Source organism: Aotus nancymaae, unplaced genomic scaffold (genome assembly GCF_030222135.1).
Source record: "Aotus nancymaae isolate 86718 unplaced genomic scaffold, 86718_ANA_hifiasm-v0.15.2.pri h1tg000028l, whole genome shotgun sequence".
NCBI classification, from domain to species: Eukaryota; Metazoa; Chordata; class Mammalia; order Primates; family Aotidae; genus Aotus; species Aotus nancymaae.
The window spans coordinates 10658480-10944568 of record NW_026988441.1 but is presented as its reverse complement, the minus strand read 5'-3'; the positions used below and the strand labels follow the sequence as shown (position 1 = coordinate 10944568).

Sequence of the window (286089 nt, the reverse complement as noted above, 5' to 3'; positions counted from 1 at the left end):
CTCCCTGTCAGCTGGGGACAGTGATCCCAGATGTGAGCAGCTCTCCCAGGCCTCCCTGAAGAGCCGTAGTGAGTAAATGTATTTTAGAGGTGATGGGTCAGAGGACAGTGAGTGGGAAAGGGAGGACCAGGGAAGCTCCTGGCTAGGAGGAGGGATCTGACACAAGACGATCACGACAGGAGCTCCAGGAGATGGGAGGGGAAACTGAGTCCTGGGAGGCAAGGGCTGCCATGGCAGCGCTGGGGTTTCATGGAAATGACTCCCAGTATCCAGGTGGTCCCCATGCCTGGCTTCCCGAACCCCAGGGTGTCTGAACCCAAAGTCAGCCTAGGGCTACCTGAACGGGATTCATGGTCATCACGGCAGCCCTGTGAGGTGGGCAGGAGTATCCCCCATGGGGCAGCTGAGGCTCAGAGAGGGTGGGGACTTGCTCAAAGTCATACAGCTAAGAATATTAAGAATGATAAGAATGATGACGATGGCAATGATGATGCCAATGATACGTGGCACTGCCCTGAGCCAGGCGCCCTGTGGTGTCATAACTTATTCAAGTCTCAGAGATCCTAGAAGGTGGTTTGCCATGATTGTCGTTATCATTCTTAGCTTACAGATGAGGAGTGTGATGGGGAGAGTTAAGTAACTTGCCTCACATCACTCAGTGAGTAGGTGGTGGAGCCAGGATTTGATCCCAGGCAGTCTGGCTCTGGATCTGGGTCCCCTTCACCCTACCCTCCAATCCCAGACACAGCAGGAGTGCAGCCGTTTCCTCTAAATGGGCCCATGCCACAGGCCAGGAACTGGGCTTAAAGCCCCTTCATATGAAGCTTGGCTATGTAATTTGCAGAGCCCAGTACGAAATGAAAATATGGGGCCCCTGGTTCAAATATTATAAAGAATTTGGCCAGGTGCAGTGGCTCACACCTGTAATCCCAGCACTCTGGGAGGCCGAGGTGGGTGGATTGCGAGGTCAGGAGTTCAAGACCAGCCTGGCCAAGATGGTGAAACCCCATCTCTGCTGAAAATACAAAAATCAGCCAGGCGTGTTGGCAGGCACCTGTAAGCCCAGCTACTTGGGAGGCTGAGGAAGAGAATTGCTTGAATCTAGGAGGCGGAGGTTGTAGTGAGCCTAGATCGCGCCACTATACTCCAGTCTGGGTGACAGAGTGAGACTCTGTCTCAAAATAAAAAAAAAAAGAATTTCAGGCTAGGCATGGTGTCTCATGCCTGTAATCCCAGGACTCTGGGAGGCTGAGGCAGGAGGATCTTGATCCCATGAGTTCAAGATCCCAGATCCCAGCTGGGACAACATAGTGAGACTCCCATCTCTACAAAAAAATTAAAAAGTAGCTGGGTATGGTGGCGTGCGCCTGTGGTCCCAGCTATTCAGGAGGCTGAGATGGGAGGATTGCTAAAGCCAAGGAGATCAAGGCTGCAATAAGCCATGATCGCACCACTGTGCTCCAGCCTAAGTGACAGAGAGAGACCCTGTCTCAAACAAACAAACAAAAAAAGAATTTCAGCCAGCATCAGCAGAGCATTAAACCTAGCACAGGACCATTCTAAGCACAGAGCCTCCAGAGCAGACACACACCCAGGAAACCGACCTGTGCCTAGGTTACCCTGGGGACTCCAACAGTGCGCCAAGGGGCCGCTTGGTGGTCATGCCCATTACCCAGAGAGGTGATTCATTTTGCCCCTGGTCACACAGGAAGTTAGTGGCAGAAGAGGGATGTGAACCTGTGCCTGCCAGACCTCAAAGCCCCCTAACTTGTGCCAAAAATGTGTTCCCAATTCTTTTTTTTTTCTTTTTTGAGATGGAGTCTTGCTCTGTTGCCCAGGCTGGAGAGCAGTGGTGTGATCTTGGCTCACTGCAACCTCCGCCTCCTGGGTTCAAGTGATTCTCCTGCCTCAGCCTCCCAGAGTAGCTGGGATTATAGGCATGTGCCACCACACCTGGCTTATTTTTTGTAATTTTAGTAAAGACAGGGTTTCCCTGTGTTAGCCAGGATGGTCTCGATCTCCTGGCCTCATGATCCACCCACCTCAGCCTCCCAAAGTGCTGGGATTACAGGGGTGAGCCACCGCGCCCGGCCAGTGTGTACCCAGTTCTTGAGGGAGAGAGTTGTGGGTTTCCAGGGGGACTTCCTTCACATCCGTGGTGTCTGTCTCTCTCTGCCCCATGCCAAGACCCAGGATGTGTGAATGGCTCCCTTCCCCTCCGCAGGCGCTGAGGATCACGAGTCCTGTGATTCTCCCCTGTTCCCTGCCACCCTCTGAACCACTGGTCACCATGGCTGCTTCGAAGTTGCCCGTGGTGCCTGGGAAGAAGGAAACCGCCATCCTTATGGCCAAGGAAGAGCTGGAGGCCCTGTGCACAGCCTTTGAGTCTGGCGACATCCCCCAGGCCGCCTCTCGCCTCCGGGAGCTGCTGGCCTCCACCGACAGCATCCTCCTGGAGGTGGGCGTCACGGGCGAGTCCGGCGCTGGCAAGTCCTCCCTCATCAACGCCCTTCGTGGCCTGGGGGCCGAGGACCCCGGCGCAGCTCTCACGGGCGTCGTCGAGACCACGATGCAACCCTCGCCCTACCCACACCCACAGTTCCCCGACGTGACCCTGTGAGACCTGCCAGGGGCCGGCTCTCCAGGCTGCCCGGCGGACAAGTACCTGAAGCAGGTGGACTTCAGCCGCTACGACTTCTTCCTGCTGGTCTCCCTGCGCCGTTGCGGGGCCGTGGAGACCCGCCTGGCCGCCGAGATCCTGTGCCAGGGCAAGAAGTTCTACTTCGTGCGCACCAAGGTGGATGAGGACCTGGTGGCCACGCGCACCCAGCGGCCGTCGGGCTTCAGCGAGGCCGCTGTCCTGCCGGAGATCCGAGACCACTGTGCCGAGCGGCTGCGGGCGGCCGGCGTGGCCGAGCCCCGCATCTTCCCGGTGTCCAACCTCTCACCGGGCCGCTACGACTTCCCCGCGCTCGTGTCCACCTGGGAGCGCGACCTGCCCGCCCACCGGCGCCACGCTGGCCTGCTGTCGCTCCCCGGCATCTCGCTGGAGGCCCTGCGGAAGAAGAAGGCCATGCTGCAGGACCAAGTCCTCAAGACCGCGCTGGCGTCCGGCGTCATCCAGGCCCTGCCGGTGCCGGGGCTGGTGGCCGCCTACGACGACGCCCTGCTCGTCCGCTCGCTGCGGGGCTACCACCGCAGCTTCGGCCTGGACGGCGACTCGCTGGCCAAGCTGGCCGAGCAGGTGGGCAAACAAGCGGGTGACCTGCGCTCGATCATCCGCTCCCCGCTGGCCAACGAGCTCTCGCCTGAGACCATCCTGCGGCTCTCTTCCCAGTCGTTTGACGGCGCCATGCGGGTGGCCCGCGCCTTCGAGAGGGGCATCCCCGTGTTTGGGACGCTGGTGGCAGGCGGCATCAGCTTCGGCGCCGTCTACACCATGCTCCAGGGCTGCCTCAATGAGATGGCCGAGGACACCCGGCGCGTCCGCATCAAGGCCCTGGAAGAGGACGGGCCCCAGCCGGAGGTCAGCTTGGAGGCGGCTGGTGACAACGGCGTAGAAAAGCGGGCGTCTGGGGAGGGAGACAGCGAGGAAGCCCCATTCTCAGCCCGCAGGAAGCTCGGCCTCCTTCTTAAGTACATTCTGGACAGCTGGAAGAAATAACCACTCAGAAGAGAAATAGAGTGCAGCCCCGCCCCCCTGCCTCACCACAAACTAAGTCTTAACAATATCCAGCCAACCAACAAAAAAGGCCAATGTGGTGAATGTGAGGCTGCAGTTGCCTGCGGGGTGGGCGTGGAGGGAGCTGGGGGGAGCCTGCGTCCTGGTCAGGGCAAAGGAGGGGGCCTCAGGGAGGGGAGCGGGGAGGCAGGTGGGCCCAGGGCCAATACGGTGGTGTGAACAGGACAGGAGTGACCTGGGGAGGGACGCTGGAAACATGGATGGTGGACCCAGGGTTCCCAGGGCCCCCTGGTGGTGTCCCCAAGTGGCCAGGAGGAATTTGTGGGGCACAGGACAGCAGGGCTAAGACAGGAGGATTGCATCCTGCTAAGGTACTTTTAATTATATTTTATTATTTATTTTTTTGAGACGGAATCTTGCTCTGTCACCCAGGCTGGAGTGCAGTGGCACAATCTCAGCTCACTGCAACCTCTACCTCCCAGACTCAAGCAGTTCTCCTGCCTGAGCCTCCTGAGTAGCTGGGATTAGAGGTGAGCACCACCTCTAATTTGAGCGCAGCTAATTTGAGCCCAGCTAATTTGAGCGCCCAGGCTGGAGGCTGGAGTGCTGTGGCACGATCTTGGCTCAATGAAACCTCTGCCTCCCAGGTTCAAGCATTTCTTCTGACTGAGCCTCCTGAGTAGCTAGAATTACAAGCGAGCACCACCACGCCCAGCTAATTGTGTGTGGGGGATGGTTTTTTTGTTTTGTTTTTTTGAGACTGCGTGCCCAGGCTGGAGTGCTGTGGCAAGATCTTGGCTCACTGCAACCTCCACCTCCCGGGTTCAAGCATTACTCCTGCCTCAACCTCCCAAGTAGCTGGGATTATAGGCATACACCACCATATCCAGCTAATTTTTGTATTTTTGGTAGAAAGGGGGTTTCACCATGTTGGCCAGGCTGGTCTTGAACTCCTGACCTCAGCCTCTCAAACTGTTGGGATTACAGGCGTGAACCACTTCACCCAGCCCCTGCTAAGGTATTTTAGTTTCAATCTCGTGTCCTTTCTGAGAACCCAGTGTACCAAAGGCAGCCCCTAGGGCTTGGGTTGAGCACAGTGGTGTCCAGCCATGGCTAAACAGGTTGGGGAGAGTGGGCATCCATGCCTGCCTGCTGCCTGGGAGTGATGGATGGAAGAGAGAGGGAGGCCAGATGGCCACAGGGCTCACCTCAGTGTGAAGCCTGGGGAGACAGAGAGTGGCATGGGGAGAGAGTGACTGGATGTTTCCATGAACATGGGAGGAGAGAGGAGCCTGAGAAAGCAACTCCGTGGCCTAGCATGAGTCTCACTCCAGAAGGATGGCGGGTGTGTCTCAGAGCAGGAGGGTGCATGGTGTTGAGACTTCTGGGGTGTCTGTGATTGGGAAGAATCCTGGTCTCTCCATGATGTAAAAAAATTGTTTTTTGCCAGGCACGGTGGCTCACACCTGTAAACCCAGCACTTTGGAAGGCTGAGGTGGGCGGACCACCTGAGGTCGAGAGTTCGAGACCAACCTGACCAACATGGAGAAACCCCATCTCTACTAAAAATACAAAAATTGGCCAGGTGCGGTGGCGCATGCTTGTAATCCCAGCTACCTACTCAGGAGGCTGAGGCAGGAGAATCGCCTGAACCAGGGAGACCAAGGTTGCAGTGAGCCAAGATCTTGCCATTGTACTCCAGCCTGGGCAACAAAAGCTAAAATCTGTCTAAAAAAAAAAAAAGGCCCGGCGCGATGGTGGCTCACACCCATAATCCCAGCACTTTGGGAGTTCAAGACCAGCCTGACCAATATGGTGAAAAAAACCCATCTCTACAAAAAATATGAAAATTAACTGGGTGTAATTGTGGGCGCTTATAGTCCCAGCTACTCAGGAGGCTGAGGCATGAGAATCGCTTGGAGCCGGGAGGCAGAGGCTGCAGTGAGCTGAGTTCGCACCACTGTGCTCCAGCCTGGGTGACAGAGCAAGACTCCATCTCAAAAAAAAAACACTTTTTCTTAGAGATAGGGTCTCACCCTGCCGCCCAGCTGGAGTGCAGGGGTGCAATCTTAGCTCCCTTCGGCCTTGACTTCTTGATTTTGATGCTGTGGGTCTAAGACTGATGCATTTACTGGGTCTGCGGTCACCTGTCTCTGTGTGATTGGGTTGGGGTGTGTGTGTGTGAATGCTGGGACCTACTGAAAGGCCCTGGGTCTTAACATGAGGGCAACTGTGTGTTGAGATTTCTGAGCCAGCTGGCCAATATGGCGAAACCCCATCTCTATTAAAAATACAAAAATTAGTTGGGTGTGGTGGCACCCGCCTGTAATCCCAGCTACTCAGGAGGCTGAGGCAGGAAAATCGCTTGAGCCCGGGAGGTGAAGGTTGCAGTGAGCTGAGATTGTGACTCTGCATTCCAGCCTGGGTGACAAGACTCTGTCTCAAAAAAAAGAAAAAAAAGAGAATGCTAAGTTTAGAGATTCATGTCTATATTTTTATTTTTCACTTTGACACACTGAAACCTAACTTTCCCCTGCTCAAGACCAAATTAAAAAGTAACCATAACAACATGTCATAACAATGGCCAAAGTGTCTGAGGCATCACCAGCAATAATACTGAGAGTGTAACCACACGCTAGGCTAAGTGCTTTATATTAGCTAGCATTTATTCATCACTGCTAGGTACTCCTGGCTTCTAACAGCCTGGGAAAGGAGGCTCTCCTCCTGTTTACATTTGGCACTGAGAGAATGATTAACTTGCGTGGCTAAGAGTCGACGCTCACACCTGTCATCCCAGCACTTTGGGGGGCCAAAGGGGGTGGATCACCTGAGGTCAGGAGTTCGAGACCAGCCTGATCAACATGGTGAAACCCTGTGTCTACTAAAAATACAAAAATTAGCCAGACATGGGTGGTGGGTACCTGTAATCCTAGCTACTCGGGAGGCAGGAGAATTGCTTGAACCCAGGAGGTGGAGGCTGCAGTGAGCTGAGATCGCACCACTGCACTTCAGTCTGGGTGACAGAACAAGACTCTATCTCAAAAGAAAAAAAAAAAACAAAACTTGTCCAGCGCTGCTAGATAAGCTATATGGGGTATCTGACTCACATGGCTTCGAGTCACAGAGGGTCTGTGCAACACAGTGGCTGAAGGTATCTGTGTCTGGCCCAAGCATCCTTGTGAGACTAAACTCCGAAGCACTAGGTGCTTGGTGCAAAAATGAATCTGACACCCTTGTATCTACCCAAGGCTAAACTCTCACCTGGTGTGTCAAGGGTCATGCGTGTTTAAAAAGTTAAAGAGAGAGTGACGATTGAAGGTGGTGGTGAACAGGACAGGAGGTGCCCCAGGGCTTCTGTAGGCTCAGACAAGCATCAAGGAAGGGCTGGATTTAGATGCAGGGAAGAAGGCGAGCTTCCAGGTTAGAGCTCATAGGGATGGATAAGGATGGGGGCCAGAAAGGGGCAGGGCTGGTGCTGGGAGCTAGTGGGGCCATCTTGTATGGTGAATAAAGAGACTGTGGTGACACAGAGGAACCAGGAGGGCAGAAGCTCCCTCGAGGACTGGGAGGCAGCCAGGAGGGAAGCTGATTCACACCCAGTGTGGTCAGCTGGACCAATGACCCAGAAAACTTTCAGAGTGGATGGAGGCTGGGTGCGGTAGCTCATGCCTATAATCCCAGCACTTTGGGAGGCCGAGGTGGGCAGATCGCTTGAGCCTGGAGTTCGAGACCTGGCCAACATGGTGAAATCCCATCTCTACTAAAAATACAAAATTAGCCAGGCATGGTGGTGCATGCCTGTAATCCAAGCTACTGGGGAGGCTGAGGCAGGAGAATTGCTTGAACCCAGGAGGCACAGTTTGCGATGAGCCGAGATGATGCCATTGCACTCCAGCCTGGGCAACACAGCGAAACACTATCTCAAAAAAAACCCAAAAAAAAAAAAATTAGCTGGGTATGGCGTCATGCGCCTGTAATCCCTGCTACCTGGGAGGCTGAGGCAGGAGAATGACTTGAACACGGAGGTGGAGGTTGCAGTGAGCTGAGATCACGCCATTGCACTCCAGCCTGGGTGACAAAAGCGAAACTCAGTCCTGCCCCCCAAAAAATACCCACAGAAGGATCATTCTAATGCCCACAGCAGACCTCTCCCTTCCCTGACTACTCACAAAGATCAAACTGGTCAGCTCAACGTTCCAGGCCCTTCCCAAGCTGGCCTCTGTCTAAACCTTGTCAAGAATAAAACTCTGAGTCCTCCTAAAACAGTGGAGCCGAGAGGGCTCTAAGGAGTCAGTTCTCCACCTCACAGGTGAGGAAGCTGATATCTCTATCCTGTCCCACCCCTTGCAGGAAGGGGAAACAAAGGCAGCAGTGGGAACGTGACCTGCCCAGCTTTGCCTGGCAAGTCCTGGCATGTCTGGAACTGGGTGTGGTTATGCAATTCCAAGATGTCTCTACTGGCTGTCCCCGTCCATCATACCAGTGAGGACAGCAAGGCCTGGAGGCAGGACGGGGCTTGCCTGGGTGTGCACCACCGCATTCCTGAACAGACGCGGGTACTCAGAAGCCAGGCAGTGAGGTGGGCGAAGCTTCCACAAATGCACCAGACCCACCGGGCCTCTCTCTTCCCAGGTCTGGGACTGCAGCACCCAAAGAGGTCTCAGCACATAGCAGGCACTCAGCTGTGCAATGATCAGGGGTTTTCTTATGGCCAAAGGATAGGAAGGAGCCGGTCCATGTCTTGGCTCGGGGGTAGGCAACAAGACATTTAGCAAGTGATTTTTACCTTCCTCAGCCTGTTTCCTGCTCTGTAAAATGGCAGCTTAATGAAATTGTGCACGTGGTTAGAACGGTGGCTGGTCCAGCGTAAACCTTATTATCAGTGATGATGGAGGCTCCAGCTCTTAATCACTGCCCTTTGTTGTTGATCACAGTGCCTGATGCATGGTAAATGCCAAGACAAGTTTTTTTAAGAATTTTGGCAGGGCACAGTGGCTCACGCCTAGAATCCCAGTACTTTGGGAGGCCGAGGAGGGCAGATCACTTGAGGTCAGGAGTTCAAGACCAGCCTTGCCAACATGGTGAAACTTGTCTCTACTAAAACTACAAAAAAAAAAAAAAAAAAAAGAATAGCTGGGTGTAGTGGTGCATGCCTGTAATCCCAGCTACTCAGGAGGCTGAGGCAGGAGAATCGCTTGAACCTGGGAGTCAGAGTTTGCAGTGAGCCGAGATCACGCCGCTACACTGTAGCCTGGGCAACCGAAAAAGACTCTTGTCTCAAAAAAAAAAAAAAAAAAGCCAGAATTTGAATTCTAGGATCACAAGACCTTGGGCCCCTTCCTAATACCCCATGCTCTGTCTGGCAACCTTCGGCAAGTTCTCTCAGTGCCAAACGTAAACAGGAAGAGAGCCTCCTTTCCCAGGCTGTTAGGAGCCAGGAGTACCTAGCAGTGATGAATAAATGCTAGCTAATATAAAGCACTTAGCCTAGCGTGTGGTTACACTCTCAGTAATTTTTTTTTTTTTTTTTTTTTGAGACAGAGTCTCAACTCTGTCGCCTGGGCTGGAGTGCAGTGGCATGATCTCGGCTCACTGCAAGCTCCGCCTCCCGGGTTCAAGTGATTCTCCTGCCTCAGCCTCCCAAGTAGCTGGGATAACAGGCGCCCACCACTATACCCAGCTAATTTTTTGTATTTTTAGTAGAGATGGGGTTTCACCATGTTGGCTAGGCTGGTCTCAAACTCTTGACCTTGAGAGTCACCCACCTCGGACTCCCAAAGTGCTGAGATTACAGGCATAAGCCACCGCGCCCCGCCTCACTCTCGGTATTATTACTGGTGATGCCTCAGACACTTTGGCCATCGTTATGACATGTTGTTATGGTTACTTTTTAATTTGGTCTTGAGAAGGGGAAAGTTAGGTTTGAGTGTGTCAAAGTAAAAAATAAAAATGTAGACATGAATCTCTAAACTTAACATATTCTTTTTTTGAGACAGAGTCTTGTCACCCAGGCTGGAGTGCAGAGTCACAGTCTCAGCTCACTGCAACCTCTACCTCCAAGGCTCACGCAATTCTCCTGTGTCGGCCTCCTGAGCAGCTGGGACTACAGGCAGGCGCCATCACGTCCAGCTAATTTTTGTCTTTTTAATAGATGGAGTTTCATCATATTGGCCAGGCTGGTCTCAAACTCCTGACCTCAAGTGACGCGCCCACCACAGCCTCCCAAAGTTCTGGAATTCAGGTGTGAGTTAACACTCCCGGCCTCTCAACTTAACATTTTCTTTGAGAAGAAAGAATTGCGATTTGGGGCATACACACAGACCAGATGGTCTTTGATATGTCCAGAGAATGAAGAGAGGTTGTGGGGAGGGTGGGCGGAAGGGTGGGGAGGGGAGGTATACAGGTCTGTGTCAGGGACTTGGGCCACATTTGACCAAAAAAGAGGCCAGAAGGAAAAATGTCCTCGGGGCAATGCAGGCCTGCTTTGAGCCCATCACCAAGTTCCACTTAGCCCCTCCATAAGCCTCAGCCAACATCTACAGGTATTGAGCTCACATGAATCTGTTGGAAGAGTTGGCTTTATAAAGATTAGATGGGTAATAAGAACAAAGCTTAGGCCGGGAGCAGTGGCTCACGCCTGTAACGCCAGCACTTTGGAAGGCCAAGGCGGGCAGATCACAAGGTCAGGAGTTTGAGACCAGCCTGGCCAACATGGTGACACTCCATTTCTACTAAAAATACAAAGCTGAGCCGGGCTTGGTGGCAGGTGCCTGTAATCCCAGCTACTTGGGAAGCTGAGGCAGAAGAATTGCTTGAACCCAGGAGGCAGAGGGTGCATGAGCCAAGATCCCACCATTGCACTCCAGCCGGGGGGACAGGAGCCAGAGTTCAACTCAAAAAAAGAAAAAAGAAAAAAAAGAACAAAGCTTAAAAATCATGATATAAAAAATAATCAGCAACAATATAATAAACCCAGTTTGAATCATAGTTCTAAACCATGGACCTAGTTTTCAAGGTAACTAGCTAAACAAATTGAAAGGTCCAGGTGTATCTGGTGCGGCTTGTTGAAGCAGGTGGCTTGCTTTTAAATCTGTGCGATTGTTTCTACTTGCCTAGAGGAATGTATCTGTGTACAGCAAGTAGTGCTGACTGTTGCACCAATACCACCTTGTTCAGCTAGCAAGTGAGCTAGAGCAATTGTGTGTTTTGTTTTGTTTTGATGAGACAGATTGTCGCTCTGTCACCCAGGCTGGAGTGCAATGACACCATCAGCTCACTGCAGCCTCTGCCCCTCAGGCCCAATCGATCCTTCCACCTCAGCCTCCTGAGTAACTGGGACTACAGGTGCGTGCCGCCATGCCCGGCTAATTTTTGTACTTTTTGTAGAGACAGGGGTTTGCCATGTTGCCAAGGCTGGTCTCAAACTCCTAGGCTCAAGTGATCTGCCTGCTGCTGCCTCCCAAAGCGCTGGGGTTTCAGGTGTGAGCCAATTCTGTTACTAACACCACTTTAGCAAGAGAATAAGGGAAGTTTACTGAGCCGTAATGGCCTTAGCTGTAGAGTCAGCTGTAGATCCAATCATTAAGGATAGGTTTCTAACCATTTTTTCCAAATGATTGACTCCAATCCAAGGGAGAAAGGCTCTAAAAACTGAGGCCCATCCATCTATGTTTATGCCTCCTGGTAGAGTATCTTTTTTTTTTTTTTTTTTTAAGACAGGGTTTCACCATGTTGATCAGGCTGGTCTTGAACACCTGACCTCAGGTGATCCGCCCGCCTTGGCCTCCAAAGTGCTTGGATTACAGGCGTGAGCCACCATGTCCGGCCTTTTTTTTTTTTTTTTTTTTTTTTGAGATGGAGTCTCCCTCTGTCACCCAGGCTAGAGTGTAATAGGGCGATCTCAGCTCACTGTAACCTCCTCCACCTCCTGGGTTCAAGCAATTCTTCTGCCTCAGCCTCCCAAGTAGCTGGGATTATAGGTTCGTGCCACCATGCCCGGCTAATTTTTTTTGTATTTTTAGTAGAGACAGGGTTTCATCAGGCTAGCTAGGCTGGTCTCGAACTCCTGACCTCGTGATCCACCTGCCTTGGCCTCCGAGAGTGCTGGGATTACAGGCATGAGCCACTGTGCTCCTCTGAGTATCTCTTTTAATATAATTGTGTAAATTAATAGGTATTCTCAGATTTTGCCAACGCTCAGATTTTGCTCACTTACATTGAATCCAGAAATATTCTAAACCACAGTGGCCTTTTAAATTTCCATTTATTGAGGCATAATGTTGCCCATGCTTATGGTTGGTTATAAAATCCTCCACAAATAAAAATGTATCCTGGTGGGGCCCGACAGGTAATCCCATGTGGGTTTCCTTGAATAGTAACAGTTATTTGTAAGGAGGTGTCAACCAGTATTTACCCAAGCTTCTATTATCTAATTATTACATTGCTGGAGAACAGCAACAATGAAAGGATTAGGAGCACAAATAGTTTTGCATTTTTTTTTTAATTTTTCAAGACAAGGTCTTGCTTTGTCATCAGGCTGGAGTTGAATTGCATACCAGCTCACTGCAACCTCTGCCTCCCGGGTTCAAGCAATTCCCCAACCTCAGCATCCTGAGTAGCTGGGATTATAGGCATAAGCCACCAAGCCTGGCTATTTTTTTTTTTAGATGGAGTCTCGCTCTGTCGCCCAGGCTGGAGTGCAATGGTGCGGTCTCGGCTCACTGCAACCTCCATCTCTAGGGTTCAAGTGATTCCCCTGCCTCAGCCTTCCAAGTAGCTGGAATTACAGACGCCTGCCACCATGCCTGGCTAATTTTTTTTTTTGTATTTTTTAGTAGAGACAGGGTTTCATCATGTTGGCCAGGCTGGTCTCGAACTCCTGACCTCATGATCCACCCTCTTTAGCCTCCCAAAGTGCTGGGATTATAGGTGTGAGCCACTGCGCCCAGCTTTTATTTGTATTTTTAGTAGAGACCGGGTTTTACTACGTTGACCAGGCTGGCCTCAAACACCTGGCCTCAAGTGATCCTCCCGCCTCAGCCTCCCAAAGTGCTGGGATTACAGGTATGAACTACTGGGCCCAACCTATTTTTGCATTTAGTTAAATTCTGTTTTTTGCAATTTAAAAATTTAATTTCAAAGTCTTTTCTGTAGACTGTAGTCACTGTTAATGTGAAACAGGGAATCTGAATATGTGAGTCTAAAAGTTTGACTTTGTGGCTGGGCATGGTGGCTCATGCCTGTAATCCCAGCACTTTGGGAGGCCGAGGCAGCAGGATCACTTGAGCCCAGGAGTTGGTGACCAGCCTAGGCAACATGGCAGGACCCTGTCTCTACAAAAATTAGCCAGGCATGGTGGCACACACCTGTGTGTGTTCAAATGGTTCAAAAAAAAAAGAAGTCAGTGCCCTTTAGTTTGGCAGCACAGGGATTGGTGAGAAGGAATTAATGTGAATCTTTCTGGTAAGATTGGATAGAATTCTTGTGTAGGTGTCTTTTCCAGCAGATAAAGTCGCCAGGCTACAGATCACGGTGTTACAGGTCTTTGTCTCCTATGATTGTGCATGGAAAGATTGTTCTATCAAAGTATGATTTCCATCCATTGCTTTATTAATGTCTTTACAATGTTGGAGTATGTCTGTTTTGTTTTCGTTTTTGTTTTGAGACAGCGTCTCCCTCTGGTGCCCAGCTGGGGTACAGTAGTTGGAATCTCTGCTCATTGCAACCTCTGCCTCCTGGGTTGAAGCCATCCTTCCGTCTCAGCCTCCCAAATAGCTGGGACTACAGGCACACAAAACTATGCCCAGCTAAGTTTTGTATTTTTGTAGACAGGGTTTCACCATATCACCCAGGCTGGTCTCGAACTCCTGGACTCTAGCAATCCCCCTGCCTCAGCCTTCCAAAGTGTTAGGATTACAGGTGTGAGCCACTGCACCCAGGTGGGAATGTCTCCTTTGATCAATTGAGGGTCAAAAGCAGAGGAGGCCAAGTGTATAGGATGGTCTATGACTATTTCAAAAGATAAAAGTTTATGAGCCCCAAAGAGAGTGGACCTTAGATGTAATAATACCAAAGGAGGAACTTAGGCCGAGGAAGATGTAGATAGTTTCCACAAATTCCGTCAACTGGGTTTTTTTTGTTTTGTTTTGTTTTTTAAGACGGAGTCTCACTCTGTCGCCCAGGCTGGAGTGCAGTGGTGTGATCTCAGCTCACTGCAACCTTTGCCTCCTCCCAGGTTCAAGTGATTTTCCTGCCTCAGCCTCCCGAGTAGCTGGGATTACAGGTGTGTGCCACCACACCCTGCTAATTTTTGTATTTTTAGTAGAGACAGGGTTTCAACATGTTGGCCAGGCTGGTCTTGAACTCCTGACCTCAAGTGATCCACCCACCTCGGCCTTCCAAAGTGCTGGGGTTACAGGGGTGAGCTACCGTTCCTGGCCATCCAACTGAGTTTTTATAGTTCCACTTGTTTGTTCTACTGAGCCAGAAGATTGGGGATTGTAGACAGTGGAAATGCTGAAAAATTGGCCAAACTGAACACATTTGTTTTATTATATGGCCAGTAAAATGGGCTCCTGATCACTATGTGCTTCAAGGAGAGTTCCCCAGGTGGGAATAATTTTTTTCCAGAAGAATTTTGGCCACAGCTGAAGCAGTGGCTTATCTACCAGGAAGAGCCTCTACCCAATAGGAGAACATGCAAATCATTACTAGTGCATATATGCACACATGGAAGTGGGCGTTTGGATAAATCCATTTGCCAAACCTTGAAGGGCTCACTAGGTAAATTAAAATGTCCAGGATCAGGATGCACATATTTTCCTGGGTTAAACAGGGCAAGTGGCACGAGCCAAATAGGCTTTTTTTTTTTTTTTTTGGCAAGTTTTATTTTGTTTTGAGAGAGGGTCTCACTCTGTCACCCAGGCTGGAGTGCAGTGGCATGATCTCCACTCTCTGCAGCCCTAATCTCCTGGGCTCACGTGATTCTCCCACCTCAGCCTCCTGAGTAGTTGGGACTACAGACACATGCCACTATGCCTGGCTAACTTCTTTTTTCAGTATTTTTAGTAGAGTCAGGGTTTTTCTATGTTGCCCAGGCTAGTCTCGAACTCCTGGACTCAAGCAATCGGCCTGCCTTGGCTTCCTAGAGTGCTGGGATTACAGGCCTGAGAGCCACCAGACCCAGCCGGTGCAGCTGCTTTTAATTTCACTCCCCCTAATATTGTTTCATAAAATAAATTAATTTGTTAATTCCCCAGTGAGTCAAATTATGTACTGTAGTTAACAATATTCAGTTGAAGAGAATTGGTTATCAGGCCTAAACCACAGTTCTTTTTTTTTCTTTTAATTTTTCAAATCATTGAACTAGCAGCCGTGATCTTTCCAACTTTGGTTTTCAGTTTCTGGTGCTAAATTTTGTGCATCTTTGGGAATTATTTTTAGATCATCTTTTGGAGGCTCTTTCAGTAAGGCCACGAGAGGGATTTGAGGAACCGGACCTTTAACGACAGCATTCTTTGCGGCGTTATCGGCCAAGGCTGTTTCCTCCAGCTTCCGCAGCAGCTAACCTTGAATGTCCGCGAGTTTCCATAATAGCCAATGCAGCTGCTAGCTGGATGGCATCCAGTAAATTCTGTACATAGGATCCATTTTTATTTTATTTTCTTTATTTACTTTATTTTTTTGAGTCGGAGTCTCGTTCTGTTGCCCAGGCTGGAGTACAGTGGCACAATCTCAGCTCACTGCAACCTCTGCCTCCCAGGTTCAAGCAATCCTCCTGCCTCAGCTTCCCGAGCAGCTGGGCTTACAGGCGCACGCCACCACGCCCAGCTAATTTTTGTATTTTTAGTAGAGACGGGGTTTCACCATATTGGCCAGGCTGGTCTCGAACTCCTGATCTTGTGATGAACCTGCCTCGAGCTCCCAAAGTGCTGGGATTACAGGCACGAGCCACCGAGCCCGGCCATAGGATCAATTTTTAATTTGATCCCCAGTGGAAGTGAGGAAACTCCCCCATTTCCATAGCAGTCCAAAGTCAGGAGCAGCACCAAAGCCATTTCTACTATCTGTGTAGAGTAACAGAGTTCCCTTTCTCGAGGCAGCCAGTCCAGGTAAGGGCAGTGAGTTTAGCTTGTTAGGCAGAAGTAGCCACAGGGGCCGGGCACAGCAGCTCACACCTGTAATCCCAGCACTTTGGGAGGCTGAGGCAGGCAGATCACTTGAGATCAGGAGTTTGAGACCAGCCTGGCCAACACGGCAAAACCTCATCTCAACTAAAAATACTAAAAAAAATTAGCCGGGGATGGTGATGGGCGCCTGTAATCTCAGCTACTTGAGAAGCTGAGGCAGGAGAATCGCTTGAATCCAGGGGGCAGAGGTTGCAGTGAGCTGAGATCGCACCACTGCACTCCAGCCTGGGCAACAAAGAGAGATTTCATCTAAAAAAAAAAAACAAACATCTGGGCATGGTGGCTCACAACTGTAATCCCAGCACTTTGGGAGGTTGAGGCAGGCAGATCACCTGAGGTTGGGAGTTCGAGACCAACCTGACCAATATGGAGAAACCCTGTCTCTACTAAAAATACAAAAAGTTAGCAGGGTGTGGTGGTGCATGCCTGTAATCCCAGCTACTTGGGAGGCTGAGGCAGGAGAATTGCTTGAACCTGGGAGGCGGAGGTTGCTGTGAGCTGAGATCACACCATTGCTCTCCAGCCTGGGCAACAAGAGTAAAACTCCGTCTCAAAAAAAAAAAAAAAAGAAGTAGCCATAGATAAGGGGGCGTCTTCAGTGACTTCAAAGGAAGTAGTAATTACGCATCTTGCGCAGTTTTTACCATTGTCATCTTTCAGATATGAATAGTTCAGCTAGTTCAGCATTATCTAGTGGAAGTTCTTGTAAATTTTTTTCAAGGAATCAAAAGATTGTCCGTGTCAAACAGTCATGGAGAGCCGGGTGTGGTGGCTCATGCCTGTAATCCCAGCACTTTGGGAGGCCAAGGCAGGCAGATCACTTGAGGTCAGGAGTTCAAGACCAGCCTAGTCAACATGGAGAAACCCTCTACTAAAAATACAAAAAAATTAGCTGGATGTTGTGCTGTGTACCTGTAATCCCAGCTACTCAGGAGGCTGAGGCATAATAATTGCTTGAACCCTGGCAGCGGAGGTTACAGTGAGCTGAGATGGTGCCACTGAACTCCAGCCTGGGTGACAGAGTGAGATTCCGTCTCAATTAAAAAAAAAAATTAGCCAGGCACAATGGCTCATGCCTATAATCCTAGCTACTCGGGAGGTTGAGGCAGGAGAATTTCTTGAACCCTGGAGGCGGAGGTTGCAGTGAGCCAAGATTGTGCCACTACACTCCAGCCTGGGTCACAGAGTGAGAGTAAAAAATTTTTTAAGCCCTTCTTTTAATTTAATAAATGCGGTATCTTGACATTTTTCTCATATAATTTGATTAGGTTTATAGGTTTTAAGTAGGTCTTGGAGGGTCAAGCTGTCAAAGAGAAGTTTGGTGTCCAGTTACAGCAGTACCCTGTGAGTCTACGAAACCCTCAAAGCTGCCGTTTAGTTTGAGGCTGGTGGGATTGTAGAACATCTTGCATTTGTTCAGAGTCCAAATATAGTCCTGCTTCAGAAATCAGATGACCCACATATTTAATTAGGGTGTTATCTAGTTGTAGTTTCTCTTTACAAACCTTTTGGCCCTTGGTGGCTGGGAGTTTTAATAAATGTACACTGTCTTCCTTGCAGGCTGCCTGTGAGGGAGAAAAAAGAAGTCATTTACATATTGTAGTAAGGGTGAGCCTTGAGAAAAAGCTGTATCTTCAAAATCAGCCTTCCAAATTTGAAAGAAGTAGGAAGAACTTTCAGTATAGTCTTGAGACCTAATAGTCCAGGTATACTGGACTATTTTTTTCCAGGTGAAGGCATATAAGTATTGGAGGTCTTGATCAACAGGGATGCTAAAGAAGGCACCACAGGCCAGGTACAGCAGCGCACGCCTGTAATCCCAGCACTTTGGGAGGCCGAGGCGGGCAGATCATGAGGTTAAGGGATGGGGATCATCCTGGTCAACATGGTGAAACCCCATCTTTACTAAAAATACAAAAAAATTAGGCAGGCACGGTGGCGCACACCTGTAGTCCCAGCTACTATGAGGCAGAAAAATCACTTGAACCTGGGAGGCAGAGGTTGCAGTGAACCGAGATCGTGCCAGTGCACTCCAGCCTGGTGACAAAGCAAGACTCCATCTCAAAAAAAAAAAAAAAAAGGCACCACAGTGTAAATTACAGTGTAAAATTTGCTATCATCTGGTATTGAGGTCAGCAAGGCATGTGGATTTGAAACTATTGAATGATGGCATAGAACAATATCATTTATGGCTGAGATTCTGAATAAATCTCCATCCTCAATCATTTGGTTTTCTTACTGGAACAGTGGGAGGATTACAGGGCTAGAAGGACAAAGAATTATTAAGCCTCCAGTTTTATATTTTTCAATGATGGGCTTTATGCCTTGTAAGGCAGATTGACTCAAGTGATACTGTTTGGTATTAGGCAAGGGCTTGGAGAGATTAATTTGGATCTTAATCTGGGGTGCACTATAAATCCTACTGACATCAGTTGACAATGTGGCCCATGAGGAGACAGGTGTCTTCTTGTATTTTTTGGGGGAGAATAAATAGGGAATTTTGAAAGTCAGCAGAGATGACTGGCACATGGGACAGCATGACAAATAAGTGGAACATCATTGGTGGAGTGCAGTAAACTGTTAGGCTCATCAAACTCTAGAATTATTTCCCCCTTTTGGGAGAAGGAGATACCAACATGGCATTTCTCAAAAAAATCTGGTCTGACAAGGCAATTTGGGATGCCAGGGCTGGAGGATCACTTGAACCCTAGAGTTTGAGGCCAGCCTGGACAACATAGTGGGATCCTATCTCTACCAAAAAATAAATAAATAAATAAATAGCTAGATGTGGTGGCATGAACCTGTAGTCCCAGCTGCTTAGGAGGGTGAGGCAGAAGGATAGCTTGAGCCCAGGAGTTCGAGGTTACAGGGAGCTATGATTATGCCACTGCACTCCAGCCTGGGTGAAAGAGTGACCCTGTCTCCAAAAAAAAAATTTTATCCTTGTTAATGAGCTGGTGGTGACTCCAGCAGAAAGGATGGGTGTCTTGTGTCCTGTAAAGGTCCAAGGTGGAAAGTAATAGGTTGCGATAGAAAGGCCACCAGTGGGCTGGGTGCACTTTGGGAGCCTGAGGCGGGTGGATCACCTGAGGTCAGGAGTTTGAGACCAGCCTGACCAACACGGTGAAACCCCATCTTTACTAAAAATACAAAAATTAGCCGAGTATGGTGGCTTATGTCTGTAATCCCAACTACTTGAGAGTCTGAGGCAGAAGAATTGCTTGAACCCAGGAGGCGGAGGTTGCAGTGAGCTGAGATCGCACCATTGCACTCCAGCCTGGGCAACAAGAGTGACACTCTGCCTCAAAAAAAAAAAAAAAAATACAAGAATTAGCCAGGTGTGGTGGTGCATACCCTAAACCCCAGCTACTCAGGAGGCTGAGAAAGGAGAATCACTTGAACCCGGGAGGCGGAGGTTGCACTGAGCTGAGGTTACGCCATTGTACTGCAGCCTGGGCGACAGAGTGAGACTCGATGTCAAAAACAAAACAAAACAAAAAACGGCTACCAGTGGTTTACTACAGACTCCAATAATTTGAATTGTATTACTCTGTGGCAGGGTCTGGTTGAGGTTGGTGGGCTTGAGCCCTGAGAGCACTGCTTCTGTGTCTATGAGAACAGTTAGAACCTCATTTGAAGAGCAGTCTCCCCCAGGTGACTAAGAGGAAAGATTGGAGAAAATAACAAAGTAAATCCTTGGAGCCCCTTCATTGGAGGGAGTAATTGGAGGATCACGTGAAGAAGACTGTCTAATTAAGTTTAGGACAATCCTTATTCCAATGGCCTGGCTGTGTACAACAGTGACAATTTCCAGGACATAGCCCTTGTCCTGTGCCATTAGATTAGGGCTGTGCCATTTAGAGTTCCAGTTGTTTGCTCTGGGAGAATTGATCTGTTGTAGCAGTTGAAGATTTAGAATTGTAGTAGCATTCTTTTTTTTTTTTTTTTTTTTTTTTTGATTCAAAATCTCACTCTGTTGCCCAGGCTGGAGTGCAATGGTGTGTTCTTGGCTCACTGCAACTCCCGCCTCCCGGGTTCAAGCGATTCTCCTGCCTCGGCCTCCCGAGTAGCTGGGACTACAGGCACACGCCACCACGCCCAGCTAATTTTTTTCTATTTTTTAGTAGAGACGGGGTTTCATCATGTTAGTCAGGCTGGTCTTGAACTCCCGACCTCGTGATCTACCCTCCTCAGCCTCCCAAAGTCCTGGGATTACAGGCGTGAGACACCACACCCGGCCCTTGCCATTTTTTTTGCTTTTATTTTTTTGTTTGTCTCCATTAATTTAGAGACAGTATTATATATATATATATTTTTAAATTTTATAAAAATGTGTCATCGTTGCGCAGGGGCCATGCTAATCTTCTCTGTATCGTTCCAATTTTAGCGTATGTGCTGCCGAAGCGAGCACTAGAGACGGTATTTTAAAGCGAGGCAAATTTTGATTTCTGACTGCATTTAGACACCTCAATGTGCCAATTAAGGTATGCATTCCATCCAGGCTGCTTAGTTTTAGAGCCGTGGCTTCTAATTTATTCCTGAGATTAACTTAGAGAGGTCAAAAGAACCCCTCAGGAAGGCCACTGTAGTTCCAGGTCATCTTCAGCATATTTGGCCCGAGGAGGTAAGAAAACCTGTGGTGATGGACCATAATGCTTAAGCATATAGCCAGTTGGAGTCCCCTGCAGGGGTCTATCTTGGCAGGCTTTTGAATTCTGAGAAGACACTGTGACCTGGTTTAATGCCGAATGCACAAAGCCAGTCAAATGCAAACGCCCTGCACCTGAAGGCCCAATTAAAACATAAGCACCGTTGGAAAGTAATGTATTTACCTGGAAGGATAAGTCTTCTTCAAATGAGAGGCAAAATCTCCTCCTCCAAACCTGGAGGTCCAAACCTTGCAGCGAGGCCAACAGGAGGAAAGTAACCCTCCCCACATGGTATTCCCAAAACAGGAGGGTGAAAGGCTCCTTCACAACCACATCCCAAATAAAACAGAACTCGAACCAAATTCTGAAGTTCTGTCCAAGAGACTCCCAGGGCCGGGGGCAAGGAAGTGGGGCAGGGTCTTTAAAGGGCCTGTTGTGGGTACCTTACACCATAATTCCAAGCTGAGGTGACTCAGCTTTGGGCCTACTTCTGATACCACGTCTGCTGAAGTAAAAATACAAATGTACAGCTGGGCGTGGTAGCTCATGCCTGTCATCTCAGCACTTTGGGAGGCCAAGTTGGGCAGATACCTTGAACTCAGGAGTTTGAGACCAGCCTGGGCAACACGGCGAAACCCTGTGTCTCTACAAAAAGTACAAAAAATTAGCCAGGTGTGGTGGCGTGTACCTGTGGTCCCAGCTACTTGGGAGGCTGAGATGGGAGGATCACTTGGACCCAGAAGGTGGAGGCAGCAGCTCCGTGATCTCACCACTGGATTTCACTCCTGGGCGACAGAATGAGACTCTGTCTTAAAAAGAAAAAAAAACGAATGTAGAGACAAACCTCTAAATGTAATGTTATCTTTGGGAAGAAAGAATTGCAATTCAAGAAGTGGATCCAGTGGCTCATGCCTGTAATCCTGGCACTTTGGGAGGCTGAGCGGGGCAGATCACTTGAGGCCAGGAGTTTGAGACCAGTCTGGCCAACATGGAAAATACCCATATCTACTAAAAATACAAAAATTAGCCAGGCATGGTGGCATACACATGTAGTCCCAGTTACTTGGGAGGCTGAGGCATGAGAATCGCTTGAGCCTGGGAGGTAGAGGTTGCAGTGAGATGAGATCACACTACTGCACTCCAGCCTGGGCGACAGTGAGACTCTGTCTCAAACAAATAAATAAAATAAAAAAGAATTGCAATTCAGGGCATACATGCAGACTGGGTGGTCTTCAATATAACTTAAGAGCAAAGAGAAGGTTGGTAATTTTATGAAAAGGAAGAATGTTACTTGTGGTGTTAGTAAGGCTTTGGGGAGGTGGCAAGCTTTGACTAGTGGGTGACACAGTGGGCAAAATTAGCCCTCGAGTTGCAGCAAGTTATCTCAGCAGCTATAGATGAAACTGGTTTCAGGTTACAACAGGCAGTTTCAGCAGCTGGACTTGAAAAGATAATTACATTTCTAGAGCAATGTTGTGTGCCCTGAGTCCTTCTGGCCCCTCTACTCTGATTTAGGTGGGTATGACAAGGATGACCCAGTTCGCAGGATCAACTTTTAGGCGTGTGTGTCAGGTGAGACAATGAGATGAAACCAAAATGCATAAAACAGAAGAAATGCATTACTCACAGGTCCCAGAGAGGTTAGGGGTGCCAGCGGGAAGTTGATGGGAAGTCAGTCTGGAGGCAGCAGGGAGCTTGGCCAGTGGGTAGGGGAGCAAATGAGAGAGAGAGAGAGAAATAGAACCTGTGGGCCTATGCTGGTATTACCTTAGGCTTTCCTGTGGTGGTTGTGGATTAGCTATTTTAAAGAAAACACACTTGAAGGGGAAACTTTTAGACGGAGTTTTGCTCTTGTTTCCTAGGCTGGAGTGCAATGGCGCAACCGTGGCTCACTGCAACCTTCACCTCCTGGGTTCAAGCAATTCTCCTGCCTCAGCCTCCTGAGTAGATGAGATCACAGGCATGCACCACCACGCCCAGCTAATTTTTGTATTTTTAGTAGAGACAGGGTTTCTCCATGTTGGTCAGGCTGGTCTCGAACTCCCGACCTCAGGTTATCAGCCCACTTCAGCCTCCCAAAGTGCTTGGGATCACAGGCATGAGCCACCGCGCCCAGCTAAAGGGGGAACTTCTTTACATGACTCTGATGTTGGCCATCCCATAGGGCCATGGTCGGCCACTGTAGGATGTTGCTGGGTTTTGGGTTGGTGAGACGAGGAACAGGTGGGCTAAACTGCAAGGCACAAGGGGAAGGGGAAGTTTTATCGAGGCCAAGGTGATGAGGTTTTTACTGGGTTTCAAACAATGTATGTCAGGCCTATACGTGGATGCCAAGGCAGCAAGTATATTGTAACACAGTTATGACAAGCATGCAGAGGGACTGGAAAATGGGTAACTCAGAGTGAAAACACTCCCTCGCCGGTTCTGCTGAGGGTCACCAAGTTCCGAAGCTGGAGAACTAGGGGTCAGGCAGCCCACGACAGGCACAGCCCAGCCAACCCTCAGCCAGTTCAAGATACTGATGCTGTCCTGAGACGCAGCAGGGCTCTAAAGGAGGCTGGCAAGGTGGGAAATCTGCCAGCGGTTGCTGCCAACTTGCAAGCCATGCTTGGTTCACTGGAGAATGTCAGGCTGCACATTGGCATTACCAAGGGCAGAGGCTCAGGCAAGTTGACCTGTCAACACCATGAGAGGCTATGAAATGAAGACCCCAACTCAGCCTGCAGGGCTGTGACAGAAATGGCTGTGGACCCTATGCCCTACCAGCACCCCCGATCATCATCAGACCTGCCAGCCACAGGCACATCCACTTTCCAGGCTGACAAGTACCTCCAGCAGCTGCTGCTGGACCGTTGCCACCTCATTATCATCGCATCAGAGCATTGCACCGGCAGCCATGCCCAGCTGGGTGGCAAGATCCTGCAGAGGAAGGCGTTTCTCCTTCCTCTGCTCCAAGATGGATGTGGAGTTTGCCACCCCCGCAGCTGCCACCCCAGCACCTTCTCTGAGGAGAGTGAGCTCAGCCGGATCCTGATGGCTGTTAGCAGTAATTGGAGGGTCAGGCACAGGGTCTGGGGACTGGTGGCAGAGAAGGAGGGCCTGAACCCTTGAGAGACTGCCCACCCTTTCCCCTTCATCTTCCAGCAGAGGCCCAGAGTGGGAAAAGGGGTCACCCCAGGTACCACCATGTGACTGAACTAGACTCTGCAGTGAAATAAAGCTTTCAACTGCCATTCCCTAAGAGCCAGCACTTCTGTCACTGGTGACAGAGACCAATCACTTGCATTAAGGAGAAAAAAGAAGCCGGGTGTGGTGGCTCAAGTCTGTGATCCCAGCACTTTGGGAGGCTGAGGCAGGCAGATCACCTGAGTTCAGGAGTTTGAGATTAGCCTGACCAACATGGAGAAACCCCATCCCTACTAAAAATACACAAAGTAGGCCGGGCTAGGTGGCTCACGCCTGTAATCCCAGCACTTTGGGAGGCCGAAGCAGGTAGATCACGAGGTGAAGAAATCGAGACCCTCCTGGCCAACGTGGTGAAACCCCATCTCTATTTAAAAAAAAAAAAAAGAAAAATACACAAAAGTAGCCGGGCGTGGTGGTGCATGCTTGTACTTCCAGCTATTCAGGATGCTGAGACAGGAGAACTGCTTGAACCTGGGAGGCAGAGGTTGCGGAGAGCTGAGATCGTGCCATTGCACTCCAGCCTGGGTAACGAGCGAAACTCAGTCTCAAAAAAATGGAGAAAAAAAAGAGTATGTATTGGCTTATGTATTTGCAAAGTTAGAGGACTGCAAAATGCTGTATGCCCAATGCAGACCTGGCACCTGTGGATGATGGTGGCATCTAACATTTACTGAGCTCAGCACAGGTCAGGCACTGATACGGTTTGGATCTGTGTCCCCATCAGATCTCATGTCAAATTGTAGTCCCCAGTGTTGGAGACACGTGTGGCCTGGACCATAGGGGCAGTTTCTCAGGAATGGTTTAGCACTGGCCCCTTGGTACCGTCCTCACGATGGTGAATTTGTTCTGTGAGATCTGGTCGTTTAAAAGCGTATGGCGCCTCCCCCTTGCTCTTGCTCCCGCTGTGGCGTATGAAGCGCCTGCTCCCACTTTGCCTTCTGCCATGATTCTAAGTTTCCTGAGGCCTCCCTAGAAGCCAAGCAGATGCCAGCACCATGCTGCTGGTACAGCCTGCAGAACCGTGTGCCAATTAAACCCCTTTTCTTTATAAATTACCCGGTCTCAGGTATTTCTTTACAGCAATGCAAGAACAAACTAAAACAGACACCATTATCATGAACTCATCAATTACCACAACACCCCGAGGAGGTAGATACAATCATCACTTTATTTTGCAGACACAACAGACGCCCAGCAAGCTTTGGAAACTTGTCCAATGCCACACAGGTGGTAGATGGCAAAGCTGGGATCTGCACATAGGCACCCTGGCTGCAGGGCTGACATTCTTAAGCCAAGTGCAGTGCTCATGACAGGCGCTTGAGCCCAGGCAGCTGTCAGCACAACATGGCCTGCTCCAGTGTAGAAACAGTGGTGCTCCAGTGGGGGTGGGGGGGTGGGAAGGGTATCGATGTATTCCTGTGTCTGAATGGAAAAGGGCGACTTCTACCTGCTTGGAATGATAGTGAGGGGACTGGAGAGCCACAAGCGCCAGGCATTCCTGGTGGCCAGGCCCATCTTGCAGCCCATCCCAGAGCAGAAGGCCTCCCTGCAGCAGCACATCCAGCTGGTGTCCACAGTGGTCTACCTGCAGCATCAGCCTGAGTCCCGTGCTGGGTGTAAAGGGGTTGCGGGTGACCTGTACACACTTACCCACTGTTCAGAAGGCTATTGCCAGTGTGACTCTTCTGTCAAACTGCCTCAATGGGCCACCCTATGCACAAAACCTTGGAGGCGGGACAGGGTCTTCGGACTAAGGTCACCAGGTCACCATAGTGCTGGTGGTGAAAATGCTAGGCTGGGCTTCCAGAGATGCCTCCTTTCACCCATCCCGGGCACCCCGGTCACCTCCCTCACCACCATCTACCAGAAGCTTTGCACAACCCTCGATTTGGCAGCCAAGGACACCAAGAGTGTGCTGATTCAGACCTTCCTTGGCAACACGGGCCACAAGATCACAGGTGAATTCAATCAACAATCTCAGCCCTGAGCTGCGCCAGCAGGAGGTGGCAGGTTAGGGCTGAGAGGACACAGTTCTATCTGTCCCCAGCTGTGTGCTGATAGGCGCTGGGACAGAAGAAACCAAAGCTTCAACTTCCCTGGACTGAGTCATGTGCTATCTGGTGCTGTCTGGCCTTGGGTCTCACATCCTTCTCTGGCCGTTGCCCCCACTACCTTTCCTACTCCAGCAAACCCCCAAGTCAACCAGCAGGCAGACCCCTGGGGAAGCAGGAGCGGGGATGAGACATGGGGCAGGCATTTTGACAAGGCGAGGAGGAGCTCAGTTATCTAGCTGGGGATGATGGTCAGGAGGGTTCTGTATAGATGATGACAGTGAAGCAAAGGACTTAGAAGCATTTCGGTAAGAGGACAGTGAATGTCACAGCTCTGAAGGGCCTTGAGGATGACCTTAATGTTGGAATATGGCCAGAGAGGGGAGGGTCCTTGCCTACCATGGTCAGTTAGGAAGCGGCAGTGCCAGAGCCTGTACTGGGCCTTGGATCTCCCAGACCCTCAGCCCTCTGCAGAAACTGGCATACTATCCACTTCTGGCCTGACCTTCTCTGGCCTGCTGAGTGCTTTCTTCACTGACTGCACCCCCCCCGCCCCCTCCCCACTTCAGTTGTTTCTCAAAAGGCCCTGGATACCATGATATGAAATACCAGGACTGTATGGGATGCCTGAAAGCAGGAGGACGCCAGAGAGACAAAGTAGCACGGGTGGGCCAGGCACGGTGGCTCCCACCTGTAATCCCAGCACTTTGGGAGGCTGAGGTGGGTGGGTGGATCACCTCAGGTCGGCAGATCACCTGAGGTCGGGAGTTCAAGACCAGCCTGACCAACATGGAAAAACCCCATCTCTACTAAAAGTACAAAAATTAGCCAGGTGTGGTGGTACATGCCTGTAGTTCCAGCTACTTGGGAGGCTGAGGCAGAAGAATCCTGTGAACCCAGGGGGTGGAGGCTGCAGTGAACCGAGATCATGCCATTGCACTCTAGCCTGGGAAACAAGAGTGAAACTCCTCAAAAAAAAAAAAAAAAAGTGGCACTGGTGGGAGGGGGAGGGGGAGGGTAGTAGATGAACAGACTCAGCCACCTGGACTGGGGCTGACTGCTTTACTGAATGGTGGAGTCGCACGATTAGTAGGTAAGGATTAATTTGGGCTGGCAAGACCAATTTGGAGACATACTTTGGGAACCTCAAACGAAGGTCATGTACTGTATTTAACTGAGCAGATGAGGGTTAGCACTGTACCAGACCATATGGTGGATTTAACTGAGGGGAGGTTCTGGATTTAAATTAAAGGTAGGAGTTGCTGTTTCTAAGCAAGAGTAGATGAGGTTTTTGAGAGGAACGCCACTATATTTATCCAACAGAAGGCACTGTTTGTACGGGTGACGCAAGGTATTTAGACTAAGGGTAAGTACTTACTACGTTTAAGTACAAGTTCTATTTTTTACATAAAAAGTAGGCATTATATATATGTAATTTTTTTATATGGCTAATTTTTTTAAATTTTAATTTTTAATAGAGATGGGTTTCACCATGTTAGCCAGGCTGGTCTTGAACTCCTTACCTCAAGTGATCCACCTGCCTCAGCCTCCCAAAGTGTTAGGATTACAGGTGTGAGCCACCATGCCCAGCCTAAGCATTATATTTAACTGGGCATTTAACCCAAAGGCACTGCCTTTAAGTGAGAGCAGAAGACATGAGGGTAGTCGGCGTACTCAGCTGCACAGTGTATTTTCCCATACAAAACACACAGGGGAGGCTTGATGCCACCCCAGGAACAATTACCCTTCCTAGGGACTTCCTTCTTAGTAGATACTGGTCTCCATCTGCTCCCAACAGCTCTATGACCCACAGTGAATGTGTCCCTGAGGAAGTTCATTCAGGCTCCAATGGGTAGCCAGGGGACAATCTGCTCATGAGGGCTGGGTGTCAAGTTTGTCCTGCTTCCCAGAACTGCATGTTGGGTAGAGGAGTAAGTGGAACACGAGAACAGGCTTGTATGACTGTGTTTATTTGAACTACCACATCTGCTCCAATAAAGGGCTCTCCAGACCCTGCCTCACCTTACAGGGAAAGGCGTAGTCAGGAAGAGGGACTGTTGCTCCTGTCCCTGAAAAAGGTGGTCAAGATGGAGCCTGGGCTTCCTGGTGACCACTGAGACTCCTCCCACTGCTTGTCCCTGTGGAGGAGGTAGGATGGGCTGCCCCATCTCAGGTTGGGGGTGGGATCGCTCATAGTCACCCCCTGAACGGCCCCCAACTGAGGGTCGGGGGGCCTGGCCCTGGACACCTCATGTCTCTGGGCCGGGAAGCCACGATCCCTCATCCATCAGGCCTGCTGTCGCTCTCCACCCCAGCGGGGGATGGACATTTGTGCTCCTTCGACATCCACTGGGGACCCAGGAGCTCCCCTGCATGACATTCTTCTCCTTGGCCTCAGGCCAGCAGGCGGCTATACTCTGCCAAAGCAGAGGACTTTTTCACCCCATCCCAGATCCGGGCAGCATAGTGGAACCTATGAGAGGAGGTCAACAGTCAGGGCTGCCTGGCTGGGGCTCCACCCACTGAGGCCCCTTTTATGAGCTGAAACATGACTCTGAGCCCCTTGGAGCCCTGTCTCCTCGACTGGGATACAGGGAGGATGCTAACACTGATGGGAGGTGGCCCCACTTTTCTTAGCTCACCCAGGTTAAGCAAAGCTGGAGGTTCCAAGGCTTGGACTAAGACCTCAAGTCTCCACCACCTAAACTTCTCCCACTCCACTCAGTGCTGCCCTTTGTGGGTAAGGATTCTATTTCCACTTCCCTTCAGAGTCTTACAACGATGGAAAACAGCTAACAGCAGTTGCACAACCCAAAATCTCCTCCCTCTCTCCTCTGGGTCTTGGTTTAGACCTACGGGAGAAGCAGAGCTGGGACTGAATGCCAGCTCTGCTCCACCTCTGCCCTACAAGCCCTGAGTGGATTCCTGTGGCTTTGTCTGCACTCCTGGCCCCTTCCAGGCACAGGCAACTGCAAACAGATGTGGGGAGCCAAGTCAGAGATGCTGCACCCAGCCAAGCTATGTATTTTTCTTTTCTTTTCTTTTTTTTTGAGCCAGAGTTTCACTTTCGTGGCCCAGGCTGGAGTGCAATGGTGCCATCTTGCCTCACTACAACCTCTGCCTTCCGGGTTCAAGCAATTCTTCTGCCTCAGCCTCCCAAATAGCTGGGATTACGGGCGTGCACCACAACGCCTGGCCAATTTTGTATTTTTAATAGAGATGGGGTTTTTCCATGTTGGCCAGGCTGGTCTCGAACTCCCAACCTCAGGTGATCCGCTCACCTCAGCCTCCCAAAGTGCTAGGATTACAGGCGTGAGCCACTGTGCCCGGCCTTCTTTCAAATTTTTCTCTTTGAAATAAGATGAGGAAGACCTGGACCCATACACTGAGGGCTCTGGACAAAGAAGTAATCTAAAGTAGGGGCCACAGAGGTAGTGCAGGGCCACGTGAAAGCAGGGGAGAAAGCCAGCAGGCAGGAAATGAGGCAAATGCAGAAGGGTGGACAATCAGACCCTGTGGCTTTCTGGTTCCCACCTCCTGAAGGGCCCTGCTTTCTGTGATCAGGTCCTTGGAATAAATCTTCCTTAAGCTAACTCTGGCTCACTGGTCCTACTCTTAGCAATCAAATGACTCCTAGCCACAGGTGTGTGGCCTTGCTATGTAACACTTTTCTCTGAGCCTAAATTTCCCCACCAGAAAAACTGGTGACAAGGACCTACATGATGCTGGCTGATTAGGATTCAAAGTCACACGAAACAGCAGGGTGCTACATAGGTGAGATGCTTACAAGACAGGAGCAATCATCACCGTTCCAGAAAAGGAACCTGAGATCTGGAGAGGAGGGGCTTAACGAGGTCATGCCTGTCTAAGAGACACCCCTTCTCTCTACACCAGGGTGGGGTGCCTCTGCGAAGAGCTCTTACCAGTTCTTCTCGGTGAGGATTGTGTGTGACAGCTGTGGCCGGGCCATGGACATCACTTGGCTCCGGAGTTTGCTCACCAAGGACTGGAAACTGGGGTGGCCACGATACCCAGGCAGCAGGGAGAAGAGTGGGCTAGAACCAGGTCCTGGAAAGTTGGGGCAGGGAGGATAAGAAGGATGGACTGCCAGTGTCTTTCTCCCAGTTAACAGCATCCTGGGCTTCAAAGAGCACCTAAGAGTTCAGCCCCGGCTGAGCTCTTTCTGTATTTTCATGACTGTGAAACACACTCCTAAGAAAGGGTCCACGCACCCCGGGAATGAGGCAGGGTCTTCTCTAAGACCAGGCGGGCTCCACGCTTCTTCCAAACCAAGGCAACCCACGTCACCTCCTAGACCAGGGGATGCTGGGTCTCTCTATGATCAGGACAGGACTTGTCTCTCCAGGAACCCGTCAAGGGTAACTGTACCTGCTCTCGGTGGGTTTTCACTCTCTGCTTCACTGTCCATAAAGGGTACCAGGAACAAGTTGACCTCAGAGTCCAGGAAGTCAGGTGGAAGCCCCGGGAAGATATTGCATTGTAACATGGACAGAGTACCTGGAGGAGAAAATGCTTCAACTTCAGGTACCATGCTGTGGGTTTGTGGGGGTGGGAATCGTTGACAGTCAAGGCAGGAACAGGACACTAGTCTGGGGGTAGAGACTGACCCAGGAAGCTGGATCAGGACTAGCTTGGGGGGATTTGGGAATCCTCACCCTTGTAACGCAGGTGGGAGTGGGCCATGAGCTGGTCGATCATCAGGTGCATCTGCCGCAGCTTCCGGGGACAGAAGTCCTCTCGGCGAGCTTTGTTCTGTAAGAAGACTGAAGGTGGAGAAGTGGGAGGAGACAGGGCCTGTGAGGCAGACATCGCTTGGCCTAATGGACTCCCCTTTCTCATCCAAAGACCTGCTGTTGCCCCCGAGTTCAGATCACTGTGGAAATATTTATGTAACTTCACTTCACTTTAGCAACAGGCTCCATGTAGTGTGACGGTGGGGACCCAGAGGTGAGTCAGATCTGGTTTCTGCCCCTAGTCTCTTTGAGGCCCCAGCAAGGGATCATAGAATGAACTCGATCTTTGCAGAAGAGTAGAGCAGAGAAAGGACATAACAGGCAAAGGAATGGCATAGGCAAAGGAATGGCATGAGCAAAGGCTGGAGGAGGGACACTAGGTTGACGGGGCCACTCAGAGGAACCAACCTAACACTCATTTCCTGAGCTGGGAGATTCCAGGGACCCAGAAACAGGCAGACCTGGGGCCTGTCCCAGTCCCATCACAGAGCCAGACACAGGCTCAGGAGGTCATGCCCTCAACTGTCAGGGTTGGGCCAGGGCAGTGGGAACTTGAAGTAGCTGCTAATCCTTTTTGACTTTGCTCCTCATTAACTCTCAAAAGTACTCCTCCCAGATCCCCACTGCTTCCCTCTCTCTCCCCACTTCCCCAGCGTGCTGCTGTCTTTCACCCCCTCATTCTTCCTCCTGCCCACCTGTCCAGCCCCCAGAAAGCCTCTCACCCAGGTGGGGGTAGTACTCGGTGCCTTCATCGGAGCCTGATGAGCTGCTGGACTCGTGGCTGGGGGATGGGGTGGAGGGCTTCACCATCTCTGCTGTCTGGAGGAACCTTGGGGTTTGGGGTGAGTGGCTGTTGCTCTTGCACTTGCACCCCATGTCCCACAGCCTGGGACAGGGGCTCCCTTTGAGATCCTGATGAAAGCTACAGCCATGCTTAGAAAAATGCCATACACACATGTTTCTCACAATTTCAGAGAATTCAGAGATAATCCTCTCAGATACCGATCCATGGACTTACATCAACTGTATACACTCTTTATGAGCTTACCTTATTATTTTATTTTAAAGAGGCTATTTTTTAGAGCAGTTTTGGGTTCACAGCAAGACTGGGCAAAAAGCACACAGAGTTCCCACACCCCCTGCACATGCAGAGCCTCCCCAACTATCAACAACCCCAACCTGAATGGTTCCCTTTTAAGGACTGATGAAGCTACATTGACACAGCATTATCACCTAAAGTCCTGAGTTTATATCAGGGATCACTCTTGGTGCTGTACATTCTATAGATTTGGACAAATGTATGTCCAAATACATTTGTGTGTGTCTGCCATTAGAGCATTACAAAGAGTAGCTTCACTGCCCTCAAAATCCTCTATGCTCTGCCTATTCATCCCTCCCTCCCTCCAACTCCTGGCAACCATCCATCTTTTTACTGTCTCCATAGTTCTGTCTTTTCGAGACTGTCATATAGTTGGAATTACACAGTATGTAACGTTTTCAGATTGGTTTCTTTCACTTAATCTGCATTTAATGATCCTCTATGTCTTTTTATGGCTAGATAGCTCATTTCTTTTTAGTGTTGAATAATATTCCATTGTCTGGGTGTACCACTGATTATCCGTTCAATTTACTGACTTGGTTACTTCCAAGTTTTGGCAATTATGAATAAAGCTGCTATAAATATCTGTGTGGCCAAGCGCAGTGGCTCACGCCTGTAATCCCAGCACTTTGGGAGGCTGAGGCGGGTGGATCACCTGAGGTTAGGAGTTCGAGACCAGCCTGGCCAACATCACAAAACCATGTCTTAACTAAAAATACAAAAATTAGCCAGGTGTGGTGGCATACGCCTGTAGTCCCAGCTACTCAGGAAGCTGAGGCAGAAGCGCTTGAACCTGGGAAGCAGGGATTGTAGTGAGCTGAGATTACTCCTGTGCACTGCAGCCTGGGTGACAGAGCAAGACTCCATTTCAAAAAAACAAAACAAAACAAACAAACAAAAACTTGTGTGTAGGTTTTTTGGGTGGATATAATTTTTCAGTTTATGCTATTTATTTTTTCAAATAGTAGTACATAAACCTGTTTTCTAAGGTAAGGGATGATGGAATCTGCTAAAATACGGGGGCATTCTCGTCACACACACACAAACACATCTACAATTTCAAGGGGCTACACTACTCTGAGAAGCCCACCTCTAGATGAGAGTTTAAAAACAAGGCTCTGCCATGTGGCAGCCTGAGCTGATACCCCCACCAGAACATAGACTCCCCAGGGGCAATCTATCTGTTTTGTTCACTCCTGTGTCCCTAGTGCCCAGAACAGTGCCTGAACATCTAGATGTGAATAAATCCCAATGGATGGTGGTAGGAATGGGTGTTTCACAATCAAGTCACAGCTTCACTGCATTACATCTGGCAGAACCACCAGCCCCCTAGCAAGCCTTTTTTGTTGTTGGCCTCAGCTCATCCCTGTCCCCAGGGTTACTAATACACACACACTAAATTCTCCTCATCAGCTGCTTACTGTGTACCAGGGACTAAGCTGAATGCTTTCAATTCCTTGACTCACTGAATCTGCACAACATAATTCTGCTGATGAGGAACTGAGGAAAGAAAAGACACATGCCCAGTAAGAGAGGGGACTTGAACCCAGGACTGCCTGGTTCTGAAGGCATCTGCTTCCTAATTCCATTTCTCCCCTCCCTATAAGCTCCTGTCCCTTCCTTCTGCCTGATCCCTATGCCCACAGCTGCTCCCACACCACACCTTCCAGTGGCCTCCTGGGGCCTGGAACCAATAAGAGCTCTTGTGGCCACAGGTTCTGAGCTAGTCTCTTCTGGGGGCATTTCTGGAACCCTTGGCTGCTTCAGGCAGGACTCCTGCCAGGTCCCACCTCTCTTTTTTTCTGTGCCTGCCTGAGTACCAACAGGATGGTACATAAGCCTGAAGGAGATGAACAACAAAACTCCACAGACCAGACAAGCCAGCTCCTCGTGCTAGTTATTCAGCAAATCTGCAGTAAATATCTACTGTGCGCCAGGCACTGTGTGAGGTGCTGGGGACCTTGCCCTCCTGGGGCTTACATTAGAATGGGGGAGAAAGATCATAAGGAAAGCTACAGTATCCTATTAAGGAGAGGCAAGCACAATGAAAAAAAATACAGAAGGCGGGGAGAGCAACAGGGGATGCTATGCTAGATGGTCAGGGAAGGCCTGAAGTGGACTCAATGGCATGAGGGAGAGAGTCTGAGAAGATCTGTGGGTAAAGAATTTCCAGCTGAGGGAGGCAGAGTGCAGAGGTCCTGGGCTGCAGGAAGAACAGCCATGTGGCCCTGTAGGAGTCTCACTCTGTCACCCAGGCTGGAGTGTAGTGGTATGATCTCGGCTCACTGCAACCTCCGCCTCCTGAGTATCTGGGATTACAGGAGCCTGACATCATGCCTGGCTAATTTTTATATTTTTGGTAGAGACAGGGTTTCACCACCTTGGCCAGGCTGGTCTTGAACTCCTGACCTCGTGATCCACCGCCTCGGGCTCCCAAAGTGCTGGGATTACAGGCATGAGCCACCTCGCCTGGCGGCCCTGTGGCTTTAATAAAGGGAGTGAGGAAAGGCAATGAGAGAAGTCAGCAAGGTGACCAGAGGGTGTAGGACTTTGTAAGCCTTGCCTGGGCAGACTTTGGATTTATTCTGATAGACATGTAAAGTCAGTGGAGGGCTGTATGTTGTGCGTGCTTTGAGGAGGAGGTTAGATGGGGGTGATTTGCTCCAACTTACATCTTAAAAGGGTCCCTCTGGCTGCTGTCCCTTGAGTCAGTAGCTCAGTATCTGGGCCTGTGTCTCCTGCCTCGTTCCTCCTCCCCACTACCCCACAACCCCTCAGGCCCTCACCTGTAGAGACTGAGGTCTGTGAACCAGTCCTGGACGACAATCACCACGTGGCAGACCGTGAAAAGGAAGGCAGCAATCTGGAGTGACTGAGGGTGGACAGGAAGGAAGGGAGTTGAGGACCTCTCTCGCCCAGACTAATCAGGAGCCCCTGATCCCAGGACTCAGTTCAGGAGGCAGCAGTGTAAGGAGCCTTCAAGCAGCTACTGTGTGCCTAACACTGTGACAGCACTTCCCTTACAGGCCATCCCTAAATCAAGAAAAGTGGGAATTATCACCCTCGCTTTATTCAGGCAGATGCTGAGGATTCAAAGGGGAGGGAGTGGGGAATGACTTGCTTGAGAGGCAGAGCCAGTTGAGCCAGTTCTGACTCTCAGTGCTGTCCTTTTCCTACAGCCCTTGGGGCAGCTGGGGCTCTTATGAAGCAGAAACTAGGGGGACAATGCATAACCAGCTGTCCAGACCCTGGGAGGATGGGGCGGGGATGTAAAACCTCAGCCCTGGGCCTGGCTTGGCTCCCTTACCTGCATCTCAACGTAAGTGTGGGGAAGGTTGTACTCCGGAGGCAGCTTGCGGTCATTATTGATGAGATGGTCTAGGATAGAAGGGCTCAGGATGGGCTGCAGCAGGAAAAGAAGAGGGTGTCAGGGAATGGGCTGGTCACAGATGCACAAGTTTCACACATTGAAGGCAAATATGTTGCCTACCTCAGGACAAAACAAGGTGAGAGACAAAGGCAGGCAATTCCTAATTAGAACAGCAAGGGGAAGTTCAAGGAAAAAAAACCTCAAAGCTGATACACTTTTCCAGCTCCTTTACAAATCACTGCTGCTCTCAAGCGCCTCCTGCCCAAAGAGAAGAAACGGCTTTGTGCTAATGAATGTTTAACGTTTACTCAAATGAGTCCTGTCCCTTAAAGACTCTTTGTCAGTTGTTTCATACGCTTTCAAAACTTTGCTGAGATAATGACTTAGGTTAAAAAAAAAAAAGATTAGTGTGAAAACTGGTGAGAATTTTAAAACTGCATCAGTATACGTACAAGAATCAGTGGTGAGCTCACTAGACTATTTTCTTCTTAAAGGGACATTTAACCAAAAACCTTTAAGAGCTAATTAGCTTGATAGTCTGCTGACTTTTTACTGCAGTGAAATTCTTTTACAAATGGGCTTTCACAACTGCCTGCTGTCTCCAACTCCAAACACTGAGCAGTGCTCTATTCCATCTTGTTTTGTTAACATCTGTCCTCTTCACGGGCCTCTGACCTAGACCACAGCCGGTTTGGGCTGTCTCCAGGTCCCCATGGCCCCTGCACAGGGCCTGGAACACAAGGCTCACATCACATTTGTAGGTTTTCCACTCCATGTCATCAATGCCACAGTGACCGGAATGCTGATCCACCAACTATGAGTGCCAACTAAGGGCCAAGCCCTGTGCCCCAGCTCTCAACCACAGAGCCAGGCTCTGCTCTGAGGAGCTTCAGGCATGTAGGGAGTTGGAACAGACACCAGGACAAATCACATGCTATGGTGGCAGGTGCATATGGGCAACAGTGGAAGGGGAAGGCTTCTGAGAGGAGACCACACCCCAGTGGAGTCTTGAGGAAGAAGGCATCAGGGAGGCAAACAGGCACGCAAGGTGAGAGCCTATCGTACTGATAATGGAGTTAATCGCTAAGAGTATTTAGCACCTAACTCCTGTTGGGTGCTGCCATTAGGAATTTACTTGTATCAATGCACTGAAACCTCACAAAAACCCTAGGAGGTAGGCAATACTGTTTTTCCCACTTAAGAAAACTGAGGAATGAAAACAAACAACTTGACAAGGTCACACAGTTCGTGGTTTCAGGTAAACACAGGATATGCAAAGTCCAGATCTAGGGGTGTGGTGGCTCCTCCAGGGGCCGAGGATAGGCAGTCTGAGGGAGTCAAGCCATACCCTCCGAATGCCAGCCTAAGGAATCCAGACTTTGCCTGACAGCAAGGGAGAAGCCAAGGAAATCTGCTAGGTAAACACATGACCAGTCAGTTCTAACGAAAGTGACAAGCCTGAGCGCTAACCTCATGCCAAGTCCTAACCCAGCACTTTGCCTGGATTGTTTCACGGAATCCTTGAGAGGCCGAGTAGTTATCATCCCTACTTACAGATGAAGAGCTGTGGTTTAAGGAAGTTTAAAATGTATTTAAAGTCACCCTGCTAGTAAGAATTAAAAGGCAGGATCAGAACATAGATTCTCCAGGGTCCACACGTTTTTAGCAGTGTACTAGAAGGTCCTTTAGGCTACTGTGTAGAAGGCGAATGAGATGGGGCAACATGTGACAAGAGACTAAGGGCCAAGAAAAGACACATCTTGCCCAAGGGCACCCAGCATGTCCACGGCTTGACTGAAAGCACATGGAATCCACACAGGGTTCTGGCTTAGTAACATTCCAGGAAGAGGATGTGGGTTGGGGGCGGGGGGCAAAGGCAGGTGGGGCTGGCACCTGTGTATCCAGGAAAACAATCCGCTCTTGGGTAATAAAGAAGTCGATGCCGCTAGTCTGGTTGCCCCCTCGTTCCTTCATTTCAGCGCTCTGAGCCCGGAAAACATAAGCCCTGTGGAGAAGAGCAGGTACGGGTGCCTGAGAGTTCTTGTTCTCAGCCTTTGATGGATCCGAAGCATGACCCCATGAGCTGAGCATGTGAGCCAGAGTGCCCAGCCTGCTCACTAAGCTTTCCATCTGTGGCCCATAGATGGAAAGGGGGTGGGAGGCGGGGGCGGTGCATGTTTTGAAGCACATGACTTCACTCCTACCCATAAAGAGATCCATTAGTTCAATCAATGAAGCCAGGCCACTGAGGTGTTTAAGAGCAGAGACTCTGCCAGTCTGCTAGGATTCAAATCCCACCTCTGCCTCTTCCTGGCTGTGTGGCTTTGGGCAAATTCCTTAACATTTTTCTGTCAGTTTCCTCATCTGTAAAATGGGGATAACAACACGATCAAAACTCTATGTGTTATTATGAGCTCAGTATGTGTAGAGCCCTTAGAATAGTGCCTGATATAGAGTGATACATACTTTTAGCTGTTAATTACCAAATATACCTGCTAGATCCCAGGCGCTGGAGACAGAGCACTGAATGGCCTCCACTCCCACAGGGAGAGGGAGTTTGGGTCTTGTTCCCAGCATCTTCCCGTCAGGTGAGTGTCCCTCACTTCTACGTGTGCTGGGCGCTGGGAATATGAGGGCAAAGCAGGCAGAGCTGGGCCTTGCCCTAAACCACTAAGCTCAACTTGGTAACTCTGACTTGGGTAAAGTGATTTTACCTTTTGAAATCTGTAAAATCAGGATAATAGAAACTGCCTCTCAAAGAGTAGTTTCTATCTACCCTCAAGAGGCATAATCTGTTGTCTGACACAGAGCAGGTAACCTTCCACTTTACAAACACTGTGCGGAAAACCTCCTATTTGCCAGACACCAGGATATAGCAGTGAACAAAAAACACTAAGTTGGCTTCTGTGGAGCTTTTGGTCTAGTTTACAAATTACCAGAAATCAGTCACTGTGGGTGTTAGAAAGAGGAGGTGTGCAGTGCTCCAAGCCCAGATCGCTTAGTTGGTGGAGCCAGGAAGGGCTGCCCTGAAGAGGGAAATGACAATGCTGAGGGTGAGAGAGAGAGGGAGTTAACTGGGGCTGGGTTGGGGGATGGGCACAGAGGAATGCTGTATCAGGCAGAAGACAGGTGGCTTGTTGTACCAGGACTCAGAGACCAGCATGGCAAGAGCAGAAAGATGGGGTGTATGGCAGGGGAGAAAGCAAGGAGAGGCTACACAGACCCTTGTGGGGCATGGTAAGGCTTTGGCCTATGAGCCTGGAGAAGCTGCTTAGAGATATAAATAGAGGAGGGACAGGATCAAATTTTGGTTTGAAAGTCCCCACTGGCTGCTATGTGGCGAGGACTTTAGGGTGGAAAGAGGGGAGATGGGCTTACAAGGCCCAGTGCCATGTTACCTCCCTCTGCCTCTCTGGTCTTATCTCCTACCACTCCCCTTCCAAGGCTGCTATGCTCTTTCGCACAGACAAGCTCCCACTTTAGAGGCATTGTCTTGGCCAGTCCCTCTCATTGGAATGCTCCTCCGAGCATGTTTTTTCTCAAACGTTCCCCTTAGCAAGGCCTTCCCTCGCAATCACATTTAAAACTATAACCTAGTCTGGGCGACATGGCAAGACCTCATCTCTACAAAAAATTTAAAAAATGAAGGGCATGGTGGCTCATGACTGTCATTCCAGCACTTTAGGAGGCCAAGACGGGAGTATCACTTGAGGTCAGGAGTTCGATATCAGCCTGGCCAACATGGTGAAACCCTGTCTCTATTAAAAATACAAAATTAGCCTGGTGTGGTGGTGCACATCTGTAATCCCAGCTACTTGGGAGGGTGAGGCAGGAGAACTGCTTTTAACTGGGAGATGGAGGTTTCAGTGAGCCGAGATTAAGCCACTGCACTCCAGCCTGGGTGACAGAGCAAGACTTGACTCAAAAATAAAAAATAAGTAAGCAAGCCAGGCACGATGGTACAGAACAATAGAAGGCTGAGGTGGGAAAATCATGTGAGCCCAGCTTGGGCAACACAGTGAGATCCTGTCTCAACAAAAAATTAAAAAATTAGTTGGGCATGGTGGTGCATACCTGTGGTCCCAGCTACTCACAAAGCCGAGGTGGGAGGATGGCTTGGGCCCAGGAGTTCAAGGCTGCAGTGAAGCCATGATCACGCCACTGCCCTACAGCCTGGGTGACAGAGCAAGACCCTTGTCTCTTAAAAAACAGTAATAATTTTTAAAACCTGTAACGTAGGCCCAACATCACCTCCCTATAACCCTTTCCCATTTTGTTATATTCTAATGTGCCAAGTAGTGTGTTTATTTTGTTTACTCTCTCCCCTATTAAAATGTAAGCCCCATGAGGGCAGCTTTTTTTCCAGTTTTGTATACCGTTATCTCCCCAGCACCTGGTACAGTACCTGGTGCATAGAAGGCATTCAATTAATACAGTACTTGTCAAGCTGAATTAAATCAGGGAGACCAGATAGGAACCTCTTGGCATCCTCCATGTAAGATATTAATGGCTTGTACTAAGGAGGTGAACGTCAAGGAGAGAAGAAACAGATGAATTAGGAGGTAGGCTGGGCATGGTGGCTCACACCTGTAATCCCAACACTTTGGGAGGCCAAGGCAGGCAGATCACCTAATCAGGAATTTGAGACCAGCCTGGCCAACATGACAAAACCCCATCTCTACCAAAAATATAAAAATTAGCCGGGTGTGGTAGTCCCAGCTATTCAGGAGGCTGAGGCACAAGAATCGGTTGAATCCGGGAGACAGAGGTTGTGGTAAGTCGAAATTGCGCCACTGCGCTCTGGTCTGGGTGACACAACAAGACTGTCTCAAAAAAAAAAAAAAAAGAATCAAAACCTAGACCTGATGAAAAGAGTTGATACTAACATCCACCACACCACAGGCTGACATGGCTCAAAAAGACAAGCTGGGCGACAGGATTCTCTCTACCCTGGGAATCTGAACCGAGAGTAATGGGGAAAATCTGCTAGTTGGGGTGAAAGCTGAAATGGAAAGAATGTTACCTAAGACCTGGAGCTATTCCAAAATGGAGCGGAGCTGAGTCATGAGTGAACAGAGAACAGGAAAGAGAGAGGCAGGGGAACGCCACAGCTCCAGCTCTACGAGATGTGTATTCTCCCAACAACAGTGGTCTTCACCTTTTCTAGATCTCCATCGGCCCACTCTGAGATCTGGTGTAAACGATGGACCTTTTCCCTAGAAGAAGAGCCTGATGCAAATATGTGTAAAATTCTGTATATGGCCAGGCACGGGAGCTCACATCTGTAATCCCAGCACTTTGAGAGGCCAAAGCAGGAGGACTGCTTGAGACCAAGAGTTTGAGACCAGCCTGAGCAACATATAAGGAGACACCGTCTCTACAAAAAAATTAAGAACTAGCTGGTGTGGTGGCATGCCCCTGTAATCCCAGCTGCTTGGGAGGCTGAGGTGGGAAGATCACTTGAGCCTGGGAGGTTGAGGATGCACTGAGCTATGATCATGCCATTACACTTCAGCCTAGGTGAAAGAACTAGACCCTGTCTCAAAAGTAAATAAATAAATAAATAAACAAACAAAATTCTGCATATACTGTTTAGGGGTTAATGGACCCCTGACGCTCATCCATGGAGGCCAGGGTAGTATTACCTGCTTTATAAAACACAGATACCTACATTTTCAGGTAACTTAAATGTGTCTCTGTTCTTTACCACCCCAGTGGCTACTATCTATTCTCCCCATTTTGATTCTTCCTTAATTAGATGTTTATCTCTCTCACTCCCAAATTCCTACCTTTTCCCCCTTTCCTTCTCTGCCCCAGTTTCAGGACCTGTTTCTTAAGCCCTCCCCTCCCCAAAACCTGCTCCTGTGCCCTTCTGCTTTATCTTCATAATCACATTCCATCCTTACTCAAGAATGTTGTTCAGGCAGGGGAATCCTCATGTCTGCTCCTCCCCAGCCTAGAAATCTAGAGCCACTTTCCCAAGGTGACACAGGAAATGTAGAGAAACCATCTCTGTCTCCGGATCTCCTCCCCAACTCTATTTCTCAGATTCTATCAGCTACCATTCTGTGAGCACCTGCTCTGTGCCAGGTGCTCATTAACTTTTGCCTTCTTGATCTTTTGTTATCCTCCAAAAATCTACTTGGACATGGGATACTGGAAATGAAGTGACCTGCCCAAGGTCAACCAGCTAAGTCCAAAACCTTAATGATGACATAATCCCACTTCCTCTCTAGGGCCTGTACCATTTCCCGGTGCCAGGCAGGGAGGGAGGGAGGGAGGAATAGGATTGGATACCTTGGAACTACACAGATTTAGTGCAGCCCATTATCATCCTCATCTCATGAAGACACTGAGGCATAAGAAAGAAAAGCAACTTTCCAAAGTCCTTTGGTAACATCACTCGCAACACCAAAGCCCACCTTGCACCTGCCCCAGGTGGGTGCCCACCTCCCTCCTGCACTCTACCTGACAGCTCCCTCACCTCTGATCCTCCTCTGGAGTGTTGGCTGACAACAATGACATGACCATGGACTTGCCTGTCCCCTGGAGGCCCAGGACACCAACCACCAACACATCAGTCTGATCCAAGAGGTACTGTGGGAAAAGACAGAAATAAGACTCTGACAAGTCTGTCAGTTGCTGGAGCTAGAATGAGAGGGGGGACCCCAGAGACCCTTGTGGTTTACCCGCCTGCCTTATCACATATGAATAAAAACTCCTGTGGTCCCAATCCCTTCTATTAGACATAGGACCTCTGTTCTGTGTCATGGTAGGATTATGTGAAATGTTCTAGATACAAAGAACAGTGTCTGTGAGAACTCTGAAGTAGAAAGAGCCTAGCAAGGTCAAGAAGCTAAAAGGAAGGCTGGGCGCGGTGGCTCACGCCTGTAATCCCAGCACTTTGGGAGGCCGAGGAGGGTGGATCACGAGGTTAAGAGATCAAGACCATCCTGACCAACATGGTGAAACATCGTCTCTACTAAAAAAATACAAAAAATAAGCTGGGCGTTTGGCACGCGCCTGTAGTCTTAGCTACTCGGGAGTCTGAGGAGGAAGAATCACTTGAACCCAGGAGGCAGAGGTTGCAGTGAGCCGAGATCACACCACTGTGCTCCAATCTGGCAACAGAGCAAGACTCCGTCTCAAAAAAAAAAAAGAAGCTAACAGGAAGTCAGTGTGCTGAACACAGAGGGAAAAAGGAAGTCTGATTGATCTTGGGGAAGTAAAAGGGAGTGGCCTTAGAACAGAAGGGTGGGTTGGAGAAGACAAGACTCAGTGACTGAGGGCTACTAGCACAGATTCCTGGGAAGGCACAAGAAAGGGAGTGGTGTGCAAACAGGAGCCACCCAGGCTCTCTTGACTGTGTATGTGTGTCTGTTTTACATTCACGTACTGTTGTTTGTGGGATGTATGAGCTCCTCTGGAAATTACTGGAGACCAACTCTGGGCTACCAGCTCTGCTTACTTTCACCAACAGGGGGTGTAAGAGACACACCTCAAGGAAAATAGCTTCATCCTGAACTGTGGCTGCTGCTCCTTAGAATCAATCACCTCGAGTTTTGTGTTTTTTAAAAGCAAATTCTATAGTCCAGGTGTGGGGGCTCACGCCTGTAATCCCAACACTTTAGGTGACTGAGGTGGGAGGATCGTTTGAGGCCAGGAGTTCAAGACCAGCCTGGCCAACATGGTGAAACCCCGTCTCTACCAAAAATACAAAAACTGGCCAGGCCTGATGACTCATGCCTGTAATCCCATCACTTTGGGAGGCCAAGGCAGGCAGATCACCTGAGGTCGGGAGTTCAAGACCAGCCTGACCAACATGGAGAAACTCCGTCTCTACTAAAAATACAAAATTAGCCGGGTGTGGTGGCAGGCACCTGTAATCCCAGCTACTCAGGAGGCTGAAGCAGGAGAATCACTTGAACCCAGCGGGCGGAGGTTGTGGTGAGCTGGGATCGAGCCATTGCACTCCAGCCTGGGCAATAAGAGAAAAACTCTGTCTCAAAACAAAACAAAACAACAACAACAAACTAGCTGGGTGTAGTGTCATACACTTGTGGTCCCAGCTACTCAGGAGGCTGAGGCTAGAGAACTGCTTGAACCTGGGAGGTGGAGGTTGCAGTGAGCCAAGATGATGCCATTACATTCCCGCCTGGGCAACAGAGCAAGACAGTCTCCTAAATAAATAAAGCAAATCCCAGGCCCAATCAGGATTTAATGTGCTTTAACACATTAAAGCAGAATATCTAGGGCTGCCCGTTCAATCAGTAGGCACAGATCATACATGGCTATTTAAATTAATAAAGACTAAACAACATTAAAAATTCTGTTTGGTTGTACTAGCCACATGTCAAGTGCTCTAAAGCCACATCTGGGGATAGTGGCTACCATACTGGATGGACAGTGCAAATATATATGATCTTCATCACTGCAGAGACTTCTACTTAATAGTGCTGAAGGGAGGGCTTGGCTCTTTTTTTTTCTTTTTTTAAAGCTCCTCAGTTAATTCCAATGGGAGAGTGGACACATAAGTGGCAGAACAAGGTAATAAACGGGCTTGAGGCTGTCCTAATAAGTCCAGGCTGATGGGCAGGAGAGGTGACATCTCTGGGAGAATCTGAGCAGGGGTGTGACAGGGCTACAGGAGAAAAAGCGGAAGAGGGGATGTAAGTACTGGGAGACCGGAGGCATGTATGACGATCTAGGGACGTGACGGCTGAACTAGAGCAAGGGCTGCTGGGATGGACGGGGGCACTTTGGGGGATGACATTCAAAACAGTGAACACTGAGACAGCATGGGTTTCTTGTTGTTGTTTTTGAGACAGGGTCTCACTCTGTTGTCCAGGTTGGCGTGCAATGACATGATCATAGCTCTCTGTGGCCTTGACCTCCTGGACTCAAGTGATCCTCTTACCTCAGCCTCCTGAGTGGCCTGGATGCCTGCCACTATACCTGGCTAATTTTTAAATTTTTGGCAGAAATGGAGTATCCCTAAGTTGCCCAGGCTGGTCTTGAACTCCTGGGCTCAGGTGATTCTCCCACCTTGGCCTCCCAAAGTGCTGGGATTACAGGCATGAGCTACCAGCATGGGTTTCAACCAAATAAGAAGGGTACTAGGGCAGGGTCCAAGAAACTTCCCTGCTGTGGATGGCAAAGGACATCCCAGGGGTCCTGGGGTGGTAGTGAGAGTACCTCTTTACCAACCAGTACCAAAGCAGATCAGTATTTTACCAACTAGCAAGCACAGTTGAGCTAGTTGAAATTCAGCTCTGGTTAGGTGAGAATGTTCTGATTCCACCCCATCTCACTGCTGTGAGTTGCCCAAAAGCTCTCCAGTCTGGTGCTGCCTACCAAGAGGCGGAGGTGGGGGTGGAGGATCAGAGGATGCAGGACGTGCGGAAGCTCAGGCAGGGAGGGGCCCTCAGTACCTCAATGGCACTGTCACACCAATTCATCTGGTCATCCACCAACTTGATGCTGTGCTTCATGCGCTCTGGGGGCAGTAGTTTGGCCTGACCCACGACAGCTGGAGATTGGAGAAAGCAGGAGACAGAGGATGCAGTGAGGGTCTGTGAGGAGATGCCACTTCCCAACCCGGTCCTGCCCGGCCCCAACTCACGGTCCATGGCTGCCGGTGCAGCAGTGCCCATGCCCCGGTTCTGGATCTGGTACACAGGCTGTGTGGGTCTCTGCCCTTCCTTCTCTCCCTTGGGTGGTGCAGGGGCTGCAGGCGGTGGTGGGGCGGTGCCCTCAGGGGTAGAGGCACCAGTCACGGCCACAGGCCCCTTCCCCTCCTCCCGTGGCTTCATGAGGACGATGGGCTTCTCCAGAGGGGCTGGAGCCGGTGGGGCAGCAGGGGCTGTTGGAGGTGGTGGCTGCTTTGACTATGGGGGTAAAAAGTTTCCGTCAATGGGGCAATCCCTTCCCTAACTGCTCCCCTCCTCCCTCCTTCAAAGTTCTTCCCTGCTCACCCGCTCTGCTGGAGGTTTTGAGAGGATGATGGGGGTTTTCTGCATGACGGAAGTGCTTGTCTCTTCGCTGGCATCCTGTGGTGAGGGAGGGCAGTTACTCAGGAATGGCTCACTGGCTCTCCTGGACATTCCAGATCTTTATGTGCCACAAACTATTCTAAATGCCTAAATATATTAACTACCTTGATCCTAGCAACAACCCTGTGAGATAGATAATATTATTACCCCCACTTCACAGATGAAGAAAATGAAGCCCAGAAAGGTGAAGCAGATTGCCCAGAGTCACAAAGTCAATAAGCAATGGAGCTGGAATTTGAACACAGGCAGCCTGGCTGCAGAACCAAATCCTCAAGCATTCTGCTCAGCTTCCTCTGTGAGGCAACAAGCTGGGCTGGAAAGGAATTAGGAGCTATATAGGTCTGGGTGCAAACCTGGTCCTGCCTCGCGTTGGCCGTGTGAACTTGAATAAGGAACCACCCTCACCACCTTCACTTATGCCTCATTTCCCCATCTATGAGTGGGTACAGGAATTCCTTCCTCGCAGGATTATTATGAGGATGAAAGGAGACAGAACTCATCAAGTGTCTAGCGTGGCACCTGTCATGTGGCAGGTGCTCACCATGTGAGAGCTGCTGGCGGCACTTGCTATCCTGATCACCTCTCCCCTCAGCCCCACTCCTGCTCTGGCAAAGCTGCCAGGCTGATCCCACACCTTGCCCTCTTCATGCCTCCCTGTCTCACCCTCAGTCTGCTGAAGAGGGGAGAAATCTGAGTTTGAGTCCCGTTCTTTCTCTGGTTCCTTGAGTAACCTCAGGAGAGTCTTGAGTTACTCAAGAAGAAACAGTCCTGGGTCTGTTTCTTCACCAATATACTGAGGACATTTACTTAAACTCTGCTCACTTCACTGGCTTACGGTGAAGAACAAACAAAAAGATGACATTAAAGTGCTTTGAAAAGAAGTTTCAAGGGAAAAACTATAGGAGGAGAGGCTATGGGCTTCCAGGAGGCTAGGAAGGGGTAGATGATACAGGCTGAATATCCCTTATTTGAGGTGCCTGGAACCAGAAGTGTTCTGGATTTGGGATTTTTTTTTTTGAACTTTGGAATATTTGCCTATTTCCTGGCTGAGTATCCCAAATCCATCTGCAATGATCCAATAAGCACTTCCCTTAAGTGTCATGTTGGCGTTCAAAACATTTTGAATTCTGGAGCACTTCAGTTATTCAATCTGTACCTAGCACGAATGCTGTGAGGTTGGAGAGAAGACAGATAGATACACCCAGGTGGCAGAATGTAAAGCACCACTGCCTGACCAGCACAGAGGAAGCAGGGAAGAGGCGAGGAGGCATTCAGGATGAGGCCCAATGGGCTATCACTGATATGGGAGAAAAAAATGGGAAGAGGAAAAATGGTAGAAAGATGCTGAGGTCAGCAGGGGACACGGAGGATAAGAAGCCCATCGGCATGACAGGAGGCTGCCGGGGCTCAGCAGCACATTTAGAGACAAAACTGAGATTTCAGAGTTGCTTGTTCAGGGATTAAACCTGAAGGTGTACAATGATGATAATAATCCCCAGGAAGGCATTATGTGGAAGGAAGAGACTACATGTTCTCATTTACGCTGAGGCCCAAGAGAAGGAGCAAGTAAGAGCTCAGCTCACTGTGAATAAACTATTTTTCATGTTTGTATGGTTTTATAGCTCAGAAATTGGCCCCAATCGTTACCTACTTCCACCCTACCAGACATCTCTGGGGTAAACAGGGCCCTAGAGAAAAAAACCCAGGGGGCAGGTTCTGGCAGTGAGTCACCTAAGTACAGGAGCAGAGTGAGGCAAGGCCTGGGCACAAGCCGATCCCTCCTGATTCCCAGCCCAGGGCACTGTCTACAGCAGGCAGAATGATGCTATATGTGAGACTAAGCTGGACCTGGATCTGAGTCCTGGGCCCAAAGTTCACTGACGCTGATTCTGGACAAGTCCTTTCACCTCTGGGGCTCATTTCCCTCATTAGTGAAAATCAGATCTATCATAGACTCTACTTCATGGGGTAGCTGTAAGGGTTCAGGGAGACCCAAAGGATGTAAAGTACTTTGCACAGTACAAGCACAGTGTACGCTACTCAGTAAACAGAAGCAGTTGTTATTATAATGTGATTCTTTAACACATGAGCTATGGCACCTCTCAGCTCAAACCGTCCAACGCCAATTTCACACAGTGAAATACAAAGTTCTTTCCAAGGCCTACCAGGTCCTACATGATCTGCCCCGTTACCTCTCAGACTTCACCTCCTCTCTCCCTCCTTCCTCATCCATTGCAGCCATCCTGGATTCCTCCGGCTACTCCTTGAACATGCCACCCCAGGGCCTTTGTGCTTGCTGCTCTGTCTAGAAGGCTCTTCAACTCAGATTTTGGCATGTCTTATTCCCTCATCTCCTTCAAGTCTCTGCTAAAAAGTCACCTCTTCAGAGAGACCTTCTCTGACAGTCCCTAAAACAGTCCCCTTTATAACTCTCTACCTTCTTTACCCATGAAGGCAGTGGGTTTTGTTTACAGACGTACCCCCAGCATGGATTAGTGCCTGGCACATGACGGGTGCTCAATGAACATTTGTGGAACAACTAGACACATGAATGCTGCTCCTGGGTCCAGACACTCACCCGTCTCTCTCTTTCCCATGGTGCAATGTAGTCCCTCTCCCGACCACCAGGCCCAGAGAGATTCTGGGGGCCACCAGAGCCAGGCTCCTTCCACCGTCGCCGCCGCTCAATCCCATAGAGTCCAGGCTGACTGTGTCCAGACTCAGACATGGTCACCTATGGAGGGAGTGAGGGGATTTCAGGATGAGAGTGTGTCTTCCTATTCTACTCGGCATACCCCAGACTACATGAAGGCCCTTCCTTTCTTTTTTTTTTTTTTTTAAGAGATGGTGATGGTGTCTGTCTCTGTCACTCAGGCTGGAGTACAGTGGCTAGATCTCAGCTCATTGCAACCTCTGCCTCCCGGGTTCAAGGGATTCTTCTGCCTCAGCCTCCCAAGCACCTGGGATTCCAGGTGCCCACCACCATGCCTGGCTAATTTTTATATTTTTAGTAGAGATGGGGTTTCACTATGTTGGCCAGGCTGGTCTCGAACTCCTGACCTCAGGTGATGCACCCACCTTGGCCTCCCAAAGTGCTGGGATTACAGGTGTGAGCCACTGCATCCAGCCAAGGTCCTTCCTTTTTTTTTTTTTTTTTTTTTGAGACAGAGTTTTGCTCGTCGCCCAGACCGGAGTGCAATGATGCGATCTTGGCTCACTGCAGCCTCAGCCTCCTAGGTTCAAGTGATTCTCCTGCCTCAACCTCCTAAGTAGCTGGGACTACAGGCACATGCCACCAAACCCGGCTAATTTTTTTTTTTTTTTGTATTTTTAGTAGAGATGGGGTTTCACCATGTTGGCCAGGCTGGTCTCGAACTCCTGACCGCAGACAATCCACCTGTCTCGGCCTCCCAAAATGCTGGGATTACAGGCGTGAGCCACTGCGCCTGGCTAAGGCCCTTCCTTTCAACAGAACTCTGGGCTTGTGGCAGCAACTGCAAGCTGGCTCCCAACATCCACTCCTGACTTCTTCCAAAAAAGTAAAACCCTCAGTTCTGAGGTAGGTACATGACTATCCAGAACACATTTCTCATCCTTGTTTGCAGTTAGGTGTGCCCATGTGACTAAGTACTTTCTGGCTATGGTATGACACTAGAAGTATGGCTTGGCAGCTTCCAGAAACTTCTCTTTACAGATTCTGGCAATGCCTTTTGCCTCTTCCTCCCAGTGACAGGAATGTGGGTGTGGAGGTTGGAGCTCAAGCAGCTACCCTGAGCTATAAGGCAACTTAATAGAAGGTACAGTAAAACAAGACACAAGGTTGGGGGGTTCCATGTTGATTGTGAATCACCTACTTTGAGACACAGTGAAAAACAAATACACATCTATCTCTTACTTGCAGCCAAAACTATTCCCAACTATTAACATGCTCCAACATAAACTCATAGGGGAAAATTCACATAAAAATGGGACATTCAGCTGGGTGCGGTGGCTCATGCTTGTAAATCTCAGCACTTTGGGAAGCTGACGCAGGTGGATTACCTGAGGTCAGGAGTTCAAAACCAGCCTGGCCAACACAGTGAAACCCCGTCTCTACTAAAAATACAAAAAATTAGCTGCGGGCACCTGTAAACCCAGCTACCCAGGAGGCTGAGGCAGGAGAATCGCTTGAACCTGGGAGGCAGAGGTTGCAGTGAGCCAAGATTGCATCACTGCACTCCAGCCTGGGCAACAAGCAAAACTCCATCTCAAAAAAAAAAAGAAAAAAAAAGAAAAAGGATATCCTCCTTACCAAAATGCTGCAAGTCATTTCCTTACAAACCAGCAATGTGATCCTCAGTCCAACAGCTACTCTTGATTAGCCATTACTAGTGTATGTCGAGGTGGGGCTCCGGCACTCGAGGGCCTATTTTCACCTGGTATCCCGCTACAGTTCAGTGTCTGCCTTCCGTTCCTGATGGTCTGCCTTTCCTCACACTGAATTTCATTTCAAGGTGTCCCCAGTGTTTAATTTATCTGAGATGTTATATAGTGTCTGGCTACCTATGCAACCCACTCGCCACCATTTTAGTATCTGTTTACAGGTCCTTGGAGTTTTCCCAGCTGTTCACACATCATTCGAGGGTGGTCTTTGACTACTTAACTGTTTGTAGAACTCTATGGGGCTATCTGTTCAAGCTCAGAGGTCAGATTGACAAACTGTGGCCTACGGGCCAAATCTGGTTTGCCTTCTGTTTTTGTAAATAGAAAGTTTTATCGGAACATGGCCACATCCATCAATTTACAAACTGTCTACAGCGGCCTTCTTGATGCAATGGCAGAGCTGAGTAGTTGAGACCGGCACAGTCTGCAGGGCCTAAAATTATTATTCTCTGGCCTTTACAGAAAGTTTTACTGAATGGCCGAGTATGGCAGCTCACACTTGTAATCCCGACACTTTGGGAGGCAGAGACCTGAGGACTGTTTGAGGCCAGGAGTTCGAGATCAGCTTGGGCAACATAGCAAGATCCTGTCTCTATAAAACATTGAAAAAACAAAAAAATAGCTGGGGGTGATGGCATGTACCTGTAGTCCCAGCTACTTAGGAGACTGAGGTGGTGGGATCACTTGAGCCTGGGAGGTCAAGGCTGCTGTGACCATGCTGCACCACTGCACTCTAGCCTGGGCAACAAAGCAAGACCCTGTCTCAAAAAGAAAAAAAAAAAAAGTATGCTGACCCTTGCTTAGCTTGAAGTATCTGTTAAATCCCTCCATGAATCCACCCCAGCCCACCTCAGTATATAATAACATAAACAGGTCCCTCCAAGACTCTCCAAAACTGAAGGGTCTGTTTACAAGATGTAGGCGTAATTTTGCTAGCCAGACAAGGGGCTTGTCTAGCTCCTCTCTCACTGTGCTACATGACCTCTTCCCCAGCCACAAGCCAGGTTGAAGACTGCTTTCCTAGACAGAGGACAAGAGCCTGTTTACAGATGCTTAGGGAAAATGACTCATTCAATACCCAAATGACTGCTTATAGTCTCCGATGGAGACTCTCCCCAGAACCTGAGACTCCTCCCTACCTTGCAATTAAGTGTCTTCTTAACACATTACTCTGAAATCCTACCCAGTGCTTAAGTGCCTGTCTTCATGCCTCAACTGGGATTCTGCCCAGCCCTCAAGTTTCTGGCTTATGAGGATGCCCTTCCTGCGCAAAGTAAGCGCCCTGTGCGCACTTTTTTTGGTTGTTGGTTTTTTTTTTGAGACGGAGTTTTGCTCTGTTGCCCAGGTTGAAGTGCAATGGCACAGTCTCACTGCAGCCTCTGCCTCCCAGGTTCAGCCAATTCTCCTGCCTCAGCCTCCCGAGTAGCTGGAATTACAGGCGCAGGCCCGGCTAAGTTTTGCATTTTCAGTAGAGATGGGGTTTCGACATATTGGCCAGGCTGGTCTCCACCTCCTGGCCTCAAGTGATCCGCGGGTCTCGACCTCCCAAAGTGATGGCATTCCATGAGTGACTGCCCTCCCTGTGCCCTTTATTCTGGGAGCTTCCACAGTATCTGAATGTGAGGAGTTCCTTGGAACTTAAGGGTCCACCTAAGCCAGGTGTGGCGGTTGCAGTGAGCCGAGATCGCGCCACCGCATTCCAGCCTGGCGCCTGGCGACAGAACGAGACTCTGTCTCAAAAAAAAAAAAAAAAAAAAGCCCACCCACATGCAAGCGGGTACCCAGGCTCCTTTGGGAGATTCCCCCCAAACTTAGAAAAGTCAGTCTATTTAAGTGTCTACTGATGGACACCTAAGGTGACCTCCTGAAAATTAACAATCTAATTTACATTTTTGGGGAGGGTCTCCTCAGTACTTAGACATCGTTTCACACACTCCTTTCGGGGATCTCCCAAAACCTCAGTGGCTACTTGCAAATATCTGGGGAGACTCTCCGATTTCTGAGTATTTAAGCCCACCTCGCGGGGCACACCTCACGCCACAACTGTAGTCAATTTGCACATTTTCCTGAGGACAGCCTAGGATTTAAACTTCTCTGCATGGGCTCCTAGAGGAGGGCCTACCCCGGATTTAGCCATTGATTTACAAAGCTTCCCAGGGGGAACCCAACTCAAGTTTCTCTTTAAACGTTATTGAGGCGGCCTCCCCAGTACTTGACGGGCAGTCTGCAGGCTCTACTTGGATCTTGCAGAGCAGAAGTTTCTCATTTACACGTTATTTCCGTCCCCCGCCCCCATTCCTGCCAACCCAGTACCGCACCAACAGCCAACGGCCCGCACTCAGTGCCGCACCCCCACCGGAAGTCCCAGCGAGCGTTTAACTGCTGAGGCGGGGGCGTGGCCTGCCGGTGCACGAGCCTTGCGCGGGCTCGCGGGCTCCTTACCTAAGGCTGCTGCTGATTGGTTCTCGGGGTGCGGTGCGCGCTCACCCGTGACAGGAATCGGGTGGGGGCGGGGAAGCTGACCTAAGCCACCCGTCTGCAAATGGCGTCTGTGGGCCAGAAACGTGGGAAAGAGAGAAAGTGGGCACCCTCCCACTCCGGAAACGGCCTCGGCGTCCCGGATGCGGCTCCAAAGGAAAGCTGGCCTGAAGGAGGAAGAGGAGGAGGAGGTAACGCGAGGCCAAGCTTAGATCAGGTCCCGCAGGCGGCTTGTCCTGCGCATGCGCTGAGGGCTGAACGCGCGAGAAAGGAACGCGCGCGCCAGGCTGAGCATGCGTGGATGGAGGAGGTCGGCTTCAGCACGCATGCGAGTTCCGAAGCGGGAGGTGGAGTGGCGCCGCGGCTCTGACTCAATGCGCGTGTGTGCGGTTGGGCGTTGAGGGTGGGGAGATGAGTGGGGAAATGGATACGCCAAGGAACGGGAGGGAAAGCAGCCCGGATCTGGGGTTCGAGTCGTGGCTCTTCAGTGATGTTGGCGGGATGCGGTGGGGTGGAGCAACAGGGAGGAATTTCACTGTTCTGGGCTGAGTGCCAAGAACACAGGAATGAATCAGACTTGGCGTGAGCCCTGGAAGACACCCGGCCTGTGGAGAGAGACTGCCAGGGCCTCAAATCACTGAGGAAAGGGCGCGGGTCCGGTTGGACCTTCAAGGACAGGCAGGCGAGGTCACTCCAGGGGACAGCTAAGCAAAGGCGACGAAGACCCGGGGAAAGAGGTCCAGACTGGCTTGGATTCAGGGTCCCGCCGGGTGGAAGGTGAGGCAGCAGAGTGGGCAGGTCAGACCTTGAAGGGTCTCTAGTGTCAGGTTTATCCTTAAGGCCTGGGAGATGCAGAATAGTCCGAGATAGAACGACATTCAAAACCTTCGAAGGCCGCGTTGGAAGAGGGAATCCGCTCCACGATCAAAAATTTAAAAGCCTGTGGGCGGAGCCTTGCGCGCGCCAAAGAGAAGCATTGGGCGAGGGGCGCGGCTTGGAGGGCGCATGAGCAGTCGGAAGGGGCGGCTGTTGCCCGGTGAGTAGAGTGGGTAAATGGAAAGGTTCTCGCTTTTTATTTGAAATTTTATTTATTTTTATTTTATTTATTTATTTAGAGGCAGAGGCTCGCCCTGTCGCCCAGACTGGAGTGCAGTGGCACGATCTCGAATTACTGCAACCTCCCCCTCCTGAATTCAAGCAATTCTCCTGCCTCAGCCTCCCGAGTAGCTGGGATTACAGGGCCCGCCGGCATACTTGGCTAATTTTTTTTGTATTTTTAATAGAGACAGGGTTTTGCCTGGCTGTGGTCTCCAACTCCTGACCTCAAGTGATCCGCCCACCTTGGCCTCCCAAAGTGCTAGAATTACAAGCACTAGCCACCGTGCCCAGCCTAAAAAAAAAATTTTTTTCTTGGATTATATTCGAACAGGTATTACATGTACATACACAATTCAAACCTCTCTGGCTGTATATAATTAAGGCTCCAGCCGGGTTCGGTGGCTCATGCCTATAATCCCAGCACTTTGGGATGCCAAGGTGGGCAGATCACCTGAGGTTGGGAGTTCAAGGCCAACCTGACCAACATGGAGAAACCCCGTCTCTACTAAAAATACAAAATTAGCCGGGTGTGGTGGCACATGCCTGTAATCCTAGTAGCTACATAGGAGGCTGAGGCAGGAGAATCGCTTGAACCTGGGAGGCGGAGGTTGCGGTGAGCCGAGATCGCACCATTGCATTCCAGCCTGGGCAACAAGAGTGAGACTTCATCTCAAAAAATAATAATAATAATAAGTCTCTACCTCTGGTTTCCAGTTTCCATTCCTAAAGCACTGGTTCCCGGTTTCCTTCTGGAGTTGCTGTTATAATAAAGCATTGGAGTTAAGAGCATGTGTTGAGTTCATACAAACAGCGGCTGACCTTGACCAAATACCTTAATGCTGTCTACTTCTACGTCCCTGTTTGTGAAATGGGTGTGGGATAACCTTACAGTGTTGTCACCAGCATTAAATGGATGAGCGTGTGTAGAATAGTGCCTGCTGCCTAGCAGCGCTGTGTGTCGTCACTGTGTTATTTTGTGATCTACTGTGATGATAGCTGTAGAATCTGAGGAGCCCTCTCCCCTCTAGGCCTCACCCCTGTGTCATTGTCCCAGCACCAGTACCAGGTGGAGCCACCTCTCCAGGCTGTCACAGGTAGACAGAAACACCAGTTACCCAGACTGACTTGAGTCCACTGATTGATTCTGGGGAGAGATTATGGGTGTTTGACAAAAATACAAAATGACAGGCCATCTCTGTATTATGTCTGTCAAGTGTCCAATTTTACTTCTTCGGCTCAGGCCATATCTGTTTTTCTTATCTGAATTTCTCAACCCCAGATCACCTACCATTGCCAGTTTCACATCAGGGCAACCCTCAGAGGTAGAATTTTCTGTAAAGTGGGAAAGAAGCCAGGCGCGGTGGCTTACGCCTGTAATCCTAGCACTTTGGGAGGTCGAGGCGGGTGAATCACGAGGTCAGGAGATCGAGACCATCCTGGTCAACATGGTGAAACCCCGTCTCTACTGGAAATGCAAAAAAATTAGCTGGGCATGGTGGCGCGTGCCTGTAATCCCAGCTACTCGGGAGGCTGAGGCAGGAGAATTGCCTGAACCCAGAAGGCGGAGGTTCCGGTAAGCCGAGATTGCACCATTGTACTCCAGCCTGGGTAACAAGAGCGAAACTCCATCTCAAAAAAAAAAAAAAAAAAAAAAAAAGGGAAAGAAGAGGCCTGGCATTGACCTTGGGTCCACTGTGTGCCAAGCTGTGTGTTCTCTGCTTTATATACATCACTATAACCTCCCCTATTTGTTTAACAGATGTAGGCCGGGCATGGTGGCTCACACCTGTAATCCCAGCACTTTGGGAGGCCAACGCAGGTGGGTCGCCTGAGGTCAGGAGTTCAAAACCAGCCTGGTCAACATGGTGAAACCCCATCTCTACTAAAAATACAAAAATTAGCTGGGCATGGTGGCACGCAGCTGTATTGCCAGCTGCTCAGGAGGCTGAGGCATGAGAATCACTTGAACCCGGGAGGCAGAGGTTGCAGTGAGCCGAGATCGCACCACTGCACTCCAGCCTGGGCAACAGAGTGAGATTCCTTCTCCAAACAAACAAACAAACCAACCAACCAGATGTAGACAAATTACCCTGAAAGAAAGAAGGGCCTTACCGAAGGCCCAGTAGCCAGGAAGCAGCAGGGCTTGGATTCAGATCCAAGCCTGTCTCACTCCAGAGCAAGCCTATACTTTTTCCCTGGTACCAGGGAGCCAGCTTGGTGATGAGTCAGTGTCCAGTCAGGTGCCTAGTGAGCTGCCTTTTTGTATTAGTGGCATGGTGTGCTATTCTGGAGATTAACACTTTCTCTATTGATGAGCATTTAGACTGTTACTGAACTTATGCTCTTATAAACATTTGCTGTAGGGTTTTGTGTGTATGTTTCTGTTTTCTAATTGTTCTTTTTCAGACATGGTCTTACTGTCTCACCCAGGCTGGAGTTCTGTGACACAGTTGTGGCTCATTGCAGCCTCAACCTCCTGGGCTTTAAGCAATCCTCCCACCTCAGCCTGTGGAGTAGCTGGGACCACAGGCATGTGCTACCACACCCAGCTAATTTATTTTTTGTAGAGATGGGGTCTCATTGTGTTGCCCAGGCTGTCTCAAACTCCTGGCTCAAGCAGTCCTCCTGCCTCAGCCTCCCAAAGTGCTGAGATTATGCTACAGTTAACATCCTTGTGATTATGTGACTGTGTATCTATGGTAGTATTATCAGTAGACTGTCTCATTTGAAGTGCCAGTAGGATTGCTGGGTCAAAGGATATGTACATTGGAAATTTTGAGAACCACTGCCAAATTATCTGTCCATCTCTTTACTTTTTTGTTTTTGAGACAGGGTCTTACTCTGTCACCCAGGCTAGTGTACAGTGGCGTGATCACAGCTTACTGCAGCCTCAGCTTCCCAGATTCAAGCAGTTCTTCTGCCTCAGCCTCCCGAGTAGCTGGGACTACAGGACTGGGCCCCCCACCCAGCTAATTTTTGTATTTCTTGTAGAGGCAGAGTTTCACCATGTTGCCTAGCCTGAGCTCAAGCAGTCCTTCCACCTCAGCTTCCCAGAGTGCTGGGACTACAGGTGTGAGCCACTGTGCCTGGCCCTGTTCTTCTCTTTTTCACTTCTCTGTTCATTTCTTTCATTTATATATTAAATGAATTACGGAACTCTAGTCATCTGCCAGGCACAGCTGTAGGCTGGAGATCCTGTAGTGAATAGGAGAGAGCACCTGCCTTTTGGGAGCAGATATTCTAGTGGGGCAGATGACATCAGATAAAGGATGCTTGGAAGGCAAGAAAATTGGGGCTCGGTGTGGTGGCTCACGCCTCCCAAAAGTGTTGGTGTAATCCCAAAAATTAGCTAGGCATGGTGGCGGGAACCTGTAATCCAGCTACTCGCGAGGCTGAGGCAGGATAATCGCTTGAACCTCGGAGGCGGAAGTTGTAGTGAGCCGAGACAGCACCGTTGCTCTCCAGCCTGGGCGACAAAGCAAGACTCTGTCTCAAGAAAAAAAAAAAAAAGCAGGGACCGGGCGCGGTGGCTCACGCCTGTAATCCCAGTACTTTGGGAGGCCGAGACGGGTGGATCACGAGGTCAAGAGATCGAGACCATCCTGGTCAACACGGTGAAACCTCATCTCTACTAAAAATACAAAAAATTAGCTGGGCATGGTGGCGCGCGCCTGTAATCCCAGCTACTCAGGAGGCTGAGGCAGGAGAATTGCCTGAACCCAGGAGGCAGAGGTTGCGGTGAGCCGAGATGCTCCACTGCACTCCACCCTGGGTAAAGAGCGAACCTCCGTCTCAAAAAAAAAGGAAAGAAAAAAAGAAAGAAAAAAGAAAATTGGGGGTAAGGATACAAAATTTCATTTAGACAGGAGGAATAAATTCAAGAGCTACAGTGCACAACATGGTAACTATAGTTAGCAACAATGTATACTTGAAAATTGCCAGCTGGGCGTGGTGGCTCACGCCTGTAATCCCAACACTTTGGGAGGCCAATGCTGGTGGATCACAAGGTCAGGAGTTTGAGGCCAAGGCTGGTGGATCACGAGGTCAGGAGTTTGAGGCCAAGGCTGGTGGATCACGAGGTCAGGAGTTTGAGGCCAAGGCTGGTGGATCACGAGGTCAGGAGTTTGAGGCCAAGGCTGGTGGATCACGAGGTCAGGAGTTTGAGACCAGCCTGGCCAACATAATGAATCTCTGTCTCTACTAAAAATACAAAAATTAGCCAGGCGTGGTGGTGTGCACCTGTAATCCCAGCTACTTGGGAGGCTAAGGCAGGAGAATCACTTGAACCTGGGAGGCAGAGGTTGCAGTGAGCCGAGACCATGCCATTGCACTCCAGCCTGGGCAACAGAGCAAGACTCTGTCTCAAAAAAGAAAAAGAAAATTTGGGGTGAGAATTGGGAAAAATTCAAAGGATACAAATTTCATTTAGACAGGAGGAATAAATTCAAGAGCTCCAGTGCACAACATGGTAACTACAGTTAGTTAGTAACAATGTATACTTGAAAAGGGGTGGGGGCTCACACCTGTAATCCCAGCACTTTGGGAGGCCAAGGCAGGCTATCAGGAGTTCGAGACCAGCCTTGCCAACATGTTGAAATCCCATTTCTACTAAAAATACAAAAATTAGCCGGTTGTGGTGGCAGGCGCCTATAATTCCAGCTACTTGGGAGGCTGAGGTAGGAGAATTGCTTAAACCCCAGAGTGGAGGTTGCAGTGAGCCGAGATGGAACCATTGCACTCCAGCCTGGGTGACAGAGCAAGACTCCATCTCAAAAAAAATGAAAGAAAAAAAGAAAATTGCCAAGAGAATAAATTTTCAGTCTCCTCACCACAGAATTGATAAATATATGAAATAATGCATATGTTCATTAGCTTGATTTAGCCATTGTACAATGTATATATATACAAAACATGTTGTATACCATAAATGTATGCAATTTTTATTTTTCAATTAAAAATAAAGTCAGGTTACAGGAATTGAGGTTGATAGAGGTCACAGAGAGTGACAGGTGGCCAAGGAAGGCTGCTTTGAGGGGGTGACATTTGAGCAGAGGCCTGAATGCAGTTAAGGAAGGTCGGAAATGAGCCATGTGAAGATGCTGAAAAACAGCGAGTAAGGCCGGGCACGGTAGCTGACGCCTGTACCAGCACTTTGGGAGGCTAAGACAGGTGGATCACCTGAAGTCAGGAGTTTGAGACCAGCCTGGCCAACATGGTGAAACCCCATCTCTACTAAAAAATACAAAAATTATGCTTGCATGGTGGCACATGCCTGTAATTCCAGCTACTCGGGAGGCTGAGGAAGGAGAATCGCTGGAACCCAGGAGGCAGAGGTTGCAGTGAGCTGAGATCGCGCCACTGCACTCAAGCCATCTCGATGGGATCGAGACTCCATTTCAAAAAAAAAAAAAAAAAAGAACATCGAGTAAAAGACCCCAAAGTGTGGGAGTGGGCCTACCTGTCCAAGGATGGTCAGGTGGCCGGAGTGGCTGAAACAGCAAGGGAGGGAAACAAGAGGGCAGGATTGATTTAGAGACAGAGCTGTACACAGGACCAGTTTACATAAAGTCTGATAGGTCATGGTAAGCATTTGGAATTTACTTCCAAATGGAACAGAAAGCCATCCTAGGGCTGCAGACAAGCCCTGGCTTGTTCCAATGAATGTTTACAAAGACTTTTCCAATGAACAACAAAAATGCATGGTGATTGCCTGTAGGGATGAGAGTTACAGACAGATGTGGGTCAGGGCTGTGGAGACTTAAAAAAGTGTTGTTGTTTTTTTAAACCACATAACTATTACCTAGGCACAAAAATGTTCAATGAAAACAGTGCTGGTTGCTGTGAGGAGAATGGCCTGCAGGGGCGGGAGCAGATGAGAAAGCTAATGTCCTTGTGTCCTTGCCCGGGCCAGAGAGGATAGTGGTTCAGGAAGAGGGTGGTGCTGATAGACGAGGTGAGAAGGTTCTGGAACTGAGATCTGTTTTGAAGGTAGCGCCAAGGAATTAAACATGGGGTGTGAGAGGAAGCATGAATCAGGGATGACTTAAACGTCGTCTTAGAGATCTGTTGTACAACAGTGTGACTCTAGTTCACAACAATGTATTATATACTTGAAACTTACTAAAAGAATAGATTTTAAGTGTTCTCACACCACAAAAAAGTATGTGGAATAATATATATGTTAATTAGCTTGATTTAGCCATTCCATGATGTGTACATATATTAAAAAACATCATGTTACTTGCAGCATTAAAAAATGTTCCAGGTGGGCTCGGTGGCTCACACCTGTAATCCCAGCACTTTGGGAGGCCAGAGGCCAGGTTGGGTGGATCATGAGGTCAGGAGTTCAAGACCAGCCTGGCCAATATGGTGAAATCTCATCTCTACTAAAAATACAAAAATCAGCTGGGTGTGGTGGCAGGCACCTGTAATCCCAGCTACTGAGGCAGAAGAACCACTTGAACCCAGGAGGTGGAGGTTGCAGTAAGCTGAGATTGTGCCACTGCGCTCCAGCCTGGGTGACAGGGCGAGACTCCATCTCAAAAAAAAAAAAAAAAGTTCTAGAGGTTTTAGGCCTGGCCAACCTCTTGAAGGACTGATACTTTTTACTGGGATGAGGAAGAGTAGTTTTGGTGGGAAATCAACACACTTTGAAATTCTTAACTTTGAGATGCATGTTAGACATCAAATAAGTGGTCAGAGTTAGGGGGAAAGCCGGGGTTTGGAGATAAAGACTTTTTCTGACTTTTCATTAAAGAATTTAATTGATTGATTGATTTTGAGACAAAGTCTTGCTCTGTCACCCAGGCTGGAATGCAATGGCATGATCTTGGCTCCTTGCAACTTCCACCACTCGAACTCAAGCAATCTACCCCCCTCAGCCTCCCAAAGGCTGGGATTGCAGTCATTATAGAATTTTAAAAACACACACAAAGATATGATAGGAATAGACTCCCACGTACCCATCGCCCAGTATTGACAGTCATCTGCATTTTACTTGTCTTATTTCTTCTATTTTTCCCCTCCCACATAGAAGCACACTTCCCTCCGCCCCCTGGAGTTTTGTTTGTTTTGAGAAAATCACAGATATTCTTGTCATGTTATTAGTAACTATACTGGTATGCTAAATTTTGGAGCTGCTCACGTATAGATGATAAAGCTGTGATTTGCTGAGATCACTTAGGCTGAGAGGTTGAAGAGAGCCGGGACTAAGCCTGAGCCTCCTGCATGTAGGAGCCAGGCTCCTGGAGAGGGGCCGAGATGGAGCCAGGAGTGTCGGGGAGGGGATGACCTGGCGCCGTGGGAGTAAAGGGCTCCAAAGAGAAGATAATGGACTAACCAGAGACAGGGGCAGCAGCTGGAGGTGGATATGGGCCCAGCAGAGAAAAGACATGGCTTTTGATCCCCCATCTAACTATGTTATGGAAACTTCTCAGTATCTATAAGGAAAAATGTTTAAGTACTTATTTTTCTTTTATCTGTGCGTGTGTGTGTGTGAAGTGTAACTTCAGTGTGGTAAAGTATATAAAGGGCACAGATCTTAAGTGTTCCAGGCAATGAATTTTTACCAATGTATATATCCATGTAACTGCTAATCAGAGAACATTTCCAGCACTCAGATATCTTCCTTGTGCCCTTTCTCTGTCAATTCCCTTGCTCCAGAAGCAACCACCCACCTGTTGCCAATCAAAAACAGGCACAGAGGCCAGGCATGGTAGTTCGCTCCTGTAATCTCAGCACTTTAGGAAGCAGAGGTGGGCGGATCACTTGAGGTCAGGAGTTCGAGACCAGCCTGAGCAACATAGAGAAAATACAAAATTAGCCCAGCGTGGTGGCGGGCGCCTGTAATCCCAGCTACTCAGGAGGCTGAGGCAGGAGAATCACTTGAACCTGGGAGGCGGAGGTTGCAGTGAGCTGAGATTGCACTCCAGCCTGGGCAACAAGAGCAAACCTCTGTCTCGAAAAACAAAAAACAGACACAGAGATTAGGTGTGTCTGTTTTTGAACTTCATGTAAATGAAATCCGTGTCAGTTAAAGAAAAAGAGCTAGGCATGGTGGCACACACCTATAGTCCCAGCTGCTTGGGAGGCTGAGGCGGGAGGATCACTTGAGTGCAGGAGTTCAAGGCTGCAGTGAGCTATGATTGTACCACTGTACTCCAGCCTGGGTGACAGAGCAAGACCCTGTCTCTAAAAAAATAAGAGCTGAACTCACAGCTAGACTTTCACAGGAGGGCAGCGGGAGGAATGGAAGGGCTTTGAGCATGGGAAGGGTGTGGGTGTTAGAAGGGTCCTCTGGGCAGTTGGGGGTTTCATGAAGGGGAAAGGCCCGTGACTGGCTGTATGAGCCTGGGAAAGCCCCTGCCCCTCTCTGGGCACCCAGTCCTCATGGGAGTGCAGGCAGAACAGAAATAGGAGAGGGAAGGAGCCAAAATCACCATGAGACTTTGACTCTGGAGGACAGAGCCCTCTGATTCATGTCTGCAGCCCAGCTCCTGGCCCAGGGCCTTCAGGAAGTGTTGATTTGGTGAGGAGGGTGCAAACCTGCCAGAAGTTGGGACATCCAGGCCTGAGCCCCACAGTGGAGAATGAGGGCAGGTGGGCCAGGGCAGAGCCAAGATAATTCAGAACACAGGATCTCTTGTATTTTCCAGGTTCTTGGTCAAAAGCCCCTTCTCACTGGTTCCAACCTTGCCTCAGCTGAAACCAGCATGGATGGCTTCAGGCCCTCCCAGGCATTCAGAGGTTTCATTTAGTGACATTCACTGAGGCCCTGTCTATACCAGGCCCTTGTTATTGAAGACACAATTGTGAACAAAAATGAAAATAGAGGCAGGGTGTGGTGGCTCGTGCCTATAATCTCAGCACCTTGGAAGGCTAAGGCGGGTGGATCATGAGGTCAGGAGCTCAAGACCATCCCGGCTAACATGGTGAAACACCATCTCTACTAAAAAAATACAAAAAATTAGCCGGACATGGTGGCACGTGCCTATAATCCCAGCTATTTAGGAGCCTGAGGCAGGAGAATCGCTTGAACCCAGGAGGCAGAGGTTGCAGTGAGCCAAGATCACGCCACTGCACTCCAGCCTGGGTGACAGAGTGAGGCTCCGTCTCAAAAAAGAAAATACAATGTGAAGATCTCTTGAGTGTCCGAATGGGCCAGGTGGCTAAGTGCTGGGGCTCTGGAGCCAGGCTGCCTGGGTCACATCCTGGCTCCAAACTTCTTTACTATGGCTTTGGGCAGTTACCTCTTCTGTAAAATGGGACCAACAGTGCCTACCTTGCCTCCTTTGATGAGATCACTTATTAAAAGGACTTAGCATGATGCTTGACCCAATGTTATTATTTGAGACAGGGTCTCACTTTGTCATCCAGGCTGGAGTGCAGTGGCATGGTCACAGCTCACTACAGCCTCAACTTCCCAGGTTCCTCAAGTGATCCTACCAGCTCAGCCTCCCAAGTAGCTGGGACCACAAGTGTGTGCCCCTATATCTGGTTAATTTGTTGTTGTTTGAGACGGACTCTCACTGTCACCCAGGCTGGAGTGCAGTGGTGCAATCTTGGCTCACTGCAACCTCTGCCTCCTGGGTTCAAGCAATTCTCCTGCCTCAGTTAGACTCCCAAGTAGCTGGCGCACACGACCACACCTGGCTAGTTTTTATATTTTTAGTAGAGACGGGGTTTCACCATGTTGGCCAGGCTGATCTCAAACTCCTGGCCTCAGGTGATCTGCCCGCCTTGGCCTCCAAAAGTGCTGGGATTACAGGCGTGAGCCACCGCGCCTGGCCAGACCCAATATGATTATTGTGATAGGGCTAGCTTTATGAGGCTGTAGGAGTGTCAGATAGGGCCTCCTGGAGGAGAGGATATGTAAGCTGAGGCCTGAAAGAGGCGTAGGAAGAAGTTTGCCAGCTAAAAGGGAGTGGGCAAGGAAAGAGTGGTCCCAGAAGAACAAGTTTGGCAGAGGCTTTGGCAACACTGCCAGGAGGGCTTCTTGCAGGGGAAGGGTGTCAGCAATTTCTGGAGGTCTCATCCATTTCCTTTCTTGAGTCCCCGCCTTTACTCCCCTGGTGGGCCGGCCTCCAGAGGAAGGGCAGTTTGTGGCAGTGGGTGGCAAAGGCCCCAGTTTAGCTCTCAGGGATGAAGGGGCGAGGCTGGCTGTGGACTTTAAGGGAAATCCAAAGATAGCTCAGCAGAAAGGGATGACTTGCAGCCCCATCTTTCCCTCCAGAGGAGGGAAGTAAGAATGAATCAGCCCCTCAAGCTGGAATGAAGCCATTGCGGGAAGTTAGTCTGGGGTTTGAGGCCCAAGGCCACTCTGCCTCTGACTCACCTTGGCAGTAGGGCGGGATGGGCGTGAATCTGAGCTCTGCAGCCTGGATTCCTAGCTTCCGGCTGGGGGCCCGAGGGGAGGCCTGGCTCCCCTTCAAACTCAGTTTCTATCTCTATGCAGTGGGGTAGGGAAGCTCCAAGAAGAGCCTTGATTCCTCAGTTTCTATATCTGTGCAGTGGGGTGAGGAGGATCAGGAGAGTGGTTATGGTGACTTATAAACAGAGCTGAGCACACAGTAGGGCCTCTGGCAGCATCAGCCCCCTCGTTTGCCCCCTTCCCTTTCACATCCTCTCTTGAGCGGATGTGAGACGGGTATGTGGGTGGTTTGGGGCGGTTTGGGGCTTTTGTTAGTCTCTTGATGGGTGAGTTGTCATCTAGATTCTGGTAAGGCATGAACAGAGGGAGAAAAGCAACAAAAAATCAGAAAAAGGGCAGCCATGTATTGTGTGTGAAAGTCAAAACCAATGATAAAAATGATTCTTGGCCAGGCACAGTGGCTCACACCTGTAATCCCGGCACTTTGGGAGGCTGACACAGGCAGATGGCTTGAGCCCAGGAGTTCAAGACCAGCCTTCACAACACAGTGAAACTCCATTGCTACTAAAAATGCAAAAATTAGCTGGGTGTGGTGGCAGGTGCCTGTAATCCCAGCTACTCGAGGGCTAAGGCAGGAGAATCGCTTGAACCCAGGAGGCGGAGGTTGCAGTGAGCAGAGATCATGCCACTGCACTCTAGACTGGGTGACAGAGCAAGACTCCATCTCAAAAAAAACAAAAGATTCTCTCTCACATATTTGGTTCTTACTAAATGCCTCTGGGCTACTCTGTTTTAACCTTCACAGCAGTTCCATGGGGAGGCAGTCCCATCTTACAGGTAAGGTAAACTGTTGAGAGGTGAAGCCACTTACCCGAGGTCACACAGCCAGTGGATGGCAGAACCAGGATTTGGACCCTGATCTATGTGAGTTCAAAGCCATTGTCTTTGCCTGAGATATGGGCAGGGGTTTGCTGAGGACTGCCCAGCCTACAGAGCTAGGAGGGCACTTAGGCGAGGAGGCCTCTGAAACAGGTTCAGACAGGGCAGCGGTCCTCCACCGGCCTGCCAGTTAGAAGTGTAGACGTGTTTAGAGGGAAATGTCAACTTCTGGCTTTGTTTAACATTTATTACAAAGATAAGAGCAGAGGCTGGTGAGTTACACTTCTTCCTCCCCCACCAGGTGTTCTCTGCAGCTCTGGGAAAATGGTGTCCTCTTTGTTGTCCCGCCAGGGTGTGCCACCTCCTGTCCCACCCCAGCCTCATACCCAGTGCTTCAGCTCGGCCAGCGGTAACTGAAGCCTCCCAGAATCCTGGATCCGGGCCCCCAGTGCCCTCTTCCCTGGAGACCCAGGAGTCCGACCTCCAGGCACCTCCACTTGTAACCTAGAGCTGGAGGTCGTCCATAGCAGCATAGTGAGAGTGTTTTTGATGAGGGTATGCAGAGTGGTGGTGTCCATGTTCCCACCTGGGGTCTCAGGTGGGCCAGGGCCTCCCCACTTCAGCCAGCGTCCCCTCCAGCAGCCGTCAGCGAGCCAACCCACTCCAAGCCAGGGCCCCCTTTGCTCTTTGCACTTGAGGTGCTTTGTTCAGGGCTGGGTCAGGAGTGGCAGAGAGGGCATCCATCACCTCAGTCCTGGGGAAATTAGCCTGATTCCTCCTCCCTGGGTCCTGGAGAGACAGAGAGACTGATGGGCAGACAGGCCAGGAAGAGGGGGAGCGAGAGCAGGACACACTGAGGTGCAGATGGAAACCGGCGGGCAGAGGTGGGAGGCGGAGGGTAGGTATCTCCAGACCCCGAGGCCAGGGTGTGGGAGGGACAGAGGCATTCAGATAGAGACATTGGATGGACAGAGCCAGAGAATGTGCCCAGGACAGGCAGAGAGAGAGAGAGAGCAAGCAAAGAGGGAGAAGGGCATCAAGCGTCAGTGAAGGGGAGAGTGAACATCTTTCTTCACTGCCAGTCCAGCCCTGAGCTGAGTCCTTTCTCCAGCCAGTGCCAGAGCTGATGAGAAAAGGGGGCCTTGTCTCCAGGCCATGCCCCGCCCCCTTGGCCACACAGGGTGCTGGCCACAGGAACCCTTCCTCCAGGATGCCTTCCTGCCCAGGTCCCAGCCCACTCACCAGCTACGTGGCCTCCTGGCTGGGTTCTGGAAGCTGCCGCGGCCCCAGGGCTGTGCTAAGCAGCTCGGTCAGGGCATCCAGCTTCCCTGCCAGCGTGTCAATCTGTTTCTCCAGGGCCCGGTGTGAGCTGCTCAGATTCAGCTGCAGGTCGTACAGGATCATGTGCATCTGAGAGGGAGGAGAGGGTCAGTGGCGTCAGGGGGCTGGGGTCGACCCCCGCCTGCTCCATAGGGAAAGGCAAAGGAAACATTGACTACAACCTTATGGTCCTCTTGGGATTATCCTCAATAACTGTTAACATGGATTGACCACCTACCACGTCCCAGCTACCTGCCCAGGTGTTTCCCGGTATGGTTTAAAATCCTAAAAGCCATGGGGAGTGGGAATCCTGTTCCCATCTTACAGCTGAGGAAACAGGCATGGAACAATTAAATGACATGCCCAAGGCAGCCCCTGAAATAAGACCTAGAACATAGTAGGTGCTCATTAAATATTTGTAGCATGGATGATACCCGACTTCAACATCCACACAGTCTTTGACTACATTCTCTCACTAGGACTCACAGCTTGATCCCTGAGGGTTTGTGAGTTTTCTATAGAAATTCTTGAATTGTGTATTTTTTGGCTTGATAACCTTCAGAAATTACCGCCTGCCCATTCCTGCAGATCTGGGCCACCGCCTCCTCACTGAGACGGGCCGTGCGGTTTTGGGACCTGCACCTGTGACTGTGCTTACCATGGCATTGGTGCCAGAGGCCACTGTTTGAACTGTCGTGGGCTAATAAGAAAAAGCAAAGGCCACGGGATAACCAGAAGGTGCTGTGAGCGGGGCCAAGGGGCTGTTGTGTCACTGTCCCTGAGCACTGGCGAAATCAGGCGGTCTCAGCAGAAGGAAGGGGCGGGTAGCTGAGTCACGCCTTGGCCGGCCAAGCTTGCGTGGAAGTCCCTGTGGCCCTGGGCACCCCCTCCACAGGAGCAGCAGAGATTGAGTTTTACGGAAACAATGCCACCTGTCTCCTTGTCAGTGTTGTTAATTTTAATTTTATTGGTTTTGCCATCTAAGGGCTTGGTTTGTAAATTTGCTTTGGTTTTATTGTATGAGTTGTAATTGGAAGGAATTTTATATCCGTCCACATGTAAGTAACTTAACCATAAAGATATTTTGAAACCAAACACTGGGGTTCTTTGTGCAATTTTTTTTTCTAAATTTATAAGGGATCTGTGCCTTGCGTGAACGTAAAAAGCTCTGTGTTGGATCATTCCTTCCTTCCTTCCTTCCTTTCATTCAACCACAGACCTTTACTGACAACCTGTGTGTGCCAGGCCCCTGCCAAGGTTCCCTGTTCTAGGGCCAGATTTCCATTCCTGTGGCCCCAACCTCCCCTTTCTTGGAGACCTCCTCCCACGGGATCCTTGTACCTTGGAGATGTCCACCATGGAGTTCACTTGTTCCCGGAGCTTCCTGTGTTTCAGCCGCACCTGGCGGAACCTGTGGGAAGAAGGGGAGTCAGTTGTACAAGCCTGTCCCTAAGCGTGGCTGTAGCTCAGGGGTGGGATGAAGGGAGGAGAAGCAAATGAAGAAACAACAAAGAAGAAAAGTTGGCCAGGCGTGGTGGCTCATGCCTGTAATCCCAGCACTTTGGGAGGCCGAGGCGGGCAGATCGCCTGAGGTCAGCAGTTCGAGACTGGCCTGGCCAACATGGTGAAAGCCTGTCTCTACTAAAAATACAAAAATTAGCCAGGTGTGATGGTGGGCGCCTGTAATCCCAGCTACTCGGGAGGCTGAGTCAGGAGAAACACTTGAACGTGGGAAGTGGAGGTTGCAGTGAGCCGAGATCGTGCCATTGCACTCCAGCTTGGGCAACAAGAGCGAGACTTCATTAGGAATCTTCACCCAAAAACAAAAAAAGAAAAGTTGTCAAAGAGCTGAAGGAGTGGGAGGGGATGACTGCACCCTGCATCCCCATGAGCCCCCATCCCCAGTAGAGACCCAGATACCCAGGTCCACAGACACGCCAAGATATGCAAAGACAAACCAGCACAGACATATAGAGGGTCATGCGTGGTCAGATCCATGTGGACAGGCTGTTATGTGAGACCACACCTGGGCATCCTGACCTGGACAGGCATGGACACCACACACACACAAGCCGTGCAGAGAGGTGACTGGGACATGGGTGCACACAAATACATGCGCATACAAAGCAGCCCTCACGCGTTGATGGCAGCCAGCAGCCTGCGCTGATGCCTGCGGGCGGCTCGGGACTCCTTCCTGCGAGTATGTTTGTAGAACCTCCAGGCTTCTTGCAGCACTCGGGCAGCGGACTCCTTCATCTGGGGGTGGGTGGGGTACAGTGTCAGTGGAGATAGACCCTTGGGGCTCTGGGAAGGCAGGGCTAGAGCTGGGACTCTTGGGTCCTAGGGGAAGCAGGGTGGTGGGAAGGCTGGACTCGTGCCTCTTGAAAGAGGGGTGTGCCGACCGGGCATGGTGGCTCATGCTTGTAATGCCAGCACTTTGGGAGGCCAAGGCACGTGGATCATAAGGTCAGGAGTTTGAGTCCAGCCTGACCAACATGGTGAAACCCTGTCGCTACTAAAAATGCAAAAATTAGCTGGGCGTGATGGCGCACGCCTATAATCCTAGCCACTTAGGAGGCTGAGGCAGGAGAATCACTTGAACCTGGTAGGCGGAGGTTGCAGTAAGCCGAGATCAGGCCACTGCACTCCAGCTTGGGCGACAGAACAACTCCATCTCAAAAAAAAGAAAGAAAGAGGGGTGTACTGTGGGTGCCATATGCCCGTCCTCACCTCTTTGGCATACTGGATATCCATCATGAAGTTGTGCACATGCTTCTCCGCCTTGTTGAACTCCAGCTTCCGGGCCACCACGGCCACCAGCAGTGCTGTGCAGCAGACCCCCTGTGGGCAGAACAGGCCCTGTGGCATGACAATGTGCCACCGACTCCCTCCTAAACCTGCCCAACAGCCACAGAAAGCAGGTATAACCATCCCTGGTTGACAGATAAGCAAATAGGCTCAGAGAGGAGAGCCAAGGTCCCCAGCTCAGAGTGGTGGTGCTAGAATCGTAAGTCGTTTATGTCCGAGCCCAAATTTGATGCATAGTATTCACGCCCGCAGGATGGGCTCTTTCATGAAGGGTATGATTGGAGGAGCAAGGGAAGGCTGGGTTCTGGGCCAAAGGCAGGCCTCTGGGTCCTCATTGCTGACGTGGTCCGCCACTGTGTTGTGGAGTGTCCCTCCTCCTCCCACTCCCACAGCCACTTCCTAGCTCCAGCCCTGTCCTCTCCTTCCTGGACCATCTCCAGCCTCCCACTCACCCTCCCCTAACCCCCTTGGCCCACTCTAATCTCCTAGGCTTCCGCTGCCCTGAACTTCTCAGCCTGGCTCCCAAGGCCTTCCAGGGTCCACGCCTCCCATCCAGACAACTCAGCCCTGACTCCATCCACACAGCCCTCCCTGAGCACCTTCCTCTGTACATTCTCCTCCCTTTCTTCTCCCAGTGCTCCTAGTCCTTCAAGGCCTTCCAATCCCTAGCTGCTCATAGCACCTGCTCACCTGTCCCCATGTTAGAATGAGTCCTCCTTGGAAGTATCCTACACCCTATAGTTTCAGCTCTTGATCACTCAGAACAACTTCCAGTCACAAACACTGGCTCCAGGGGACTGCCTGGGTTCCAAGGCCAGCTCTGAGCAACTTATTTAATCTCTCAGTATTTCAGTGTCTCATCTGTGAAATGGGCAGAGCCTCACAGGGTTACTGAGTGGATTTCATGAGTTACCCCTGTTATGTGTTTAGGGCAGAGGCTGGCACAGAGTATGTGCTCAGTAAAAGTAAGCTATGATGACTCAACCGTGCCGTGGAGCCTTTCTGCCAGGAGCAGGCTGTGAGCATCTCTCTAGGTTTCTGTTTCTCCTTTTGCCTAATGAGGGAGGTCCTGAGTGGCTCTGCAGGTCCCTGACTGAGTCTCTGCCCCTCTTCCCTTGCTCCAAAGACTCATCACTGGGGGAGTGGAGATCACCACATCCTTCACTTGTGCACCCAGGGATTGGGGGGATCAATATGTCCTTCCTGAGCCCACATCTGGGCTAGGAGCTAGTGGCTTGGGTCCCCGAGGGTGACAGGAACCAGATCTTGTAGGGAGGTGAAGGTCAAGGCATTAGGTTCTGGTCTCTAGAGGGGGCCAGGGCTGGGGGTGAGGACCTGAGTGACTGGGTCTATGGAGGTAAGGAGGTAGATGTCAGGGTTCAGGAAGAGGCTGACTCAGGGGCTGCAGAGCCTCTGCCTCATCCTTAAGGGCACAGGAGCTGGTGTGGGGGTAGCTGGATGCCTGGGCACCCCCAGACCTTTTTACTGAGCACTTCCTGTGGGCTGGGCACTGTTGGAAGTGCTTTACGTGGTTGAACCCATCAATCATCTCAGCAAGCCCATGGGGAGTCGCTAGCTCAGCATCCCTGTTTCACAGATGAGGAAGGAGGCCCAGAGAGATCACGTGGCTTGCCTAAGCTCCCCAGCCAGGAAGTGGCAGAAGCAGGATTTGGACCCAGGTAACCTGGCCCCACAGGCATGCACTTGGTAACTGGACTCTGCACCCTTGATGGAGGCTGGGAGACGATTTCTGGGTTCTAAAAGAAAATGGGTCTTCGAAGTCAGGAGCCTGGGTTTCTGAGGAGGATAAGGGATGGAGTCCTAGTTTCTAGGCTCCTAGTTTCTAGAGAGAGCAAGGACTTAGGGGCTGGATTCCTAGGTCTGATTTTTAATTTAATTTATTATTATTATTATTTGAGATGGAATCTTGCTCTTGTTGCCCAGGCTGGAGTGCAATGGCATGATCTTGGCTCACTGCAGCCTCCGCCTCCTGGGTTCAAGTGATTCTCCTGCCTCAGCCTCCTGAGTAGCTGGGATTACAGGCACGCGCCACCATGCCCAGCTAATTTTTTGTATTTTTAGTAGAGACGGGGTTTCACCATGTTGACCAGGATGGTCTCGATCTCTTGATCCACCCGCCTTAGCCTCCCAAAGTGCTGGGATTACAGGCGTGAGCCACCGCGCCCGGCTTTTATTTTATTTTTTAGAGACAGGGTCTCACTCTATCACCCAGGCTGGAGTGCAGTAGAACGATCATAGCTCACTGTAACCTCAAACTCTTGGGCTCAAGTAATCCTCCCATCTTGGCCTCCCACAAGGTTGGGATTACAGGTGAGTATCTTGGTCTTAAAGAGAGAACGTGGCTGTGGGGGCCCCAGACACTCAAGTTTCTTAGGAGCTGTCCCTGAGAGCCTGGGTTGCCTCCATGACTTCCTGGGGTCCTAGGATGACCAGTTTGGGATAAGGATCGGTCCCCAAGAGGGTTGTACTCACCATGACTCCAGTGCAGAGGCAGACGATCTTGCCCCACATGGTGCCCGGCACCACGTCACCATAGCCAATGGTCAGGAATGTGATGGGGATCAGCCACAGTGTGTCGGAGAGGTGCCCGGTGGCGTTAACAGCCTGCCTATGGGGAAGGGTGGATTAGTTCTGAAACCCTACCATGGAGGCTTCCATGACATCCCCTCCCCTCCGCTTCCCTCCACTCCCCATATGCACCCATAGTCCTAAGAATCACCTGGACAAAAACCCAATCAGTTCTGAGCTTCGGAAAGCCTGCCTGGCTTTCAGCTGTGTGACCTGGGCAAGTTGCTTAGCCACTCTGGGATTTGAGACTGGGTCTAGCCAATCTCCATGCCGGTATGGTCTCAGTTAGGCTACCTGGGTTGCTGCATTCAGAGCACTCGGTTGAGGGTAGAGAGTCGAGATGGGGACAAAACCCAGTCAGACCCTCACAGGCAGCTGCATCCACCCAGAGGAAGGAGTGTATTTTTCCAGTTTCCACAAAGATGCTGTGTGGTCCAGAAGTGGCCCTATCAGGACCAGAAAGAACTCTAAAGAGGCTTGGTGGGACTCTGCCTTCCTTTCCTCTCACTTCACAGAACAAGACATTTAGGTCCAGCCATGGAAGGGTTGAAATGTTGAGATTTGTCCAACTGTGTCCACGGGCCCCTTGCAGCAACATCAGCAGGGAAAGCGCATATATGAGGACCCCAGACACCCCAGCCCACCAGGTTAGAGTTTCTAGGAGCAGAGATGGAATCTGCGCTGTTCACAAACCCCACCACCCTCATTCTAGTTTCGGGATTTCTGCCCTGGAATTTTGAACTTTGACTTCCTCCCTGTTCTCCCATTTTTCAGATGAGAAACATGATGGGGGGATTATTCATTAATCCTTATTCTGACCAATTTCCCAGTTAGGAAAACTAAGATCCTGGGAGGTGAAGGAGTTTAAAATCATGACAGAGGCCAGGCGCAGTAATCCCAGCACTTTGGGAGGCCGAGGCAGGAGGATCACTTGAAATCAGGGGTTTGAGACCAGCTGAATATGGGGACATGGTCTCTTCTAAAAATACAAAAATGACAGTCACAGTGGCTCACACCTGTAATCTCAGCACTTTGGGAGGCTGAGGCGGGTGGATCACCTGAGGTCGGGAGTTCAAGACTAGCCTGGCCAACATGAAGAAACCCTGTCTCTACTAAAAATACAAAAAAATTAGCTGGGCATGGTGGTGCATGCCTGTAGTCCCAGCTACTTGGGAGGCTGAGGTAGAAGAATCACTTGAACCTGGGAGGTGGAGGTGGAGGTGAGCTGAGATCATGCCATTGCATTCCAGCCTGGACAACTAGAGCAAAAAAACTCTGCCTCAAAAAAAAAAAAAACTTAGCCAGGCGTGGTGGCACACACCTGTAATCCCAGCCACTCGGGAGGCTGAGGCATGAGAATCGCTTGAAGCTAGGAGGCAGAGGTTGCAGTGAGCAGAGATCGTGCCACTGCACTCTAGCCTGGGTGATAGAGACTCCATCTCAAAAAAAAAAAAAAAAAAAACTGAGGGAGACTACAGATGGTGGAACATGACACTCATTTTTCAGATGTGGAAACCGAGGCTCAGAGAGGAGAGATCTAAAGCCAGAGCTTCTCATTCTCCTCCTGCCCTCAGGGATCTTTGCCACATATACTAGACCAGAGGTTCTCAATCTTGGGTGGGCCATAGACTCACCTGGAGGGCTTGCTAAAGCGGATTGCTGGCCCTACCCCCCAGGATTCAGTAGGTCTAGAAGGGACCTGAGAATTTTTATTAGCAAGTTCGCAGGTGATGCTGCTGGTCCTGAAACCACACTTTGAGAGTCCCTGGCCAAGATCACTCCCAACCTCTTTCTCTGTAAGGGACAGAAATTGAAGCCTGGCATCGGGTTACACAGCATAGAGCTGACAGCCAGGATCTAGTTCTGACTCCCGGCATGGGATTATTTTCCAGAGCAGCTCCAAATCATCCCCTTCCTAGGGTCACAGAAAGCACCTACCTACAGTGCATTCTGTGCTAATTTGGAAAATGTGTCCCTTTCCTCCAAGGCAGAGGTAACCCTTTAGCCAGGTCCCGGAGACAGGTTTGGAGACAGAACAGATGGCCTGGAAACCTGAGGCAGTAGAGGTCCGGGAGCCGGAAGGGAACGGCTTCCTAGGGTCCGTATGTGCGTTTGGAGAGACTGAAGGTTGCACGTGGAGGATTTTGGCTGGGGGCTTGTCTGTTGGTTCCTCTCAGCCAGTTGATGGGAGTGTGGGCAAATTTTAGCCAGCAAGAGGAAAGGGGTTCAGAGTGTGAACTTTCTCCATTGCTTGGTCCTAGGGGACCTCAACCTGCACGGCGGTACAGGATGGCTGCTGTGGCTGTCCGGGTTCCGGGTGCCCTCCGCTCCCCTTCCCTCCCCTGCGCATTTAGGCCTCCAGCGCCCTCACCTCTCAGCCACGGACAGCACCCAGGCGGTGGTCAGCCAGAGGCCGAGCGTGAGGCCGAGCAGCAGGCGGCCGGGGTGCGTGTTCATGTAAAGCTTGGCCACGAACCAGTGGCGGAAGCGGACCTGGTTGAGAGCGCCGATGCTGCGGTAGGACGCGTTGAGCAGGACCCCGCTGCGCAGGAGCACGGCGCGGGGCACCAGGTAGAGGCGCAGCAGCATGGCCAGCGACAGCAGCGCTTCGCCCTGGCTCAGGAATCCCGGCCAGGGCTGCGGCGAGGTCAGCGGCGACCCTGAACCCTGCGCGCACGGCGGGCCCCCCACAGGCGCCGGGTGCAGCCCGCACACCGCCAGCTCCAGCAGGATCTGCGCCGCCTGCCGCCCGGTCAGCGCCACGCGCCAGTCCCGCAGCCCGTTGTCGGTCATGAACAGCTGCCGGGAAGGGGCCGAGAAGGGAGGGTTCAGGCGCAGGTCAGGCGCGGGTCAGGCGGCGGCCCGCGCCTGCCTGCGCCCTGAGATAAGTGGGGTGTGCCTGCCTGGCCGGGAGCGAGGGAGATAGCGCTGGGAGGGAGACGGATAGGGAGGGAGCGGGACAGACTTGAGGAAGACATCTCTCCACTTCTTCCTCCTTTCCCCCACCACCCACCCCACTAGGTTCAGCCCACTTCCAACCTCACGGAGCGCCGACTGTGCACCTGGCATTGTTCTATGTGCAAAGGACACACAGTGAACCAAACAGAACCCCTGCATCCTGGAGCTTGCATTCCACATGCCTGGAGCTCGCTCCTACTCCGTTTCGGGTGACACATGTAATAATAATAATACTATCAGCAATAACAAAGCCATGGACCGAGGGCGATGGCTCACACCTGTAATCCCATCACTTCGGGAGGCTGAGGTGGGTGGATCACCTGAGGTCAAGAGTTCCAGACCAGCCTGGCCAACATGGTGAAACCCCGTCTCTACTGAAAAATACAAAAATAATCGGAGCATGGTGGTGCACACCTGTAGTCCCAGCTACTCGGGAGTCTGAGGTAGGAGAGTCACTTGAACCTGGGAGGCAGAGGTTGCAGTGAGCCGAGATCTTGGCACTGCACTCCAGCCCGGGTGACAGAGTGAGACTCCAACTCAAAATAAACAAAAAAAAACACAAAGCAATAAGAAAGTCAGCATGTACTGGGCACTGTGGATACGCCAGGCACCACTCTGTCCCGTTTACATGTTGTGACTCAGTAAATGCTTACAGCCCAGTGAGATTGTTATTATTGCCCCCATTTTATAGATGTGGAAACTGAGGCCTGGGTCCCTCCCATGGGGAATGGCGCACTGGGCTACAGGCCACTTAACTGCTCTATGATAAGATGATAATGTGCGCTGTTTACTTAACACCTCTATGTACCAGGCACTGCTCAGAGAATTGCCACACATGGCCAATAATCCCCATTTTATATGCAAAGTTGTGATAGGAGAGGGGCAAGGGGGAAAAGGAATGGAGTAACAGGATCTGGGCGATGAAGGATGGGTTGTATCTGGGTGAGACCCAAGGTGGAGTATGGATGGGGAGAGTTCCTGGGTCTGGGGCATGGGGAGGTTACTGGCACAGAGATAGGGTGATCAGGAGTGGGCACCCCTGGGACCGGGCCGGGTGTGGTGGCTCAAGTCTGTAATCCTAGCCCTTTGGGAGGACAAGGCAGGCAGATTGCCTGAGCTCAGTAGTTGGAGACCAGCCTAGGCAACATAGTAAAACCCTGTTTCTACTAAAATAAAATAAAAAAAATAGCTGGGCGATGTGGCACGTGTCTGTAGTCCCAGCTATTTGCAAGACTGAGGCACAAGAATTGCTTTAACTCAGGAGGTAGAGGTTGCTGTGAGCAGAGATTGTGCCTCTGCACTCCAGTCTGGGCAACAGAGCAAGACTCTGCCTCCAAAAAAAAAAAAAAAAAAAAAAAGAGTGCGCACCCCTGGGGCCTTAGGTTGCTTGGGGACTGGATTGGGGATGAATGTTGGAGCACAGGGATCTGGGAGGCTGAGGTTGCCTGGGGCACAGTGGACAGAGGCCTGGGGGCAGAAGCAGCGCTGCAGGGGCGCTCTCAGCATCCGTGAGTGTGCAAGGGGGGGCCGGGGGCCACAGGGGAAGAGCGGGGCTGGTCGGCAGGTCCTGCCTGTCTGCTCTTGGTTCAGCTCATCTGGGTGGGTGAGGGTGTGGGTGCAGCATCTGAGGCGGAGGAACCTCATTACTCAGATCAGGAGGAGGAGGAGAGTGGAAAGTGTGAGCTGACAGGGCACTGCGGGGGTTGGGGGAGCAAGGCTGAGGTGCGGGGCCTGCCCTACCTGGACCTCTTTGGCGTGGAAGGCCACGATGAGGCAGAGGAGTAAGAAGGTGGAAATGCTGATAATGCATTTAACCAGGAACAGGTACAGCGCCCACTGTCGGGAGGGACAGAAACGGGGGTGAGATCCCAGGTGTCTCTCCACCTGGCCAGTCCCCTTTTCTTTCCTTCAAAACCACCATTTTTTTCTTGATTCCCAATCTTCCTAGCCAAGCTCCCCTGCAGTCCAATCCCTCTTGATGTGTCGGTTCTGAGGAAGTCTCAAAACCATCGTCTGGGCCTACAGCGGTGGCTCACACCTGTAATCCCAGCACTATGGGAGGCCGAGGCAGGAGAATCATCTAAGGTCAGGAGTTTCCAACCTGCCCTGGCCAACGTGGTGAAACCCCATCTCTACTAAAAGTACAGAAATTAGCTGGGTGTTTAATCCCAGCCACTTGGGAGGCTGAGGAATCAGAATCGCTTGAACCTGGGAGGTGGAGGTTTCGGTGAGCTGAGAGGTGGCACCACTGCACTCCAGCCTGGGCAACAGAGCGAATCTCCATCTTGAAATAAGCAAACAGACAAAAAACCCACCATCATCTGGTCCCCAGGAATGCTCTTTCTCTCCAATAGGACAACGCTGTCCAGATGCTGGTGTCTACCCTCTTCCTCAGCTCTTCTCCCGAGACCCATACCCATGAAGGAGAACCTTGAAACTCATATTCCTTCTTATTCCTGTCCCGTTCCCGAGACCCATACCCGTGAAGGGGAAGCTTGAAACTCACATTCCATCTTATTCCTGTCCCGTTCCCCATCAAGACTACTTCTCCAGCTGTGTGTGTAAGGGGTGTCTAGAAAAAGACATCCAGCCTCTAGAGAGTGCCCCCTCCCCTTCCCTTCCTACCCAGCTGGTGTTGCCCTAGAAACCAACTTCAATCATCCCCAACCCCAAATGTGGAAGAACGCAGAAACTACCATTCGATCCTCAAGGACTGAATCACGCCCTTTCCTGCCCTCATCCAGAGAGCCGAGTCCCTGAGCCCTGAGCCTCAGCTCTGAGACAGCCCCCTCAGTTCTGCCCCCTGCACCTCACCGCCCCCACCCTGCCCCTCTCTGCTGGCTCTAAGCCCAGGGCAGCTCTGGCCGGAAGCACAGGGCTTCCAGAAACCACAGAGAGACTGTTGTTGCTTTTCCCTCCCCTCTTTATGTGGCACAACCTTGAAGGAATCTAGGATTCTGGAGAGAGGGACTTAGAAGGGACTGGGGCTGTTGGATTTCCTAAGAGGGGTTGGCCCCAGTCTAGCTGGTTATTTGCAGGGGAATGGGGACCACCTGGGTATCCTTACAGAGCACTGCACCTGTTTCTCCTAAAAGGGCCGCCAGCTCCCCAGGCTGGGCCAGTGCCCCGCCTCTGAGCAGGGGAAGAGGGCCAGTTTCCTGCCCCAGGGGCCTGTTCCCCTACCTCCTACCTGAACAATGGTGGTGTTGTCACCAGCCCTCCCCCACCATCTATGGTCCCTGGTTCCCTGCCTCCTTCCTCAGTCTGTCTCAGCTCCCCACACTGCAGTTCGCTTCTCTGGTGGTCCCCTCTGCTTTTCCAGTTCCTCTTCCCCCAAATCCTGGACCTGTCCGCACTTGGGCCTACACTTTGGTCTCTGAATTTCCCTGTCTCTAGGGATGGTTGTCTCTGTCTCTCCGTGTGTTTTGAGGGTCTCTGTTTCTCTTGGCTTTTCTAACACTCTGTGTGTATCTCTCACTGGTGGATTTCTCAGCAGCCCGACAGCCCTCTGTCTTTCTTTTTAGCTGTACCTCTCTTTCTGCATCTTTGTCTCCATCTCTCTTTTTCTCTCCATGTATCTCTGTATCTCTGTGTCTCTGTCTCTCTCCGTACCTCTTCCCATCCCCCCTCCTCCACCCCACCTGGTGCTTTTGGATCTCTCTATCTGGTTCCCTTGGACTCTCTGCCAGCCCCTCCCCCTGGGGAGCAGGTGTCTGGGTCCTTTGCAGAAATAAGTTCATTCGATTGAGATGGAGGTGGGAAGGGGACATGGATGTTACTAACAGATCCCTCAAATGGGGGACTGAGGAGCTGTGGCTCAGGCCTGTAATCCCAGCACTTTGAGGCAGGAGGATTGCTTGAGTCCAGGAGTTTAAGACCAGCCTAGACAACAAAGCAAGATCCCATCTCTACAAAAATAAAAAATAAAATAAAATAAATTTAAAAGGGTAGAGGATGACCCTTAGGGTCATGTATTTTAACCCTCACCCCAATTTACAGATGGGGAGATTGAGGTTCAGAGATTTGCAACAGCTTTCCCAAGGTCCCACTGATAGAGACGGTGGCCTGGCCATGGTGGAGGGCAGGGAGAAATGAGGGGTGAGAAAGCAGAGGGGGAGGTGGGGTAGGAAGGACCCCCGTCTCTTCCCATCTGCCAGGGTCATTGTGTTCCCACCTCGGCTGCTGGGCGTGGTGATTCGGCGTGGGAGCGGAGGGCAGGCCCCGGCCATGCTTCCTGTTGGCATGGGATTCGGTGGCCCCACCCCCTCAGTGCCCGCCGCCGGCCAGAGGAAGCTGCCTGCCTGACCCTCCACGTGGCTCTTGGTCACTCCAGAGCTGCCCACCACACCCTCCAGATCCAAGTCAGAACATCAGACCCTCAGGAATCTACCCGACATTCAAATCAGTGTCCACCGCTGGCCCTACCAGCCCAGTTCCACAACCCTTCCCCCAGAGAGGTCTCCAGCCCCTCCTTTCCTGTTGAGCAAGTCTGTTCTCCCCTCAAGCCACTTATTCCAATCCTTGTCCTTCATCTGCCCTGATCACTGGCCTGACCAGGGCTGGAATGTGACAGGGGCCTGCTGAGACCTGTCCTGACCCCACCTTTCCCTTCCCAACTCACCAGGATCTTCAGAGTCAGCCCTTATGCCCCAAAGACATTCCAAGCCCCCTTCTTCTCAAGATTCAGGAGTCCAGGACCCCGCCCCTACTCCCCTGGTACCTAGGAGTCCAGGACCCCGCCCCTCCTCCCCTGGTACCTAGGAGTCCAGGACCCAGCCCCTCCTCCGCTGGCACCTAGGAGTCCAGGACCCAGCCCCTCCTCCCCTGGTACCTAGGAGTCCAGGACCCAGCCCCTCCTCCTCTGGTACCTAGGAGTCCAGGACCCAGCCCCTCCTCCCCTGGCACCTAGGAGTCCAGGACGCAGCCCCTCCTCCCCTGGTACCTAGGAGTCCAGGACCCAGCCCCTCCTCCCCTGGTACCTAGGAGTCCAGGACCCAGCCCCTCCTCCCCTGGTACCTAGGAGTCCAGGACGCAGCCTCTCCTCCCCTGGTACCTAGGAGTCCAGGACGCAGCCCCCTCCTCCCCTGGCACCTAGGAGTCCAGGACGCAGCCCCCTCCTCCCCTGGTACCTAGGAGTCCATGACCCAGCCCCTCCTCCCCTGGTACCTAGGAGTCCATGACCCAGCCCCTCCTCCCCTGGTACCTAGGAGTCCAGGATGCAGCCCCTCCTCCCCTGGTACCTAGGAGTCCAGGACCCAGCCCCTCCTCCCCTGGCACCTAGGAGTCAGGCCACTGTAAGCCTACCCTGACACAATTTCCCTAACTAATCAGCATGTTGCTGTGGGGAGAAATTGGGCTTGTTAACAGTGGGGACTGGGTTGGGGTGGGACGGGGGAGGCAGCTGGGGAAGTTTGTTCCCATTTCCCATCCCCACCCCGGCCAGGTTCTTCTGCCCTTTGCATCTGAGGCATTAGGTAAATGCTAGAGGCTAGATAAGGACCAAAGAGCTGCCGCCTCCTAGAAGAACTTCGTCGTTCCTCCACCCTTCACCCCACTTGGGGCTACCTCTCCCCTTATAGGCTCTTGGGGGACTTGAGTGTCTGACCAGCCACCCTCTGGCCTCCCGGGGTCCTGGACCTCTGGCCATCTATTGCAACATCTTCAAAGACTGAAACACTGAGACGAATATTCCCTTCCTTTTGCAGAGAAGGCCCCAGCAACTAACTCTCTCTGCTCCCAGGAGTCCCAGCCAAAGCCTCTCCTCTCTCAGACCCAAGAGTCTAGGCCCCCAACCCCTCCTCCCTCAGACCCAAGAGTCTAGGCCCCCAACCCCTCCACCCTCAGACCCAAGAGTCCAGGCCCCAACCCCTCCTGCCTCAGATCCAGGAGTCCCGACCCCCAGCCCCTCCTCCCTCGGACCCAGGAGTCCCGACCCCCAGCCCCTCCTCCCTCAGACCCTTGGACCCAGGAGTCCCGACCCTCAGCCCCTTCTCCCTCGGACCCAGGAGTCCCGACCCCCAGCCCCTCCTCCCTCGGACCCAGGAGTCCCGACCCCCAGCCCCTCCTCCCTCGGACCCAGGAGTCCTGACCCCCAGCCCCTCCTCCCTCGGACCCTCGGACCCAGGAGTCCCGACCCTCAGCCCCTTCTCCCTCGGACCCAGGAGTCCCGACCCCCAGCCCCTCCTCCCTCGGACCCAGGAGTCCCGACCCCCAGCCCCTCCTCCCTCGGACCCAGGAGTCCCGACCCCCAGCCCCTCCTCCCTCGGACCCTTGGACCCAGGAGTCCCGACCCTCAGCCCCTTCTCCCTCGGACCCAGGAGTCCCGACCCCCAGTCCCTCCTCCCTCGGACCCAGAAGTCCTGATGACCCCCAGTCCCTCCTCCCTCAGACTGACCCTCAGCCCCTCTTCCCTCAGACCCAGGAGTCCCGGCTCGCAGCCACCAGGCCCCACTCACCGAGCACCCCCCGAACCACAGCATCTCTGCATGCAGCACCATGAGTCCGATGCCAATTCCCGCCAGCGCCAGTGCCCAGCCGGCCAGAGACTTCTCCTGCTCCAGCAAGTGCTTTCGGCGCCTCAGGGCCCCCAGGCCAAGCACCAGATCCCCGCCCATGGCCCCCGGGGTCTTGGGGCTCAGCCAGCTTCCTGCCCAGGGTCCCCTACCTCGCAGCATGCACAGGGCAGCCACTGTGGCTTGCAGGTCGTCAGCCTGCTCTGCTGGCTCCGGGACTTTTGCTCTGAGGCACAGCAGAGCCCTGTGCCCTCTGGGGAGTGGTGACGGCCAGGCAGGGCGGGGAGGGGCAGGGGAGGCCTCAGGGTAGGGGGAGGCTCCCCAGCCCCCCCCTTTCGAGACTAAGGAGGGGCAGGGGTGTGTCTTAGGGCAGAGCGAAGAAGAGACATCCATCCACGTGGAGAAAGACACACACTGACACACAATGGGCTTTGTCACACACAACGGTCTGTACCTTGTGACACACACCTCCACTCACCGCACCCAGACACTGCAGGACATTTCACGGCCCAAGACGGAGACTAACACACCATGGCACATAACACAACCTACACAGAGTGACTCACAACTCCCAGCAAACTCTGAAACCCACAGCCACACCCAGACACCACACACATGGTGTGACACACACCACCACTCAGCAAGGCAGGCAGCATCCCGCGGCGCACACACCCACCCAAACACTGTCCACACACAGGCACAAATATTACACTCAAAGTTGTCAAACTTTCTTTTTTTTTTTTTAGACGGAGTCTCACACTGTCACCCAGGCTGGAGTGCAGTGGTATGATCTCGGCTCACTGCAACCTCTGCCTCCCGGGTTCCAGCAGTACTGCTGTCTCAGCCTCCCAAGTAGCTGGGACTACAGGTGCCCGCGACCACAACCGGCCAAGTTTTGTATTTTTAGTAGAGACCAGGTTTCACCATATTGGTCAGGCTGGTCTCGAACTTCTGACCTCAGGTGATCCGCCTGCCTAGGCCTCCCAAAGTGCTGGGATTACAGGTGTGAGCCACTGCATCCAGCCCATAACTTACTCTGACACACATCCAAACAGCACAAATCAGATGATGCACATCTGTGGCCACACAAACACAACATACACCAAGTGTTACACAAACACACAACATATGTTAAAGTAGTGACACCCTGACACCACACACCACACACCTATGTTACCACTGTGCAGTCTTCAGTTTCACAAACACTACACACCCTTGGAATGAAACCCGATACGTGCAGGCACACAACACTTAGGGACATACCTAGAGCAGCCCGCAGTCGCCCAGCACCAAGGGAAATGCACACACTTCGTGGCGCCTGGCGACTCCAACACAAGTGCTCGCAGTGATGATTCACAACACACACCGATCCAGCATGCCCGGTGCACGATGCGATTCAAACGTACGGTCAGAGGACAAGCTGAGTGGATGCAGAGACCCACAAGGTACAGCGACACCGGAGAAACCCAACCAGCACATGCCTGAGGCAAGATGATTCTGACATATTCTGGCCACACAGGACACGACCCAGGACAATGCCCCGGGGAAGGGGGGTGGGGTTGGACTTACAGAGGCCCCAATGCCCAAATGCAACGTAACGGCTGGGTGCCGTGGCTTGTGCCTGTAATCCCAGCAGTTTGGGAGGCTGAGGTGGGAGAACTGCTTGAGCCCAGGTGTTTTGAGACCAGCCTGGGCAGCATAGCAAGATCCCATCTCCAAAACAAACAAAAACAACAAAAAACAACATACACCATCACCTCCGACCCATAAGCCACACCCAAACATCACATGCGATACCTCCACGTGACCCAGCACGTATATTCCAGCATGCGTGGCCACACAAACAACAGACATGGAGTAACATGCCAGCACGCAGAGACGGAAAACACATAGACACACATTTCCCAACACACGCAACCTTCTACAAACGACCACATGTCCCATCAAACACCACATGTCACCCACTGATACCACGGACACTGAGCCTACCACCACCCACACAACACAGCAGTGGGGGAGGGGCACGTCCTCTGACACAATGTAACACAGCTCCACAAGCACGGTACACTTGGGGTGGCTGGTACTCAGGCGGGGTGCTGGGGCTGGGAAGGAAGGGGCCCCCAACAGGGACATGCACCCTGACCTGAGACACACAGTCACACCCCTGAGTGGTACGCAAGCTGGGGTGCAGTGGTGCAATCTTGGCTCATGGCAACCTCCGCCTCCCGGGTTCAAGCGATTCTCCTGCCTCAGCAGTAGCTGGGATTACTGGCATGCGCCACCATATCCGGCTAATTTTGTATTTTTAGTAGAGATAGGGTTTCCCCGTATTGGTCAGGCTGGTCTCGAACTCCCAACCTCAGATGATCCACCCGCCTCAGCCTCCCAAAGTGCTGGGATTACAGGTGTGAGCCACCGCAACCGGCCCACAATGTTACATACAAAAGGCCCACCAAGAGAAAACACACACACTGATCTACACAGCAGCAAACGCAGTGTGGAAGGCGCACCACAACTCCCAGAGCGACACATGACCTAGGACATCACCATGTGCCACAGCACGAGCCACTCATGGGTGTGTACGCCATCCGCACCAGCACAGATCAAAACCCTCCTATGCAGACCCACAGGAGGCACCGACCTGGTGACGCACATTACCTCCCAGCCTCACGCACTGACCCGGTGACACTGCCCTTGGCCTCATGCGCACCTCTCTGCGAGGAACCCAAGGACACAGCCCTCTCCCTCCTTGTGTCCTAGGTCATGTGGGACCCTGGACCCACCAACCCCAGGGAAGCAAGACACGAACAGACATGCCTGGCTGCACACTGAGGCAGCCCACATGGACACACCCAGAGATACCAAACCATAGAACCCTACACACGGACACGCCCACTAACAAAAACACAACCCTCGTGGGGGCCCCGCCCCTCGGCTCACACACACACTATTCCCACTCAGGGAGACTTGGCGGGAGAGGGCTGGAGACACACCCAGGCGCGCCCAGACACCACACAGGCATCCACTTGGGGAAAGTGTACCCGCCGGGCACCCTTGAGCCTGCAGCCTGGGCACCCTTGCTTGCTTCCTGTCTCAGCTTCTCCTGATCTGGAAGCCTCTGGGTTTGTCTTTTTTTTTTTTTTTTGAGATGCAGTCTCGCTCTGTCTCCCAGGCTGGAGTGCAGTGGCGTGATATTGGCTCACTGCAACCTCCGCCTCCTGGGTTCAAGTGATTCTTCTACCGCAGCCTCCCAAGCAACTGGGACTACAAGCACGCACCACCACACACGGCCAATTTTTGTGTTTTTAGTAGAGACGGGGTTTTGCCACATTGGCCAGGCTGGTCTCGAACTCCTGACCTCAGGTGATCCGCCTTGCAAAGTGCTGGGATTACAGGCGTGAGTCACCGTGTCCGGCTGGGTTTCTCTTTATCTCTGTCTCTGTCGGTCTCTGTGTTTCTTTCCAGGGACCCTTATCTCTGCCTGTCTGCACTCTGTCTCTGTGTCTCTCTCATCTCTCTGTTCCTTTCTCCATCTTCGCGTCCCCCTCTGCTCCTGTTTTCTTCTCTCTTCTGGTCACTGTCTCTCTGCCATCATGTCTCTCTCTGTGTTCATCGTTGCCTGTGTCTCTATCTTCCTGCCTCGCTCTGTCTCCATCTCTCTGTCTCTAGGGTCCTCTGTTTTTGTCTGTCTCTTGCTGGATCGATGCTTCTCTCTGTCTCTGTTTCACTGTCTCCCTGCATCCAGGTCTCCTTTTGGGTCTCTCTCTCTCTCTGTCTCCGTCCAGGCCTTTCTGTGCTTGTCTCTACCTCAGTTTCTCTTAGCTGTTCACTGGCAGTTCCTTCCAGTTCTACCCCAGCCCCACTGAGAGGTTGAGGGCCAGTGATCCAGAGACTGCGGCCACCCGAGGGTCAGAAACCACTAAATAGAGAACGCTCCAGCTGCGGCCGTGCCACGGCATCTGTGCCCCAGTTCAGGCACTTGTGAAAAACAGAGACAGAGACTGACACAGAGGGAGAGGGATAATCAGAGAGACCTCGAGCGGTTTAGCCAGGGAAGGTGGGGGGGCGTGTATTTAAAAAAACATCAAAGAGACAGAGACAGAAGAGACGCACAGGTGCAGAGAAACCGGAAACAGAATCAAGACACGGAAGTTAGAGCACAGAGGAATTTTGTCTCCAAACAGACCATGACTGAAAGAGAAAAACAGCAAAGGCCGGGCATGGGCAGGCCTGGGTGGCGGCAATGGGGAGGGCACCTGCCTTCAAGCTGAAGTCCTGGGATGCAGGGGTCAGTCGCAGGAAACCACCTTGCTTGCAGCCAGCTGCCTCCAGCCAGGGAGGGGCTGAGGGGGGAGGGAGAGGTGACTCAGGGCCCCAGGGCTTCTGGTGACTCAGCCTTGGTCTCAGTCCTATAGTGGGGAGTGCAGGGAGGGAGGGGCTTCTGTAAAAGAGAGGGAAAGGGAATAGCAGAGGACTTCAAAATGCCTAAGAGGAGGGGTACAGGAGGAAAGAGCAGGGGGCCTGGATTCCCGGGTCTGAGGGAGGAGGGGCTGGGGGCCTGGACTCCCGGGTCTGAGGGAGGAGGGTCTGAGGGAGGAGGGGCTGGGGGCCTGGACCCCTGGGTCTGAGGGAGGAGGGGCTGGGGCCTGGACTCCCGGGTCTGAGGGAGGAGTCTCCAGGAGTTTTCCTTGGCCTTGTCCCAGCGGCACCAGCTCTGTCGCAGCTTCATCTCCGGGCCTGGAAATAACCCAGGTGCCCCGGGGCCCAGCAGGAAGGGGACAGGGACAAAGAGTTGTTTAACTGGGCAGGGTGGTGAAGGAGAGTGAAGAAGAAGGTGTCTCAGGCGGAAAGGTCATTCATCGCCTAGGGCTTGTGCTGGGAAAGGCAGGGCTGAGCCCCGGGGGAAGAGATCCTGAAAGTCAGAGGTCAGTGGCACAAACCGTCCACCGCCGTCTCTGGGACCTCGGAGCTTGGAAACTCCAGGGCTTGTAAATACTGCCACCTGGTGTTCACGTTGGGAACTGCAGGCACTCTCCCTGCACAGTGAGCTCCAGACACTGCTCAAAGAGTTGACGATATACAGTGAACAAAAACAGACAAAATCCTTGCTCTTCTGGCGCTTCCAGGCTAAAGGATGGAGACCTCGTGGTTCCATCCATAAAATCAATCTCTTCTTCACCCTCAGTTTTCGATTTTCTCTCTGTATCTTATTGGCTTTCCCTCTCCCTCCCTCCCTTCCTTCCTTTTTCCTTCCTTCCTTTCTTTTTAATTATTAATAAGCGATATATATATATATATATATATAAATGCATCTTGCTGCGTTGCCTAGGCCGATCTCAAACTCCTGACCTCAAGCCATCCTCCTGCCTCATCCTCCTAAAGTGCTGGAAGTACTGGTGTGAGCCCCCGGCCTTGTCCTGCTTCTCTGTGAGATTCATCCATGCTGTTGCAGACACTTGCAGAGTGTTCATTCTCATTGTTGTGTAGTACTCCATTATGCACATAGGCCACACGTTTATTCATCCACCCCACTGTTGACTGGTACTTGGGCTGCTTCTACTTTGTGACTATTATAAATTGTTCTGCTAGGAATATTCTGGTACATGTCCTTTGGGAAAATGTATACACTAATTTCTGTTGGGGAGCTCTATCCAGGAGTTGAAATGCTGGGTCGCAGTGTGGGTGCAGAGTCTGGTTTAGGAAGGTACTGAAAGATAGTTTTTCAAAGTGGTTGTTCTATTTTACGCACACACTACCTGGATGTGAGAATCCCAGTAGCGCCACACCCTTGCCAACAGATGAAGCTTTTTATTTTACTTTTAATTAAATTGTTTAGAGAGACAGGGTCTCGCTACCTTGCGCAGGCTGATCTCAAACTCCTGTGCTAAAGTGATCCTTCTGCCTCTGCCTCCCAAATTGCTGGGGTTACAGGTGTGAGTCATTGCTCCCAGCAGGTGAAGCTTTTATTAGGTGAGTGCAAAAGTAATTGCGGTTTTTGCATTGTTGGAATTTGCCATTTGATATTAGAATATTCTTAAATAAATGTTAAGTTATACATTATTATTATTTCATTATACAAATAATAAAATTATGTTATACATGATCATTATAGTTATATTACACATGATCATTATTATTATTTTGAGACAGATTTTTGCTCTGTTGCCCAGTCTGGAGTGCAGTGACACAATCTTGGCTCACTGCAACCTCCACCTCCCAGGTTCAGGTGATTCTCCTGCCTCAGCCTCCCGAGTAGCTGGGATTACAGGTACGTACCACCATGTCCGGCTAATTTTTGTATTTTTAGTAGGGACAGGGTTTCTCGACCAGCCAGGCTGGTCTCGAACTCCTGACCTCAAGTGATCCACCCTCCTCAACTTCCCAAAGTGCTGGGATTACAGTTGTGAGCCACCATACCTGGCCTGTTATACATCGTTTTAATGGACATTGTTTGCTTTATGTTTTTTTGCTAATGACTTATTACTGTTTATTTTGTTTCTTTTAGACTATTGAAATAATATTAGACAAAAAGCAAATCAGAGCTACTTTCTTGAGTTCAAAATGGGTCATAAAGCAGAGTTTTTTGCATCCCGAAGCACGAACTTTTACACTACAGGAATAAAAAAACTTATTTCTTGTTGGCAAAAATATGTTGATTGTAATGGTTCCTATTTTGATTAATTAAGATGTGTTTGAGCCTAGTTATAATGATTTAGAATTCATGATCCAGGCTGGGCATGGTGGCTTATGCCTGTAATCCCAGCACTTTGGGAGGCCGAGGAGGGTGGATCATCTGAGGTCAGACCAGCCTGACCAATATGGTGAAATCCTGCCTCTACTAAAAATACAAAAATTAGCCAGTCATGGTGGCATGCACCTGTAGTCCCAGCTACTCGGGAGGCTGAGACAGGAGAATTGCTTGAACTTGGGAGGCAGAGGTTGCAGTGAGCTGAGATCATGCCACTGCACTCCGGCCTCGGCAACAGAGCGAGACTCCATCTCAAAAATAAATAAATAAATAAATAAAATAAAATTCATTCATGGTCCCAAACCATAATTACTTTTGAAAAGCTTCTCCCTCTCTACTAAGCACTCAGGAAGGCATCTGGGTCGCAATACCCAAGCAGCTAAGCAGCTACATAGCTGAGTCCACAGTTCCACTTGGACTCCCCAGACTATGAGTACTAAGGCGGTCGGTGCACTCCTGTTCTACTTAGAGCTGTCAAGTATAAGCTTTTGGAAGTTTTTATCAGTCTCATGGCAAAGTACTGCCAATTGCTCGTGTATTTCATCTCACGGGAGTCTTTGGCCACCCCACCCCAGGGAGAATCTTCTGTCTCAGAAATACAGTCATACACTGCCTAACAACCCTTCGGCCAACGGCGGAGTGCCTTTATCATCACTGCAGTGCCATAAGATTATAAAGAAGCTGGCAAGGTGCGGTGGCTCATACCTGTAATCCCAGCACTTCGGGAGGCTGAGGCAGGTGGATAACTTGAGGTCAGGAGTTTGAGACCAGCCTGGCCAATGTGGTGAAACCCCGTCTTTACTGAAAATGCAAAAACTAGCTGGGCGTGGTGGCAGGTGCCTGTAATCCCAGTTACTCAAGAGGCTGAGGCAGGAAAATCACTTGAACCTGGGAAGTGGAGTTTGCAGTGAGCCAAGACTGCACCACCGCACTCCAGCCTGGGCAACAGAGTAAGACTCAGTCTCAAAAAAAAAAAAAAAAATTACAATGAAGCTGAAAAATCCCCCCTCCCCCCGGTTTTTTTTTTAACCCCGTTCCTCAGGCTGAAACCTATTTACCCCATTCCTCAGGCTGAAACCTAGGAGTCGTCTCAAGTCCTTTTCTTCCCTCATACTCCTCAACCAATGTATCAGCAAGTCCTGTCTTCTCTACTAATAAAATCTATTCCTTGCAGCCTGTTAAGGAACAGCTAAATTAAAAAAAGAAATCGATTCATTTTCCAACTCCTTGCACTACCTCTGCTGTCATGGGTACGTCGGCTCTTGCCTAGACAGGTGCAGTAGCCACCTCACAGGTCTAGCTCCCATTCTTGCCGCAGGGAAGCTTTTAACATGTAAAGCATGTACACAGGGCACGTGCTGTAGGATTCCATTCATACGAAGTTTAAAATTCAGCAAAATTGATCTATGATAGAAGCTGTGTTATCTTTGGGGTGGGAAACTGACTCTGAAGGGTTATGAGGGAGGCTTTGGGGACATGGGCTGGAAATATTCTACATCTTGACCTAGGTGGAGGTTATCCACATATGTACATATGAAAAAAATTGCAATTTATGCATCTTATTGTACATATTTTATACCTCAATGAAAATGTTATATCATATATAATACATGTAATTATATGTGCATATAATTATATGCACATATAACATATATATACATATATATGATTATGGCAGCCTTCTCCAACACTTTCTCTCTTTTTTTGAGATGGAGTCTCCCTCTGTCACCCAGGCTGGAGTGCAATGGCATGATCTCAGCTCACTGCAACCTCTGCCTCCCGGGTTTAAGTGATTCTCCTGCCTCAGCCTCCCAAGTAGCTGGAATTACAGGCACCTGCCACCATGCCTGGCTAAGTTTTGTATTTTTAGTAGAGATGGGGTTTCACCATGTTGACCAGGCTGGTCTCGAACTCCTGACCTCAGGTGATCTGCCTGCCTCAGCCCCTTAAAGTTCTGGGATTCCAGGTGTGAGCTGCTGCACCAACTCCAACACATTCTATATTAATCTAGGATCAATCAGAGACACAGAACCAGTAGATGATCTATAATACAAGATTTATTGCAAAGAATTGGCTTATGTGGCCTGGCTAGGCAGGTCAGAAAAAGCAAGCCGGAATCTCAGGTATGGGCTGAAGCGGCTGTCCATAGATGCAATGTTTTCTTCCTCAGAGAAGCCACATCTCTGCTTCTAAGGCCTTTCAGCTGATTGAGTCAGGGCCACTCAAATTGCCTAGGACAATCTCCCTTCCTCAAAGTCAATTGAATATGGACTTTAATCACATCTACAAAATACCCTCACATCAACACACTGATCAGTGTTTGATTGAATAACTGGAACTGTCCCATAGGTAAATTGACACATCAAACTGGCCATCCCAATTCCAGACCACCTTTGCAATAAAATTCAAAATCTGGCTGGGCATGGTGGCTGACACCTGCAATCTCAGCACTTTGGGAGGCTGAGGCAGGAGGATTGCTTGAGCTCAGGAGTTTGAGACTAGCCTGGAAAGCGTAGTGGGGCCCCATCTCTATAAAAAATACAAAAATTAACAGGGTGTGGTGGCACACACCTATAGTCCCAGCTGCTTGGGAGGCTGAGTTGTGGGGGGTTGCTTGAGCCTGGGAGATTGAGGCTACAGTGAGCTGACTGTGCCACTGCACTCCGGCCTGAGTGACAGAGTGAGATCCTGTCTCTAATAAACACAGAAACAATACCCAAAGTTTGCTTTGGATTGCCAGCCCATCAAAAAGGCTAGCTCCTTGAAGGTGGGGATTTTTGCCATTTTTGTTCTCTGCCATATGCACAACTGGAACGGCACCTTGCACACAGTAGGTGCTCAGTAAATGTGAAGGATGAATGAAAACATCCAGCTTCCCCTTGTATGTCAGGGTATAAAGACACCTGAAGCTCTTCTCACATTGGCCTTACAGGAGCATAGGAGCATCTCTGAATTGCCCACCCCCCACCTTTCTCACAAGGCTGCTTGCTGACATGGAGAAGATACGGGGGTCCACTCTTGCTGAACACTTACTCTGAAAATCACTCTCTCACTGTGCCTTGGGCATCTTGTATGCAAAACAGGAATGTGTCTTAGTCCCTTCAGGCTGCTGAAGGGACTAGTCAAAATACCATAGACTGCATGGCTTACATACAGCAGAAATTTATTTTTCACAGTTCTGGAGTCTGGAAAGTCTGCAGTCAATGCACTAGCAGATTCCATGGCTGGTGAGGACTCACTTTCTTGTTTATAGATGACACGTGCTGGCTGTGTTCTCATGCGCTGGAAGTGGCAAGGCAGCTCTCTGGAGCCTCTTTTATAAGGGCACTAATCCTATTCATGGGGGCTCCACCCTCATGACCTTACCACCTCCCAAAGGCCCCACCTCCCAGTACCGTCACTTTGGTGATTAGGTTTCAAAAGATGAATTCTGAGGAGACACAAACATTTAGACAATAGCAGGATACAACTTACTTTTTTGCTTCCCTCACTGAGTTACTGTAAAGATCACGTGGCAAAAAGCATGTGACAGAACATGGTAAAGCCTGTGGACAGAGCGCATGCTGAAGGATCCCATCTCTATGAAGTTTATGCACTTATGAGCGTGTCCTGCACACCCTGTGTTCCTTCCTCCCTCAGACCTCTGTCCAGGCTGTCTCTTCTACCTAGAATGCCCTTCTTCCTGCTTCTTTGTGCCAGCTACTGTTGTTCCTTTAGGATTTTGCTCAAGGGTTAATTCCTCCAGGAAGTCTTCCCTGATCTTCACAGCTTGGAGAATTTCACCTCACTGAACTTTGCCTTGTGTATTTTTCTGTGAAGTTAATCAGCACTCATGTGTTTGGGAGAGGGGATTGCCTAGGGGTTCATGGGGCTGGCAGTCTGGTTCCTGATTCTCTACTCACTAGATACACAAGCCCAAGCAAGTGCTTTTGCCTCTCAGTTTGTTGATCTGTGACTTAAGGCTTGTGACAGTAGCCCACTTATACTGGGCCACTACTGTGTCCCAAGAGTGAAAGATTCATCTCGTTAAATCCTCACCACAACCACTGTGAAACAGTTCTTGTCATCATTATAAAGTTTATTTTCACCTCCACCTTATAGGTGAGAAAATATTGGCACAGAGAGCTCAAGTAACTCACCCATGGTCTCTGCAGGCAGAATGGTGGAGCTGGGATTTGAACCCATGCAGCTGAGCTCCAGAGCCTGGCCTAGTAACTGTTACGGCACACTGCATATTGGGCCTCTCTTGGGCCGCACCAATAAAGACATCATTGTATAGCTCCCTCCTAGAACTGCGACAGGCTCTGGAGGGAGAGCACAGGAAGCCGTGTTACGGGGTGCTTCGTTGGTAACAGCTGTGATTGGAATTGCTCTTCATCAGGGCAGGACGTGGCTGTTTCATCCTCCCCTGGGATGCTGGTGACTGTGTCCAGTTCCTTCCAGTCCTGTTGACCAGGTTGGGGGGCAGGAGGGAGGGAGAGATGGAGGGCTAGAGGGACAGGAGTGCAATTCTGCTTTTAACATTGTTTTCCAGTAAGCTACGTGTTAGGGGCCGAAGCAGCAAGAAGAAGGTGTGTGAACCCTGCCCCCAGCATCCTGGAGGGGCTGTCTATGCTGGGAGCCTCGCCAGCAGGAGGACTGGGAGGAGCAGGGCCAGGACCTGGAGTGCCTGGGGAGGGGTGGTGGCTGAAGCACTGTTGAAGGACTGGATCACAGATTCCCTGTTGCAGAGGTGCCCCTCACAGCAGGAGCCCTGGAGGTCGATGGTTGTCCAGGGGCTGGTGGTGCCCATGGTGGTGCAGGAGGGCCGGTGGCAGGTTCTGATGTACACAGGGACTGAGAAATTGCCTGGGGGGTGGGCGGAGCAGTGAGAAAGGGTCAGAACTGAGGGAGACAGCTGCACCTGAACCTCCACCCTGGTGGCCAGGGCCAGGCCTTGGTCCTCAGACTTGCTTCAGGTTTTCCTCCTTAAACCAGGGCCACATCTCCTCCCTCAGACCAGGGCCACGCCTCCTCCCTCAGACCAGGGTCATATCTTCTCCCTCAGACCAGAGCCATGCCTCCTCCTGCAGAGCAGAGTCATGTCTCCTCCCTTAAAGCAAGGCCAGGCCTCCTCCCTCAGACCAGGACCATGTCTCCCTGTTAGGCCGGTGTGGTGACAGGACTCTCATGGCTGCCCTGCCTCCACATCCGTTGCCCAGGCCCTTCCACCCTTCCACTCTTCCAGCCCTCTCACCGACTGTCATTCTGCCATTGCCCTGGAAGCAGGAGGTCTGGTCCTGGTGACACTGGACCCGTCGGGACCTGCCGATAGCGCAGTCGTCCTGGTGGACCCCGATACAAGCATAGCACTCGGTGCCGCTGAGCGTCGGTGGGTCGGGCGCTGGCAAGAGAGCACAGATGCACACTCAGGCAGTGGTACCCGGGTACAGTCGTGCGGGCTGCGCACTGCGCCAGGGCTCAGGCCTATAGTCCAGGGTGCTGAGATCCTAGAGCGCCGAGAGAAGGCGCTAAGCAGAGGCCACGCCTTCCCCGGGGCTGCCCGGCCTCTCACCGTCCCGCCCCGAGCCCAGCCCCGCCCTCCCGCGCACCTTGGCTCAGGTTGGGAAGGGCGTCATGCGTCATGAGGTGGGCGTTGCACATGTCAGTGGTGCAGCCGCGCACCACCGAGTAGTCGGGCGGCAGCGCGTCCTGGTTCGATTGCATCCGGCCGGTAGGGGGCCCCGTCCAGCAGCCCTTCTGCACCAGGGTCACCGGCGCGCGATACCCTGGGGGCGGGAGCGGGGCTCGTGCTCTGCTTCCCGAAACCCTTCGCCCTCCAGCCTCAGCGTTCTTCCTCCTTCCATTCTTACGCTTTCACCTACGCCTCCTCCCCTCCCTCCTTCCCTCCTTCCCCGCATCCCCAGACTTTCCCCCGAGTTCTTCTCTGCCTCCCCCCTTCCTCCCTGTGCGCCTCTCCCACCTTCTCTTTCTTGCTTCCTTCCCCCTTGTCTTCCCGCCACCCCGCCTCTCGTCCCTCATCCACTTTTTTTTTGGGGGGGGAGGGGGCGGGGGACTGAGTCTCGCTCTGTCACCCAGGCTGGAGTGCAGTAGCGCAATCTCGACTCACTGCAACCTCCACCTTCCGGGTTCAAGCGATTCTCGTGCCTCAGCTTCCCGAGTAGCTGGGATTATAGGCGCCGGCCACCACGCCCGGCTAAATTTTAAGTGGTTTGGGGTTTTTTTGTTGGTGGTGGTTTTTTTTTTTTTTTTTTTTGAGACGAAGTTTCGCTCTTGCCCAGGCTGGAGTGGAGTGGCGCGATCTCGGCTCACTGCAACCTCCACCTCCTGGGTTCAAGCGATTCACCTGCCTCAGCCTCCAAAGTAGCAGGGATTACAGGCGTGCACCACCACGCCCGGCTACTTTTGTATTTTTACTAGAGACGGGGGTTTCTCCATGTTGCTCAGGCTGATCTCGAACTCCTGGCCTCAGGTGATCCACCCACCTTGGCCTCCCAAAGTGCTGGGATTACAGGCCTGAGCCACTGCTCCCGGCCAGATTTTATGTTTTTGTGGAGATGAGGTTTGGCCAGGCTGGTATCACTCCTGCCCCAAGTGGTCTACCTGCCTCTGCCTCCCAAAGTGCTAAAATTACAGGCCTGAGCCATCGCCCCAGCCCTCATCCACCCTTTTTTTCCCCCTCTTTCTCCTATTCTTCCTCTACGTCTCCATCTTTTCTATCTTTATCTTTTCATCTACCCAATTTCCCTCCCTTTCTCCTCCCATCTCCCCGCTTTTTCCTCCCTAATCTCCCATCCCTGTCCCCCTGCTTCTGCTCCTCACCAGTGTCCAGAGACAGGATGGCCTCAAAGCACTCATGGGGACAAGAGACGATGGGCAGCTTCATGGCCCTGAGGTCAAAGGGGCCAAAATAGGTGTGCTCAAAGCTGTAGCACTGCAGAGCTTGGGACCCTGGGGAGAGGGGCAGGGCAGAGTCAGCAGGGCCAGTGTGAGCCTGTCCCAGGAACTCAGGGCTCCACCCAGCAAATGACAGGCACATGGGCCAGGCGCCTCTGCTCCCAGGGAAGCCGCGCCTTGAGAGAACAGGTGCTGCTCTTGCAGCTGGCCACAGCCGTGTCTGTCTCATGGCAGAGTAATGACCTCTCTGCAATGCCAGTCCAGTTTTTCCCCTCCAGGCTGCTCCACGTCTCCACCCTCATCCAGGAAGCCCTCTCTCTATCTACGATTAAGATAAGGAGGAAGTGATTCATTCTTGCTCTGCCCATCGCTCCCCACACTGAACTCCCGATGTGGACAGCATGTTAAGAGACCCCTGACGGGGAACGTGTACTCCAGGACAGGCAGAGTGATGTGTGGTCCTATGGTGCAAACACACACATCAGCTCCAGCAACACACAACACTGACATAAACACACAATAACAACATACACACAGGTTATCCAAGTCTCACAAATATACACAGAATATTCTTAATGCACCCAGGCAGAATTTTACATTCCCACACGAAACAAGTACGCACCTGGACCCTCCAGTATAAACCTCCCTAACTAAGGCACAGCACTTCACACGTGGAAGATCACACAGACACCAAAGTGCGTGTTGGTGAGGATGCTTGTGCATGTGTGATAACAATATCAACCCAGTCCGGGCATGGCGGCTCATGCCTGTAATCCAAGCACTTTGGAGGCCAAGGCAGGCGGATCACCTCAGGTCAGGAGTTCAAGATCAGCCTGACCAACATGGTGAAACCCCATCTTTAAAAAAGAAAAAAAAAAAATTTATTTAAAAAAAAAAAAAAAAAATCAACCCAGAGGGGGACCAGAAAATCATACCCAGAGAGAGACAAATACAGGTACCAAGTCACAGAAGCACAAATAAAACCAGAGGTCACAATTATGCAATGTTAGAGACACAGGAAAATGAAACCACAAAAACATACAGTTTAAAATCATATATGGAGTCCGGGCCTGGTGGCTTACACCTGTAATCCCAGCACTTTGGGAGGTTGAGGCAGGCAGATCACCTGAGGTCAGGAGTTCAAGACCAGCCTGGGCAACATGGTGAAACCCCATTTCTACTAAAAATAGAAAAATTAGCCTGGCATGGTGGTGTGTGCCTGTGGTCCCAGCTACTCAGGAGGCTGAGGCAGGAGAATCACTTGAGCCCAGGAGGCAGAAGTTGCAGTGAACTATGATTGTGCCACTGCACTCCAGCCTGGGTGGCGACAGAAAAAGACTGTCTCAAAAAAAAAATTAAAATCATATATGGATACAAAATGTACAGACCCATGCAACACAGATACATGGAGAGAAAAAAAAAACATCAAAAGACCCAAACAATTGGGCAGGCATGGTGTTGTGCCCTGTAGTCCCAGATACTTGGGAGGCTGAAGCAGGAGAATTGCTTGAGCCAAGGAGTTTGAGGCTGCAGTGAGCCATGATTGCACTACTGCACTCCAGTGTGGGCAACAGAGTGAGACCTTGTCTCTATTTAAAAAACAACAAAAACAAAAAGGCCAGTCTCATTGGCCAAGGTGAGCGGATTGCTTGAGCTCAGGAGTTCGAGACCAGCCTGGGCAACATAGTGAAACCCCGTCCCTACAAAAAAATATAAAAAATTAACCAGGCGCAGTGGCACATGCCTGTAGTCATGGTTACTCAGGAGGCTGAGGTGGGAGGATTGCTTGGGCTCAGGAGGTCAAGACTGCAGTGAGCTGTGATCGTGCCACTCCACTTCAGCCTGGGTGACAGAGAGAGACCCTGTCTCAAAAAATTTAAAAAAAAAAAAAGACCGGGCACGGTGGCTCACGCCTATAATCCCAGCACTTTGGGAGGCCGAGGCAGGTGGATCAAGAGGTCAAGAGATCGAGATCATCCTGGTCAACAAGGTGAAACCCCGTCTCTACTAAAAAATACAAAAATTAGCTGGGCATGGTGGCGCACACCTGTAGTCCCAGCTACTCGGGAGGCTGAGGCAGGAGAATTGCTTGAACCCTGGAGGCGGAGGTTGCGGTGAGCCAAGATCGCGCCATTGCACTCCAGCCTAGGTAACGAGAGCGAAACTCCGTCTCAGAAAAAAAAAAAAAAAACTGAGCACATATACACAGAGATAAATATAGGCCTACAAATCACAAGACACACAAACACAGACTCAGATACACAAAATTACACACACATCTCTTTTACAAAGAAAGCAAACTCAGAAACAGACCCACAAAAGCATTTGTTCGGACTGAAACTTTGAAACCCATGCAGAGAAACACACACAAGCACAGAGACCCACAGGACACACTGAACACATACAGAAATCAAGCTCATCCCACTGATGAGCAGAAACACACACACTTAGTTGTGTGCAGGAATAGCCTTCTTTCTCCCTTTCTAATTCCCTGTCTGTAGTCACTGCCATTCTGAAATGACTATGTTTCCGTCCTAGCCCACAGTGGGGGTAGAGGTTGCCTGAAGATGAAGCCAGGGTTCCTGCCAGTTCTGGAAAGAGTCCTGGTGCTCCCTGGAAATACCTTTGAATTGGGGGTTGGGCAAGGAAGAGAAGAAAGGCTGAGATGGTGGGAAGAGAGACACCGGGAAAAATGACTGATGGAAGAAGAGCAAAGGCAGGGAAGAGAAATGAAGATGACAGCCTCCAGGCCCCCACACACCAAGACCCAGGAGTCCAGGTCTCCAGCCCCCTCCTCTCTCAGACTCAGGAGTTCAGGTTCCCAGGACCCTCCTCCCTCAGACTCAGGAGTTCAGGTTCCCAGGACCCTCCTCCCTCAGACCCAGGAGTCCAGGTCTCCAGCCCCCTCCTCCCTCAGACCCAGGAGTCCAGGCCCCCAGCCCTTCCTCCCTCAGAGCCAGGAGTCCAGGTCTCCAGTCCCCTTCTCCCTCAGACCCAGGAGTCCAGGTCTCCAGCCCCCTCCTCCCTCAGACCCAGGAGTCCAGGTCCCCAACCCCCTCCTCCCTCAGACCCAGGAGTCCAGGCCCTTAGCCCCTCCTCCCTCAGGCCCAAAAGTCCATGCCCCCAGCCCCTTCTCACTACTGGATTCAGAAGTTTGGGTACCCGTCAGGCAGAGCGTAGTCCCAAAGAGGCAGAAGAGAATGACTCTGGGGACCCCCATTGCCATTGCTGAGCTGGGCCACCTGGGACAGCGCCTCCCACAGTGATGTGCTGCCTGGCTGGTTCTCTCTACTGAGTCCGAAGCATCCCGGCCACCCAGCCTGGCTAGTATTTCTCTGTCCCACCCTCCCTATGTGGGCGGGTCTCTTCCTAGGTAATCGTGATGGAACCAGGATGATTCTCAGTTGCTGGAGAACTGCACTTCTGGGTCTGAGGGAGGAGGAACTGGAAGTCTGGAACCCTTAATTTTGAATGATTGCTGTCTTGCTGGCCTTCTTCCTACACCCCTCCCCACACTCTGCTCTAGTCTGAAAGCGGCACACATGGCCTTTCGACTTCCCTTCTCTCCCACCACCCCAACACACACCACCCACACAGCTTCCAGTCCTGGGGCCACGTCCCCACACCCAAAGACACACTTGTCATCCCCTCCTCTAAGACTTCCCTGACTCCCATCTCCCCACTCATCCACACATCCTCAGCCTCCAGCACCTCCCTGTCTCCCAGCCCTGATCAAACTAGACTGGGCTAGCGTCTGTCTCCGCTACCAGGCTGTGAACTCTTCAGGGGCCTCCAGGAATGTCTGAGATATTGTATGAATGAACAAATGAATCAATGAATGAAGACACAAACAAACAGAGAGGCACCAAGAGACAAGTAGGGAGAGACAGACACAAGAGAGAAACAGAGAGGGGGAGGAAGAGAGGGAGAGTGCCTTTGAGGAAGCAATTACACACGTGCAGAAAGACAGACACAGCCTGCTGTGGACAGATGTGAATGTGTGGTCACACACACAAACCCAGGAATCGAGGAAAGACACGACATGCCGCCAGGTGTTTAATAAACATATATTAAATGGAGAAATCAGAAAGATAGAATATAGCAGACAGCCAGAGGGACACTGTCCCCCAAGGACACAGACCCATGTATGCTCAGACACCCAGCAGATAGCGACATCCAGAGGAGGCCCCAGCAGCTGGTTGGTGCTGGAGCAGAGACCCCAGGCTAGCATCTCCTGGTTTGTCTCACTTCTTGCTGCTCGGAGATGCTGCCTGCTAGGATCAGACCATCCACTAGCCACAGAGTGGGCATCAGCCACGTGCAGACACCTAGAATTTCAGACCCACATGTGGATAGGAGAGTCCAAGTAACACTGGTGACCAAAAGAGCCTTAGTGATCCCCTCAGATGGACAAAACTTTAGACAGGTCTCTTCCTGACTCTCGGCCCTGGACCACCCTTTTTGTAGAGCCCTTACTTTAGAAAACTTGCACAGTCATCCCTCGGTCTCTGCAGGGGATGGGTTCCTGGGCTCCCATTAATAACAAAGTCGAACGGTGCTCAAGTCCCTGATATAAATGGTGTCATATTTTCATACAAGCTATGCACATACTCCCGTATGCTTTAAATCATCTCTGGATGACTCATAATACCTAATATCATGGACACAATATGTAAATAGTTGTCATGTCATACTGGTTTCTAGTTCTATTATTTTTAATTTTTGTTTCAAAATATTTTTTTTATCCAAAGTTGACTGAATCCGTGGAAGTAGGAACCTGTGGATGCAGAACCCCTTGGACACGAAGGGCCAAATATAATTACACATTCTTTCTCTGCCCCTCCGCACCCTCTCCCCACCCCACCTTTTTTTTTTTTTTTTTTTTTTTTTTTTTGAGACAGAGTCTTGCTCTGTAACCCAGGCTGGAGTGCAGTGGCGCGATCTCAGCTCACTGCAAGCTCTGCCTCCTGGGTTTAAATGATTCTCCTGCCTCAGCCTCCCAAGTAGCTGGGATTACAGGCATGCGCCATCACGACTGGCTAATTCTGTATTTTTAGTAGAGACAGGATTTTGCCATGTTGGCCAGGCTGGTCTTGAATTCCTGACCTCAAGTGATCCACCGGCCTCAGTCTCCCAAATTGCTGGGATTACAGATGTGAGCCACCACGCCCGGCCTTCTCTGCCCCTTTGAAATGTAGATAAATCTTCTCCTGGTCTCTTGCCAGCATGACAACGCAGCAATGTCTTTTTCAAGGACCTGGGAATTATTCCTTAGAAATCATCAAGGGAGATAGCACCCCTATCTCCCAGTCTCTCTCAGTGGGAGGGTAGGAGCCCCACTTTGATAACTGACAATCAGCAAACTCAGATGGCCCAATCACAGAGAAAAACATTTGCAGCTTCGGGAATAACTCCAAGTGATGGGCACATCCCATTGCCCCACTCCCCCTGTTGTCCTCCCGTATTTTTCCATTAATTCACCTAGGGCTTAGACACTCTACCGTATTTGTTTCAGAGGAGTTGAGTTCAGTCTCTCTCCCTATTGCCATCACCTTGAATAAAGTCTCCCTTGCCTGTGCAATTTTTCTTTGACAGCAGACACCCAGCCACTGTGGACACTCACCAGGCTATGCCCTCCCTCACCCTCATCTTGCCAAATCCCTCCCCTTCCATCAGGCCTCACTTCCCAGAACCTGTTTTGCATCCAAATTATTCTTCCTTCCTGATTCTCCAGTTCCTGCCCCAGGCTCTCAGTGGGGGTGGGTCTATCCAGACGGGGCAGGGTTGTGCTCAGGACCTCAGGAGAGTAAAGTCTTGCCAGGAAGGAGGATGGGTTTTCTGAACCCCCGTGGAAGGTGGAGGCACTGGAGGTCTTCACAGCAGTTGTCAGTTTCAGGGATTGAGGCTTACAGGGTAGGCAGACCAGTCTGGTGAGTATGTGAGCATGTGAGTGATGTGTGCACTTTTGATTCTGGTATCCTTCAGGTACTTTCGGAGACTTTGAGGTGTCAGCTCCCCGCACCTTTTGGGAGCATCCATCTGGCTGTCCTCATCTGCCTGGTGTCTGAGTGTCTGTTGAATGCCTTAGAATGTTCTCAAGGATCTTCTCTTGCATTCCAACAGTTTCCACGTATAGTTCCCTTTCCAATCATGTTTGCAAACATCTGGCCTCTCAAAAAATTTTTCCGTATTTGATTTTCATAAGCACTTTATTAAATGTGTGTACCTTCTAGGCTTTGTGGCCCAAACGGTTGAGAAGTATTTAGTATTTCTTGCCTTATGACATGATTCCATTAATCAAACATATCATAATTATAATGTGTTTTAGATGTTATTTCCTTTTTTTTTTTAATTTTTTTTTCTTTTATAAAGATGGGGTTTCACTATGATGGCCAGGCTGGTCTTGAACTCCTGACCTCAGGTGATCCACCCACCTCGGCCTCCCAAAATACTAGGATTACAGGCGTGAGTCACCGCGCCTGGCCTTAGATGTTATTTCCTAAGTAATGTGGGATATCACTTGCTTCGAATCTTCATGTTCTGCATAAATGTTCTTCCATACATTATCAAAATTGTGAAATTTTTTTTGGAACTCTAGTCATTACCTTGTCAAAAATTGAATCATGCAGATTGTGTGCCAATATGTTATTTTGTTATTTTTATTTTTTTGAGACCGAGTCTCATTCTGTTGCCCAGGCTGGAGTGCAGTGGCCATTTTGGCTCACTGGAACCCCAGCCTCCCAGGTTCAAGTGATTCTCCTGCTTCACCCTCCTGAGTAGCTGGGTTTACAGGTGCCCGCAGCTAATTTTTTGTATTTTTAGTAGAGACAGGGTTTCACCACGTTGGCCAGGCTGGTCTCAAACTCCTGACCTCAGATGATCCACCCACCTCGGCCTCCCAAAGTGCTGGGATTACAGGCATGAGCCACCATACCTGGCCTATTGTTGTTGTTTTGTTTTGAAACAGAGCCTCATTCTGTTGCCAGGCTGGAGTACAGTGTCGTGATCTCGGCTCACTGCAATCTCCGCCTCTCGAGTTCAATTGATTCTCCTGCCTCAGCCTCCCGAGTAGCTGGGATCACAGGCATCTGCCACTGTGCCCAGCTAATTTTTGTATTTTTAGGAGAGACAGGGTTTCAGGCTGGGCTGGTGGGCCAGGCTGGTCGGCCAGGCTGGTCTAGAACTCCTGGCCTCAGGTGATCCACCTGCCTTGGTCTCCCAAAGTGCTGGGATTACAGGCCTGAGCCACCACACCAGGCTATTTCTTTTCTTTTCTTTCTTTCTTTCTTTTTTTTTTTTTTTTGAGACAGGGTCTTGCTCTGTCACCAGGCTGGAGTGCAGTGGCACAATCTCGGCTCACTACAACCTCCACCTCCTGGGTTCAAGTGATTCTCCTGCCTCAGCCTCCCAAGTAGCTGGGACTACAGGTGCGTGCCACCATGCCCAGCTAATTTTTCTATTTTTAGTAGAGGCAGGGTTTCACCATGTTCACCAGGATGGTCTTGATCTCTTGATCGAGATCTGCCCTCGTGATCTGCCCACCTCGCCCTCCCAAAGGGCGAGGATTACAGGTATGAGCCATCACGCCTGGCCCACCTTCTCATTTTCAAATAATATGTGATAACTGTGCTCACCTGTGTCGTTGCAGGCTGGGCTCTCCTGGGAGGCAGATTCTGAGGCTGAGATTAGTGTGCAGGACCTTGGGATCAACAGCTGCGTAAGGGAGGGAAAGGAAACTGGATTGAGCAGAGGGAGAGGTTGGGTCCTGATTCAGTCAAACCAAGGGTTCAGTGTGCCCCAGGAGGAGGTCTGGCACTGGGCTTGTGGGTTCTGTTCAGCTCAGGCAATGCCCAAGGGGCTGACATCAGACGCAGAGGTCAGAGTCCTTCATTCCTGAAGAGATTTTGGTGGCAAATCACAGCATCCACCACACTCTACACATTTCTTTGCTTTAGTGTATTTTTCTCCACCTCTCTGAAATAAAGATTAATTACAGAATCCTTCGAGATGAAACAAAGTTACCTGATCTGGTCATTTATTCCTCAGTTGAAAAAACTGATGTGAAACAACTTTTCTGTCTACTGTTACCGTCTTTTAGAAGTTAAATGCTTTTTTTTTTTACAACAGAGTCTCATTCTGTTGCCTAGGCTGGAGTGCAGTGGCGTGGTCTTGGCTTACCTTTGCCTCCCAGGTTCAAGTGATTCTTAGGTTTCAGCTTCCGGAGTAGTCGGGATTACAGGTGTGAGCCACCACGCCAAGCTAAGTTTTGTATTTTTAGTAGAGATGGAGTTTCACCATGTTGGCCAGGCTGGTCTCAAACTCCTGACCTCAAGTGATCCACTGGCTTTGGCCTCTCAAAGCATTGAGATAACAGGCATGAGCCAATGAACCCAGCCTAAATGCTCTTATTAAGGTGAATAATTTTTAAGAGTTTAAATTTGGGCTGGGCGCGGTGGCTCACGCCTGTAATCCCAGCACTTTGGGAGGCCGAGGCGAGTGGATCACGAGGTCAAGAGATCGAGACCATCCTGGTCAACATGGTGAAACCCCGTCTCTACTAAAAATGCAAAAAATTAGCTGGGCATGGTGGTGCGTGCCTGTAATCCCAGCTACTCAGGAGGCTGAGGCAGGAGAATTGCCTGAACCCAGGAGGCGGAGGTTGCGGTGAGCCGAGATCGCGCCATTGCACTCCAGCCTGGGTAACAAAGAGCGAAACTCCGTCTCAAAAAAAAAAAAAAAAAAGGCCGGGCGCGGTGGCTCACGCCTGTAATCCCAGCACTTTGGGAGGCCAAGGCGGGTGGATCACGAGGTCAAGAGATCGAGACTATCCTGGTCAACATGGTGAAACCCCGTCTCTACTAAAAATACAAAAAAATTAGCTGGGCACGGTGGCGCGTGCCTGTAATCTCAGCTACTCAGGAGGCTGAGGCAGGAGAATTGCCTGAACCCAGGAGGCGGAGGTTGCGGTGAGCCGAGATCGCGCCATTGCACTCCAGCCTGGGTAACAAGAGCGAAACTCCGTCTCCAAAAAAAAAAAAAAAGAGTTTAAATTTAAGGGTTTAATATTTAAATATTCACATTTAAAGAGTTTAATATTTAAATTAGGTGGCTGGGTACCTGGATTGACAAAAAGAGCATGTAATTAAGGGATTCATTTATTCTCCATTTTTCCTGTCTTCCAGTTATTTCTTGAAAATTTTTTTCCTGGCTTACACAGAAGTGGGAGGAGTAACGTGTTCTGTTCTGCTCAATCATTAATGGATTTGTGCTACATTCTGCAAAATTAGCAGTTGTGGAATTGTTTTCCCCTTACGATTTTATCTCAAAAATTCACTCAATGATCCATTTTGTTTCACAATAGCTTTCCATTTTCTGGTCCTAATTATTTGTCTTGATGGATGTCAAATAAGGTTAATATTTTATTTTAGAATTTTAACATCTTACAATAATATGTAGGTAATGAATCATTGAATTTTAATAATAGTTTATTTTTATACTGATGAAATTTCTAAAGCAGTAATAAACAACTACTATCATAATATAATTAACAGACTTGCATAATACTCTTTAATTTCAACCCACACACATTCTTTGTGGATTAATAATGGTAGCTGGGTATTCGTTATTATAGAGTGATTCGTGCCAAGTGAAAGAAATGATTTATTTATTTATTTATTTATGACAGAGTTTCACTCTTGTCACCCAGGCTGGAGTGCAATGTTGTGATCTCAGCTCACTGCAACCTCCACCTCTCAGGTTCAAGTGATTCTCCTGCCTCAGCCTCCTGAATAGCTGGGATTACAGGTGCCTGCCACCACACCTGGCTAATTTTTTGTTTTTAGTAGAAACGGGGTTTCACCATGTTGGCCAGGCTGGTCTCAAACTCCTGACCTCAGGTGATCCACCCGCCTCGGCCTCCTAAAGTGCTGGAATTACAGGTGTGAACCACCACACCTAGCCAGGACTTGTAGATTTAAATATAGAATATAGAATATTAAAATAGAATATAGAGTTCAACAATTCCAGTCTGGTAAAGAATTAGATGGAAATATGAACTGCAAGATGAAATACTGAATACAGACAATGTGCTGACGCTATAAGGGACTTAAAAAAATGTTCTGCATATCAGGTGGAAAAGCAGCTCATTGTTTAGAAGTACAAGCTACTTTAAATGACATAAAATCAACACACCTTTCCATTTCAAAATATGAAGTAGAAAGGGAACTACCAACCCTGTTGGAACAAGACACTTTACTGCCATCTGCTGGAACATAGTTGCAATAATTGTAAATCACTTTTGCAACCAGCAATGGAATACACAATACACAATACTTTTCAAAAAGTTGTTTTCAAAATAGTAAAGATTAAAACAAAATAGTAAAAATGTCTGTGATATGAATAGCACCTCCTTAGGTGTAGTGCTCTTGTGCAGTGCCCAACATGAGCAACTGTACGTGGTGACAGTAGAATCATGGCATCTGCAAAATAAAATCCATTTTACTTTTTCCTTTCCAATCTTTATGCTTTTTTTCTTTTTTCTGCCATATTGTATAGGTTAGAATCCCAGGTACCTGATTGAATAGTATTAATGGGAGTAAACATGTTTGTCTTGCTACTGATATTGTTATATAGTTGTGTATGTTTTTTTGTTTGTTTTTTCCCTCTGCTCCCCTTGTGTGTGTTTTTTTTTAAGACAGGGTCTCACTCCGTTAACCAAGGCCGCAGTGCACTGGCATGATCATGGGTCACTGTGGCTTCAGCCTGCTGGGATTAAGTGATCCTCCTTCTTCAGCCTCTTGAGTAGCTGGGACCACAGTTGGGTGCCACTATGCCTGGGTAATCTTTTCCCTCCCCTCCCCTCCCCTTCCCTTCCTTTTTTTGTGTAAGACAGAGTCTCACTCTGTTGCCTAGGCTGGAGTGCAGCAATCTTGACTCACTGCAACTTCTGCCTCCCAGGTGCAAGCGATTCTCATGCCTCAGCTTCCCGAGTAGCTGGGACTACAGGTGCACACACCACATTGCACTAGTTTTTGTATTTTTAGCAGAGACAGGGTTTCACCATGTTGCCAGGCTGGTTGCAAACTCCTGGCCTTAAGTGATCCACCCACCTCAGCCTCCCAAAGTGCTGGGATTACAGACATGAGCCACTGTGCCTAATTTTTTATTTCTTATAGAGATGGAGTCTCACTATTTTGCCCAGGCTGGTCTCAAATTCCTGGGCTAAGTGATCCTCCTGCCTCGGCCTCTCAAAGTGCTAGGATTACAGGTGTGAGCCACCATGTTCAGCTCTCTACAGTCTGAATAACATCTCTGCTCATACTCCTCAGGGTCTATGCCATCCTACCAGGGCTTTCCCTTTCTCACCTCTACAGAGGCAAAACATCAGGGCCATGAGCAGTGGGCCCTCTTCCCAGCCATGTGGACTCAATGATTCAGGGCCAGCACCTAAGCCAGAGATCCAACTGAATTACTCAGGCCCTAGCTGCTTATCAGGGCAGATAGGCCCAGGTCAAGAGCCATATCCTGGGGACATAGGTAGATGGATCAGGAAGCTGGAGGTCAAGTGACCATTAGATACCTCCTAAACCCTCTGACCATGGTCAGTTTTTCTACACATCTCTCAGGGAGTCTACTCCAGAAAGGACTGTTTCATCTGTACCTGGTTACTGATGATATCTTTTGAATCATTAAGGTTGGTTTTGGGTAAAATTGTATATGTGTACTTTGATAGTTCTTCCAGTTGTCTCAACACATCAGGCCACAGTAAAGAAGCAGATAACTTGTTGGGTAAACACATGAGAAAAAGGGATGTGAGATCCACACGGATGATCTGAATTCCACTGAGTTTGAGCAGTCTCAAGATAATTGATAGTTGAAACAGGCTGGTAGCTTTCCCCTTTTCTTTTTTTAAAATTTCAATTCAATTTTATTTATTTTTGTTTACTTATTTATTCATTGATTTTTGAGTTAGGGTCTCACTCTGTCACCCAGGCTGGAGTGCAGTGGTACAATCACAGCTCACAATAGCCTCAAATTGCTGGGCTCCAGCGATCCTCCGACCTCAGCCTCCCGAGTAGCTGAGACCACAGGCATGCACCACCACACACCTGGCTAATTTTTGTATATTTTGTAGAGACAGGGTTTCACCATGTTGCCCACCTCAGGCTGGTGTCAAACTCCTGACCTCAGGTGATCCACCCATTTCAGCCTCCCAAAGTACTGAGATTACAGGCGTAAGCCACCACGCCCAGCCTAACAGAAAAATATTTTTTAAATAATAGTAAATATGTACCAGACACCCCACAGAGTGATCAAACACCTTTCTTTGGCAGCATTTGTGTAGTTTCTAATACAGCTTTAAAATATGTTAGAGTCTGACCAAGGCTCTAAATAAAAGGTGAGAGTGAATATTTTGAATCAAGTTGATATAAGCAATGTTTCGCAGATTAACTTTAAAATATAAGATGACATGGGGCTGGGTGCCATGGCTCATGCCTGTAATCCCAGCATTTGGGAGGCTGAGGCAGGAGGATTGCTTGAGCCCAGGAGCTTGAGGAAAAAAGAAAAAAAAGATAACCTGGAATAGTTGAGAAACGCGGTATCATTAAAATAAAGGCAATTTTTCTAAATTTTATTGTAAAAAAATTGAAAGGAGTGAAACTGTTGAAAAATAAGCTTATTGGCTGGGCGCAGTGGCTCACACCTGTAATCCCAGCACTTCAGGAGGCTGAGGCGGGCACATCACCTGAGGTCAGGAGTTCAAGACCAGCCGGGCTAACGGCAAAACCCTGTCTTTTTAAATTTTATTTTTAGTAATAAAAATACAAAAATTAGCTAGGCGTGGTGGCAGGCGCCTGTAATCCCAGCTATATGGGAGGCTGAGGCAAGAGGATTGCTTGAACTCAGAAGGCGGAGGTTGCAGTGAGCCAAGATTGTGCCACTGCACTCCAGTCTAGGAGACAGAGGGAGACTCTGTCTCAAAAAAACAAAACAAAACAAAAAATTAGCTCATTGATTATCCATATAGCAATTATCCGGATCAAAATTGGTAACATTTGCCATATTTGCTTATTCTGTCTATCTTCTGTGTCAGCTTCTGGTGCATAGGAAATCACAAGCAAAATGTAGGGGCTTAAAACATCAAGAATTTTACCCCCTCCAAATTCTGTGGGTCTCCTGGGTTGTTCTTCTGATATGGGCTGGCTTGGCTGATTTCTGCTGGGCTCTCTCATGTGCATGTGGTCAGCTGGAGAGTTGGGTGGTAGCTGGGTGACCTAGAATGGTCTCACTCACAAGACTGGTAATTGGCTGGCTGTCAGGCTGACCTCAGTTCTCCTCCACATGGCTAGCTTGAACTTTATCACATGGGAGTTGCAATGTTCCAAAGGGGAGCAAAAAAAAAGAGCAACCCCTAATGAACAGGTGCTTTTCACACCTTTGCTTAAGTTATGTTTGCTAACGTCCCATGTACCGTTGGCCAGGCCAAGTCACCAGGCTACCCCAGAGTCAGCGCAGAAGAGCACTAACAACAGGTATGTATAGAGGGAGGGGAATAATTTGTGCTTGGTCTGTCTGTCTGTCTGTCTATCTATCTATCTATCTTCTATCCATCCATCCATCCATTTATCATCATCATCTCTATTATCTGTAATTTGTCTATTACTGTCAAACCATTAAAAGCAAGTTGCAGACATCATTTGCTTCACTCCTAAATATAAATTCTGGCATAGGCAAGGGGTCTTTCTCCAATTCAATTCTCCCCTTCTTTTCTGACTATTTTGAAAGGGCTAAACAACTTGAACCTTGGTCATTCATCTCACATTCACACAATAACTGTGACGGTGATAAAGAACATGGGGGAAAGACCTACAAGCCCAACTAATTAAAATATTTTAAAACATTAATTTTTACCCACAAGGAAATTGTAGGTTTGAGCCACAACATCTAACCAGATTTCTTGGAGAATCTATTTTATTGGTATGACCAGGATAAAAGCACAGCGACATAAGCTAGATGCAATAAACTAGTCCATTTAGCTAAACTAAATCCTGCCTTTACTTTTACTTTCTGTGCCAGTATTCCGGATATTGGTAATACAGAACCCTACACTATCCATTGGCTCAAACGCTTATGCTATATTCAGGAAGACAAGACTGAGCCTTTCACAGGTCAGATTGCTGTTCTGTTAGGTTGGCTGCCCCTGCGAGGTGGTATATCTAATATATCTAATAAGACAGTAAACTCACCGTCACGTCGTCTTTGCTATTTTAAATGCATGCCTTTTTTGAGCTGTGCTGAGTATGATAATTTAGCAACGAGGTAGCATTCTCAGATGGCGGTGCTGGTAGAGTCAGTGCAGGCAGGAAGGCATATTCACACGTGGAGTAACTATCACTGCTGTAAGTGAAGTAGGGTAGGCAAACCCCAAAACCGGAGCTTAGCCCACGAGAGTTCTTGGCTTTGCCTAGAAAAGAATCCAAGGGTGTTAAATCGTGGTGTTAAACAGCAACTTGTATTGAAGCAGCAACGTGCGGCAGCAGCAGAGGGACAGCTCCTCGTAGAGCAGGGCTACCCCAAGGCAGTGTGTCCAGAGCAGCAGCTCAAAGGCAGTTTTGCAGTCATATTTAGACTCACGTTTAACTACATGCAAATTAAGGGGCAGATTATGCAGACATTTCTTGGATGAGATTGGTAACTTCTAGGTCATTACCATGGAAATGGATGGTAACTTCCGGGTATTGCCATGGCAATGGTAAACTGACATGGCACACTGGTGGGAGTGTCTTATGGAAAGCTGTTTTGGCTAGTCCTCAATTTGGTGTCTGAGCCCCGCCTCTGGAATCAAGTCCCATCTCCTGCCTTAGAAAGATACTAACAACAGGGCTGGGTGCTGTGGCTCATGCCTGTAATCTCAGCACTTTGGGAGGCCGAGGCAGGTGGATCACAAGGTAAGGAGGTCGAGACCAGCCTGACCAACATGATGAAATCCCATCTCTACGAAAAATACAAAAATCAGGTATGATGGTGGGCACCTGTAATCCCAGCTACTCAGGAGGATGAGGCAGGAGAATCACTTGAACCTGGGAGGCAGAGGTTGCAGCGACCCAAGATTGCGCCACTGCACTCTAGCCTGGGCAACAGAGCAAGACTCCATCACACACACAAAAGATACTAAGAACACTGTAAGGATAAATTCCTGCTCCATTCAGATGTCTTGTGTAATTACCTCGCTATCAGGTCGCTGGCTGGTCTCCTTGAGAAACAGTTCCATATCAAGTGCTCAGGGTCAGCTGCTGGCAGGTTGGGTACTCAGTAGTGGTGGTAGCTTGATCAGTTTCGGTGAGAGGGAGCCTCTGCTTGGTGCCCTCCCACAGTCATAAGTTTATGCAGGATCTGGTTGTTAAAGAGTCCGGGAGCTCCACCGTCTCTCTTTTGTCCTCTCTCTTGCCATGTGACATACCTGATCCCCCTTCGTCTTCCACCATGAAGGCCCCACCAGAAGCAGATGCTGACACTATGCTTCTTGTACAGTCTGCAGAACTGTGAGCCAAATAACCTTCTTTCCTTATAAATTACCCAGACTCAGGTATTCCTTTATAGCAATGCAAAACGGACTAATACAGGCATAGCTTTCATCCGTACCATCATGGCCACTCTGTTCATGAGATCATTGAATCAGCATGGAGCTGGCTGAGGAGATGAACTAACTTACCTTCACGGGATGAATCATCACTGTTGTTAAGAGCCTTCTTTGTGGAGGATTACTTTATTAATTAATTTATTTATTTATTTAGACACAGCTTCACTCTGTTGCCCGGGCTGGAATGCAGTGGTGCAATCTCAGCTCACTGCAGCCTCACCTCCCGGGTTCAAGCGATTCTCCTGTCTCAGCCTCTTGAGTAGTTGAGATTATAGGTGTGCACCATCACACCCGGCTAATTTTTGTATTTTTAGTAGAGATGGAGTTTCACCATATTGGCCAGGGTGGTTTCAAACTCCTGACCTCAAGTGATTTGCCTGCATTGGCCTTCCAAAGTGCTGGGATTACAGGCATGAGCCACTGCACTCAGCAAAGGATTATTTTTAGTAGGAATTAGGATGAGACACATATACGCATGCATTTTGTGTGTACGCCCATAAATTTATCCACATACTTCTTCCTAGACCTACTTGCCCTTGAACTTCCAGTCTTATTCCTTACAAGATCTTGACCAAACAGAAAGCCATGGGCCATTTCCCAGGAGCCCATGTATATCTGCACATTGGGCCACATCTCACTCCAATTTAAGTGAAGGGGCCAGGTGTGGTGGCTCAGCTGTAATCCCAGCACTTTGTGAGGCTGAGGCGGTAGGATAGCTTGAGCTCAGGAGTTCAAAATCAATCTGGGCAACACAGGGAGACCCCATCTTTCCAAAGAATTTAAAACAAATTAGCAGGTGTGGTACACACCTGTAGCCCCAGCTACTTGGGAGGCTGAAATGAAAGGATCACTTGAACCCAAGAGATTGAGGCTGCAGTGAGCTATGATCCCACCACTGCACTCCAGCCTGGGTAACAGAGAAAGATCTGTTTCTAAAATAAACAAACAAATGAAGTTAAGATCTCCAATCACAGTTCTGCACACCAGGATTTACCTTCACCACTGCCTGCAGGACCACCTCTGAGTAGTGATCCTATAATATGGTAATTTAGGTTCAGGTCCCAAAATGTAGCAATTATACTGATCCATCTGTGAGCTGGACCTTTTCTTCCTTAGTTTCCTATGGTAAAATCTCATATGAGGTCATGAATGTGAATTGAGGGACAACATGGCTGCAACCAAAGTCAATGACGTGAAAGTCTGAACTGTCTGTGTAACTCTTTTGTGCCATCTAGACCTCTTACAATGAATTGATATGTGCCTAAATGACATTATGACTCAGTAGGTAATACCCAACTCATGACAGGTAGTTTTAGTCATATAGATACTTGATGTCCCATGGTCAAAATCACAGACTCTTATTAGTGCTCAGCAGCTAGTTTTCAAATTGAAAGCACTTACATGCTGCATAATAAATGGGCTTACTTCAGAACCGGAGGGGCTGTAATTTTGCTTTTGTATCTTGCCAGAGACTCCACATAATAGCTCCAACTACTACAGATAGAACTGACACCATCAAAGTTGCTGATTCATGTGGCTCAGGGACAGGGAGATTGCATCACAGGTTGCACCTGCTGTAGAGCTCTCACCTGCTTTGAAACTCAGCAGCCTTCAAGTTTATCTGAAAAATGAGTCAGAATAATATTCTAGGCCAGGCACGATGGCTCAAGTTGTAATCCCAGCACTTTAGGGATTGCTTGAGGCCAGCCTGGGCAATATAGTGAGAACCTATTTCTTAAAAAGAAAAAGGAAGGAAGGAGGGAAGGAAGGAAGGGAGGGAGGGAGGGAGAGAGGGAAGGAGGCAGGGAGGGGAGCTGAGGTGGGAGGATCTACTTGAGCCAGGGAGGTCAAGGCTACAGTGAGCTGTGATTGTGCCACTGCACTCCAGCCTGGTCAATAGAGCTAGACCTTTCTAAAACAAAAACAAAAACCAGCTATAAAAGACACCTGGAACTATTAAAGAAGAAAAGAGAAAAAAAGAACACTATTCTGAAGTATGATTTATATATAAAATATATTATATATATACACACACACATCTATATACACCCATCTATCTATAATTTTATTTTATCTTATTTTATTTTATTTTTGAGATGTAGTTTCACTTTGTCACCCAGGCTGGAGTGCAGTGGTGTGATCTCAGCTCACTGCAACCTCTGCCTCCCGACTTCAAGCGATTCTTCTGCCTCAGCCTCCTGAGTAGCTGAGCAGCTGTGACTACAGGCATGCGCCACCATGCCTAATTTTTTTATTCTTAGTAGAGACAGGGTTTCACTATGTTGGCTAGGCTGGTCTTGAACTCCTGACCTCAAGTGATCCACCCACCTTGGCCTCCCAAAGTGCTGGGATTCCAGGTGTGAGCTACCACGTCCCACCCTATCTATCTATCTATCTATCTATCTATCTATCTATTATCTATCTCTCTATCATGTATCTATCTATTGCTTTCAAATGTCAAAGAGGCTTATCAAATTATGTGCCTCTTTATCAGTTTAGGAAGTTTGAGTTGTAATAACTTATTCTTTACCTTAAGGGAGATATTATGGCATGTCCCAGACAATTGCACTTCTAAAAGCTTCACTGATGTGATAAGCTAGTGAATTTTTCCTGAGGTTTATCTTCCCCTTTCTGTCACTCATTTGCATTACTATGGTTTCTACGATGATTGCCACTTCCTGATCACCAGGTCCAATCAGCATGATGTTATTGGTGGAATGAACCAGTGTTATGTTCTTCAGAACGTAAAGATAATCAAGACCTCTGGGGACCATAATAGGATAGAGATTAGGACGGTTAACAGGGACCTGGGACAAGACAGTACTGCAGTCCTTACCATGCACATATGGATGGCTTTTGATTCTCCTAAATGTCAGAGATCAAGTAAAATACATTTGTCAGATCATTTTTCTTTTTTTTTTTTTTCTCTTCTACCCAAATCAAAAGGACATTTGTCAGATCACTAAGCACATACTAAGATCTAAAAACGAGGTTGGTCAACTCCTGTAAAGACATCATATCTGGGGCCAGGCGCGGTGGCTCACGCCTGCAATCCCAGCACTTTGGGAGGCCGAGGCGGGTGGATCACAAGGTCAAGAGATCGAGACCATCCTGGTCAACATGGTGAAACCCCGTCTCCACTAAAAATACAAAAAATTAGCTGGGCATGGTGGCGCGTGCCTGTAATCCCAGCTACTCGGGAGGCTGAGGCAGGAGAATTGCCTGAACCCAGGAGGCGGAGGTTGCGGTGAGCCGAGATCGCGCCATTGCACTCCAGCCTAGGTAACAAGAGCGAAACTCCGTCTCATAGCAGCTGAAATTGAAGATGCTATTTGGTTACATTTAAAGTAGTCACTATGAATTAGCTTTGGCCACATAATCAGTGATATGGATTGGCTGTATCCCTACCCAAATCTCATCTTGAATTGTAGCTCCCATAATTCCCACATGTTGTGGGAGGGACTCAGTGAGAGATAATTGAATCACTGAGGTGGTTTCCTCCATACTGTTCTCATGGTAGGGAATAAGAATAAGTATCCTGAGAGCTGATGATTTTATAAGGGGAAACCCCTTTTGCTTGGCTTTCATTCTGTCTTTGCCGGCTGCCATGTAAGACATCCCTTTGTTCCCTCTTGTTCTTCTGCCATATTTGTGAGGCTTCCCCAGGCACGTGGAACTGTGAGTCCATTAAACTTGTTTTTCTTTGTAAGTTACCCAGTCTTGGGTCTGTCTTTAGCAGCAAGGTGAAAGCAGACTAATACAATCAGTAACCCCCAACGCAGAGGCTTGAAACTACAAATATTATTTCTCATAATTCTAGGGGCTTTCCTTTTTTTTTTTTTTTTTTTTTTTTTTTGAGACGGAGTTTCACTCTTGTTACCCAGGCTGGAGTGCAATGGCGCGATCTCGGCTCACTGCAACCTCCGCCTCCCGGGTTCAGGCAATTCTCCTGCCTCAGCCTCCCGAGTAGCTCGGATTACAGGCACGCGCCACCATGCCCAGCTAATTTTTTGTATTTTTAGTAGAGACGGGGTTTCACCGTGTTGACCAGGATGGTCTCGATCTCTTGATCCACCCGCCTTAGCCTCCCAAAGTGCTGGGATTACAGGCGTGAGCCACCGCGCCCGGCCTCTAGGGGCTTTCTGAGCATTTCTTTTGCTCTGGGCTGGTATGGCTGCAGCTGGATAGTATAGTCAGGCCTCACTCAAATATCTAACGGCTGGTTGGTTATTGGGCGGTGGGGAGCATGAGGATAATTTGACCTTATGTTTCTCATCATCCCTTAGTCTAGTTCAGACTTGTTTGAACCCATGGGAGTTGGGTTCGAAATTCAACAAGAAAGCGGTTTCCATTCGGTGAGTGTTTTTCAAATCTCTCTACATGTCACATTTACTAATGACCCAAAGAAAATCAAATGTACATGCCCAGAGTCAAGGAGTGGAGAAACTGGCTCCACCTTTGAAGGAAGAGCTGCAAAGTCATGTTGCAAAGAGTATACACACACAGTAACGGGAAGAATTTGTGGATTTTTTTCAATCTACCACATCCACTAGCTTCAGTCATGCAGGTTTTTTTCAGGCACCAGGTGAAATGAATGGGGATATGATATGGACAAATAATCCTGCATTCTCTAACTTTTTGATAATGATACAATCTCTGCAATTCCTCCCATAACACATTATTGAGTTTCAAGAGTTTCTGCTTGGCCCTTTATACCATAAGGACTCTTAGTTCACAAGTTAGGAAGCCACTATAATGAGTTCTACCAGAAGATAAGCATCTCTATCCCAATATATGTTAAAGGGTAGAGGAAAACAACCATAGGGTGAGTTCACGGACTCACTGAACTCACTGTGAGATCAGACTTGGGCCAAACCTGGTAAGTAATCAAGCTCAAAATCCTATCACAAGGATCTAGAGGGTCTCTCATGGAAACAGTCCTCTTAGCTTACATTCCCTACAGGGAGGACCCGGAGAAGTTTCTCTGCTATTATTTTATTAGCAGGTACAATTCCAGGGAAGCAGGAGTGAGAGAAAAGTGTAGTGTGATAGGGAAGTGGGGAATGTTTGCATGAAGGTCTTATTGAGCTGGCCACTGCTTGCTATCACGTGTGACTGATTGCTTAATTTTGAATTTTAAGACCACTTATCTGAGGAGAAGAAGGGAGGTGAATTTATCCATTGGCTCTTATCACTTATTCATGAAAGGTTTGTCCCAGAGAGTACTAACTCCACTGTACTTCCAGGTCATGTGTGGATAGCTTAATGGGTTCTGTAATGTCTCATGCATCAGCATCAACAGGAAAGCCCTAGGGCTTCAGACAAGTAATGCCCATTGCAGGCATGAGGTCAGGCTCTGTTGCTGCTTGTGCCCATGTGGAGTCGGTCTGAGTTCATGCAGAAATGTTGCTGCAGCAATGAATCAAGAGAAACAAGTTTCCAGAGGCCCCAGGCACAGGTGAGGCTTAGAGGATCTGAAGTGACACATACGATGTGTCTTAACTCTTTCCAACTCGTGCATGCAATTATCTGAGCCTGATGATTATTAGAATTTAAATTCTAAACTACTGATGCTGTATCATTAATGACTAATTGTCTATTATTAAAAGTTTCTATCTCTTCTTGTCAATTCTTTAAGTTACAGCTTTCTAGGAAATTGACCATTTCATCTGTTTTCAAATTTATTATAATTCAAAAAATATTTCCTATTCTTGTGTAGTCTTTTTCTTTCTTTCTTTCTTTCTTTTTTTGAGACGGAGTTTCGCTCTTGTTACCCAGGCTGGAGTGCAATGGCGCTATCTCGGCTCACCACAACCGCCGCCTCCTGGGTTCAGGCAATTCTCCTGCCTCAGCCTCCTGAGTAGCTGGGACTACAGGCATGCGCCACCGTGCCCAGCTAATTTTTTGTATTTTTAGTAGAGACGGGGTTTCACCATGTTGACCAGGATGGTCTCGATCTTGTGACCTCGTGATCCACCCGCCTCGGCCTCCCAAAGTGCTGGGATTACAGGCGTGAGCCACCGCGCCCGGCTATCTTTTTCTTTCTTAATATTATTTGTGCCAGTTCTCTTTTTTATTCATCTTGTAAAATAATCTCTTTTTAATTATCTCAGAAGTGGATCACTTCAAATAAGCAGTTGTGGGCATGTAGCCTCTGTTCCATCAGTGTTTTCTCTTTCTTTAACTTGTGCTTATTGTTGACTTCAACCGACTTTCTTTGTATTTATTGTTATTCTGTTTTCTAACTTCAAGTTGGACACAGGCTTTAATCTTCATTCTTTTCATTTTTCCCTTCGTCTTCTTTTTTTTTTTGAGATGGAGTTGTGCTCTTGTTGCCCAGGCTGGAGTGCAGTGGCGTGGTCTCAGCTCACTGCAACCTCCACTCCCAGGGTTCAAGCGATTCTCCTGCCTCAGCCTCCTGAGTAACTGGGATTAGAGGTGCCTGCTAATATGCCCGGCTAGTTTTTGTATTTTTAGTAGAGAAGGGGTTTCACTATGTTGGCCAAGATGGTCTCAAACTTCTGACCTCAGGTGATCTGCCCACCTTGGCCTCTGCAAGTGCTGGGATTACAGGTGCAAGCCACCTTTTCCCTTCTGTTGAACTTATTTTTGTCATATCCTGTACCCAATAAATTTAATACCTAATTTTTAAAAAATAATTTATTTTGAGGCCGGGCGCGGTGGCTCAAGCCTGTAATCCCAGCACTTTGGGAGGCCGAGGCGGGTGGATCACGAGGTCAAGAGATCGAGACCATCCTGGTCAACATGGTGAAACCCCGTCTCTACTAATACAAAAAATTAGCTGGGCACGGTGGCGCGTGCCTGTAATCCCAGCTACTCAGGAGGCTGAGGCAGGAGAATTGCCTGAACCCAGGAGGCGGAGGTTGCGGTGAGCCGAGATCGCGCCATTGCACTCCAGCCCGGGTATCAAGAGCGAAACTCCGTCTCAAAAAAAAAATAATAATAATAATAATAATAATAATAATAATAATTTATTTTGAAATAGTTCAACTCACAAGAAGTTGCAAAAATAGCATAGAGAGTTCACATATATCTTCACCCAGTTTCCCCAATGATAATATCTTACACAATCATAGTACATTGTCTGAACCAGGAAACTGCTGTTTGTAAAATATCTATTATTAACTCATGCACATGCTGTATATGTATACATTATATATATTTTATATTTACTGCATGTATTATATATATTATACAAATGTATATAATGTACTATATTATGGGGGCCGGTAGTAGTCTGGCTTGATAGTTTTTCTTTCTTCCTTTTATTAACATATAATCCTAAATTTCTTGGTGTACTAGTCCTGTTATTTGTTGCTTCTGCTGCTGTAATTTAGGGTGGCTTATGTTAAAATTTGGGGCTATATGTAAACATTCCTCAAGGTGTGAATGGAAGTTACATCCTTCTGGATAGTTTCCTTGATGGTTGCTCCACGCTTGTGTTCCTTGGCTTGTGGCAGCATAACTCCAACCTTCACGTGACATTCTCCCTGTTTGCACATTTCCTCTTTTTAAATTATTTTAACTTTTTATTTATTTAGTTTTTTGAGATGGAGTCTCGCTCTGTCACCCAGGCTAGAGTGGCACAATCTCAGTTCACTGCAACCTCTGACTCTCAGGTTCAAGCAATTCTCCTGCCTCAGCCTCCCAAGTAGCAGGAATTACAGGCACCTGCCACCATGTCCAGCTAATCTTTGTATTTTTAGTAGAGATGGGGTTTCACCATATTGGCCAGGCTGGTCTCGAACTCCTGACCTCAAGTGATCCACCTGCCTCGGCCTCCGAAAGTGCTGGATTACAGGCACGAGCCACCACACCTGGCCACATTTCTCATTTAAAAAATAAAACCTCTAATCTTTTCTTTGTTCTTCAGACATACCAAACAGCCCCTGGTCTGCATGTATAACCCAATGCAATTCTTTCTACTTAACTAAATTGTTGTAATTTCAGACATTAGTCTATGTTTTATTTGACTTTGACATACTAAAATATATATATATATATTCAGTAAGTCACAAAGCACATCATGCGTCAGTTGTAGCCTCATAACCATTCAAAATGTCACAGACATACACCCAGTCCTGTCATATGCACTCTCTCTAAAACACATAGTATCTGTCACATACCACAGATACATATCCCTGCCCTGATAATCATATAGACACCTACATGTATTCAATGTCTATAACACACAGACCATCCACTCCAGACCTGTCACTCATATGCATGCAATATGTTATGTACAGTCACAAAGATACACTCCGGAACTGTTATGTGCACAGGTACTCACACACGACTGTGTCAGCATAGTCCCACAGACACATAGACTGACTAGTCAGATGCCCAAGACACACACACATACAGAATTCTCTTTCTTACAGACACACACACACACAAACAGAAAGCCAGCCTGACTTGTCTAACCTAAAGATGCCCTCACACATAGTATCTGTCAGACTGCAAGTACTATGATTCGCATATACATAAGAACTGTCACATAGTCATGCAAATACATTTTGGACCGGTCACTTCCACAGACACACACAAAACATACACATTCCCAAGCCTTCTACATAATGTCACAGAGACCCATCTGGCCCTGTAACATGCACAGGTGCTAACTTTTCACATACTTTTCATATACTGTCAAACTCATACAAGCTACCAGCCAACAAACATGCACAATGCCTGTCACACACAGTCATAGAGACATATCCTGACTTGTCACATTCACAGACGATCACTGACACACACTCATACCAAATAATCACAGAGATACACCTGAGACCTGTCACATATCACAGGACACATTCATGCCATCATAAAAACACACCGCAGCTGTCATACTACATACTAACCCACACGCTTGTGTCACAGTCACAGAGTTATCCCAGTCCTGTCATACACCAAGCACTTTCTTCTCTTTCGCACATACACTCAGTCTGTCACACAATCACAGAGAAACACACCTGCTTTGTCATGAGCACACATGTGGTCATGAAGACATACCCTGGCCATTTCACGTGGACAGATGCACACACACACACACACCCCATTCCATGTGTCACAAGACATCCCGGCCCGGTCATGCGTATTCTCATGCAGACACATTACCATCCTAAAGGTAGGGCACATCCTTGGTTCTATGACGCACACAATATTGACACACATCCCCTACACTATGTCTGTCATAACCATGGACCGCATCACACGCGACCAGGGAGACGCCCGACTGTTTTGCCCACCTCTTTCCCTCTTCACACCCAGCCACACTGTCAACTTCTTCAGCTGCTAGCATCCGCCTCACTGCCTCTCCCACCGTCACCCGCACTGCCGACTGGGTCACGAGTTCGCAAACGCCTCTTCGCCTCGCCCTGCTTCGATGTCTCCTTCCGAAACTACCTGCTCACAGGCGAAGTCCAAGAACCACTAAGATGTGCAAAGCGCCTCAGAAACCCACGGTCATTCGGCCCGGTGGCCTGTGGGAATTGTAGTCCAGGGCGGGAAACGAAGGAGACGCCGGAAACCCAAGTGCCTTGGGACCGCGCGGCCCGAGGATTTCCGGAAGTTGTAGTCGGTGCTCTGAGTGCGCAGGCGCGGCCACACAGCAGGGAGCATATATTGAAGGATAAGAGGAGAGGTGAGAGGCAATAAATTGGTTACGGAAACAGATGACATACTTCTTTTTCAGTTATCAAATTTCAAAAACAAAAATGTAGATGGTACACAATATTGATGAGAATGTGTGGAAATGAGAACTTTCATATATAGTTGGTGGAAATGACTATAGCTTTTTTACAGTTGTGTAGTAGCATTCACAAAGTGTGAAAGCAAACCCTAAGCAACCAGCATTTTTACATACAAGAATCTAGCCTACGAAAATGCTGGCATGAAAGACAAAGATGTCGGTACAGTAATGCTTACCAAAGCCGTGTTAATAGTACTGAAGAATTGAAATCAATCTCAATGTTCGTTTTTTGAGACATTGTTAGTCTCTCTAGCCAATATGGTAGCTATTTGTGGCTATTTAAATTTAAATTTATTAAAATTAAATAAAATTTAAAATTCAGTTTCTTACACTAGCCACGTTTCAAAGGCTCATTAGCCAAGCCAGCTAATGGCTACTGTATTGGACAAGATGGGTATAAACATTTCTAACATCATAGAAAGTTATATTAGACAGTACTGGTGTAGGTAATAATTCAACATTAAAAACAATGAATTAAATCTATAACTGACATGAAAGGAAAGTGGAAGTATGTGTTCAAGTGGAAAGGGCAAATGGCAGAATTATATGGATTGCATGATCCCATTTCTGTATAAAGTAGCTGTGTCTTTTTTTTTTTTTTTTTTTTTTTTGAGACAGAGTCTCACTCTATAGCCAGGTGCCAAGCTGGAGTGCAGTGGCACAATCTCGGCTCACTGCAACATCTGCCTCCCAGGTTCAAGCAATTCTCCTGCCTCAGCCTCCCAAGTAGCTGGGACTACAGGCGCACGCCACCACGCCCAGCTAATTTTTGTATTTTTAGTAGAGACGGGGTTTCACCATGTTGGCCAGGATGGTCTCGATCTCCTGACCTCATGATCCGCCCGCCTCGGCCTCCCAAAGTGCTAGGATTACAGGCTTGAGCCACCGCGCCTGGCCGTAGCTGTGTCTTTATACATACATCCAGTGTACAGAAAAATCTAGAATACCTGAAAATATTAACTTTGGTCATTTCTGTAGATAGGGTATGCATAGGGGGACACTTTGATTTCTGACATTATTTATCATGAGTTGTTTGAATACTTTAAAACTGCAACAATTAACTGAATGTTGCTAAATCCAAATAAATATTTTTATTATTTTTAAAGATTTTTGCCTACCTTCTACTATTGTAATGACTTACTCTTTGTTGAAATACTGTACTACTTTAATTTAAAAGACCTCCCTCATTTCTGTTTTATCTCCTCACTGAAAAGCATTAGAACACCATACCACATTGAATGCACCTGATCTGGTCTGAAAAGCATTAGAACATGGAATTACTTGAGTGACTAAAAAGTAAAACAATGAGGAACTGATCATGGCATCAGAAAATGTGAAATCAGTTGGATCAATGTAAAATCCCAATGTAAGTATTTTTAAAAACATTTTTCTTTTTACTTTGTAATTTCAAAAGCAATGCATGTTTATTACATAAAATAAGAATACAGATCAAGTGCAATAACAGAAAAAATCCCTATAGCCCATGGAGTGGCTGAAAATGAATGATTGCTAATGGGTATGGGTGTCTTTTTGGGGCAATGAAAATGCTCTAAAATTGATTGTGATGATGGCTGCATAGCTCCTTGAATAAACTAGAAACTACTGAATTCGGCCTGGTGTGGTGGCTCACACTGTAATTTTAGCACTTTGGGAGGGTGAGGCAGGCGGATTGCCTGAGGTTAGGAGTTCAAGACCAGCCTGGCCAACATGATGAAACCCCATCTCTACTAAAAATTACAAAAATTAGCCGGGCATTGTGTCAGGCACCTGTAATCCCAGCTACTCGGGAAGCTGAGGCAGGAGAGTCGCTTGAACCCAGGAGGCAGAGGTTGCAGTGAGCCGAGATTACACCATTGCACTCCAGCCTGGGCAATAAGAGCAAAACTCTGTCTCAAAGAAAAAAAAAAAAACACCAAAGACCCTCAAGCAAAGGATAGAGCTCCCGGTCGTCTTCGGAAAAATCGCTTCTCACAGGGGAAGGCCAGTTGCATGCTGGGAGCATCCCTGCTCTCCCGGTTTCAACTTCCGGGAACTCGCCCTCTGTGGACTGCATTTTCCAGAAGTCTCCGGGACACAGGTCTTTTAGGGGCGGGGCGAGCTTGCCTGCCAGAAGTACTCCCCGTGGCTCAGCTCCCAGCCTGCGAGCATTTCCCGGCTCTTGTTTCCCATCAGCCTCTAGGTCCAAACTAACCACGGGGCTCCGGGTCCTCTTCCGGCTGTCCTCAAAGTTCTTGGATTCTGCGTGGTAAGTTGGCGGAGTGCGTAGAAGTAATCAGTCCGGGTAAGGCTGGGAGGGCTCGGCGGGCTTTACGGGGACCGGATTGGAAGCGGCAGTGAGAGTGGGAGTGGTATCGGGGGCGCTCGGTCAGGGGAGGGCCGGGTCCTCGAGCCTGTGTGCAACGCGAGCAGCCGAGGGATAGTGTGTCTCAGACGGCGTGGCATAGCCGGGGCGTGTCTCTGCGGAGGTGGATGCAGTTGTGAATGTGTGACAGGATGATGGGGTGCGTGGCCGTATTTGTGTGATTTGCTTTGACCAAATGCTCTAGGTTCTCTAGGTTCCCTTTAGCCTGTCTTTGGGCCTGCCACAGTTAAATGACCGCAAGAAAGAAGTCTATGCTAAGCCCCAGAATGAACGTTTCAAGCAAGAAGGATGAGAATTTTAGATCTGGAAGTGTCCTCGCGACAGGCTCTTGACTGGGGAAGTTCTAGAGGTAGGATTCCTATGAAGGCGCCTCTACGAGCTCTTTGGTGACGAGATACATGTTTCAGAGCCATTGCAACCAGACTCCTGTCCCCAAGAATTGCCCTCAACACAGAGACAGACTCTAGCCTCCCTTTTCGTTCCGTTTGGTTATGTATGGATGGAGGCAGAAGTGGCCCTAGAGGACGTTTTGTTCTCGTTTTGTCTTTTTAAATTAAGTCTGTGGTGTGCTAGAAATGCTGGTGTTTTATGTTACTGTTTTTCCGCAGTGCTGCGAGGTTGCCAGATTTCTAGATTTCTAAGGAGCTTGAAGAGGAGAAAAGGATTTTTGCATATTTAGAAATCAAGATTTGGGTGAGGTTTTTCATACGTACAATTTTTTATACACATGCATTCAATTACCTTTGCTTCTAGGTCATGAGAACTTTTTCTTTCCTTGGCCTGAAATATCTTGACTGGGTCTTCCCAGTCAAATGACCAAAATATCTTGACTGGGTCTTCCCAGTCAAATGACCCGCCATGCTGGTACATATTTCCTCCCAATTACCCCCTATTGTTCTTCTCCTCAATTCTTACCCACCTGTTCATATGCCAAATTGTTCGAATTCTTCAGTGCATTATGATGGTATAGAAAGGCACCTCTTGTAGATTGCTGTTAGAGCTTTATTTTGGACTGTAATTATTTGAAGAGATTAGTAATTAAGTGGTGTCATATACAGGCTATTTTTTTCATCTTTTCTGTAGTCATTATTAAACATTTTTTATTTTTTTAGAGATAGGGTCTCACTCTTATTGCCCAGGCTGAGTGCAGTAGTACAGTTATAGCTCACTGCAACCTTGAACTCCTGGGCTCAAGTGTTCCTCTGGCCTTGGTCTCCCAAAGTGCTGGGATTACAGTGTGAGCCACCACGCCTGGCCCATAGTCATGATTCTTAAAGCAAGGCAAGGTATGAGGGATTTTAAGTAAGGGGACATTTCTGGTAGTATATGACAATATTGTCTGCTTTGTGAGGCTTTTAGTGGTAGAAATATGATTGAGCTTTGAGCGTAGAGATTTGTGGTTTGCACCAAGAGTGAGGACCTTCAGATAATCTTTGGGTAGAAGTCTGTAACATTGCCAAGCATGAATTGTTTCAAGTCCATCTTTGTGTGGCATGTAAGAAGCTGTCTTGTGTTGTAGTTAAAATTAAGGCTCTGGATCTAAAGTATCTGAATTCAAATCCTGGCTCTGCTTGTTGGTAGCTGTGTGAACTTAGACAATTGATTCGGGCCCTCTGTGATACATCTATAAAATAGGGACAGAATAGTAGCTACCTAATGGAGGTGTGATGAAGTAAGATGAGTTATTGTGTATGAAACTTTCTAGAGCAGTGCCATCCCCATGATAGGGGCTTACTGAATATTGAGTTGCTGTTACTAAATATTGAGTTGCTGTTACTGGGCTTTTCTGGATTATTTCCCATCAACTTTTCATAGATTAGAGTAATAGAAATGTGAAGTTGATTGTGATGGGTGCTTGCAAGTTTTTTAAAAAAGTGACCAGATGCTCAAATGATCTCAGACAGGAAAACTTTTTTTTTGAGGCAAGGTCTTGGTGTTTTGCCTAGGCTGGAGTGCAGTGGCATGATCATGGCTCACTGTAGCCTTGGCCTCCCAGGCTCAAGGTATCCTCCCGCCTCAGCCTCCTGAGTACCTGGGGCTACAGGTACGTGCCATGAAGCCCAGCCAGTTTTTTTGTATTTTTTATAGAGATGGGGTTTTGCTATGTTGCCCAGGCTTGTCTCGAATTCCTGGACTCAAGCGATCTGCCTCCTCAGGCTCCTGAAGTGCTGGGATTACAGGTGTGAGCCACTGTGCCCAGCCTTAAAACAGGAAATCTTAACTGAGGTCTTCTTGTTCCATTGACGAGCTTCCAGGTGACCAAAACCCCTTGAAATTGAGACCAAATTCTTGTAAATATATGTAAATATATTTTTTAAGTGGGCAAAGTGTCTGTAATTTCATGAGGTTATCAAAAGTGACCATGGCCCAAAAAGATCTTGCTCTGTTGTTCTGGAAAAAAGATTGTAATTTCGGGGAAGGAGCTTAAAAAAATTAGTGTCCAATAGAATGAAAATAGTCAAGTAAATTGCAGTATATCTAATGATGGAATTATATGCACCTAATAAAAATTAAGTTTATAAAGAATCAAAGGAAGGAGAAATATAAATGATGCAATTTTAATGAATCATTATAGTTATGGACGAATGTGCTCAAGAATATTTTGTTACATATCAATCCCATCTATAAGACAGGGTTTTGGAAGACATATTTTAAAGATTACATCTAAAATGTTACTTTAATTGGTCATTCAGTGAAGAAGTAGAGAGGTGCACCCATACTTATTGAGCATCTACCCTGTACCAAATACTGTTCTCTTTATGCACATTTATTTTCTTCCTTAGACTTTGAAGGTGGTTTATCTGATTTGTGTTGATTTACAGGAGAATCTTGACGGCAAATATGTCTCATTGCCAAGAGTAACAGCTACAGCATGTTCAAGAGCTGGTAGGTGTAAATTGTTTCAGGCCCACTGATTTTTAGTGTTGGCCCCATTTGTTCAATTTTCTTAATGACTGAAATATATCCCTCCTGTCACTCAGTTTTTTTATATTTGGAAATGTTTATATTTCCAATTATGGAATTAATGCAGGCTTGGTCAAAAAACTCAGCATCAGGAGACATACAGAGAAGAAAGCTGAAAATCACAACTTCAAGAGTTAATCATTCTTAATGTTTTGGTGGGTTTTTTTTTTTTCTTTTTTGAGATACAGTCTCACTCTGTCACCCAGGTTGGAGTGCGATGGTGTGATATTGGCTCACTGCAACCTCCACCTCCCAGGCTCAAGTGATCCTCCCACCTCAGAGGGGAGGTAGCTGGGACCACAGGTGTGTGCCTCCATGTCCGACTAATTTTTTGTGTTTTTGATAGAGATGGGGTTTCACCATGTTTCCCAGGCTGGTCTTGAACTCCTGAGCTCAAGCAATCTGCCTCCTTTGGCCTCCCAAAGTACTGGGATTACATGTGTGAACCACCACACTCAGCACTTTGGAATATTTGTGCTTAAATCTTTTTTCCGTTGTACCTATGGGTGTGGTTTTTTTTTTCTGCAGAATAAAATTATTGTAATGGGTAATGTAAATGAATTGAAGACTCTTTAGTTCTTAGTTTGAAAAAGAAATCCAATCCAGATCTAGGTTTTATGTTAATCTTGAATATTTAGAGAGAAGAGGGAAGTGTTAACGAGTCCCTTATTTGAAAACCTTCAAATATTGACATCTTCTGGGATTATAGAAATGTCATTTAAAAATGAATTACCAGGCAAGTAAGAGTTTTAGAATTAGATTATTTTAAAGGTTACCTCTACAGACAATGGTAATAATCTCCAATATACAGCCATCTTACCAAAAATACATTTTACAGATAATATTTCCAAGGACAGGTATAAATGCCAGGAGGTAGATTAAGAAGGTTATGGTTGTAAATATTTAAGTAAACCACCAATTTGTGCAGAAGAACAAGATTGAGCCTCTGGTTAAGTTCTCAGCTTGACACTAATCAGATTGTATTTTCTGATGCAGCTTAATGATGCTGAATCTCTATGTATCTTCTGGGAGGAAGGGGCATTTTCCTCTATATGTTTCTGAGGACCTTTTTCCTCACATTGTTATTTAGGAAGAATGGCAGGCTCAAGGCTGGCCTGTGAAATTTGAGTTAGCATTATAAGAAAGCATGTCTGAGAAGGGCATATTTTACTGTAAGCAAAATAGAATAGCATTAAGTTTCTTTGTTGTAATGGGATAAGGGACAATAACATTCTTCATTTTCAATAATAATGATGAAAATGTGGCTGAGCCTGGTGGCTCGCACCTATAATCCCAGCACTTTGGGAGGCCAAGGCAGGAAGATTCCTTGAGCTCAGGAGTTCAAGACCAGCCTGGACAACACAGTGAGACCCTGTCTCTACAAACAGTTTTTTAAAAAAATAATTAGCAGGGCAAGGTGTCATGCACCTGTGGTTCCAGGTACTGGGCAGGGAGGTTCAGGTGGGAGGATCACTTGAGCCCAGGAGGTTGGGGTTGCAGTGAGCTGTATTTGTGCCACTGCACTCCAGCTTAGGCAGCAGAGCAAGACCCTGTCTCTGAAAAAAAAAATACAACTTATAAACAATTATCATATACCATTCACTATTTTGTATGGATTTCTTACTTATTCTTCTGTGGTAGACATTGTTCTCACCCTTCTTATTGATGAGGAAACAGAAGTGTTGAGAAATTAGTAGCTATAAAGCTCAAATTCACATCCTAAAGGTCTGACACCAGAACTTTTATGTTAGAATATAACTCACACATTATGTTAGTTATAAACTTGCCTGCCTAAGGAATTGATCATGCATGTCTTTCTTCATCAATTAGTATGAACCAACACCACCATAACTAATGAGGGTATGGCAGGCTGTAATTTATTAAACCTTTTGCTTACTATTACGTAGTTTCTCATTTTTAGTTATCAGAAATTATTTTTGGTTGAATATCCTTGTATATTTATCTTGTGTCCTTCTTTCTTCTTTAGCTATTTCTTTTTTTTTTCTTTTTTCTTTTCTCTCTCTCTTTTTTTTTTTTTTGAGATAGAGTTTTGCTCTTGTTGCCCAGGCAGGAGTGCAATGGCACAATCTCAGCTCACTGCAACCTCCACCTCCGGGTTCAAGTGATTCTCCTGCCTCAGCCTCCCGAGTAGCTGGAATTACAGGCATGCACCACTACACTCAGCTAATTTGTATTTTTAATAGAGATGGGGATTCTCCATGTTGGTTAGGCTGGTCTCGAACTCCCAACCTCAGGTGATCTGCCCTCCTCAGCCTACCAAAGTGTTGGGATTACAGGTGTGAGCCACCTCGCCTGGCCCTTCTTTAGCTATTTCTTAAGAATACATTTCTGGAAGTGAAGTTTTGGGTAAAGAATTTGCCCCAAATCCCTGACCCTGTGATACTTGTACTTAGGGGGTAATACAGTGTTTAGAAGACATAGTTGTTACCTCGAAGACAAAATATGCTTAGGGATAAGGCAGCCAGCAGCCAGCAACAAAGACCAGTAGGCAGTCTAGGGGACCTACTTTTAAGGAACTCATAGGAAGGTAGTTATAAGCAATACTGTTGAATCATGATCAAGCATTTGGAGGCAAATGGAATTTATTCTGTAAGGTTTATACCTTATGGTTTTTATTCTACTAATGTTAGTTGCAAAGTGAGCCTAATAGGACCAGCTGATTCAGCTGTTATCTGGAGGGTACCATGTCTAAGAGAGGTTCAGATACAAAATAAATCCATCAGTCAAGATAAGAAAAGCAAGATCAAAACCTCATTAATGGAGGGGGAGCAAAAAAAATAATAAAACCCCCACAAAAAAAAAAAGAAAAAAAAGGACGAAATTCCGCAAGTTATGCCATGGATATATTAATATTATTCCATTAATATTATTAATATTTCATTAATATATCCATGGCATGACTTGGGGATTTCATTTATTTTTTTTTCTAGGCAAGACATAGGCATATGTAGAAATTATAGAATTTGTGTAATACGTGACCATGGTTACAATTATTATGTGGATTACCTAAATGAAAAACATGATCATAATGAAAATATGAATGTTATTAATATATATGGATATATAACCTTATTTTTAATTTTTTTGTTTCTTTCTTGAGATGTATAACTTTCTAAACATTTTTTCATCTATTGATGTCCAATTGTCAGTCTTTTTGTATTGATATATATGTATTTTATAAATGTAATCATACCATAAATCTCATAACCTACTTTTTCTATTGAGTATATCTTGATTATTTCCCTAAGTCAGCATGTACTCACTGCATGATATTTCATGTCATGAATATTCTGATAGATGTATTAGATAGTCAGCTTTTTGGGTTCCTAATGAATTCCTTATACATCCTGTCCAGCTCCCATGTCTTGACCAACTTCCCTCAGTCCTGAGCCCATGAAGAACATTGTAGCTTGGACCATGACAGGTATTCCTGAGAAGTAGGAATGGAAGGAGGATGATCTGATCTCCTGGGCAGGACTGAATCATTGAATCCCAGGTCCAGATTCACATCCTCAGAACCAGACACTGCCAGAAATCTCCCTGCTGAAGAACTTTGGGGTTTAGGGTGACAGTTTGGATTCCATAAACAGCATGTAGGGTGTGTAGTAGAAGCAGGCATGGAGAAGATAAGATCTTCTATTAGTGTAAGTTAGGGTGGCATCACTGAGGCACATCTGGTTTAATACTTCATTTTCCCTCCCCAGTTCTGGCTTTTCTGGATTCTGTGCTTCGCCAATAGAGGAATCCTATGGAGCATTAATTAATTCTTGCAATTCCAGAACCATGACTGATGTAAGTTGGTATTTTTCTCTCCATGAAATACTGTGATTTTTAGGGTGTGTGAATCTTTTCCTTAATTTTCCTAAAGCCTTCTCTCTGACAGAACTCCATCCCTGAACCTGCTCAGTTCTTCCTATTCCAGTGGAGGATGGTGCCAAATAGCCTAGTGTCCTCCCCTGGTGCCCCTCCCCTTTCTAATCAATGTCATATTCATTGAACATATTATTCAACATCTCCTGTGTTCCCAGTCTTCTAGTGAGAGCAGTGATAAAGCGGTGGAGTCTTTTGAGGGGAATATTTAAGCTTCTGTTAAGGATAACTCAAAGAAATATAGTTAACCACACACTTACTTATATATAAGGAAAACCCATAGTGCATTGATTTCCTCTATCAAAGGTACCAACAGGATTCATATAAAGGGAAGAGAATGAAAGACTGCAAGGATTTTGAAAACAGCAGTATTTTTAAATTTAGGTTAAAATGCTGATTTTAGAGGGTGGCTACCAAAGAAGCCAGTCAAGACACTCTGCCCTTAGACAGTTGGATGGTCACCCAGAAGAACGATGTTAGTTGTTTGTGCATTCTCCGGGAGCACTTTCATATTTAACTGCCTTGGCTGTCTTGAGTGATACCTTTTGGTATCACCTCTGTTTGGCCACATCTGCACCATTTTCGTCACCTGAGTTTCTCATTCCTGTGTCAGGTCTGAAGTGTGTTTAGGTAGTGATGAGAGTCCCATTGGACCACATGCAAAAACTTGGAACTTCTCTATAGACCCATTTTCCACAGAGATAAGATGGACTTTGGGGTTGCTTGTTCTCAACCTTAGTTTATGTAAGGTTGCATTTGTTGGGAGGCTCTTGAGATTAGAGAGAGGGGAGTGAGTGGTTCTTCCCAGAAATTACCTAAGAGATGAAGACCAGTAGTCTTTGGAGTCACCAAAGGACTCTACCACCAGTGGATTTTGAACCAGTTGACTTTGAAGTCATTTTGTCATCAAGCAGGATGTGTAGGTCATGAGTGACATTTGTGTCACGTGCAACATCCTATATCAGTACTTTCTAACTCAGGAACAAGGAAAGTATTAAGCAAGGAGTAGTTGACAGTAACAGGTAAGATGATGGCTAAAGTCTAGGTGATAATAAATTTCCACAGTTAAGAAAATTTACAGAAGTTTTGTTCAGACTAAATGTACAGATATAATTGAGTGATTAATCTCATATATCCAGAGGATAAAATGAATTGCAGCAAATAAAAAATATTGTTTAAATTCATCATAAGAAAAAATGCTTATGATGTAATCTATCAGTGATGTATTTGAGTCTTGGTGATAGTCCCTAATTTAATGGGAATCATTTTTATAAAATAAAGATTTATAGTACAAAAACTTTTCATGTTTCCCCTATTTATTTATTTATTTATTTTTGGAGACAGAGTCTTGCTCTGTTACCCAGGCTGGAGTGCAACTTCCGCCTCCTGGGTTCAAATGATTCTCTGCCTCAGCCTCCCAAGTAGCTGGGATTACATGCATCTGCCACTACACCTGGCTAATTTTTGTGTTGTTAGTAAAGATGGGATTCCACCATTTTGGCCAGGCTGGTCTCAAACTCCTAACCTCAAGTGATTCACCTGCCTCAGCCTCCCAAAATGCTTGGGATTACAGGCGTGAACCATTGTACCTGGCCTTGTTTTCTTATTAAAGGGGAAAGATGGTGAGCAATTCACTTTCACAAAGAATTTTTGAGGAAGGCACATAGCACTTTGTAAATACACATGATGTACACACACACACACACACACACACACACTTTTAACAGAGAAGAAACTGGGATTTTTTTAAATATATTACCAGACAGGTCTGGATAGCTGAGTTATCTTACAGTATCTGGGAAGTTTTTCTGCTATAACAAGATTCTTCTAGAACATGTTGGCATTCTGCTTGAGTCACACGGATTTTCTTGCTTTTTCCTACTTATGTCGGAGGTTTTCAGCCTATTTGATTGTTGTATTTCTTCCCTTCTTTGTAGTTTATCCTTCATACCTTCTTTTTTCCTCTTGGTAATGTTTTCTTGAATTTCACAAGTAATACATGGGTTTTTGGTTTTAGGGGTTGGTGACATTCAGGGATGTGGCCATCGACTTCTCTCAGGAGGAGTGGGAATGCCTGGACCCTGCTCAGAGGGACTTGTACGTGGATGTGATGTTGGAGAACTATAGTAATTTGGTGTCACTGGGTAAGGTCATCTGCCTGAAATAATTTAGAATCTCCTCTTTGCAACATCAGTTTTTCTGCACTGGAAATTACAGGGCTATCTTTGAAGAAACCAGGTGAATTTCTTTTCCCCCTTCCCAAGGGCATGTTTTTATACTCGCTGGGTTATAAATGGGTTCGTTAAGCACATTGCTCTTCCCCATTCCTCAGTGAGCTTTATGCCATTCACGGGCCCTCCCTGCAATCACCTCTCTCCTTTAATGGCCAAGGGGCTGGATTTGCAGTATAGGGCATTTATTTCATAACCATTGTCAAAGAAACCAGATTTTATAAATTCTGCAAATACTATAATGAATGTCTACTCCTGGCCAGCATTGTGCTGAGCACTATCAATTGAATCATGAACAAGATTTGATAACTTGCACATTTTCAGCAGTTTACTTTGTAGTAAAGGAGAAACGTCAAATAAGTAAATCAATAAATAGATAAATAGTATGTAATGAAGCAAATTCTTTGGAAAAAATAAACACCATAAGGGAATAGAAAATGGTGGGGACTGACAGGGCTAATTTAAATAAGATGGTCAGGGAACGCTTTCTTGAATAGAGATGTGGAGCCTGGGATCAATCTATGTGAATATCTGGGGGAGGAACAGATCAATCACAGTGAACAGCAAATGCAAAGGCCCTGTTGTTGGAAAGGAACTTTACTGGAACTTTATCAGAACTCTAGGGTAGAGTTATTAGAGGAACATGTGCTAAGAAATTAGGCCAGGGAGATAGGAAGGGGCCAGATAATACATTGTTTTGTTGTTCTTGTGTGTGGAATTTGGATTGTTTAGTCTCTTTCAGTCTGAAACAGTTCACGTCTTTCCTTGACTTGCATATATGTCTGTGATGCTTTTGAAGATTACAGGCCAGTTATTTTGTACAGTGTTCCTCAATTCGGATTTGTCTGCTCTTTCTTCATGATTAGATTTAGAGTATGGATCTTTGGCAGGATTATCACGGAATTGAGCTGCGTTCTTCTCCTTGCATTTTGTTGGGTGGTGTGAATGATTTGTAATTCCTCCTGTTATTCACTCTGAGTACTTGATTAAGGCGGTGTCTGCTGGCTTCCTCCTTGTGCAGTTACTCTTTTATCCTTCAATAAGTATTTTGTGGGGAGAAACTTTGAAACTATTAAATATCGTGAAACTGGGCACAGTGGTGGCTCACATATGTAATCCCAGCACTTTGGGAGGCTGAGGCGGGTGGATTGCTTGAGGCCAGGAGGTCGAGACCAGCATGGGCAACATAGCAAAACCTCATCTCTATAAAAAAATGCAAAAAAATTAGCTGGGCATGGTGGTGTGTGCCTGTAGTTCTAGCAACTCAGGAGACTGAGCTGGGTGGATTGCTTGAGCCTGAGAGGTTGAGGCTGCAGTGAGCTGAGATTGTGCCACAGCACTCCAGCCTGGACGACAGAGCAATACCCTGTCTAAATAAATAAATAAATAAATAAATATTGTGTTTACCTCTCAAACTTTTCATTTGTTCATATGTTGGATTTCTAGTCAATGGGCTGTATTCTATTTTTTCTGTTATTTATTCTGAAGCTCAAAGTGTTGGCGCTTGTCCCAGATTTGGTCAGCGGGAATCCTTTCATGATAGTTTCTATGGCTTTTTGGCACATCTCCATCACTCTTTGAGTACCTCCTGATTTTCTGATAAACAAGGTGTTACAGGTTCATCTTCTGTGAAATTTTTCTGCTCTAATTTTACAGTCATCTATACCGTTGAAGTGCCTGGTTATTTTAACACAGATTTATAGTTATTATTTTATGCATTTGTTTTTTAAATCAACAAACGAAAAGTGCAATAATACTGACTTTTATATTTATATTCATGTAGTTACCTTTACCAGTGTTCTTTATTTCTTCTTATGGCTTTCAGTTACTTTTTAGTGTCCTTTCACTTTAGCCTGAAACAGTCCCTCGAACATTTCTTCTAGAGTAGGTCTACTAGTAATCATCTCCTTCAGATTTTGTTTTTTCTGGAAATTTCTTAATTTTACCTTTATTCTTAAAGGACAGTTTTTGCAAGTATAGAATTCTTGGTTTTCCTTTTGGGACTTTTCAATATACCATCCTACTACTTTCTTTCTGTTCTCCATGGTTTCTGATGAAACCTCAGCTCTAAATTAGCTGTTAATCTTGTTAGGGATTCTTTTATGTGGTAGGCTGCTGCTTTCTTCCTGTGTTCTGGTCTTTTTGTCTTTGGGTTTCCATAATTTGACTATAATATATCTAGATATGAATCTTTTTGGGTTTTTCCTCTCTGAAGTTGTTGAGCCTCCTGGATGTGTATATTCCTGTCTTTCGTCAGATTTTCAAAGTTTTCAGACATTCTGTCTTCAAATTGTTTTCTACACTTTTCTCTCTACTGTTTTTCTGTGATTCTTATGATGTGTATGTTGGTGTGCTTGATGGTATCCCATTGATCCCTCAGGGTCTCTTCGTTGTTCATTATTCCTTTGTCTTGTGGCTCCTCTAGTGCAATAATTTCAAACAACTCATTTTCAAGTTCACTGAGTCTTTCTTCCGCTGAATCCACTATTGAAATTTTCATTTCAGTTACTTTACTCCAGAATTTCTGTTTGGTTCCTTTTTTATAATTTCTGTCGTTTTATTGATATTTTCATTTTGTTCATACATTGTTTTCCTGATTTCCTTTAGCTCTGGGTCCATGGTTTCCTTTAGCTCATTAAGGATATTTGGATAGTTCACTTAATGTCTGGGCTCCTCAGGAATGGTTTCTGTCAGATTCTTTTTTTCCTGTGAATGGGCTCCCTATTTTCCTGTTTCATTGTATGCTTTGTGACTTTTTTGTTAAAACTGGACATTTTGAGTATTATAACATGATACCTCTGGAGATTCAATTTTTCCATTTCTCAGGCATGGCCGATTTCTGCTTGTTGAGGGCTAGAGCTGTCAGACTTTTTCAAACTCTTTTTGTAAATTGTATATTCCTTATTGTATGTGGTCACTGAAGTTTCTGTTTCATCATCTCTGCAGTCAGTTAGTACCACACAAAGATTTACTTAAGTATCTGGCTGTAAAAAAGGGAAGAAGAAAAGGTCTATTGGCCCTTTAAATCTTCCAATAAATGTTTTTGGGGAAAGCTGCTGTGGCTGATGGGGCTAAAATCAAGGCAGTTATCTGGACTGGTCCCTCAAAGAAACACAAAACCCACCAAAGTGCACAACTGTGAATTTTTTGGAAGACAAGGTCACACTGCCAAGCCAGGTCCCAGCCGGCTGTTCCAGTAATACAGGCTGCTCTCCCCACAGCTGTGGTGGGGCTGAGGAATGAGGGATGTGATTAGTTGGTACACAACATTCCAGACACATAGGCCTCTCATCCCATAGCATTGGCTGGACTGAGAAATGGGGGATGGTGGCTTGCTTGCACAAGCCACTCGCTCACCTAAGAATGATAGCCTCTTTATTCATCCAGCACTCCCCTGGTTGTTATGGAAGTGTCTGATCAGGTTCCAGAGTTAAGAGTTTGTTGATGGCAATCTCTCTTTCCAGTTCAATTGTTGCTTTGGTGGAGCCACCAGCCCTTAGAGCTTCCTACTTCACCATTTTGTGTGACATCAGTCCTACATATTAATTTAATGTAATTATTGAAATGGTTGGGTTTCAGTTTACCATCTTGCTATTTTTTGTTTCACTAGTTGTTTCTTTTGTTTCCACCTTCTTGGACTAATCAAGTATTTTTTAGTGTTCCATTTTATCTCATCTGTTATCTTTTGCTGTATTATTTGTATTTATTTTGGGGATTGCAATATGCATCCTTAATTTAGCACAGTCTCTTGTAATTAATAACGTATTACCTTGTTGTAGAATGTAAGAATTTTACTAATCTGTAAGCTTCATTCAGCCTGAAAAACTTCCTTTAGCATTTCTTGTGTCAATGGCTACTAGCAGCTAATTCTCTCGTTTTTTTTTTTTTTTTTTTTTTGGAGACAGTCTCACTGTGTCACCCAGGCTGGAGTACAGTGGTGTGATTTTGGCTCACTGCAGCCCCTGCCTCCCAGGTTCAAGCAATTCTTGTGCCTCAGCCTCCCAAGTAGCTGGGATTACAGTCATGTGCCACCACGCCTGGCTAATTTTTGTATTTTTGGTAGAGATGGACTTTTGTCATGCTGGTCAGGCTGGTCAGGCTGGTCTTGAACTCCTGACCTCAGGTGATCCACCTGCCTCAGCCTCCCAAAGTGCTGGGATTACAGGCATGAGCCACCATGCCTGGCCTTCATCTTTCTTATTTTTGAAGGATATTTTTTTACCAGATATGGATTTCCCAATTGATATTTTTTTCTTTTAGTTAGCTTAAAAAATGTTCCATTATCTCAACTCTATTGTGTATGATGATTAGACAGCTATGATTCTTATTGTTCATTTTATATATGCTTTATTCTCTGTTCAGTTTTTTCTTTATTTTTGGCCTGTAACAATCTGACTATAAAGTTCTGGATATGTTTTCCTTACATTTATTGTGGCTTTGATCCCTTTCCTTTTACCCTTACCTTTAATCAGTGGGCTTATTTTTGTTTTATTATTATTATTTTTTGAGATGGTGTCTCGCTCTGTAGCCCAGGCTGGAGTGCAGTGGCATGATCTTGGCTCATTGCAACCTCTGCCTCCCAGGTCCCAGTTCAAGCAGTTCTCCTACCTCAACCTCCCAAGTAGCTGGGATTACAGGCACAAGCCACCATGCCCAGCTAATTTTTGTATTTTTTAGTAGAGATGGGGTTTCACCATGTTGGCCAGTCTGGTCTTGAACTCCTGACCTCATGATCCATCCACCTTGGCCTCCCAAAGTGCTGGGATTACAGGTGTGAGCCACCGTGCCCAGATGGGTTGATATTTTTTATTGAATTTGTAGAAATTTCAGCCATTGTATCTTCAAATACGTTTTTCTACTTTTTTAGTACTTTTCCTCCTTCTCAGACTCCAATTACATGTGTGTTAGACCACTTATATGGTACCACCAATCACTGGGTGGAACCCCTAGTCTTTTTACTCTTTGTACTTCAGTTTGTTAATTTTACCTGTCTTCAAGTCACTGTTTTTTCTTTTCTTTGATAGTGTCCACTTGTTGTTAAGCCTATCCAACAAAAATTTTATTTCATGTACATTTTGTAGTTCTAGAATTTACATTTGATTTTGTGGGTCTGCTTTTATTGACTATATTTTCTCTAAATCTCATATCAAAGTTTCCTGCTTCTTTACCAGTCTTATAATTTCTCATTGTATACTGAATATTATAGATGCTATGTTGTAGTGACTTAGGGATTTTATTATCTTCCTAATAATTATTTATAACTGTTCAGGAAAGCAGTGAAATTAATAGCAGATCACAGCGTTCTTTTTAAGAATTGATTTTTGAATGCAGGTGTAGTTTGGGTTTATCCTTAGTCCTGCACATAATTCTTACTCTGGGTAGGGCAGGGGTTTTCAAAGTGTGGTCTGAAGACCTTTCAGTGGGCCAAACCTTTCCCGAAGTAAAAAAGTATTCTCATAACAGTACTGAGAGGTTTGCCTTTTTCACTGTGGTGACACTTCCACTTGTGGTGTGGAAGCCATGGTGAATCTTCTCTGCTTTAGCATGAGCAAAGGAAGAGGCACCAAATAGTACTAGTAATTATCATATTCTTTACCTCCACACACAAAGAAAATGTGTTCAGAAAAATCCCAGTTTCGCTTAAGAACATCTTGAAGAAGCAGTTAGTATTCATTTTATTAAATCTCAACCCTTCATTATATATACATTTAAGAAATATTCTATATAATGAAATAGGAAGTATCCATTAAAGTCTTCTGCAATATACCAAAGTATGATGGTTGCCTTGAAGGAAACCACTTGTACAATTGTTTAAATTGTGAGTTAAACTAACTGCTTTTTTCACAAAACACCATATTTTTCTTCAAAGAATGACAAACTATGGTTATTCAGACTTGGGTATTAGGAAGACATTTTCTAGCAAGTGAGCCTGTTACTTCAAGAATAACTAATAATATTTGTTGCCAATGATACAGTTCAGTCTGTCATGTAAAAATTGGAATTTTGTAAAATGTATATTCATCATTTTGAGTTTTATAGCTTCCTGATACATAAAGATTTTTTTTGAGGAGATGGGTGGTAATATTAACATGTGATTTTTTGATGTTGTATAGTGAACTAGGTCAACATTTCAAAGATCTGCGTAACTCTTTGAATCAGTTTTCCAAATGACCAGTGTATGGATGTTACAAAATTATGCATGGTAAATGATTATTCAAAGTAAAATGATTTTAATGTAACATGATATGAAAAGTTGACAGATATGATTTTATATTCCACATTGCACCTAACCTACCAGACACTACCATTTCTTAAGTTTTAGGGTGGTATCAAAGAAAAATATCCACAGTTATCTGAATACACTAGTAAAATATTCTGCCATTTTTCAGTTATGTATCTATGAGAGGCTGGATTTTCTTCATATACTTCATATATATGATTTTCTTCATATATGTCATATATATGATTTTCTTTATATATTTCAACCTAAACATATTGCCATAGATTGAATGTGGAAGCAGATATGAGAATCCAAGTGTCTTTTATTAAACCAGCCATTTAAAAGATTTACAAAAATTTAAAACATTATCTTTCATTTTTTTTGTTTTAGGAAAGATTATTTTTATAACTTATTTATGTTAACATTAATGGTTTATTGTTATTTTTAAGTGAATTAACATCTTAAAAATTCTCTTTAAATTTTTAACATGACAAATATCAAAATATATAATTATATAAACTAAAAGTCTTTTGGGTCCTCAGTGATTTTTGTTTAACATTTAAAAAGAAGTTAGGGGCCGGGCGCGGTGGCTCACGCCTGTAATCCCAGCACTTTGGGAGGCTGAGGCGGGTGGATCACGAGGTCAAGAGATCGAGACCATCCTGGTCAACATGGTGAAACCCCGTCTCTACTAAAAATACAAAAAATTAGCTGGGCATGGTGGCGCGTGCCTGTAATCCCAGCTACTCTGGAGGCTGAGGCAGGAGAATTGCCTGAACCCAGGAGGCGGAGGTTGCGGTGAGCCGAGATCGCGCCATTGCACTCCAGCCTGGGTAACAAGAGCGAAACTCCGTCTCAAAAATAAATAAATAAATAAATAAATAATAAAAAGAAGTTAAACTTATATTTGTTTACTGACACTGTAAAACCTTACATAAAACATAAGTAGTAAGTAACTAAAATGTTAAATCTAAAATGTTAAATTAAAATCTAAGCCTTACATAGAAATTAAAATTCACTAAACTACTGCTGCTAAGTTATACAAAACTATACTCCTTTTAGTTCATAATTGGTCACCTATATTCAGTGACTAATATTCAGTTGGAATATTAAGTTGGTCAGCTTAAATACTGTGGCTTTCTTTTGACTATTCACAGAATCTTTATACCAAAATGTTAATGCATAAAAAGCAGCAAGACATTGTTAAAATAAAACAGCAATAGAGCAGTTTAGGCCTGTGACCAACTATATATGATTAAACTTACTTCCCACATTCATATCACAATAATCATCCACCATTTAATAGCTCAACCAAAATGCTACATAGTCATCAAAAGGCAAGGCACATGAAAACCCCTCACAATCAAGAATGATCTGGACCGAAATGTCAGTAGTTTTGAGTTTGGAAAACCTTGTGGTAGGTGTTAAGGCTCAAAGGCTCTGGTTAATTTAATATAATAAATAACAGTTTCATAATGGAAAAAAATTAAATCATCTGTTGAGGTATAAAACCTAATTAATTTATAAGGATGAAATAAGTAACTACCTTGAAGTCAAAACACATTATGGACAATGAAGGAGTATTATGATTATCCCAAATTGACGAGGGTATTTAAACCTAGGTATACACTCTTTCTTAAAATTAATTTATAGAAAGTCATAACCTGTGTGTACATGAATATGAATATACATCTTATCCACCTTGACAAGTACATTATTGCTGGGACAGGTATCTCTCTTTTTTTTTTTTTTTTTTTTTTAACAGAGTCTCTCTCTGTCCCAGGCTGGAGTGCAGTGGCTCAATCTTGGGTCATTGCAGCCTCTGCCTGCCAGATTCAAGCAATTCTCCTGCCTCAGCCTCCCAAGTAATTGGGACTACAGGCACATGCTGCCATGCCCAGCTAATTTTTTGTGTTTTAGTAGAGACGGGGTTTTATCGTGTTGCCAAGACTGGTCTTGAACTCCTGAGTTCAGGCAATCTGCCTGCCTCGGCCTCCCAAAGTGCTGGGATTACGGGCATGAACCACTGCGCCCGGACCAGGTATCTTTTAATAACAAATTACTTATATGTAATTAGCCTAGAAAGGCCAAACTTCTCTTTTTATTTTCAGCTTTTGGTTTTTAATATACCTGGGGTTATATAAACAAAAGCATAGTCACAGTAGTTCTGCGCTACATAAATTATGAATTATGTCAAAGAAACCTGATCGTTTCTAGTATCTTTTGTAATATCTGAACGAGTTAGAAGGAAACGCCATGCTCTGAGTTCAGATTATGAGTCCTTTATTCAGCCAGCGACAGAGAGTCAGCTAATGCTCAAATTCTCTCGGCCCGAGTAAGGGGCTTGGTTTCCCTTGATACCTTGATTTCGGTTGGGGCAGGGTCAGCCTAGCTGAAGCGGAATTTTACAGAAGCAGAACAAGCAAGTTAGTAGGAGGAGGCTGGTAACCAGGGGGCAGGAGGTTCCCAGGATTGTTGGTTGCTATGGGTATTTCCATACAATCACTAAGGAGGGTAGCAGGGGGAACTTTCCATACAATCAATCACCAAGGAAGGTATTCATAATAGCAGATACACTTGCCAAGCAGGATGCGGTTACAGTGGTTACAGGTGCTGTGAACAGTGTGAACCACTCTTAACGGTTCAAAGCTTTGAGTGCAGCATGACCCAGTAATGCACCTGAGGGGCTGCGGCAGGGAGAGAGAGGCTCGAGAGGGCTTGTCAGGTTTGCAGCTAAGATGGAGTCAGTTAGGCTAACCCAGGTTAGTTTATCACACTTTTGTAAGTGAAAGAGCAAATCTTTGTGTTTGCTCAGTGGCGCTTTAGGAAACCTGAAAGGCAGATTTTATGGAAAGACATAATCTGTTACAATCTGTTTCATTATTCTGAATTTGGAAAAGGCATCATCAAAAAGGATTGTCAGAGGAGCTTTTGACAAGAACAATAGTTGTGACTATCTAATTAATCAAAAAGTCAACATAATTAAAATAATGAGAAGGTAGCAAGATTTTAATTTTTGTGTAAATGAAAATCGTTTAGATGTGTAGTATAAGGCAGCTAAAAGCATTTAGCTATGAGACTCTTAAAATTTGAAGTGTACATAGAAGTCTGGCAAAATTATGCAGATTTAATTTCTGCACATATTGAAGAAAAAGAGTAATACTTTAATTTCTTCATACAGAGTGGACACTTTACTCCAAAAACATCATTTTCCTTTAACTATCAGTCTTTTTCATCATATCATACTTATGTTACTTTTTTCTTACATTATGATGTGACAGCATTTCCCATATGCATTTAAACCTGCTAATATTGTCAACGTACCATGCTGAATGACACTATAATTTAAAGGTTTATTTTCAATCTTAAAATATAATTAACAGTATTAATGTGTTATAAGATGATGTGTGCATTACATTGATTTTTGACAGAGTAGTTTGAGCTTAGTTGAGTGAAAATATGTTTAACATGGTCAAGAAATAAGTAAACTTAATTGAACAATAACTCAAGATATTTGTTGTTCCTGTTTTATGAATATCTTCTTAGGAACCTTTTGTGTGACCAGAAATTATTTATCAGTAACTCTCAAGATCGTCTAAGTGAATTAGAGATCTTATAATTTAAAGTGATCCTTAAATAGCAATATAATTACTGTTGATTTTTTAAAATTGATAGACATTTAAAGTTTTTAAATAAGGTAAATGTATAGATTCACATAATTGCAGCATTGTTTGAAGTTATAAAAATCAATCCTTTTATAAAAATCCTAAGTAAATGTACAATTTAAATTTAATTGAACATATATTTTTATAATTGTGAACTTTATGAAAGCAATGTTTGCTTTCTCTCAGGGGTTGGAAAACTATGGCTCTGGAGACCATATCCACCTGTTTTTGTAAATAAAGTTGTATTGGAACATAGTCTTGCCCATTCGTTTATATGTTTACATATTGCCCATGGCTGCTTTGATAAAATGGCAGAGTTGTGACCATAAGGCCCTTTACAGAAAAAGTTTGCCAAACTCTAGCTTTTCTGATGAGTACAATGGGTATAGAAAACATAGGTGTTTCAGAATAATTTGACTTTCTGAAGTAAAGTAAACCTAAGTTTTGCATAAACTAGAATATTTTGTTAACATGGTTTTTACATTGTGATAAAATCAGGAAGAAGGGTCCAGGCACAGTGGGTCCCAGCACTTTGGGAGGCTGAGGTGGGCAAATCATCTGAGCTCAGGAGTTTAAGACTAGCCTGGCCAATGTGGTGAAACTCTGTTTCTAATAAAAATACAAAAGTTAGTCAGGCATGGTGACATGTGCCTGTAATCCCAGCTAGTCAGGAGACTGAGGCAAGAGAATTGCTTGAACCTGGGAAGCGGAGATTACAGTGAGCTGAGGTCACACCACTGCACTCCAGCCTGTGTGACAGAGTGAGATTCTGTCTCAAAAGACAATAATAATAATCCAGAAGAAGACATTATCATACTTGATTAGTAACAGGATTTATCTTCAGTAGATTACTTGAATTCTCACGATATTTATATATCACATAAGCGTCTTAAGTTATTTTAAAAACATTGAAAATCTAGTGTCAGTGCTTTGCTTCTTATCTTGTAATATAGTACACAGAGCCACTGTTTTAACTGGGAGTTAAATTTCTTTTCCTTTGAGCTACAGCTTAACAAGCATTTGCAGATTTTCTTAAAAAGCCACAACATTTGAAGCAGTGGGAGTCTAATTTTTCTCTCATGTTGAAAATTGTTAAATTCTGGTTTTTAAAATTTATGCAAGCACTTGTTCATCTTTAAAACTTATCAGCATAGAGCTTACTTAGATTTTTTAAAATCTCATTTACTAATTCTTTCTGTTTTGGAACTCTTTAGGTTGTGAAAACTTGTTAAAATTTAAAGTCTGTCAAATGGCCACTGTGGTTCTAAATTACCATAATGGAAGTCTGACACTTTGCTAGATAAGCCTAGGAATTAGGATAATAATAAGTATAAATATAAGATGCTGAATTCCCTAAAGAGGAAATTGTTAATTGCTTCATGCTTACAGATCTTTTATTTCAAGCAAAACATATAAAGCAAACATGCAGACAACTTGGGCCATAAAAATAAAGAAATAAATAAAGGAAAGAAGAAAAAAGGAAAGGAAGAAAGAGAGGAGGGGGTAGGAGAAGAGAGAGAGAAAGAAAAAAAAGAGTAATGAAGAACACTTTGCCAACTACGTAGTCAAGGTCATCTGGTAGTTACTAGTTTGTGATCTTGCTGTGGAGTAAGGCATGGCTCAAACCATGAGTTACCTGTAGAATCCATTACAAAAAAAGGCCAGACTCAGTAGCTCATGCTTGTAATCCTTTCACTTTGAGGAGGCCAAGGTGGGCAGATCACTTGAGCGCAGGAGTTTTAAGACCAATCTGGGCACATGGTCAAACCCTGTGTCTAAAAATATATAAAAACTAGCCAGGCATGGTGGTGGGTGCCTGTAGTCTCAGCTACTTGGGAGGCTGGAGGTCACCTGAGCCTCAGAGATCAAGGCTGCAGTGAGCCGTGATTGTGCCACTGCACTCTAGCCTGGGTGACAGAATGAGAACCTTTCCCAAAAAAACAACAGAATAAAACAAAACGAATTTATTACAAAAACAGATACACAAACCACCGTTGGTGACTTGGACAAGTATGAAGTACAGAAAGTGATGCAAGGATTTCCTGATAAATCAGCTATATGGGGCTATATAGAGTGTACATAAGTCAATTAGAAAGTGGAGATTATTTCTTATCTCCCAATAAGTCACATATAGATAACCAAACAGATAACATATCAAAGTTGGAAGTTCACAAACAAATGCTGGAGTTACATTCAAGTCTTCCAGTAGAATTTTGGCTAGAGGTAAAGAAAAGCCACATATTACAGAAAATCTAGAAAGGTGAGGTTAGACAAAACAAAATCAGCCAAAGCTCATTATGATAAGAATTTGATTCCCATTAAGATACATACCTAGCAGGGGACATTGGATGACCACAACTGGGCACATAAGGGCTTGATTGATGGAAGCTGACATTTGGTTTGAGGGAACATCAGCATGGGAAAATGAGGGACTTGTTGAAGTGATCTCTGTGGAATCCTCCAGAAAACTATAAAATCAGAACATCAAGATCACAGGAGCTGTAAAATCAATGCTCAGGAGTGAGTTCAGTAAGTCTCCTAATTTGTCTTTTATTTCTGCTGTAGTTTTTTTTTTTTTTTTCCTTGGTGAAGGAAATAAAATGTGTGGTTTTCTTGTTTTCTTTCAGATTTGGAGTCAACAACATATGACACCAAAAAAATATTTTCAGAAAAGGACATTTTTGAAATAAATTTTTCTCAATGGGAGATGAAGGAAAAAAGTAAAACCCCTAGCCTTGAGGCATCCATTTTCAGAAATAATTGGAAGTGCAAAAGCATATTTGAGGGACTAAAAGGACATAAAGAGGGATACTTCAGTCAAATGATAATCAGCTATGAAAAATTACCTTACAGAAAAAGTGAATCTCTTACGCCACATCAAATAATTCATAATACAGAGAAGCCCTATGTTTGTAAGGAATGTGGGAAGGCGTGCAGTCACGGCTCAAAACTTGTTCAACATGAGAGAACTCATACAGCTGAAAAACACTTTGAATGTAAAGAATGTGGGAAGAACTATTTAAGTGCCTATCAACTCAATGTGCATCAGAGATTTCATACTGGCGAGAAACCCTATGAGTGTAAGGAATGTGGGAAGACCTTTAGTTGGGGATCGAGCCTTGTTAAACACGAGAGAATCCATACCGGTGAGAAACCATATGAATGTAAAGAATGTGGGAAGGCCTTTAGTCGTGGCTATCACCTTACTCAACATCAGAAAATTCATATTGGTGTGAAATCTTACAAATGTAAGGAATGTGGGAAGGCCTTTTTTTGGGGCTCAAGCCTTGCTAAACATGAGATAATTCATACAGGCGAGAAACCTTATAAATGTAAAGAATGTGGGAAAGCCTTCAGTCGTGGCTATCAACTTACTCAGCATCAGAAAATCCATACTGGTAAGAAACCTTATGAATGTAAAATATGTGGAAAGGCTTTTTGTTGGGGCTATCAACTTACTCGACATCAGATATTTCATACTGGTGAGAAACCCTATGAATGTAAGGAATGTGGGAAGGCCTTTAATTGCGGATCAAGTCTTATTCAACATGAAAGAATTCATACTGGTGAGAAACCTTATGAATGTAAAGAATGTGGAAAGGCCTTTAGTCGTGGCTATCACCTTTCTCAACATCAGAAAATCCATACTGGTGAGAAACCTTTTGAATGTAAGGAATGTGGGAAGGCCTTTAGTTGGGGTTCAAGTCTTGTTAAACACGAGAGAGTTCATACTGGTGAGAAATCCCATGAATGTAAAGAATGTGGAAAGACCTTTTGTAGTGGGTATCAACTTACTCGACATCAGGTATTTCATACTGGTGAGAAACCCTATGAATGTAAGGAATGTGGGAAGGCTTTTAATTGTGGATCAAGCCTTGTTCAACATGAGAGAATCCATACAGGGGAGAAACCTTATGAATGTAAAGAATGTGGGAAGGCTTTTAGTCGTGGCTATCACCTTACTCAACATCAGAAAATTCATACTGGTGAGAAACCTTTTAAATGTAAGGAATGTGGGAAGGCCTTCAGTTGGGGTTCAAGCCTAGTTAAGCATGAGAGAGTCCATACTAACGAGAAGTCTTATGAATGTAAAGACTGTGGGAAAGCCTTTGGTAGTGGCTGTCAACTTAGTGTTCATCGGAGATTTCATACTGGTGAGAAGCTTTATCAATGTAAGGAATACAGGAAGACCTTTACTCATGGCTCAAAACTTGTTCATAACAGAACTCATAGTAATGATAAACCCTACAAATATAAAGAATGTGGGGAAGCCTTTCTGTGGGCAACTTACTCAAATGAGAAAATTGATACCAATGAAACCTTATGATTGAAAGCTATAAAAGAACATTTTTGTGTGTGTGTACAAACAAGGAGAACTTTTACTCTTGAGAAACCCTGTGAATGTAAGGGCTGTGCAAAAGCCATTCATTTCTGTTTATGGACAATTATCTTGCTATCCAGAAATTCATACTAGTGAGAAATATTTTGAATATAAGTAATATGAAAAGGCTTTAGACTTCTGTACAGTCTTATTGGATATCAATTTATACTGATGTAAAATCATTTAAATGTAAGGAATGTATGAAGATCTTTATTCAAGATTAACACCAGGGAATTGGTATTTGTTAAACAGTTTAAATGGAAGGAATGTGGGAAGGACCTAAACTTAATTCAGTTCCTGCTGCACATCAGAGAATTCATACTGCTTTGTGATCCTATGCCCGTAAGGAATTTGAGAAGGCTTATAGACATGGTAAATATCCTAGAGCACATCAGAGAATTCATCCAAATGAGAAATCATTTGAATTAGAATTATAGGAAGGCCTTTAGACAAATGCTACTCAAATCCAGAAACTGGTGCCAGTCACAAAATTGTCATCTGTCAATCATGAGATAAATGTGGAAAGTGAGTAAATATTTGAAACTTTTATAGCAATTCGATGTTTCCAAAACACTCTTATTCTGTTTTACAAAATTATCAGTCCACAAATGATTGGGAATTGAAAACAAAGTTTATTCTTTCCCAGAAATAGTTTTAGGGACAAGACTAACACTTTTCAAGACGTGAAACAAGTCACAATGTAATTTACTTTAAATAAAAAATTCTTCACTTTCACCTCTCTGATTAGAATAGCAGAATGTTTATACTATAGCAAGATTTGGCAAATGAGGGAATCACCATTTTCTAATGCGTGTAACAGCATAAGATAATTTATATCAGAGATGTTAAATGTACAGAAGCCTTCCAACACTATTCAGTCTTTGTTAAACTTCAGTAAATTCATCCTAGAGAATAACTGTGTTAATGTAACAAATGTAGGAAAACCTTTATCCATGGCATATACCATACTATCATCACAATTTCACCTCCATACTACCTGTAGGATGGTGAGCAAAATGCTTATCTCCTCTGGACGTGATGTTTAAAATGCTGATGGTAACTAATAATGCTATTATAGAGATTAGATGGATTTAGTATGCATTATATCCTTGGAAGAGTATCTGGTATGTAACCTATGTGCAATACGTATTAGCTATTGTTCATATTGTCTTTATTGTTAGTATTACTACTGGTGAGTTCTTAGGAGAGGCACAGCCTTTTGGTGGAATGAATTCAGAAAAGCTTCCCATAACCACTCATCCGTTTGAATTTCAGATAGTTCATTCTGGATAAGATCTAGTAAGGATAAATAATTTGAGGGGATTTTTATTCAGAGTTTATTCCTTAAGCTGGGCTAAAAATTGACACTTGAAAAAATCCAGACTTTTGAAGAGCTTAGGAAAGCAAAACACCTTTTTTATATTATATTTTTTATAGAATGTCACACATTTGTTTCTTTCCTCTTGGTGAAATTTGATATGGGCCTCTCCTTCACATTTCTCATAACACGAAGTTGGAAATAGAGGCTTAAAAATATTTTACCAGGACACTTCACAGATGGTGGTGTGTACTTCATCTTGCAATACATCAGAAGCAGATAGTATCCATTTCCCCCACTATCACCAGTGCCAAGTTTGATCACTTAAGATGATAACTGGTGGAGCTCTCCATTATAAAAATTCATTACGTATCTTGTAGGATTAGTCAGCCTTGATCAATGATGTTTGGTAATGTGTGATCATATGGTATGTATTATACATTTTTTTTTTTTTTTTTTTTGAGACAGGGTCTCTCTGTTGCCAAGGCTGGAGTGCAGTGGTGTGATTTGAGCTCGCTGCAACCTCCACCTCTCAGGTTCAAGTGATTTTTGTGCCTCAGCCTCCCAAGTCGCTGGGTCCACAGGTATGCACCATCATACCTGGCTAGTTTTTGTATTTTTAGTAGAGACAGGGTTTTACCGTGTTATCCAGGCTGGTCTTGAACTCCTGGTCTTAAGAGATCTGCCTGCCTCAGCCTCTCAAAGTATTGGGATTATAGGTGTGAGCCACCACTCCTGGCTGTATTTTACTATTTGGAAATCACAGTCCCTCTTAAAATTGATGGCTTCTTGTAACCACTTTCAGCCAGGTGGCTGTCATGACTTAGTGCTAGCATCAAAGCAGTTTAGTTATTATGAAGTAGTGTGTGTGTGTATATACTCACACAGTTGGAAATCAACCCTTTAAAAAATCATTTCTTTTTAAAAATAATGTCAGTTCCACCAGAACTAATGCATTGACAACTAAATGTCTGTGGTTCATTGTCATAAGTCTATATCTGACCTCTCTATTTTGTGCACATAGGGCATTCGTAATATCACTTTTCAGTCATTCACCATCTAGTGATCATCATTCCACACGATTGCACTTTTTTTCAAAGGCATAAAAATCAAGCCAACAATTGCACTTTTAATAAGTGTAACACAAAGCAGAGTATTTTGGGAGTTTTAACAGGATATATTATTGGTAACTAGTTATTATGCCACTCCCTCTGGGTGCCACATTTGCCTTTTAACCAAGAAATGTAGACATGGTGCCTTATCCCAACATTTCTGAAATTATATCTCAGGAATCACCAGTGCTTACTAGTACTTAAAAATGAAGCAGGATTTTATAGTTAAAGAAGCTTATAAAGTAGCACCTACTAAATCCCCTCTTAGGGAACAAGTAAAAGCACCTCACCAGCTTATCAAAAGACTAAAGAGAAGAGAGAAAAAAATGACTAAAGAGTATTCTAGTGACGAAAATGGTTGGACTTTGTTTAAACAGGTATATGGCAAACTTCACTGTGGAAATACTGATTCCCATGACCTATTATCTTTGCAGGTAGGTGAAATTGTATTGGGAAATACTGCTATAACCAAAAGAGAATTTCAGTCACCATGTCTGATTCTTAGCTATGGCGGAATGGCAGCATCGTGCGCTCAGTGATGAATAAAAATCTTTGTTGTGGCCAAGTAGGGGTGCCTCCTGAGTTTTATCAAATGCCGTTTCACTATCTCTTTCTGCACTTGTATAGTATTTAATTTGTTAATGTGATAATTTATACTGAGAGAGTCACTTTCTCCCATTCCTGGATAGTCCCAGTTTAGTCATAGTGTCCTTCAGATGTATTGCTTGATTTCATTTTGCTATTTTATTTAGGATTTTTGCATCTCATGGATGAGATTATATAAGTTTTCTTTTTTATTGTATTTTTGTTTGTTTTGGTATTTCAATTACCTGTTCTTTAAATATTGTATGATCCTATTAGGTTATTTTGTTTGATCCTCAATCACTTTTTTAGTTCCATCTGTTGCTTTTTTTTTTTTGTCTTTTAATTCCTACTTCAGACATAACAGATTTATTGAGTGTTCAGCACAGTTCCTTTAAGGAACCTTCATAGCCATGTTGTACTAGCCAAGATCCACATAAAAGAAGCATCCTAACATGGCCCCTTATTGAACATTCTTTATTATGTGTTCTTGAGAATAATGTGTTGGAATTCAGAACTTCATACAGTGCTATTACAGTCATACTTGTACATGTCTTTTGGAGTACACGTGTACACATTTCTTTCTGTATATACTGGGAGTGGAATTGCTGGGGTGTGGTCATGGGATACACATCTGTTCAATTTTTTAGTAAGTTTAAATTCTTCTGAACAGTTTTCCAAACAAATGAACCAATTTACACTCTAACCAGCAGTATATGAATGTTCTACTTTATCCACATCTTTGATAATACTTGACGTCATCAGTTTAAACAATATTTTTATTACTCTGGTAGGTAATATAGTGGTATCTGATTGTTGAAAATTATAGTTTGAAAATTATGGTTTAATTTTCCATTTTCTGATTGTTGCCTATTTGTATATTCTTGGAATTTCTCTTTGCTCCTTGCTCCTGGCATTGGATGCATTTGATGTGTCTGTTTTCAGAGAGCATCTGTTCAGTTTGTAGGACAATTAACACCTAGCCCATGACTCTCTCTTTCTCTCTCTCTCTCTCTCTCTCTGTGTGTTTGTGTGTATATGTGTTTATTCCCCACCAGAAAGGGAGCTGGTTTTGATGACTGTGATGGAATCAGCTTTATCTCTGCATCTCTAGTTCCCAGTATGAATCATGACCATTAGTTGTTTGATTCAGTTAGGATACACTCAGTAGAAATTAAAATACCACACTGGCTAGAACAATGACGAAGTATATTGATTCATATAACGTGCTTTCAGAGGGACAGCGGGCTCCAGATATTTTTGATTCATCAGCAAAGTTAAATCTTCAGAGGCTAAGTTTCTCTTCCATTTTCCACGCTGCACTTCCCAATGTTGGTTGGCACCATGACAGCTGGCAGGTTTCCAGATATTACAAACAGACATGACAACATCCACAGAAAATAATAAGGGAGGCCATCTCCTGTGACAGGAGCAAGAAAACATTTCCCATTAGCCAGCAGGGTACATCTGCTTTTAGTTGCTAAAATGGGTCATATGTAATTTCTGAAATAATCACTGGTATTACTTTAAATTATAGACTCTCAAAGGTTTTATTTAAATAAAAAATCAGACTTTTGGCCAGGTGTGGTGGCTCACACCTGTAATCCCAGCACTTTGGGAGGCCAAGGCGGGTGGGTCATGAGATCAGGAGTTCAAGACCAGCCTGGCCAACATGGTGAAACCCTGTCTGTACTAAAAATAGACAAATTAGCTGGGCGTGGTGGTGAGTGCCTGTAATCCCAGCTATTTGGGAGGCTGAGGCAGGAGAATTGCTTGAAACCAGAAGGCAGAGGTTTCAGTGAGCCGACATCTCACCACTGCACTCCAGCCTGGGCAACGAGAGTGAAACTCTTGTCTCAAAAAAAAAAAAAAATGAGACTCTTAAGTTTCATTAGCTTTTTATGTATGTATGAGACATAACAAGTGATCCTTTATTTTAAAAAGTATAATTACAAATATGTATAAATTTCATAAGACAGATAATTTTTTATATAGTAAATAAACTTTATCTTTTTCTCAGAGATGACACTGCCAATAAGTCACAGATTTGCATACAATACAGTTATGTACTGGCTATTAACAATTTACAGTAGTGTTTTTTCCTCTGAAAAATATAAGTACAAAAGCTAAGTAAACGATGAGGCACTGCCATTTGGGATTTATTATACGTCATAGCTTAAAGAACAGGTCTTTAGCAAATATTCAACAAATCAACCTGAATAAAATAGTCAATTAAATGCTCTAATTTATCAGAAAAAAATCCACTAAGTTTCACCTTGAAATGTATTGCACAAGTCTTTTTAAAAAATCACCCTAAAAATAAATAGGAAAGGTAAGCAGTTATTTAAAAAGAATGGAAGAAAGGAATATTATGTAAGCCCATAAAAGCAGGTTAAGTCATTCAGAATTTCTTTTAAACAACAAAAAACTCTTCCCAAGAGAAAACTGAAGAAAAATCAATCACCATTTCTCCACTGATAAAATCTATTTTAAAGGCATCTGCAACAGATCTGCAGGCCAGATTTCTCCTGGTCTTTTGGCTACATAAGGGGCCCGGAATGACAATCTCGCTCTCAGAGTAGCAAGTGTGGACAGTTTCCAAGCAGCAGTCACCCAGTGGCGCTCTTCAAGATGAAATTCAGAGCCATGACATTAGCCTTGCATCTTCTCTTTCCAAAATTTTCTGAGTCTGATCATCAGGGAACTTCAGTACAGTGGTTATAACTTTTGCCATGGTCTTAGTCTCAGGACCCATCATATACTCAAAAAGCACTTTTCGCAAATACTCAAACTCAGTAGGTTCTCCAAAGAGTGATACATCAGTATAATACAAATTTCCACCTTTGTAAGGTGTCCCCACAGTCGTTGCATATACATTCTTTCCATATTTCTTCAAACAGTCTTCCAAATTGTGAATCTATTCTCGCAACTCTTGCTCTTTCAATTTCGAATCACTGATTAAAGTCGTCTTCTGTGCTAGCTGTGTCTGTAGCTCCATAATTGTTTCATTATCATTGCCAGGGTTCTCCTCCTGCTCTAGCTTTTGCTGATATTACTTCTGCAGCTTCTCAAGTTGAGTCTGCCGGTCCATTACTTTGGCAGTCATTTCTTCTTCATGAGCATCAAGAATTTCTTCATATCTTTTGGCTGTTCGTTTTAGATCATCATCTTTCTTGGCAATTTTTTTAAGTAACTGATTTGTCTCTTCTTGATGGCTTTCTAAAAGTTCAGCCTCCACGTCCTGGGCCTTATTGATAGTTTCTTTTATGGTCATTTCCAGCTCTTGTTCCTTTTGTGCCAGCTGAGTATTAAACTCCCTCATCAGCTGTTTTAATGTGGAATTGTGCTTCAGTTCAAGATCTTCCTGCTCCTGTTTGATTTTCTCTTTCCTTTCTTGTTCATATTCTTTCTTTAGTATTTCCAATTCTTGCTGATGCTCCTTTCTCAACATTCGAAGGTCTTTCTGCAATCTAACAATCTCCTTGCCCAGTTTCTGTTTCTCCCGTTTGCCCCTGCTAATTTAAATTCCAGGTCATTGTGCTGGCCTTCCATGTTACTACACAATTTGGATTGGACCAAATGTGATTTGGATTTTTCTTCAGTGTTTTCCTCTAAAAGTTCTGTGGGTTTATCTTTTCCATCCATCTGTTGTTGTAAAACCTGTATTTTTTCATATTTTGAGGTCACCTCTTCCATTTCAACTCTGTGTACTTCTTTTTGTCTTACTAAGCAGGAATCCAGCTCTTTTATCTTTTGCTCCAAGATCTGACAGGTTAGTTCCTTCTCCTGGAGGATTTTGTGAACATCATCAACCACAATTTCCAAGTTTTGCTTTGCCTCTGTGTTATTTTTACCTCCCCCTTCTTCCACATGTTGGGATACTATCAAGGAATGTTTTTTGTTTTTTTCTTCAAGTTCTTCTTGAAGATGATCTATCATAACTTGATCTTCACATTGCTTTGCTTCACCATGTTCTAGTTTTATTAAGAGCTCCTGGTATTTGCGTTGCATTTCAGAATGAGAACAAAGTGTCTCTTCTTTTTCTTGCTCCAGCATCTGCAATAGCTTTTCTTTTTCAGTTAAATTTCTTTGTAAAGCACTGATTTCTTCTTCATACATCTTCTGCACACAGTCTTGGAAATCTGCTTCTTATTGTTCAGTACATGCTGCCACATTTTCTGCTGATCTGGGTACAATTAATGTTTCTGACTGTGAACTTTTCACTGATTTAAGTTTTTCTTCCAAGATGTGAACTTTGAACTTCCCTTTCTCTTTCCTGCAATTTTGCATTTAGCTCACTCTAATGGCTTTCTGTACCTTTTTTATACTGTTCTTCTTTCTCTTCCATTTGAGATAACAGCTGCTTCTTAATGGCAGCAATTTTTTGTTCAGCGTTTTTCTTCAACTCTGCTAATTTGGCAGCACTTTCTGACTCAAGCCTATCTTCCAATGCCTTTAACTCCTCTTTGCTTTTCACACTTAAATTCACATGTTCTAATTCTTTCTTCTTAGTTTCAAGTTCAGCTTTCATGGAATCAACTTGCTTTTCAAGTGTTAAGACTTTTTCTTCAGCTTCTTTAACCCTATTATCCTTTTCTTCTCCTAACTCTTGAAAATGTTCAAGTTTCTGAACCAATTCTTTGTTTTCAATATCCTTTTCTTGACTGTAATTTTTAAGAACTTCATTTAAGGACTCTATTTCGGTAGTTTCTGGGTAATATGGTCCTCTAATTCCACAATTCTTGCGGTTTGAGTCTTTATCTCTGTTTCTAAATTGCACTCCTTTTTCTCCATCTTGCTCTTCTTATCTTCCATTTCACCCTTTAAACAATCAAATCTTTTGTTTTGCTGATCAAGGTCTTCCTTCAATAAATTTATCTGCTCATCCTTTTCATGAGCTTCCTTTGATTTTAACTCAAGCTGAATCTGCAGTTCTTTAATAGTGTTTTGATATTGTGTAAATCTTGACTGTGCTTTCTTCTTTCATTCTGAGAATTTGTTGGACCAGTGATCTACCTGCTCAAGAACAGAAATTTTCTCTTTATTCAGAGTATCAACTTTCAAAGATAAATTTTGCACCTGATCCAGTAATTAATGTTTTTCTTCATCATACTTCTTATTTAGTGATGAAATGGCTGCTTCTTTTTTGGATAGGCTGATACTATTTTGAAGTTGAACGTTTAAGTCAGTTAGTTGTTTACTAAGACTGCTAATCTCAGATTTTTTTTCTTTAAGCTCTTCTTTCATCAATGTGACAGCATTGATGCTTTCAGATAACTGTTTCTTCAACTGTGTTATACAAGACTCCTTTTCAGAAGCAGCCTGTTGCTGATTGCCCCCTTCCTTCTGTAAGACTTATTTTTCTGTTACAAGACTTTCAATATCAGCCTTCATTCTCTTAATTTGATTTTCTTTTTCTAACTGATGAGTAGCTTGTTGAAAAGAAATATTTAATGTGTTTTGCTCCTCTGTCAACTGTCTAAGTTTTGCTTCTAATTCAGAAACTGCAAGTTTTAATTAACAGTGCTTCTTTAACTTTAGTTGTGTGGTGCTGACAATGAGAAATCCTAGAGAGAATGGCATTAGTTTTACTACCACTAATGTTGATTAGCTCATTTGTTTTAGCTTCTAATAAGGCTTCGGTTCTCTTACAGCAAATATCTAGCTGAATAGCTGGTTCCTCGGACAGTTTTTTAAATTCCAAGCTCTTGTCCTCTGGGCTTTGGTTACTTCTTTCATGTGAAGATTTCAAACTCTGGAATTCTTCATCTGTGGTTTTCAACTTGCTAGTCAACTCAGAAATCTTCCACTTTTCTTCTCCCAGCATCTTCAGTTCAACTAGCTGCTCTTGAAGAAAAATAATTTGCTGTAACAGGATGTTTTAGACCGGATAAAAAAGAAAAAAAAAGAAGAAGAAAAGTGATTTTCCTTCAGAGAATTATTCAAGTCAACCTCCAGCTTTTCAGGGTGAGCTTTCAGTTTAGTTTCATCTTGTGCAAGAGAATTCACATGGGCAGACTTCGGCTTCAACTATTCCTGTAATTCATTTAATGTTGTATCCTGCTTAACACTTTCTTCCTTCAGCCATGTTATTTCCTTGTTCATCTCTTCTTTTTCACATCCAAATAGGAGAATCTTTTGTTTCAGTTCTGCTACCTCTTGTTCTTTTTCCTGTGATTGGATTTCATGTATTTCCTGAAGTTCCTCAGCTTGCTGATTAAGTTTCTTTTCCCAGATTGATATGACATCATTGAGTTCTCGTCGATGAGCCTCATTAAGACTTTCTATTTGCTCCCTTTGCTTTGTTTCCAGTCTTGACACCGCATCACTGATTCTGACTGAGTTAGCCTGTGCCATTTCCAGCATTTTGGCATTAAACTGTTTTTCTTTCTGACTAAGCTCTAAAACGGTATTTTTTTTTTTTTTTGGTTAAACTGGCTCCACTGAGGATTCGAACCAGCAACCTTGCAGTTGCAGACTCTATACCTTAAATACTGTACTAACAGGACACTTTAGAACAGTATTTTCAAGCTATTAAGTTTGGCTTCCTGATCCAATAATTTTTTCTTTAACATTTCTTGCATCTCCTTTGCTTTCTGCTTAATTTTTTCCATCTTTTTTTCTTGGTTTTTAAATTTGGTTTCATATTCCTCATTCAAAATATGGATACTGTCCTCTTTGGCTGACAATTTCTGTGTGAGTATCTCAATTTCTTTCTTCTGTCCTTCTCTCATTTGTAAAATCATATTTTCCTTTTTCATCAAGATTTGCTTTGTCTGTTCCTGTTCTCTGTTACTATCTTCAAGTTTAGATCCATAGACTGGGTTTAAAGCTTTTACTTTTTGCTCCATTTCACTATTCTGTTTTTCAAGTTGCAAGACAGATAATTTAAATTAAATGTATAAAGACCACCAAACTTAATTTCAGCTTTTTAGAGATTGTTTACTTTTAAAAGCAGAAATTCTGAAACATAAAGTTTATATTGTTAGAACATTTAATAGAAGTTTTTTATGATAGAATATTATCTGATTTTTTTGTAGATGTAGGGGACAGGGAAAATATTTTTGGTCTAACCTTGTTAAGCACTTTTTCCTCCAGACTCAGAGGGGCTTACATTTTTAATTCCTGGAATTCTGTTAGTTAACCTGAAGAGTGAGGGGGCCAAGATGTACAATGTGGAAATAAAACCAAGGTATAATTGGAATTTGGGGGCATATATTTACTCAATTCATTTCTTTTTTTTTTTTTTTTTTTTTTTTGAGACAGTCTTGCTCTGTCATCCAGGCTAGAGTGCAGTGGTTTGATCTCAGCTCACTGCAACCTCTGCCTCCCAGGTTCAAGAGATTATCCTGCCTTGGCCTCCTGATAGCTGTAACTACAGGTGCACACCACCATGCCGAGCTGATTTTTGTATTTTTAGTAGAGATGGGGTTTTGCTATGTAGGCTAGGTCTTGAACTCCTGGCCTCAAGTGAGCTACCTGCCTCCACCTCCCAAAGTGCTGGAATTACAGGTGTGAGCCATCACACCTGGCCTCAGTTCAATTTAGTACACAAAAGAAACAAGTCTTATTTCTCACCTTTTCTCAAGCTATACAATCACCCTTTTCAGAGACAACTACACTCTCCAGCTTCTTCTGTGGTCCTGAGCAGATAGTCCTTGTAAATAGCAGAGTACATTGGCTTAGAGTAGACATTCAAGATTTGAAAGTATTCCTTTAATATCTCATAATTCAGTGTTAGTCATATACCAGTCATTGTGGATATCATCAATAAAAATGTCGGTTCAATTTATTTTCACTGTACCCAAGTGTCTATATGGAGGAATGTCTGCAGTGTCCTTGGCCACATTTTAAAAATATGGTTCGTTCCGGACTGTTTGCCTGATCTCTGCCTGGTGCACAAGTGATATTGTGGCCTCCCCCACCACCATCACCATGGGATTCTCTTCACCACTCTCCTTTATTGAATTTCTTGTTTTCTACTCATTTATGTTGGTAGAAAACCCCTTCCACTTTCTATCCTTGAAGAGGTGACTTGGAAATAATTCACATGGTCGAAAGGATTTTATTCTACCCTTCTATTTTGTTGTCTCCCTATTCTTGGCCAACAGGTTCCTAGGCATGTTTTTTTCATAGTTGATGGGAGAAACACAAGAGGCTGAGCCAAAGCATATTTAAGGTATCTATATCCATTGTAGTCCACCCGAATTCTGTTGACTAGACATATGGCAAAGCCCAACACCAATGGGGCAGGGGTGAGCTCTGCCAAGAGCAGAGAGTAAGGGAAGAATTGTGGGCAAATACTCTTAAGCTACCAGATTCACACCAACATTACTGGCATCACTGTGGGTCAACACATTCCACTGTGGGGGCAACTGAACAATAATTAATGATTTCATTGATAATAATTTATTCTCATGACATTAGTCAACTGGAAAATATAAACCTTTGCTATAAAAATGTTCCTGGTTGTTACATGAATATATAAAATTTGTACACATTTAGCAATAGCAAAACAGTTGAGTAAATGATTTTTTATTGATATTGCTTAAAATGAGTCATGTGACTTGTAACGAACGATTAAAGTCACAAAATATGTCTGTTTGTGAATAATTGTAGGGATAAAAACAGAAAAAAGAGAAAATATGACCATTTTGGTTTGAGTGAGAAGGAGAATAGAAAGATTTTAGAAGAACATGTCTGTGTGTGTGAGTTTTGGAATTATTTCTACAGCTGTGGACTTCTAGAAAAAATTTACAGTGAATTTTGGGGTGCTTATTCAACAGTGGAAAATTTGTGCCTCACTGCCCCATCTCCATAGTACAGCTTATTAAACTAAAAGTAAAGCAATGTGTTCAAAGCAAAGCTAATTTTGTATCGGTACAAACTTGGGCACAATGCCTATGTATTCTTTTTCAACATTCCCTCTTGGGATGTTATTAAAAGTTTCCAGTCTGTTTCAGGGACTCATATGGTAAAAAACCACACCTTCAATTTCTGTAATTTGTAGGTGAATGTTTTCGGTGGGCACATTTATCCTGCACACAGTCCTGTGCCAAGACAGAAATGGTCAAAAGTCAAGAGCTCTACAATGAGCAGAGATTCAGGATCAACTAGAGGCTTTTTCTAGGGGGAAATTCTCCAGTGTCTCAGGGCATAAATGGAAAAGGAAACAGACTCTTTGCTAAAAGAAGTACAGTGATGTGTGTACCAGGGAATAGTGTGCTTTTAAGCTGCAGTTGTGCCTAAAAATTACTTTGCAAAATTGCAAATTGGCATTTAGCAGGAATGGGAATCTATCTTCTTTATAGAGTCTCTCTAAGATGCCTGTCTGTATAAACTTGCATTCCTGTATCCAACTGAAAAACAAAATTTTAAAGAGGTTCGAAATATCTGTCTTTCTGTGCTTGATTCCTTATTATCTTTACAGTGCAGTGAGATGAGGATGAGAGAGTTGGAAGTAACAATGACCCTCTGCCCCTGGGATTCAGAAAACTAATAATGGGTAGATTTATTGAGATAAGGTAAATAGGTATATAATGGTCAAATTATGTGGAATTTCCCCTAGCAACAGTGGCCCATGACTTGTGTTCCAGAGAGAATGTCAGTGGGTTTTTTTGGGGGGCAGAAACTTGGGGGTTTCAAATTTCTTTAGGAGGTGGAAGCAAGATTAACAAGCTAATTTTACATTGGTACATTATTTCTTTTGTTGTTATTTAAGAGTGTCTAGTGGTAAGCCCCTCCAAAGGCTTCTAATCACATTTGGAATCAAATTTAAACTCATCAGTAATTCCTACAGGTCACACATGGTCTTGAGACAGGACTCTGACATTATTACCATGGCTCCCCTCCCCTCACTCCTGCCATGTTAGTGTCTAATGATCACTTCCACTCACCACACATTCACTGACTTACTCAGAGCAACTTCCAGTCCTGCAAGCTTCTTAATTTTTTGAGTTTTACCATTTTAACAATATTAAATCTTCCAATCCATGAACATGAACTGTCTCTCCGTTCTAACTGCTAATTCTATCAGCAATTGTATTATTTTCCTGGGAGTGGTGTAACAAATGATCCCAAATTGGGTGGCTCAAAACAACAGAAATTTATTCTTTCATGGTTGTGGAGGCCAGAAATCTAAAATCAAATTTGTTTACATTTATGTGGTTTCTCGCCAGGGTGAATTGTCTTGTGTTGGTAAAGACTTGAACGATGACAAAAAGCCTTCCCACATTCTTTACATTTATAGGGTTTCACACCATGAAGAATTTTCTGATGCAGACACATGTGTCGATATAATCTAAAAGTTTTCCACATTCCTTACATTCAAAGGGTTTCAAGCCAATATGAATTTTCTGATGTTCTGTAAGGTGAGAATGATGTCTAAAAGCCTTCCCACATTACTTACATTCATAGGGTTTCATACTGTATGAATTATCTGATGCTGAAAAAGCTGTGAATAAAACCTTAAAGGCCTTCTCACATCCATTGCATTCATAGGGTTTCAAATCAGTGTGGATTTTTCGATGTCTAATAAAATGCTGTAAAACTACAAATGCTTTTCCACATTCATTACATTCATAGGGTCTCACACCAGTATGGTCACTCAGATGTTAGTAAGGTGTGAATATTTTCTAAAGTCATTCTTACATTCCTTACACTCATATGATTTCTCTCTTGTGTTATTTCTCTGATGTAGAGGAAGGGATATATGTTTTTTGAATATCATTTGACTAAAACATCCCCATGTAGAGGAAGGGATATATGTTTTTGTTTTGTTTTGTTTTGTTTTTTCTTCTGAGACGGAGTTTCGCTCTTGTTACCCAGGGTGGAGTGCAATGGCGCGATCTCGGCTCACCGCAACCTCCGCCTCCTGGGTTCAAGCAATTCTCCTGCCTCGGCCTCCCAAGTAGCTGGGACTACAGGCGTGCGCCACCACGCCCAACTAATTTTTTTTGTATTTTTAGTAGAGACGGGGTTTTACCATGTTGACCAGGATGGTCTCGATCTCTCGACCTCGTGATCCACCCGCCTCGGCCTCCCAAAGTGCTGGGATTACAGGCGTGAGCCACCGCGCCTGGCCTGGGATATATGTTTTTTGAATATCATTTGACTAAAACAACTTTAGGTCCCTGTTGTCTCCCAAATTCAATTGTGTGCTGTGGGTCATTTCTGAAAATAAACCTCATAAGGTTGAAGGTTTTCTTTCTTTTCAGTGTCTTCTGATGGTATGCATTTACTTCATAATTGCTTTTGTCTGAAAAAAATGGAAAAAAAAAAACCCACAAAGAAATAAATGCTATTTTCCAATAATAGGGGTAGGGAGAGGATATCTATATTAAAAATAATGATAAACTAAAAAGTGTATCTGTTAGTAGTAAAAGAGTTAGAAAATTCTAAAATACTGCCATGCAATTTTTAAAAAGAAGGGCTCAGAAAATTATGAAAGTGCACAGGAGGATGTAAGATTTATGAGTAGGCAAAGAGAAAGTCACTAGTTCTCATGTTTAGTTGCAAATCAGAATTACCACAGGAGCATCTTACATATCCTACCCTTTAGATATCTGCTGAGACTGAGTGGATCAGAATGCAGAGGTGTACGTCCTGAATATCTGCATTTCTAACATTATCACATTGCTCTCTATATACTTTTGTCAGTGGTTTGTCTTTATCTTAGAATGAAACTCAAACACATAACCATGAGTAAAAGGCCCTCTCTTATCCACACAAATTCATTTCAAGCCCCTTGGTATCTGCGCCCTATATTGCACCATATTGCATCTTGTCAGCTATGAGAACATACCACAGATGTTTTCCATCTCTTGGGGTGCTACATAAGATGTTGCACCTTTCAGAAATCCTCTTAAGTAGCCTTTTTAAATAATTTGCTAACTCTATGCAAATTCATATATTTTAGTCCATATTCAGATACCCAGTTATGTGCCTTTATACTGCCTCTCTAAATTTCAAATTTACTAAATCTCATTTGTTTTGCTACTTACTTTGTTACCCGAAAACATTTCTTTCAACTACCACTGAAAAACAAGTCTCTACCATATGGTAAGTATTACCTAATTAATTGTAGAATAAAATATTGAGTTAAAAGTATAAATTGGATGAAAATAAAGGTCACTGGAAAAGAGAGCTGAGTAAAATAACCATTTTATTTCTGAAAATTATATAAAAATTATCAAATATCTCTCCCTGACTCCAATCTCTCACTCCTAATTAATCTTTTACCTCACATTTACTTTAGAGGTGAGAAAAATGGACTTCTAAACTAGCTCCACCAAGAATATAAGTGGAAAAGGCTGATACATGGCTATTCTACAATAACCTGTCCCCTTAAAAATATACGTGCCTTGGCCGGGCGCGGTGGCTCACGCCTGTAATCCCAGCACTTTGAGAGGCTGAGGCGGGTGGATCACGAGGTCAAGAGATCGAGATCATCCTGGTCAACATGGTGAAACCCCGCCTCTACTAAAAATACAAAAAATTAGCTGGGCATGGTGGCGCGTGCCTGTAATCCCAGCTACTCAGGAAGCTGAGGCAGGAGAATTGCCTGAACCCAGGAGGCGGAGGTTGCGGTGAGCCGAGATCGCGCCATTGCACTCCAGGCTGGGTAACGAGAGCGAAACTCCGTCTCAAAAAAAAAAAAAAAAAAAAAAAAAATATATATATATATATATATATTATATATATATATATATATGGCTATGCAAGGAAGAAATGGACGACAGTGATAGAGGCACATATGTGCCTCTATCACTGTCGTCCATTTCTTCCTTGCATAGCCATAATTACTTTTCTGTTTCTATGTCAATCACACATTGCATTACCTTTTTCGGTAATGTTTTAAATAACTGTTTTGTTTACAAATAAAGCCTGTAAGGTTGAAGTTTTACTTCCTTTCATTCTACACATGCTCAATCTGTTGTGTTTCTTCAGTGCCTTTCCCAAATTCTCCCTTCTATCCATTTAAAGTCAAGGCAAATCATTCTTGAATTTTACAGAAATGCATCTCAGCAATTTTTCAGGAACTGCATGAATTAATATATTGAAAGGCTTATCAACGTCAAAGCAAATAAACTTGGGGATGTTGGGAGAAATAAAGTAACAAGTGGGGCAAGAGTCTAGGAAACTGAGTGTCTAGTAGTTTGCAACGAAGAATATGTTGGATGTAGGCTGAAGATGGATAATCTGTATGGGGGAGCACCATTTGAAATCTAATGTGCTAAATGGGTCAAGTATTGAAGTGGAATTCTTCTATGAAAAAGGAATACATTTAAAAAGTCAAAATAATACGTATGTTATCCTCTGAGCCAATGCAATAAAGGATAAGTAGCAATATCAAAATGCAAAAACACTTCCTATTTATAAACAAAAAGTACTCAACAACTACTATTAGGTGAAAGAGAAAATACAAACTGAAACTGTAGAATTTCTTGAAGACAGTGATAATGGAGATACTACATATCAGAATATATGGCTTTCAATTATAATGCACAGAGGCAAACTCAAAGATTAACTCGCTTACATCTAATTAAAAATTAGAAAATTTAAATGAAGCATTCAATTTTAAAATTAGGGAAAACAGCCAGGCTCAATGGCTCATGCCTGTAATCCCAGCACTTTGGGAGGCTGAGGCAGGCAGATTACTTGAGGCCAGGAGTTCGAGACCAACCTGGCCAACATGGCAAAACCCCGTCTCTACTAAAATTACGAAAATTATCCAAGTGTGGTGGCTCACAACTGTTGTCCTAGCTTCTCAGGAAACAGGCATAAGAATCATTTGAACCCAGGAAGCAGAGGTGGTAGTGAGCTGAGATTGCACCACTGTACTCTAGCCTGGGCAACAGAGTGAGACTGTGTCTCAAAAATAAAAATAAAAATTAGGGAGAAATTAGGAAATGAATGATAAATTCATGGACTGCAGAAAAGGAAAATATAATAAAAGCAAAATTTAAATAAAACAGTAGAATTTACACATACAAACCATTATTTCCTTTATACCTCGGGAATAAAAGATAGGGGGGAAAATCCAAACATAATGACAAGGGGGAAACGATCATTGATAAAGAAATAATGTTAAAACATACAACTGTGCTAATGTATTTTATATGTACATGAAATGATGAACTTTCTGAAAATAAAATTTATCAGAAATTACACCAGCTAGACTTACTGACTTGCTTCTAGCAAACAGAATATGAAAAGGGGAAAACATGAGTTTACAGTGAGGAAAAATGATGGACATCACCTTAAACAAGTGTAAGTTTAATTTTTAAAAAATCAATGTAATCTTTCAACATTAATAAAGGAGAAAACCATTCAATCATTTCATTAGGTACAGAAAATCCATTTAACAATCTACAACATTAATCATGATAAAAATTCTCAGCAAACTAGGAATAGAGGGCAACTTCTTTAATCTGATCAAGGAGATCTAAAGAATAAAAACTACAACTACCATTTTACTTAAAGGGAAATATGGACCACTGTCCTTCTGATTTCAGGAATAAAGTAAGGTTGTCTGCTCTTATATGTCTTTTCAGTTTTGTAGTAGAAGACATATCAAATATCATAAGGAAAAAAATGAAAGGTATAGATGGAAGGAAGTAAAATGATCTTTATTTGCAGATAATGTAGATTACAGATTGTGTACATAATTTTTTTTAATTCCACAAGCTTTAAAATAAATGAATTTATTGTTGAATAAAGGGTCAAAGTATAAAACAATTACATTAAAGCAAAGCTACTGAAAAATAAAATTTTTAAAACCTGAACAGTTTATAAAAAACATAAAAAATGTAAAACACTTTGGAATAAAATTAACAGATATGCAAGACCTTTAGACAGGAAACGACAAAATCTTAAGGAAAGAAATGAAAGGTGAATTCAACAAATAGAAATTTATTCCATGTTCATGAACTGTAAGACTAAATTTGAGATAATTCTTTCCAAATGTATCAATTTGGAGATTCAATGTACTGCCAAAAAAATGTCAGCAGGGTGTTTTGTTTGTTTTGAGAAAATTAATAAACTCATTCTAAAATTACACAGCAATGCAAAGAACCCAGAATAGACACGGTGATTTTAAAGAACCAAGTTGTTCTTCAACTTGTATTACCAGATTTCAAGACATAATATAAAGCTACAGGAATTAAAATGGAGGTACTAGCACAAAGATTGACAGAGGATGAACAGAAAAGTCCAGACTCCTGCACATATATCGTCCCATTCTTTACAGTAAAAGTCTGCCTGCAACCTAAGAGAAAGCCAGTGTTTTTTACAAATGGTGCCAATGCATTTGGATATCTGTATGAAAAAATGATTTTGAACTTCATCTGACTACATACCTGGATATAAATTCAAGATGGATCATAGGTCTAAGTGTGAAAACAAACAATCAAGCTTCTAGAGGAAGAAATAGGAAAATATCTTTGTGATCTTGAGATAGACGGATTTTTCCTTTTTTTGTTTTAACTTAATTTCTACTCATTTTAGACTTAGATAAAAGTTGCAAGCGTAATACAGAGGGTTCTTATATACCCTTCATTCTAAGGTTTGTTATTTTACATAACCAAAGGATAATTATCAAAATCAGGAAATTAACACTGGTACAATACTACAAATTTGCATATCTTATTCAAATATGTTTTCCTATCAATGTCCTTCTTTTCCAGGATCACACACATGATCCTACGTTGCATTTAGCTGTTATTTCTCTTTAGTCTCTTCTGATCTCCTTAGACTTTTTCTTACTGCATTAATTTTCAGTTGCTACCATAACCAATTTCCATGAATTTAGCTTAAAACAACATTAATCTCATATTTTCCATGGACCTGGAGTTTAGCTGGGTGCTTTCCTCAGGCTGGTCTCACAGGCTGCAAACGAGGTGTTACCTGGGCTGTGTTCTCCTCTGGAGTTCAACTGGGGAAGAATTCATTGCCAGATTCATTCAGATTATAGGCAGGATTCATTTCCCTGTGGCCATATGACTGAGGGCCTCACCTTTTTGCTAACTGTTGAGGCCACCTGCAGTTCCCTTGCCAGACAGGTGTCTCCAACATTGCCACTTACTTCATTGAGGCCACAAGAGAAGTCCAATCTACTATGTGTCTTATATGGTATAACATCATCACAGTAGAGACATCCGATCACTTTTTTTTTTAATATGGTAGTTTTATTTTTATGATTTTAAGGAACCTTCATGCTGTTTTACATAATGGCTATATAAATTTATATTGCCACCAACAGTGTACAAGGGTTCCCTTTCCTCTACATCCTCAGCAACATTTATCTATTTTCTTTCTGTAATAGCCATCCTAACAGGTATTGTGGTAACATCTCATTGTGGTTTTCATTTGCATTTGTCTGATGTGTTTTTCAGGTACCACTTAACCATTTGTATGTCATCTTTGGAAAAGAGTCTATTCAAGTCTTTGTCTATTTTTAATTTGAATTACTTGTTTCTTTTTTAAAAATTAATTAATTTTTATTTTACTCTAAGTTCCGGGATACATGTGCAGAATGTGTAGGTTATTTACATGTGTATATATGTGCCATGGCAGTTTGCTGCACCTATCAATCTGATATCTAGGTTTTAAGCCCCACATGCATTAGGTATTTGCCCAATGCTCTCCTTCCCTTACCCCCCCAACTCCCTGATAGGCCCCAGTGTGTGTTGTCCCTCTGTGTCCATGTGTTCTCATTGTTCAACTCCCACTTTTTTTTTTTCTTTTTTTTTTGAGACGGAGTTTCGCTCTTGTTACCCAGGCTGGAGTGCGGTGGCGCGATCTCGGCTCACCGCAACCTCCGCCTCCTGGGTTCAGGCAATTCTCCTGCCTCAGCCTCTTGAGTAGCTGTGATTACAGGCACGCACCATCGTGCCCAGCTAATTTTCTGTATTTTTAGTAGAGACTGGGTTTCGCCATGTTGACCAGGATGGTCTCCATCTCTTGACCTCATGATCCACCTGCCTTGGCCTCCCAAAGTGCTGGGATTACAGGCGTGAGCCACAACGCCCCACTAACTAACTCCCACTTTTAAGTGAGAACATGTGGTGTTTGGTTTTCTGTTCCTGCATTAGTTTGCTGAGAATGATGGCTTCCAGTTTCATCCATGTCCCTGCAAAGGACATGATCTCATTATTTTTTATGGTTGCATAGTATTCCGTGGTGTATATGTGCTACATTTTCTTTATCCAGTCTATCATTGATGGGCATTTGGGTTTGTTTCAATCTGCTATTGTAAATAGTGCTGCAAGGAACATACGTGTGCATGTGCCTTTATCGTAGAATAATTTATAACCCTTTGGGTATATACCCAGTAATGGGAGATTCCTCAAGGATCTAGAACCAGAAATACCATTTGACCCATCACTTTTGCCATATAAGTTAATCAAAAAAGTCACATCTCCTTACCTTTGCCATTTTCCACTGATTAGAAGCAAGTCACTTGCTCATACTCCAGGGGAGAGGACTAAACAAGGCTGTGGACTCCAGGAGGTAGGAACCATGGGGCCACCTAACGTTCACCCGTCATACCTATCTTCATGCCCTTTCAATTTGGAAAAGTACCACTCATTTATTCTGTCAAATGTCCCTCTGCTGGGTTTGTATGATTGTTTTTATAATGGAAATGAGGCATGCATTCTTGACAGTGTCATAGTAATGATGCTGTGACCTTCACATTGCATCATGGTGTCAAAGGGTACATGATGTCAATGTTTCATTACTGTTTATCTTAATCTTCATCACTTGGTTAAAGTATTTTCTCCTGCGTTTTCCTTCTATACCGTTATTATCTTCCCATTTGTAGTTAATAAATATCTTGGAGGGGTAATACTTTAATACTATGCAAATCCTTTTTCTCCTCAAACTTTCACCCACTAACTTTAGTATCTCTTGTTTTGATGTCCATCAAGCGAGGATACACAGAAGCTCGCCTATGTACATAAGTTGTGCTAATAAATGCTTTGAATTGGTCACCCTGGCATTTAGTGTTTCTTTCTTTGTAATCCCAACAGCCCCATCTTGGGATGGTTTGGGCAGTCCCTTTGGGGAACTCCCCTGCCACTGCTTTTGGGGTGACTCTAGCTGAGTGTTCAGCTGGACAAAGTAAGGTTGTTTCTGATATCTGACTACTATAAATAAACCTTCTACAAACATCCTTTACAAATCTTTTTGTGGACATACGTTCTTGCTTTTCTTGAGTATATACCTAGGGAAGGACACAGTTTACCTAGTTTATACTTCTACTGCAGTGTATATAAGGTCCAGTTGCTCCTCAAACTTGCCAATACTTTGAGTTGTCAGACATTTTAACTTTAGCCATTCTGGTGCATGTGTAGTGGTATCTCATTGTGACTTTTAGTTACAATTTCCTGATAATGATGGGAACATCTTTTCATATGATATTACTGATTTTGATATACTTGGGTCATTCAACTCTTTTCCCCATTTTTAGTTTGATTTGTCATTTTCCTATTGATTTGTAGGAATTTATGAATATATTTTAAACAAAACTCTTCTGTGTGTGTATACAGACATAAAAAGGAGGGTGGGAGGAGAGAGAGAGAGAGGAGAGAGGGAGAGATAAGAAAGAATGGCCTGTGGCTTCTTATTCACTTTGTTAATTATGTCTTATTATAAACAGATGTTCTTAATTTTAATGAAGACCCATCTACTTAGGTATGTCCACAATAAATGGGCTGGGTTATGAAGCTTTCATGAGGGCTTAAGAAATTTGGCTTAAGGCCGGGCGCGGTGGCTCAAGCCTGTAATCCCAGCACTTTGGGAGGCCGAGGCGGGTGGATCACGAGGTCAAGAGATCGAGACCATCCTGGTCAACATGGTGAAACCCCGTCTCTACTAATACAAAAAATTAGCTGGGCACGGTGGCGCGTGCCTGTAATCCCAGCTACTCAGGAGGCTGAGGCAGGAGAATTGCCTGAACCCAGGAGGCGGAGGTTGCGGTGAGCCGAGATCGCGCCATTGCGCTCCAGCCTGGGTATCAAGAGCGAAACTCCGTCTCAAAAAAAAAAAAGAAATTTGGCTTAAGATCACAGCTAGCTTCTATGTGTTTAGCAACATGTTTTGATCTTTCAGTGTTTCAGGCCATAAACTATACAAATTCACCAGTGCCTGGGAATGTTCAAGGCCCTGCCTTGGTTCAAAGCTGCAAGGGAAAACATGCAGCTGAACAGGTCACAGGGAGGTCAAGGCATTCTGTGAAACACAGAGAGTGGGAGAAACTTGGGGAAACTACAAACCTATCATCATGAGAATGAATAAACAAATTATGGTGTGGTCGTATAAAGGAAGATTATATTACAGTTGAAAAAAAAGTCCTATTGATTTCCAAAACAACATGGGTGAATTCCAAAAGTACCAGTTGGGATGAAAAAAGGGAGATACAAGAGATTCCATTTATATGAAGTTCAAGAACAGGCAAATCTTATCTTGAGTGATGGGAGTCAGAATAGCACTTACTCCTTATGGGAGAACAGTGGGTTCTAACTGGGACAGGACACAGAAAAATCCTCTAAGGCAGAGCATAGAAATCTTCCGTGTCTTGATCTGGGTGGTGAGTACACTGATCCTTTCAAATGCAAAAATTCATTGAGTTATATATATATAAGACGTGGGCACCTTATTGTATATGATATATATCACTTCAATAAAAAGTGATGACACAGAGCTTTATTTGATGATAATGAGTAAAAAAAAAATTTTTTTTTTTTTTTTTGAGACAAAGTTTCGCTCTTGTTACCGAGGCTGGAGTGCAATGGCGCGATCTCAGCTCACCGCAACCTCCGCCTCCTGGGTTCAGGCGATTCTCCTGCCTCAGCCTCCTGAGTAGCTGGGATTACAGGCACGCGCCACCATGCCCAGCTAATTTTTTGTATTTTTAGTAGAGACGGGGTTTCACCATGTTGACCAGGATGGTCTCGATCTCTTGACCTCGTGATCCACCCGCCTCGGCCTCCCAAAGTGCTGGGATTACAGGCGTGAGCCACTGCCCCCGGCCCATGAGTAAAAATATTACATTACAAACTGTTATCCTGTTATGATGGGTAAAATAACACATATGAATATATGCATATGCCTTGAGTGGAGATACACACACACACCCCCATATATGCATATGCCTTGAGTGATGGAGATACACACACACACACACACACACGTCTCTGCTGCTCAGGCCTGAAATTCTGAAACTCCAGGCATGACACGCCCTGCGCCTTCTGGTCTTTTGCGCCTCCCACTCTCACCGCCGGTTCCATTCAGGCCAGCGACTGTGGAAGCCTCTGCTGATTTCTTTTCTTTGGACACAGTCTACTCACCACGTAGGGCCTTAGCTGCTCGGACACCGGAAAAGGACCTAGCGCTCGAAGGTGACCCAAGCGCGGTAACTTCTGGGAAATGTAGTCCAGCCGGAATAACCGTGTCCACGGCGCCCGCGGTTCTGTAGCCTATGCTCGGAGTGCGCATACACAAGAGCTGCGTCTTACGCACCGTTCGTTGACTTACTCTGTTAAGGGCTGTGATTTCACGCCGTCCTGCGTGTTTACAGGAGGCTAGTGGAATTTTGAGTCTCGACTGGAGAAGGCAGAGCACGGTCATTCGTACCTCAAAGCCTCAAACCTGCGTGTGACAGAAGGTAGCGAGTTCCAGAGTCTGGTCGGCGGTTGGTACTCTATGTGCGAGCTCTGTGGGGTAGGGGCTTTTGTTTTTCGCTCTCCTAGGTAGCGCCAGCGCCAGGGACACAGCAGGCGTTAAGTGTGCATTGGTTTTAGAGAAAGAATGCCTGTGCGTTGTGGTTTTCACTCTGTGACATTGTGGGATTCATTGTGTGTGACCACGGATGGGATTGTAGTCCTGATTATGGTTTGTTTCTACGTGTGTTACTTTGGACGTGAAGTGGTTTGTGTTTCAGATTTTGAGATTATGTAAAATTTTTAAGCCCTCTGCCTTCACTCCAACTCCCACTCTGAAATTCCCCAAGCTTAGTTGGCATTCTCTCACTTAAAATACGAATCTGGCTGATTTGTCCAAAGTGTATGCTACTAGGGACTACTTATTCATTAGGCAGAATGGGCAAGGTACTAAGGGCCCACAGAAATGTTTCTTTTCAAAATAAGAAGAAAAATGGATTTTTTTTTTTTTTTTTTTTTTGAGACGGAGTCTTGCTCTGTCGCCAGGCTGGAGCACAGTGGCACAGTCTTGGCTCGCTGCAACCTCCGCCTCCCGGGTTCAAGAAATTCTTCTGCCTCAGCCTCCCGAATAGCTGGGACTACAGGCGTGTGCCAAACGCCTGGCTAATTTTTGTATTTTTAGTTTCACCATGTAGGCCAGGATGCTCTCGATCTCTTGACCTCGTGATCCACCCGCCTCGCCTCCCAAAGCACTGGGATTACAGGCGAGAGCCACCTTGCCCTGCAAAAAATGGATTTTAAGGTCAAAAAAACTTAATATCTTAGTCTACTGGCTAGTATTTAAACTGATACAATCATTTTGGAAAACTATTTGGCAAGAATTTTGAATTTGAATATATGCATTTTTATAACCTAGCAGTTCCATTCTTACCTTTAACCCAAAAGTGTGTACACATATTCATCAAAATACATGAACAGGGATGTCTCTGGCATTGTCATTTTGATTGGAATTGCATTCAATATATGGGTACTTTTCAGGAAAACTGGTAAACATTGAGAAAAGGATGGGTGTGGTGGCTCATGCCTGTAATCCCAGCACTTTGGGAGGCTGGGATGGGTGGATCACTTGAGGCCAGGAGTTCAAGACCAGCCTGGCCAACATGGCAAAAACCCATCTCTACTAAAAATACAAAAATTAGTTGGGTGTGGGGGTGCACGCCTGTAGTCCCAGCTTACTCAGGAGGCTGAGGCAGATTTGCTTGAACTCAAGAGGTGGGAGGTGGAGGTTGCAGTGAGCCGAGATCATGCCACTGCACTCCACCCTGAGCGATAATGTGACATTCTGTCTCAAAAAAAAAAAAAAAAAAAACTGAGAAGGGACTTCCAGGAAGGTGTAATAGATGTACTTTTTTTATTCACCCAGCTAAGTGCAATCAAAACCCTAGGCATTAGTTATAAAAAAACAAAGAGAGAGAAAAAGAAGACTGCGTGATAGAGAAAAGGTAGACTGGTGCTGAGTTGCCTTGGTTTTCTTTATGCCTCCTTTGTGCCAGACTTAAAGCTAAAGAAGCCAGCAGTCCCAGTACACCAATGGGCACAGACAAAAAACTCCCAGCAAAAGCCTACTCTCTAGCCAAAAGACAAGAAGGAGGGCAGCCTAGCAAGACAGAAAACTTTTAGACAATTACTGCTATGCTCTAGTCAAATACCACAAGAGAAAACTTCAGGACTATCCCCAGCATGCCAGCAAAGACCCATGCTTCCACTCTTGCCAGGACAGTCAGGACTTTCCTCACCACCCAGTGGTAATGAGGCCACTCCCCACCCCTTAACCCAGTGCAAATAGTAGAAGTTGCTTGGCGTGCAGTAATAAGGCACTCCGTTCCCCTCAAATTAGAAAGGTATCAGTGGAGGTCTAGTGGGAAACCAGAACTCCCACCCCTGCCACTAGTAATGAGGAGCCCCTGTGGGTATCAATGGAGGCTGAGTGAGAAATCTGGATTTCTGTCACCACCTAATTATAATGAGGCAGCACCCACTTCCCCTACCACAGTGATGTCAGAGGAGACCAGGTAATATAAACTGAATTGTGCACTCCACTCCCCAAGTTCATATGTTGAAGTCCTAGCTCTCAGTACCTCAACATGTGGACTGTATTTGGAGATAAGGTCTTTAAAGAGGTAATTAAGGTTAAATGAGGTCTTTGGTGTGGGCCTTAATCCAATATGACTGGTGTCCTTAGAAAAGAGGAGATCAGGACACAGATACTCAAAGGGTGTGTGAAAGTAGCATGTGAGGATACCAGAAGAGCATGGCCATCTACAAGCCAAAGAGAGAGACCTCAGAAGAAACATACTGCTGACACCTGGATATCAGACGTCTACCCTTCAGAACTGTAAGGAAATTAATTCGTGTTGTTTAAGCTGCCCAATCAGTGGCACTTTGTTAGGTATGATCCAGAGCCTCATCTCATAAAACCACAGATGTTCAGTTCTAACAGAAAATCACTTATCACATCAAGAACCAGGAAGATCTCAAACTGAATGAAAAAGACTCAATAGATGCCTACACTAAGATGATAGAAATACTAGAACTATTTGACAAGAATTTTAAAGCATCCATCTTAAAAATGCTTCAGATAATAATTATGAACATGCTTGAAACAAATAAAAATACAGAATGTTTCAGCAAAGAAATCAAAGATATAAAGAAACACCAAATGGAATTTTGAGACCTGAGAAATTCAGTAACCAGTTAAAAACTCATTGGATATACTTAGCAGCAGAGAACAGAGGAAAGAATCAGTAAACTGGAAGACAGAACAGTAGAAATGACCCAGAATGAACAATGGACTGGATAAAAGACCAAAAACACAAAAATGTGTAAATCTATACAGAAATTGACATAACCATTATAGTCATAGTAACACTCTGCTGACAATAATTGACAGAATAGCTGAAAAATCAATAAGGACAGAGAAGACTTGAACAATATTATCAACCAATTAGATTTTATTGTCATAACATTCTGCCAAACAATAGCAAAATGCCTAATTTTTCCAAGTACATACAGATCATGTGTCAAGATAGGCCATAACCTAGACCATGCAACAAATCTCAAAAGCTTTATAAGGATTCAAGTTATATAGAATATGTTTTCTATTCCACATTACAATTAGATTAGGAATCAATAACAAAAAGACAGCGGGAACTAAATAACTTTTTTTTTTTTTTTGAGATGGAGTCTCACTTTGTCGCCCAGGCTGGAGTGCAATGGCGTGCTCTCGGCTCACAGCAACCTCCGCCTCCTGGGTTCAAGCAATTCTTCTGCCTTAGCCTCTCCGGTAGCTGGGATTACAGGTGTGCGCCACCACACCTGGCTAATTTTGTATTTTTTAAGTAGAGACAGGGTTTCACCATGTTGGTCAGGCTGGTCTTGATCCCCTGACCTCATGATCTGCCTGCCTCAGCCTCCAAAAGTGCTGGGATTACAGGCATGAGCCACCGCTCCTGGCAAATAACTTTTTTTTTTTTTTTGAGACAGTCTCACTCTGTCACCCAGCCTAGAGAGCAGTGGTGCAATCTCAGCTCACTGCAACCTCTGCCTCCCAAGTTCAAGCAATTCTGCCTCAGCCTCACAAGTAGCTGAGACTACAGGTGTAAGCCACCATACCTGGCTAATTTTTGTATTTTTCAGTAGAGATGGGGTTTTGCCATGTTCGCCAGGCTAGTCTCCAACTCCTGATCTCAAGCAATCCGTCCACCTGGGCCTCCCAAAGTGCTGGGATTACAGGTGTGAGCCACCACGCCCACCCAGCATTCCACAGTCTACAGGTCAAATAAAATTTAAAAAAATTAAAAACATATCAAAATGTATAGGATGTAGATAAAATAAGACTTCAAGGAAAATGTATAGCATTAAATGCCTATATCAAAAGAGAAGAGTGTCTCAGTGACTGATAAGATTTGGGTTTCAGATGTTCTTCTTTTTCTTGTTTCTTAAGATAAACACTGTATTAGTCCATCAGTGACTGATATCGTTTGGATCTGTGTCCCCACCAAATCTCATGTCAAATTACAATCCTCAGTGTTGGAGGTAGGGCCTGGTGGGAGGTAAACAGATCATGGGTGTGGAGTTCTCATGAATGGTTCAGCATTGGTATTGTATAGTGAGTGAATTCTCAAGAGATCTGGTTGTTTACAAGGGCATGGCACCTCCTCCCTCACTCTCTTCCTCCTGCTCCAGCCATGTGACTTCTGCCATAAGTAAAAGCTCCTTGAGACCTCCCCACAAGCAGAAGCCACTATGCTTCCTGTATAGCCTGCAGCACTGTAAGCCAACCAAACCTCTTTTCTTTATAAATTACTCAGTCTCAGGGATTTCTTTATAGCAGTGTGAGAAAAGACTAATACAGTGACCTAAGCTTTTACCTTAAGAAACAAACAAAAAAAGAACATCTGAAAGCCAAAGTAGGCAAAAGAAAGGAAATAAAAAAGATACAGAAATCCATGAAATATGCACACCTGTTCATGATTTAAAAAAGACATTCAACAAATTAGAAATGGAAGGGAACTTCTTCAACACAATAAAGCGCATCTATAAAAAACCCACAGCTAATATCATACTTAATGGTGAAATACCTCCTTCCTAAGATCAGAGACAAAACGAAAATGTGCACTCTCACCACTTTTTATTTTTGTTTTTTGAGATGGGAGTCTCGCTCTGTTGCCTAGGCTGGAGTACAGTGGCATGATCTCGGCTCACTGCACACTGCAACCTCTACCTTCAAGGTATTCCCCTGCCTCAGCCTCTTGAGTAGCTGGAATTACAGGCACCTACAACCACGCCCAGGTAATTTTTGTATTTTTAGTAGAGATGGAGTTTCACCATGTTGGCCAGGCTGGTCTTGAACTCCTGACCTGAGGTGATCTGCTCACCTCAGCTTCCTAAAGTGCTGGGACTACAGGCATGAGGCACCATGCCCAGCCAACTCTCACCACTTCTATTTGATACACGCTGGAGGTTCTAGCCAGGGCAACTAGGCAAAGAAATGAAATAAGAGGTATCCATATGGAAATGAAGAAGGAAAATGAAGAAATAAAACTATATTTGCAGATATGATTTTATATACATAAATTCCTAAAGAAACCACAAAAAACTAATAAGACTAGTAAATGAGTTCAGCAAAGTGACAGGAAGATCAATATGCAAAAACAATTCTGTTCTTGCACACTATCAAAGAATGATCAAAAAATGAAAGAAGAAAAACAATTCCATTTACAATAGAATTTAAAGGAAGAAAATACTTAGGAATAAAGTTAACAAATGAAGAAAAAAGTTTGTACACTGAAAACTATAAAATATCATTGAAAAAAAATTAAAGAAGACCTAAATAAAAGGAAAGACATCTGTGGTTCATGGATGAGAAAATTTAATATTGTTAAGATGGCAATACCTCCCAAACGGATCTATGGATTCAATACAATCCTTATCAGTATCCTAGCTGGCTCCCCTGCCCCAGGAAATTGACCAGCTGATCCTAAATTCATATGGAAATGCAGGGACCCAAAATAACCAAAATAACTTTAGAAAATAAGTTGAAGGACTCACATTTCCCAATTTCAAAAGTTACTAGAAAACTACAGTATGGTACTGGCATAAAGGTAGACATATAAATCAGTGGAATAGAATTCAAAGTCCACAAATAGGTCCTGATATTTATTGTCAATTCATTTTCAACAAGGGTGCTAAGACCATTTAGTAGGGGAAAGAATAGTCTTCTTAATGATGGCATTATATGTAAATTTTCAGTGCAGCAAAAGTAGCACTCAAATAGAAATTTAATTTTCTCAGCAAGGCAACTTTACTTTCTGGAGAAAGGGTGCTCCCGTTAGCCATCTTGCCACAAGAGGACACTGAACAAAGGAGGCAGGGCCATTTATATCTCTTTGGTGAGATCACAGGAGACAAAAGTCAACATAAAACAATCTATTGTATTTCCATATATTAAAAAAGAACAATTGGAAATTGAAATTTGAAAAATAGTACTATTTAATTTAGAACCCCAAAAAAGGAATACTTACATATAAATCTAATAAAGTATGTGCAAGATCTATATGGTAAAACTACAAATTACTGATGAAGGAAATACGGGAGTCTTAAACAAATAGGTAGATACTGTGTGTATGACTTAGAACATTCTCAGTATTGCTAAAATGTCAGTTGTCCCCAAACTCATCTATATATTCATTGCACTCTCAATAAAAATCCAAGCAAATTATTTTTACAGATGGCAAAGCTGATTCTAGAAATTATGGCAAGGCAAACAAATTTGATAGCCAAAATAAAATAATGGAGTTGGAAGACACACTATCTGGTTTTAAGACATTATATACAGATACAAAAGTCAAGATGTGCAATATTTGGCAAAATGATAGACACATACATCAATGAAACTGCACTGAGGCCGGAAAAAGACCCATACACATATGGTTAATGGATTCACAAAGGTGCCATGTCAATATTGAAAGAATAGTTAATTGGATTCTCATATGCAAATAATGGACCTTCCTTATATAAAGATTAATTCACATCTTATATAAAGACTAACTCACATGTATCACAGACCTAAATATAAAACCTGAAAACATAAAAGTTGTGATAAAAAGTGGGAGAAAAATCTTTGTGACCTTGGATTAGGCAGAGTTCTTATAATTGAAACCAAAAGCACAATTCATCAAAGACAAAAATGGAACTTAATTTAAAAAAATTTCCAGTGTGAAAATACCATTAATGGAATAAAAACACAAGCCAAATAATGCTATATAATATTTGCCAAACACATAACTGACAAAGATATGTATCCAGAAGATATGAAGAATCTCAAAAATCACTAACAACAAACAATCCAGGTTTTCAAAAAAATGAACAAAAGATTTTAACATAGTTCACACACAAAAAAATAGACATATGGATAGCAAACAAGCAGTAAAGATGCTCAGTGGCCATTAGGGAAATGTAAATTAAAACCAAAATGAAATCCCCCTATAAACCTTTGAAATCCTAATAACAAAATAAAAACCAAACCAAACCCTGACATACCAATTGTTGAAGTCAAGGAACTGGACTTTAATACACTGGTGGTGGGAATGTAAAATAGTAGTTATTTTAGAAAAGCTTGTCAGTTTTTCATAGATAAATATACTGTTACAATAAAATCCAGCAATTCCACTCCTATTTACTAAGACAAAAGAAAATGTGGATACACAAAACTATATGCAAATGTTGACAGTTTTCTTCATAATTACTAAAACCTGAAAACCCAAATATCCCACCAATGATAAATGGATAAACTGTGGAACATTCATATGATAGACTACTACTTAGCAATAAAAAGAAATGATTTCTGTGCCAATATATGCAACAAGACAGATGAGTCTCAGAAGCATTAAGTGAAAGTACCAGACTCCAAAGGAAACATACTCTAGGATTCCATTTATGACATTCTGGAAAAGATAAACTATACAGACAGAAAGTGAGTCAGTGGTTGACAAAGGCTGGTGATGGGGAGAGGGGATGACTAAACAGAACAAGCAAGTTTCAGGGCAGGGGGTGCTAGAACTGTTAAATGTCTTGATTGTGATGGTGGTGTTCACATGACAGCACTTGCCAAAATGCTTAATGATACACTAGAGTCAGTTTCACTTTATAGAAATTATTCCTTAATTTTAAAAAAAGTTAGCTTGTATGATTTTCATAGATGCCTTTTATCTCACTAAAGAATTTTTTCATCATGAATGGATGCCGAATTTTGTCAGATGTTTTCTCTGAATCTACTGAGATGATCGTACTTGTGATCATAAGAATTCAGATATGAGTACATACTAAATCTATATGAAGCTCAGGAACAGACCTAATTAATTTATAATTTAGAAATCATAATACTTGGCACTGGAGGTGGGACTGACTGGAAATGGGCACAAGAAAACTTTTCGGTTTAATAGAGATATTGTATACATTGATCTTGGTGATGATTACATTTATCAAAATTCAGGAAGACATAAACTTGAGATTTGTGCATGTAACTGCATGCAGATTACACCTCAATAAAGTACTGTTAACATACAAAACTTCTAGTTGCTAGCCCCAGAAACTGATTTCTGTACCCATTAACAAGCTGCAACCTTCAGTTTGATACTCATCCATGAGACCTGCAAAAATGGGAAAATCAGGCCATACGACTAACATTATGTCCTCCAAGCCTTGCAGAATTCTTCTGAGTACAATTTTAGAGAAATTTTTAGAGCTAAATAATAAAAATGTCAAATATGCCTGAATTTCAAATATGATAGTAATTTCAAATATTACTGAAAAATTAGTGTTTAGGCATTGAAAAGGCAGAGTAGATTTGGCAGTCAACAAAGGCTCTACCCTCTTGGAGCTTATATTCTACGGGAACAGAGTTCAGCACTTCCATCTTAGTACTTCTGGTTCACTCCAGATCAGACTCATCCTTCCTAATTCTCTTGTTTGCATGTATCAGCTAATGGTCAGTGTTCTGAATGCAGTCTGTATATCTCCACTCTTGTGAAGCTTCTCTGCTGTGTGGTCTCCCAGTCATTTAGCTGAACTATTGACTCTATAAAACAAATGTTTTGTCTATGATAGCTCTGATAATTAAAACATTTCAGCACCCATCTAAGATAGTAAAACATATTTTATTGAGTTTCTTTCCTGTGTGCATCCTCTGATAAAGGAAAGTCCTTGTCACCTTCATCATCAGCATGGACTCGCTGATGAATGATAAGACTTGAGCTCCAACTGAAGCCCTTCCCACACTCCTCACATTTGTATGGTTTTTCTCCAGTGTGAACTCTTTGATGGGCTTGAAGGTATGAGCTCCAGCTGAAGACTTTCCCACATTCTTCACATTTGTATGGTCTCTCTCCTGTGTGGACCCTCTGGTGGGCTTGAAGGTAGGATCTCTGCCTGAAGCGCTTACCACACACATCACATCGGTATGGTTTTTCTCCTGTGTGGACTCCACGATGTGCCAGAAAATTTGAGGCCCGACAGAAGCCCTTTCCACACTCTTCACATTGATAGGGTTTCTCTCCAGTGTGGCACCTCTGATGGGCTTGAAGCTGTGAACCTACACTGAAGCCCTTCCCACACTCTGCACACTGATATGGTTTCTCTCCAGTGTGGACTCTCTGATGTACCTGAAGGCTGGAGAACTGACTGAAGGCCTTACCACACTTCTCACATTTATAGGGTTTCTCTCCTGTGTGGATTCTACAGTGTACATTAAGATCTGAGCTCCGACTGAAGCCCTTCCCACATGTACCACATTTGTAGGGTTTCTCTCCAGTGTGGCCTCTTTGATGGGCCAGAAGATTTGAGGCCTGGCTGAAGCCCTTGCCACACTCTTCACATTTATAGGGTTTTTCCCCTGTATGGACTCTAAAATGAATGTTAAAATCTGAGCTACGACTGAAGCCCTTACCACATGCATCACACTGATATGGTTTCTCTCCAGTATGGCCTCTTTGATGGTCCAGAAGATTTGAGACCCGGCAGAAGCCTTTCCCACACTCCTCACATTTGTATGGTTTCTCTCCAGTGTGGCTTATCTGATGGGCCTGAAGGTGTGAACCCACACTGAAACCTTTCCCACACTCCTCACATTTATAGGGTTTCTCTCCTGTGTGGATTCTACAATGAATGTTAAGGTGTGAGCTGTAACTAAAGCTTTTGCCACATGCGTTGCATTTGTATGGCTTCTCACCAGTGTGGATTCGCCGATGAGCCTGCAGTCGTGAACGCCAACTGAAGCTCTTCTCACACTCTTCACACTTATACGGTTTCTTTCCAGTGTGAACTTTCAGATGAACTTGAAGATATGATCTCTGACTGAAGCTCACCCCACAGTCCTCACATTTATAGGGTTTCTCTCCTGTATGAACTATCAGAGGACTTTGACAATGTGAGCTTTTCCCAACATTCCTCCCACATTCTTCATATTTGTATGGATTCTCTCCAGTGGCAACTCTCTGATGATGGTGAAGATGTGACCTCTGACTGAAACTCATATAAGTCACATCATCTATGTATGATTTTGCTCCACTGTGGACTCTCTGATGGGCTTGAAGACTTGAAAACCGACGGAAGGCATTATCGCATTTTTCACATTTGTAGGGCTTCTCTCCTGCATAAGCCCTTTGGTTAATTTGAAGAAGACGGTGGCTCCAGTTGAAACTTTTCACACAATGTTCCCCTTTGTAGGGTTTTTCACCAGTGTAGACTCTGTGGTGAACTTGAAGTTGGGAACTCTGATTACTGAACCCTTCATCTTTATAGCGCAAATCATCTCGTTTTTCCAACTGACAGCCTGTTCTTTGAAGATTTACCACAGAATCTTGACACTTGGTTAATTCTCTTGTAATCTGTTGCCAGATCTGGGAGCAGAAAAGCTCTTCATGAGGCAGGTACCTTAATCCTACCTCTTGAAGAGTCTCCATCTCTTTTAGATGCTTGCCTCCTAAAAGGATAAAAAAAATTTGGAGATGGAGCATGTAAATAATGTTTTGTTCCAAGATATCAAGTTTATAAACTCAGGCCCACAGCCTACGGCTTCATTCAACCAGGAGAAGGTTCTATGTTTCTTTATCATCAAGTACATATACCAAGAAACTAAGAGGGAGTCACCAGGTTCTCATTCACTACACATTAATGAGATCCGCTTAGAATCACACTAAATTTCTATGTGAGCTACCAGGTAGAAATGTGGTGGTTGCAGAACAGGAAACATATTTCTTAAGAAATCTTTACCAAGAAATTGAACCTAACTAAAAGCCTCTTTTTTTTTTTTTTTTTTTTTTTTGAGATGGAATCTTGCTCTGTCTCCCAGGCTAGAGTGCAGTGGCATGATCTCGGCTCACTGCAATCTCTGCCCGGGTTCAGTTGATTCTCTTGCCTCAGCCTCCCGAGTAGCTGAGATTACAGGTGGCCACCACCGTGCCTGGCTAATTTTTGTATTTTTAGTAGAGACAGGGTTTCACTATCTTGGCCAGGCTAGTCTCGAACTCCTGACCTTGTGATCCACCCACCTCGGCCTCCCAAAGTGCTACAGGCATAAGCCACCGCACCTGGCCAAAAGCCTCATTTTTTGCTATAGCAGATGTCTAATGAATAGCTTCCACAAAACTTGCTTACTGCATAGACATCTGAACAAAGTGGCCCTCTTCAAAATGTCTAGTAAAATTCCTCCATATAAATTATCAAAACCTTTGCCTGGGATTATTTCATTGGAAGTTTATTCTAAGGTTAGGAGATTTTGAGGCACTGTACTAGTTAGAAAGACACACATTTGGCAGAAAGTATCTTATCACCTAAGTTGGGGTCCCAACTTCTCAGCCATGGACGAGGACTAGTACCAGTCCATGTCTCTTAGGAACCGGGCTGCACAGCAGGAGGTGAGCAGTAGGCAAGTGAGCATTACCACCTGAGCTCTGCCTCCTACCAGATCAGTGGTGGCATTAGATTCTTACAGGAGCACAAATCCTATTGTGAATTGCACATGCAAGGGATCTAGATTGCGTGCTCCTATGAGAATCTAACTGAGGCCTGAAGATCTGAGGTAGAACAGTTTCATTTTGAAACCATCCCTCTGACCCTAGTCTATGGAAAAACTGTCTTTGAACAAATCAGTCGCTGGTGCCAAAAAGACTGGGAATTGCTGACCTATATACCTAAAGTTTGAGTGTAAACAGATAGTGGTCCTTTACCGCTTGCTAGGAAATATCCTCCATGAGAACACCTGGGAGAAGATGTTTATGGTAATAACATTCATTATTCTAAAACCTGATAGCAATTAAAGTTTCCATAACCACCAGGGGGGTAAAAGTGAAAAATTAGAAGCTACTCTTTTACAACAGAGTAAGAATTTGCAAGGAAAAAATAAGTAAGGCAATAGTACAGATCTCAAAGTCAACACTGAACATAACTGAGTTATGTTCTCCTTGGAATGCTGTTTCCCCAGTTTGCTATTAGCTTGCTCCTCACTTATTTCTCAGCCCTCTCTTCAAATAAGACCTTATCAGCGAGGCGTCTTTTTGGTTTTTTTTGAGACAAGGTCTCACTGTCACCCAGGCTGGAGTGCAGAGGCATGAACATGGCTTGCTGCAGCCTCAACCTCCTGACTCAAGTGATTCTCCTGCCTTAGTGTCCCCCAAAAGCTTGGATTACAGAAGCACACCACCATACCTGGCTAATTTTTGTATTTTTTGTAGAGATGGGGTTTTACCATCTTGCCTAGGCTGGTCTCAATCTCCTGAGCTTAAGCTATCCACTTGCCTCAGCCTCACAAAGTATTGGGATTACAGGTGTGAGACCCCACGCTCGACCCAGTGAGGCCTCTTTACCACTCAATATCAAATAGTAAATTATCCCCATCTACCTTACACCCCTGGCAGTTTCCATTGACCTGTTTTGTTTTGACAAAGCACATCTTACCCTCTGACCAACTATATATGCCCCTTATCATTTTTTATGTCTCTGTTGAATGGATGTTGCCATTCATGAAGACAAGAATTTTATATCATTCACCTCTTCATCACCCAAGAGCTCTGCATGACACACAGTGTTCAACAGATGTGTTGAATAAATAAATTCCCATTTGTCTTCTGGGGGAGACTTTGAACCAAATTACAAAAGTGAAAGAACTTTTTCACGTAAACTATGCATAATAGGAAAGGGACTAGAAAGAGTAATTCTTTTGGGAAGTTAAAGATTTCAACAGGTGCAGGGCTAAGCTAAGTGAATGGTGCTGATGAGAAAATCATGCTGATCACAAAATGATGGTAAGAATTACTTGGGAGAAAAAAAAACATAAGGCAGAAAAGTGGCTAGGGGATCTAGGGATTGATTGCTTCTGAAATTTTTGTTCTCTCTCTCTCTGTTTGAAATTTTTCCTTTTTCAAGTAGGAGTCAATATTTAGGGCCTCGGGAACAATGTTGTCTCTGAAAGCAGACTAAAAATGGATGGATGTAAATAAATTTTTCTATATGGATCACACCATTGTTTTTCAAACTGAAGGCTAGGACTATTAGTGAGTTTGAAATAAATTCAGTAGCTTGTGACAAGCATTAACAGAATAGAAAAATATTAGAGGTGTTTTATAAGCAGTAAATATATTTCTCCGCATAAATTCTTGTTTAAGGCCACACACACACATATATTCATATGTGGATGTTTGTATTATTCATGATATAAAAATTATTTCTTTTTGTAATACTCAAAAGTTTGAAAGGTTCTAGCCTAAATGATTAAGAAAGGTATTAATTTCTTAATCAAACAAATTATTCAAATAGAAAGTTATGTTGTAATAATGGAAACTTGGAAAACAGATAAATGTATTTCCTTTAAGTTCAAGCCTACATAGTTTTGTCATGTCTCTATGTATTTTGCAAGTTTTCACTTTCATTATTTCTTTCTTTATTTTGAGATGGAGTTTCATTCTTGATGCCCAGACTAGGGTGCAATGGCATACTCTAGGCTCACTGCAACCTCCGCCTCCTGGGTTCAAGCGATTCTCCTGCTTCAGCCTCCCAAGTAGCTGGGATTATGGGTGCCCATCACCATGGCCAGCTAATTTTTGTATTTTTAGTAGAGACAGGGGTTCACCATGTTGGCCAGGCTGGTCTGGAACTCCTGGTCTCAGGTGATCTGCCAGCCTCAGCCTCCCAAAGTGCTGGAATTACAGGTATGAGCCACCATGCCTGGCTACAAGTTTTCATTTTTTAATGTGACTTTTTTTTTTTGGTCTTCCTGAGAATGTGTCAATTTGAAGAAGGCAACTTCCCTATTCTGCCCAGGTTATAATATTTCTAATTGAAAATGATGTTAGGTCCTTATTACAATGAAGAGAATACTAAAATCTACCTTCTTTAACATATGTTTATTTAATGGCTATCTTCTATAACATTTATTTGCTTATGGCTAATTTTATAGAAAATAAGGCATTGCTATACATACCATATTTGAAAAGGGATGACTAAAATGATAAGTAACATTCTTTTCTGTACTCTCTTTAGAAGAGGTAAATGGTTGCCACAAAGAAAATCTTTAAAGGGAAAGACTTAAAAGCTATTCTGTAAACATTATTTTTTCCTTCTGTAAAGTATTTTTCTTTTACAGGGGACCTGCCTTAAAGTGCCTTTAAAAATCTTTATTCTAAAAAGTAATTCTTCACCAAATGAGCAAGATTCACTATTAATGGCTACAGGAAAGCCACAAGGGGGAAATTATATTCAATTTGATTACAACTAAAGCTAAGCTTTCAATTAGATGTGGGTGCTATGGGCTCAATGTGTGTGCCCTTGTTGTTTGTATGCTGAAATCCTAATTCCTAAGGCATTAGGAAGGTAATTAGGTCATGAGGGCAGATTTTTCACAAATAGGATTAGTGCCCTTATAAAAGAGGCCTGAGAGAGATTTCTTGCCCCTTCCAGGTAAGGACACAGCAAGAAGGCACTGTCTTTGGATCAGGAAGCGGGCCCTCAGCAGACAATGAATCTGTTGTTGCTGTGAACTTGGGACTTCGCAGCCTCCAGAACTGTCAGAAATAAATTTGTGTTGTTTATAAGTCCCCCAGTCCATAGTATTTTGTTTTAGCATCCTGAACAAACTAAGTGGGTTAATGGATACAGATCTACATATATCCAAAAGTACCTAACAAAATAGAATTAGATTAGCTATTCATCAGGGGGAAAAAAACTGTTCTAGGCTATGCCTTTGTCACATATTTTTGTTTACCAACCTTGGACTATCTCCAAGACTAACAGAAAAAAGTCCAGCAGCCCCAACTCCTCCTCACCTGAGGAGTTATCTCTCTGGGTTGCTGTCTTCATCATCCACAGCTTTTCTTCTCTCTCTGACTGGGGTAGACCACCCGGTATGGACTGATGCCCTGTGAAAAGGCAAGGACATAGTTTTATAATTAATACATCAGAGGCCAAAATTACTAAAAATTCTTGTCCTCATTTCATCATCTTTAGGACATCAAAATTAGTGTTTTCCACACTTCTAATTATGACCCATTGGAGGAAGGATATTTCATGCAAAGACCCAAGATATGCAGATGTAAGTATAAATTACTGGAAAAAATGTGTTTTCATCATGCCCTCTCCATTGTCTCTCACAGTCTTCTTGGCAACAAGACATAGTTTTTGCTGCAATGTGCAGTTATTGCCAAGTGCTTTGACATTTTCTACCCCATTTTATTTCATTAAAGAAACTAATGGTACAATTCACCAAATATATCATGACCCACTAATTGGAGATGACCACAATTTTAGAAAGGATAGAAGTGTGTAGTTGTCGTGTCGTCAATTTATAGTTCTTTAACAAAATATACACTTTTGCCAGGGCAAAAAGACTTTAAAAATTCCTTAACTATGCCTTATGATGGATGATTAGAAAACTGAAAACCAGTTCAAGAACTTCAAAGCCCTGTATACCCAAGGACAGAGAGACACCAGAGGGACCCAATGTTCAGTCAGAGAATGCCTGTCCTCACCCACTGAGACTACATTCCTGAAATTCTCCAGCATCACATCTCGGTACAGCTTCCTCTGGGTAAGGTCCAGCAGCCGCAGCTCCTCATCTGAGAAGACCACAGCCACGTCCTTGAATGTCACTGCCTCCTACAACATCAAACACACTCCACCTAAATCTTGCAACAAAGGTCCACTGGAAGAGGAATAGCACTGAGAAAAGTGAAAAAGATGTGTAGGGAAAGGTGCCAGATTCTTAAAAAAAAAATACTCAACTTTAATATAGTTAAACACTTCATGTAAAGTGTATTATATATACTATTTTCTCCTTTTCATAATAAATGCTGTAAAGAACAACTTTTTGCATAGACATTAGCCCACCTACTTTCTTAGAGTAAGTTCCAAGAAGTGAAAAACTGCAATGTCAAAGAATATGCAACTTCCAAATTATCATGTACAATGACACATTTTTTTCAATTTTTCCCTGTCTTACCCTTCCCCCAAGAGAATGTAAGTATCATGATTCTCTATATTATAGACAACATTGAATATAACCAATTTAAAAAAAATCTTTGGCAATCTGTTCAGTAAGAAACAACTTGGTTTTTTGGTCAACACTTAATTAGTAAGATCATATTTTCATATATTTACTAGCCATCTTTATTTTTCTTTGGTACCTCGCCTGTTACTGCCCCTTTAGAGTTTTATCTTACAGCTCTGTAAAATTTCTAGTGATGATTTTAAGTCTTTATTTTTTAGCATATACGTTGGTGTTCATCTGCATTTTGCTGGTGTTCTTGTATAGCTTTGTGTTTAGAAATGTCTCTCAAACTCAGGACTATTGATATCTTGGGTGGGATAGTTCTCTGCTGGGCAAGGGTATCTAGGGCACTGTGGGGTGTTTTGCAGCATCCTTAGCTTCTACCTACTAGATGCTGTTAGCACCCCTGACCTATGGTACCAGAAATGTTTCCAGATGTTGCCTGGCCAGGGGTGGGGGGGTAAAATCACTCATGATAAAGAATCACTAGCATTTTGTTTTTGTTCTGAGATGGAGCCTTGCTCTGTTGCCCAGGCTGGAGTGCACTGGCCTAATCTCAGTTCACTGCAATCTCTGCCTCCTGGGTTCAAGTGATTCTCCTGCCTCAGCCTCCTGAGTAGCTAGGATTACAGGTGTGCACCACCACACCAAGCTAACTTTTTCTATTTTTAGTAGAGATGGATTTTCACCATGTTTGGCCAGGCTGGTCTCATATTCCTGACCTCAAGTGATCCACCTGCCTCGGCCTCTCAAAGTGCTGGGATTACAGGCATGAGCTACCGCACCCAGTCAGCATATCATATCGTTTTAAATATTCGTAAGAAAACTGTTCATTCCTGGAGCCCTGCACATTCAAGTGCCCTAAATGAATGACAGTGATCATAGAGAAGGGGCCACTGGAGATTGAATCAAATAGGGGCAATATTATCTGAGGCATCTTCCATTAACCAGGACAAGCTAGGCACCCACACAAAAAGGGCCAGGTCCTCTGAGTGGAGAATTATTTTCCTTTGCCTCTCTCTCTTCAATCAAGTAAAAATCCTGGAGTCTTTGAAACTATGCAACTTTCCACAATTCTACAATCTTGTTTCTTTGTAATTAAAATGCACATGGGACCAAGTACTTCCTCATAAAGTTGGTTTGAGGAATACAGTAAGAAAAGTATCTGGTAAGTCCTCTTGTACTACTGGACTTTTAAAATTAAGTACATTATTGCTTCAATAAAATAAACTAACATAAGAGTAAAAAAAATACAGATCAGTAAATAAACATACACAGGGTATAACTCAGGCCTGGGTAAGAAAAATCTAGCTTTCTTATGTGAAAATATCTAATATTTTCTCTGAGCAGTTAAATCATGTTGCACAATGTCATATTTGAATAATTGACATACAAAATACCCAAAGTACCACATAACAAAACTACTTTTTCAACACAGTGTTTCTATAACACTAGAAGTAAATAATAGCAAAAATCTCAAATTGCTTTTTGGAAAAAATGGTTATCTGTGGGAAAACTGTAGTAATAGTTTTCAGTAAAAATTCTAAACTACCTAAATGTTGATGAATCAGGAGACAAGTTATCTCACATACACACCACAAAGTACATCAATCCAAGGGACTATAATGTAGCCATGAAAAATGTGGAGCAAATAATATTAATTAGAAAAGGTATAACTGGAAAATTTTATCTATACAATGCTTACAAATACACAATTATGAATACATCTGAGGAAGAGAACATGGGAAAATCAAAACAGTTGTTATGTAAGGGAAACAGTAGGAAAATGAGAGATTTTTATTCTGTTGCTGACTTTTCTATTCCATGCTTATTTATCAAATTATAAAGTCATAAAATAAAGCAATAAAAACACAGAAGTAAAAAGCAGCAAGCATCTGGCACAGAAGAAGCTCTCACATGTCTACTGTCCTTCATCCTAACAAAGACAACAAGGTGTGTGTTATCTTTGAGAAATGAAATGACAGTTATTATTGAGAAAGGGAGATTCAACTCACCTCAGACTTTGTCATCTTGTCCTCCTCCTTCTGGAGAAGTGCCAAGTCTTAAGAGGGAAGGAGAAAAAAATGGGGGAAGGAGAAAAAAGCCATGAGAGTTTGGCCAAGGATGTCACTAACCCTCATAGCTGTTTTGTTTGTTTGTTTGTTGTTTTTAACATCAAATAGCAACAGTGTTCCTTCCTCAGCCTAGCTTGATGAACAGAGACTAGGCTGGATTCCAGATACTACTTGTCCTTTGGCTGTAAGACTCTGGCAGCAAGCGACCTGCCTGACCACACACAAGAGTACCCCCAACATAATTTCTCTTTGTAGCTCTCAAGGTATGACTGATTCTAGGGAGAGCAGAAATTGAGAAGAAAATACCCAGATTAAGAGTAACCTCTGGGGCCAGATGCCTAGATTTATGGCACTGCTATCTACTCACTATGAAACCCTGGACAAATTATTAATATCTCTGGGCCTCAGTCTTTCATCCATAAAATGAAGAGATTAACAATGAGAGAATTAACAATCTCATAGGATTGTTTACAAATTAAATGAGGAGAGAAAAAGTCCAAAGAGTATTCTCAGAGAACCTTATTTTTTAGATGCAGAAAAGCACGTACCATTCAGTAACATAAAACCTGTCCTCATTAATGGTTTCTATCAATAAAATCTTTTTTTTTTTTTTTTTTTTTTTTTTTTTTTTTTGAGACAGGGTCTTGCTCTGCTGCCATGGCTGGAGTGCAATGGCACAATCATGACTCATTAAAGCCTTGACCTCCTGGGCTCAAACGATCTTCCCACCTCAGCATCCAAGTAGCTGGGGCCACAGGTGTGCACCACGATGCCCAGGTAATTTTTTGACTTTTTATAGAGACGAGGTCTTACCATGTTGCCCAGGCTGATCTTGAACTCCTTAATCCAAGCAATCCTCCTGCCTCAGCCTCCCAAGTGAGAGGCTGCAATAAGCCGAGATTGCACCATTGCACTCCAGCCTTGGTAAAAGAACAAGACTTTGTCTCAAAAAGAAAAAAAAAAAACAAAAAAAAAAACCCTGAACCTTAACACTGATTTGATTTATCTTTAAGGGTGTTTGTTTTAGATCTTGATAATATTATTCATAATTGTACATCAACTTTTGAATACTCTGAAAAAGTTGACAGATTCTACAGCCCACCAAATGTAAGTGAGATAATGGACAAAGACTACGGATAATCTTTCTATTTTGTTCTCTAATTGCAAGCTGTGATACCCTAAATCCAGATGTCTGTTGGACAGCTACATGAATCACACTTACTCATTGAATAACTCCTCTTTGCAAACCTCTTGCTGGGTACACTGAGAAGAATATAATAATGTCCATGAAACAGGTCCCTAAAGTCTAGTGGGAGAGATAAGAGACCAAAAGTTATATGCCAGTGGCAAGTGCAACTCCAAAAGAGCAAAGAAAATCAATCATCTTCCTTTTCCTAATTGCAACTCGTTCCAGCTTTCTCACATAAGTGGCATTCTCCTAGCTGCCAAGAGCGAAAAACCTCAGAGTTTCTGTTAATATCTATTATGGCTGAATTGTGTGCCTCTCTCAAAATGTTAAAGTCCTAATACTTGGTATCTCAGAAAATAACTGTCTTTGGAATTAGGGGCTTTAAAGAGGTGATAAAGTTGACATACAATAAGGCAAGGGAGCTCAAGCACACAGAGGAGAGAGGCCTTACAAGACACCAAAACTCGTGACACCTTTATCTTGGACTTCTAGCCTCCAGAACTGTAACAAACACATTTCTGTATAACCCAACCAATTTACAGTATTTTCTTACAGCAGCTCTGGCAAAAGAATATAATCTCCCCACCCCTGGCTTTCACATATAAACAATTAATGAGGCCCAGCATGGTGGCTCACATCTGTAATCCCACCACTTTGGGAGGCTGAGGTGGGCAGATCACTTGAGGTCAAATTTGAGACCAGCCTGGTCAACATGGAGAAACCCAAATTCTACTGAAAATACAAAAATTAGCCAGGCTTGGTGGCAGGCACCTGTAATCCCAGCTACTCTGAGGATGGAGAATCGCTTCAACCCAGGAGGCGGAGGTTGCAGTGAGCCGAGATCGCGCCATTGCACTCCAGCCTGGGTAACAAGAGCGAAACTCCGTCTCAAAAAAAAAAACAAACCCACACAATTAATGATAGTTACTAGTTTTTAAGCCTTACTTACTCAATGTCTGGGTTTCTTTTAAAACACTTAAGGGAAAAAAACTTTGTGGGAGAAGCAGTAAGATTAGCAAGGATGGAAGCAGGGTGACTGTTACATAAGAGTTCATCACATTTGGATATGTTTGGAAATTTCCACAGTAAAAAACTATGAATAGTGTGATAACAATTTCATAAAACATTGACAAAAACACATTAAAAACTGCTAAACAGAAATGCATTAAAATGTTAATAATTATCTATATCCTGGTATTAAGGAAATTTGTAATATTTTATATTTCTGTATTTTCTGCATCCTGTACAGAGAACATGCATCTCTATGATCAGAATATGAACTAATAATATTGCTTAAAATTAAATTAAATAAGAATTCTTTCAAAATTTTATAAAGAAATCCAAAAAACCTTGCTTTCAAAATCCTCTACAGTAAAATTCCAACCTCCCTCCCCAATGTGATCCCAAATGCCTCCTCTGCAGCCAGTTTCCTATGATTATTTATATGGATTGTTCTTCTATTTTATTTCCTAATTCTAATTTGGAATTTCAAACTGTGGGACAAAGATAGTCGGATATAAGGAACCCAAGCCTAGGACAGAAATCCCACTGTTCTTACTAGCACTGTGACATAGGAAAGTAACTTAGGATGTCTCCATTTCCTCATCTGTAAAATTGGTGTAATAACCCACATCACAATACCCACATCACCTTTGTGAAGGTGAACAGAATCCACATCACAGGGCCTTTGTGAAGGTTAAGTGTGTTAATTTTTATTCAGCCCTTAGAGTATACTCAGCACCCAATGTTTAACTAGTGTGACTAATATTCATGTCACATTTTCCCAATTATTCAACAATAACAGAACACTTCTATAGCAGAAACATTTGCCAATGAATGAAATACCTTCTCCACTCAGAGCAGAAGAGAAGGGTGAATGCTAGGTCCTGTCACAGTGGGGCTCCGCTGCCAGGAGCCAGGGTACTCTCCTTCCTCCTCTCCGCAGCATTCTTTCAGAAGTCAGGGCAGGAGAAGGAAAGGAGGCTGGGAGATTGCACGATCTTGTCTGAGATCCTGAAAAATCCACACAAGATAACTCCAGATGCCACCTGTTGAGGGATGCACTCTTTCTTTAAAAACAGGTCAGAAATAGTCCAGGAACAACCTCTGTTCCTAAAGGGATCAGAAAGAAGAGCCAGTGGTACTCAGAGGTGCTTGCTGAAAAATGAATACTTTTAAGGTAATTATGATAGTTTTAATATTAACAGCCAACATGTTGCCACATTCCTGCACTATTCTGTACACATTTTACTTGTTCTATATTACTAATTGTCAAAACAAATGTATAAGGTCAATATTCCCTTTTGCAGAAGAGGTAACTACGACCAGGAACTAAGCACGGCAAGATTAAGTTCCCACCCAACGTTATACCGCTAGGAAGCGATAGAGCTGTGGGAAGTAGGTGAGGTGAGGCGGGTCGGGCCGCAGATTGCCCAGGAGACCCTCAGACACCACCCGATCCAGGTCGCCTCCAACCTGAGGACTCCCGAACCGCCCCAAACGCAGCGGCTCCGGAGAGAGGAAGGCAAACAGCTGCCCTGCCATTCAAATCCACCCTCCGCTGCTGGCCGCATCTTCTTTTCCCGCTGACCCGCGAGCCCCGCTGATCCCACGACCAAACCATAAAAGTTAAAAAAAAAAGGTCGCGGGGTCCCAAGGCTCACTCACCTACACCAAAGGAATGAAGGCCACTCTCTCAACGTCCTGCAGCGGAAATGCCTCGGACCGCAGGGGGCTCGAGAACTATACTTCCCAGCATCCCCAGAGGAACGGAAGCCGCTGAACCGCCCATCTAGGCGGAAGTACCTGCTTCAACTCCCACGGCCAAGTCGTATTTCCCAGAATCCCTGAGGGAAGCGGACTTCGTGTTCTCGTCCTCAGGTAGCCAAAGTACTACCGAACCCACTGAGCAGTGGGTTATGGGTTCTTATTTCCCCAGTGGAGCAAATAATAAAGCCGCGCTTTCCCAGAGCGGAAGTACCCACCAAAGTCTGGACTACACGTCCCAGAATCCTCTGTAGGGCTGAACTTCCCGCCAGCCTGAAATTTTCCTTTTGAATTAGCCGGTGGAGCGTGAGTCAGTGTTTATAGAGCTCAGCCTGCTTTTTGTAAGGTTGACCGAAGGAAAGGAGAGACAGACCCAAGAACAGGTTTAGCAAGTTTTATTCAACCTGCCAGACTGCTTCACCACAGGCAGTGAAGGCAGGAGCCCGTCTTATAGACTATGGGGGATTTGCAAGTAGCCGGGATTTGCAGGTAGCCGGGTGCCATTCTAAGAAAAACCGCATCTTGGTTCTCAGGGGCTGATCCTGCTTAATTGGGTCAACATTCTGGGTCCGACAACCAGGTGCGACCACATCTTGGAATCTAGGTGCCCTGTTTACAAGGCCTGAGGCTGTTTCTGTTATGAGCTTGGCTTAACAGGGGAAAACGCATGGGGAGGGGCGGGGTCTGTGGGCCCGTCTTGTTGGGACCCTAACACTTTTTCTTTTTGCCATTGTTCCCTTTTATATGTGACAGAGTTGCAAATATGAAAAAAAGGAAAATATGAAGGAATGCTATGTGTGAGCTAGAAACAGAGGTAATAAAAGAGGTGGCCAGAGCCGCCCTGAGCAACACGACTTTTCATTATATGGATCTGGATTCATCTGTGATTAAAAATGCTCAAAAAAGGAGATGCGATTTTACAGCAGGACATGAAACAAAAGCAGCAAAATTCTCCACTTTTCTTGTGCTTAGTTTTCTTCCATTCACAGGATACTGAAGAAAGTATTATAGTATTGAATAAGCTCTAACCTATATAAAATCTTGAAAAAATTCAGTTCGGATTAAGGAATCACATCACTTATTGCTCTCAGAATCAGGAATCTGTAAAGGTGTCTTATGATTTGCCAAAGGTATCTGTGAATATGCAGTAAAGAGGAAGGGGAAGTGAGGGATCAAGATATGAAATGCGGCCGGGCGCGGTGGCTCAAGCCTGTAATCCCAGCACTTTGGGAGGCCGAGGCGGGTGGATCACGAGGTCAAGAGATCGAGACCATCCTGGTCGACATGGTGAAACCCCGTCTCTACTAATACAAAAAATTAGCTGGGCATGGTGGCGCGTGCCTGTAATCCCAGCTACTCAGGAGGCTGAGGCAGGAGAATTGCCTGAACCCAGGAGGCGGAGGTTGCGGTGAGCCAAGATCGCGCCATTGCACTCCAGCCTGGGTATCAAGAGCGAAACTCCGTCTCAAAAAAAAAAAAAGATATGAAATGCAAAAAATACAGAAAGCTATGCTATTCGTTTTTCTCCTATGTAGAAACTAAATATTTGTCCAGCTTTGTTATGAGAGGATAAAAAACAAAAAATGTAAGTTGACTACATAAGAGTAGCTGTAAACATTGGAACAATGTTCAATTTGGGCTGAGGCAACAGACCAGCAGGGCTTGATTCTAAGACCAGATAATAAACCTGCTGAAACTCATAAGTGATGGAAAGCAACCTGTAAGTTCCTGTTATAAGTAAAATGTTTGTTCAGAAACAGAATGCTTATTCCCCCGTACCACAAGGAAAAATCACCATTCAGATAAAACGTTTTCTCAGCAAGACAATGTTACTTTCTGTAGAAAGGGTGCGCCTGGCAGATGGAACAATGGCGAGAGCAAACCAGAACAAAGGAGGGAAGCAATTTTTATCCCTTACACAGCTTCTGCCTGCTGCTGTGTCCTGTCTCCATTGGCTGGAGCTGGACCACACAATCTAAGCTGAACCTGACTGGCTAATGACTTAAAACTTTCCTAAATAGGTAAAGGCAAGGGAGAACAACAGAAAAGAGGAAGTTGCTTGCAAAAGGACTTAGAGAAGTAGTAATGTTTCCAAATAGGGCAGGAGCATAGGCTGTGAGTTGTGACGTGCTTGAGTATGTCTAAAATAAACGTCTTGGTTAAAGTATAAGAACATAGAATGTACTCATTCTGTTATGTCCCTTTGCTACCTGTCAGTATAAGACACTCCCACCATCACCATGACAGTTTATAAATGCCATGGCAACACCTAGGAGTTACTGACCCCTTTTCTAGAAATTTCTGATAACTCACCCCTTAATTTGCATGTAATGAAAAGTTAGTTTAAGAATACCTAGCCAACAGCCCATATGCTGCTACTCTGGGCACACTGCTTATGGACTAGCCTTGGTCTGCAAGGAGCAGTCACTGAGCTTTAACACTGCTTTCTTCCACTGCTGGCTTGCTCTTGAATTAGTTCCTAAGCAAAGTCAAGAAACTGCCCTGCATCAGTGAAAATTTCAAATTCTGGATAAGTACTCTCTCTAATAAGAGGAAGAGAGACAAGTAACCACCCAATGGACTCATCTTGCCCACTGCTCAGATAGAACCAATTTATCAAGACAGAGGAATTGCAATAGCGAAAGAGTTTAGTACACATAGAGCTGGCTAAAGGGGAGACCAGAGTGAAGACTGAACTCTGCCGTTTTTTCTTTTCATGCCCAAATTCCTATCTAAGGGTTTGGGGAGTCAAGCCCTCCAAATCATAAAATCTCATGAGAGGGGTTTTAATTAACCTTATGTAATGTGAATTACTTTCCAACCTGACTGTTATAACATCTCATGACTGATAAAAGAAATCAAAATATTTGAACCCTAAATATGTTTCTTTGCTCTATTATGAAATAGCCCTGAAAAGTTGTCCTTTGTGGAGAAAAATCTAGACTCTGTAGCAAATCTCCTTTCCCTTTTCCATTTTTCCTGATCCAGGAGAGAATCAACCAAGAGTCTGATATGTTTTAAAGTCCAGTAAGAAAAATTTACAATCTCTTCTCTCTGAAGCTTGATACCTGGAAACTTCATCTGCATAATAAGAACCTTGTTCTCCAAAATCTCTTATCTTAACCCAGACATTTCCTTTCTGTTGATTCTGGGTCTTTAGATAAACTCTTTCAACCAATTGACAACCAGAAAATCTTTGAATCTGCCTATAACATGGAAGCCTCACACACCCCCCAACCCCCATGCCCCCCACCCCACCCTCTACCCCCAACCCCCTCAGCTTCCAGTTGTCCTGCCTTTCTAGATTGAACCAATGTGTACCTTAAATATATTGCTTGATGTCTTATGTCCCACTGAAATGTACAAGCCTAGCTGTGGCCTGACCACCTTGGGCATATGTTCTCAGTGTCTTCTGAGGGCTGTGTCCTGGGCCATGGATGCTTGCATTTGGCTCAGAATAATCTCTTCAAATATTTTATGGAGTTTGAGTCTTTTCATTGTCAGAGTTTTACTGTTACTGAAGTCAGCCTCCCTGAAAATATGGAGGCTGGGGTTTCTAAAAGATAGTTTGGTGGGCAGGGGGCTAGGGAATGGGTGCTGCTGATTGGTTGGGGATGCAATCATAGGGGTGTGAACCTCTTCTGAGTGGAAGCCACATGACTGGTAGAATTGACAGTCCATAAGGAAAACCCATACATCTAAGGCCATTTGATTTTCAACAAAAATACAAAACTGTTTAATGGGAAAACTATAGTCTCCTTAACAAATGCTGATAAGAAAACTGGATATTCACATGCAACATAATGAAGTTGGATCATCACCTCACTCTATGCTTAAAAATTAACTAAAAATGGAACAACCTAAATATAAGAGCAAAAGGTATAAAACTCTTAAAAGAAACCATAGAGTAAATCTTGATTTTTTTTTTTTTGGCAATAAATTTTTAGATAGAACTATAAGCACAAGCAACAAAAGAAGAAATACATAAATTTGACTTCAGTAAAATTAAGAACTGTAGGCTGGGCGCGGTGGCTCACACCTGTAATCCCAGCACTTTGGCAGGCCGAGGAGGGTGGATCACGAGGTCAAGAGATCGAGACCATCCTGTTCAACATGGTGAAACCCCATCTCTACTAAAAATACAAAAAATTAGCTGGGCATGGTGGCGTGTGCCTGTAATCCCAGCTACTCGGGAGGCTGAGGCAGGAGAATTGCCTGAACCCAGGAGGCGGAGGTTGCGGTGAGCCAAGATCGCGCCATTGTACTCCAGCCCGGGTAACAAGAGGGAAACTCCGTCTCAAAAAAAAAAAAAATTTAAAAAATTTAAAAAAAAATAAAAACTGTACCCATAAAAGAACATTGTTAAGTGAAAAGACCATACAGTATGATGTTTAGTATTCAGAATATTTTTTTAAAACTTATACTGAACAACAAAAATGTAAACCATCCAATTTAAAAATGCAGAAAGCACATGAATAAACATTCAGATATACAAATGACCAACAAGCATATGAAAAGATGTTCAACATCATTAGTCACTAGAGAAAGGCAAATCAAAACAACACTGTGTTATCACATCACAAGTACTATGATGTCTATCATTTGAAAATAGAAAATAAATATGGGTGAGAATGTGAAGAAATTCTCACATATTGATGGTTGGAACATACAGTGGGGCAATTGCAGTGGCAAATGGTTTTGTGGTTGCTCAAAAAGTTTAACAGAATTATCGTATCACTTCACTAATTCCACATCTAGGAATATACACAAAAGAAGTGAAGGCAGGTAGTGTAATAAATATTTGCACACGAATGTTTATAGTAACATTATGCATAACCCAAATGACCATCAATGACCAATAAACAAAATCTGGTATAAAACATAACAAGAAAATATTTATCTTTAAAAAGAAATTAAGTACTGATACATGCTATGATGTAGATAAACCTTTAAAACATTCTACTAAGCAAAGTCAGACACAAAACGTTACATATTGTATGATTACATTTATATGAAATATCCAAAATAGGTAATTAAATAAGATGGAAAGATTGGTTGTAGCCAGTTGAGGCTTAGGGCAATGGGAGTGAACTGCTTAATGGGTATGGGGTTTTCTTTGAGGTGATGAAAATGTTTTAGACCTTACGAGGTGTTGTTTTCACAATGTTGTGAATGTACTAAATGTCACAGCCATTGAACAGTACATTTTTAAATGGTTAGTTTTGTCTTATGAATTAATCTCAATAAAAATATTTTTTAAAAGATAGATTACATTAAAATATCTTTTTGTGGCCAAAGAAAAGTCATAAAACCAAAAGAAAATAAATAGAAGAGATTTGCAAGAAAAAATAATTATTTTACAAATGTATAAACAATATTTAAATATTGAGGGAAAAGGCCAAAAAGCCATTAGAAAGGTAGGCAAAATGTTTGAACAATTTACAAAAAAAAAATAGTAATAATAAGAATGGCCTTTGAAAACATGAAAAGATGTTCTATTTCATTTACAATACAGGAAATGCAAATTAAAATTACATTGGCATACAATCAGTTTTAGCCTCATATCATCAGGTTATATTAAACGTTTATCTCATTACAGTTCTCTATTGATCCCTAAGTAGTAATTTCTCGTTAGTTCCTTGAAGATATTTTATCTCCACAGTTGTTCACTTTCCAGTTATACTTCTGTCATAATTGGGGATATTTCGATCAGAAAATAATCATTTATGTAATATTTTTGCTCGAAACTCAAGGTAAGGACGACACTCCATATTACCACGTAGGCGTTTGGGAAAAGGGATTCCCTTCTCTGGGTACTTGGAAGAAATGTGGTCTAGAAGCTACGCTTAGTTGCAACACCTCTCCCTGGAGGGTAAAACTGTGAACGTTTATTCCTTGAGCATTCTGGGAAGAGTCCAAACTGTGGGCGGAGTTGCAGGCACTTCCGTTCAGGCAGGCAGATCCGGGGAATTCTGGGAAATGTATTAAAGACGCTCTGTGGCGTAGCGGAAGCCACTGCTGCGGGAGTTACCCTTTATTCTGTGATAGTTTGAGTTGTTCTGCGTCTCGTAGGCCCTTCTGAATTGCCTGGACCTTCTCTAGGAACCCTCAACAAGCTAGCGATAGGTTTAGAGGAAAGGAAGCACCGTTGGAAAGCAAAGGTTTGGAGGGGTGAGGGCGGCGGTTTGCAATCCCCATGGCAGAGCTTTCTTGCGTTTGGGGCTGTCCTAGCGTACCGGGGGAGTTTGGGACTCGGTCCCGTCACCTCTCGCCTGATTTGGAGGTTTCTGGGGCGCTCAGCTCGCCCAGTCCGCCTCCCTCCACTACTGGCGCGAGGCCGATTCCCACAGTAGTACGTTGGGGTGTTACTTAAATCTCCCCGGGCCTCTCTTTGCTTTGCTTTTCTTTTTCTTTCTTTCTTTTTTTTTTTTTTTGAGACGGAGTTTCGCTCTTGTTACCCAGGCTGGAGTGCAATGGCGCGATCTCGGCTCACCGCAACCTCCGCCTCCTGGGTTCAGGCAATTCTCCTGCCTCAGCCTCCTGAGCAGCTGGATTACAGGCACGCGCCACCATGCCCAGTTAATTTTTGTATTTTTAGTAGAGACGGGGTTTCACCATGTTGACCAGGATGGTCTCGATCTCTTGACCTCGTGATCCACCCGCCTCGGCCTCCCAAAGTGCTGGGATTATAGGCGTGAGCCACCGCGCCCGGCCCTGCTTTTCTTTAAATGGGGGATATTTAGACCTTCCTAATAGAATTGTCTTGGGAATTGAAAAAGGTAATATAAAAGAGTCTTAACACAGTTTCTATTACAATGAATGGTGATCTCTTGTTAATTTCCTGAGAAATGGTCAGGTCCCTGGGGTGGTGTTAGAGCTTTACTGACTCTTCTCTCTGATCCCTGCAGAACACTAGATAATTCTGGACACTCTCTGGCCTCTTATTTAGGAAAAGGAGGGGTATCTCCAATTTCCACAGAAGGAGAGGAGAGTCTTGACTGTTTTGTCAAGAATGAGTGTACAACTATGGTATTTCGCAGCATTGTTTCCGCAGCCTGACTTCTCTAAAACGATTGCATGGAGGTAGATGGAGTGACTTGTTGACTACTGACAGCAAAGCTCCATTCACTTTTCTTTTACAGCAACGTTCACATCTATTGTAGGATGTTGTAATCGGTCATAGGCATTGATAAGAAAGCCTTAATTGCTATCTTCATTTGCACTCCAGGTCAGAGCCCAAGCTGATAATCTCTTGGATACATTCTCACTAAGGCGGAGAAATTAGCTGGAATCAGGTGGAGAAAGCAAGTTAGGACTTGACTGAAGGGACCTTAAGAGTAAGGCTCATGGGTTTGGACTTCTTTAGGAGTCTTTTAAACTTTGTCAACGATTTTATTTCACTTATTACAAATATTTTGTATTCTTTTTTTTTTTTTTTTTTTTTTTTTTTTTGAGACGGAGTTTCGCTCTTGATACCCAGGCTGGAGTGCAATGGCGCGATCTCGGCTCACCGCAACCTCCGCCTCCTGGGTTCAGGCAATTCTCTTGCCTCAGCCTCCTGAGTAGCTGGGATTACAGGCACGCGCCACCGTGCCCAGCTAATTTTTTGTATTAGTAGAGACGGGGTTTCACCATGTTGACCAGGATGGTCTCGATCTCTTGACCTCGTGATCCACCCGCCTCGGCCTCCCAAAGTGCTGGGATTACAGGCTTGAGCCACCGCGCCCGGCCAAATATTTTGTATTCTTATAGAACCATATCATTATGGAGCATTCTGAAATTACAGAAATATGACAAGAAAAAAATGTTTAATTACCCCTGAATGCAGGATATAAAGATAGTAACTGTTAAACTTATTTTTGTTTATTAATTCTTTTATTTTATTCATTTTTTTAACTTTTTGAGACGGAGGCTCACCGTTGTTGCCCAGGCTGGAGTGCAGTGACGTGATCTTGGTTCACTGTAACTTCCACCTCCTGGGTTCAAGTGATTCTTTTGCCTTTGCCTCCCAAGTAGCTGGGATTATAGGCGCACACCACGCTGTCTTTCAGTAGAGATGGGTTTTCACTAGGTTGGCCAGTCTGGTCTCAAACTCCTGACCTCACATGATCTGCGCGCCTCAGCCTCCCAAAGTGCTGGGATTACAGGCATGAGCCACTGTGCCCAACCATTAAGCTTTTTTTTTTTTTTAAGTTTGTTGGTTTATTGCAAAGGATATTACAAAAGCTACAGGTGAAGAGATGCCTAGGGCAAGGCATGTGGGAAAGGGTACAGAGCTTCCATACCTTCCTGGGTATGCCACTCTCCAGGAACCTCCATGCGTTCAGCAATCCAGAAGCTCCCAGAATCCAGTCCTCTTGGTTTTTTATGGAAACTTCATTGCATAGACACAGTTGATTAAACCATTGGCCATTGTGGGCTATATATCTAGTGTGTTTCTTGGTCTGAAGAAATGATGGTGGGCCACCCAAATCCATGCAATATCTTCTATCCATTTTATTTATTCCATTTCTTTTTTTTTTTTTTTTTTTTTTTTGAGACAGAGTTTCGCTCATTACCCAGGCTGGAGTGCAATGGCGCGAGCTCGGCTCACCGCAACCTCCGCCTCCCGGATTCAGGCAATTCTCCTGCCTCAGCCTCCTGAGTAGCTGGGATTACAGGCACGCGCCACCATGCCCAGCTAATTTTTTGTATTTTTAGTAGAGACGGGGTTTCACCATGTTGACCAGGATGGTCTCGATTTCTTGACCTCGTGATCCACCCGCCTCGGCCTCCCAAAGTGCTAGGATTACAGGCTTGAGCCACCGCGCCCGGCCTTATTCCATTTCTTAATAATTGTTAAAAGTAAAAAAAAAAGTTAGATAAATTAAATCATTGAATTGAGCAAAAACCAATTTGTAAATCAGGCAGCCCCTGAACCAGAAGAGATGCAGAAAAGCTTCAGTGCTACCATGTGGTTGAAGAAGATTTATGAACAGAAAAAGGAAAGTGACATTTAAAAAGTGGAAGTGAGGAACAGAAACAGCCAGTTTGGTTATAGCTCAGCTTTTGCCTTATTTGATCCCTGTTTGAATAGTTGGCTCCCTTTGATTAGGCAAAACTCAAGTGATTGGCACAAGAGTAGGTTACAGTCTGTTTACACTTCCAGTTAAGTTACATTTCACTATATATGGAGAAATCTTTATTTGTTTTTTTATTTTTTCAGATGGAGTCCCCCACTCTATTGCCCTGGCTGGAGTACAGTGGTGTGATCTTAGCTCACTGCAACCTCCGTCTCCTGGGTTCAAGTGATTCTCCTGCCTCAGCCTCCTAAGTAGCTGGGATTACAGGCACACACCACCGTACCAGCTAATTTTTAGTAGAGATGGGGTTTCACCATGTTGGCCAGGCTGGTCTTGAACTCCTGACCTCAGGTGATCTGCCCGCCTTGGCCTCCCAAAGTGCTAGGATTACAAGCATGAGCCACCACACCCAGCCTAGAGAAACCTTTATACCTAACTTAAAATATGTAAGAAGGCAGCTTTAGGCTGAACTTAATTTAACATAACAACCTAAAGATTTTCACCCTGTTGGAATGAGTCCCATGACACACTCTCTCTTTTCTCTTAGTTTCACCTTTATTATTATTTTCTAAATGATCTTTAAAAAATTTCTAGCTTTCGGCCGGCCGCAGTGGCTCAAGCCTGTAATCCCAGCACTTTGGGAGGCTGAGGCAGGCAGATCATGAGGTCAAGAGATCGAGACCATCCTGGCCAATATGGTGAAACCCTGTCTCTACGAAGAATACAAAAATTAGCTGGGCGTGGTGGCATGCACCTGTAGTCCCAGCTACTCAGGAGGCTGAGGCAGGAGAACTGCTTCAACCCGGGAGGCAGAGGTTGCAGTGAGCCGAGACTGTGCCACTGCACTCCAGCCTGGCGCCTGGTGACAGACTGAGACTCTACCTCAAAAAAAAAAATGTATAGCTTTCTGGGATGAGTCCTTTGACTCTTTTCTCTGTCTTTTTCCTCTTGTTAATTAATCTAATGTTTTTATTAACATCTTTAAGATGTTTAAAAGGAGACTGAGACAAATTTCATAAGGCTTCTAGGACTGTTGTTCAGTTTTGCAAAAGTTAAGGTGTCAACTAATAAATAATATGAACACTGAGCCGCAAACAAAAGATGTTTTAAGTGGGGTCTTGTGAATTGCAGTCAAGAGATACATATCTAGTAGTCGGCTAAATCATTTCCTGTTCTATCCAGGCAAGGTTGGGCAGTGGCTTATAAATGTTTACTGTAAGTTTGCATATCTGGAAAGTCTTAGTACAGTCCATGATTGATGACAGTTGGTTAGCAACTTAGGATGTCTTTAGTTGATGATCAGTCTAGTTCAGCATAGCTGTCTACCCAACAGGTTCGCAATCAGGCCACATATAAACAATTCCAATCAAATGCAGCTGGTTTTACAATTTGGCCCAGTTTGACAGGTTAAAATCCATCTGGGTGTTTATATGACTGGGGTCCAACTCCTTATGCCTCATTTTAGATACCTCTGACATAACCTTATCCATTTGGCATTTTCTTTTTATGAAAGTCACATGGGGTACCCATGCCAAAGTGGCCCCCTTACCCACAGCATTTACCATGACCTGGGTAAGGAGAATATTCAGCAGATGAATATCTCAGTAATCATAAATTCATTCTCACATGGCTTGCATGCAGTGTATCAGCTGCATCATCTGTGGTGTCTCACCTAGCATTTATAGGGTAAGTTGAGCATTCCCCCTTTTCAGGATAAGCAGACCTTACCGTGCCTTTTATCCACATCAGGCTGGCTGTTCTCTGGGGAACAACCTCTGTTAACCTTGATAATGAGATTCAGGAAATATGGCTAAATATTGAATTTATTCAAACATAAAATTTGAGGATGTCTACCTGGGAGGACATGGACTTCAAAAGATGGGATAAGTGCCCTGAAGTGGAAAGGTTTGAGACTCATTTATATAGGTAGGGTCTAGGGAACTTAACAGGATGTCTGCATTTTCTCTACAAGATTAATGCATAGTTACAGCAATTCGATAGGCAGTGTTTCCTTTTATTGGGAAGAGCATATTTAACATTCTGCATTAGGGATGTAATAGTCAAAGGGGTCTTTTTATCTCAGACAAATAATCTTTTATCTTAGATACCATCTGGTCTGAAGCAGGAACAAGAAAATAAAGAAGTTAAGAGGTCAAGCTCAGTGACTCAGTTTCCTTGGGGCCTAACAACTTTTAGAAGCCCCAATAGATAGACTATTAGGTTTTTGTTTTCACATCTCCTGTGTGTCTGCATCAGGTATCACTATCTGTAATTTTTGCATCACGTATCACCATCTGTAATTGTTTCATAGTGAACTGTGGGTCCTACATAAACCCAGACATGCTCTTCAACTCTGCATATAAAACCAAAGATACTACCACTTAGTTTCTCTCACAATCCAGTTTAGTAAAGGCTCCTGAAGAAGCTGCAAAATAAACAATTCCTTCACACTGTACACTGTAGCTTCAGTTTCTTGGTTTTACCCTTCCCATACACTGATTGCCTTTTCGTAACCACAGGTCTTAGAGGTACTTTCTGTTGTCCTGGCATAATTTTTCCCTTAGGGACAGCTTTAAGGCAAGTGGCTAAAGCTTAGATTCACTAAAATTTGACCTTGGTCAAGCATCAGAGTCCAACCTAGTCCTCTCTTTTAATTACATTTGATATAGTTTGGATGTTTGGTCCCTCCATATCTCCTGTTGAAACCTAATCCCCAGTATTGAAGGTGGGGCCTAGTGGGAGGTGTTGGATCATGGGGGTGGGTCCCTCATAAATGGCTTAATGCCATCCCCTTGGTGATGAATGAGTTCTTCCTCAGTTAGTTCTAGTTGTTTAAAAGAGTTTGGGTTCTCTGGTTTCTCTTTCTTGTTCCTGCTCTCACTGTGTGACATGACTGCTCCTCCTTCACCTTCTCCCATGAGTAAAAGCTCCCTGAGGCCTCACCAGAAGCTGAGCACATGCTAGCACCACACGTCTTTTATAGCCTGAAGAACCATAAGCCAATTAAACCTCTTTTCTTTATAAATTACCCAGCCTCAGGTATTTAGTTACAGTGATACAGAAATGAACTAATACAGAAAATTGGTATTGAGGTGTAGTGCATTGCTGTAAAGATACCTGAAAATGTGAAAGTGGCTTTGGAATTGGCTAATGGGCAGAGGTTGGAAAAGTTTAGAGGGCTCAGAAGAAGATAAGAAGATGAGGGAAAGCTTAAAAGTTCTTTTTTTTTTTTTTTTTTTTAACTTTTTCACTGAGCCATAGGAACTTCTTAGAGGCTGGTTAAATGGTTGTGACCAAAATGCTGGTAGAGATATGGACAATGAAGTCCAGGCTGATGAGATCTCAAATGGAAACGAGGAAGTTATTGGGAACTGGAATAAAGGTCACCCATGTTATGCCCTAGCAAAGAACTTTGCTGCTTTGTGTTCATGCCCTAGGGATTTCTGGAAGCTTGAACTTAAGAGTGATAACTTAGGGTACCTGGCAAAAGAAATTTCTGAGCAGCAAAGCATTTAAGAAGTGGCCTGGCTGCTTCACTACTTCAGACAGCCTACAGTTATATATGGGAGCAAAAAAATGATTTAAAATTGGAATTTATATTTAAAAGGTAAGCAGAGTATAAAAGTTTGAAAAATTTCCAGCCTGTCCATTTGGTAGAGAAAGAAAAAGCGTTTTCAGGAGAGGAATACATGTTGGCTGTATAGCAACCACTTGCAAAAGAGATTTGCATGACTAACAGAAAGTCACATGGTAATATCTGAGACAATGGAAAAAGACCTCAAAGACGTTTCAGAAGTCTTTAGGAAAGTTCCTCCCATCACAGGCCCAGAGGCCTAGGAGAAAAGAATGGTTCCAAGGGCCAGGTTTAGGACTCCACTTCCCTGAGCAGCCTCAAGACACTGTGCTCTGAATCTGGCCACTCTAGCTCCAGCCTCAGCTCAGAGTGCCCCAGGCACAGCTCAGTCTGCAGCTCCAGAGGGTGAAAGCCTTGGTAGTTGTGGTGGTTTCCACATCGTGTTAAGGCTGCAGATGCTCAGAATGCAAGCATGAAGGAGGCTTGGCAGCTTCTACCTAGATTTCAGAGGATGTATGAAAAAGCCTGGGATCCCAGTCAGAAGCCTGGCACAGAAGTAGAGCCCTCATAGAGAACCTCTACCAGGCAGTGCCAAAGAGAAATGTGGGGGCTCCCCACAGAGTCCCCACTAGGGCACTGCCTAATGGAGCTGTGGGAAGGGGACCATTGCCCTCCTAGGACTGGTCCTGAGACCACTGCTCAGTCATGGCTGCTCAAGGCTTTGGGAGTCTATCACTTACACCAGGATGTGGGACATGTAGTCAAGGATTAGGCTGGAGCTTTAAGAGCCAAGACTGGAGTACAGTAGCACAATCCTAACTCACTGCAGCCTTTACCTCCTAGACTCAAGCTGTCCTCCTGCCTCAGCATCCCAAGTAGCTGGGATTACAGGCCCAAGGCACAGCACCTGACTCTTCATATGCTCTTTACCCAAATTTTCCAATTATTTTCATTTTGTATTTTGCTTTGTTGACACCCATCAGCCAAATACCACCAGAAACAAACATAATGAGAAACAACTTATCATAGCTTTCTGCAGAAAGGAGGCCCACATACCAAGGTGATCATGGAATATCTTGGTAAGATGCATTTAGGAAGGGCTGGCTATAGAGTTTCATATAACATGCTAGGTAATATTAGATATAATATCAAATAATGTCACTATTAAATACTAGATATGAATTAAAAGACTACTAATATTAGTTAATTCTGTTACTTATTAGATATGGCTAGACAATATTAGACACCATCATCTTTTCTATCCAAAGTCCCATATTTAAATTTGTTGTGCTTTTTAAAGTTCTTGTAGCTGTTTTCCCCCATCCCCCAGTCCAAAGTCCAATTTTATATACTGCTTTTAGATGTCACATTTCTGTAGTCTTCTTAATCTAGAAAGATTCAACAGCCTTTGTCTTTTTATTCTTGACATCTTTGAAGTATATAGTCAGAATATTTTATAAGAAGATATTCATTTGAGATTTATCTATTTCACATTTAGGTTCAGATTATGCATTGTTGGTGTGGGTACCACAGAAATGTTGAGGTGTCATAACAGAGGCCAAATGATGTCTGTTTTTGCCTTCATTGGAGATTTCAACTTTGTTCACTTGGCTAAGATGATGTCTTTGAGATTTTTCCACTGAAAGCCTACTTTTAAATTAAGTTTGGAAAATAAAAACATTTCTTATGGGGAAATACATTAGTAGTGGGCATTCTTCTGTAAAGATTAGCTTCCGCTTCTCCCCCATTTATTCATCAGTTCCTTCAACTATAAATATTCCATCAATATGGACTCAGAATCCCGTTAAATATGTTGATTAACCATTATTATTTCCAACTTTATTGAGGTGTATTTTGCATATCATAGAATTTATCCATGTCAGGCATATAATTTAATAATCTTCGGGAACTTTGCAGAGTGGTGTAACCATCATCATCATTCAGTTTAGATCATTTTCATCCTCCACTTGGACTCCTCATGCTTAAGTACAGTTAAACTTCATTCTCACCTCAAATCTGGAGCAACCACTAACCCACTTTCTCTATGTATACATTTGCCTATTCCGGATATTTTATGAAATTGAATCTTAAAATACATGGGGTTTTGTGACTGGCTTCTTTTACTTAGCATGTTTCCAAGGTTCATGCATGTTGTTGCATGAGTCAGAACTTCACTTCTTTGAATTTCTAAATAAAATTCTGTTGTATGGATATGCCATGATTTGTCTGTTCATTTACCCATAGGAGGGCATTTTGCTTGTTTGCAGTTTGGAATTATGAGAAATGCTGCTGTGAACATATATGTGCTAATTGAAAATACTTGCGTGTTTTGGTGGGTAACATTCCTAGTCACACTTTCACGTCTGTTTTTCTGCCTTTCCTGGCACTTTCTAGGCACAATTTTACCTTCACTTGAACTGCTTCATTCAGAACTCTGCAAATTCACTGAAGTAGAAGGAAAAATGACCACAATCAAGGTGAGTAGTGCTTGCCTCTCTTGCTGTTAAAATTCCATCCTACTACTCATATTGTCACATTTTCATCTGTCTTGGGAAGATTCAAGGAGAACAATAGGCATTGAGGGCATTTTGTTTGCCAGATGCTTCCTTTGTTGCTTTTGAGTTGACTTTCCATTTGATTTTAGTTCTTGTTTTCTTATATAATTTCTTTTCTACAGTAGAGAAAATAGTAGGAATGGATAATTTTTCACATCACTACTACTTTGCTCACAAATTAGCTGTTTTTATCTTACATTCTTCATCATGCATATCATAACTGTATATGTATTGATGAAATACCTCTAATTTTAAATTGTGCTCATTTTATATAATATTATATAATGTCCCATGTTTATATTGGTATCATAGTCCCATTGAATTAATGTACCTTCTTAGTTTGAACTACCTCACACTCATAGACATTTAGGTGGTTTAGGAATTTTAATGTTTTAAGCAACACTGCCCTGACAATTTTCCTATATATAATCCCTTCCCTCAAAATTAATTCTGAAAACAAGATAGGATACTTTTGACATGTATCACTTGGCTATTTTATAGATGATAGATTATTCTAACAGGGTAGAGCACATCAGGCTTTGTTGCTTCCCATAAATATTGTTGTTGGAATTTTCACACAGGAAGAGTTAGATTCTGTGTTTGCCATGCCTCAGTCATACCTTGTAATGCATGTTATTTACTGGCTCTTCTTATTCCTTTATGGAGTAAGAAGTTTTACCAAAGTAGTAGGTACCTTCATTTCAAATGTCCAATGATAGTGGCAGAATGGGCAGTCACTTCTGTTCTGTTACATTTATTCAGAGAAGCAGAATGCAGATATTGGTCTCTTCTTCCTCTTAAACTCATCAAATATGAAAAATCTGTTTAGATTCACACAGGCAACCAAGGTCAGGAATGTCAGCTATTCTACTCACTTATAATCAAATAAGTGAGAATAATATTAATACAATGAATTATTCTTCCTAATCAGATTACCAAAATCACAGGAATATTTATAACCTGCTTTTCACTGTCATAAGGAGAATAAGAGTACTTGTGTTTACTCAAAAGAGTGAGAAGTAGGTAAAAAAAATTTGGAAGAAAGCATGAAATTATGTGATCACAATTTTAAATGTGTTTATTTATTGACATTCTAATTTTCATTTGACATTATTTTAAATAATCTGGAGGATAAAGTACATATAATTATTTTCTTTACAGGATTGATAATGAATAATATTTAATGTGAAGTGTTCATTATTTAAATAAAAAGAGATAATTTTTGCCCTGGAATATTATGCAGAAATGAAATGAGATGAAATAAATAACAATAATGACAGTTATAATAAAAGTAGCTAGTATTTATTAAATAGTCTGTGCCACACACTTTTCCCAATGCTATATATATTTCCTTCTTTACTCCTTGAAAAAACTATACCAGGTGAAAATCATTATACAGAGAGAAAACTAATGCATGTAGGTGAGCTTGTCCAAGGTCACACAACTAGGAAGGGACAGAGCTTTGGGATGTGCTCTGAGGCATGATGGTTCCATTTCACAACATTGAATTCTGCAACTAATGTATGTAGTTTGTGCCTTGAGAGTATAGAGGATGCACTGCATAGCTGTCCTACACAGGTCACCATAAACTGGTTAGTTTGACAGATATTAAAAAACAGTTATAGCATCCACAGTTTGAGTATGAAACAGGAAGACAATGGACATTATCAAAGTTGGGACTAAATTGCTAAATGTTACTGGGGCAATTGGTGGCTCATTAAAACCTGAATATATGTAGCCCAGGAGGCAGCAGTTAGAGTCCTAGAGGGCTGCTTACAAGTAGACTGAATGAATACACAAAGTAAAAGTACAGAACTTCTTTTATATCATTGCACTTCTGGTGGCGCTCATAAAAATCAGTTTGTGTCATTATCAGGATATAAGCAGAATGAGTGGGAGATCTGTATATTGACCTACATCCCTCAAGATCTAGGACAACTTACCACCTGTCCCTTTTGCCTACTTAGTGCCACCCTTTTTTGAATAATCATTGGTCAGAAAATTTAGGTTTTGTATATTGAACATTTTAGGAGGCAGTGACCTTCAAGGATGTGGCTGTGGTCTTCACTGAGGAGGAGCTGGAGCTGCTGGACCCTGCCCAGAGGAAGCTGTACCGAGATATAATGCTAGAGAACTTCAGGAACCTGCTCTCAATAGGTGAGGACAGGCACCCTCTGTAATAGAACGTTAGGCCCCAGGAATGCTTTGTATTCTGGAGTGTTCAAGTATGAGTATACATTGGGAATCTAAATTTCCAGTAAATATTCCCTAGATATTATCTACAGTAGGTTGGAATTAAGCATGTAACTTTGCATGTTCACAGGGAATCAACCATTCCACCAAGATACTTTCCACTTCCTAAGGAAGAAAAAGTTTTGGATGATGAAGACCACAAGCCAAAGAGAAGGAAATTTAGGTAAGAACCAAGCAACTGTGCATCCTTGTATTTAGCTTTTCCATCCGCTTTACTTCTGTCCATGCCTATTTCCATCACCTTGGTCTAAATTGCCAAACCGCTTTCCTGAATTACTGCAACTGCCTTTCTTCTTTAAAGTTCCTTTGGGTTCATTATTCATGTTCATGTTTTATTAGTTTCATAATTTATCATACAAGATTTTAGACCAGGAAATTTACCAAAATTAGTAACAGGTTAAATGTGTGTATGTTATTAATTATTTAATTAAGTCTTTTATTTCTACCAAGGATTTTATATATGAGCTGTGATGTGGTTCTGAATTGGTCTCTTGAAAACCAAAGACCATAGTGCACTTGGAAAACATGAACTTCATGTTCCCTGTATTCATTAAAGTTTAATGCCATATCCTAAGTATGAAATCTTGAAAACATTGAACAGGGCTTCACTTGCCCACATATGTTAATTCTGTGTCTTTTTAGGAGGCAAGATCCAAATTGAGACTGTTCCAGAAGCAGGACCACATGAAGAGTGGTCCTGCCAGCAAATCTGGGAACAAATTGTAAGTGACCTAACCAGGTCTCAAGACCCCATAATAAACAGCTCTCAGTTCTTCAAAGAAGGTGATGTTCCCTGCCAGATTGAGGCAGACCTATCTATAAGTCATGTGCAACAGAAACCTTACCAGTGTAATGAATGTAAACAGTCCTTCAGTTATGTTTCTGTCTTTGATCGCCATCAACAATTACACTCAGGAAAGAAGTCTCATACATGTGATGAGTGTGGAAAAAGCTTCTGTTATATCTCAGCCCTTCATATTCATCAGAGTGTCCATTTGGGAAAAAAACACTATAAGTGTGATGTGTGTGGTAAGGAATTTAATCGGATCTCACATCTGCAAACTCATCAGAGCATCCATACTGGAGAGAAACCATTCAAATGTGAGCAGTGTGGGAAAGGCTTCCATAGTAGATCAGCACTTAATGTTCATTGCAAATTACACACAGGAGAGAAACCTTATAATTGTAAGGAATGTGGGAAGGCCTTCATTTATGATTCACAGCTTCAGGAACACCGGAGAATCCATACTGGGGAGAAGCCATTCAAATGTGATATATGTGGTAAGAGCTTCCGTGTTAGATCAAGACTTAATAGGCATTCTCTGATTCACACAGAAGAAAAACCATTCAGATGTGATACATGTGGTAAGAACTTTCGTCAGATATCAGCACTTAATAGTCATTGCATGGTTCATGTAGAAGAGAAGCCATACAAATGTGAGCAGTGTGGAAAAGGCTTCATTTGCAGGCGAGATTTTTGTAAGCATCAGATGGTCCACACAGGAGAGAAACCATATAATTGTAAAGAATGTGGGAAGAGCTTCAGATGGTCCTCATGTCTTTTGAATCATCAGCGAATCCATAGTGGAGAAAAACCCTTCAAATGTGAAGAATGTGGGAAGGGATTTTATACAAATGCACGACGATCTTACCATCAGAGGGTCCACACAGGTGAGAGACCCTATAATTGTAAGGAATGTGGGAAAAGCTTTGGCTGGCCCTCCTGTCTTTTGAAACATCAGAGACTCCACAGTGGAGAAAAACCTTTCAAATGTGAAGAGTGTGGAAAGAGATTTACTCAGAGTTCACAACTTCGTTACCATCAGACAGTTCATACTGGAGTAAAACTATACAAATGTGAGCAGTGTGAGAAGGGGTACAACAGTAAATTGAATTTTGACATGCACCAGAAGGCCCACAGGGGAGAGCGACCCTACAGTTGTAAGGAATGTGGAAAGAGCTTTCGCTGGGCTTCATATCGTGTGAAACATCAGAGACTCCACAGTAGAGAAAAGCCATTGTAATGTAGAGTGTGGCAAGAGATCTACTCAGAATTCACAGCATCATTTACATCAGAAAGTCTATATGGAAGAAAAGCCATACAAATGTGAGACGTGTGGGAAAGACTGGCTGGGCCTCAACTCATCTGACCCTTCAGATTCTCCTCAGCAGAGAAAAACCGTCCAAATATGAGAACTTTGTACATATATCTTAAAGACCAAGAAAAAAGTCCACAGTGGAGATAATCCATACAAATGTGAGGAGTGTGGGATGTACTACAACAGGCACTTGACTTTATATGCATCAGTGTCCATATGGCAGAGAAACTACAGAAGTTTGGGAAGATTGTCATGTGCTTCAGTCATGCCTCAAGTCTTCATCAGAGTGTTCACATTCAAGAAAAACCTTAGTAATGTGATGTCTCTGATAGTCATCACAGTTACAAGCTTACTGAGAGTTCACAATGGGAGAAACATTAAAAATTTGATACATGAGGTAAGCACTTCAGTTTGAGTTCATATCTCATAACTTATGACAGAATCCATGCTGATGATACATTTCATACAGTCTCAGGAGGGAAAATATTTGAGTTAAAGTCTGTTTCAGCCATAGTTCAGCATACCCAAGTGGTTTTAACTACTGTAGCACAGAACCCTTGTAAGTTGGGGCTTCATTCAAAAGTTTGGCAATTATAGTTATCACTCAAGAGACAGGCCTTAGAAAGAAAATAGGAGTTTGTTCAGGCATTTACAAATCTCTAATGGTGGACATGTCAAAATTGATGTCTGCTAGAATGTAAGCTGCATGTGTCTTTGCTGCAGAATCTTCACAATCTTAACACTGATTGGCACTTTTTATGTGTGTTTGGTACATGTAAGAAATGGATGGAACAGCTTTGTCAACTGAACCACAGAGACAGCGGTTGCTTCTCCCCTGTAAGAAATGTAGAAAGAGCTTTGGTTGGGCTTCATGTCTTTTGAAATATCAGAGATGTGATATTAAAGGATCAAAAAGAGAAAACATATTTCAAAATTGAATCTAAAAGAGGAAACCTGGGATGGATTAAGATGATCAATTAAAAGCAGCTGTGTAGTCCACGGTACTTATAGAGAGAAATGAAAATGACAAGTGAATTCAGCACCTTCAACTGAAATATACAGGTTTCCTCACTGGGACTGATTAGGCAGTTAATTACCCACACAGAATGAAGAAAAGCAGGGCAGAGTGATGGTGGTGTGGCATGGAGCCAAAGGAACTCTCACCATCAGCCAAGGGAAGTGGGGAATGATTGTGCAACCCTGCCCAGGAAACTATGCTACTCTCACAAATCTTTGCAACCTGCAGGTCAGGAGATCTCCTTCTGAGCCTATGCCACTCCACAGAGCTGTGTGGAGTCTTGCCAAAATAGCCACTCAGGCACACACAGGGGCCCAGGAGGTTTACATGCTCCAGCCCCAGAATTCCCGGCAAGGTGGCAGACTCATCCTTATATTCCTCTAGGAAGGGGGCTGAATCCAGGGATTCAAGCAGCAACATTCTGTGGGCCCCACTTCCATGGCACCTCACAAAACCCACTGGCTTGGAATTCCAGCCAACCAACAGCAACAGGCTGTCTGCCTGAAATAGGAGGGAGCTCCTGTTAGGAAGGGTGGCCACCATTCTGTGGTTCAGTTGACTCACTGTTCCAGCCTGCCAGCTCTGGAGAGGTCAAGTGGTCTGGATGAGGAAAGGTTCCCCCACCCAACACAGCACACCTGTTTTGCCAGATCATGCCCAGACTGCTGCTTTTTTTTTTTTTTTTTTTTTAACAGAATCTCGCTCTGTTGCTCAGGCTGGAGTGCAGTGGTATGCTCTTGGCTTACGGCAACCTGTATCTTGGATTCAAGCAATTATCCTGCCTCAGCCTCCTAAGTAGCTGGGATTACAGGCATGTACTACCACACCCGGCTAATTTTTGTATTTTTAGTAGAGACAGTTTTGCCATGTTGGCCAGGCTAGTCCTAAACCCCTGACCTCAGGTGATCCATCTGCCTCGGCCTCCCAAAGTGCTAGGATTGGAGGCATGAGCCACTGCACCTGGCCCAGACTGCTTCTTCAAGTCAGGCCCTGATCCATTCCTCCCCACTGGGTGAGGCCTCCCTGTTGGGGGGGCCTTCAGTCACTCCAGCCAGGCATATACTGACAGAAATCTAATCTCTACCTGGAATGGAGCTCCCAGGGGAGAGGCAACTGCTGTCTTTGTGGTTCGGTTGACAAAGCTGTTGCATCCCACTGGCTATGGAGAGTCCGGGCAATCTGAATGAGGAAGGGTCCTTTCCCAATGCAGCACAGCTGCTCTACCAAGAGCAGCCAGACTGCTTCTGTAACTAGGTCCCTGATCTTGTTCCTCCTCACTGGATGAGATCTCCCAACAGGGGTCTCTAGACACCTCCTACAGGAGTGTTCAGGCCAGCAACGGGTCAGTACTCCCTGGGACAGAGCTTCCAAAGAAAGGGGCAGGCTGTCATCTTTGCTATTTTGCAGCCTTCACTGGTGATACCTCCAGGCACGGGAAAAACTGAGGCAACTAGGATCTCGAGCAGACTCCCAGCAAACTGCAGCAGCCCTACAATTGCTGACAGTCAGTGCTTGACTGTTAAAAACAGGCAGAAAACAACAAGAACATAAACAAACGACCCCACAAAAACCCCATTCAAAGGTCAGCAACCTCAAAGATTGAAAGTGGATAAGCCCACAAAGATGAGGAAAAAAAACACCAAAAAAAACACTGAAAACTCAAAAAGCCAGAGTGCGTCTTCTCCAAATGACTGCAACACCTCTCCAGCAAGGGCACAGAATTGGGTAGAGGCTGTGATGGCTGGATTGATAGAAGTAGGCTTCAGAACGTGGGTAATAATGAAGTTTGCTGAGCTAAAGGAACATGTCATAACCCAATGCAAAGAAGCTAAGAATCATAATACAGGAGCTGATGACCAGAACAGCCAGTTTAGGGAGGACCATAACTGACCTGATGGAGCTGAAAAACACAACACAAGAACTTGACAGTGCAATCACAAGTATCAATAGTAGTATAGACCAAGAGGCGGAAAGAGATTCAGAGCTTGAAGACTATCTTTCTGACATAAGACAGGCAGACAAGAATAGAGAAAGAGTGAAGAGCAATAACAAAACCTCTGAGAAATATGGAGTTGCGTAAAAAGACTGGACGTATGACTGATTGGGGAAAGAGATGGGGAGAATGGAAACAAATTGAAAACATACTTTAGGACATTATCCAGGAGAACTTTCCAAACCTAGCGTGAGAGGCCAACATTCAAATTCAGGAAATGCAGAGAACCCCAGTAAGATATTCCACAAGAAGATCAACCCCAAGACACATAATCATCAGATTCTCTAAGGTCAGAATTTAAAAATGTCAGTCAGAGAGAAAGAAACGTCAGGTCACCTACAAAGGGAAGCCCATCAGACTAACAGCAGACCTCTCAGTGGAAACCCTGCAAGCCAGAAGTTATTGGGGGTCAATATTCAGCATTCTTAATGAAAAGAATTTCTTAACCAGAACTTAGTATCTGGCCAAACTCAGCTTTATATGCAAAGAAATAAGATCCTTTTCAGACAAACAAATGCTGAGAGAATTCATCACCACCAGGCCTGCCTTGCAAGAGTTACTGAAGTAAGCACTAAATATGGAAAGGAAAAACCATTACCAGCCACTACAAAACACACTGATGTACATAGACCAGTGACACTGTAAAGCAGCTGCATAAACAAGTCTGCAAAATAGCATCATGATGACAGGATCAAATTCACACATAACAATACTAAATATCAAATGTAAATGGGCTAAATGCCCCAATTAGAAAACACAGAAGTGCAAGCCAGATAAAGAGCCAAGACCCATCAATACACTCTCTTCAAGGGACCCATCACACATGCAAAGACACACGTAGGCTCAAAATAAAGGGATGAAGGAAAATTTACTATGAAAACAGAAATCAGAAAAAAGCAGAAGTCACAATTTTAGTTTTTGACAAAACAGGCTTTAAACCAACAAAGATTAAAAAAAAAAAAAAAGACAAAGCAAGGCCATTACATAATGGTAAAGTGTTCAACAAGAAGAGCTAACTATTCTAAATATATACGCACCCAATTCCAGAGGACCCAGATTCATAAAGCAAGTTCTTAGAGACCTACAACGAGACTTAAACCCCCACACAGTAATAGTGGGAGACTTAAACACTCCACTGACCATATTAGATCATTGAGACAAAATTAGCAAAGATATTGAGGACTTCTTTAACTCAGCTGTGGATCAAGCAGACCTGATAGATATCTGCAGAACTCTCCACCCCAAAATAACAGAATATACATTTTTCTCATCGCCGCATGGCACTTAAAAATTAATCACATAATTGGAAGTAACACACTCCTCAGCAAATGAAAAAGAACTGAAATCATAACAGTCTCTCAAACCATAGCACAATCAAATTGAACTTGAGATTAAGAAATTCACCCAGGTATTTGGAAACGCAGAGTGAGAAGTTTTCACATGTTGCAGGCTGACAATGGACGCTCAGAAGGATGTTCAACCTCCAAAGCAGCAACCAATGATATACATCTGTGGAGAATGTCACACAGAAAATGAAATAAAATCTAGGGATCCAATCAATTGCAGAGAATGTGGATACAGAATAATGTGCAAGAAAAGGACTAAAAGAGTTCATTTTTGATGCTCGATGAAACCTGGGAATTCAGAGGAATGTCTTCACTTATACTTAGATTTGCTCTCTCATTGTTTCTAATTGTCATATGGCTTTCGATTTTGCATACAGTAGTTCCCCCTTATCTTCAGGGGATGCATCCCAAGGCCCCAAGTGGACTCCTAAAACCTCAGATAGTACCAAACCTTTATACACCGTTTTTTTCTATATATACATACCGATGATAAAGTGTAATGTATAAATTAAGCATAGCAAGAGATTAATAAAATAGAACAATAACATTTAAAAAAAAGAAATTCACCCAAAAAATTAAAAATGAAATTAACATAAGACCACATAACTATGTGGAAATTGAATAACATGCTTCTGAATGACTCCGGGGTAAATAATGAAATTAAGGAAGAAATCAAATTATTTAAAACTAGTGAGAATAAAGACACAATGTACCAGAATCTCTGGGATGCAGCTAAAGAAGCGTAAGACGGAAATTTATAGTACTAAATGCCTACATCAAAAAGCTAGAAATATCTCAAGTTAACAATCTAATATCACAACTAAAATAAGAACAAAAAGCAAACCCCAAAGCTAGGAGAATACAGGAAATAAGATAGAACAGAAATGAGGGAGATAGAAACACAAAAAAACCTTTCAAAAAATTAACAAATCCAGGAGCTGGTTTTTTGGGGGAAAAAATTAATAAGACTGCTAGCAAGACTAATAAAGTAGAAAAGAGAGAAGAATCCAACACAATCAGAAATGATAAGGGGTATATCACCCCTGACCCCACAGAAATACAAGCGACCATCAGAGAATACTATAAACACCTCTCTGCACATAAACTGGAAAATCTAGAAGAAATGAGTAAATTTTTGGACCCATACACCCTCCCAAGGCTGAATCTGGAAGAAATTGAATCCCTGAATAGACTAATAATAACTTCTGAAATTAATAGTCTCCAGAAAAAAAAAAAAAGCCCAGGACCAGACATATTTACAGCTGAATTCTACCAGAGCTACAAAAAAGAGCTGATACCATGTCTACTGAAACTATTCCAACCAATTGAAAAGGAGGGATTCCTCCTTAACTCATTTTGAGGCCAGCATCATCCTGATACCAAAACCTGGCAGAGATAAAATGGAAAAAGAAAACTTCAGGACAATATCCCTGATGACTATCAATGCAAAAAATCCTCAATAAAATACTGGCAAACTGAATCCAGCAGCACATCAAAAAGCTATCCACCACAATCCAATTGGCTTCGTTCACAGGATAGTGGTTCAACATACGCAAATCAATAAATGTGATTCATCACACAAACAGATCCAAAGACAAAAATCACATGATTACCTCAATAGATAAAGAAAAGGCCTTTGATCAAATTCAACATCCTTTTATGCTGAAAACTCTCTATATAAACTAGGTACTGAAGGAGCATACCTCAAAATAATAAAAGCCAAAAATGACAAACCCACAGCCAATATACTGAATGGGCAAAAGCTGGAATCATTCCTTTTGAAAACCAGCTCAAGACAAGGACCCTGTCCCTACCACTTCTATTCAACACAGTATTGGAAGTTCTGGCCACTTCAATCAAACAAATGAAAGAAATAGCAGGTATTCAAATAGGAAGTAAAAGTATCTTTGTTTGCAGTTGACATGATCCTATATCTAGAAAACCCCATTGTCTCAGCCCAAAAGCTTCTTAAGCTGATAAGCAACTTCAGCAAAGTCTCAGGATACAAAATCAGTGTGCAAAAATCGCTAGCATTCCTATACATCAACAACAGGCAAGCAGAGAGCCAAATCATGAATGGACTCCCATTCACAATTGTTACAAAAAGAGTAAGATATCTAGGAATACAGCTAACAAGGGAAGCAAAGGACTCCTTCAAGGAGAACTACAAGCCACTGCTCAAAGAAATCAGAGAGAACACAAATGGAAAAAAAATTTTATTCTTATGGATAGGAAGAATCAATATTGTGAAATGGTCATACTGCCCAAAGTAATTTATAGAATTGATGTTATTCCTATTAAACTACCATTGACATTCTTCACAGAATTAGAGGAAAAAAAAAAAACTTTTAAAATTTATGTGGAACCAAAGAAGAGCCCAAATAGCCAAGACAATTCTAAGCAAAAAGGAACAAAACTGGAGACATCATGCAGCCGGATTTCAAACTATACTCCAAGGCCATGGTAACCAAAACAGCATGATACTGGAACAAAAACAGACACATAGACCAATGGAACAGAATAGAGAACTCAGAAATAAGACCACACACCTACAACCATCTGATCTTCAACAAACCTGACAAAAATAAGCAATGGGGAAATGATTCCCTATTTAATAAATGGTGCTGGGAGAACTGGCTAGCTGTGTGCAGAAAATTGAAACTGGACTCCTTCCTTACACTTTATGCCAAAATTAACTCAAGATGGATTAAAGACTTAAATATAAAACCCAAAACTATAAGAAAAAAAATCCAGAAGAAAATCTAGGCAATACCATCTAGGACAGACGCACAGGCAAAGATTTCGTGATGAAAACACCAAAAGCGATTGCAACAAAAGCAAAAATTGACAAATAGTATCTAATTAAACTAAAGAGCTCCTTCACAGCAAAAGAAACTATTATCAGAGTGAACAGACAACCTACAGAATGGGAGAAAATCTTTGCAGTCTATCCATCTGACAAAGGTCTAATATCCAGAGTCTACAAGGAACTTAATTTATGAGGAAAAAAAACATTTTAAAAAGTGGGCAAAGGACATGAACAGACACTTCTCAAAAGAAGTCATACATGGCCAGGCATGGTGGCTCACGCATGTAATCCCAGCACTTTGGGAGGCCGAGGTGGGCAGATCACCTGAGGTTGGGAGTTCGAGACCAGCCTGACCAACATGGAGAAACCCCATGCTACTAAAAATACAAAATTAGCTGGGTGTGATGGTGCATGCCTGTAATCCCAGGTACTCAGGAGGCTGAGGCAGAAGAATCGCTTGAACCCAGGAGGCGGAGGTTGCAGTGAGCGGGATTGTGCCATTGCACTTCAGCCTGGGAAACAAGAAACTCCGTCTCAAAAAAAAAAAGACATACATGTGGGCAACAAACATGAAAGAAAGCTCAACATCACTGATCATTAGAGAAATGCAAATGAAAACCATAGTGAGATACCATCTCACGTCAGTCAGAATGACTATTTTAAAAAGTCAAAAGGTAACTGGTTGCAGTGGCTCAAAGTGCTGTGATCCCAGCACTTTAGGAGGCTAAGGTGGGTGGATCACTTGAGGTCAGGAGTTGGAGACCAGTATGGCCAACATGGTGAAACCCTGTCTTTACTAAAAATACAAAAATTAGCTGGATGTGATGGTGCACACCTGTAATCCTAGCTACTTGGGAGGCTGAGGCATGAGAATTGCTTGAACCTGGGAGGCAAAGGTTGCAATGAGTCAAAGTCATGCCACTGTACTCCAGCCTGAGTAACAAAGTGAAACTGTGTCTCAAAAAAAAAAAAGTCAAAAAGCAACAGATGTTGGTGAAATTGGGTAGAGAAAGGGAAGCTTTTACATTGTTAGTGGGAGTGTAAATTAGTTCAACCATTGTGGAAGACAGTGTGGCAATTCCTCAAAGATTTAGGGGCAGGAATACCATTAGACCCAGCAATCTCATTACTGGATATATACCCCAAAATTATAGATAATTCTGTTAGAAAGATGCATACACTCATATGTTCATTGCAGCGCTATTCAAAATAACAAAGACATGGAATCAACCCAAATGCCCATCAACAAACTAAAGAAAATGTCATACATATAGACCATGGAACACTGCAAACATAAAAAGAAATGAGATCATGTCCTTTGCAGGACATGGATGGAGCTAGAAGCCATTATCCTCAGCAAACTAACACAGGAACAGAAAACCAAACACTGCATGTTCTCAATTATAAATGGGAGCTGAATGATGAGAACATATGGACACATGGTGGGAAACAACACACACTGGGGCCTGTTGGAGGGATGGAGGAAGGGAGAGCATCAGGAAGAATAGCTAATGGATGCTGGGCTTAATTACCTAGGTGATAGATTGATCTGTGCAGTGAACCACCATGGCACACATTTACCTATGTAACAAACCTGCACATCCTGCACATGTACCCCTGAACTTAAAAGTTGGAGAAAAAAAATAAAAATAAATAAATAATACTTTTAAAAAGAAGAAAACCTGCAAGAAATAATTTATGGAAACTTGAGTTGAAATGCAGGGTACACTCAGCACTGCAATCTGTACCTTTATTTTGATTATTATCTTATTCCACTTGACTCCTGGCTTCCCCTCATCCTCTGTTCTGCAGTTGGACTCTTAATATTTGAGACTCTGTCGGGCCGGGCGTGGTGGCTCACGCCTGTAATCCCAGCACTTTGGGAGGCCGAGGCGGGTGGATCACGAGGTCAAGAGATCGAGACCATCCTGGTCAACATGGTGAAACCCCATCTCTACTAAAAATACAAAAAATTAGCTGGGCATGGTGGCGCGTGCCTGTAGTCCCAGCTACTCAGGAGGCTGAGGCAGGAGAATTGACTGAACCCAGGAGGCGGAGGTTGCGGTGAGCCGAGATTGCGCCATTGCACTCCAGCCTGGGTAACAAGAGCAAAACTCCATCTCAAAAAAAAAAAAAAAATATTTGAGACTCTGTCTAGTGTTTCAATGTTTGTATATAATATAAATTTAACAATCATTTGTCATTTTTTTCTCACAATACAAAGTGAAAAGATTTTGTAATAACAGACCACTGCATATTTTACAATTATTTTTTTTCAACAGTGTTAAGGCAGGATTCACAGTAACACTTTTTTTCTTTAAAAAAATAATTTTTAAGGAATACAGACAGTCTCACCACATTGCTTGGCTCGTCTTGAACTCCTAGGCTCAGGCAATCCTTCCACCTCAGCCTCCGAAAGTACTGGAATTACAGGCATGAGCTACCACACCCAGCCCACAGTAACACTTCTAATGTGGCAGATGTAGTTACATTGACAAAAATTTTTCTAGTAAAGACCAGGTGTGGTGCTCACCCCTGTAATCCCAGCACTTTGGGAGGCTGAGGCAGGTGGATCACTTGAGGCCGTCAGTTTGAGACCAGCCTGGTCAACATGGCAAAACCCCATCTTTACTACAATACAAAAATTAGCTGGTGTGGTGGTGTGTGCCTATAATCCCAGCTACTCGGAAGGCTGAGGCGTGAGAGTCACTTGAGTCCAGGAGGCAGAGGTTGCAGTGAGCTGAGATTGTGCCACTACACTCCAGCCTGGGCAACAGAATGAGACTTCATCTCAAGAAAAAATTTTCCTAATAAGTTCTGAATTGATCATGATTTGTGGTTCTGCATTTCTATGCAGGCTTTAATATGATTGCCTTCTAATAGCTGTTATTTTTTTTTAAAATCAAACTTCTCAGTTAGAAGCTATACCAAATTTGCAGGAAATTTTTGGTAACCTTATTACTCAATATTTCTTCCCTTCTCTATGAACTACCAAGAAAATTTGTTGGAGTTTGGTTATGTCATCATATGCATTCATTATTGGAGCAGGAGTAACATTTACATACTCTCCTTTATTGTTGGCAGTAAGAATATGTCTTTTGGAAAGTGGCATTTGGCAGTATGTATAAGGTACAACTGTTTGACCCAGAAATCATAGGATAGAAAATTATTACATTAAACTCTGAAAATTAGAGGATTACCAATTATAACATTAAACTCTGAAAATTAGAAGACTACCTGGATGATGTCACTTTATTTTAAAGTGGAAAGAACACGTGTTCAACCACAAGAATTTATGTGAAGTGCATTTATTCCTGTAATAACACAAAGCCAGTAAAATGATGACACAGATGTACAATAAAAAGAGAAGAACTTAATGTATGCCTTGTGCATTGATATTGTGGCCTCCATAACAAACTAAGTGTCTTTGTGTTTCTGGTTTGTTTATTTGGTTATTTTTAGGGTGTACATACATTGTTTGTGAATGGATATTCTGACATTTTCCCTGACAATGAGTACTTGCTGGAATTTTTCATTTTATAATTTTATACATTTTAAAATTTCTCATTGAACACCAATTTTACCAAAGCAGTTATGTGAAGAAAAATTTGAAAAATTATTAATCTTAATCATTTACCTATAAGGAATCTGAGTAAGATTCGTCTACATTGTCATATGACAGTTCAAAATTAAGGAATAGGGATACTTCAAAATAAAAAATGTATCTGGTCATTTGGATACACAGATTGATGAGTGTGGTCAACTGTCTTCAAAACTAATGTGTGTGATTCTGCTTTAGGCATAAGTCAGGAAGCAAGTAAATCCTAGTGATATAAATAATGTGGGTATACGTAGTTGTAGAGATTAAAAAAACAGATTCTTTGAAGAAGAGGTGTGCATGATCAGGGAACATAGCATGACAGCAGCAGTCTCATAGCATGCGGAACCAGTTAGGACAAAGAGCTGACTTGGGTGCCAATTCATAGTTATACACCACAGTATAACGTAACTGGATTAGGTTAAAAGGCATTCTTCCGAGTGTCTAATTGAGATATATTAGCTTTTCATAATTAGTTTTCTAAATAATATCTTTTCAGGATGCTATATTCAGGCTGTTCCAGTTTGGATAGTGGGTTGGAGGTCCCTAAGACCACCTCTAGATTCTGTGATTTGCTAAAATAACTGAGAATATAGTTTTACTTATAGCGATATTACAGTGACAAGATACAAAACAGAATCTTTAAAGGGAAATAGCTCATAGGCAGGTGTCTAGAAGAAACCAGAAGCAAACTTCCCAGAGTCCTCTCTGCATGGTGTTACATAAGACTCAATTCCTCTAGTATTGCATTGTGATATTACTTGTAAAATGTCTACAATGGAAGCTCATTAGCAACCAGTAGCAAAGGTTCTTATTAAGAGTGATTATGTAGGTATTTGTCTAGCACATACCAAGATTCCCAACTCTAAGAAGAAGAGCAAGTGTTCAGAATAAGCTGCATTCTAGAGTTTAGGCACAGTGAACCACTCTTACCCATAATGGAAATGTGGCAACTCTCTCGAACCCCATGTTCCATGACTCCAGCCAAAGGCCAGTGTTGCAAACAGCTCTTTTTAAAGTTAGCATTCTGACTTAACGCCTGCTATGTTAACTTTTTGTGCATATGGTATCAGAAAAGTAGGGCCTGCAGTCTTGTGGGGTTTTCTTAAACTATCACCAGATAACATAATAGTTCATTTCTAAGGTAATTATTTATAAAAGAAAACCCATCAGATTAAATTTTAAAATATTTGTTATAACAAAAAATATCATAGGTAGGCCTTCCATCTACCCTCTTGTGTGCCTGGGTCCTCAAATTAGTCACAAGATGACATTAACATCTGGGAGCAGCTGATTTGTTTTTATCATTTATGTTTCTGTCTCACAGAGTGCATGAGCATTTGACTCCCAATAAACCTAAATATTGAATACCTAGCTTCATATGTACCTGAGCTTTTGTGTGACTAATATTTCTTGCCACTTCTTAACATGAACTGGGTCCCTTTAATGTCTGTGACCCTAGTGAGTTCACTATGTTAACTTTGAAAATGGTACATTGTTATAACTGGGCATTATTGCAGAGTCTCAGTCTCCGTGTTTGAAAAATAAGGGAAGCTTCCCAAGTTATTAATCTCCAACCATATAAGTAGGATATCCATTTAAAGGTTTGGGTTAAATGCCACAATTTTTTATACACTATGACAATAATTTCCTCGATAGATTTGTTGTTGGTTTTAAATTTTAAAGTAAAAATACACTCGTTTTACTTGCAAGAATAATGCCTATACATTAAATCTTGGGAAAAAAAATAATAATGCCTAGACATTGGAAACAATTGCATTGGTACAGAAAAGTCTAAAGAAGAAAGTGGAAGATAGTAGGAAGTATGAATATTTTGGTAAGCATGCTTCAGCATATCTATGAATATAGGTAACAATTGTATAGAATTTTACAAAACTAGGAACACACCAGCCTTTGATGCCAAATATCCCCTAACATATTAGGCACAGTTCCCTGCCTACTACGTTTGAGCGCGTCAACACTTTTTTTTTTTTTTTTTTTTCAGGCGGAGTTTCGCTCTTGTTACCCAGGCTGGAGTGCAATGGCGCGATCTCGGCTTACCGCAACCTCTGCCTCCTGGGTTCAAGCAATTCTCCTCCCTCAGCCTCCCGAGTAGCTGGGACTACAGGCGTGCACCACCATGCCCAGCTAATTTTCGTATTTTTAGTAGAGACGGAGTTTCGCCATGTTGACCAGGATGGTCTTGATCTCTTGACCTCGTGATCCACCCGCCTCGGCCTCCCAAAGTGCTGGGATTAAAGGCGTGAGCCACTGCGCCCGGCCGTGTCAACACATTTTTAACCTCTTGGGAGGGCAGAATAGAGCAAAGATACAGCTGTAACTGGTATGGAAACGGCAGTCACTCAATTTTCAGAGAAGTGTTCCTGATACTGTGGTTGGCACAGTAACTTTATCTAAAGAAAACCATAAAAAGTCTTCTGTTTTAGTTTAGAAAAACTGATATAAAACATGAGACTCCCATTTTTTAAAAAAGAAAAATACAGGTCGATAAGGCAGAATTCACAGGTCCTCCCGCCTGAGCCGAAATTCCCACGCCGCGACAGAGCAAATGGACTCCATTTCCCAAGATACCCGCGAAACGCCTGCGGAAGTCTAGTTGCCCCCTTGGATGCGCAGGAAATTTGGCTCCTGCAGGCGTTTTGCGAGTACATTAGGAGGCGTGGGAATTTTGGCTCAGGCAGGAGGACCTGTGAATTCTGGGAAGTGGAGTCCATTTGCTCTGTGGAGTCGTGGGAACTTTGGCTCGGGCAGGCGGTTTCGGGGGATTCTGGGAAGTGTAGTCCAGACGCTCTGTGGCATAGCAGACACTTCCGGTCTCTGAGCAGGACGTTACTACTTTACTTAGTAAGGTGGTTTGAGCTGACTCTGTGTCTTGCGGGTCTTTGCGAAAGTGAACCGGTTGTTAGGGGCGCCTAACGACCTGGCGGTCAATTAAGAGGGTAAGAAGCCATGGCGAAGACCTGAGGTTTGCAAATGCGAGGGTGGGGAGGGGGGTCTGTTGCCGTCGACGGAGCCTTCTGGCGTTGCGGGCTGTACTCGCGTCCACAGGAGTTTTCTGGGGACGGGGGGCGGAGGGAAAACCCTGTCTAGTCATGTGTGCCTGTGTTGAGGGTTTTCCAGGTCTTTGACTTCGCTCATTCAGCCTCCCTCCACCCTACGTGTGCGACCTCTTTCCCACAATATAACGTGGGGTGTTAATCTCATTGCCGTTTTTAAAATTAGGATTTTAGGACCATCCTGATAGACTTGTTTTAGGAGTTGAAAGTTGTGGTATAAAACAAAGCCTTAACAGCCTTGTCATTTGATCTCTTGTTAATTTCCCGCGAAGTGGTCAGGTCCCCCGGGGTCATCACGCCGGATGATCCCGGACGCCTCTGACCTCTTTTTAAGAAGGCAAGGGTTCCCTCCAGCTTTCACGAAGGGAGAGAAGCATTTAACTTTTATCCGGGACGGCGACTCAGCCAGGGTGTTTCACTGCTTTCTCCTTCCCCAGCCTGACCTTTCCAAAAGAGCTGCAGGGAGGGGCTTGGCTACTGAGGGCAAAGCTCTACGCGAGTGGTCCTTGGCTTTTTTTCTTTTTAAAAAGTGTTATTTACTTTGTTAGTCCGTTATTATTATTATTATTATTATTATTAGAGAATGAGTTTGGCTCTGTGTCCAGGCTGGAGTGCAGCAGTGGTGCTATCTTGGCTCACTGCAACCTCGGCCTCCTGGATTCAAGCGATTCTCCTGCCTCCGCCTCCCGAGTAGCTGGGGTTACAGGCATGTGCCACCGCGTCCGGCTGATTTTTGTATTTTTAGTAGAGACCAGGTTTTACTATGTTGGCCAGGCTGGTCTTGAACCAGTGGTCTCAAGTGATCTGCCCACCTTGGCCTCCCAAAGTGCTGGAATTACAGGCGTGACCCACTGCGCCGGGCTGGGTTTTTTCTTTTACAGAGATGTTCACCTCAACAGAGAGTGTATAGGATGTGTCCTTGGGCATGAGTATTGATAATAATTAAGCTTTAATTGGTAACTTCATTCTAAGGGCTTTATGGAAATGAATACCTTTAAGCCAGGCCACACCGTGGCTCTGTGGAAAGGTATTGCTCTTTCCATTTTAAATATGGGAGTGAGACACCGGGTGCATAGTTACTGAAGTAAGAGGTGGAGCTGGAGTTGGAGTCAGGATCAGAGCCTGAGTTGATCATTCCTTGGATACATTTTCATTTCGGCAGAGGAACTAGCTGGAATCAGATGGGGAAAGCAAGTTAGGTCTTGATTGAAGGGACCTTGAGAGAAAGGCTCATGGACTTGGACTTCTGTAGGAATCTTTTAAAAATTTGTCAACATTTTGTTTCACTTTTTATAAGGATTTTATATTGTGGAACCATATCATTGCGGAGCAGTTTGAAATTAGATAAATAGGAGAAAAAATGTTTTAAATTATCCATGAATTCAACATGTAAAGGTAGTAGCTATCTGACAGACGTGATAGAACTTCCAGTTATCCCCCATTTCCTTTTTTTTTTTTTTGAGATAGAGTCTCGCTCCGTTGCCAGGCGCCAGGCTGGAGTGCAGTGGCGCGATCTCGGCTCACTGCAATCTCCGCCTCCTGGGTTCAAGCAATTCTCCTGCCTCAGCCTCCTGAGTAGCTGGGACTACAGGCGCGCGCCACCACTCCCAGCTAATCTTTTTTTTTTTTTTTTTTTTGAGACAGAGTCTCGCTCTGTCGCCCAGGCTGGAGTGCGGTGGCATGATCCCAGCTCACTGCAACCTCTGCCTCCTAGGTCCAAGCAATTCTCCTGTCTCAGCCTCCCAAGTAGCTGGGACTACAGGCAGCTCCCACCACGCCCGGCTAATTTTTGTATTTTTAGTAGAGACAAGGTTTCACCATATTGGTCAGGCTGTTCTCAAACTCCTGACCTCAGGTGATCCACCTGCCTCGGCCTCCCAAAGTGCTGGGATTACAGGCGTGAGCCACCGCTCCCGGCCTCCCCCATATCTTTTTAGTCTTTCTAATCATTCTTTTTTAGTCTTTGTGTCTATTTGTATGTTTATTTAGAAACATTTAAAAATTGTTGGGAGGCCGAGGCGGGTGGATCACGAAGTCAAGAGATCGAGACCATCCTGGTCAACATGGTGAAACCCCGTCTCTACTAAAAATACAAAAATTAGCTGGGCATGGTGGCGTGCGCCTGTAGTCCCAGCTACTCGGGAGGCTGAGGCAGGAGAATTGCTTGAACCCAGGAGGCGGAGGTTACGGTGAGCCGAGATCACGCCATTGCACTCCAGCCTGGGTAACAAGAGCGAAACTCTGTCTCAGAAAAAACAAAAAAAAAATTGTTATAATATCTTAATATGTTTTCTCATATTTCTTTATGGAAATTTTTAAATACTGCTAATAGAGAATAAACTAGCAAACTGCCATATTTCGTCGTGCTCATTCTTATTATTCCCATTGTTATCCTTATGACTAGTTCTTGGTAGTTTAAAACTTTTCATTTTTATATCATTTCAAAGCTATAGGAAAGTTGCAAAAATAGTATAGGAAATTCTCATATACTCTTTACCCAGATTTGCAATTGTTTACATTTTTCCTGTTTGCTTTGTTGGTGACCATCAGCCAAATACTACCAGGAACATACCTGTAACCAGAGACAGTTGATTGTAGATTTCTGCAGCAAGGAAGCTCACATTCCATGGTGATCATGGAGTGACTTGCTAAGAGGTGTTTAGAAAGGGCACGTTATAGGGTTTCACATAACATGCTAGATAAAATTAGACATTATATTAAATGATATTTATTAAATGTTAGATGTCTGTTAAAGCTAATTGTGCTTATAGTGTTATAATTAGATAGTGCTAGATAACATATTCCATAACATCATATTATCTAATGTGTGGTTCCATTCATTTGAAGTCCTCACAACTATCCTGTATCTACAATGCCTAATTATATGCATTGTGTTTAGTCATCGCATTTTCTATCTTTAATCTGGAAGGATTTCACAGCCTTTGTCTTTTATGTGCATGGTATTTTTTAAGAGTGTAGGCAAGTGATTTGGGAGAAAGACGTTCATTGGGATTTATCTGATATATTTCATGTTTAGGTTTAGATCATGCATTGTTATCGCTTCTGGGCCTTTTGGCTAAGATCAAGTGCAGATTATGTATTGTTGGTGTGAATACCACCAAAGTGATAAGGTTTCCTACTTACTGTAACATAACAGGGGCCAAATGATGTTGGTTTGGCCCTTCATTGGTGATCTCAACTTTGTCATTTGGCCAAGATGATGTCTTTCAGATTTATCCACTGTAAAATTACCTTTTTAAAAAAATAATAAAGTTTCTTCTGGGGAGATACATTATTAATGAGCAGTCACTATGAAGATGAACTTACAGTTCTCTCACATTTATTTATTAGTTTCTTCAATTATAAATATCAATATGGAATATTTGGACTTGGTCCCACAAAATTAATTTTGAAAACCATATTAATATGGACTCGGTCTTGTTAAGTTAAATGACAGGTAGATTAACAATTTTTTTTCCAACTCTATTGAAGTGTATTTTACATATCATAGCATTCACCAGTTTCAGGTATACAATTCAGTGATCTTTAGGAATTTCACAGAGTGTTTTTGCCATCATCATGATTCAGTTTAGACCATTTTCATCCCCCAGTTGGACTCCTTGTGCCCACTTACAGTTAAAACTCATTTTCAGGCTGGGCCTGGTGGCTCATGCCTGTAATCTCAGCATTTTGGGAGGCTGAGGTGAGAGCTATAGCTTGAGCTCAGAAGTTTGAGACCAGCCTGGGCAACATAGCAAGACCCCACCTCTTAAAAAATAAAAACTCATTCTCACCTCAAATCTGGAGCAACCACTAACTTATTTTCTCTCTGTATACTATTACCTATTATGGATATTTCATATAAATGGGATCCTATAATCCATGAGTTTTGTGATTGGCTTCTTTCATTTCTCATTTAGCTTGCTTACAAGCTCTGCATGTTGTAGCTTGAGTCAGTACTTCATTCCTTTAAATTTCCAAATAAGATTCCATTGTATGGATACGCCATCATTTGTCTATCCATTTACCCAGAGGAAGGCATTTTGGTTGTGTGGAGTTTGGGGTTATTATGAATAATGCTGCTGTGATCGTTCATGTGCTCATTTACAACACACATCTGTATTGGTGGGTGTCACCTGTGGCAAACCTTTCATGTCTTTTTCTGCAGACAGTGGCATGTTTCAGGCAGGATTCCTCCATCCTTCAAACTGCATCACTCAGGAGTCTGCAAATTCCCCAACATAGGGGAAAAAAATGACCTCATTCCAGGTGAGTGGGGTGTGCCTCTCTTGCTGTTAAAATTCCATCTCACTACACATCCTGTCATGTGTTTTTCTTTGTCGTGAGAAGACTCAAGGAGAAAACAGGCATTTGGGGAGCTGTTGTGTGCCAGGTGCTACCTTTATCTCTTTTGTGTTGACTGCATTTGGTTTTTGGTTTTGTTTTGGTTTGGTTTTACCATTATTTATTTTATGGAGTATAAAAATTAGTAGGAATGGGCCAGGCGCAGTGGCTTGCACCTGTAATCTCAGCACTTTGGGAGGCCAAGGTGGGCGGATCACCTGAGGTCGGGAGTTCAAGTCCAGCCTGGCCAACGTGGAGAAACCGCACCACTAAAAAAAAATTAGTAGGAATGAACAGTGCTCCCACTTTATTACCTCCCTTCTCTGAAATTATTCATTTTTATCTTCTCATGCTGTTTCTCATATACATTCATAATAGTATTTGTATTGATGGTATACATCTAACTGTAAACTGTACTCTTTTTATATGTTATATAATCTAACATTTTTATGGTTGCATCATATTCCTATTAAATTGGTATATCTTTTTATTTATAACTACCTCACACACATAGGCATATTTTTTTCCCACAAAAGTAATTTTGAAAACCATATGCCATTTTAGCTCAATTTTGAAAGAGTACTTTTGACATGTACCACACTGGCTGTTTTGTAGATATAATTTTTTTTTTTTTTTTTCAGACGGAGTTTTGCTCTTGTTACCCAGGCTGGAGTGCAATGGCTCGATCTTGGCTCACCGCAACCTCTGCCTCCTGGGTTCAAGCAATTCTTCTGCCTCAGCCTCCCGAGTAGCTGGGACTACAGGCGTGCGCCACCATGCCCAGCTAATTTTTGTATTTTTTAGTAGAGATGGGGTTTCACCTTGTTGACCAGAATGGTTTCGATCTCTTGACCTCGTGATCCACCCGCCTCAGCCTCCCAAAGTGCTGGGATTATAGGCGTGAGCCACCGCGCCCGGCTGTAGATAGAATATTTTAACTGGGCACAGAACAACAGGTTATAGCTGCTGCTCCACACAAATGTTGTTGGAGTTTTCACACAGGAAGAGCTAGATTCTGTGTTCGTTCTCCATGTCTCAGTCATACTTTGCATGTGTTTTATTTACTGGTCTCTTTTTATTCATTTATGTAGTAGAAAGCCTTCATTTAAAATGTCCAGTGATACTGAGATTTGCCAGTCACTTGTGTTCTGTTACTACATTTACTCCTTAGAGCAGCAGAATGAGAAGGTTCCTGGTCTCTTCTTCCTCTTAAACAGGTGAAATATGAGAAACCTGCTCAAGTGTACACGGGCAACCAAGGGACAGGAGTGTTAGCCATTTGGCTCAAGTGAAAGAGAGAGGCAGAATTCTCCATTGAACCTGTGCCCTGTGGTGTGGGTGTCTGGAGTGCCCTGTTGAGTGACGGTGTCCCTAGGTGGTGCTGCTCCTCCCTGTCGTTACTTGATGTGACCTCTTGTCACATGTCACTCTGACGTGGCATCTACTCCAGACACTGAGCGAAGTACACTGATTACCATAGTTGTTATAGAAAATCTTTAAATCCCTTATGGCAAAAGATGCCTCCACAATGTTACCAGAAGAAATAACAACCTGGGGCAAAAATGCTTCTCACATGGATATCTAAAGAAGATAAAATCAAAAGTCAAAATCTTGTGCACAGAATAAAGGAAAAACTCTAAACAGATAGGAATAAAGGACACTAAAAGGCCAATGTAAAAGGCGAAATAGAAATGGCCAGTAGCCTTGAAAAGTGATGGTTTTCATCTATAATCAAGTAAGTGAGAATAATAGAATGTTCCCTCAATCAGATTACCAAGACTGTGGGAATATTTATAACATGCTCTTGGCCATCATACAGAGAACCTAAGTACTTGTATTCTATTGAAATATTATGGAGGTAGGTGAAAAACTGGGAAGAAAGCTTGCAGTTATATGATCACAGTTCTAAATGTGCTTATTTTTTGATGTTTTAATTTTCATTTGAAATTATGACTTTAGACAATGAGAGAGGAGAATAAGATGTTCTTCGGTCTTACTACATCATTACTTAAAAATGATGCTCTTTACAGGATTGATAATGGAAAATATGAAAAATTAAATCTGCTTTACTGTACCTAAAAGTAGATCATCAGTTCTCTAGAATACTATGCAGCCATGAAATAGATAATACTAGTAACAACAGTAAAAATAATTCCAGCTAATGTTCATTAAACAGTCAATAGCGCAGATGCTTCCAAATACTGTATATTTCCTTGTTTAATCCTTTAAAACACTGTGCCATATAAGAACTATTATTTAGAAAGGAAACTAATTCCTGTAGGCAAACATGTTTAGGGCCACACAGCTAGGAAGGGGCGGATCCTTAGGATGTGCAATGTTGCAATCTGGCTTCTGATCAGGACAGTGAGGGCTGCAATTAACATATGTGGTTTGTACTTTGAGAGTAGAGGACATACCATATAGCTATCCCACACAGCTGTCCATACAGGTACTGTGGAGTAGGTTCACTCTGCACTGATTACCAACCTGAGTGAGTCCTGTGAGACAGAACACGATCTCACTCAACTAATTATGTGAAGCAGATTTGTTATCTACAGATTGGCAGCAAGGGAGCACAGAAGTGTAGGATACACTGTGAGGTGGCCACCAAGGCTGAGGAAAACTTCCTGGGGTGGACAAAATCTAGACCCCACTTCCACCAGAGCAGAGGTACCCCAGAAGGTAGCCTTCCCCAGGTTATATACCTTAGGGGCAACACGACTTACTGGGCACTTTCTCCCTAACTCAAGACGTTACCTTCCCTAGGAAGGACAGGAACATTGCATTGCTAGCAGGTTCTGTGTTTATTCTTCAGAACTATAAGCAAGAAAGAATGATTGCAGGCCACGCTGAAAATTACCCACAGTTACCTATAACTTGTTAGTTTAGCAAATACTAAAGAAAAGCAATAGCATCCCGGGTTTGAATATAAGAGAGGAGGACAGTGGGCCTTACTCAACAAGGTTGGGACTGAATTGTTTAATGTTGCTGGGGAAGTTGGCAAAATTTGTTGAACCTGTGTATAGGTAGCCCAGGATGCAGCTTGTGGAGTCCTAGAGGGTTACATACATGAGTAGACTCAGTGAGAGCACAAAGTAAATGTATGGGACTTCATCACTGCACTTCTGGTGGAGTTCAGGAAAATCAGTGTGTGTCATTGTCAGGATATAGGCAGAATAAGTGGGAAATCTATAAGCTGACCTACATCTCTTAATATGGAGAACAACTTTCCACTTACCTCCTGCACCAGCTCAATGCCACTCCTTCCCCAGTAGTCTTTGGTCATAAGATTGAGGTTATGTCTTCCTGATATTGTAGGAGGCAATGACCTTCAAGGACGTGACTGTGGTCTTCACTGAGGAGGAGCTGGGGCTGCTGGACCTTGCCCAGAGGTAGCTGTACCGAGATGTGATGCTGGAGAACTTCAGGAACCTGCTGTCAGTGGGTGAGCACAGAACGACAGGCCCCAGGAGTGGCTTTGTACCTTAGAGTGTTCAAGTTTGAGTGTGCATTGGGGACCTACATTTCCAGTAAATTTTGCCTAAATATTACCCAGAATGTGTTGGGAGTCAGCACATGACTTTACCTATTCACAGGGCATCAACTGTTCCACCAAGATGTTTTCCACTTCCTAAGGGAAGAAAAGTTTTGGGTGATGGAGACAGCAACCCAAAGGGAAGGGAATTCAGGTGAGAACTAAGCCTCTGTGCATCCTTATACATGACTCTCCCACCTGTTGTGCTTCTGTCCGTGCCCATTTGCATTGCTCTGATGTAAATGACCACATCTCTTTTCTGGATTATTACAACTGCCTTCCAGCTGGTAGCTCTGTTCCCACCCTTCCCACCCTATTATCTGTTCTTATGGCAGCCAAAGCGATCTTTAGGAAATGGAAGTCAGATCATCATTCCTCTCCTCAAAAGCTTTTATGGCTTCTTATTTTTATTAATGTTACAACCTCTTTAAGTGCATCTTAGAGACCTGTGTGGTCTGCTCTTCATCCTGTTCTGCCTCTCTGACTACATATGTCCTTTCCCTCTTTCTCCATCATTTCCAGCGACATTTCTTCCTTGCTGTTTCTCTGTTCTGCCAAGGGCACTGTATTGCCTGTTGTGGTAACCATTGTCCACAAACTTAGTGGACTAAACAAAAATATTTATTAACTCTCTGTTCTTTAGGCCTGAAGTCTGATACATCTCACTGGGCAAAAAGCAAAGCGGCCCTAAAGCTTCGTTCCTGTCTGGACGTTCTTGGAGGGAAAGCTTCACTTTGGTTTACCAGTGTCTAGGCACTGTCCACACTCCCTGGCCCTTGTTTCACTTCTTCATCTTCAAAGGCAGCTACTTTGCATCTCTGACCATTCTTCCATCATATCATTCCCTCTGCCACTCTTCTTAAGCCTCTGTCTTCTACTTTTCAGGTCCTTTGTGATTGTATTGGTTACTCCTGCCTAATCCAGGAAGATCTTCCTACCTTCTGCTTAGGTGACTAGTGACCTTAATGGCATCTGCTGTTTTAATCCCCCTTGCTGTATAACATAATAAGAAGGCTGACTGTATATTGCAGAACAGTTTTTTTGGCCTGCTGTTTGCTGCTTATCCAATTTTGACTTTCTTAGGTTCCTTTGACATGATTGGTTTTAGGTGTGTACAGTTGACCCACGTCCCATGGAAACTTCTAAGCATTGTTTTTATGAACACACTGAGTAAGATGCTTTCCCTGAGACTTACCCTGGAGCTTTCCATAGAGAGCATATTTATATCTGGGAAGAAATTCCTTGTGAATGAGGATTTCCAGCTACATTTCCTTTGAAAGATTTACCCACCTGCAACCCATTTGCCTTTTCCAAAGTCAGTATGCACTTCACTGCCCCCAGGTTTCACCTTCTTCCTACTAGAAGGGGAAGAATGAGGGTGAGGGGACATAAGTCACAGAGCTGAATATTTACTCCATTTCTGGTTCTCTTTCTTCATAAATGTGGTGTATATTTCTGCATCTTTATGTCATACAAAAGCTACTTTGCATCACATACACTAATGTGGTGTATGCAGAAATATACACCACATTCTTCCATAATCTCATGGATTATGTCAAACACATTAAAGGATGTATATTTTACACAACTTTTTCTTGATTTTTATAGAGATTTAGTGCTGTACTTTGAACTGGTAAACTTTCTGACCTGGTAGGAATTGGTAAACTGCCCTCTCAAACCAGAAACATCCTGAAGATTCTCCTTTCTCTTTAAGGCCTCTTATTTATTAAGTCACAGTGTATTAAATATATCCACGTACCACTGTGTTCCAATAGGTATACACTTAACCTATTAATGCTTTCCAAGATTCAGCCTTTGCAACTTAACTTTCCATTGGAAAAATTTACTTAATTCGGGACTTGGCATTATTCTGACCAATTGTTGAATGTTTTGTGTGCATGAGCCATAGTAAGAAGCACATCTTTCAGTATAATCCAGACAAATGTTTTTCAGGCCTATAGGTGTGTATGAGTGACTCTAGTAGGCACTTTATGTAAGGACCACTTTCCTGCTTGTCATGATGCTGTGATAATTTACGTTCTAGTTCTTTTTTGTAAATGTTTATTGTAGAGTTTATTTGTTTTTTATTTATTTATTTATTTTTTTTGAGACGGAGTTTCGCTCTTGTTACCCAGGCTGGAGTGCAATGGCGCGATCTCGGCTCACCGCAACCTCCGCCTCCTGGATTCAGGCAATTCTCCTGCCTCAGCCTCCTGAGTAGCTGGGATTACAGGCACGCGCCACCGTGCCCAGCTAATTTTTTGTATTTTTTTAGTAGAGACGGGGTTTCACCATGTTGACCAGGATGGTCTCGATCTCTTGGCCTCATGATCCACCCACCTCGGTCTCCCAAAGTGCTAGGATTACAGGCGTGAGCCACCGCGCCCGGCCTATTGTAGAGTTTAAATGTATTTCATAGCTCACTAATGTGTAGTCTTCAATATAAAAAAGTTATAGAGTAACTATTTATCTGCATCATAGGCTTTCTTTTCATTCCACGTGATTCTTAACAACTTTGATTGTCAGTGGACCCCTGGAAGGACAGCCTTTCAGCTTCCCCTCAGAACTGCAGTTGTCTGTCCCTGTACTCTTTCAGATAACCAAGTTACTGTCTATATCAAAACAGAAAAATAAGGTTAACTATTTTATACATGCTGTGTAAAATTCTTGTGCAGGAACACTTTGAATGTGTACATACAAACACTCTGAGGTGTTTGATGTTTAACATTGTGAAGAGTTCAACCAACTACAAAATTTACTGAGATTTTATAGAGAACTGCTCTCACTTCACACCAAATTTGGGAGGTTATCAAATCTACCTTCACATTCAGTAATTTTCTAAACTCTCAGAACTTACTGAATACTTTTATTCTCAGAGTGACTGATTTTTACAGAGAAAAGATATATATTATACTTAGAGAAAAACCAAGTAAGACAGAGTCCAGATGAGAAGAACCAAATGAGGACCTTCTATTGTATTCTCCTGGTAGAGTAGGATGTGTCACATTCCCAGGATTTAGGTATGACTTAGACTCAAAGTACTGCCAGTCACAGAAAGTGACCTGACTGCTGGGATCCAGAGTAATTATTAGGTCTCCATTATGGAACCATTATTGGTTGATTGATTTCTAGGTGACGAATCAGTCTCCTGGTCCACTAACTCTCTGTGACCTAAAACTCCACCTTAAATCACATTGATGTTATTTCTGACATGGAGAGGAGCATCTCTTACCCTCAGTCCCCCAAAGAATCTGCCAGCCACAACTGTAAATTATATTGTTTCACTATGCAGAGTGATCCAGTGTTTGCCCTCAAGGCATCCAGGACACTCTCCTTAGATATGACACTTCAGGATCCTAGAGATTAGCTCTCAGATGCTGAGGACAAAGTCCCAACCTCTTTTTAGTTAGGTTAACTTTTTTTTTTTTTTTTTTTTTTTTGAGGCAGAGTCTTGCTCTGTCTCCCAGGTTGTAGTGCAGTGGCATGATCTCAGTCTCAGCTCACTGCAACCTCTGCCTTCTAGGTTTAAGCAATTCTCTTGCCTCAGCCTCCCGAGTAGCTAGAACTATAGGCATGTGCTATCACACCTGGCTGATTTTTTTGTATTTTTAGCAGAGATGGGATTTCAAGGCTAGGCTGGTCTTGAACTCCTGACCTCAAGTGTTCTCCCCTCATTACCCTCCCAAAGTGCTGGGATTACAGGTGTGAGCCACTGCACCCAGCTTTTTGTTTTTGTTTTTTTTTGAGACAGGGTCTCACTCTGTCACCCAAGGCTCACTGCAACTTTCACCTCCCAGGCTCAAGCAATCCTCCTACCTCAGCCTCCCTAGTAGCTGGGACTACAGGAGTGCAGCACTACGCCCAGCTAATTGTTTATTTTTAGGAGGGATGGGATTTCACTATATTGCCCAGGCTGGTCTTGAACTCCTGGACTCAAGTGATCAATCCCACAGTGCTGGGATTACAGGGTTGAGCTACCACACTTGGCCTAGGTTAACTTCTTTATAAGGATATACAGCATAAAGACAAATATACAAAGTATTAATTATGTTATTGCTTTTCCTTAAAGTTCCTTCATATTTCATTATGTACATACCTTTTTAGTTTCATAGTTTATAATGCAAGATTTTAGACTGACTAGGAAATTCGTTAGAAATAGTAGAAAGTTGGGCGGGTACGGTGGCTCTCGCCTGTAATCCCAGCACTTTGGGAGGCTGAGGCGGGTGGATATCACCTGAGGTCAGGAGTTTGAGACCAGACTGGCCAACATGATGAAACCTTGTCTCTACTAAAAACACAAAAATTAGCCATATGTGGTGGTGCACACCTGTAATCCCAGCTACTCGGGAGGCTGAGGTGGGAGAATCACTTGAACCCAGGAGGCGGAGGTTGCAGTGAGCCGAGGTTTTACCACTGCATTCCAGCCTGGGTGACAGAGCGAGACTCCATCTCAAAAAAAAAAAAAAAGAAAGAAAAGAAATAGTAACAAGTTAAATGTATGTATCATATTTTTAAATGAAGTCTATTATTTCTATCAAGGATTTTACATATGAGACATGATGTCGTTTTCTGAATTGGCCTCATGCAAACCAGAAATAAGGGTGTATTTGGAAGACACAAACTGAACATTCTCTGTAATTCATTAAAGTTTAATGTCATGTCCTAGGTGTGAAACCTTGAAAGCACTGAATAAAGGCTTTACCTGTACACATCTCTTAAATCTGTGTCCTTATAGGAGGCAAGATCCAAACTGAGTTGGAGTCTGTTCCAGAAGCAGGAACACATGAGGAGTGGTCCTGCCAGCAAATCTGGGAACAAACTACAAATGACTTAACCAGGTCTCAGGACCCTATCATAAATAACTCTCAATTCTTTGAACATGGTGATTTCCCCTCCCAGGTTGAAGCAGGACTATGCATAATTCACACAGGACAGAAACCTTCCCAGGGTGGGATGTTTAAACCACCCTTCAGTGATGTCTCCGTCTTTGATCTTCCTCAGCAATTACACACAGGAGAGAAGTCTCATACATGTGATGAATGTGGAAGAAGCTTCTGTTACATTTCAGTTCTTCGTACTCATCAGAGAGTCCACACTGGAGAGAAACCATTCAAATGTGAGCAGTGTGGGAAAGCCTTCAATCGTAGATCAACACTTCATATTCATCATAAATTACACGCAGGAGAGAAACCTTATATTTGTGAGGAATGTGGAAACGCCTTCATTTACAATTCCAAGCTTAAGGAACATAAGAGAATCCATACTGGGGAGAAGCCATTCAAATGTGATATATGTGGTAAGAGCTTCCATTTTAAGTCAAGACTTAAGAGCCATTCTGTGGTTCACACAGGAGAAAAACCATTTAGGTGTGATACATGTGGTAAGAGCTTTCGTCAGAGATCAGGACTTAATACGCATTGCAGGGTTCACACAGGAGAAAAACCATTTAGGTGTGATACATGTGGTAAGAGCTTTAGTCAGAGATCAATACTTAATAAGCATTTCAGGATTCACACAGGAGAAAAACCATTTAAGTGTGAAAGATGTGATAAGAGCTTTCGTCAGAGATCAGTACTTAATAGGCATTGCATGGTCCACACAAGAGAGAAACCGTACAAATGTGAGCAGTATGGAAAAGGCTTCATTCGTAGGGTAGATTTTTATAAGCATCAGGTGGTCCACACAGGAGAGAAACCATATAATTGTAAAGAAAGTGGGAAGAGCTTCAGATGGTCCTCATACCTTTTGAACCATCAGCGAGTTCACCATGGAGGAAAACCCTTCAAATGTGAAGAATGTGGGAAGGAATTTTATACAAATTCACAACTGTCCTCCCATCAGAGAGCCCACAATGGAGAAAAGCCATATAAATGTGAGGCGTGTGGGAAGGTCTACATTAGTAAGTTTAATCTTGACTTGCACAAGAGGGTCCACACTGGAGAGAGACCTTATGATTGTAAGGAATGTGGGAAGAGCTTTTGCCAGGGCTCAAGTATTTTGAATCATAAGAGACTCCACTGCCATAAAAAACCATTCAAATGTGAGGACTGTGGAGAGAAGCTTGTACACGGGACATACCATAAAGACCAACAGAGAGACCACAGTGGGGAAAACCCATCCAAATGTGAGGACTGTGGAGAGAAGCTTGTACACGCGACATACCATAAAGACCAACAGAGAGACCACAGTGGGGAAAACCCATACAAATGTGAGGACTGTGGAGAGAAGCTTGTACACGGGACATACCATAAAGACCAACAGAGAGACCACAGTGGGGAAAACCCATCCAAATGTGATGAGGACTGTGGAAAACGCTACAAGAGATGCTTGAATCTGGATGTACTTTTATCATTATTTTTAAATGACACATAATTGTTAATATTTATGGGGTACAGTATGTTATTTTAATATGTCCATATAATTTATGATGAAATCAGTGTAATTGGTATATCTATCACCTCAAACATTTACCATTTCTTTGTGTTGGAAAATTCAAAGTCCATTTGAGAGCAATTGGTAGACAGCAAGGGAAGGGTCCCTGGAGAGCCCCTGCCGCACGGGTCAGTGCCTCATCCCCACATAACATAAAAACCAGCCTGGGGAAGAAAATCAAGCTACAGGCACTGGTAAGGGAACCAGCACAGGGGCTTGTGCCTGGAGACATGCCCATGGCTGCACAGATAGAAGAACCTCCAGTCCACTCAGGTAAAAACTTGCACAAACCTCCGGCTCACTCAGTTAAGGGAACAAGGCCTGACAACAGAAATGCCTTTGTCCTTTTTATAATCGTCAGGCTCCCAGGAAAGTTTCTTCTTTTGTGGGTATGAATACAATGGGCTTGAGTACAGTATGCTTCAGTAGGTTCCGGTTGGCACTTTCCTTTGCGGAGAAGGAAAAGCCCAGCCTCTATAAATCATCACTTCAGCTCCTGATTGGTCCTGGGCCAAGCTAAATAGCCCTTATGAATCATCACTTCAACTCCTGATTGGTCTTGGGCTGAGCTGAATACCCTTATGAATCATCACTTCAGCTCCTGATTGGTCTCGGGCCGAGCTGAATACCCTTATGAATCACCACTTAAGCTCCTGATTGGTCTCTGGCCAGGGTCCAGGACCAAGCTGAATCATGCTTTCTCCAAGACAGCCCAGACTAGGCACATTCCTTCCCTTTCCCAGTCCATAGAAACCCCAGACCCTAGCCTCATAGTGGGCAACTTATTTGGGTCCCCATCTCCACTGTGGAGAGCTTTTTTCTTTCACTTATTAAACTTTCACTCCAATTTCACCGTTGCTTCTGTGCTTCTCAATCATCTTAGACGTAACATTAAGACTCCAGGTGATACCTTACAAGAGAGACTGCTACAGTGTGGTACATTTGTGAGACTACAACACATTTTTAGCAATTTGTAAATGATCAAATGTTGACGATAGTCACCTTGTGTGCTGCAGAACAGTAAAACGTATTCTTTCTACTTCCCTCTACTTTTGTATCTCTTAGCCAACCTTTGGTCATCTCACCTATCTCCTACACGTCCTTGCCTCTACACTCACTGTTCGGCTCTACTATGAAATCAGCTTTTTTGGTTTCCACATATGAGTGAGGACAGTCAGTATTTCTCTTTCTTTGCTTGGCTTATATTACTTAACAATGTCCTGCAAAACTCATCCATGTTACCACAGATTACAAAACTTTGTTTCCTTGTTATGTCTAAAGAGGATTTCATTGTATATATATGCCACCTTTTCTTCACTGATGTATTGATGGACATTTAGGTGGATTCCGTATCTTGGCTATTGTGAGTAGTACTGCAATGAACAGAATGCAGATATCTCCTTGACATACTGACTTCCTTTCCTTTGGATATACCCAGTCGTGGGATTGCTGCATCACTTGAATCTTATGCCTCAGAAGCTCCCCATAGGAAAGAAACTATGCGAGTGTGGAGGGTGGTGGTATGTGCTTCATTCCGGCCTCAAGTCTTCAACTTCAGAGTGTCCACATTGGAGAGAAACGTGAGTAATGTGTGTAATAAAGGTTTTGCTCAGTTTTCACGACTACACTGTCACCTAAGCATTCACAAAGGGGAGAAACATTAAAATATGAGGCACACAGTAGGCAGTTCCCTTTGAGTTCATATCTTGTAACTCATCACAGAATCCATGATGATGATACATTTCATCCAGTCCTGCAGGAGAAAAAAACGTGTTTAAGTTAAAGCTTGTTTCAGCCATAGTTCAGCATACCGCAGTGGTCCTGGGACTGCCGTAGCGGAGAACCCTTGCAAATTGTGCAGTAGGCTTCAAGCAAAAGTTTGACAGTTACAGTTATTCAGGAAACAGGCCTTAGAATAAGAGTTTGTTCATGCATTTATAAAACCTGAATCATGAACATATCAGTTGATTACCACTAGAATGTCAGCTACGTGTGTTTTCTGCTGCATCTTCACAACTTTAGCACTTTGTGTTCACTGTGTGTTAAATGAATCAAAAGGAGCAAACATGATGTTTTTAATTGTGTCTAAGAGAGGAAATCTACAAATGTTAATTCAGGGACACCTTAGTTGAAATGCAGAGTACTGCAGTTCATAGCATTACGTTATTTATTTATTTGTTCATTTTTGAGACAGAGTCTCGCTAACTGATTGGAGTGCAGTGGCACGAGCTCGGCTCACGGCAACCTCTGCCTTCCAGGTTCAAGCGATTCTCTAGCTTCAGCCTCCCAAATAGCTGAGACTACGCGCCACCATGCCTAGCTAATTTTTCTATTTTTGGTAGACACCAGGTTTCACCATGTTGGCCAGGCTGGTCTCAAACTCCTGACCTTGCGATCTACCCACCTCGGCCTCTCAAAGTGCTGGGATTACAGGCGTGAGCCACCACACCTGGCCCACAGCATTATTTTGATAATATCAGTTCCCACTTGGTTCCTGCCTTCCCCTCCTCCTCTATTCCAAAGTTGTATTCCTCGCATTTGTGGCTTTGTGTAGTGTTCCATTGGTCAAAAACAATATAAATTCAACAATAATTTGTAATTTTTCTCATACTAAAGGCTGAAAACATTGTAATAAATTCAGTAAAACCTCTTAATTCAAATGTTTAATACCATAAACATCTTTTCCAATTATAATCACAAAAGCTGGAATTCAATCACGTCATGAAAAATGGAAAATTCCTATGTGGAAACTAAACACACTCTTAAATAAATAATATGTCAGAGGAAATCAGAGGTGAAATTAGGAAATGCCTGGAGACAACTGAAAATGGAAACAATGGCCAAACTTACAGAATGAGGCAAAAGCAGTCGTAGAAGGGAAATTTACACCTGTAAATGCTTTAAAAAGAAGGAAAGATCTGACATCCGCAACCTAAGTTTATTTTCATGAACTAGGAGAAAGAATCTTAGAGAAAGTGACTAGGAGGGAAATATTAAAGATTAAAGTATAATAAATAAAAAGAAGAAAACGAAGAAAATCAACCAAACCAGGAGGTGGTTATTCTGAAAGACTAACAAAATTGTGAAAACATTAGCAGGATTGACTAAAAAGTAAAGACCCAAGTAACTAAAATCAGAAACAAAAGTGGGGACATTATTACCAATGTTTACAGCAGTGAGCCACAGCACCTGGCTTGATTTTTATATCGTGTAAGTAAGGGGACCAGTTTCAATCTTCTGCATATGGCTAGCCAGTTATCCCAGCAGCACTTATTGAATAGGGAGCCCTTTCCCTATTGTTTATTTTTATCACTATCATCAATGATATGGTTTGGCTGTGTCCCCACCCAAATCTCAACTTGAATTATATTTCCCAGAATTCCCATGTGTTGTGGGAGAGACCGCACAGAAAGTCAGAATTATTAATTAAAAGGGAAGCAGAACTAAGAATTTTTAAAATTCACAGCCTATCTACTTTGGAAAATTTAGGAAACCTGTTCTGGATAAAACAAGGGTAGAGATAAGCAGTTTGAATTGGTTATGTCAACTGAAGCCAGGACCTGTTGTCCAAGACACATTGGGGAAGAATGACCCCAAAGGCATCTCAGAGATCATAGAGGCTGCCCCTGCCATCACAGGCCCAGAGTGCAAGGACCTGGGGAACAGAAGGGAACTTTGATGCCAAGTGCCCCTAACCTCTTGGGCTCAGTTCCCTGCATGCTATGATTGTGTCAATACATTTTATCTCTTGGGAAGGCAGAGTAGATCAAGGATACAGCTATAACTGGCATATGAATAGTGATCACTCAGCTTTCGGAGAGTGGGTGTTGGCATCATAAGGTCGGCACATTCACCTTATTTTTGTGTCTAAACAAAATTATGAAAAGTTTTTAGTTTAGAAAAATAGATAAAAAACAGTAGACTCCATTTTTTTTTAAAGAAGAATATTGGTTTATAGGCCAATGGTTCTTTATAGGGGAAAAAAAATCAGGTTACCTTCAAAAGAGTAGGTTTTTAGATGAATTGTTTCCTAATTTAGCTTTATGCTATTAATTTTTTTCAACCAACCAATGGCAGTTTTCAAATTGCTAACTATAATAAACTATATTTTACCAAGAAATAGAAACTTAAAAAAATTTTTTTTTTTAAATGAGGTATCTGTTGCCCGGGCTGGAGTGCAGTGGCGGCATCACAGATCACTGCAGCCTCAATCAAACTCCTGGGCTCCAGTGATCTTCCCACCTCAGCCTCCTGAGTACTTGGGACTACAAGATAAGGCCACCACGCCTGATCATTAAAAAAAAATTTATAGGCCGGGCGCGGTGGCTCAAGCCTGTAATCCCAGCACTTTGGGAGGCCGAGGCGGGTGGATCACGAGGTCAAGAGATCGAGACCATCCTGGTCAACATGGTGAAACCCCGTCTCTACTAATACAAAAAATTAGCTGGGCACGGTGGCGCGTGCCTGTAATCCCAGCTACTCAGCAGGCTGAGGCAGGAGAATTGCCTGAACCCAGGAGGCGGAGATTGCGGTGAGCCGAGATCGCGCCATTGCGCTCCAGCCTGGGTATCAAGAGCGAAACTCCGTCTCAAAAAAAAAAAAAAAAAAAATTTATAGAGATTTAGTCTCCCTGTATTGCCCTGGCTGGTCTCGAATTCCTGGGCTCAAGGGAATGTCCTGCTCTGGCCTCCCAAAGGGCTGGCGTGACAGGTGTGAGCCACTGCGCTCAGCCAGGAAGAAACTCTTAATAAAACATGCTCCCTCACCTGTAGAATCCTCCCGTTTTACTGCATTTACAATCTCAATGTCAGATTGATACTAATGACTAGCTCTTCATCAGTCATTATTGCTCTGAGGTACTGAGCAATTCACTACATTCGCTGAAATCTGATGTTTCTACATCTAAGGGAGAAATATGAATACCATAAAAACTATGGGAAGACAGCTGTTCCATGACGACACCACTTCTTCACTGGTAGTTGTGATCTTAAATGGGGGTGGCTTTTCCAGCTAAATCAGTGGTTCCAACAACCCCTGGAGTAGGGGCTGGTGTCTTCCTGCTCCTCATGGCTCATTGCTCCTGCCAAATCATTCTACCTGGCATTTTTTTTTTTTTCCGGATACGGAGTCTCGCATTGCCGCCCAGGCTGGAGGGCAGTGGCGCGATCTTGGCCCACTGCAGCCTCCGCTTCCTAGGTTCAAACGATTCTCTTTGCTTCAACCTCCCAAGTAGCTGGGATTACAGGCGCCAGCCACCACGCCCGGCTAATTTTTATTTTGTATTTTTAGCAGAGACGGGGTTTCACTATGTTGGCCAGTTTGGTCTTGAACTCCTGACCTCATGATCCGCCCGCCTCGGTCTCCCAAAGTGCTGGGATTACAGGCGTGAGCCACCGCGACCGGCCCTGGCTCGCTCTTTAAACCCTTAGTTTTAACCTCCCATTGTCAGGTTATCCTAATCCTTGAAGATTGTATCCCCTCGTTTGTTCTCTTCCCAATAACACTCCTGTCATCGTGGAAGGCAAACGCCGTCTATCCATTATTTTCGCTCAAAGACTCAGGGAGAGAGAAGGTCGACTCACAGGGTCACAGGCCACATTCCCCACCGGGCGCTCAGAGACACGGGATACGTTCCCGGTGGCCATTGCGGTGTGCGTAGCCAAGGACCACAGTGGAGTTCAACGCTTCCCCCTGAAGGGTGAGATTATAGACATCTTCCTTTCGCATTTGAGGAAGTGGAATCTAGACACATTGAGTCGCGGGCAAGGAGGCTCAGGCGGGTGGACCAGTGAATTCTAGGACGTGTAGTCCATCAACTCCATGGAGTGGCGGACCCTTTGGCTCAAGCCGTTGAACCGGGGAATTCTGGGAAATGGAGTCCGGACGCTCTGTGGAGGTGCGAGCACTTCCGGTCTGTGAGCGTGTGGTTGCTACTTTAGTTAACCGCGTAGTTTGAGCCATTTCTGCGTCTGGCTGATACTTCCGGACTTATCACCTTTGCTTGGGTTTGTAACGACCCAATGATCGATGATCCAAGCAAGGGAAAAGGAGCCTTGGCGGAGAGCGGAGGTTTGAAGTGGCGGGGAATGGGCTTTTGTTCCGGTCCACGGAGCTTTCTGGCATGCGGGGGCTGTGCTCGCGTCCCGGGGGGTGGAATTGGCGGGGTCCTCTGTGTCCTGCTCTGAGCGTTTCCAGGACTTTGACCTCTCAGCCTGCCTCCCTCCACCCTACGTGTGCGACCTCTTTCTTGCCGTGTGACGAGTGTTACACAATGTCCTTATTCCTTCCATTGCTGTTTTTTTGGGGGGGGACATTAGAACCATCCTATAGAATCGTTTTGGGGAACTGAAAGAGGTAACGCAAATGAGAACCTTAAAGCAATCCCTGCCACTTGGTGACTGCTGGTCTTTCGTTAACTTCTCCGAAGCGGTCAGGTCCCCGGGTGGGGTCATAGCTCCAGATGCAGGGGCCCTGGTCCTTCTAATTCTTACAGGACGCTGGATGATCCCGGGACGCCTTCTGACCTCATTTTAGGAAAGCGATAGTTGAGTCCGCCTTCCAGGAAGGAAAGGGAGCATTAAACATTTGTGGGGCACTCGAGATGCAGTCAGTGTGTTTCACAGCTTTCGCCTTCCCCAGCCTGACTTTTCCAATAGAGTCGCAGGGAAGGGACTTCTTGGCTACTGAGGGCAAATCTCTTTGTGCGTGGTCCTTGGCTTGTTTTATAGAGATATTTACCTCAACCGAGAGTGTGTAGGTGTGCCCTCCTCGGGCATGGGTGTTGATAATCATGAAGCCGTAATCGGTAACTTCATTCTAAGTGCTTTATACAAATAAATTTAGGCCACACCGTGGCGCTGTGAAGTATTGCTTTTCTCTGTTTTAAAGATGAGAGTGAGACACAGGGTGCGTAGCACCTAACTAGTGAGAGGTGGAACTGGGGTTGTAAGCTAGGCAGTCCAGGTCAGAGCCTGAGCTGATCATCTCTTTTCTACATTCTCCTTGAGGCAGAGTAACTAGCTAGAGGGAAAGGTGGGGAAAAGCAAGTTAGGACATGACTGAAGGGACCTTGAGAGTAAGGCTCATGGGCTTGGACTTCTAGGAATTAAAAAAAAATTCTCAACTATTTGGTTTCACTTTTTATTTTTATTTTTATTTTTTTTTTTTTTGAGGCGGAGTTTCACTCTTGATACCCAGGCTGGAGTGCAATGGCGCGATCTCGGCTCACCGCAACCTCCGCCTCCTGGGTTCAGGCAATTCTCCTGCCTCAGCCTCCTGAGTAGCTGGGATTACAGGCACGCGCCACCGTGCCCAGCTAATTTTTTGTATTAGTAGAGACGGGGTTTCACCATGTTGACCAGGATGGTCTCGATCTCTTGACCTCGTGATCCACCCGCCTCGGCCTCCCAAAGTGCTGGGATTACAGGCTTGAGCCACCGCGCCCGGCCCCACTTTTTATTTTTTTATTTTTATTTTATTTTATTATCATTATTTTTTTTTTTGAGACGGAGTTTCGCTCATGTTACCCAGGCTGGAGTGCAATGGCGCGATCTCGGCTCACCGCAACCTCCGCCTCCTGGGTTCAGGCAATTCTCCTGCCTCAGCCTGCTGAGTAGCTGGGATTACAGGCACGTGCCACCATGTCCAGCTAATTTTTTGTATTTTTTTAGTAGAGACGGGGGTTCACCATGTTGACCAGGATGGTCTCGATCTCTTGACCTCGTGATCCACCCGCCTCGGCCTCCCGAAGTGTTGGGATTACAGGCGTGAGCCACCGCGCCCGGCCCTGGTTTCACTTTTTACAAGTATTTTGTATTGTTGTGGAATTATGTCATTGTGGTGCAGTCTGAAACGAGAGAAATAGGAATAGAAAAAGTGTTTTAATTACCCATGAATCCAAGATGTAAAGATACAACCTGTCTCAGGTTATATGCCTCAAGGGCAACATGACTTACTGGGTAGTTCCTCCCTAACTCAAGATATTATCTTTTATGGATTGGAGTAGAACCAGTGCTAAGCTTCTGATTGTTTCTTCAGTCTGTCTTTGTGTCTATTTGTATATTTGTTTATAAACATTTAAATAAAATTGTTGTATTTTAATGTGTTTTCCCATATGTCTTTAACCGTAGAAAATTTTAAATACTGCTAACAGAAAATAAACTAGTGAGGCCGAATGCGGTGGCTTATGCCTATAATCCCAGCACTTTGGGAGGCCAAGACAGGTGGATCACTTGAGATCAGGAGTTTGAGACCAGCCTGGCCAACATGGTGAAACCTGTCTCTACTAAAAATAAAAAAATTAGCCAGGCATGGTGGCACATGCCTGTAGTCCCAGCTACTCAGGAGGCTGAGGAAGGAGAATTGCTTAAACCTGGGAGGTGGAGGTTGCAGTGATCTGAGATCACACCACTGCACTCCAGCCCGGGCAACAGAGTCAGATTAAAAAAAAAAAGAAAGAAAGAAACTAGTGTACTTTGTATTATATAATTCAAAGTTTTATTATTCCCATTATTATCCTTATGACTATTTCCTGATATTTAAAATATTTTCATTTTTATATGATTTAAAAGCTATAGAAAAGTTGCAAAAATAGTATAAGGAATTCTCATATACTCTATCCAAATTTGCCAGTTGTTTACATTTTTCCTGGTTTCTTTGTTGATGACCATCAGCCAAATACCACCAGGAACATAACTAACCAAAGACAGCTGATTATAGCTTTCTGCAGCAAGGAAGTCCACATACATGGTAAATGTGGGGTGTTTTGGTAAGAGGCATTTAGGAAGGGATGGAATAGGATTTCAAATAACATGCTAGATAATAATAGATATTAAAAATATTGTTATCTATTGCGTATCAGATCTGTTAAAAGACTGCTAGTAGTTGTTACTCATTAGATAGTATTGGATAGCATATTACCTAACATCCTGTTATCTAATCTACATTTACATATTTAAATTTGTTCATTTTTTTTCATTTAAAGTCCTGTGCCAGGCACAGTGGCTCATGCTTGTAATCCCAGCATTTTGAGAGCCAAGGCGGGTGGATCACCTGAGGTCAGGAGTTCAAAACCAGCCTGGCCAACATGGTGAAACCATGTCTCTACTAAAAATGTAGAAATCAGCCAGCTGTGTTAGCACACGCCTGTAATCCCAGCTACTGGGTAGGCTGAGGCAAGAGAATATCTTGAACCTGAGAGGTGGATGTTGCAGTGAGCCAAGATCACACCACTGCACTCCAGCCTGGGTGACACAGCGAGACTCCGTCTCAAAAAATAAAGTCCTTATGACTGTCCTCTGCCCCACCCTTCACCTGCAACCCCATTCAAAGTCCAGTTTATGCCTTGTGTTTAGTTGTCACATTCCATAGTTTCTTTAGTCTGGAGAGATTCCAGAGCCTGTCTTTTATAAACGTGGGTTTTTGTTGGTTTGCTTTTTGTTTTAGTTTTTTTGCTTTGGAGTCTTGCTCTGTCGCCAGTCTGGAGTGCAGTGGCACGATTTTGGCTCACTGAAACCTTCTCATGGGTTCAAGCAATTCTCCAGCCTTAGCCTCCCAAGTAGCTGGGACTACAGGTACGTGCCACCACACCCAACTAATTTTTGTATTTTTAGAAGAGGCAGGGTTTCCCCATGTTGGCCAGACTGTCCTGAACCCGTGGTCTCAAGTGATTCAAAGTGCTTTGGTCTCCGAAAGTGCTGGGATTACAGGTGTGAGCTACCACGCCCAGCCGGTGTTTATTTTTTAAAAAGTCAAGTTATTTTGTAGAAAGATTTCATTGATACATTTCATGTTTAGTTTCAGATTATGTATTGTTGGTGAGGATGTCACACAAGTGATGCGGTTTCCTCTTTATTGCAACGTAACAAGGTTCACATGATGTTGGTTTGTCCGTTCACTGGCGATTTCCACTATGTTCACTTGGCCAAGATGATGTCTTTCAGATTTGTCCACTATAAAGTTACCTTTTGTTTTTTTTAAATAAAGTTTTTTATTGGAAGATACATTATTGGTGAGCATTCTACTAAAGATGAGCTTCTAGTTCTCTTCATTTATTCATTTGCTTGTTCAACTCTAAGTATTCCAACAATATGGACTCAATTCATTCTTATTAAGGTAAATGACATGTGGATTAACAATTATTTTTTTCAACTCTATTGAAGTATATTTAACTTATGATAGCATTCACTCATTTCAGGAGTACAGTGCTCTTTAGGAACTTTGTAAAGTGGAGTAACCATCATCATAATTCAGTTTAGTTATTTTTCACCCCCAGTTGGACTCTTCATGCCCATTTATAATTAAATAGGCATGAAGAGTCCAACCCCAAATCCAGAGCAACCACTAACCTACTTTTTCTCTTATGTATACATTTGCCTATATGGACATTTCACATAAATAGAATCATACAATCCATGGATTTTTGTGACTGGCTTCTTTCTCTTAGCATGTTTCCAAGGTTCATGCATGTCATATGACGATTTGCTACTTCATTTCCTTTTTATTAGATTCCATTATATGGATATGCCATGATTTTTCTGTCCATTTATCCAGAGGAAGGCATTTTGGTTGTGTGCAGTTTTGGGGTTAGTATGAATAACGCTGCTGAGATCATTCATGTGCTAATTCACGTTCACATGTCCACCTTGCTACACAGCATCCCCAGCCACCATTTCATGTTTCTCTTTTTGCTGTCTGGCATTTTCCAGGCATGATTCCACCTTCCTTCATGCTCCATCACTCAGGACTCCGAAGATTCCAAAAAGTAGAAGGAAAAATGACCACATTCAAGGTGAGTAGAGCTTGCCTCTCTTGCTATTAAAATTCCTTTTTATTGCTCATATTGTGATATATTTTTCTCTGTTTTGGGAAGACTCAAGGAGGAAATGGGCATTTGGGGACCTACTATGTGCCAGTTGCTTCCTTTGTCTCTTTTTTGTTGACTTTGCATTTGGTTTTTGGTTTGGGCGTTGTTTTGTTTTTTACTGTTATATTATGGAGTTGAAAAATTAGTTGAAATAAACAGTGTTCCCACTTACCTCCTTGCTCTCAGATTAGCCTGTTTTTCCTTCTTGTGCTGTTCTTCATGTACATTCATAACTGTATTTTCATTGATGATGGAGTTCATTATGTGAAGGGTGCTCTATATACCAAGATAACATGTCCTTCTGGTTTTCTTCATACCTGTCCATCAGATAGTGAGTCCCCCATTCTGTGGAGGCTCACATCACACATGTTGGTTCCATCCCTCTTAGATGCCCCAGGGATCTTCTGACCCACTTCCTGAGTCTTCTGGCCCCAGGAATGAGCTATTATTTAAGGTATCTCAATCAGCGGATCACATGCCAAGCTCCTGTGTTTTCATATTCTGTCCTTTCTGTCTCAATCCATGTGGCCAGCTCACATCTGTGGAGGGGTGTCCTGTGTCCCATTTATCACTCTGTCTTGCTTATAAATATCCAGCTGCTATCCAGCCTGTGCCCCCAGGCTGCCATCCCTGCACTGGGCCAATTGCCCAGGATATAAGTACTCCCCTTTTGCCAATCCAGAGTTCTGTCAAATTGGACCCTGCTTCCTGCACCAATTCCATGAAACAGGTTCTCTAGTTACAGACTTGGTGAGTCTACCATGACAGAACACATTCATAGATGAGAAATTACATAAAGCAGATTTATTATATATAGGTTACAAGGGACAACAGAAGCCTATCCACTGTAAGCCAGTCCCCCAAGGCTCAACAAGGCTACCTAGAGTGGGTGGAATCAGGACTGCACATGCCCCATTTGCACCATAGCCTCCCCAGCAGCTGGGATTACAGGCACCTACCACCACGCCCAGCTAATTTTTGTATTTGTAGTAGAGATGGGGGTTTCACCAGGTTGGCCAGGCTGGTCTTGTACTTCTGACCTCAGGTGATCCACCTGCCTTGGCCTCCCAAAGTGCTGGGATTACAAGTGTGAGCCACCCACCTGGCCAAATGTACATTTCTATATGATAATAGAGCTTTGTCTCTTCTCAAATGGAGCCTGTCCAACTTCATTGGTAGGGTTGGACATTTAAGAGTTTTAGAGGGTTACTTACAAGATGTTACTTTCCCTAGGAAGGACATGTACAAAAGGGCCCAGGTGAGAATGGACAGTTTATGTCACACGTGTGCTCCAGTGATAAGATGCACTGTCCTCATCAGTGCCCAATAGCAAGCAAAGAACTGCCATTTATACAAGCATTCCTTGTGGCTGCCTTAGGCAACATATCCAAAATTTCAGAGGCTGGTGCACCTCAGTATCAATGTTTTGTTTTCACAGACTCTAGTCAGTACACATGCAAGATGTGGACCTTGTACCTTCATTAGACTAGCATTTCCCTCTTGATAGGAATGGCAGGGACCTAGAGACCTGGCTCCATCCCTAATTGTGCTGTTCTTTTTGGGACGGAAAAATCTGTCCTCCCTCACCAGCAATCCAGAATAGCCAGATAGCATGTCCTCATGGTATTGCCCATACCTGTCCTTCAGATCACGAGTCTCTCTGTATGGAGGCCCACATCATGCTGATTGGCTTCCTTCTTCTTAGCTGCCTCAGAGAACCCACTTCCATTTCCAGAGCCCTCTGGCCCCAGAAATGTGCAGTTACATAAAAGCCCCACAATCAGTATATTACATGCCATGCTTCCCTGCTTTCATTTGCCATCCTCGCTTTCTGAATCCATGCAGCCAGCTCACACCTGTGAGAACAACTGCTCCTACTGTATCTTGCTACATTTTCATTAACTCATAGGCTGTTGCCAGCACTCCAGAGGGGTGACCTGTGCCCCACTTATCACTGTTTTTCCGGTAAACCATCCAGCTGCTTTTCAGCTCCTGTGACCCCAAGCTGCCATTACTGCCCTGGGCCACAAGTTAGGGGGCATTACTGCTCCCCCTTTGCTAATGCATGGTTTTGTCCGACCAGACCCTGCTGTGCCAATTCTGTGGAGCAGGTTCACTGGTTACCAACTTACATAAGTTGAGTGGAAGGGTACGCAATACATGACTAATTACATGAAGCAGATTTATTACTTACAGGTAGGCAGCAAGAGAAAACAAAAGCCTACAGTTCCCTGTGAGCCAGTCCCCAAGGCTCAGGAAAGCTGCCTGGGGTGGGTAGAGTCCGAATTGCATGCGTCCCATTTGCACTGCAGCTGAGGCACCCCAAAGGGCAATCTGTCCCGGATTATATGCCTGAAGGGCAATATAATTTACTGGGAAGTTCCTCCCTAATTTGAGATGTTATCTTCCCTAGGAAGGACATGTACATTGCATTTATAGCACATTCTATGGTTATTATTGAGACCTATTAGCAAGAAAGTGGGGAGAGTCAATCTAAGGTCATACTGAAAATTGCCCAGTTACCCAAAACTTGTTTGTTGGGCAAATATTAAAGAAAAGTGGTAGCATCCAGGGTTAGACTATGAGAGATAACAATGAATGTTACCAAACAAGATTGGGACTGAATTACTAACTGTTGCTGGGGTAATAGGCAAGATTCATTGAAACCTGTATATGTGTAGCCTAAGACGCAGCATTTAAGAGTTTTAGAGGGTTACTTACAAGTGAACTCAATGAGTGCACAAAGAAAAAATACAGGACTTCATTTTCTTTTCTTTTCTTTCCTTGCTTCCTTCCTGCTTGCTTGCTTCCTTCCTTGCTTGCTTCTTTTCTTCCTACCTTCCTTCCTATTTTCTTTCTTTCTGCCTTTCTTCCTTCTTTCCTGCTTTCTCCCTTCCCTCCCCTTCCCTCCTTCCTTTCCTTTCCTTCTTTCTTTTCTTTCTTTCCCTCCCTTCCTTTTTTCCTTCCTTCCTTTCCTTTCCTTCCTTCCCTTTCCCTTCCTTTCCCTTCTTTTCCCTTCCTTTTCCTTCCTTTCACTTTGCTCCCTTCCCCTTCCCTTCCCTTCCCTCCCCTCCCCTCCCCTCCTCCTCTTCTCTCCCTTCCCCCATCCCCTCTCCTCCATCTTCCCCCTCCCCTCCCCCTTCTCCTCTTCTTTTCCCCTTCCCCCCTCCCTTCCCCTCTCCCTTTCCTTCCCTCCCTCCCTCTTTTTCTCTCTCTCTTTCTTTCTTTCCCTCTTTCTTCTTTTTTAGATGGAGTTTCACTCTTGTCACCCAGGCTGGAGTGCAGTGGCACAATCTCGGCTCACTGCAACCTCCACCTCCTGGGTTCAAGCGATTCTCCTGCCTAAGCCTCATTTTCATCATTACATTTCTGGTGGAGTTCAGGAAAATCAGTCATTATCAGGACACTAACAGAATAAGTAGGAAATCTGTAAGTTGATGTATGTCTCTCAAAATCTAAAACAACTTTACGCTTGTCTCTCACGCCAGTGCAATGCTACTGTCTCCCAACAGTCCTTGGCCATATGATCGAGGTGACATCTGCTTGATGTTGTAGGAGGCAGTGACCTTCAAGGACGTGGCTGTGTTCTTCACTGAGGAGGAGCTGGAGCTGATGGACCCTGCCCAGAGGAAGCTCTACCGAGATGTGATGCTGGAGAACTTCAGGAACCTGCTCGCAGTGGGTGAGGACAGGCACCCTCTTTAATGGAATGCCAGGCCCCAGGAGTGGTTTCTTATCTTAGGGTGTTCAAGTTTGAGTGTGCCATGGGAACCTAAATTTCCAGTAAATTTTGCTTAGCTATTAGGTTGGTACAAAAGTAATTGTGGTTTTTGCCATTGAAAGTAATGGTACGCCGCAATTACTTTTGCATCAACATGATACTACCTTGAACGTGTTGGGATTAAGCATGTGACTTTGCCTGTTCACAGGGCATCAGCCATTCCATGGAGATACTTTCTACTTCCTAAGGGAAGAAAAGTTTTGGATGATGGAGACAAGAAGCCAGGGAGAAGGGAATTCAGGTAAGAACCAAGCAACTGTGTGTCCTTGCATGTGATTCTCCCATCTGTGTTACTTCTGTCCATGCCCATTTCCAGCATTTTGGGGTAAATGGCTGAACCTGTTTTCTGGACTATTACAACCTCCTCCCTGCTGGTGCCCCACTTCCACCCTCCTGCCATCCATTCTCATGGTAGCCAAAGTTCTCCTTAGGAAATGGAAGTCACGTTGCCATTCCTCAGCTCAAGAGCCTCTCTGGCTTCTTGTTTTTCTTAGTGTTACAACCTCTTTTTTTCTTTTTTTTTTTTTGAAACAGAGTCTCGCTCTGTCACCAGGTACCAGGCTGGACTGCAGTGGCATGATCTCAGCTCACTGCAACCTCTGCCTCCTGGGTTCAAGCAATTCTCCTGTCTCAGCCTCCCGAGTAGGTGGGACTACAGGTGCACACCACCACGCCTAGCTAATTTTTGTGTTTTTCAGTAGAGATGGGGTTTCACCATGTTGGCCAGGCCGGTCTCCATCTCTTGACCTCGTGATCCTCCTGCCTCGGCCTCCCGAAATGCTGGGCGAGCCACCATGTGAGCTACTGGGCCCGGCCGTTACAACCTCTTTAAGTGGCTTTTGTAGACCCTCTGATCTGCTCTTCATCCCACACTGCCTGACTGCCTCTCCTGTCCTCTCCCCCTTGCTCCATCTTTTCCAGGCACATTGTCCTCCCTGCTGTTTCTCCATCCTGCCAAGGACACTGTGTTGCCTGTTGTGACCAGTGAAGTAAAACTCAGCAGACTGAACAAGAAACACTTACCTTTCTCTTCTGTAGGCCTGAAGTCTGACACATCTAACTGGGCAAATGCAAGCTGTCTTAGGGCTTTGTTCCTTTCTGGATGTTCTTGGGGAGAAGCCTTCATTTTGGTTTATCAGTCTCTAGGCACTGGCTACACTCGTTGGCTCTTGTTTCCCTTCCTCCATCTTCAAAGGCAGCAACGTTGCATCCCTGCCCATTCTTCTGTAGTCATGCTCCCTCTGCCACTCTTCTCATGTCGTCCACTTTCAACTTTCGGGTCCCTTATGATAGTATTCATCACTCCTGGATGATTCAGGATGACCCTTCCACTTTCTGCTTAGCTGACTAGTGACTAGTGACCAGTGACCTCAATGGCATCTGTAGTGTAATCTCCCTTCTGTGTAATGTAACATGTTCACAGGTTTTGAGGGTTGGATGTAGACATCATTCAGGAATGATTATCTACTATAAAAGCTTATGCCTCCAGGCCCTCACTTGCTCTTCTCTCTGATTGGAATACACTGTCCCCACAAAACTTAGACCCCTCCTTTAGTTTATGCTGTGCTTTGCTCAGTTTTATTATCATGGGAGAGGTCATCTCCAGGCCCTTTATTGAAAATACTATCCTATCTTTACGATTCTCGGCCTGCATGTGTTGCGTCTCATGTAGTTTTGTCTAGTAATAGATCGCCTCTCCCCTTTGCAGTGTAATCTCGAGAAGGCATTTATCTGTTTCTTTATGACTGCATCTTCAGCACCTAGAATACTCTTGGTACATGGCAGGTATCTGTAAATATTTAGTATTCTTATGAATGAATTAATGGATGAAAGGACTTTACTGTCTGTAAGAATCATGGAGAGAGCTAATAAGTGACAGACATGCCAGAATGAATGTTACATAGTCATGCCTTGGTAGCCATGGGGTTTGATTCCAGGACCAACTTGTGGATACTAAAAGCAACGGATGGTCAAGTCTCTTACACATGTAAAGTATTTGTATATACCCTATGCACAGCCTCTCATATACTTTACGTCATGTCTAGATTAGGCATAATACCAAATGCAATGCCTCCCCTTCACTTTATTCACATGGATTCAATGTATATGACTCAGAGTGTGAGACATTCAAGTTTTGCTTTGCGGAACTTTGTGGAATTTTTTTACCAAGTCTTTTTGCCAAATCCTTTTTTGCCAAATACTTTTGATGTTGGTTGAATCCATGTATGCTGAACTCATAGATATGGAGGCTGACTGTAGGTTGCAGGACAGTTTTGTGGGGTTTTTTTTGAGATGGGGTTTTACTCTTATTGCCCAGGCTGGAGTGCAATGCTGCCATCTCAGCTCACTGCAACCTCTGCCTCCTGGGTTCAAGCGCTTCTCCTCTCTCAGCCTCCCGAGTAGCTGGGATTACAGGCACATGCCACCATGCCTGGCTAATTTTCATATTTTTAGTAGAGACGGAGTTTCATCACAATGACAGGGTGGTCTTGAACTCCTGACCTCAGGTGATCCACCCACCTCAGCCTCCCAAAGTGCTGGGATTACAGGCGTGAGCCACCGCTCCTGGCCAGGACACTTTTTTTTTTTTTTTTTTTGGTCTGTGCATGGTTGCTTATCCAATTTCAACTTTCTTAGGTTCCCTTGACATGACTGGCTTTCTGTGTGTGCAGTTGACCCATATCCCATGGAAACTTCCAGGCACTGTTTTCATGATCACACTGAGAAACATACCTTCCCTGGGGCTGATGCTGGAGCTTTCCTTAAAGACCATGTTTATGTCTGTGAGAAATTCTTTATATCTGTGAGCTAAATGTTTCTTATATTTCTGCATGTTTTTCTTCAAAAAATGTGGTGTCTATTTCTGCATCTTTATACAAATTTAATTGTCAGAAATGTGAAGGAAATTAGATTTTACAGAAATTTCTCTTTATTTTATAGAGATGTAGTATTGTATTTTAATCTGGTGAACTTTATGACGTGAAAGGAATTGGGAAACTGCTCTCAAAATGGAAACCTCCCAAAGGAGACTCTCCCTTCTCTTTAAACACCTCTTATTTACAAGTGACAGCATGTTAAATATATCCATGTACTACTGTGTACTGAAAGGTACATACTTACCAATTAGTATTTTCCAAGATTCAACCTTTAGAAGTTTTCTTTCCATTGGAAAAATTTACCTAATTCAGGACTTGGTAATATCTTGACAAAGTTTTAAACATTTTGTGAGCATGAGCCGTAGTAAGAAACACATCTTGCAATATGACCCAGAAAAACATTTGCCATGTGTGTAGGTGTGTGTGAGTGACTTTAGTAGGCAATTCACGTAATGACGTTTTTCCTGATTTTCATAATGCTGCAGTAATTTTCATTCTAGTTCTTTTTTTTGTAAATGTTTATTGCAGGTTTTAACTTTATTTCAGCTCATTGAGCCATAGTCTTGAATAAAAAAGTTATAAAGGCCTGTTTATCTACATCATAGGCTTTCTTTTCATTCCACGTGATTCTTAACAACTTTGATTGTCAGTGGACCCCTGGAAGGACAGCCTTTCAGCTTCCCCTCAGAACTGCAGTTGTCCGTCCCTGTACTCTTTCAGATAACCAAGTTACTGTCCATATGAAAACAGAAAAATAAGGTTAAGTATTTCTATACATGTGTAAAATTATTGTGCAGGAATACCTTGAATGTGTAGATATTAAACACTCTGAGGTGTTTGATGTTTAGCATTGTGAAGAGTTCAACCAACTTTAGTGGGACGTTTTATAGAGGACTGCTCTCACTTCACACCAAGTGCAAATTTGGCAGTTTTTCAAAACTATCTTCATGTCAGGTAATTTGCTGGAAAGACTCTTAGAATTCACTGAATGCTTTTATCCTCACAGTTACTGATTCTTTATTATTATTATTATTTTTTATTTTTTTAAAGATGAGGGTTTCACCATGTTGGTCAGGCTGGTCTTGAACTCCCGACCTCAAGTGATCCACCCGCCTTGGTCTCCAAAGTGCCTGGATTACAAGCGTAAGCCACCACGCCCGGCCAGTTACTGATTCTTACAGGGAAAACTTGCATGTTATATTTAACCAAGAGAGAAACCAAATAAAACAGAGTCCAGGGAAGTACCAAATGCTTATTTTCTATCGTATTCTCCCAGTGGAGTGGGGTATGTTACATTGCCAGGATTAGCATGTGACTTAAACACAGATAACTCCCAGTCAGGGAAATTTACCTGAGTGCTGGGATCCAGAGTAATTACTGGGGCTTCATTACATAGCCATGATTGGCTGGTTGATTCCCATGTGGTTATTTAGTCTCCTGGTTCACTGATTCCCTGTGAGGTAAAGCCTCTCCATGAATCACACTGTTGTTCTTTCTGACATGAGGAGTACCACCTCCCATACCCCAAAAGAGTGGCCAGTACAACCCTAAATAATATCGTTTCACTATCCAGAGTTACCCAGGTTTTACCTTCAAGCACAGAGACTCCTCTCAGGCATGACACTTCAAGAACCTAGAGATTACCTCTCAGATGCTGAGGACAACATCCTGACCTCTTTCAAGTTAGGTTAACTTCTTTATAAGGATATATAACAGACAAATATACAAACTATTTATTCTTTTATTACTTCTTAAAGTTCCTTTTGGTTCATATTTCACTACGTATGTAATATTTTAGCTTTATAATTTACCACACAAAATTTTACCACAAAGACTGACTAAAAAATTCAGTAGAAATAGCAATAAGTGAAATGTACGTAATTTTTTATTTTTATTTTTTGAGATGGAGTTTTGCTCTTGTTGCCCAGGATGGAGTGCAATGGCACAATCTCGGCTCACTGCAACTTTCGCCTCCCAGGTTCAAGTGATTCTCCTGCCTCAGCCTCCCTAGTAGCTGGGATTACAGGCATGCACCACTACGCCTGGCCAATTTTGTATTTTTAGTAGGAATGCGGTTTCTCCATGTTGGTCAGGCTGGTCTCAAATTCCCGACCTCAAGTGATCCACTTGCCTCAGCCTCCCAAAGTGCTGGGATTACAGGTGTGAGCCACCACACCTGACATATATTAATTTTTTAAATATGTATTTTATTTCTATTCAGAATTTTACATATGAGACATGGTGTGGTTCTAAACTGGTCTCATGCAAACCAGAAACTAGAGTGCACTTGGAAAACAGAAAATGAACGTTCATTAAAGTTAAATGCCACATCCTAAATGTGAACTCTTGAAAACACTGAACAAAGACTTGACTCGTCCACATGTCTTAATTCTGTGTCCTTATAGGAGGTAGGATTCAAACTGAGACAGCGACTATTCCAGAAGCAAGAACACATGAAAAATTTTCCTGCCAGAAAATTTGGGAACAAATTGCAAGTGACTTAACCAAGTCTCAAGATTCCACCATAAATAACTCTCAGTTATTTGAACAAGATGACAGCCCCTCCCAGATTGAGGCAAGACTATCTACAGTTCACACAAGAGAAAAACGTCAGGGTGGAAAGTGTAAACAATCCTTCAGTGATGTTTCCATCTTTGATCTTCCTCAGCAGTTATACTCAGGAGAGAAGTCTCATACATGTGATGAGTGTGGAAAAAGCTTCTGTTACATCTCAGCTCTTCATATTCATCAGAGAGTCCACCTCGGAGAGAAATGCTATAAGTGTGATGTGTGTGGTAAGGAATTCAGTCAGAGTTCACATCTGCAAACTCATCAAAGAGTCCACACTGGAGAGAAACCATTCAAATGTGAGCAGTGTGGGAAAGGTTTCAGATGTAGATCAGCACTTAAAGTTCATTGCAAATTACACACAAGAGAGAAACCTTATAATTGTGAAAAATGTCGGAAGGCCTTCATGCACAATTTCCAGCTTCAGAAACATCAGAGAATTCATACTGGGGAGAAGCCATTCAAATGTGAAATATGTGGTAAGAGCTTCTGTCTTAGGTCAAGTCTTAATAGGCATTGCATGGTGCACACAGCAGAGAAACTGTACAAATCTGAGGAGTATGGAAAAGGTTTCATTGATAAGCTAGATTTGCATAAGCATCAGATGATTCACAGAGGACAGAAACCATACCATTGTAAAGAATGTGGGAAGAGCTTCAAATGGTCGTCATACCTTTTGGTCCATCAACGAGTCCACACTGGAGAAAAGCCATACAAATGTGAGGAGTGTGGGAAGGGCTACATTAGTAAGTCAGGTCTTGACTTCCACCACAGAACCCACACGGGAGAGAGATCTTATAATTGTGATGACTGTGGGAAGAGCTTTAGACATGCTTCTAGTATTTTGAATCATAAGAAACTCCACTGCCGAAGAAAACCATTGAAATGTGAGGACTGTGGAAAGAGGCTTGTACACCAGTCACACTGTAAAGACCAACAGAGAGACCACAGTGGAGGAAACCCATCCAAATGTGAGGACTGTGGGAAGCGCTACAAGAGGCGATTGAATCTGGATATAATTTTATCATTATTTTTAAATGACATATAAGTTATACGTATTTATGGAGTACAGTGTGAACTTTGATACACGTATATAATGTGTGCTGGTTAAATCAATTTAATTTGTGTATCATCCGAAACATTTATGATTGGTGTTAGGAAAATTCAGAATCTGTTTTTTTGGATCTGAAAACAAGTTATTGTTGATTATAGTCATCTTTAGTGCTGTAGAACATTAGAAGTGAAATTGTGAGGGATTTTGAATAGAGTTACAGGATCAGCAGCCAGAGAGAGGAAAAGAGAAGGAGAGAGGGATTTTTCTTGGGACTTGAACCCAAACCAACTTAGTCCAGGGGAGTGTTACAGTCCATCCCACTGCTTGCCAGGTTGATCAGGCCTGCATAGGCAGCCGTTTTGATCCATCCTGTATGGATGTCTATTCAGGTAACTCAGACCAATAAGAGGGAAACTGTACCACCCATTCCTCATGAATGTCTATCCAGGCATCATAAGCCAGTAAGGATTAGGAAAGGAGAGGCAAAGCATCCTGAGTGAGAAAAAACGATAGGAAGAGGAAAGGGAGAAGACAAAATGGAAGGGATTGGCCGGGCATGGTGGGTCATGCCTGTAATCCCAGCACCTTGAGAGGCCAAGGCAGGTCGATTGCTTGAGTTTAGGAGTTCAAGACCAGCTTGGGCAACATGAGGAAACCCTGTCTCTACAAAAAAACACAAAAATTAGCCAGGCATGGTGGCACATGCCTGTAGTATCAGCTACTTAGGAAGCTGAGGAGGGAAGATCACTTGAGCCTGGGTGGCAGAGGTTGTAGTGAGCTGAGATCACACCACTGCACTCCAGCCTTGAGTGACAGAGTGACACTGTGTCTCAAAAGAAAAGAAAAGAAAATTATTGCCTGGTAAGGGCAGAGGCAAGGAGGTCCATGAGGCTGGAGAAAGCCACCCATTGTGGTAACACTGAATCAAAAGTTCAGGCAGGTGATTTTCAGTCGTGAAGAAATCTTGTCCAGCTATCCTGTCAGCTCACATGTCTCCCCCTCTGGGAGAGAAAGACCCCCCTATGTCCCATGATCCTAGACAAATCCCCAAAGAATATGCTACCGACCATATGTTCCTGGGCTCTGCAATAGAAATTGAAATGAGGCTGAAACAGTTTTCTCAGACAAGGCTTCACTGGAGCTTATGCCCAGATAAGGCATAAGAGATAAGGGAAGCAGCACAAAAGAGAATTTCCTGACTCCTTTCAAAGAGCTCATAGGATTGTTTATTTGGCAAAGCCTGGGAATTAACATCAGGGATAGGGTATGAAGGCTGGGCTGGGCAAAGAACATGACTGGTAGAGCATGCAGGTCAGCATTACCTGGTTGCAACGGTTATCTTGTGTAATGGGCCGCCTGGTGGTCTGGGTGGTGGTAACAAGGCTGTAAATCAATTGTTTAGCATTTCATCCTCAAGTGAGACACTCTACAACTTTGGTTATCACCCAAGGCCAGTTCCTGGAATTCTTAGCAGTGAGGTATAGGTGTGAGTTTTGTGATCATTGGGAATGAACGCTATAGTCAGGGGAAGCTGAAGCCAAGCTCTGTCTCTACTCTGTCTCTTAGGCAGAAGAGTTCTATTGCAAGTGAAGAAAAGGCTGACTGGAATCACCTAACACAGAGTCAAAGCCCCAAAATCAAATCCAAGACATGTCCAGTTTGCAAATCCACATTCAGTTATGTGAAAGGAAGCCCAAAACTGAATGAGAGTAGACCCACATTTCAGAGTTCTCCACAGGAAACTATGGCCATGAACCTGTGTGACTGTACTCAAAAGGAGAAATAATCACTCTTTTTGGCAATGGCTGAATCCTTATTGTCAAATGGTACATTAATATGATGATTGGACCCGGTGAGGAAAAAGTAGAAAGTAATCTAGGCGTATTTGTAAGACACATGCAAAGCAGAAGGAGAGAATAAGTCCTATAAATATTTATAGGACTTCTGCCTCAGTGAAATTTCCATGAGTTCACTGATGCGAAACTATTGAAACTAGGCCAGGCACAGTGACTCATGTCTGTAATCCCAGCACTTTGGGAGGCTGAGCTGGGCGGGTCACTTGAGGTAAGGAGTTTGAGACCAGCCGGGCCAACATGATGAAACTCTGTCTTTACTAAAAATACAAAAATTAGGCCGGGCGCGGTGGCTCATGCCTGTAATCCCAACACTTTGGGAGGCTGAGCTGGGCGGGTCACTTGAGGTAAGGAGTTTGAGACCAGCCTGGCCAACATGACAAAACTCTGTCTTTACTAAAAATACAAAAATTAGGCCGGGCACGGTGGCTCACTCCTGTAATCCCAGCACTTTGGGAGGCCGAGGTGGGCGGATCACAAGGTCAAGAGATCGAGACCATCCTGGCCAACATGGTGAAACCCTGTCTCTACTAAAAAATACAAAAATTAGCTGGGCGTGGTGGTCGCATGCCTGTAGTCTCAGCTGTTCGGGAGGCTGAAGCAGAATTGCTTGAACCCAGAAGGCGGAGATTGTAGTGAGCTGAGATTGCGCCACTGCACTCCAGCCTGGCTCCTGGCGACAGAGCAAGACTCTGTCTAAAAAAAAAAAAAAAAAAAAAATTAGCTGGGCGTGGTGGCGGGTGCTTGTAATCCCAGCTGCTCTGGAGCCTGAGGCAGGAGAATCTCTTGAACCCAGGAGGTGAAGATTGCAGTGAGCTGAGATTGCACCACTGCACTCCAGCCTCGTGACAGAGTGAGATTGTCTCAAAAAAAATAGAGATATTCCTTCTAATCTAAGGTATAGGGCAAGTAGCATATGATGCTTCCTACAGCCAGAAAAAAGGGTCCCAATGCCTGGTGGCCCTGCTCAGCTATTGGAGGCTACTTATTCTTTATTGGGGTGTGCTACTCTGCTTTTTATGAGTGACCTGAAATCATTTTGCCTCAGTTTAGACAAGGTCGTGCAATATGTCCCAGCTGTCATGTAAGCGTCTCTGCCAGTTGGATCCTATGACCCAGGAGAGCCAAAAGTAACTGAAATATCAGAAACAGATAGTGATGTTTGGAGCAATTGGCTGGCCACAATTGATGAATCAAAACACAGACACATAGAATTTTGTAGTGAAGCCCTGAAATCCTCTACATATATTTACTTTTTTTGGGGGGGGGGTACAGATGGGGTCTCACTTTGTTAGCCAGGCTAGTCTTGAACTCCTGACATCAAGTAGTCCTCCCACCTTAGCCTCTTAAAATGCTGGGATTACAGGTGTGAGCCACCACACCTGGCCTACTTGTTCTTCTGGGAAGCAGCTTTTGGTGTTGCTAGTGGCCTTAGAAATGACAGAGCACTTAACCATGAGCTACAAAGTTAGCATGTGAGGCCAAGCATTCCATTATGAATTGGGTATTGTTGGCTACTCCGTATCTTTAAATTGTGTGTGCACATTGGTATTCCACTTGGAAGTGGTATATACGAGAATGGTTTGGAGCAGGTCCTGAAGCCACAGGTAAGTGTCCCTAAGGCCCATTGTTCCTACTCCTGCTACAGTACCTTCAGAATGAGTGAACATGAAGATAAGTCATAGGAAATTATGTCTCAGAAGCAAAAAATAATAATAAAATGAGTAAAAATACACAAAACCCAAGGCACCATATATACATTATAGGTATCCTAGGAGGAGAGAGAAAAAGTCAAGAGAGTTTTACAGAAATAAAGGCTGAAAACTCGAATATGAAGAACACAGTATTCTGTAAATCCAAGCTCAATGAATTTCACATAAGATAAAATCAAGGAGACCCAATTTTTATTTTTTATTAAAAATTATTGGAGGACAAAGCCAAATGAAAATTTTGACAGCAGCAAGTTCAAAATGATTTGTCATGTACAGAGAATCTTCAATAATGTCAGCAGATTTTCAGCAAACATCTTAGGACAGATGATATATTAACTGTTGAAAAAACAAAAAACACATCGTTGTCTACTGATAATTCAATATTCAGCAAAACTACTTCAAATACGAGAGATACATTCATACTTTTGTAAAGAAACAAAAGCCAAGATAATCCATTACCAGAAGACAATTTATATGAGAAGTTATAAAGGGATGCCATCAAGTTGGAGTGAAAGGATCCTAGACAGCAACTTGAAATCATATGAAAACATAAACATCTTAAGTAAAATTACATGAACGATGTAAAACCCACTATTTTTGTAATTTTAATTTTTACTCCACTTTTTATTTTCTACACTATGTAACAGGAAAATGCATAAAAATGATTGTAAATCTGTGTGAATGGGTACACAATGTGTATAGCTGTAATCCATGATACCAGTCACATAACATGAAGGGAGGCAGAAGCTGTGAAGGAGTAGGGTTTTTGCATAGGACTGAAGTTAAGTTAGTATCAGTTTTAAATAGATGGTTATAACTTTAGACCGTAGCATGTAGAATGTTAGGTTTCTTCAAATAAAATATCAGTGAGACACACAAAGGGAAATGAGAAGAGATTCAAAATGTATCACTACAGAAAAAGGACTCAAAGGCAGGCAGTAATGGAGGAAATTAGGGGCAAAAAGGCAATAAGACATTTAAAAAATAACAAAATGCTTTTTAAGTAACCTTTTCTAAAAATAATGGGTTTAGTGTAAATGAATGAAACTACTCAACCAAAAGATGTTGATTGGCAAAATCATTGAGGAATCGGTATCCAAGTGTATGTTCTGCACAGGGATTTGCTTAAATCTAATGACATGCATAGATTGAAACTGAAAAAATGAAAACAGTTATTCCATATAAACAGTAATAAAAAGAGAGCAAGGGTGGCTTTACTAAGGGCTAAGTTAGACTTTAAGTGAAAAATTGTTAGAAGAGAGCAAGAAGAACATTCTATGTTGCCAAAAGGGTTATTTCACCAAGAAGACATAACAGTTATAAACATATGTGCACCAAACATCAGTGCTCCTAATTATATAAAGCAAATACAGACTTGAAAAGAGAAGTAGCTACCCAATAATACAGTGGACTCTGCGCCACATGGATTTGAACTGCATAGGTGCACTTATGTGTCAATTTTTTTCAACCAATCGATTGAAAATACAATATTCATGGGATGTGAAACCCACATATATGGAGGGCCAAGTTTTCATATACATTGGTTCTACCAGGCTGACTGCAAGACTTGAGATTGTATGCATTTTGATATACCAGGGTTCTTGGAACCAATCTCTCATATATATTGAGGGACAACTGTACTAGGACACTTCATACCTCACTTTCAAATATCCAGACCAAAGATAAGTAAGAAAAAAAAAAGTAAGGAAATAGAGGATTTGAAGAACATTATACACAAAATTGACCTAAAAGACATATACAGAATAACCCACACAACAACAGAATATACATTTTCTCATTTGCAGATGGAATATTCTCTAGGATAGACTATATATTAGGCCATGAATCAAATGTTAATAAATTTTAAATTTTAATATAATAAATATTTTTTTCCAATTACAATCTAGATTACAAAAACTAGAAATGATAGCAGCATTAAAAGTGAAAATTCACAAGTATGTGCAGACTAAACACATTCTTAAATAACCTATATGTAAGAGTAAATTAGAAGTGAAATTAAAAAACAATGGGCCAAAATTTATTAGATGAGGTAAAAGCGGTAGTAGGTGGGAAATTTGTGCCTGTAAATGCTTATATTAAAGAAATAAATATCTTAAATTCACAACCTAATTTTATATTCATGAACTCAAAAAGGCAAATAATTTGAACAAGAAAGCTTGCAGGAGGAAAGAAATAATAAAGATTAATGCAATGACAAGTGGAGAATAGAAAAAGAGAAAATCAACCAAACCAAGAGTTGGTTATTCTGAAAGATTAAGAAACTTGGGAAACCTATAGTTAGATTGACTTAAAAACAAAAAAAAGTGTGGACATTACTGCAAATTTTAGGGAAATAAAAATGATTTTAATAGAGCACTGTCAACGATTGTATGCTAACAAATTGTACAACCTAGATTAAATAGACAAATCCCTTAAAATATATACCCTACCAAAAATGAATCATGAAGACAGAAAATCTGAGTAGATCTATAACTAGTAAGGAGATTGAATCAGTAAGCCAGAGCTTCCCAACAAAGAAAGCCCAAGACCAGGTGGCTTCACTGGTTAATTCTTCCGTTTAAAAAAAAAAAGTTTATTTTTTTTAGTAACCCTTATTTTACTTAGTAAGAATTCTTCCAAACATTTAAGGAACATTTAGCACCACAACTACTCAACCTCTTCCCAAAAATGCAAGAGGAGAGAACACTTCCTAGTTCCTTCTCTGAGACCTGGATTACCATGGTACCAAACCAGACAGACATTACATGAAAATATACACCAACATCCCATATGAATACTGATGTAAGACTCTACCATAGGCCGGGCGCGGTGGCTCAAGCCTGTAATCCCAGCACTTTGGGAGGCCGAGGCGGGTGGATCACGAGGTCAAGAGATCGAGACCATCCTGGTCAACATGGTGAAACCCCGTCTCTACTAATACAAAAAATTAGCTGGGCACGGTGGCGCGTGCCTGTAATCCCAGCTACTCAGGAGGCTGAGGCAGGAGAATTGCCTGAACCCAGGAGGCGGAGGTTGCGGTGAGCCGAGATCGCGCCATTGCACTCCAGCCTGGGTATCAAGAGCGAAACTCCGCCTCAAAAAAAAAAAAAAAAAAAAAAAAAAAAGACTCTACCATAAAATACCAGCAAAATTCAGCAGCATATTAAAAGGATTATACTCAATGACCAAACATCTATTCCTGTAATGCAAATGTAATTTATGATTCAACATACAAATATTTATGTATTATGCTGCATGAACAGATTAAAAGATATAAAAATATAATCCACATGATCATGGCAGCAAATGCAGAAAATTCATTTCACAAAATTCAGCACCTTTTCATGATTAAAATATCACGCAAATAATTAAAAAGAAACTATCTCAACACAATAAAGGCTATCTGTGAAGAATTTCAGAGCTTATTTTCATATTCAGTGGTGAAGGACTGAAAGCTTTTCTTCTAATATCAGTAATACAATGAGTTTGCTCCACTTTTCCACATCTAGTCAACATAGTATTGGAAGTTCTAGGCAGAACAATTGGGTAGAAAAGAAATAAACTTGTTAAAATTGGAAACATAAAACTGTGTCTATATGCTGATGACATGCTCTTATAAATTCTACAGAATACACAAGAAAAAAGCCTCTTAGAGCTAACAAAGTCAAAAAGTTACAGGAAAAACACCTATATAGAAAAAGCAGTTGTATTTCTACACAAAAACAAAACAACTTGAAAAGGAAAATACTTCTCTTGGCAATAGTATCAAAAAGAAACAATTACTTAGGAACTGTCTTAACCAAGGAAAAGAGAAACACTTGGACACTGAGCTCTGCAACATCTTACTGAAGGAAATTCAAGGAGGCACAAATAAATGGAGATATATCCATTTTTTTTTTTTTTTTTTTTTTTTTTGAGACGGAGTTTCGCTCCTGTTACCCAGGCTGGAGTGCAATGGCGCGATTTCGGCTCACCGCAACCTCCGCCTCCTGGGTTCAGGCAATTCTCCTGCCTCAGCCTCCTGAGTAGCTGGGATTACAGGCACGCACCACCATGCCCAGCTAATTTTTTGTATTAGTAGAGACGGGGTTTCACCATGTTGACCAGGATGGTCTCGATCTCTTGACCTCGTGATCCACCCACCTCGGCCTCCCAAAGTGCTGGGATTACAGGCTTGAGCCACCGCGCCCGGCCTGATATATCCATTTTTAATGAGTTGAGAGAGAAATTACAAGGCAGTGAATACCACCTAAAATGGTCTGCAGGTTCACTGCAATCCTTAATCACAATGATTTTTTTTTTCAGAAATGGAAAAATCCACCCAAGATTCAATGAAATATCAAGGGATGCTTTCTCCCATGGTCATTATCCTAAACCTTGTCATTTCCTAGAAAATACTCTTCAGTAATAATTTGCAGCATGAGTCTGCAACAACTTTCACCTGTATTGCCACCTGAGTCCCATCAGCATTCTTGCATCAATAATCTTAGTACCTAGCCAATACTTACAATCCACTGAGACTATCACCTTTTTGCTCTCTTAACATCTCATGTCCTCACAACCAGCCAAGTGCATCTCTTGTCAGGTGAGACAGCTCACTCCACTTCTGTCTTACTTCCCAGAATATGTCCCATGAAAATCTCTAGCTAGATGAAGGCAGAGAAAGAGAATATTTGATTTCTTAGGCTTTTTGGAAGAGTGAGGAATGGTAATAGGGGTTTGGACTGTACCCTGCAAGCACCAGTCAATAGGGTGTATCCTGAATGGATAGTGGGTAAAGGACATTTGTTGTGAAGCTCTGTCCAACTCCACTTCAGGAAAGCCTGCCTTTAATCAGAGTGATGTTTTATTAGTATAATGCTGACCTCCATGTTTTTGAATTATTCTCATGCTTTGGAATTAGGGAATTTCTCATTACAAATTATTCTTTAGATACTTTGTGTATAATCATGCTATTGGTTTCTAAGCACCGCCGTCGGGTTATACAGGGCAGTGAGTGAACAGATCTGTGAAGTATTAACTCTGGGCATTGTGGTGAGTGTAATGGTAAAAGTATTTTAAATGTGTTCTGAGGGAAGGGAATATACCAATTCATGATAGGTGAGTGGGGTATTGGTGTAACTGAAAGAAGGTCCAGCTGCTCACCACTTACAGAAAAAAGCCAAAATAACAAAAGGAAGGTGTGATAAAAAGAGTGAATTTTATTATCCGTTGCTAGCAAGGGAGAGAATAACTGGAATCTTTTCCAAAAATTGCCACTTTTCAATTTCTGGAGAGAGGGCCACAGTTTAAGAAGTGGGCTTGGAATGCAGAGAGGTAAGTGAGGTTAAGAGGTACCTGATGGCGTGTCTCAGTCCGGTGGCTTATCTAGAATTACTGTTCCATCTGGTGAAGGGGCCAATGCTATCACAGGCTATATCAGGTTATAAATTAATGGCAGTCAATCTTGCAGTTTATCTGTAGCCAGGAGGTTAAGGCTACCTGATCTGCATTAGTATTCTTCCCCTGAAGCTTCTAAGGAAATATATGAGCAGATAAGTGAGCATAGTGTGAGCTTAACAAGGTTAAGCTCCAGGTTAAAAAAAAAAATGTGCATAGGGCATGGAAGCATAAGGTGGGAAAGGGAAGGAAGTGAAGTTTTAAAGCAGATTCAGAGGCTGTATTTAAATACAAAAGAAAACACATATGTAGTTTATCTCAAAGCTACGTCTTGAGCCTGGGGAGAAGGGGGAAAGAAAAAACGGTTTTTAAAATGTAGTTTGAAGCTAAGGTGCTACCAAGCTTAGGTAACCATACATAGGCTTCAAAATACATTAGGCCAACCAGCTCAACCTTGTTTAAACCTGAGTAATGATTCAAATATCATAAAATGCATCACTTTAAAATGTAACCTTTAGTGGTTTTTAGTATATTTCCAAAGTCTTGCAACTGTCACTACTCTCTAATTTCAAGTCTTTTTAATCAGCCCAGAAAGTAGTCCCCTATCCACTGGCAGTCACTCTCAATCCCCATCCTTCTTCCATCAGCTCCTGGCAACCACTATTCTACTTCCTGTTTCTACAGATTTGCCCGTTCTGAATATTTCATGTAAATGAAATCATACAACAAGAGCTCTCTGCTGTCTCACACCTCTTAGCTTTCATTTCTCTTAATGTATACTTAGGAGTGAAATTGGGTTATAAGCTGTATTAGTCTGTTTTCACACTACTATAAAGTACTACCTGAGACTGGGTAATTTACGAAGAAAAGAGGTTTAATTGACTCACAGTTCCAAGGCTTAACAGGAAGTATGACTGGGAGGCCTCAGGAAACTTAGAATCATGGTGGAAGGTGAAGGAGAAGAAAGCACTAGAACAGAAGAGAGAGTGCAAAGGCGAAGCACCACCACTTCCCAACAACCAGATCTCATGAGAATTCACTCACTATCATGAGAACAGCCAAGCGGGAGTCTGCCCCCATGATTTAATTGCCTCCCACTAGGCTCCTCACCCAACATGTGAAGATTACAATTTGAGATGAGATTTGGGTGGCGACACAGCCAAATCATATCATAATCCCATTTTTTTGGTCAGTCTGTTTTGCCAACATCAGTCTCTTTGGGATGTCCATGCCCTCAGATTCTGCAGTCTTCAATCTGGGAATGGACTGAGAATAGGGCTCCAAACAGGTGATGAAGAATGCTCCCTACAATACGTATTATAACACATAGGATGATGAGTGTGGTGAGACTGCCAATTGCCAGAGAGGAGAGCAGTACCGCTCTTAGATCCAAGCAAATGATGTCCATGCTTTAGGCCCTATGTGTCATGGGCCCATAGTTTTCTGTGCCGCCTTCACATTCTTCTCTGGTATCTGGAACTAATCATGCCTGGCAGTGCTATCCAAGTGAAGTTCCCTGAGCCCTGACCTTGCGGGATTCCTGGTAGTTTAGCTCAGGAAGGCGTTTCCGGTGCATGCTGGGAAATGTAGTCCATTTTGTGGGAAGTGTAGTCCTCAGGCCGGTAGAACACCGGACATTTTGGCTCTGGCAGGAGGACCGGTGAATTCTGGGAACCATACTCCAAACACTCAGCGGTGTTGCCGGCCCTTTGGCTCAGACGAGCGAGTTTGGGGAATTCTGGGAAGTGGATGCAGTCCAGACACGCTGGCGGAGCGGATGCTTCCGGTCTCCGAGCTTGAGGTTCCTACTTTAATGACCCGGGTAGTTTGAGCCATTTCTGCGGCTTGCAGGACATTTTGAACGAGCCCTCTGTGCTTGAGACTTGCAACTGCCCCATGATCGATGATCGTTTCAGGGGAAAAGAGGCCTCGGCGAAGACTGGAGGTTTGGAGGTGGGAGGGCGGGTAGGGTGTTCATTGTTCCAGTCGGCAGGGCGCTCTGGCGTCGGGGGGCGGTGCTCGAGTCCTGGCGGGTGGGATTGGCGGGGCCCTGTGCGCCCTGCTCTGAGCGTTTCCAGGACTTTGACATCGCTCAGTCCGCCTCCGTAGGTGTGCGGCCTCTTTCTCGCAGTGTGACGTGGAATGGTACTTAGTGTGCTTGTACTTCCCATTGCTGGTCTTTAAAATGGTGATTATAGGATCATCCTAATATAATTGTTTTGCGAATTGAAAGAGATAATACAAATGAAAGCCTTAAAGTAGTCCTGTCACTTGGTGAGGGGGGCGATCTCTTGTTTCCTGATATTTTAAAACGTTTGATATCATTTCAAAGCTATAGAAAAATTGCCAAAACAGTATAAGAAATTCTCTATACTCTACCCAAATTTGCCAAGTGTTTACATTCTTCCTGTTTGCTTTGTTGATGACTATCAGCCACATACCACCAGGAACATACCTGTAACCAGAGACAGCTGATTGTAGGTTTCTGCAGCAAGGAAGCCCATATACCAGGGTAATTGTGTAGTATCTTGATAAGAGGCATTTAGGAAGGGCTGGTTATAAGGTTTTACATAGCATGCTAAATAATATTGGATATTATATTAAATAATGTTGTTACTGATTACATATCAGACAGATGTGTTACACGAATACTAGTATTTGTAGGGTACTTATTAGATAAGTGTTGGATAGGATATTACCTAGCATCATGTTATCTAATCTGAAGTTCATATATGAATTTGTTTAATTTTTCATTTGAAGTCCTTATGACTGTCTCCTGCCCCCGCTTCACCTGCAGCCCCATTCAAAGTCCAGTTTATGCATTGTCTTTAGCTGTCACATTTCCATAGATGTTCATTTGGAATTTGATATATTTCACATTTATGTTCAGATTATGCATTGTTGGTGGGGATTCAGCAGAAGTTCTGAGATGCCCTTTTCTTTTCCTTTTTTTTTTTTTTGAGACAGAGTTTCGCTCTTTCACCCAGGCTGGAGTGCAATGGCGCAATGAGATGCCCTTCTCGTTGTAACATAACAAGGTCCAAGTGATGTCCGTTTGTCCCTTCATTGGTGATCTCAGCTTTGTCACTTGACCAAGAAGATGTCTTTCAGATTTGTCCACTCTTATGTTACTTTTTTTTTTTAATTATGAAGTTTCTCATGGGGAAATACATTATTTTTTTTTTTTTTTTTTTTTGAGACGGAGTTTCGCTCTTGATACCCAGGCTGGAGTGCAATGGCGCGATCTCGGCTCACCGCAACCTCCGCCTCCTGGGTTCAGGCAATTCTCCTGCCTCAGCCTCCTGAGTAGCTGGGATTACAGGCACGCGCCACCGTGCCCAGCTAATTTTTTTTGTATTAGTAGAGACGGGGTTTCACCATGTTGACCAGGATGGTCTCGATCTCTTGACCTCGTGATCCACCCGCCTCGGCCTCCCAAAGTGCTGGGATTACAGGCTTGAGCCACCGCGCCCGGCCGGAAATACATTATTAGTGGGCATTTTCTTGTAAAGGAGAGCTTCCATTTCTCCTCTGTTGGTTCATACATTTGTTCAACTATAGATATTACCAATATGGACTCAGAATCCAGTTTTATTGATTTTAATGATATGTGCATTAACTTTTTTTTTTTTTTTTTTTATCAACTCCAGCTTTTAGTTATCGCAGCATTTACCCATTTCAGGTGTACAATTCAGTAGTCTTTAGGAACTTCGAAGTGGAGAAATCATCATCATAATTCAGTTGAGATCATTTCCATCCCCCAGTTGGATTCCTCGTGGCTATTTATGTTAAACCTCATTCTCACCTCAAATTTAGAGCAACTATTAACCTACTTTCTTTATATGTTTGTCTACTCCAGGCATTTCATATAAAAGGAATCATAGGGTCTGTGGGTTCTTGTGACTTGCTTCTTTAACTTACTGTAATGTTTCAAGGTTCATGGGTGTTGTAGCATGGGTCAGTATTTCATTCCTTTATGTTTCCAAGTAAGAGTCCATTGTATGAATATGCCACAATTTTTCTATCCATTTACCCGTAGGAGAGCTTCTTGGTTGTGTGCAGTTTGGGGTTAGTATGAATAATGCTCTGTGAGCGTTCATGTGCTACTTGACAATATGAGTCCTTCTTGGTGGGTGGCATCCCCGAGCACGCTTTCGTGTCTCTTATTTCTGTCTTCCATGGGACTTTCCAGGCACAATTCTGCTTTCTCTCGAACCGCATCATTCAGGACTCTGCAAATTCCCTGAAGTAGGAGGAAAAATGACCACGTCCAAGGTGAGTAGGGTTTGCCTCTTTCACAGTTAAAATTCCATCTCAGCCGGGCGCGGTGGCTCACGCCTGTAATCCCAGCACTTTGGGAGGCCGAGGCGGGTGGATCATGAGGTCAAGAGATCGAGACCATCCTGGTCAACATGGTGAAACCCCGTTTCTACTAAAAATACAAAAAATTAGCTGGGCATGGTGGCGCGCGCCTGTAGTCCCAGCTACTCAGGAGGCTGAGGCAGGAGAATTGCCTGAACCCGGGAGGCAGAGGTTGCGGTGAGCCGAGATCGCGCCATTGCACTCCAGCCTGGGTAACGAGCAAAACTCTGTCTCAAAAAAAAAAAAAAAAAAAAAAAAAAAAAAAAAAAAAATTCCATCTCACTGCTCAGATTGTCATTTTTCTCTCCCTGGGAGTACTCGAGAACAAGAGGACATTGAGGATCTCATGTCCTCTGGCTGATTTTTGTATTATTAGTAGAGATGAGGTTTCATCATATTGGCCAGGCTGGTCTCAAACTTCTGACCTCAAGTAATCTACCTACCTCGGCCTCCCAAAGAGCTGGGATTACAGGTGTGAGCCACCGTGCCTGGCCAGAAAGCCTTCATTTAAAATGTGTAATACTGAAGATTGGCCAGTCACTTGTGTACTGTCACTCATTTACTTCTCAGAGCAGCAGAATAAAGAGGTTTCTGGTCTATTCTTCTTCTAAACTCATGAGATATGAGAAACCTACTCAAAATCATAGAGGCAATCAAGGATCAGAAATGCTAGCCGTTCTTCTCAAGCTAAAGAGAGAGGCGAGAAGAAGAAAGAATTCTCCATTGAGGGCCCTGTGCCCTGTTGTGTGGGTGTCTGGAGTTCTTTCTTGAGTGATGAAATCCACAGGCTGCTGCTCTGCTCCTCCCTGTCCTGCGTTGGTGTGACCTCTTCCTTTCCAGACCTGGCGCCTACTCAGGTGTACCCATTGCTCCAAGTACCCAAGGACAGTGATTACCACAGCTGTTCTTAAAAATCTTTAAATTCCTCCTTATGGCACAAGATGCCTCACACACTGTTACCAGAAAAAAATGACAACCTGGGGCAAAAATATTTACCCCTTGGATAGTTAAGGAAGAATAAGAAGCTTCTACAGGATAAAGAAAAAAGTTCAAACAGATTGGAACAAAGAAGACTAAACGGCAATTGTAAAAGAAGAAACAGAGATGGCCAATAACCTTGAAAAGTGATGACATTCATTTATAATAATAAGTGAGAATAGTAGAGTGAATTGTTCTTCCTAATCAGATTACCAAAACCATGGGAATGTTTATAACCTGCTCTTGGCCATCATAAGGAGAGTTAGGATATTTGTATTCTGTTGAAAGATTGAAGAGGTAGGGAAAAAAGTGAGAAGAAAGTGTTCAATTCTATGATTATAATATTAAATGTACTTATTTTACACATTTTAATTTTCATATGAAATTATTTTAAATGATAGAGGAGAGTCAGATGTTCTTACATCTTGCTACTTACTATATCATCTTTGTAAGATTGATAATGGGAAGTAGATAAAATTAAATTTTAATTATTTGGTGTAGCTAAAAATAGATAATCAGTTCCCTGGAATACTATGCAGCCATGAAATAGATGATGGTAATAACAGTAATAAGTAATACCAGCTAATGTTCATTAAACACTTAGTGTGTGCCATAGACTCTTCAAAATATTGTGTATTTCCTTGTTTAATTCTTGAAAAAACTCTGTCATGTAAGAACCATTATTCAGAGAGGGAACAAGACTTGTAGGCAAACGTTCCGAGGTCACATGGTTAGAAGTGGGCAGACTCTTAGGATGTGCACTGAGGCATTCTGGCTTCTGGTCAGGACACTAAATGCTGCAGTTGGCACATATGGTTTGTGCCTTGTGAATACAGAAGACACTACATAGCTGTCTGACACAGAGTACCCTGAAGCAGGTTCACTGTGCACTGATTACCAACTCATGTGAGTCCTGTGGGACAGAACACACTCACGTGCAACAGATTACATGAAGCAAATTTATTATTACAGGTTGGCAGCAAGGGAGTCCAGAATCCTAGGGTCCACTGTGAGCCGGCCATCCAGGGCTCAGGAAAGCTATGTGGAGCAGATGGAATCTTGACTGTATGTACCCCACTTGCACCAGAGCTAAGGCACCCCAGAAGGTAACCTGCCCCGTGTATATACTTCAGGGTGCCGTGACTCATGGAAAAAACTTGAAGGACATCCCGCTTCCAGGGGAGAGAGAAACAAAGCCCGGGCTGTCAAAGGCAGTTCCTCCCATAATATTGCATTCCCAGAATAATCTACAGTTGTTCTTTAGAACTACAAGCAAGAAAGGGGAGAGAACTGGGTGGAGTCTGCACCCCAACTGTCCTGCAGTCCATCCCTCACCCAGATATCCCCTTAGCAAACTACTTCATTTCATATGCCCATCAACCTCCTTAGATCTGGAGGTGCTGATCGATCTTGTTAGATCAGTGTAACACCTTGACCGACACAGTCTCAGTCGACTTCATAGAATTATAGCTGGAATACATTCAGTGGCCCCCAGAGGAGCATGATTACAAGCAGCACAGCCAGACCTTCTTGAAGCCGTGATCCTGCCTGGGTCCCTGAGACCCATAAGAAGCTGCTAAAGATATCAAAGAAGGGCCGGGCGCGGTGGCTCACGCCTGTAATCCCAGCACTTTGGGAGGCCGAGGCAGGTGGATCACAAGGCACAAGGTCAAAAGATTGAGACCATCCTGGTCACCATGGTGAAACCCCGTCTCTACTAAAAATACAAAAAATTAGCTGGGCACAGTGGCGCGTGCCTGTAATCCCAGCTACTCAGGAGGCTGAGGCAGGAGAATTGCCTGAACCCAGGAGGCGGAGGTTGCGGTGAGCTGAGATCGCGCCATTGCACTCCAGCCTGGGTAACAAGAGCGAAACTCCGTCTCAAAAAAAAAAAAAAGATATCAAAGAAGAATCATTCAGGTGGCCCCCAGTGTCTGAAGTTAGTAGGCCTGCTTCTGGGTTGCCTCTCATTGTGTTTTTATAATAGCTGTTTATCCAGAGAAGGCCGGAGATGTTGACAGTCACAGGCAGTCACAGATCCACTACTCCCGGTAGGGCTAAAAGCATGAAACATTTGTGTTTTTTCAACCTTCCCAAGGGAGTGAAGGGATGTTGCTGGGCTCCCAAGGCAGTGGTCATAGAGGAAGCAGTATTGGCCATTGTCTGTAACAGGTGTCTCATCATTTTTCATGGGAATTGACTCGTAGGAGTAGGATGTAAACCTGGAGCTAGCTACACCCCCAGGCAGGTCCCCCAGTCAGCCTGGGGCACAGCTTTCGCCTTCTCGTCCAGTGGTACATGTCGCTCCCGAGGTGACATCTATGGGTACCCCCAGCAGGCCCAGTGTTTAGGATCTAACAGTCTGCCAGCTTTCCAGGCATGACATCGCCCACCCTGTATTTGGGTCACCCTGCAGACCAGCCACAGAGAAAGCCATAAGGTTCAGGTGCACACAGCACCCTTTCCCTTGTTTGGCTGTTCTGTGACCCATTCGTGGGAATGGGTACATTATCTTTTGCCAGCGAGATCTCATTTTTGGCATGGTTGCATAAGCTCAGTTCCTCCGTATGGTGTTCATGCAGCCCTTACAGAGAGGAGTATCACTCGTCTAGTCCTGTTTTTCATTATGTGAAACATTTCTCATCCCGGTAGTCAAAGGAACATCGTGCGAGAAAGCACAGTCCATTGTTGCTTTGTTGAGGTTGTGTGATTCTGCTGCCTTGCACCAGTTACCACAGGGCCCTCCAGCTCTCTCTCATGTGGCAGGTGCCAGGTCCTGACTTGACAAGCCAGGGCTTTGGAGCTGTTGGTGTGCACTGTGGCATGAGGGATACTGGCGTGGTTTACTGTGGTTAGGACAAGAGGGTCACTGTGGTTGCTGACTGAACAAATCCAGGGTAGCAGATGGAACACTTAGCTAGGTGACATGAGGTGTCTGCAGCTTGAGATAACTTAAGGAATGTGCTCTGCTTCCAGGCCTCTGCTGCCACATCCTTGGGGAAACAGCAGATTGGTAGCTGTTGTAGGGGGTGGGCTGAGGTGGTGCAGCGACCCAGTCTGTCTGTCCCTGTTCTGAGACTGCTACTACTGCAGACATCCATTCTTCTGGTTGTTTGGCCCAGACCTTCCTGCATCGTTGTTCGGTCAGGAAGGGAGGTCATGTTCTGTATGAAAAGATATTCCTGCTAGTTCCAACTACCCACATGGAAGGATCAGGTGTCCCCAGCACCACCAAAGGGCTCTGGCACCCCCTACGGTATTCCATTGTCTCATTCTTCACCACTGTGGGATCCCATAGAAGTCAGGGGATGTTCAGGGAAGCATCTCCTCCAGATTACAGTCAGGAGGACCTTTGTCAGTTACCGCAGTGATCTGAGCCACAAACTACCAACAGAATGTGTACTGTAAAGGGGAGAAGGAAAAGTAATTATTGGGAGTACTGAAATTGGGGTTTCACAGGCACAGCCTCATCAGCCAGCTGCCAGGTAAGGCAGATACTGACTGAATTCCTCACTGTTGCTGGGACAATTATCAAGGTTCATTGAAATCTATATACGTGTCACCCAGGATGCAGCATTTAGACTTCTAGGGGGCTACATACAAGTACACTCAATGAGTGCGCTAATAAGAACACAAGACTTCTTCATCTTTGGACTTCTGATGACGCTTGGGACAATCAAGGTGTATCATTGTCAGGACACAGGCCAGAATGAATGGAAATTCTCTAAGTTGTCCTACGTCTCTGAAGATCCAGAAAAACTTTCAGTTTTCCCCCTTGGCCTGCTCAGTGTTGTTTCTCTCCCAGTAACCATTGGTCATGACATTGAGGTTGCATATGTTTGATGCTGTAGGAGGCAGTGACCTTCAAGGATGTGGCTGTGGTCTTCACTGAGGAGGAGCTGGGGCTGCTGGACTCTGCCCAGAGGAGGCTGTACCGAGACGTGATGCTGGAGAACTTGAGGAACCTGCTCTCAGTGGGTAAGGACAGGCATTTTCTATAAGGGAATGTCAGGCCCCAGGAGTGGCTTTGTATCCTAGGGTGTTCCAGTTTGAGAGTGCAGTGGGAACCTAAATTTCCAGTAAATGTTACCCCGCTATTACCTAGAATATGTTGGGATTAAGCACCTGACTTTGCCTGTTCACAGGGCATCTACCATTTAACCGAGATACTTTCCACTTTCTAAGGGAGGAAAAGTTTTGGATGATGGATATAGCAACCCAAAGAGAAGGGAATTCGGGTAGGAAACAAGCAACTGTGTGTTTTTGTTTGTGACTTCCGTCTGTTTTACTTCTGTGCATGTCCAACTCCGTTACCTTGTTCTCCATGGCAAACATCTTTCCTGGATTGTTGTAACCTCCTTCCAGCTGGTGGCCCTGCTTCGTGCCTTCCCACCCTGACATCTGTTCTCCTCATGGTGGCTAAAGTGATCCTTAGGACATGGAAGTCAGATTGCCATTCCTCAGCTTAAGAGCCTTTCTGGCTTCTTAGTTTTTATAAAAGTTACAACTTCTTTAAGTGGATGTCAGAAACCCCTGTGGTCTCCTCTTCACTCTTCACTGCCTCGTGACTACGCCTCTCATACTCTCCCTCTTTCTCCATCTTTCTGGCCACATTGTAATCCCTCTTGTTTCTCCATCCTGCCAAGGACACCGTATCACCTGTTCCTGGTACCCAATGACCACAAATTTAGTCAATTAAACAAGAAGCATTTATTGTTTCTCTGTTCTCTAGGCTTGAAGTCTGACACATCTCACTGGGCAAAAATCAAGCTGTCTTAGGGCTTTGTTCCTTTCTGGCTGTTCTTGGGAAGAAGACTTCACTTTGTTTTACCAGTCCGTAGACACTGTCCACACTCCTTGGCTCTAGTTTCCATTCCTCCATCTTTGAAGGCAGCTGTAGTGCATCCTTGACCGTCTGTCATAGTCACGCTCCCTCTGCCACTCTTCTTATGCCTCCGTCTTCCACTTTCCTTGTGATTGTATTCAACTCTTGGATGATCCAAGTTGACTTTCCTACTTTCTGCTTAGCTGACTAGTGGACCTCAATGATATCTGCAGCCTTAATCTGCCTTGCTGTGTAATGTATCAGGTTCATGGGTCCTGAAGATTGGATGTGGACATCTTTCAGGAATCATTATTTCCCTACTATAGAAGATTCTGCCTCAGAGCCCTCACTTGCTTTTCTCTCTGTTTCGAATCCTCTGTCCCCACAAAACTTACTGACCCCTTCCGTTAGTTTATGCAGGTCTCAGCTGAGTTTTAATATCATGGGAGAGGTCATCTTCAAGCACCCTGTTGAAAATACCATCTTATCTTATTTGGCCTGCATGTATTGTATGTCGTATGCTTTTGTTTACTGGTAGATCACCTCTTCCCTTTCAAATATAATCTCTATAGGTGTTTGTTTGTTTATGACTGCATCTTCAGTTCCTAGAATAGTCCTGGTACATGGAAGGATCTGTATATATTTGTCTGTTGGAAGCCATAGGGATTTGATGTCAGGACCCCACATGGATACCGAAAGCCAGAGATGCTCAAGTTTATATATGTGAAGTATTTGCCTAGAACCTACGTACATCCTCCCATATACTTTAAATCGTGTCTGGACAGTTATAACACCAAACACAATGCCTACCTCTCACTTAGTTCACAAGGAATCAACATAGGACTCAGCATGTCAGAAATTCCAGTTTTGCTATTTGGAACTGGATTTTTTTCCCCAAATAATTTGTTATGCATTGTTGGTTGAATCCATGGATACCAAACCCATTGATACGGAGGGCTCATTGTATATTGCGGAACAGTTGTTTTTGTCTGCAGATGGCTGCTTATCCATTTTCAGGTTTTTTCTTAGGTTTCCTTGACATGATTGGTTTTTTTGTTTTGTTCTGTTTTGTTTTTTGTTTTTAAAAGAACCTTTACTTTTAAAAAGTTAAGTACATTAGAGGAAACTGAAAAACACAAGAAGCAAAGAGCAAAGTCACAATCACAAGCAGTTTATAGTTTGACACGTTCTTCTAGGTCCTGTGTGTCTGCAGGCACAACATCCAATTTTATGGGACTGAGATTGTGTAGTGTGTATAGCGTGTACCATGATTTTTCACACAGACATGATTGGTTTTATGTGTGTGCAGTTGACCCATGTCCTGTGGAAACTTCCAAGCATAGCATTTTGTTTTTCATGACCACACTGAGTAAATATGCCTTCCCTGGGACCTACCCTGGAGCTTTCCATAGGGAGCATATTTATATCTGGGAAAAAAGTCTTTTTGAATGAGGATTTCCAGCTAGCTTTCCTTTGAGAGATTTACCCATCTGCAGCCCATTTGCTTCTCCAAAGTCTGCATGCACTTCACTGCACCCAGTTTCCTCCTTCCTTCCCTTAGAGGGGAAGAATGAGGATGAGAAGACACAAGTTACAGAGCTGAATGTTGACTCTGTTTCTGGTCGTCTTTCTTCAGAAATGTGTGTATTTCCCTCACCTTTGCTTTATACAAATTTAGTTGTCAAAAAGTTAAAGGACACAGATTTTTTTTTTTTTTCAATTGAGAGTAGGTACTGTTTATTAACTGACCAGCTTAGAAAAATAATCATGGGAGACACCTTAGTTCATTCTTCTAATAAGCCTGTTGATCTGATCCTCCCTGTTGCCTGCATCTCCACCTTCTACAAAATGGGTGGTCCTTTTCTTCATTCCGCCCCGTGGAGAAGATAATTTAAAGGGCCACAGGAAGTTATTTGCTTCTTTGAAGCGTTTTCCAACAGTATAGATCTCATGAATCAGATCCTCCATGCAGATGATGCCATATTTTCCAAGAGATCGAGCAATCAGAGCGTTATCTGTCAAAGCAATTCGCTTCTTTTTGATTTTGCCATAACCACGTTTGTAGATTAGTTCATTTACCGACTTCAGATTTGGGTACCCCCATGCAATATATGGCTCTACAATCCTCGGCATGTTAATTGAAGCCTTGTTGAGCTTCACAAAAGTTCCATTGAAGACTTGACAAAGGCGAAGAAGCTGCAACACCTTTCGGACCTTTGGGCTCACACCATTGATACCTCTGATCCTGATGACAAACGCCAGTTTGGGTTCTGCAGGTACATAGAAGTTGCCAGCTTTCCTTGCCATACTCGCCATTCGAATTTCAGTTCTGTACATCTGCCTATATTCCTTGTGATAATGCTTCACTTTTTCATAGATAAGCTTCCTCCTTGCCTTTCGAAGCATCTTTTGGGCAAACTTCTTTCTCAGGCGCTTGATCTTCAGCTCTGCGAAATTCCTTCACTTTTTCTTAAGGGTTTCCGGCACAGCAGGAACCACCTTCTTCTTCTCTTGTACACCCTCCATGGTTCCAGCTGGAAAAAAGAGCAGGACACAGATTTTACAGACTTTTTCTTTATTTTTATAGATATAATGCTATATTTTGAACTGGTAAGCTTCATGACCTGGAAGGAATTGGGGAATTACTTTCTCAAAATAGAAACATCCTGAGAGACCTTCCCTTATCCTGAAAGACCTCTTATTTATGAGTCATAGTGTATTAAATATATCCATTTACAGATGAGACCAGATTGTTCCCTTGACTGTCTTTGTGGGTGGGAACTGGAGGGTTTGTTTCACTCAGCCCACTCCTTGCGGGGAGGCAGTGTGCAAGCGAGCGAGTGTGGGAACTGGAGCAAATGAATGCTGGAATTGGCTGGTTGCTCCTGTCTGGTGGGAGCAGGCTCTGTGCGGGCCCACAGCAGCGTCCAAGCATGTTACACAACCAGTACTCTTTCCGCTCTGCTGTCTGGGGAAGTGCCAACCAGCTCAGTGGAGCATCAGGGTAGCAGCCCCTGCCCTCTTGGCACCTGGGTTCTTGTCCCACATCCAGGAAGAATCAGGTCACACCAACTGTGTGAAAGGTGATGAATGCAGAAGACTTTATTGAGTGGTGGTTGGCTCTTAGCAGAAAAGGAGGCTAGAAAGGGGATGGGAAAGTGATCTGTTCTTGAAGCCCGGCCATCTCTAGCCGAGCCCCCTCTGAAGCCACACCATCTGAGTTTAGCCACATCCATCCATAGTTTCTGACACTCAGTTGCTTCTCTGCTCGCCGCTCAGCCACTTGTACCCTCGCCGCTCAGCTGCTTGTGTTGCTCTGCCAGCAGAAATCTTTTATGGGCACAGGATAGTGGCAGGGCAGGCCAAAAAAAAGCAACATTTGGGCAGAAAAATGGGGTCATCTGTTTTCATTTAGGGCCAAGGTTCCAGGGTGAGGTTTGGCCGGGAGCCCAGCCCTTCTGTATCACCACTGTATACCAATAGGTACCCACCCAGTTACCTATTAATATTTTCCAAGATTCAACCTTTGGAACTTAATTCTCCATCAGAAAAATTTACCTAATTCAAGACTTGGTAATATTCTGACAAAGTTTTGAACATTTTATGAGCATGAACCGTAGTAAGAAACACCTTTTTAGTTTTCACCTGGACAATTTTCATGCGTGTAGATGTATATGAGTGACTTTAGCTGACATTTCATGTAACAACACCTTTCCTGCTTGAGTCCATGCTGTGATAATTTTTATTCTGGTTCCTTTTTGTAAATGTCTATCACAGGTTTAACTTTATTTCAGCTCACTGATTTGTAGTCTTGAATATAAAAGTTATAAAGGCCTATTTACATCATAGGCATCATAGGCTTTCTTTTCATTCCAAGTGATTCTTCACATCTTTGATTGTTTGATCAGGAGCATCCCCTTTTGTGAAGCCCTGAAAGGACAGCCTTTCAGATTCCCCTCAGAACTGCAGTTGTCCCCTGTACTCTTTCAGATAACCAAATTACTGTCCATATCAAAACAGAAAAATAAGATTAAGTATTTTATATATGTTATGCAAAATTCTTGTACAGAAATACTTTCAATTTGTAGATATAAACACTCTAAGGTGTTTGATGTTTAGTATCATCAGGGGTTAAGCTAAAAAGTTTAGTGGGACATTTTAGAGGACTGCTTTCATTTCACTCCAAGTGCAAATTCAGGAGTTTCTCAAAACTATCTTCACATTCAATAATTTCCTAGAAAGACTCTCAGAACTCACTGGATGCATTTATTCTCACAGTTACTGATTTTTTACAGGGAAAAGATGCATATTATAGTCAACCAAGGAAGAAAACAAAGAAGACAGAGTCCAGTGAAGTACCAAATGTGGATCTCCTATTGTTTTCTCCCAGTAGAGTGGGGCACGTCACATACCCAAGATTAGCATATGACTTAGACACAGGGAACTACCAATCAGGGAAACTTAACTGAGTGCTGGGATCCAGAGTGATTACTGGGGCTCCGTTACATAGCCTTAATTGGTTGGTTGATTCCCGTGTGGTTATTTAGTCTCTTGGTCCATTGCTTCCCTGTGACCTAAAGCCCCTCATTAAATTACCTTGTTATTTTTCCTGACATAGGGAATACCACCTGCCATTTCCCATCCCTCAGAGCTGTGGCTAGTCACAACCCTAAATTACATTGTTTCACTATCAAGGAAGTTTAACTTCTTTATAAGGATATACGATATACAGGCAAATATACAAAGTATTTATTGTTATTGCTTTCCCTTACAATTCCTCTTGAGTCATATTTCATTATGTACATAATAGTAATTTATCATGTAAGACTTCAGACTGAGTTGGAAAATTTTAAAAATAGTAGCAGGTTAAATGTGTATGTCATATTAATTTTTCATTAAAATTTTTATTTCTTTCTACTGAAGTGTGGCCAGGTGTATTCCACTTGCTATGGATCTAAAAAAAAAAAAATTTATTTCTATCAAGGATTTTATATTTGAGACATGGTACAGTATGGTTTTTTCTTCGTTTTTTTTTTTTTTTGAGACAGAGTCTCGCTCTGTCACCCAGGCTGGAGTCAGTGGCATGATCTTGGCTCACTGAAACCTGTGCCTCCTGGGTTCAAGTGATTCTCCTACCTCAGCCTCCCAGGTAGCTGGAATTACAGGTGTATACCACACCACACCTGGCTGATTTTTGTATTTTTGGTAGAGACAGGGTTTCACCATGCTGCTCAGGCTGGTCTTGAACTCCTGATCTCAAGTTATCTGCCTGCCTCAGCTTCCCAAAGTGCTGGGATTATGGGTGTGAGCCAGCGCGCCCAGCCACATGGTATGGTTTTAGATTGCTCTCATGCAAACCAGAAACCAGGGTGTGCTTGGAAAACACAAACTGAATGTTCATTGAAGTTTCATACCATGTCCTAAGTGTGAACTCTTAAAAATGCTGAACAGGACATCACTTGTCCTGATCTCTTAATTTTGTATTCTGATAGGTGGCAAGATCCAACTTGAAATGAAGACTGTTCCAGAAGCAGGACCACATGAAGGGTGGTCCTGGCAGCAGATCTGGGAAGAAATTGCAAGTAACTTAACCAGGCCTCAAAACTCTACCATAAATAGCTCTCAGTTCTCTGAACAGAGTGATGCCCATTCCCAGGATGAGGAAGAACTAGCTATAATGCACACAGGACAGAAACCTTCCGATCGTGGGAAGTGTAAACAGTCCTTCAGTGGTGTTTCCATCTTTGATCTTTCTCAGCAAATATACTCAGCAGAGAAGTCTCATTCCTGTGATGAGTGTGGAAAAAGATTCTGTTACATCTCAGCACTTCATATTCATCAGAGAGTCCACCTGGGAGAGAAACTCTTTGAGTGTGACTTGTGTGGTAAGGAATTCAGTCAGAGTTTACATCTGCAAACTCATCAGAGAGTGCACATTGGAGAGAAACCTTTCAAATGTGAACAGTGTGGGAGAGGCTTCAGATGTAGATCAGCACTTACAGTTCATTGCAAATTACACATGGGAGAGAAACATTATAATTGTGAGGCATGTGGGAGGGCCTTCATTCACGATTTCCAGCTTCAAAAACATCAGAGAATTCACACAGGGGAGAAGCCATTCAAATGTGAGATATGTAGTATGAGCTTCCGTCTTAGGTCAAGTCTTAATAGGCATTGTGTGGTCCACACAGGAAAGAAACCAAACGACACTGGGGAATATGGAAAAGGCTTCATTGGTGGGCTAGATTTGTGTAAGCATCAGACGATCCACACAGGAGAGAAACCATATAATTGTAAAGAATGTGGGAAGAGCTTCAGACGATCCTCATATCTTTTGATCCATCAGCGAGTCCACACTGGAGAAAAGCCATACAAATGTGACAGGTGTGGGAAGGGCTACATTACTAAGTCAGGTCTTGACTTGCACCATAGAGCCCACACAGGAGAGAGACCTTATAACTGTGATGACTGTGGGAAGAGCTTTAGACAGGCCTCAAGTATTTTGAATCATAAGAGACTCCACTGTCGGAAAAAACCATTCAAATGTGAAGACTGTGGAAAGAGGCTTGTACACAGGACATACCATAAAGACCAACAAAGAGACCGCAGTGGAGAAAACCCATCCAAATGTGAGGACTGTGGGAAGCGCTACAAGAGGCGTTTGAATCTGGATATAATTTTATCATTATTTTTAAATGACACGTAAGTGTTGTACATATTTATGTGGTACGGTGTGATATTTGAATACATATATATGATATATAATGATCAAATCAGTGTAACTAGCATATTTATCACCTCAAAGAATTATCTGTTCTTTGTGTTGGGAAAATTCAAAGTTCGTTGTTCTAGCAATTTGAAAATAAATGTTGTTGATCATAGTCACCTTTAGTGCTGCAGAACAGTAGAACTTCTTCCTCGTATCTACCTGTACTTCTGTAGCCATTAGCCAACCTTTGGCCATCCCACTGTCTCCTACCCTTCCCCGCCTCTAGAGCCACTGTTCTCACTACTCCTATGAAATCAGCTTTTTTAGCTTCCACATGTGAGTGAGGACAGTTGGTATTTATCTTTCTTTGCTTGGCTTATATTAAACATAATGTCCTCCA

At 44.2% G+C, this 286089-nt stretch overlaps 10 protein-coding genes, 1 long non-coding RNA gene, 1 other non-coding gene and 3 pseudogenes across 34 annotated transcripts; 7 read left to right on the top strand and 8 right to left on the bottom strand.

Moving 5' to 3' along the window:
• The first annotated feature begins 2290 nt into the window (after nt 1–2290).
• Nucleotides 2291–3664, top strand: IRGC (immunity related GTPase cinema). Its single transcript, XM_064380679.1, is given in 1 exon segment — nt 2291–3664. A coding segment is annotated over 1 exon segment (1374 nt).
• Nucleotides 3665–20175: 16511 nt separating this feature from the next.
• Nucleotides 20176–20281, bottom strand: LOC135276842 (U6 spliceosomal RNA). The gene has a single exon (XR_010344400.1). It is a non-coding gene; the product is annotated as a U6 spliceosomal RNA (small nuclear RNA).
• Nucleotides 20282–27705: 7424 nt separating this feature from the next.
• Nucleotides 27706–52324, bottom strand: SMG9 (SMG9 nonsense mediated mRNA decay factor). 2 transcript variants are annotated; one of them, XM_021668506.2, is made up of 14 exons: nt 51896–52324; nt 47610–47765; nt 44954–45028; nt 44602–44866; nt 44411–44508; nt 41464–41576; nt 36873–36984; nt 34917–35012; nt 34396–34481; nt 31233–31339; nt 30433–30540; nt 30146–30274; nt 29680–29824; nt 27706–28229 (listed from the first exon to the last, which is right to left on the bottom strand). In XM_021668506.2, the coding sequence occupies exons 2-14, from the start codon at nt 47757–47759 to the stop codon at nt 28151–28153; spliced, it is 1563 nt and encodes a 520-aa protein (XP_021524181.1). In that variant the 5' UTR covers nt 47760–47765; nt 51896–52324; the 3' UTR covers nt 27706–28150. The 2 variants fall into 2 exon arrangements, with proteins under 2 accessions (XP_021524181.1, XP_012302148.1); XM_012446725.2 differs by lacking the exon at nt 51896–52324 and adding an exon at nt 51772–51793.
• A 10411-nt stretch (nt 52325–62735) lies between these two features.
• Nucleotides 62736–81213, bottom strand: KCNN4 (potassium calcium-activated channel subfamily N member 4). Of its 2 annotated transcripts, XM_012446749.2 has the most exons (9): nt 80408–81213; nt 75693–75788; nt 73366–73793; nt 70899–71034; nt 68328–68438; nt 67735–67853; nt 66939–67008; nt 65520–65687; nt 62736–65066 (listed from the first exon to the last, which is right to left on the bottom strand). In XM_012446749.2, exons 1-8 carry the CDS (start codon nt 80855–80857, stop codon nt 65523–65525), a joined length of 1575 nt encoding a protein of 524 aa, XP_012302172.1. In that variant the 5' UTR covers nt 80858–81213; the 3' UTR covers nt 62736–65066; nt 65520–65522. The 2 variants fall into 2 exon arrangements, with proteins under 2 accessions (XP_012302172.1, XP_012302173.1); XM_012446750.2 differs by lacking the exons at nt 62736–65066; nt 65520–65687 and having other exon boundaries at nt 66950–67008; nt 67721–67853.
• A 9486-nt stretch (nt 81214–90699) lies between these two features.
• LYPD5 (LY6/PLAUR domain containing 5) lies at nt 90700–97335 on the bottom strand. The gene is made up of 5 exons (XM_012446643.3): nt 97272–97335; nt 94035–94163; nt 92804–92980; nt 92449–92595; nt 90700–92060 (listed from the first exon to the last, which is right to left on the bottom strand). The coding sequence occupies exons 1-5, from the start codon at nt 97333–97335 to the stop codon at nt 91822–91824; spliced, it is 756 nt and encodes a 251-aa protein (XP_012302066.2). The 3' UTR covers nt 90700–91821.
• Nucleotides 97336–120736: 23401 nt separating this feature from the next.
• ZNF283 (zinc finger protein 283) lies at nt 120737–147005 on the top strand. Of its 12 annotated transcripts, XM_012446630.2 has the most exons (6): nt 121691–121763; nt 122065–122229; nt 124703–124766; nt 128570–128657; nt 130753–130879; nt 143479–147005. In XM_012446630.2, exons 3-6 carry the CDS (start codon nt 124753–124755, stop codon nt 145176–145178), a joined length of 1929 nt encoding a protein of 642 aa, XP_012302053.2. In that variant the 5' UTR covers nt 121691–121763; nt 122065–122229; nt 124703–124752; the 3' UTR covers nt 145179–147005. The 12 variants fall into 12 exon arrangements, with proteins under 12 accessions (XP_012302061.2, XP_012302063.2, XP_012302053.2 ...); XM_012446631.2 differs by lacking the exon at nt 122065–122229 and having other exon boundaries at nt 121714–121763; XM_012446634.2 differs by lacking the exons at nt 121691–121763; nt 122065–122229 and adding an exon at nt 121785–121799.
• Nucleotides 147006–150882: 3877 nt separating this feature from the next.
• LOC105713034 (golgin subfamily A member 4-like) lies at nt 150883–154083 on the bottom strand (annotated as a pseudogene).
• On the bottom strand, nt 154083–154649 carry LOC135276813 (golgin subfamily A member 4-like; annotated as a pseudogene).
• Nucleotides 154650–168344: 13695 nt separating this feature from the next.
• LOC135276740 (uncharacterized) lies at nt 168345–185612 on the top strand. The gene is made up of 2 exons (XR_010344254.1): nt 168345–168912; nt 177774–185612. It is a non-coding gene; the product is annotated as an uncharacterized LOC135276740 (long non-coding RNA).
• Nucleotides 171899–191012, bottom strand: ZNF45 (zinc finger protein 45). Of its 4 annotated transcripts, XM_012446622.3 has the most exons (7): nt 190935–191012; nt 190113–190379; nt 188301–188384; nt 187019–187065; nt 184486–184612; nt 183784–183876; nt 171899–179447 (listed from the first exon to the last, which is right to left on the bottom strand). In XM_012446622.3, exons 3-7 carry the CDS (start codon nt 188302–188304, stop codon nt 177625–177627), a joined length of 2094 nt encoding a protein of 697 aa, XP_012302045.2. In that variant the 5' UTR covers nt 188305–188384; nt 190113–190379; nt 190935–191012; the 3' UTR covers nt 171899–177624. The 4 variants fall into 4 exon arrangements, with proteins under 4 accessions (XP_012302045.2, XP_012302048.2, XP_012302049.2 ...); XM_012446625.2 differs by having other exon boundaries at nt 184486–184675; nt 187019–188384; XM_012446626.2 differs by lacking the exon at nt 184486–184612.
• A 5999-nt stretch (nt 191013–197011) lies between these two features.
• Nucleotides 197012–214558, top strand: ZNF221 (zinc finger protein 221). Its single transcript, XM_064381207.1, is given in 9 exon segments — nt 197012–197204; nt 206064–206146; nt 208255–208381; nt 208548–208640; nt 209120–210503; nt 210505–210606; nt 210608–210681; nt 210684–210973; nt 213002–214558. Coding segments are annotated over 8 exon segments (2229 nt in total). The 5' UTR covers nt 197012–197204; nt 206064–206131; the 3' UTR covers nt 213146–214558.
• Nucleotides 214559–214649: 91 nt separating this feature from the next.
• LOC135276739 (DNA-directed RNA polymerases I, II, and III subunit RPABC4-like) lies at nt 214650–221488 on the top strand. The gene has a single exon (XM_064381210.1). It carries the CDS (start codon nt 215044–215046, stop codon nt 215206–215208), a length of 165 nt encoding a protein of 54 aa, XP_064237280.1. The 5' UTR covers nt 214650–215043; the 3' UTR covers nt 215209–221488.
• A 2557-nt stretch (nt 221489–224045) lies between these two features.
• On the top strand, nt 224046–240343 carry LOC105713032 (zinc finger protein 155-like). 2 transcript variants are annotated; one of them, XM_064381208.1, is made up of 4 exons: nt 224046–224300; nt 232080–232206; nt 232358–232450; nt 237032–240343. In XM_064381208.1, the coding sequence occupies exons 2-4, from the start codon at nt 232173–232175 to the stop codon at nt 238666–238668; spliced, it is 1764 nt and encodes a 587-aa protein (XP_064237278.1). In that variant the 5' UTR covers nt 224046–224300; nt 232080–232172; the 3' UTR covers nt 238669–240343. The 2 variants fall into 2 exon arrangements, with proteins under 2 accessions (XP_064237278.1, XP_064237279.1); XM_064381209.1 differs by lacking the exon at nt 232358–232450 and having other exon boundaries at nt 224065–224300.
• Nucleotides 240344–244473: 4130 nt separating this feature from the next.
• Nucleotides 244474–285865, top strand: LOC105713046 (zinc finger protein 223). Of its 6 annotated transcripts, XM_012446534.2 has the most exons (9): nt 244633–244797; nt 249435–249517; nt 253148–253274; nt 253522–253614; nt 273008–273090; nt 275128–275220; nt 278007–278133; nt 278301–278393; nt 284473–285865. In XM_012446534.2, exons 1-9 carry the CDS (start codon nt 244749–244751, stop codon nt 285684–285686), a joined length of 1962 nt encoding a protein of 653 aa, XP_012301957.2. In that variant the 5' UTR covers nt 244633–244748; the 3' UTR covers nt 285687–285865. The 6 variants fall into 6 exon arrangements, with proteins under 6 accessions (XP_012301963.2, XP_064237275.1, XP_012301957.2 ...); XM_064381205.1 differs by lacking the exons at nt 244633–244797; nt 278301–278393 and adding an exon at nt 244489–244624; XM_012446539.2 differs by lacking the exons at nt 244633–244797; nt 249435–249517; nt 253148–253274; nt 253522–253614 and adding an exon at nt 270472–270760.
• LOC105713049 (large ribosomal subunit protein uL30-like) lies at nt 280690–281506 on the bottom strand (annotated as a pseudogene).
• Nucleotides 285866–286089: the final 224 nt, after the last annotated feature.

What these genes read in the sequence shown, in the direction of transcription:
- SMG9 (XM_021668506.2), bottom strand. Translation starts at nt 47,759, where the DNA reads ATGTCTGAGTCTGGACACAGTCAGCCTGGACTCTATGGGATTGAGCGG. An exon ending in TTGTTTTCCTGGATACACAG is followed by an intron (nt 35,013 to 36,872) that starts GTGCCAGCCCCA and finishes TTCCTGCTGCAG; the next exon opens with CCCATCCTGAGCCCTTCTAT. An exon ending in ACAGACCTCAGTCTCTACAG is followed by an intron (nt 31,340 to 34,395) that starts GTGAGGGCCTGA and finishes CCAAACCCCAAG; the next exon opens with GTTCCTCCAGACAGCAGAGA.
- KCNN4 (XM_012446749.2), bottom strand. Translation starts at nt 80,857, where the DNA reads ATGGATGTCTCTTCTTCGCTCTGCCCTAAGACACACCCCTGCCCCTCC. An exon ending in TGTGGTTCGGGGGGTGCTCG is followed by an intron (nt 75,789 to 80,407) that starts GTGAGTGGGGCC and finishes CCCTCCCGACAG; the next exon opens with TGGGCGCTGTACCTGTTCCT. An exon ending in GCCTCTGCACTGGAGTCATG is followed by an intron (nt 68,439 to 70,898) that starts GTGAGTACAACC and finishes TTCTGCCCACAG; the next exon opens with GGGGTCTGCTGCACAGCACT.
- LYPD5 (XM_012446643.3), bottom strand. Translation starts at nt 97,335, where the DNA reads ATGGCAATGGGGGTCCCCAGAGTCATTCTCTTCTGCCTCTTTGGGACT. An exon ending in CATCCTGTCTCTGGACACTG is followed by an intron (nt 92,981 to 94,034) that starts GTGAGGAGCAGA and finishes TCCCGCCCCCAG; the next exon opens with GGTATCGCGCGCCGGTGACC. An exon ending in CCTTCCCAACCTGAGCCAAG is followed by an intron (nt 92,596 to 92,803) that starts GTGCGCGGGAGG and finishes CTCTCTTGCCAG; the next exon opens with CGCCCGACCCACCGACGCTC.
- ZNF283 (XM_064381212.1), top strand. Translation starts at nt 122,000, where the DNA reads ATGTGTGACAGGATGATGGG. An exon ending in ATGTGTGACAGGATGATGGG is followed by an intron (nt 122,020 to 128,569) that starts GTGCGTGGCCGT and finishes TTCCCTCCCCAG; the next exon opens with TTCTGGCTTTTCTGGATTCT. An exon ending in TAGTAATTTGGTGTCACTGG is followed by an intron (nt 130,880 to 143,478) that starts GTAAGGTCATCT and finishes GTTTTCTTTCAG; the next exon opens with ATTTGGAGTCAACAACATAT.
- ZNF45 (XM_012446622.3), bottom strand. An exon ending in ACAAGATGACAAAGTCTGAG is followed by an intron (nt 184,613 to 187,018) that starts GTGAGTTGAATC and finishes TTGATGTTGTAG; the next exon opens with GAGGCAGTGACATTCAAGGA. An exon ending in CCAGAGAGATAACTCCTCAG is followed by an intron (nt 179,448 to 183,783) that starts GTGAGGAGGAGT and finishes TTATCCTTTTAG; the next exon opens with GAGGCAAGCATCTAAAAGAG.
- LOC135276739 (XM_064381210.1), top strand. Translation starts at nt 215,044, where the DNA reads ATGGACGCTCAGAAGGATGTTCAACCTCCAAAGCAGCAACCAATGATA.
- LOC105713032 (XM_064381208.1), top strand. Translation starts at nt 232,173, where the DNA reads ATGCTGGAGAACTTCAGGAACCTGCTGTCAGTGG. An exon ending in CAGGAACCTGCTGTCAGTGG is followed by an intron (nt 232,207 to 232,357) that starts GTGAGCACAGAA and finishes ACCTATTCACAG; the next exon opens with GGCATCAACTGTTCCACCAA. An exon ending in CCAAAGGGAAGGGAATTCAG is followed by an intron (nt 232,451 to 237,031) that starts GTGAGAACTAAG and finishes GTGTCCTTATAG; the next exon opens with GAGGCAAGATCCAAACTGAG.
- LOC105713046 (XM_012446534.2), top strand. Translation starts at nt 244,749, where the DNA reads ATGATCGATGATCCAAGCAAGGGAAAAGGAGCCTTGGCGGAGAGCGGA. An exon ending in AGCCTTGGCGGAGAGCGGAG is followed by an intron (nt 244,798 to 249,434) that starts GTTTGAAGTGGC and finishes GGCATTTTCCAG; the next exon opens with GCATGATTCCACCTTCCTTC. An exon ending in CAGGAACCTGCTCGCAGTGG is followed by an intron (nt 253,275 to 253,521) that starts GTGAGGACAGGC and finishes GCCTGTTCACAG; the next exon opens with GGCATCAGCCATTCCATGGA.